The following is a 283,371-nucleotide window of genomic DNA, read 5'->3' as shown; positions in this document are numbered from 1 at the left end:
TCCCGCGGCTGTGCGTCCAGCACTTCCCGTGTCCTGCCCCGTCCCCTCCAGCACTGCCACAACTACCCGTGTCCAGCTCTCCCGAACTCGCTTCCATCCAGTCTCTCCATTCACGATCCCTGTGACTGGCTAGAGCGCTCGCGCCATGTCTTCAATCCAACGTACTCTCAAAAACATATTTAAATACATACGAAATACTGGAGTTACATTTAAAAAACTTGAAATTAAATAAATATTCCTACGTCTGGACCATAAACACGCTCTAACACACATTATTAGATGTTCTTGTTGTTGTGGTCTTCAGTCCTGAGACTGGTTTGATGCAGCTCTCCATGCTACTCTATCCTGTGCAAACTTCATCATCTCTCAGTACTTACTGCAACCTACATCCTTCTGCATCTGCTTAGTGTATTCATCCCTTGGTCTCCCTCTACGATTTTTACCCTCCACGCTGCCCTCCAATATTAAATTAGTGATCCCTTGCAGAACATGTCCTACCAACCGATCCCGTCTTCTAGTCAAGTTGTGCCACAAACTCCTCTTCTCCCCAATTCTATTCAATACCTCCTCATTAGTTACGTGATCTACCCATCTAATCTTCAGCATTCTTCTGTAGAACCACATTTCGAAAGCTTCTATTCTCTTCTTGTCCAAACTATTTATCGTCCATGTTTCACTTCCATACATGACAACACTCCATACAAATACTTTCAGAAACGACTTCCTGACACTTAAATCTATACTCGATGTTAACAAATTTCTCTTCTTCAGAAACACTTTCCTTGCCACTACCAGTCTACATTTTATATCCTCTCTACTTCGACCATCATCAGTTATTTTGCTCCCCAAATGCAAAACTCCTTTACTACTTTAAGTGTCTCATTTCCTAATCTAATTCCCTCAGCATCACTCGACTTAATTCGAGTACATTCCATTATCCTCGTTTTCTTTTGTTGATGTTCATCTTACATCCTCTTTTCAAGACACTGTCCATTCCGTTCAACTGCTCTTCCAAGCCCTCTGCTGCCTCTCACAGAATTACAATGTCGTCGGCGAACCTCAAAGCTTTTATTTCTTCTCCATGGATTTTAAATCCTACTCCGAATTTTTCTTTTTTTCCTTTACTGCTTGCTCAATACACAGATTGAGTAACATCGGGGACAGGCTACAACCCTGTCTCACTCCCTTCCCAACCACTGCTTCCCTTTAATGCCCCTTGACTCTTATAACTCCCATCTGGTGTCTGTACAAATTGTAAATAGCCTCTCGCTCCCTGTATTTTACCCCTGCCACCTTTAGAATTTGAAAGAGAGTATTCCAGTCAGTATTTTCAAAAGCTTTCTCTAAGTCTACAAATGCTAGAAATGTAGCTTTGTCTTTCCTTAATCTATTTTCTAAGATAAGTCTTAGGGTCAGTATTGTCTCAAGTTTTCCAACATTTCTACAGAATCCCAACTGATCTTCCCCGAAGTGGACTTCTACCAGTTTTTCCATTCGTCTGTAAGGAATTCGGGTTAGTATTTTGCAGCTATCACTTATTAAACTGATAGTTCGGTAATTTTCACATCTGTCAACACCTGATTTTTTTGGGATTGGAGGGATTGGAATTATTATATTCTTCTTGTAGTCTGAGGGTATTTCGCCTGTATCATACATCTTGTTCACCAGATGGTAGAGTGTTGTCAGGACTGGCTCTCCCAAGGCCGTCACTAGTTCCAGTGGAATGTTGTCTACTCCCGGGGCCTTGTTTCGACTCAGGTCTTAGATACATATGTATTAGATACATAAACAAATTAAATAAACATATATCAAAGGAATAGCAACAAAAGGTAGGTCAGTAGCCTAATGTCTCTGTGCTTTCAAAAACACAGTAAATATTTAAGCAATTTCTTCATGAATAGTATACAGGGTGATTCAAAAAGAATACCACAACTTTAGGAATTTAAAACTCTGCGACGACAAAAGGCAGAGCTAAGCACTATCTGTCGGCGAATTAAGGGAGCTATAAAGTTTCATTTAGTTGTACATTTGTTCGCCATTTCAGCCAATAAAGTTTTTGGTCCCTTTTTCTTCGAAGGTGCTACTGTAACTGGACTACAGTATCTGGAGATGTTAGAGAATTGGCTGTTCCCTCAGCTCGAACAAGAAGCACAACAATTCATATTTCAGCAGGATGGAGCGCCACCACATTGGCACTTATCTGTCCGTAACTACCTGAACCTCAACTACCCGAGGCGATGAATCGGCCGCCAGGCAGCCCGTGACAGAGCACTTCATCACTGGCCTCCAAGAAGCCCTGATCTTACCCCCTGCGATTTTTTCTTATGGGGGTATGTTAAGGATATGGTGTTTCGGCCACCTCTCCCAGCCACCATTGATGATTTGAAACGAGAAATAACAGCAGCTATCCAAACTGTTACGCCTGATATGCTACAGAGAGTGTGGAACAAGTTGGAGTATCGGGTTGATATTGCTCGTGTGTCTGGAGGGGGCCATATTGAACATCTCTGAACTTGTTTTTGAGTGAAAAAAAAACCTTTTTAAATACTCTTTGTAATGATGTATAACAGAAGGTTATATTATGTTTCTTTCATTAAATACACATTTTTAAAGTTGTGGTATTCTTTTTGAATCACCCTGTATATCGGATATAAACAAAGACATAGATGAATAAATATATTTATAAGCATGCTCCTACCGTTTTTTCGTGTATCTGCGGAGTACTCATGGCCTGACGCGATCGATAGTAATCGGCCACTTTGACCTCCAGTAACTCATGTACTATTCAAGTTACATGCCTGTCATTCATACCAATTTAGGTTTACAGTAACAGCTTTCTAAAGACACGTAGATCGACGAAATCGGATGACCCGTTTAGATTTTGGAAATTCGTTGCTGGGTGTTCCTTGTGTAATTTACCTTCAGATGCTAAACTTTAAACTAATAGAGATATTGAAAATCTGATTACACCATCAGCATCGTCGTGCAAATAATTGTAACGTGTATGTTTCTTTTTGAGGTATCATGATTCATCTGGCCACTATTAATTTCTACACGAACTGTGAAATGTCTTCTATTATGGTTTCACAAAGTCCGCCATCTTTGGCATTCCCGGCATAGACATCTCCTACACCGACACAAAGCACCGTCCTCGTCACAGCAGAATTCCCAGCCACGCGGCTGGACCACGCGCTGGGGCTACCCCTCTCGTCTGGCTAACGTTTGCCACCATGTATTTGCTGCCTGGCCCCGGCTTTAGCGAGCGTCCTGTGCGGCTGCCCCAATTCCGAACATAATATTTCCAGGGCGCCACAACTTGCCCGTTACCTCACAAGACTACCATTGTTTTTGCAGAGACAGAGAGCTGTTGTCGCCGCCGCATCTGCTAGGATACCATCAGAACTTATGCTGACTGTTGGCGTGACAATCGATCTCTGGATGGTTCAAATGGCTCTGAGCACTATGCGACTTAACTTCTGAGGTCATTAGTTGCCTAGAACTTAGAACTAATTAAACCTAACTAACCTAAGGACATCACACACATCCATGCCCGAGGCAGGATTCGAACCTGCGACCGTAGCGGTAGCTCGGCTTCAGACTGTAGCGCCTAGAACCGCACGGCCATTCCGGCCGGCGATCTCTGGATGGGCAAGATGCGCAGTGTCTGCGAGTTTCATGGCGACAGGTCCTGGATACACGACATATGGAACTGGCGGGTTCAAAGCGCCACATTCTGACGTGTCAAGGGAATTGAGTGTGTAAAAAGTCTCTTGGACCATTCCTGTGCAGATGCTTTGGCAGGGGAGGCGACAATGGATGGTGGTGGAGGGGGTTCAGTTTCATGCTGCCACTGCGCAGTAGGGGAAGTGAAGTTCAACAGCTGAAGCTGACCCACAAGCATAAATCGTAAGCTGCAGCTGGAGAGATTCCAAATGAACGTTTCAACGAGTTATGCCAGTACGGCCAATAATTCTAGAGGTCTGTAGTCTCTGACTAGACGATAGATTAAGAAAACCAGCACATAAGCAACTGAGACAACCACTTCTAACGGACGAAGTGTACAACTTAGAACAAAAGCAAAGACCTACCAAGTGATGATGACAATGAATTTTCGTGCAAGTTCCAAGTTATGTTGTACGACCTTGAAAGAATGTCCCTACTTTAGGGAAAAGTTAGAAGAAATTCGTGTGTTTGAAAGAAGAGCTTAGCGTGAAGGACACAACAACTTCCACCTTCATACCTTAGTGAAAGATGTCGCCAAAAGCACGAGAAATTCTGTCCGTACGTAGACTCACTAAGAGAGCTGAAGGCTTCTGTCCAGTGTTACGTCGACCAGTCTGAGACGGCAATAGAAGACGGCAGAGAAGAAGCTGAAGTTTCAAATTTCGCTATTAAGAAATCATTCACTAGGAGGATTCTGCAAACGCTGTAATATTTCTGGCATAGTCAGCCGTCATATTAGGCTCCAAGAAGCTGTTCCCAGAGCAGTGGAGATGCAAGAAATATATAGATGACGAAATGTGGTGTGAGGTACCTGTGACAGATGTTAGATTCGGTACCATTCCCGTGAGAAAGACCGCCTGCATAATGCTACTGCTCTGTGATTGGCTGCTGTGTTCGGAGCAAGGGCGCCAAAACGTTAAAGTATAGTTATTATTATTAGTTAAACTACTCATTGGAATGACTTCACGTTTTAATATAAATATCTCTCAACAGCAAACTATCAATCAGTCATTTTAGAATTATTAAAAACAATTTAAATCAAACACAAAAGACTGGCGAAATTGCAGACGAAGCACTTCGGAAGCGTTCGAGTCACGCCTTTTCTGGGATGGCGCGCGAAGTGTTTCGGGCTGTTCGTCACTCTGGATTAGGCAGTCGAGATGTACAGTATTGTTGTCTGTGGCAGGATGTGTTTGCCATTATTCAGTATTAAAAGACTCACTGCGGTAGTCATGAGGCACAGACACGTGCCACAAATAGTGTAAAGATACATTTTCATAAACATTGTGTTTGATCATGTACTTTGCTGTATCCGAAGGTGTTGTATTAAGATCGTGTAGTCTTCTCGTGTGGCTATATTAAAACACGCGAGTGGCACCCCAAAGAAGTGATACATTATTTCAGAACAGAACCTCGCTAAAAGTCAGTTTCGGCCTCAAAATACAGAACCTACGACCTTCGTGCTGTTTTCTGCGCTGGGGACATCAACTTCAAGACAGCAGGTTAGTGAACTATAACAGAACCTTCGTATTCCACACAGTGCAGTGGAAACAACTAGGCGCCTCACGTGTACTGCATGCACAGTACAAATGTGCTCAGTGACACGTCATCTGCAGTAATGCAGAGGAGGTAAAGGAGGATGATCGTTATTGACACCAACAATCAATTCATTCTTCCTTTCTTGCCGTAACATACGCGTCTGAGTGTCACATGGACTCCTACATGGAGGACATAGAAATAGGCATCCCTGGAGTAGAGAAGCAGCTGAAAGAGCTGAAAACAAATAAAACGCCTGGTCCAAATGGAATCCGAATTCGGTTTTACAGTAAATGTTCAGAGACAGTCTTTCATACTAACGACATTCTTCTGGTAATGGGCTGTTCAAGTTAAGTAATTCTTCTCTGTTCTCATTTTTGTATTTTACTTTATAGAGAACGGTAGGGAAAGGTGGGCTGCAGAGGCTGTCATCACAGGAAAACTGGAGTGGAGCAGAAATGATTAGCAAACACGTAAATACAGTAAACGGAAGTTTTACTTAACTTGTAGCTTCCTTCAACCATTGCAAAGCAACTTTACAAAATGCGGAACAGTAATAAAGTCCAGCTATTACAAGAAGCAATCTATTGGGCGTCAAGCAGTGTGAGGCTCTCACCACTAGTGCGCGCGTGAACTGTCGAACTCTAAGACTGAAGGCTGCCTTAGACTGCAACTGAAACTGGGGCGTTTAGCTGCCTCGCGCCATCCTATTCCGCTGTGCAGAGGGCGCTCTAGTCGGTGCTGCTGAAGGCGTGGTCCAGTAGTTCCGCATCATTGGATCTGCCAAGTGGCCACGCTAAAGCTGTAGACGTCTGTCGGAAACGCGCGTTTCACATGCCAACTATGAGGCGCTGCTGCGTGTCGTATCGATCTATGATACAACACTAATAAAGTGAACTAATATTTTATGTGTTATTTTATGTGAATCTACTCAGACTCCTCTCGGAGCAAACTAAAGAATCCACCGTTGTACCAGCGAGCGTACTTTCGTCGGGCACAACAACTGCAAAGTGTCTCATGAGTAGATACACTATGTCATCAAAAGCATCCGGACACCCCAAAAAACATACGTTTTTCATATTAGGTGCATTGTGCTGCCACCAACTGCCAGGTACTCAATATCAGCGACCTCAGCAGTCATTCGACAACGTGAGAGAGCAGAATGGAGCGCTCTGCGGAACTCACAGACTTCAAACGTTGTCAGGTGATTGGGTGTCACTTGTGTCATACGTCTGTACGCGAGATTTCAACACTCTTAAACATCCCTAGGTCCACTGTTTCCGATGTGATAGTGAAGTAGAAACGTGAAGGGACACGTACAGCACCTCGTCTCTTGACTGACACAGGCCGCCGATAGTTGAAGAGGGCCGTATTGTGTAGTAGGCAGACATCTATTCAGGCCATCACACAAGAATTCCAAACTGCAAAAGGATCCACTGCAAGTACTATGACAGTTAGGCTGGAAGTGAGAAAACTTGGATTTCATGGTCGAGCGGCTCCTCATTAGCCACACATCACGCCAGTAAATGCCAAACGACGCCTCGCTTGGTGTAAGGAGGGTAGACATTGGACGATTGAACAGTGGAAAAACGTTGTGTGGAGTGACGAATCACGCTGCACAATGTGGCGATCCGATGGCTGGGTGTGGGTATGGCGACTGCCCAGTGAACGTCACCTGCTAGCGGGTGTAGTGCCAACGGTAAAATTCGGAGGCGGCGGTGTTACGGTGTGGTCGTGTTTCTCATGGAGGGCGCTTGCACCCCTTGTTGTTTTGCGTGGCACTATCACAGCACAGGCCTACATTGATGTTCTAAGCGCCTTCTTGCTTCCCACTGTTAAAGAGCAATTGACGGATGGCGATTGCATCTTTCAACACGGAGGAGTGGAGACATCCCTGTAACGGACTTGCCTGCACAGAGTTGACCTGAATCCTGTGCCAGACCTCACCGACCGACATCGATACCTCTCTTCAGTGCTTAGTCCGTGAAGAATGGGCTGCCATTCCCCAAGAAACCTTCCAGCACCTGATTGAACGTATTCCTGCGAGAGTGGAAGCTGTCATCTCGACTAAGGGTGGGTCAACACCATGTTGAATTCCAGTATTACCGATGGAGGACGCCACGAACTTGTAAGTAATTTTCAGCCAGGTGTCCGGATGCTTTTGATCACACAGTGTATCTGATATTTCATAATCTGAAAAACCATGTCACATATAATCACGCAAATGCAGCACAAACATACAAGGCAGCAACCATCTCACTATAATCCAGGAATATGTTTTTTTGGTGTAATCATTTCTTTATCACAAGACAAAGCGCCTTTACTAAACAGATTAGCGCATCCCGACGCCAGCAGGCGGAAGAAGAGAGGGTAGAGGCAAGAGTGCCGCTTTGTGTGCTGACAACGCGGACCAGCGAAATGATTCTGCTGCCAAGCTTTCCTATAGGCTGACTCAAGTGAAAGCTGATACGTCTTCCTACGGTATGACTCACAGTTACCGCCCAAAGATGCAATACTCCAACAGACAGAGAGGTAAGTACAGATTCTCTGAGGCGAACATGTGCCTGTCGACGCGCGCGTGAATGCAAAATACAAGAGGTGTCCTGACAACGGAGGCTTTTCGAGGTGGCACTGGCGGACTGTATCTCCCAAATAAAGATCCCTCTTTCGCTTGAGTCGCTCCTGAAACGTTCCGTGCATTTTACGACCAAGATGCTGTGTTTGGAAGAGGCAACTCCACGAAATCTTTATAGGGTGACCATTTTACATATTAGTTAGTTAGTTCTATGTTCTTGTGACTTGTTGTTAGTGAGCTAAAATATGTAGCGACAGTTCTGTAAATATCGGTTCGTCTGAGAAAAGGTAGGTAACATTTCCACTCTTAAAGCATTATCTGTACCTTGTTTGAATTTCACTACACATCACTGTGTATATTAGATAAAGGGAAACTAGGCTATAATTCCACAGGTGTCAATTCTATTTTTGAAGTTTTTGTATTTAATTTGTTGCAACATTAAGCTACAGGAACCTTCAAACACTCGTACTGCTCCTATTTGTCTCCTCTACTCTCCTCGGCCTCCTGTACCCATTTCTCCATACGAATTATATTTTACGTCTCATACGAAATGCTGGTTTCATTGCAGAATTATTATGTTATCGTACTGTTAAGTGGAGTGAGTATGTAAACTTGTAACGGCGACCGGAACGGTCGCGGTGTTGAAGTGACAGAAGGCGCGGCGGCCCCCGCGGAGCTGCCTGCGAATAACAACACAACGGGAGAGGACGGACACGACCAACGAAGGACAGAATGAACAACGACAAGATCGAAACAACGGAGTCACACGAAAACCTAACAACCACGTCCACTCGTACACTGAACAAGAAAGTAAATAAGCTGTCTAAGGCGAGGCGATGTGTCCCGAGACGTAGCAAGGTTAGACTGAGTGGCTGAGCTTTTTTTTTCCTTTATTGTTATTTTAATACCTAAACAACAGGTAGGCTGTCAGCGGCATGCTACGCCGCTCTTCAGCCATAGTGTTGACAATAACAGAACACAGAATGGAGAATCAGAATGAACATAGTGACGTGCAAGAAAGAGTGGTCACAGATACACAAAGAACACGGAGCCGTTCACGCTCGACGATAACGACACTGAAAACACGTTGACACGGCGCACAGAACATTGGTGAATCCGACGGCACAAGTGAACGCAGAAGCGCGACGGCGGACACTAAAAAACACAAAACGACGTCACACGCAAGAGACACAGATGGCGATGATCTCCGGCTCGCAAATGTTCACTGAGCATGTGCGAGTCCGGGGACCTGCCAAGAGAGGAGGGGGGGGGAGAGGGTAGAGCAGAGATGCCACGGGCAGGGGAGATAGGGGGAGGGAGGAAGGGGGAGGGGAAGCCCGGGGGAAGAGGGGTGGAGGGAGGGGATGGGGGAAAAGGAAAGAGAAGGGAAGGGAAGAGAAGAGAGGGAGGGTGCCTACAGGAAGGACACCGGAAGTGGGGGGTGGGGCAGGGTCAAAGTTGATAGGAGGGGTAGATGGAGGGGAGGAGGACATCATCAGGGAGGGGGTGGCTGAGCGAGAGGCAGGCGCTTAAATACTCTATCGGGGGCGCCGCTATTGGCCGCTGGAACCACGTGTTCCACTGTGGCGCCCTCACACTAAATGCGGACCAGGAGGCGCGCGCTGCCACAGCTTACGGTGTGATGGTGCAGAGACCTCTAGGGGTCTTCGACGTCCATGACGTTTGGCGGGGATTCAAATTCCGCAGCACGCGGTACCAGATAAACGTTCATGGTTTTATAATTGATTAGGCTTCCTCAGCCAGAGTCAGTCGACATAAAAGTTTTCTGGGTGTGGTACCGCATCATAATGTATAAAACTACTGATGCTGGAGAAAAACCAACGTTTCGGCCACGGTTGCTGCGGCCTTCTTCTGGGTCCACTGGAGCGTTTAGGCTACACAGTGTCCCTCATATTTTGTTGTTACTGTTCACTGCGCATGCCATTACGTCGTAATTTTAAAAAGATAGTTTGTTTCATTGGTTACTTAAGGAGGAAGGAGAGGGAAATTTATTTTAATATGTTACTGCGGCGGAGAGAGAACGTGCCCTCTGTTGTCTATTGGCTCTTGTGTCATGTGCCATGATCGGTCGTCACCTTCGAATGAGAAGTTGGCTGCTGTGTACCAAATGCTGGACGTTGGCCGCGCGGCGGCAGTTACTCGCCGGTAGTGCTCGAGCCTCGTGTTAACAGCGCGGTCTGTTGGGCTCTGATTGCTGGCAGCCAAGATGGGGCAAGCCTAAGTCCATCCTCCTTATTCGTGTTATTAGGTTGTTTAAGTATTTCGATGGCCTCTCTGATTTTGCGTTTCTTCAAAACCGGCTGTTTGGCCATTACACAGGCTTCGCTGAACTTTATTTCTTTTCCGCAGCCTTGCTGTTGTTATGCCACTGTAGATTTGTTGTGTTGCCCTAGACGAATGTAGCGCTCGTGTTCCTGAAAGCGCGTTCATGGTTTTATTCAGGATTCCAATGCATCATATTATTTCTGACGCTTTTGGCTACAAAACCCTATTTTTCAATATAACTTCCATTAAGAGTGATGGCCTTACGCCACCTCACTGGGAGGGCGTGAATGTCCGCATTGTAACCCTCTACTGGTCGATGTTGGAGCCAAAGTCCTGCTGGATCAATAGCCTCCCCGTCATTCACGTACTGCTTCCCGCGGAGTACATCCTTCATTGGGCCAAGCAAATGGAAGTCGGAAGGTGCGAGACCCGGGCAGTAGGGTGGATTAGGAAGAACAGTCCAGTTAAGCTTTGTGAGCTCCTCTCGGGTGCGAAGAGTTGTGCAAGGCCTCGCGTTGTCATGGAGAAGGAGAAGCTCGTTTGCATTTTCGCGACAATGAACACGCTTAAATCGTTTCTTCTATTTTCTAGGGTAGCGCAATACACTTCAGAAATGATCGTTGTACCATGTGGGAGGACATCAAACAGAATAACCCCTTCAGAGTCCCAGAAGTCCGTTGCCATGACTTTACCAGCTGAGGGTGCCGTTATGAACTTCTTTTTTCCGGAGGACATATGGTGTGGCGCTACTCCATTGTTTGACGTTTTGTTACCGGTTCAATGTTATTAACCCATGTTTCATCGCCTGACGTTCGATAAAAATTTGTTACGACCAGCCTCGTAACGTGCAACCAATCGCTCATAGATGGGCCTTCGTTGCTCTTTATGGTTTTCTGTTCGGCGACGAGGTACCCAGTCGGCAGAAACCTCTGAGTACCCCAAATGGTGGATGAGTGTGTCAGCGATTCCGAAAGAGACGTCCAGTGAGCAGCGAGGTGTCTAATTATGATCCGTCGATCACGTCGAATGAGAGTGTCCGCACGTTTCAACACTGTGGAAGTCACAGCTGTGCGCGACTAGTCGGCACACGGAAGGTCGGACTGGTTTTCGTGACCTTGTTGCCATGACGACAGACGCCTCACCCAACGATTCACCATACTTTTGTTCACTTGCGAGGTGCCTGGGCTAGCAGTGTATTTAACACTAAATTCTTCATATGTAACTGATGCTCTAAGCCCCCCCTCCCTTTTCTAACTACGACTTTTGCTGTTGCACATGGATTAAGAATAAACGCAGACTGACTGTAATCGACCCTGCAAGTGGAGTAGAAAAGAGTTTGGCACCTGCAATAATTTAATTTGATAGAAATTAATTTGATAAAGGAAAGCTTCATTAACATAGTGAGAAATGAAAGGGTTGCTCTACCGATCAACAGAATGAAAGTTCTGTCCAAAATAACAATTTGATTTATTATGACTAAACTCAAAATAATAAACAAAGCACATGAAACATTTACAATACGTCAAATTGGGTACTCAAATACATGCTGTGAGGGTGAAGTTCTCCATAAACTAGATTGTTACATTTATGACCAAGTGGTATGTGGAGCCAATTCCTTGCAACTCAAATCTTAAGAGAAACACCCAGCCAACCCAACATTAATTGCTGCTACAATAGTGAGAACTCAGACAATGAACACCCAAACAAACCACGTTAGAAAAGACAGGAACAGGCGCGCTCTGCTGAGTTCTGATTGTAACATAGCTAAATTCCCTAATCTGCCGGTGCTGCAGACATACATTACCAAGCTGTCTTCTTAACTGCAAGGACACGATCTGGCATACCGGAGGCGATGGCTGGTTGCTTCGACGTCCCGTCGTGGTGATTTTAATGTCGCGAGTATAGCCCGAAACAAATTATTCTGGTCTAGTTGTTCCAGACTATAGACTTCCTAGCAACACAAATGCGCGTCTGAGGGAGACAAAGAAGGCGCACTACACAGTCACTGACGGTACAGTGATTGATTTTAACAAGCGAAGTCACATGGTAACTCCGATACACTCAACTTCAGCCAAAACTGCTCAAGACAGACGACATAGGCCGCTTGTACGCAGAACGATGAATTGCCAACTGTATTCGGAAAGTTAAGTTGAAGTCGAAACTTCAGCAACTTCGTCAAACAGTTACAATTAAATGAAAGTATATTAGACAGCCAACGGAAGGCAGGCTGTCCAGAGCAGCAAGAGCTTAGTCTTGTAACCTACTCCAACCGAAAGGCGAGAGCCGCCTCCACACAAGTGCACCCGTACAAGCCGAACACATAACATTCCCGCCCCCACGACACTGGCCGTTGTTAAACGTGCCAATCAGCAAATCGAAAACCGGCGGAAAATTCCACTCTATTGCTGAAGCACTACTATTCCACCAATGGAGATACTTGGCGCCAATTTCTGCGCCGGTTTTGCTACGTCACGGAGCTATCCCCTGAAAAAGCCAATCACAGTTATGATTTTGCAGAAAACGCTGGAATTCACCCACCAAGACTGCCTGGGAACGCAAGTCATTCCCATGCCTCGCTGGTAGCCCGTCAGAAAGCGTTTTCACTGTTTCTATGAAGTAATGGAATATCTAGCTCCAGCCGCTACTTCAGGCCCCTGTGGGCGTGTCGCCCCCGCTCTTATTACAATGTCGGCGTCTGGACAGCATCCACTCGACTCCCTCACACCCAACGGCATAACCCTTTCAAGATCAGAAGAACCCGCCTGTCAGCAGACCACCTGGGTGACGAGAGACGCTGTGTGGGAAGTCTGCGTGTGAAGGAAAAGCAACGTTTCACCGCATGCAATTAGAGAGGAAAATATTCATATCCTCTGAGTTCTCAATACTAGCCTTGTAATGACCATACTCGACTATACTTCCCCAAATCGAATTACTCAGAGTAAGATAGAAATATGATAGGGGGCTAATGCCACCTCTCACACTGTCAAGTCTCCGTAGAAATTTTGCAAGCGCCTATGAATATCTGCGATGTTCTGGTTTTCCGCCCAAAAGAAACTCAGTCACAGCCCTCTGTTCAGAACGCACCTCCGTTACAGACGCCATTTAGAATGCTACGTATATCGCCGTCACCTATAGGAACTTCATGAAACTACAGGGGCTGAAGTGGGAATGTTCCACGATGTCCCACAACAGATTCGAAACTGGCCGAGAATAAAAGTGTTGCATACTTATTGAACGCCCCACATACATTCAATTTACGTTACTTTATACCAGACATTGTATTTTTTGAAGACTTACATTACATTAGCATAGTATATTGTGCACGCTCTCATTGTAAAATGACGAAGCTAGGTTAAACTAGAGATGACTACCATAAGCCGCCACTAATTCGTGCTTCTGTCCAATGCATCATCGAGCAACGTTTGACAATTATTTTTATTAAAAGGAAACATTCATGATATCAGTAAACTGTCTCTTGAAGCTTGGAGGAGCTACGTGTTGTATTAGCGCCTTCTATAGGCACAATTTCATCAGACGACTCGTAAGTGTAACTATCGTATTTCCCTCTCATAGCTGATGAGTTTTTCGTTAAAATTCTCGAAGACTAATGTTTACTCTTTATTTTCACGCAATGGACAAGCACGTGTAAAACCCCTGTTCCAGGCATCTGAAGGTGAGTAATTATCCACTCGTAATTCGTTATGCAATATAAATAAACAACAACTGGCCGTATTAATTATAAAAACACCTGAAGCAATGGAGACCTACAGGAATACAAGATTCGAAGTTAGTTGTACTGAATAACAGAGTAGTCTGCGGCAGAAATCACTTACTTCTTGAGCTTTGTAGCACAGCTTCTTTTTATGAAAATAAATTGTGTAGTATTTTCATTAACTTTCACGTAATGTGAAATGATTTTTTACATTGCTAATGCCAAAGCTGCGAACAAGATGTATGATTGCAAATAGAGTTGCGCAAAACAGGTTTATTAATGTTTTTACTACAATCATTCAGTCTGGGAAACATTTTCTTTGTAAGTGAGATGTCACTGTTCTTCTCTTTCGTGCTCCTTAGACCACCCTGTGCGCGACCGTTTCATCTCAGGCTCGCTGTGTTCTGGAAAATTAGAAACAGAAACATTAAGACAAGTTCTAGTTACGTAACATGAAAAGTATTGAGAAATTTGCGTTTCTGCTGGCGTACAAAATATTTGAACAACTTTCGGGAATGCAACTGGGTGATGTCTTCGACAGTCGCTGATATTTCAACAGGTGAACACACTGTGGCTTGAAAATGACGTGGTGTGCCTCAGTCAAAATATCGGCGACCGGCGAAGACATCACCCAGCTGAAATCCTGTAAGCTGTTTAGTGATGTAGTATTGATTGTTTTTGGATGAAGTCAGAGCCGCTTACACTCTGCGTCTAGAGGTTAAGCACAGTCTGTAAATAAGGAAAATGTTAGCTGGAAAGACGAGTACCCCCGTAAATGACAGTCGAGATTTCCCCAAAAGTTGCATCCGTGCTGTCTGTACACCAAAGTAGTAATCCATGCTGAAAAAAGGCACGTCGAGATTTTCCCACAAGTTGCGGTCGTGCTGTCCGTAGACTAAAGTAGTAGTCTATGCTGAAAAAAGGCACGTGGTATCGAAGATGGAAAAAAAGCGAGGCCCTAGATTCATTACGTTTCCGTTGTGTTTTTACTATCATTGTGAGCAAGTTAATAAACGACGAAAGCGATGCTTACTCCTCCAATAACTGACCGACAAATATGGTAGTTTAAGCTACCATAAACGACACTAGCCTCCAGTTCTTACGACTTGGCTGGCAAACCGTCCCTCTCCCCCCCCCCCTCCCCCTCCTTCCTCACTTCGTTTTGGTACCGGCTATCTACTGGAGTCAAAAACAATTTTCTTAAAATAAGTTAGACACTCGAACGAATACAGATACGATGCATTACGTTTCAGATGATAAAAGATTGATGTCATGAGATGAAGATGTCCATACATGTTATAACCTGTGCGTCACAGAGCATTTTTGTGAAAACTATTCTGTTTAATTTAAGATAATTCTTATTTGTTGTTCCATCACAGTTGTTCGTTTTTATTATATTGCACTCTACGTTCACTCAAGATCATCTTCAGATCCAAAACAAAATGAAACAAAATATATACCATCCAATATTTTACGACAAGTAGAATAAATAATTGCAAGTAAATGTAGAATTTATTTAAGTACTTGAGCCAGCAAGCCGTCTTGTCTACTCCGAACCACTGTGTTTTGTAACTGCGGTCAGTTTTTAAATAGTTATATGTTGGATGTAGGGGAGAGGGGGGGGGGGAGGAGGGGAAGGGGAAATGCAGTAAGGCGTATTCGGGAAGGGTAAAGGAAGCAGGGAGGGGGTGGTATTGAAAATACGCTTCAGAGAGCACGCTTCAATTCACGGTTATAAAACAGCACTTGGTGAGCCCTACTAATATCGAAGCATGTTGTTGGAACCACTGATTAGCACTTGGAAGTGCTGAGCAATAAACGTAAGAAAAACCTTCTGACAATGGTGGAAGATATTGAGGTTTTTACACACCGTCTGCAAGAGTCCGGCTACGCATTAAAATCAGCAGAATTATTTTATTAATCGTGCATTTCTTAGAAACTTCGAAAGCATCTTCCTATCGTCCACCTCGCCGCGGCGCACGTGTGATCAGCAGCACTACACAGCGAGAAGAGACAGCGGCAGCGCATCGTCCGACACACCGTCCTAGCAACAGGCCGACGGGCAGACTGTCTTCCGTACATACTGCAAATGGCGCGCCGTACAAAGCTACCACGCAGAAGCAAATGCAGTTATCAAAACTGTCGCATCCTGTTCTCTGTAACTTTAGTTGCTGCACATAGTTTCACGGTTATAATTTATTGTTTTATCATTTTTATGGTTTTATGCTTTTAATGTTTTCAAAAAAAACTGTTTAATATTTAATGACACTTCATGCAGTTCAAGAACCTTTTCGTAGATCCCGTTCTATAATTTGACGATTTTTATGTCTTTCACTATTTACACATTCATTGTTCTAGGCCTATACTACTGATCTTTAACAAAAAAATTTATACAATTTTATTTTTATTCTTTCAAGCAAGATCTTATGGTTTTATCCTTTCGAAGTTTTACACTTTTAATATCTTGAGATTCTAATTCAGTTTTCGGTACTTTATTTCTACTTTTGTGATCTTCTATTTCATCCCCCTTCTCGAACAGTTTTACACATCCATTCTCGTATTTTACATATTGACTTTTTGCAATTTTAGTATAAGGCCCTCTGTTGTTAAAGCATAGCATCCTTGCCACTATTCCTCCGTCCCCCATCCCTTGCCTTCTTTCGCCGCTCTTAATTTCCCTCACTCCGTTTTATAACTTTAATATTTTATGCCTTTTACATTTTACATACCCATTGTTCTACACTATTAGAATTTTTACAACAATTTTTACATGATTATACGTTCTATATTTTTAGCAAGAACCCTCTAGCTAAACTCATGACATCCCTATCACTTCCCTCTGTGCTTCCTTCACGGTCCTGGCCTTTACGGCCGTCAACTTCAGAATAACTCCCTCGCGCTTGTCTGCGACGTTTGGAGCGGTTGTCCATTGTTGGAGGCAGTGGTGTAAGTCTGCTGGTTGAACCGTGTTCAAAAGTAGTTGCGATTCCGCTTGAATCCCTGCTATGGAGTTATAGACCGTCCTTTCAACTTTAGTTTCATTTTCGGGAACAGGAAGGAGTCGCAAGGGGCCAGATCAGCAAAGTAGGATGGCTGGGAGAGAGTTGTTATGTTGCTACTGCGACAGAATGCCCTCACAATGAGCGAGGTATGGGGCAGGTGCATCGTCGCGAGGAGGCAACCAGGCTTTTTCCTCCCATCTCTCGGGGCGTTTGCGTTTAACACCTTCCCTCAGTCTCCTCACAACATCACAGTGTATCTTCCATGTGACTGTCCGACCGCTTGGAAGATGTTCCTCATGGACAAATCGATAACTTCCAAAATAATCATTAACATTGACTTGACGTTGCTACGAACTTGTCGCGCTTCTTACGGCACCGGAAAGGATGATGTCTTTCGCTGCGAAGGTTGCTGTTTTGCTTCATGGTCATAGGCGTACACCCATGATTCAGAGGCACTTATGACCTCCTACAGGAAATCTGGATCATTCCGAGAGTTGTTTGCAGTTCCGTGCACACGTGAACTCTATGGTCATGTTGCTTAGTATTCAAAAGACAAGGAACGAACTTCGCTGCAATTTCTCTCAAGTTCAGTCGATCAGTTAGAATGCTTTGACATAATAAAAAATTCCAACGGTTTCGCGGAATTTCATGGATTGTGTACCTTCTGTCCTTGTAGATCACTTTACCCACTTTCTCGATCATTTCCAGAGTTTTGCTTGATGACGTTAGACCCGAGTATTTGTCTTCCTCCATAGACTCTGGGTCATCTTCAAATCACTTAAGTCACTCAAATTTTCGTGCTTGGCTCAAAGCTTGCTTTCCAGATTCCTCCGTTAGCACTCGTTGGCTTTCAGTAGTAGGTTTTCGAAACTTAAACCAAAACCTACTGCAGATTCTCTGTGCCTTCAAGTCAGCGATTTCTAAATTCACAGATATAGTAGGACACAGGGTAAAGAAATCGGGAACAATTTTCACACCGATGCACTCGCAATGACTCCATGCGGCATAGTGGTGGTTAGACGACACAACTAGAGGCACCTAGCGGCGGAGGTTTGTACTGCTGATTGTTAGAATGCAATATTCAAATTTCTCGGTGTTGTAGACAGCACCTGGTATACTGCTTCAGAAACACATGTCCTGGTGTCTGGTAACGAATCAAAATGTTCGTTTCACTAGAATGACACATCCAGTACATATCCCCGATACGGCAGGTCAACCAGATATACACAAGGAGGCTGAACACAAAACGCTGATACACAACGTAAACAAAATTTCTCTGAACTAAGAGAACATGCAGAAGGAATGAGAAATTACTAAGTAAAATTCATTGGCCAAGGACTTCCCCAGTTCATTGAGAGACTAAATACAGAAACAAATAGCAACAGAGAAATAAATACCTCGACGTAACTAATAACACAGTCAATTTTATGGTTAGCATACCTTTTACAATTAACATTTCCCGAAAAATAGCAAACTTACTTACGTCACATAAAGTGAAAGTAGCTTTCTCCACAGACAACAGACTACAATAAAAATTAGTTCACAACTTAAACAAGTGCGATTGAGACTGGCGCTCTTAGGGTTCCGTACAAATTATGTGTACAGGATGTTTCCGTAAGAGCGTGGAAAAATTTAACAGGACGTGGAGAACGCTCCGCTGAACAATTTGAGGTAGGGAACCTGGTGATGGAGAAACCACCTTAAGGAGATAATAGGAATAAAATCACATTACTGTGTACTTTTTTTATTTACATTGGTTAACTGGAAATACTATCATTGACGCAATGGACGTACCATTTGTACTGTACCTTACAAAATGTGCTGAAATTGACGGCCATCGACCTCAATGCAAGAGTGAAATCGGCGAACAAGATTCTGGCGCACCCTGAGAAATATCCTTGGTGTGTTTCGTATCACATCACAAGCAGCTACAATTCTGGCAACTTTCCATCTCCGCATGCACTGGGGTCTCGTACACAACTGACTTTAGATATCCCCATAGGAAACAATCGAGGGGATTCAGGTAAGGTGACCTCGCAGGCCACGGAATAGGACATCCCCTTGCTATCCAGCGACCAGAAAATACTGTACCGGCACTGCTCCATCGTATTGTACTATACATCTCTGAATATCACTGAGTAATGAATGGGCTGTCGTTGATTCATAGCACGTTCTGTGATGGGGCAATGTAAATACGATACAACAGAGCCATCTTATGGACAAGTAAAGTAAACAAAACCTGTATCTTGACTTCCTGGTAATCAGGCTCGTCCTCCTTGTTTCCTTGCAGGAAATAAAGAACGTATATGTAAATAAGCAGCACAGTACGTGCAAACTTGTACGCATGTTAGTTGTAAATAAGCTGGAAAACAGTCCTAGACAAAGCGGTAGACAAGTTTACTTCCACGTCTCCTTAAGCTGGCTTCTCCGACCCGAGGTTACCTAACTCAAATTGTTCAGTGGAGCATTCTCTACGTCCTGTTACATCTTTGCACGCTCTTACGGAAACACCCTGTATACATAGATCGTCTGTAGGTTTTGATGAATGAATTTGCAAATATCAAGATATGTGACATAATGGTCGTATCTTTTTTTGCATTGATTTAGAAGCTTAATTTTCTTACACCGCCATGGTACCGTAGACTTTAGTATTTGACATAAAATTCAAAATGTCTATTTGACATCTCTACCCGTTTCTGAGAAGAAATGAACAGACAGACGAACTGACAGATGGACAAGAAAGTTGTCTATAGGGTTTCAGTTTTTACCGACTGAGGTATGGAACCCTTAAAAAGATAAATTCTCAGACTCTTTAACTTACAAAATCATATGCAAAACTTCCTCAGTCTCCTACATGGGACGCACAGGCAGGACCCTTCATACTCAACACACTGAACAAACCAAAAGGTACACGCACAATCAATTTACAAAATAAATCGCAGCACTATACATGAAAGCACCGGACACTCATTCATAAACATAGAGAAGATCTTAAGATACATCATCACGTGCAGAAATCACATGTAATGAATTTAGTGGTTGAGCTGAAAATTTTTGTATGCCACAAAAAGCAAGAAATATTTTATTTCTTCAAATGTTTTTCCTGCATTTAATAACTACAACAAATTGATAGGCACTTTCTTTCTTTCACACATTCCACTCAATATTTGCAACAAACTGTGGAATTCAAAACCTATTCGATTATTTAAATAGTCAGTAGTGTTCGGAATTTGTAGATAACAGTGCAATCCACGAAAAATGGAACACCTCTGTCAGTGTCTAAACTCTCTGGGAGGCCACACTGTCGTAATATCTTTGACCCGTATTTTGATTTCACATAAACAATGTGAGTGATGTATTTTGTGTTTGTGTGCGTGTGAGTGAGTTTCTGCAACAATGAAAGAGGCACAATATCTGCAAGTTGACAGACAAAAAACTCTATTTTTTAACATTAGCAGACAAGAATCAGAGGATTTATGTTTTCGAATTCTCCGTTTGCAGTAAAACAACAAAAAGACGACTGTATGGCAAGGTAAGTACAGTGTTTCATTATATAAATGATATAAAAAAGAACTCACAGTTTCGTAAACTCACGTGCTTGAAGAAGAGAATGTTGACTCTAGCGCCAGTGAAGGCGTGCCACGTCGTTAGCCGACGAGCCTGCAGACGGGGCACTTGCCGCAGAGCCCTCCAGGCACGACGACAACGCCCCCGAGCGAGGCGCACTGGCGCCGGTCCACTGGCCTGCAGACCGGGCACCGCACTCGTCCTGGATTGGCGCCAGACCGCTGGCAGGTCGCAGGCGTCGTCAGAGCCACGACCACCACCATCGCGGCCAACACCAGCACCTGTCGACACACGATGTCAGGCTGCGGCTCTGCGCAGAGACCTCTGCACCACTGATTGCATGTTGCTGCTACTCAAACCTGGCAACAAACAAATCTTGTATATCTTTTTTGTGTAGGTGGTGCTCTACAGCTTGTGAACGTCAAGGTCAACAGGAGGAGCTGTCGCTGCGTCACCAGGAGAAGCTGTTGCTTCAACAAATAAAAGTAACTTTTTTATTTACCGCCAGTTTCGATCAGACAGACCACCATGAATTCCATAGTCAATATTAAGTTCATATAAACTCACAATACAAAAAAATAGTCATGCCTCAAAACAAAAGAGCACACTGAATGGATTGGTGGTCTGGAGTGTTGTGCATGGTACCATACGATCATGTACCCTTCACTGCTGATGTAAGTCATGGCAGTAAGTGGTGTGTAAGTGCAAGTCAGTTGAATAGAATCGGTGCTAAGGATCGTTGTGGAGACATGACTGAATGGCAGCAAGCAGCTATCGTGTTTGGATGTGCCCATGACCACACAGCGAATCAGTTTACTTAATGTGTTGGTGTATGAATGGGGAGTCTCCAAAGTGTGCACAGGCAATGGTGAGCCATTGACAGCCATGGAATACAGAGTAAGAACAGTGGTAGCAAAAAGGTCTACTGTGACGGGCAAGGGATCGGCCTTGTCAACGACAACCGATCTCAAAGCCGTTGCTCTCAGTGAATACATGTCTTCAGTCACCTTGCGAGTGAACACTGAGAAGGAAACTGCATGCTTTGAGCATTTCGAGCGGGATTTCTCGCAAAAGGCCGTTGCTCACAGTGGAAAGCAAAGCTGTACGTCTTCACTGCGCTAAACAACAGAGGAACTGGACAGTACCGGTAACTGACTGGAGACGTGTTGTGTGGTCCAGCGAGAAAAAATTTTGCCCCTTGTCATATGACACAAAGCGTCGAGTGCACTGACGACCCAACGAGATGTTTGAGCCACAGTATGTGCCTACTCTGCCCGACAGCAATCGAAATACTGTCGATAACAGTGCTGCTAAAGCAGAGTTGCTAAACATAGCCTTCTGTAATTCCTTCACCAAAGAAGATGAAGTAAATATTCCTGAATTCGAATAAAGAACAGCCCACAATATGAGTAACTTAGAAGCAGATTTCCTCGGAGGAATTAAGCAACTTAAATTATTTAATAAAAACAAGTCTTCCGGTCCACACTTATGGCAATTAGGTTCCTTTCAGAGTAAGCTGACGGAATAGCTCCATACTTCGCTCGACGAAAGATATGTACCCAAAGACTGGAAAGCTGCACAGGTCACACCAATACTGAAGAAAGGTAATAGGAGTAATCCACTAAATTTGGATTTTGGAATGTATATTGTGTTCGAACATTATGAATTACCTCGAAGAGAATGGTCTCTTGACACACAACCAACACGAATTTGGAAAACATAGTTCTTGTGAAAAAACTAGCTCTTTACTCACACGGAGTGGTGACTGCTATTTACAGTGGGTTTTCAATTGATTCCGTATTTCTAGATTTTCAAAAGGCATTTGACACTGTGTCTCACAAGCTGCTTGTAGTCAGATTGCGTGCGTATGGAATGTCGTCTCAGTTACGCGACTGGATTCGTGATTTTCTGTCAGAGAGGTCACAGTTCGTAGTAACTGACGGAAAGTAATCGAGTAAAACAGAATTGATTTCTGGCGTTCCCCACGGTAGTGTTTTTGATCCCCTGCTGTTTCTTATCTGTATAGACGATTTAGGAGACAATCTGAGCAGCCGTATTAGGTTGTTTGCAGATGATGCTGTCGTTTATCGTCTAGAAAAATCATCAGAAGATCAAAATATGTTGCAAAACGATTTGTAAAAGATATATGTATGGTACAAAAATATGTAATTGACCCTAAACAAAGAAAACTGCGAGGTCATCCATATGAGTGCTAAAAGAAATCCATTAAACTTCGGTTACACGACATGTCAGTCAAATCTAAAGGCCTAGGAATTACAATTACGAATAACTTAAATTGGAAAGAACGCGTAGAAAATGTTGTAGGAAGGCAAACCAAAGACTCTGTTTTATTGACAGAACACTTAGAATTATTGACAGAACACTTAAGAAGGTGCAACAGATCTACTAGAGACTGCCTTCACTACTCTAGTCCGTCCTTTTTTGGAATAACGCTGCATGGTACGGGATCCTTAACAGGTAGGATTAACGGAGTGCATTGACAAAGTGCAAAGAAGAGCAGCATGTTTTGTATTATCGAGAAATAGGGGAGAGAGGGTCATTAACATGATACAGGATTTATGGTGGCCATCATTAAAACAAAGGCGTTCTTCGTTGCGGCGAAATATTCTAACGAAATTTGAATCACCAACTTTCTGCTCCGGATGCGAAAATATTATGTTGACTCCGACCTACATAGGGAGAAACGATCACCATAATAAACTAAGAGAAATCAGAGCTCGTACGGAAAGATATAGATGTTCGTTTTTCCACGTGCTGTCCGAGATTGAAATAATAGAGAATTATTATGCAAGTGGTTCGATGAACCCTCTGCCAAGCACTTAAGTGTGATTTGTAGAGTGTCCATGTAGATGTAGATGTAGATGTAGATGAGGATGTAGTACACGCGATAGGAGTTGATGTAAGTGTTTTTCATACTATTACCTGGACTGATGCATGCAGGTTAGCTGAAGCAGAATGTTTATTTCAACATTCTCAGTGACCAAGCATTACTTTTTCTTGTAAATATTCGTGAATGGTATGCTACGCACACTCCTGTCTTCCACGATGACAATACCCATGTTCAATGGTTTCAGACATAGCGTCAGTTAAAGTACAATCAATAAGATAAAATAATGTTGTTGTTGTTGTGGTCTTCAGTCCTGAGACAGTCCACGTCACGTTTCATATGCAAGAAGATGGCGTGCAACAAACCTCAAATTGGCATCAGGTGTACTACGTGCTTGGATATGCAAACGATTAGCATTTTAGCGCAACTGCGAGAAACAGGTAGGATTAACACCATGCTAATTTTGTATGTAACGGAAGAATACGGAGCGAATTCGTGTTTCATAAATCGTATTTGAATTTCATTGTTTGTGAGAAAATTGTGTATTTCCCTCATGAGAGAGAGAAACGTGTATCAGTTCGAGTCGGAAGTCGATTATCGCCTGCCGAGATTGTGGTTTGTCGTTCCACGACACTGCTGCTCGTATTAGTCGGGATCCCTCGGCTGGTGCTGCCAGATCCAATTTGCAGAAAATGGAGACTTCTACATCTACATCTACATTTATACTCCGCAAGCCACCCAATGGTGTGTGGCGGAGGGCACTTTACGTGCCACTGTCATCACCTCCCTTTCCTGTTCCAGTCACGTATGGTTCGCGGGAAGAACGACTGCCGGAAAGCCTCCGTGCGCGCTCGAATCTCTCTAATTTTACATTCGTGATCTCCTCGGGAGGTATAAGTAGGGGAAGCAATATATTCGATACCTCATCCAGAAACGCACCCTCTCGAAACCTAGACAGCAAGCTTCACCGCGATGCAGAGCGCCTCTCTTGCAGAGTCTGCCACTTGCGTTTGTTAAACATCTCCGTAACGCTATCACGGTTACCAAATAACCCTGTGACGAAACGCGCCGCCCTTCTTTGGATCTTCTCTATCTCCTCTCTCAACTCGACCTCGTACAGATCCCACACTGATGAGCAATACTCAAGTATAGGTCGAACGAGTGTTTTGTAAGCCACCTCCTTTGTTGATGGACTACATTTCTAAAGACTCTCCCAATGAATCTCAACCTGGCACCCACCTTACCAACAATTAATTTTATATGATCATTCCACTTCAAATCGCTCAGTACGCATAATCCCAAATATTTTACAGAAGTAACTGCTACCAGAGTTTGTTCTACTATCATATAATCATACAATAAAGGATCCTTCTATCTATGTATTACTTAGTCACTTAGGGACTAGTGACTAGAATATGGGCGTGACAATGACCTAAGAGTCGGAATACAAAAACAAAAGAAACGATGTAAATTTTTCGTCATTACATAAGTATTTACTTATAATATACAGTACAGGTTGTTAAGGATATAAGTGCGGATATTTTTATTGGTGACTCAGGGCAGCGTACTGAACAATATTACATCAGTATTTACTTTACTTGCAGATTAATAATTATAGCTGTTAGGAGTGTGGCAAGAGCAAGCTATTAATAATTATTTTCCCTGAGTAGTAGGTCAAGTGTTGAAGTATGAACACGTGGACGCAAACGATTATTCTATACTGGCAGATATAGTCCACTTATTAGTGCATTACGACCGTGCGGAAAACATCAGGTAGTAAATTATATGACGTGTTTGTGGAAGGACTGCTAGACAAAGAAGAAACAATCAAAACAGTGGGTACGTATTAAGGTACCAGTGATCAAAATATCTGCACTCATACCCCTAACACCCTGTATAATAATAAAAGCTGGTACACTGGTACAATTGTAGTCAAACGTACTGTTCCGTTCATCAAAAGCACCAATTGCAGGCTTGTAATAAGAACTTTACGAAACTATTCAGCACAAATGAACGAAGTACTAATTGATGTGAGAAGAGAAGTTGATACCACTAAATGGGAGAGAGGGGGCAGAAGTTGAGAAACTGTTTAGAAAGCAGCATTGTGATTGTAATAACACAACAGTGGAAGCCACACTGCTGAGTGTTTTCGAAAAGCACTGCTTAGGCAGGCGCTAAGAGGTCCCTCCAATTCATCAACTGATCGCGACTTCCCAGCGAACCATGTTCTAGATTCCTTGTTTACCGTCATTGACTTGGTCCGAAACTCATTTCTGTTCTTCAGCTGCTCGACCGCGTTTTAACTGAATACGAATTTTATTTCGATTTGTTAGCAGTGTCCAACACCGGAACATAGGGCGTCACGTATGAGTTTTAAGTGGGGCAGCTCGTGATCAAGTGTCCCATTGTGGGAGATGCACGTACAAGAAGAGCAAGATGCACAGGTAGCCAAGAACAACAAAGTGAAATACACAGCAGCGTGAGCAACAGAAAAAGCGTCCCAGTGACAGCAGTGTAAAGATCGTCCCTATCATGGAGGTTCAAGATGAGCACTCAGTCTCTCACGATCCAGCAACACTACCCCTAGGCACGGTCAGTGTAGGCTGTTGTGATAAGGTGCAAGGTTCTAGTTCCAGAGAAATATACTACTGAAACTTCGGATATTGACACGTCAACTCACTCTCCCTGGCGAGATGCTGCGCGGTGTCCTATTAAGGCCGTCTGATGGTGGGATACCAGCAAGTTGTCTGGCGCGTCACGTGGCTTGCGGATGCAAGATAACACTATCCTCCACTGTCATATCGATGAGTTGAGGAGGGCCATTCTTAGTGACTGCTAGCAGCACTCGAGAGAACAGACATACTGTTGAGTCGTCCATGCAGGATCTTGCAGTCACTGCACGTGGACCTTGACTCAGATGATGTCTAGATCACCAAGGTCCGTCAACACGGCGATTATTGTTGCGATTTCCATTGAAGCGGCATCAGAGAAGAGAGACTCGTGAGCCGACACTGGTGCGCCAAATGACAGCACTGAACATATGAGTGGCACCACGTCATCTTCAGACAAGTGCCAATTCTGCATACAAAATCACGATGGACACATCCTTGTGTGAAGACTCCAGGAAGAGCAAACATTGGCAGATTGCATTTGTTACCGTCATACGGCCCAGCACGCGTTGATGGTATGGGGTGTCATTGGGTATATAACATGTATACCCAATAGATTAGAAAAACTTTGGACAGCAGCCGTTACATTTATGACGTGTTATGGTTGGTGGCTTCGAGGTCTCCATGACATTATTGCTATTGTGTCCTGAGGCACCAGCCGCAACACATATGACGGCTATAACGCGCGAGTCATGGAAAGCAACGCTCATGCGGTCTGTAGCAGCCACACGGGATTTTCAAATATGCCCCTAGACTGCCAGGAAGCGCACCGAGAGCTACTGACCACCTGGTATCTCGCCAAGCAACAGCAAGAGGTCGCTGGCTGCATCGCAAGACCACGTCTACATCCGATCACGAGTTACTAGGAGCAGCACGTCTCTTCCTGGAGAACAGCTATTTAAGGAAACCTGATTTATACAACGTCATCCTCTTCTACCCCGACCTGTGGAAGACTTCCCACATCCTCTTGTTCCTCAGACCCCGCAAATCCCCTTCCATCGCCTCTTCCTACCGTCCCATCTGCCTCACCTCCATCTTCAGTAAGGTCTTCGAATCCATCCTCTCATGTCGTATCCATCACCACCTTAATCAACACCACCTGCTCCCTCTTACCCAGTGTGGCTTCTGACTCTCCTTCTCCGCTGAAGACCAACTCCTTAACCTCGTCCACCTTCTCTCCCCCCAACATAGCTTCCGTCGCTCCGCCATTTTCGTTTCCCTCGACCTCCAAACTGCTTACGACCATGTTTGGCATCCCAGTCTCCTCTTTAAACTCCAAACCTACACCGTGGCTATCAATTTTGACTGTCCGGTCGCTTCCTTCCTCTCAAGCCGTCCTTCCTATGTCACCCTCCACGATACCAACTCCCGCATCTTTTATCCCACTGCTGACATTGCTCAATGCTCCGTCCTCTTCCCTCTCCTCTATCTCCTGTACACCACCGATATGCCCAAGCCAACCCCACCTGTACATCTCCTCCAATATGCTGATGACACCCCCTTCCTGGCTCTCTATCCTACCCTTCAATGGTCCTGCCACACCCTCCAAACCCACCTTGACTACCACTTCGTGCAACAACTGGTTCCTTCATATCAACCCCTCCAAGACTCAGACAATCATCATAGGTTGCACCACCCGCTCCTTCCGTCTCCATGATTTCTACCTAACCATTTACAGTTGTCCCATCCAGCTCACCCCCACCCTGTGATACCTTGCCCTCTCCCTCGACCATCACCTCACCTGGACCCCTCATCTCCTGACTATCCAGAAATAGGCAGAAAGCCCATTCCCACCTCTGCCTCCTGAAACTCCTGTCCAGCTGAACATGGGGACTGCATCCTTGCACCATCCTCCACACCTACAAATCCCTCTTCCATCCTATCCTCTGTTATGCCAGTCTTCCCCCCACTTTTATAAGGCTCTCCAAATTCTAGAACAGCACATACTTCACCTTGCCTTCCGTATCCGCCTTCCATCTTCCACACAGCTCCTATATGACCTCATCCCTTTCCCCCACCTCCTTTTTTCCTCCAATATCTGCATCCTTTACACTGTCCACAGGCTTGATCCCCCCACCCCCTGGTGTTCTCCTTCCTCTCCACCCCCCACCCTTTGCCTCACCTCTATCGCTGTACCACTCCCTCTCTCCACCTCTGCACCCTCCATCTCCTTCATCAGGGCAATTTCCAGCACCTCCCCCTCCTGGATAATGAACTTCACTGTGCCATCTACCCTTCCTACCAACTGTAGCCTAGCGTTGTTCCAGCCCCCTCCCCAGGGCCCCCCCTTTTCCTCTCCCCTTCTTCCCCCAGAGCGGTTTTTCCTCCTTCCCCCTTCTCCCCCTGAGTCTCCGCATCCCCTACTCGGCTGATTCCCTCTCCTGTCCTTCCCTCCCTGGCCTCCTTCGGCGCGCCCACCGCCCCAAATCCCCTTCTCTCCCTCCCCCTCTCACACCACCCATTCTCCCCTTTCTTCCCTTCTCCCTCATATCTGTACCCCTGGCAGATCCTCTCAATTTGTTCTTCACTGTTGGTGTGCTACGTCAGCGTTGTGTTCGGTGCTGTTCTACAGTGATGTCAAGTGCTCTGATTTTAATCATGTGCTGGACTTGTACATAATGTTGCTGTCCACGATTGTTCTGTGCTACGCCGCCCGTCGCAGCTTTTGTGCTCTGGCTGTACTTCGCCTTGTGTTCTTTTAATTGTCACAGTGTGTGTGTGTCTTTTTTTTTGGGTACACTTTTTTTAGATTTTTATCTCCATTTTTACAGTCACTACCTTTTGAATGCTATCTTCCATTATGTTTCCCCTTTTTTATATCTCTGTTTCGCCATGTTTCTCCTTTATGTAGTTTTACATGTCTCCCTGTCATGTACTGTCTCTCGGCTGAAGAGTGGCACCTATGCTGCTGCCAGCCCGCCCCGGATGGGGAATTGAAATTCAATACAGAAAAAAATCACTACAACCAGATTCTGTCGAGGAGAGCTAACCGACTCATGCGCCGACTGCTTGCAATCCCTCAATTAAGCTCTCGTCGACGTACCATCGACAACGACAGAAGAACGCCAAGAAGTAGGCTTCTGTGTTGGCAAAGAGCTTTCTTCGAGTGTTAATCATTTCATTGTTTAGTTACAGCTCCAGGGAGTTAGGTGGAGTCAAATCCACAGAACTGTGTTTGGAACCGTAGAAGAGGCGCATTTAAATTGTAATTATAAAGTGTAATGAACAGATTTTTTGTTTTGGAAAGGACAATAAAGAAGCTATTGTACCCCTACTGGGACTCTCTTTCAATTAGGAATAATAGACAGGTTTTGCAGTTATCTGTCTACACCTGAAATTTGCGTGTTATCCATGCTGTCTGGGCCACTTTGATACAGAAGTCTATTGACTGTTGCCCTGCTCAACACGATCTGCACATCTCGTCCACTGAAAACATTTGATCGTGGGTTGCCGAAAAATGGCACGCAACCATTCACGAATCACTACAATTGATGAGCTGTGCCATATAGTTGCAGCAAGATGGAATGACGTACCCATACCTGCCATCCAAGCTCAGCTCGAATCAGTGCCCAGCCAATTTCGTACTACCAGGGTTAACAGGTCTGTTTACCAAATTTTGCTCCTTGTTTACCTTCAAGTCATCTCAAAGTTTAATTATGTTTTCTTCCCTATATTTTGTACACGCACAGATGTAAAATCGCTCTATTTGGTAACCTTACTGGTGTTGCAATTTTAATGACCAGCAGTTCATACCCACAATTTTGGTATAAGAACCTTCTCTGATAGAGTGAGACGACACATCTGTAGTCAGGAGTAAATTGTTCATCCCATGATTTTGACGAACATTACGCATGAAAGACTTGAATTTTTTAAACATAATCTTGACTCCAGAATGAGATTTTCACTCTGCAGCGGAGTGTGCGCCGATATGAAACTTCCTGGCAGATTAAAACTGTGTGCCAGACCGAGACTCGAACGTCCGCGAAAGGCAAAGGTCCCGAGTTCTAGTCTCGGTCCGGCACACAGTTTTAATCTGCCAGGAAGTTTCATATCGGCGCACACTCCGCTGCAGAGTGAAAATCTCATTCTGGAAACATCCCCCAGGCTGTGGCTAAGCCATGTCTCCGCAATATCCTTTCTTTCAGGAGTGCTAGTTCCGCAAGGTTCGCAGGAGAGCTTCTGTAAAGTTTGGAAGGTAGGAGACGAGGTACTGGCAGAAGTAGAGCTACGAGGACGGGGCGTGAGTCGTGCTTGGGTAGCTCAGTTGGTAGAGCACTTGCCCGCGAAAGGCAAAGGTACCGAGTTCGAGTCTATGTCCGGCACACAGTTTTAATCTGGCAGGAAGTTTCATAATCTTGACTGTTTGCTAGTTTTTCGAATCGTCCGAAGACTGTTATCGAAAGTACGATCGCAGCTAGTATCAAGCGATATTTGTGAGTAGATTGTGGATTTCTTGATGGGGAGGAGGCAGCGCATTATCTTGGATTCAGAGTCTTCGACAGATATAGAAGTAACTTGAAATGTGCCTCAGGAGAAGTGTGTTTGGATCCCTGGTGTTCATTTTTTATATTATTGACCTTGCAGGCAGTGTTAACAATAGCCTCAAATTTTTCGCAGTTGATGCAGTTATCTGTAATGAACTACCCCGTCTGATAAAAGCTTCAGAAATATTTAATCAAATCTTGATAAGATTTCAAAGTGGTGCACACATTGTCAGCATGCTTTAAAAGTTCAGAAATGAAAAGCGTGTGGTAGGGGAATCAGTCAACTCGCATAAATAGCTGGGTATAACAGTGTCTGAGGTTATGAACTGGAAATTTCAGATGGCATCAGACGTAGGTAAAGCAGTTGTAACAGTTCGGTTCATTGGTAGAATGCTTAGAGAAGGGAGTTGGTCCTCAAAGAAAATTGCTCAAAAATAATCGTGAGACCCACCCTAGAATATCAGTCAAGTTTGGGGAACCCTAGAAGACAGTGCTGAGAATATTAAACGTATCCAAAGGGTAGTACAAACGGTTACAGGTTTGTAAGATTCATGGGAGAGCGTGACAGAGATGCTAGAAAAACTGAATTAGCAGATGCTTGAAGGCAGACGGAAACTACCTCCTGAAAGCCAACGAAGTTTCAGGAAGTAGTATTGAGTGAGGAATCTAGGATTATACTAAGAATTGCTCCCATACAGATCGCGAAGACAAGATAGGGTTAATTACAGCACTCCATACATGAATGGAACTGGAAGAAGCCCTAACAACTGGTAATGTGCGAAGTACCCTTTTCATGCACTTCAAGGTGCTTTGTAGAGTATGCATATAAATGTAGAAATCTCAGAACATGACCTAATTTCGTTGTTGGTGTTATACTGAACCCCAACAGGGAAGTATCATCATACTGTAAGCACACTCCGTCTTCAGGCCACAAGTGGCCCATCGAGACCATCCGACTGCCGTGTCATCCTCAGCTGAGGATGCGGATAGGAGGGGCGTGTGGTCAGCACACCGCTCTCCCGGTCGTTATGATGGTTTTCTGTGACCGGAGCCGCTACTATTCGGTCGAGTAGCTCCTCAATTGGCATCACGAGGTTGAGTGCACCCCGAAAAATGGCAACAGCGAATGGCGGCCTGGATGGTCACCCATCCAAGTGCCAGCCACGCCCGACAGCGCTTAACTTCGGTGATCTCACGGGAACCGGTGTATCCACAGCGGCAAGGCCACCGCCATCATACTGTAAAAATACTTATAAAAAGTAATTTAAAAATTCCGGTACTTATTATATTCTTATTCACTCAATGTTTGGATATAGCCCTAAAGGTAACTTGTTGCTCAGGTCAGCCTCATATGGATAGTGACTGTGTTTGTTGTGTGCAGACACAAGGAGAACTGGTCATTGTCCATAAGCAACTAGCCACGGTCGACAGGCTTCACGCTGTTGTTCTAAGCTACATAGACATAGGGGCAACAGCGCGAAAGCTGCAACTTATCTGGTGCCGTTGAAATCCCCCGGAAACTTCGTTGTCACTGTGGCTTCCGATGTGCAACATCTGAGCTGCCTGCCTGATTCCTCTTTAAGGAGAGTGGCTGGCAGTGGTCGGTTCGCGTATCTCTGGGCGGAGGCAGAAAGTGGAAACTTTACGCCTTAGCGGCAGGAAACGACGAACAGAACGGTCGTAGGACAGATGCACATAATTATGGTCCCATTGGGGGCCGAACCGCACAATAACCCTGGGTTCGGTGTCGGGCGGCGGTGAGGTGGGTGGATTGCTGTGGCCTGTTGTGGGTTTGTCAACCACTGAGGGCCACGGCGGGACGAATCCTTTCCGTCGTTTCTAGGTCCCCGGTTCAATACACATATAGTACGCAATACACAAGTATCAGGAGCAACCTAAAGTAGAATGATCACATAGAGTTAACTGTAGGAAAAGCAGATCTCAGGCTGAGGAAGAAACTCAGGAAAATGTAAATGAAATAAGTAGCTTTTGTCAGCTCACCTACGCCTCCCAGCTCGACCAACACGAATTTCGATGAAATTTTATGTGAGCATTCGCACATGACTCCAATGAACGTTGGCAAAATTTTACGTTCGTCGGAGTAACACTGGTAGACGGTCAGGCACTTGTGTGATTCCATCGACGACTTTGCGCAGAGCGAGCGTGAATTTCTGGCGAATTTGAGCTGTTATATCTCTGGCAATATTTTGTTGATAGAAAATGTAATTTCGCCATCTTGTACACATTTATGTGTTCCCTTAACAATAACAATGAAATGAATTTTACGAGCCATACTCACCCTGAATATTTTAGACAAAATAGTCCGAAAAAAATTCAAGGCTGTGCTTGTTACAACTCAGGGTATAAAAGTATGGCGAACGTGAAACTTGGCATGTAGTAACATAACGACATACGGTTTTCCAGTATAAAATATCATTCACGTACTGATTTCTAAATTTCTACAAAATCAGTTCAAACTTGATTTTCGTAAAAATTAAAAAAATACATCACATTAAATATGTTTTCCATAACTCATTTCAAAGTATTCACAGTTGGAAATAACATGTTTTCATACATTGCGAAAATCACGTTCAGGTTTCCAATGTGAGCTAAAAATACCCGAAAATGACGGATAAATTTGAGAGAAAGTACCATGATAATATGCTACATTGCACGAACCTGTTGCCTGTGTTTCGTTGCATGTGGCTTTTATTTCTAAACTGACAAGTAACACGTCACGAAATGAGAAGTTTAAAATCAAAACTGATATTACTTTTTGCTTGCCGCCTCTATGAGATACTCCTACAGATTTGAGAAGCAGAGATTACGTACTTAGCAAATGGCTTCGTAAGCAGGCAGGTACGATCACAAGGCTTTGGAATATAAATTAAGAAACCAAATTATTGGCTTGGGAACCTAGAAGTGGCTGATATTGCACAGCTATCGGATGTCATCACTATGGTGATGGGATTGTCGATTCATGTTCTTGAACCGGTACTAACAATGTCACCGTTGACCAGTGCAACATAATGAGATATTACTTGTCAATTACTTCGATGAACGTTAAACTTAGCGGGCGTTCGTTGGGGACACGTGCGAATGCTCACATAAAATTTCGTCGAAGTCCGTGAAGCTCGAGCACAAAAATGTTCCGAGATTAGGCTATTTTACATGGAATGACCCTTTTAAAACATTGTCCTACCGATTCTTGGGTATTTCTCACTAGCCTGGAACCCTTACCAGGTTGCATTAGTAGAAGATCCAATTAAGAGCATCACGTTTCGTCACGGGATCTTTTGCTAGCACGAGATCGTTACGGAGAAGCTCAACAAACTGCAGTAACTAGCGCTACAGGACAGGCGTTGTGATCCAAGAAGACATTCAGTATTCAAATTCCCAGAGAATACGTGGCAACATACCACTTCCGACCACATACGTCTCGCGAAATGTCCACAACGAGAGAATCAGGGAAATTGGAGATAATACGGAGTACTGCCGACAGTCATTCTCCCCACGAGCCCTTCGGGAATGAAAGACAGACGGTTGGGGACAGACAGTGACACCAGAAATACCCTTCGCCAAACACCGCGAGGTGACGTGTGCAGTACTGACGTAAATGTTGACGTAGGTGCTGGAATAAAATATAGAAGTCCGAGTAAATTCACTTACGTAGAGCAAGCATAGTGGTGATCATTCAAACCTCCTGGTTGTGGAGAGCTTGAAGTTTTAACGGTCCTTCCAAGGAATCTCAATCTGATAGGTGTATTTCTCATAACAAGTTTTCTAGGTTATACAACATTAAGTCGCTCCGTACGAACACTTCTAGGTGTTTTACAGTTGTAATTCTTTCCATTGACTGCAATCGTCTATCTTCTGTAAATTTTCCTCTACTTCGCTACGATTTTTTGACTTTTTGCCTTCCCTAAATAGACTATCGTCAGCGCCGGCCACGGTGGTCTAGCGGTTCTAGGCGCGCAGCCCGGAACCGCGCGACTGCTACGGTCGCAGGTTCGAATCCTGCCTAGGGCATGGATGTGTGTCATGTCCTTAGGTTAGTTAGGTTTATGTAGTTCTAAGTTCTAGGGGACTGATGACCACAGATGTTAAATCCCATAGTGCTCAGAGCCATTTGAACTATCATCAGCAAACAGCCTCGCGAAGCTTCCACTTTTATTCGTATGAGCACTAGACTAATGGATTACACATTGACACGCACTTTCATTACGTTAATATCCATTCTTTTGTTTTCAACAAGGCATCGCACTTCAGCGCGCACACTCTTACCTGCACTCTGACAGCAGTACCCGTGGTCCTGGCCATACCGTCGACTGCGCCCTCAGCTGAGCGCCTGCGGTGACTTCTATATACGTAACATGCTTGCTCCGTAGCCAGTATCTCCCCACTAGACCCACAGCGCAAGCGGTTCTGCGAATCCCACCGTGTGGTTTCTTTTTTCCGCTACGCAGAAATTGTTCCTCAACCGGACAGCCTTCAGCGAACGCTCTTTGAATGGCAAGCGTCATGTTGTGAAATGACTGGATTTCTCACAAGAATTTTTCCATTACTATGTTTTCATCCAACAACTTTTCTGATTGGTTCAAATGGCTCTAAGCACTATTGGACTGAACATCTGAGGTCATCAGTCCCCTAGAACTTAGAACTACTTAAACGTAACTAACCTAAGGACATCACACACATCCACGCCCGAGGCAGCATTCGAACCAGCGACCGTATCGGTCGCGCGGTTCCAGACTGAAGAACTTTTCTGGGAGTTTAATGTACAACACTGTTCTTTCCTCCGATTTATACTAGGATCTTTACGTGGTTAGTACCTCATCGTTCGTAAATACATGCAGGCTGAATCACACGGATAGAACATCTCAGATATGTCGTAAAGAGTTCTAGGTACCGAAACTATATTTCCGGCCAATGATAGTACACTAAAAAGAGAGTGATTTGCTTTACATGAAATACTTCTATCATTTCGTTTACTCGAGATATTGAAGCAACTATATGTCATTTATGGGAAGATACACTTTTCCTTACAACATTGTCGGCCGAAGTGGCCGTGCGGTTAAAGGCGCTGCAGCCTGGAACCGCAAGACCGCTACGGTCGCAGGTTCGAATCCTGCCTCGGGCATGGATGTTTGTGATGTCCTTAGATTAGTTAGGTTTAACTAGTTCTAAGTTCTAGGGGACTAATGACCTCAGCAGTTGAGTCCCATAGTGCTCGGAGCCATTTGAACCTCACAACATTCGAAATTTCGTGGGACGAGGAGATGGTGGTGGTGGTTAGTGTTTAACGTCCCGTCGGCAACGAGGTCATTAGAGACGGAGCGCAAGCTCGGGTTAGGGAAGGATTGGGAAGGAAATTGGCCGTGCCCTTTCAAAGGAACCATCCCGGCATTTGCCTGAAACGATTTAGGGAAATCACGGAAAGCCTAAATCAGGATGGCCGGAGACGGGATTGAACCGTCGTCCTCCCGAATACGAGTCCAGTATGGGGACGAGGAGGTCAGTAATATAAGTTTTGTACATATAGTTTTCTAAATACTGCTGCCAAAGCAGGCGGTAAGACGTTGTCTCGGCTCCTCCGAAGGCGTAAATGTCGCTCTGATGAACTCGGTGCGGTGTGGCCGTGCGGTTCTAGGCGCTTCAGTCTGGAACCGCGTGACCCCTACGGTCGCAGGTTCGAATCCCACCTCGAACATGGATGTGTGTGATGTCCTTAGGTTAGTTAGGTTTAAGTGGTTCTAAGTTCTAGGGGACTGATGACCACAGATGTTAAGTCCCATAGTGCTCAGAGCCATTTGAACCATTTTTTGAACTCGGTACAGCGTCTTAAATAATATTTAAAAACGATACTTTACGAGACAACAAACTATGTCTCTGATCAGGAGTGTGTGCCTGCTACATTAAAGAAGCTATGCGTATAATTTAAATCTCTGTACACACATATAATTTTGCTCGCTAACTTCTATCACGTAGAGCGAAGACTTAAATTAACTTCATCGACTCTCCAACCGTCCCACTGACAAGACGCGAGAAATTATTAAGCGCGAATAAATCGCAGTTTCGTGTACGGAGATTAAATACAACAGCAAACCCTTCTGTTCCAGTTAACAATACTGCTAATGGAGATTTATGGTAGAATGTAGTATATTTATTGGTTTCAGTGAAGACACAGACCAGGTGCATAAAAAAGCACCTCATTCTAGTATCTGTCTCTTTCGGAAACACTAGTAGTCATTACTAACAGGCATCCGTGTTCAAATACAGAGATATGTAAACAGACAGAATACGTGGCTGCGGTCGGCAACGCCTATATAAGACGTGTCTGGCGCAGTTGTTAGATGGGATACTGCTACTACAGTGACAGGTTATTAAGATTTAACTGAATTTGAATGTGATATTATAGTCAGGCACGAGCAACGGCACCGAGCGAGGTGGCGCAGTGGTTACACACTGGATTCGCATTCGGGAAGACGACGGTTCAATCCCGCGTCCGGCCATCCTGATTTAGGTTTTCCGTGATTTCCCTAAATCACTCCAGGCCAATGCCGGGATGGTTCCTCTGAAAGGGCACGGCCGACTTCCTTCCCCATCCTTCCCTAATCCGATGAGACCGATGATCACGCCGTCTGGTCTCCTTCCCCAAACCAACCAACCAACGAGCAACGGGACTCAGCATCTCCGAGGCAGCGATGAATTGAGGATTTTCCCGTACGACCACTTCACGAGTGTACCATTAATATCACGAATCCGGTAAAATATCAAATCTCGGACATCGCCGTGGCCGGAAAAAGATCCTGCAAGAGCGGGACCAACCACGACTGAAGAGAATCGTTCAACGTGAAAGAAGTGCGACCCTTCCGCAAATTGCTGTAGATTTCAATGCTGGGCCATCAACAAGTATCAGTCTGCGAATCATTCAATGAAACGGCATCGATATGGGCTTTCCGAGCCGAAGACCTACTCGTGTACCCTTGATGACTGCACGACACAAAGCCTTACCCCTCGCCTGGGCCAGTAGACACCAACATTGGACTATTGATGACTGGAAACGTGTTGCCTGGTCGAACGAGACTCGTTCAAATTGTATCGAGCGGATAGACGTGGACGGATACGGAGAGAACCTCATGAATCCATGGACCCTGCATGTCAGCAGGGGACTGTTCAAGTTGGTGGAGGCTCTGTAATGGTGTGAGGCGTGTGCAGCTAGAGTGAGACGGGACCCCTGATACGTCTAGATACGTCTCTGATAGGTGACACGTACGTAAGCATCCTGTCTGGTCAGCTGCATCCACTCATGTCCACTGCGCATTCCGACGGACTTGGGCAATTCCAGCAGGATAACGCGACACCCAATACGTCCAGAATTGCTACAGAGTGGCTCCAGGAACACTGGAACACTCTTCTGTGTTTAAACACCTCAGCTGGCCACCAAACTACCCAGACATGAACATTATTGAGCATATCTGGGATGCCTTGCAACGTGCTTTTCAGAAGAGAAACGTGCTTTTCAGAAGAGACTTCTACCCCTTCGTAATCTTACGGATTTATGGAAAACCCTGCAGGATTCGTGGTGTCAGTTGCCTCTAGCATTACTTGAGACATTAGTCGAGTCCGTGCCACGTCGTACTGCAGCAGTTCTGCGTGCTCGCTGCGGCCCTACACGATATTAGGCATGTGTACCAGTTTCTTTGGCTCTTCAGTGTATTTGCGTTGCCTTTTATTTTGTTAAAGATAAAATTTCACAATTTCATGTCATTACCTATTCAATTAATAGTTTCATATAGAAAAAGTTAACAATAATTGGTTAACCCGATGCCAGAAAATTGTGTTTACATTTCTTTCCAAATAGCGATTGAAGTATAGAGGGATTGTTTCAGCTGTTTACATGTCCTTGACCGAGGGGGTCTCGGCCTCTCTGCCAGAGCAGCACGCTTGAGAGACCGACACACACATAAAAGGCTAGGGATATTTCATTAAGGAACTAAAGAAACTAAAATTCCGATCAAACCACATCCTGGCCAGGTATAATGTTATTTCCTTGTTTGCCAAAGTGCAACTCAGTGATTCTCTGGGGCATATTCGTTCCATTTTCCCGCAGGAAATAACCAAGCTATTTCCCGCTTGTCTCAGCACGAGCTACTGTGTGTGAAATGGCGATTTCTACGAACAGCTGGAAGGCGTTGCCATGGCTAACCCACTTACTCCAATGGCAACCAACTCCTACATGGAGCATTTCGAAAGACAGGCGCTGAAATTGGCGTCTTGTGATCCGAAGGTGTGGCATAAATACGTCGATGACACTTTCGTCAAGTAGCGGCATTGTGAGGAACAGCTCGGAGACATCCTAAGACTTCTGAGCTGTCACCATGGCTACATAAAATGACAGCGAATACTGAATGAAATTCAGAAAGTGATTAATAAGAGCCTGCACGAGGGTTTGTCAGTATACGACTGGTATTGCTTGTGTACCATATCCATGCATGAACAAGAACACAAAACTCTGTATAACGAAAGACGTGATGCAGCACCACTTGACGTTCATCACCTCAAAACTGAATTGGTTTTGTGGTGTCACCGCCAGACACCACACTTGCTAGGTGGTAGCCTTTAAATCGGCCGCGGTCCGGTAGTATACGCCGGACCCCCGTGTCGCCACTGTCAGTGATTGCAGACCGAGCGCCGCCACACGGCAGGTCTAGAGAGACTTCCTAGCACTCGCCCCAGTTGTACAGACGACTTTGCTAGCGATGCTACACTGACAAATACGCTCTCATTTGCCGAGACGATAGTTAGCATAGCCTTCAGCTACGTCATTTGCTACGATCTAGCAGGCCGCCATTACTAGTTATATTAATGTATCATCAAGAGCGATGTTCTACAATTATGGATTAAAGTTAAGTATTACAGCAACTGCGTCCGTTTTTCTAAGTTCTCATTTCCTTGTAATGTTCCAGACCTCACGCCAGTGTGCGTGAGCTTAACACGTGCCTTTCGGCTACCGGTCATAGTGGATTGGCTGTCTGGCCAGTCCACTACAGGTTTAAGCACGTACAGCCATCTGATAAGGTCGAGAAAAACTTGTCGGGTTTCAAACAAAATGATGTGAACCTATTCACTTTTTCCTCTGCCTTTATTTGTTCATTTCCTTCTTGGTTCTCACGGATTATTCCAGTCATAACAAAATCTTATGGATTATTTGAACAATTACACCGAACGCAACAGGTTCTCCCGTTACACCATGATTTTAAACCTTTGACTTCTTCGGTTGTAAAAGCACTATTGTTGCTCTTGGAAATGTGCCGAGTGGTTATAGAGGTAAGCTACCATGATGCTCCTTGTTGGTGACGAAGGTAGGAAACTGAAACATCCCATGGAAACGAAAATGAGCGTTTGGCATCATTGGCCGGGAAGACCTTTACGGGGCAGGACCGGCCGCCTTCGTGCAGGTCTTATTACATTCGACGCCACATTGGGCGACCTGCGCGCCGGATGAGGATGAAATTTTGATGAAGACAACACAACACCCAGTCACTGAGCGGACCAGATCCCCGACCCAGCCGGGAATCTAACCCGGGCCCCTTAGGACGGCAGTCCGTCACGCTGTCCATTCAGCTATCGGGGTGGACGAAGCATCCCATTAATTACCATGTCAGTGCATCGCATATATGAAATTGTTAAAAACACCATAAGCGGTTTCCGGAATTTTCTACTGTTTTTCTTGTTGTAAGACAGGATGTGTTTTATGCAGCATTTGTAAATACTGTAAATTGTACATATTTAAGTGGTATGTAATATATTAAAGCTATTTGGAGGATACTGTTAATTCTTCAGTTACAGACTTATATGGTTAATAAAATTCTGTAAGCTTTTAAAACTAGTTACATAATGTGTGGACAGTTAAGCCATGCTTTATCGGTCGTGCACTATCATGGAACAAGTTAAATTTGTAAACGAACTTAGAGTCTTTAATATCTTAATAATTTTTCCTGTCTTGAAAATGGAAATTTGTATTAGTTACCAATAGCATCAGTTTGAAAATGTTTTTAACCTGTAACTAGATTTCGATAATACTTCTTCTTAATCTGATTTCACTTACCGATTACTGGAGTGTAGTAGAGCAATAACGTAACACGCAGGCTATTAATGTAGTACTGACAAGATATTGTATATTGCAGCACTTTTGAATTTGAATATAACATTTCTTCCTGGGTACATGACCATGTTGTACCTAGGAACAGTTTTTTCGCTTTTGGAAAAGACTTACTTTTCCAAAGTAATGTTTCTAATTCAAGAAAAAAGACTCCAGCATGGATGAAGTGAATGCTATCATTTCAAAATGGAATAAGAATATAAAATAATATTCCATTACAGGGCTCGTTACAGGCGAAAATCTGAAATGTGTTTCAAGGCACAACACTCGCCCGTACTGTATATAGTGAATATAAATGGAAACAGCTAAATCACCTACTTAGTAGCAGATATAGGGCCAAATTAAATGAGATTTTTTAAGCGAAAGAGGGCAGATGACAATGAACTGGATGACGTATGCAGATATTGCGGTAGGACACTGTGACGGAATTGCAGAACAGAGAACAAACACGAACTTCGACACCAGCCATACATGATTCTTCCGGGTAACAGTGGAGCAGAGACATGCCTTAACACAAACATAACTCATCTCTAACAAAATAAAATACTAACAAGGAGACGTTCCCAGCGGTGGCATCGAATTTTTGGAAACCATCTACGTACACCCTACAGTCATCCATGCTGGTGGGCGCTTATTTGCGAGTAATTGACAAAAAAACGTTTCAGAATTTTGCATTACGCTCAACAGCACTAAAAAAGCTTTATAGTATTAGTTGGTTGCATGGTGTAATTGATGCAATTTTTTTAGCTGTCACCTTATTTATGTCATTTCATTGTAAGCTAGTCATTTTTGTTACTGTTTTCGTGGAATAATAATAGTATGTGTATATTAAAAAAGGTGGGGTAAGGCCTTTACATACAGAAGGTCGTGGGTTCAAATCTAGTCGGGTACTGTAATTTTTTTTGTTTTTCATTTTTATCAAAATGACTTCGATCATTATTTTTATTCAGTTAATTTGTTTAAATGCAGTTTTTTATTCCATTATCACATCATTTTACTCATCATATCAACTTCATCATTTGCTTTCATTTTTCTTGCTATCATTCCTTCTCCACTGGAAATCTTCGTCCATGTGATATTAACTAATTTTATGCGTGAATTTCGATTTAATTTCTTCCTTTTATCATCCTATTTTTTCGTTCATGTTATTGCACTCATTATTCCTATTCCTTATTTTCCTTGAATTTCGTTTTACTTATAATCTCTTCATCTGTGTTATTGTGTACGTAGCGCAAAAGGAATGTAGGCTATGTTTCACATGTTTGTATGACGATTACCATAAAAAGATTTGTACATCTTGTAACTAAAAGTACATTGGTATAATTACAGAGTCATTATAAATAGATTTTTCGTCTTTTATTTTTAATAAGTAGATCAGCACTTTAAAATATTTAAATATTATAATAGATAAATATAATTACATTCACACTCACAAAAATTCCGAGTGGAAAATGAATGATATAAAGAAAAATTGAGACCAAAAGAAAAACTTCATATGATGATCAAAATGATTTGATATAGAAATAGAACTAGAAAATTACATTTAAACCAACTAATTGAATGAAAACAATTATCAGAGTCATTTTGACAAATATTTCAAAACAAGAGGAGTATAAAGCAGATTATAACCCACTACACCATTCTCCCAGAGAAACTCAATCATTATGGTATCAGAGACACTGCAGATAACTATTTTTCATCCTGTCTAGCTAAAATGATATAGAACGTCGCATTAAGACACCCAGCAAGTTAACGCAACGAATGGGGAATAATCACCACAGGTACATCACAGGGTACTATACCTGGTCCAATCTTGTTCTTTTTTTATATAGAGTGATTTGCATAAAATTTAAAGTCCCTTTTGTTTCGTAAACAGTTCAGAATGCCAAAACGAAGTTTTAAGCAAATAATAGTATTTAGAGCATGGGCATTGCTAGGGTAGTGCAACCGCCAAAAGCAAGAAAAATATTTAAATTAAAATTAAAATAGAAAACACTACATACATTGATGTATTATTGCAAATGTCCTTAGCATGTTGGTGATCAAAACCTGTCCTTGTCGTTTCATGCGACCTACGTGGATCAGATTATGCCAATAGATCACAGACAGCCAGTTGCTGTAAGACGCACACATGATTTCTGTCAGTACACAATCCCAGAATCTGTCGCAGTCACATTGTCAGTAAAGTATATTGATAAACTGATTAATCTTAACGCTACTTCTATGTCGCAATTTTAGGTCGATCAGCTGTTAATTTTTTTGGCCTGGTCCTTGATATTGATGCTGGACCAGGAATGTTGTTCTAAATTGGCATCTAGGATTCTGAATTTTCTGTAGGTCTTATGGATTCACAGTGACTGTACTCAATATTCGGATATTGTATCAGTAATTATTTAATTAATTATAAAAATGGGTCCACCTGTTATAAAAAATAAAGTGTTTCTCGATTTCTTCATCAAACGTTTGCCAACACATGTGCAAACCTCAATATTTGGTTAATCTTTCAGTAAGTAATTAACTACAAGAACAAGTCCACCTGTTTTAACATAAAAGCTTTTTTTCGATTCCTTCCCGAAACGCTTTCCGGCAGACCTGCACCATTTACAGTGTTTTCAAATATTTGAAAAACAATGAGAGTGGAAAATTAAGTTAAAATATTTTCGTTATTTACAGCAGATTCATTCATTTTAGCTGGGCGGTCTATCTTAAAGATCATTACTGTTCTGGAAGATGGGTAAATCCAAAATAATCACAGACTATTTGTGCTGCGAAAAATTTTTTCTCCACATGTACTCACAATTGTTTTGGTGGTTCTGTCTCTCTTCATGTAGAAGTTCCTAACGTGAAACAAACACTATTTAAATCTTGTCTATCGATGGAACCACAATTAATCAGGCACTCGTTTCAGAAGACGCAATGCTTATGTTCATACTATACTGCTTAGCAAAAAGTCAAATACCTAGAAGCCATGGACGGATGCCAATATAGTTTCATACATGTACACGTCATAAGCAAATATGTAAAAGATTGGAGTTGCAAATCTCTATGAAAGGTAGAATGGCCATCAGATTGTAATAGTGTTTTTCGCATTCAGTGTTGTTACCAAACCTAGTAGGGTATATGAGGGCGAGAAAACTGTCTGATATTGAGTGATTACTGTGAAGGATACGGAGATGCCACAAACTCGTGTAGGATAGCGGTGTCAACATCTGGTAGAGAAAGAGGCCTCACTGCAGGTCACTGTGGGTCTTCATTTGGCTGCCTGGGCAATCGTTCAGTATTCAGATTTCTGGGGCGTATAGATGAGACAGTGGTCTGATATTGGACTGTATGGGAATGTGAGAGCAGGAACGTTCATTGTCAAATCTTTGAAGCGATATTAGCAAATCTTTGTAAGTTATTCCAGGATTATCCCAGTATATTCTATAGTAAGTATGAATTAACCATAATACAGTTTTTCATGTCTTGGCACACTTCACATCTCTAAATGGTTTCAGTGATGCAAGATTTGCGGAGAATATTGTGATAATACGTCCAACATTTGTCAATGTAGTGAAGGCAATATCCTTAAATACAGATTGTCCACATTCACAACAGAAGACTAGAGTGTTTATACCGATGTTTTGCATTTTGAGATATAATCACAAAATGCTTTACATGGCTGAAGCACTTTTAATTTATGCTACTCATTGCACAATTCCCGTGAGTGGTGAATAAAATTAAACACAGTCATTTAGTATTAACACTCATTCTGCAGTGCCTTTGGGGAAATTTTCTGATTATTCAAATTCTTTATGGACATCTATTGGCGTTATATCACAGTTTCGTTCTTCTCTGAACAATATGTCATGGCTATGGCGTTCATTCCTTAAAAATCTGTGGGCTGAGCAGGCATCTGAATCCTTTTGAAAAAAAACCTCAAGGCAAGAAGGTGGAGACATTGAATGCATTCAAATAGTAGGTCTTAAACGTTGTTACCCCAGTCCAGTCATAAATTATTAACTGAATAGAATTCTGACTTAAGGTTAACCTCAGCAATAGTTAGTTTACATCTGTCAAATTCTCTTGAATTACGTTTCAGGCTCCCCTTCCAGACAGTCTGCAACACAAGTGTACTGAATTGATGCATTTCTGTCTTAACAGTCCATATCTGTCTCAATGTATTTGGTAGTATGGGATTTTCAAACAGTTCCCATGAATAAAAATTTAACATCAGTTGAATATCAGCATTTAGTACCTTTAAAAATTTTAAATGATCCTCATCACTTAGCGAAATATGAGGCATTTTCCATATTAATTTCTCAAGCATAATTTTATTCTCTTCATGGGCGCTATCTCTGGATGTATGAGTTATTATCGGTTGCACTTCATACGAGGATTAGTTCTTGCTTTTCATTCATCATAACAAGTTTCATGTAGTCGAAGTATCGCATTACCATCTTGGGCAGTATACAATTGCCAAAGTGCTTGTAGCCACTTGTCGATACATCTATGACCTATCCTGCTGTTTTCAAACCGTTCATGAGTTAATTTGATGTCAAAACATATTTTAAGAGTTGATGTGGTTCTAATATTTCTTGCACCATCAATTTGAACACTATTCAGTTCATAATATGTAATTTCTTCAAACAGGAAGGCGAAAGCACCATGTGTAAGTTGCAATGTCACTACAGCATTTCCAACTTTTTATAAAAATTTTACTTCCATGTATAGGAAGCTGTTGCTTGGAAATGATAAAGCATCCTGATGTTTGTAAAATAACAGCTTAAATTTCACCAAAAAATTTTAACATTTTAAGTAAAACAGTGACTACGAAAGTCGATACATAAAAATATGGGGCATTTTCCATATTAATTTCTCAAGCATAATTTTATTCTCTTCATGGTCGCTATCTCTGGATGTATGAGTTATTACTGGTTTCAAAATTTGTCAAAACTATAAATGTATGCAATCCATGTTAAATGTCCTTGAAAATCTGTAAAAAATAAAATTAATGGTCGATTTTGTTTAAAGAAACCAGAAGCAATATAAGGAAGATATTTTATAAACAAGCTGACTATAACAGTCATAGGCTATTTAAAATTATAAGTTTCTTTTGACAATGTGTCTGAGAAAGACAGGGATTCACTTTGGGTTTTCAACCTGTGGTTGTATCTTGTGGTTGTATGGATGACCTTGGTTCTTGGGGAAGGATGGAACGAAAAGAGAAAAGATAGCAGTCACAGACAGGGTAGCATGGTGTACCTAAATGGTTGCACTATGTCTGGCGATGTAAAGTTTCTGGGAGTGCTAAAACGGTGCTTATGCAAGTGAAAGTTGGTGTGGCAGTACAGTGGCCTTTGTGTCCTAAAGTCGTCTCTGGAATTTGTGGGTGTCGGACAGCAAGAATATCCAACATTTATATTATATGGAATTTGGAGCCAAATCAATATTGAGGAAAATGGCTCCCACAAACTACATGGTAGTAACAAATAAATTCTATCTCACTGGAGACGTGAAAAGCCTATCCTGTTATCAATCTGCAACTGTCATCTACAACACCACAGTGACTGTGATAACTAAGGCAAGACTTGTTATTAAATTCAAGTAATCAGAAGTGTAATGGCTATTATAATCCCAAGTGTCATATCTAATTATTGATTAGATTCAGCTTTGATCTAAAGTGTTTGTGAAAGTCATTCTCCTGTAGTAACAAAATGAATCTTCATTTCCTAATTAAGTTGTTTAAATAATTTTGAGAAATCTGTATGGTCAAAAAAACTCATAAAATAATTTCAGAATCTCAACAAAGAAAAATTGTTGCAAGTGTATGCATCCATATAATGAAATCTTCAATTTATAAAATATAAAATTATTGGTCACATTGATGATGCACTTGGATTGAAAAAGTTTGTGACCTGGTACCTGCCATACCTAATTTTTCTTGCAAAATCTGGCCCAAACCTCTTCCGTGGCTACTTCCTAGCAACAGAACTTTCCTCCTACTTTCTACTTTTTTTGAAACAGTTGGTTTCCTAATTGAAGTCTGTGGGGTATTCACTATGCCTACATCTGCTTGAGCCTCTTCCTTACTTAACTCAGGCAACAGGCCAATCTATTTCTTGTGCCAACAATGAAACTGTCAGATACTTTTCTCTTTCCGTGGCCCATTCCTCGCTACCACTTGGCACATGTCTTCGCCCTTCTCCCCCTTTATCCCCAACAGTTCCTCCCTAGCACACCTGGCACAATCCAGTTCAGCCTTAAGGGCTCTAATCTTTCCTTGCCAAACAGCTATTTTCCTGTTCTTTGAGTATGCATTGCAAGAAATACTGACTCTCGATTCACCCTCAACTAATTTTGTAACAAACTTCTTGCAAATAAAACAATTGAGAACAGTTATCAATCAAATAAAGTGTTTGCTCTAACCCATTTTTTCCAACTGTATATACTAAAAATAAGAACTTATATATCCATGGAATATGTTACATGTTTGCACACCATCCCCGTGAGTGTGGCACTATGAGACTGCAATCCCAGCTATTGCCTCACATGAGTATCAACCCTGTTCCCGTACCATTCACACCTGTCACAATACCAAGAACAACTCCCTTCAACACCGCACCCTGATCTTTTCCAACTATCCTCGAACTCATCCTGGTGTCTTGACATGTTGTTTCCAACATATTATGCAAAATAATGTTGTGTTTGCATGTGTTGTTTTCACAACTGACTGCATCAAACAATTTAAACCAAAATAAATTTTTCACCGGTTCACGTCACCCTGTGTAACAAAGTGAATGTGTACAAACTATTCGAATGTCAGTATCTACTATCATAATCCTATCTACACAAGAAAGTACTCTAACAAATACTGTTGCAGTAAATGAACTTTTCAAATCTGTTTATAAATTCCAGACATGTATAACCAATTTAAACCAAAATAAATTTTTCACTGGTTCACGTCACCTTGTGTAACAAAGTGAATGTGTACAAACTATTCGAATGTCAATATCTACTATCATAATCCTATTTACACAAGAAAGTACTCTAACAAATACTGTTGCAGTAAATGAACTTTTCAAATCTGTTTATAAATTCCAGACATGTATTACCAATGAACACATAGCTCTTTTGTGAATTACTGAGTGAGGAAAAAGTCTGAAAAAGCTTTGTTCCTGGTTTTCAACGGTTTTCCTCAGAACCTGCACCAGAGTGTTAATTAAAATTCCATTCACTTAAAATGCAAGTAATGTGATAGTGCTTATATTTATCAACCCTGATAATAAAGTGGTAGTGTGGTATTACTAGGAATCCAATTATAGGTTCCAATTATTGTCATACACAACCAGGTCAGTAACATTCAGTCATACAATCTCACACAAATTACAAGCTTAGAAACTTCATGAACCTTAGTGGTCCCAGAATGTTGCTAATCAAAATTTCATTACCACAGGGATCTAGTAATATATCCTATAAAGTAATGAGATTAATATTGTTATTGTCATTTATTTAACAAGCTAATTTCAGTTCTGTGTGGCAAAGAACAATAACTTTTTTTTTGTAAGTAAGTATTCACTCAACATATACTTCAAATATTTAGCACATCAACTCATTTGTAAAGTAATTAGAAGTTTGAAGCCTTTTATACATTGGAGTTCGATTGTTTAAAGAACTGGGGGTTTACTGGTCTATAAGAGAATCAAACATGCTGGTTTATTGGTTTATAATCTCCTAGTAGCTAGACAACGTTCGCTTAATACCGTTTTTTTTATTTTGCTTCCATAGAAAAAGTTATTTGGGTTGTTCAAGGTAAATGGGACACCCTGTATACTGGTGTAAGCTGCACCATTTTTTATTTATTGTCATATTGTTATGGGGCACACATGTCTTTTACCTGTGGAATACCTATTAGTTTCTTAGCACATACCAAAAATGTTTGCTGATAACATTCCCAGCAGTTGCATAATACACAATATCCAAATTTATATTCTGATTACTACTGTCATAATTAGATTATATGAGTGTTATCAGACAACGTCTCCGCTATACGCTAAGAAACCAATACACTATCTGATCAAAAGTATCTGAACATCTGCTAGCGTAAATATGCTGGTTTGAACCCCGCTACATGTACTTTCTTTGAGGTATCTGAATATCTGTGGAGGAATGGTAGTCCATTCTTCCTCAAGAGGCCAAACCAGGGAAGACTTATGTTGGACGCTGGGGTCTGGAGTGAAGTCGACGTTCTAACCCAACCCATTGAGTTCAGATAAGGATTCTGGTCACGCCAGTCCGTTTCAGGACTGGGGTTCAGATAAGGATTCTGGTCACGCCAGTCCGTTTCAGGACTGTTATTGTCCACAAGCCCTTGTGTCAGTACTACTGCTTGATAACAGTGTGCATTTCAAGGTGATATAATCATAATCTCCGATTTCTTCCACTACTACATGCAGTTCATACTACTATAAAATGTGTGCACACCCTTCTGCATGTAGCGTTTTCTTGGGTGCTATGAGGGGACACATCTTAACCACGAAACACATCTACTTACAATGACGCCACCACCTCCATATCTCACTGTTGGCACTATATGTTCTCCTGATGTCTTCAAATCCTTCCATTGGATAGCCATAGGATGCAGTGTGATTCATCATTAGAAATCACTCGTTTCCAGTCATTCACTGTCCAGTGGTGTAGCTTTTTACACAACATCAAGCAACGCTAGGCAGTGACTGCAGTAATATGTTCCAAATGAGGAGATGCTCGACCATTGTATCCCATTCTTTTCAACTCCCAGCACGCAGTCTTTGTGCTAGCTACACTGCTGACAGCTCTTTGGAGCTCATGAGTGAGTCCTTCCACTGATCCCATGCGATTTTTAATAAACATCCTCCATAATATTTGATGATCCATATCTGTCAGTATATGATGTTTGCCTGGTCTTGCTTTAGCTGTAGTTGTGTATTTGCATTTCCATTTCACACTCACATCACCAACAGCCGACATGGACATCTAAAATCTCCCTGATGAATTTGTTGCTCAGTGACATCCAAATACTAGTCCACATTGAAAGTCACTGATCTCTGCTAACCAATCCATTCTGTTATTACTGCTTCTCCACTGACAACACACAGTCGCACTCGGGAGGGACAACCCCTTAGGCTTGAAGTTGCGCATGCTAAATAATCTGGTGTTGTTCTTGCATGCCTGGCGTCATCCGATGGTGATTTGGGTCTTAATGGGATTGACTGTCAACAGTGATGAGTGCTGGCCATGTGGTGATCATCAGATGCTGTAGGCAAAGCTCATGTGTGCAGCAAGCCTGGCTATCGCCAGATTGTGCTGACGCTTAGATGAACCTGATGACTCTTTTGTTTTACTCTTTTCAGTCTCCACTTCTAGGTGTGGAGCAAGCTGTTCTAGATCTGGCCCATTAAGGGTTGCGGTAATATTCAGCCAATTATTAGAAAAGGTGACAGTGGGATAAATGGGAGATCCCAATTGGGAATAAATGGGAGAGGACTGTCAGCTCCAGCATACACTTCACAACCAAGGGACACCTTCCAAAAACCTTGGTCAGAACTTTGTGACTGGAACCACATTAATTTATTTCTGGGACATCATCCTTCGTTGAGGATGTTGTCTCAGCCAAAAACTGAAATGCTGTGTAATGCTCCCCACCCTCTTTCATACTGGTGGGTCCTTCTTTCGTGACATCCAGTGGTCAATTATGCATAACATAGGGATGTCCAGATACTGTCAATTAGATATTGTATGTATAAGATGCCACTCATGGTGAACATGTGAGCCAGATACTAACCCGGCAATAAATAGATGAAAAGTAGACTATAGTTGGCAGCTTATGACAATATAGATATTTAATAAAATGACGTGTTTGCTAAACAAAACGTTTCTGTGCAATTGAAATTATTATCACTGCATCATCATTTGTGAGAGAAAATACGACTACAATTAAAGTCTCTGATGAATCCAACAGAGCAGATCATACTATTATTTTTTTTACTGAAATTAAGGCAAGGATCTCTAGATTTCACTGTAATCCCCTCTCATCTTTAATTCACATTTTTGAAAATTCTCTCCCAATGATCATTAAAATATGACTGTTTCTTAATGGGATCGACTGTCAACAGTGATGAGTGCTGGCCATGTGGTGATCATCAGATGCTGTAGGCAAAGCTCATGTGTAAAATGGAGTTTTCTTGGTGCTCGAACCAGTACATTGCTCAAAGAAAGAGTTACACAATTTCAAAAATATATACAAACTTTTATTTCATTATTCCAACAAGTAGATTATTTTACAGATTCCGCGTTGCTCAACTTTAACAATTGTGGGATGTCGTGTTCCTTTTAACGAAATGACAGCATCTTGCTCCTCCACATCTTTTGTAAGATTTGTAGGGATGAACAGTTCCTCAGTAGTAACAAAATATTGGGCAGATACTTCCGGACTCATCTGTAAAGACAAAAAAGGTTTGTGAAGATGAACAACCGTACCACAGAAAATTATAATATCATGCACAAAAAGTAATTCTGAAAGTTCTCATAATTTTAATTTTCTGTATTTACCACTATCACAGTCGGCTGCTATAATTACGTCAAATTTAGACATATTTACATTTGATTTATCAACCAACTCTGTTATAATGTTTATATAGATTCTTACAATAACCAGTAAATGTAGTAAATACAGTACAATAAACTTCAGCTTCTTAAAGTACGGTGCGGTTGATTGAAGTTCTCAGATTTATATGATGTAAACTATAGCTAGTTTGAGACTCTCCAAACGACAAATTTGTGGCTGTGATGTATAAGGGGCAGTCAGATGAAAACCAAATACCCGCCACAACGAGATCATGGAATGGTTACATTCAGAAGTAATTACCACACGCATTAAGAGATTTATCCCACTGGGAGACGAGACGATCGAGTCTTGTTTCGTAGAACGCGGTCGGCCGCTGACGGTTCTACCCCCCCCCCCTTCCCCCCCCCCCCAGCATTCTGACAGCCTGAGGACTAACGGCAAAGCCGACAGTGGAAGCATCCCAAAGAAACCCAAACCTATTCACATAAGCTCAAGTAAGGTCATGATGACCTTTTTCGACTGCAGGGCCGTCTGTTCGTCGACGACCTCGAACATGGAACCACTATGTGATCAAAAGTATCCGGAGACCTGGCTGAAAATGACTTACAAGTTCGTGGCGCCTTCCATCGGTAATGCTGGAATTCAGTATGGTGTTGGCCCACCCTTAGCCTTGATGACAGCTTCCACTCTCGCAGGCTTACGTTCAATCAGGTGATGGAAGGTTTCTTGGGGAATGGCAGCCCATTCTACATGGAGTGCTGACTGAGGAGAGGTATCGATGTCGGTTGGGAAGGCCTGGCACGAATTCGGCGTTCCAAAACATCCCGAAGGTGTTCTTTAAGATTCAGGTCAGGACTCATTGCAGGCCAGTCCATTATAGAGATGTTATTGTCGTGTAACCACTCCACCACAGGCCGTGCATTATGAACAAATGCTCGATCGTGTTGAATGATGCAATCGCCGTCTCCGAATTGCTCTTCAACAGTGGGAAGCAAGAAGGTGCTTAAAACATTAGTGTAGGCCTGTGCTGTGTTACTGTCATACGCAAAACAACAAGGGGTGCAAGCCCCCTTCATGGAAACACGACCATAGCATAACACCACCGCCTCCGAATTTTACTTTTGGCACTACACATGCTGGCAGATGACGTTCGCCGGGCATTCGCCATACCCACATCCTGCAGTCGGATCACCACATTGTGTACCGTGATTCATCACTCCTCACAACGTTTTTCCACTGTTCAATCGTCCAATGTTTACGCTTCTTACATCAAGCGAGGCGTCATTTGGCATATACTGGCGTGATGTGTGGCTTATGAGCAGCCGCTCGACCATGAAATCCAAGTTTTCTCACCTCCCGCCTAACTGTCATTGTACTTGCAGTGGATGCTGACGCAATTTGGAATTCCTGTGTGATGGTCTGGATAGATGTCTGCCTATTACACATTACGACTCTTTCAACTGTCGGCGGTCTCTGTAGTCAACAGACGAGGTCAGCCTGTACGCTTTTGTGCTGTACGTGTCCCTTCACGTTTCTACTTCACTATCACATCGGAAACAGTGGACCTAGGTATGTTTAGGAATGTGGAAATCTCGCGTACAGACGTATGACACAAGCGACACCCAATCAGCTGACAACTTTCGAAGCCCGTGAGTTTCGCGGAGCGGTCCATTCGCCTCTCTCACGATGTCTAATGACTACTGAGATCGCTGGTGTGGGGTACCTGGCAGTAGGTGGCAGCACAATGCACCTAAAAGGGAAACGTATGTTTTGAGGGTGTCCAGATACTTTTGATCACTTAGTGTATGTAGCGCTATGGAGACACTTTGCAGAAATTGCGATGCGCCCTAAAGAAAAACGCCCACGAGAGATGTTGGACGGAACTATTCTGCAGCACAATAATGCCCGTCCCGACACCTCAATCAGATGAAGGCTATGATTCAGTGGTTTGATTGGGAAACACTGCAACCTCCCTCGTACAATGCGAATCTTTCATCCTGTGATTTTCACATCTGTAGAGAACTAAAGAAGGGGATGCGTGGATGTCGGTTTCAGTCGGACGAGTGGGTGCAGTTGTGGATCCGTTAGCGGCAGACCGCGTTCTACGAAACAGGAATTAATCGTCTCCCAGCGGGATAAATTCCTGACCTGTGTAGCGATTACTTTTGAATGGAACCATTCCAAGGTCCCATTGTGGAGAGTGTTCAATTTTCATTTGACTACCTCTTATACTTTTGAAGATGGTTATCCTTTTGTAACGCAGGTACACATTCTATAAATACAAAAAATACAATGACTGAAATAGAAAGTGTTACCCCACGAAGCACCAGTCCGATATTTACCAAACATTGTAGAGATCTTCATCTCATAAAGGGTATTAAATTACTAAACTTTCATTCCATTCAGAAACTGATGTGCATCAACAACATCCTTATGAGGTTTGACCCTCATGGGTACGAATTCACTCTTCAGTTCATTGTGGCATGGAACCAAGCAGCCTCCGAATGTCATCTTTAGAAATATCCAGCTATTTCTGAAACTCATGCTGTGTCACTTCATGGAGCCTGCTGTCTGAAGGTTTTAATGAATGTATAAGTCCCGTCGCATTCCAGATGTGTTTTATCGATGACAAACGAGAGGACCGGGAATGCCAGTCAGGGATCCAAATACTCTTTCTGGAATATGCCCTTTAGTACCCTGTTCATGAAGGCTGTGACAACAAGGTTTCCTATTCTTGCCACATACTTGCGATCATTCAGCCTCCCTTCAACAATTACCAGATCAATCCTGTTGTCATATCCAACAGCTCCCCAGACGATGATATCAACGGTTGGAGTGGTGTGAGTCTTACGAACCGCTGCCTCCTGTGACCTTCCACCAGGTCGTCTATGGACTCGGAGGCGCCGATCTGCAGCCACAAACAGAGTGGGACACATCACTGAAAACCACAGAATGACGTTTAATGTAACGAATGGCTCTATACCATGAATGTCTCTGTTGTTAATGGCATACTATCAGCGGTAAACGACGCATGGCGACTCTAGAGCTCAATCCAGCATCGAGCAATCTCGTTTCCCGACGGTTCGTGCTGACACCCTGCCTGTGACCCCTTCCTGGATTCCATCTCTTCTGAGTTGGTCGAACTGTTGTATCTGCCTGGTGGTCGTTTCTTCCGTACACCAGGCAGACCATGCTGGTAGCTGCCCATGTCCCAGACACGTTTATGCACTCGAGTTGAGCCTATATAACATGATTTTGCACTCTTAAATATAATGTTGAGTCAGAAGTATATATACCAAGTTACTCTTTAACAATCGTGTTATAAGATTAAACAACTTCAAACACAATAAATATAACCAAAAAATTGAAAAATATTCCGAAAAAGAAACCTGTGTATATGTACCACAATCTCTCCTATGAATATTTAACTTCCTGTCGACGACACGTTTAGAGACAAGCACAAAAAGGGGGATGAAGTGTGACCAAGTGTTTCTAAAGAAGGCACTCTGGCAGTCTCCTTTATTTCATAAGCAAAACCACGGAAAACCGAAACATAGATGGCCAAATAGGGATCTGAAAAAATGGTTCAAATGGCTCTGAGCACTATGGGACTTAACTTCAGAGGTCATCAGTCCCCTAGAACTTAGAACTACTTAAACCTAACTAACCTAAGGACATCACACACATTCATGCCCGAGGCAGAATTCGAACCTGCGACTGTAGCGGTCGCGCGGTTCCAGACTGTAGCGCCTAGAACCGCTCGGCCACTACGGCCGGCAGGGATCTGAAACTCGCCCACCTTGAATGCAAGAAGTTTCTCGAGAGGGAGAACACAGGCATTGGCACTGGCTAAGGTCGTGATGAAGAATTAGTAGCAGAATTTACTTGAAAAGATTTGACATATACAGGGTGTTACAAAAAGGTTCGGCCAAACTTTCAGGAAACATTCCTCACACACAAAGAAAGAACATATGTTATGTGGACATGTGTCCGGAAACGCTTACTTTCCATGTTAGAGCTCATTTTATTACTTCTCTCAAATCACCTTAATCATGGAATGGGAACACACAGCAACAGAACGTACCAGCGTGACTTCAAACACTTTGTTACGGGAAATGTTCAACATGTCCTCCGTTAGCGAGGATACATGCGTCCACCCTCCGTCGCATGGATTCCCTGATGCGCTGATGCAGCCCTGGAGAATGGCGTATTGTATCACAGCCGTCCACAATACGAGCACGAAGAGTCTCTACATTTGGTACCGGGGTTGCGTAGACAAGAGCTTTCAAATGCCCCCATAAATGAAAGTCAAGAGGGTTGAGGTCAGGAGAGCGTGGAGGCCATGGAATTGGTCCGCCTCTACCAATCCGTCGGTCACCGAATCTGTTGTTGAGAAGCGTACGAACACTTCGACTGAAATGTGCAGGAGCTCCATCGTGCATGAACCACATGTTGTGTCGTACTTGTAAAGGCACATGTTCTAGCAGCACAGGTAGAGCATCCCGTATGAAATCATGATAACGTGATCCATTGAGCGTAGGTGGAAGAACATGGCGCCCAACAATGCCTGCCCAAACGTTCACAGAAAATCTGTGTTGATGACGCGATTGCACAATTGCGTGCGAATTCTCGTCAGCCCACACATGTTGATTGTGAAAATTTACAATTTGATCACGTTGTAATGAAGCCTCATCCGTAAAGAGAACATTTGCACTGAAATGAGGATTGACACATTGATGGATGAACCATTCGCAGAAGTGTACCCGTGGAGGCCAATCAGCTGCTGATAGTGCCTGCACACGCTGTACATGGTACGGAAACAACTGGTTCTCCCGTAGCACTCTCCATACAGTGACATGGTCAGCGTTACCTTGTACAGCAGCAACTTCTCTGACGCTGACATTAGGGTTATCGTCAACTGCACGAAGAATTGCCTCGTCCATTGCAGGTGCCCTCGTCGTTCTATGTCTTCCCCAGTCGCGAGTCATAGTCTGGAATGTTCCGTGCTCCCTAAGACGCCGATCAATTGCTTCGAACGTCATCCTGTCGGGACACCTTCGTTCTGGAAATCTGTCTCGATACAAACGTACCGCGTCACGGCTATTGCCTCGTGCTAATCCATACATCAGATGGGCATCTGCCAACTCCGCATTTGTAAACATTGCACTGACTGCAAAACTACGTTCGTGATGAACACTAACCTGTTAATGCTACGTACCGATGTGCTTGATGCTAGTACTGTAGAGCAATGAGTCGCGTGTCAACACAAGCACCGAAGTCAACATTACCTTCCTTCGATTGGGCCAACTGGCGGTGAATCGAGGACGTACAGTACATACTGACGAAACTAAAAGAGCTCTAACATGGAAATTAAGCGTTTCCGGACACATGTCCACATAACATCTTTTCTTTATTTGTGTGTGAGGAATGTTTCCTGAAAGTTTGGCCGTAACCTTTTGGAACACCCTGGATATCAAAAGTAAATCAAGATGGATGGAAGGGGGATTTGAACTGTACTAATTCTGATTACGAGTCCAATACACCAACGTAAGTTCAGACTTCCCTCTTACGCAAGAGGCAGCACGGAAGAAGAGAATCAGATTTGTGTAGCTTAGAAACAGCTGTTTGTGTAGCTATTCCAGGCAAAACCGAGAACTTCACAATGACAAGAATTGTCTTTCTCTACCAATAATTCATCAATGTGTAATATATGAACCTTACAACATAGCATACATTTTTTCTTTTCGTTGTCTTCGGATTTATTTTTGAGGTTTTGTGACCAGCAATCTGTTTGGTGATCATACGAGTGTAAGGATTCTGACGCTTTTCAGAAAGTGTATAAAAGCCTTCGATATCCCCAACGTCACGTGTGATTCATATCTTAAAACCTGGAAAATCGTCAGACGAGTCCAAAAACTACAGTCCAGTATCCTTGCTGTGCTAACTGATCCAAATCATTGAGAGAATATTGCTGAATCGTTTGATTTATGTTTGATTCCGTTCTAACACAAGAACAAGCAGGTTTCAGGCCAGAAAAAAGCTGCATGGGTGAAGTCCTCAATCTCAGAAAATTTACTGAGGACAGATTTGAATGTCAGAGAATTACAGCAATAGCTATTATCGATCTCACGGCTGCTTAAAACAGTCAGTCACCGTGTATAATAACAGAAGTCTTGAGGGATAACTAAAGATTTCGTTTCTACCAAACTTATTCAAAGCTTACTCCGAAACAGAAGATTTTATGTGGATTTCCAATATCAGCTTAGTCGACGGAGACGTCAAAGAAAAGGTTACCAAAAGCAAGTGTTCTTTCACCAGTGCTATTTAACATCTATACCAATGACCAAACACTTTCGACGAACACAAGCAGTTTCTTTTATACCCATGATCTGGGATTAACAAGTCAAGATGTTGAAGTCCACCAGATAGATACGTTTGTAGAGATGAGTGTCTATTTCCCTAAAAATCCATTTCATTCAAACCCGGATAATACTCAACTGAATGCGTTCCATTTTAAGCTCAATCAAGGCAAGACACAAACTTAACACAACATGGCAAGGATACAGTTAGTAAATATGCCCTATCCAAAACACTTGGAAGACCCTTTGAGTCATATTCCGACGTACAGGCAGAACTGCAACGATGCGAGAATGAAAGCGAAAGCCAGACACAATATCCTTCGCAACATCGCTGGTAGCTCTCGATCATAAACCCTAAGAACGGCAGCACTAGCAACGTTTTGCGGTGTTGCAGAGTATGTGCGCCTAGTCTGGTACAAATACATCCACGCAAACATAATTGACAAGTGACAAGGTTCTAAATGAAACGTGTTCGCTTATTACTGCTTATCCACGCCACATGTAAAACTCTACCAAACAGCAGACATACCACCACCAGTTACTCATCGTGAAGCAGCTCCCAACCTGAAAAGAACAAATCAGGCTCCTTGTGGAACTCATTCATTATATGGGCATGTCTGTGAATTCCTAAGGGACCAAACTGCTGAGGTCATCGGTCCCTAGACTTACACACTACTTAAACTAACTTTTGCTAAGAACAACATACACACCCATGCCCGAGGGAGGACTCGAACCTCCGGCGGGAGGGACTGGACAATCCGTGACATGGCGCCGCTAACCGCACGGCCATTCCGTGCAGCACATGGGCATGTTCCACCAGACCAAGGCTGAGTGCCATAAGAAACTTACTCAAGACCACTTCAACCTTGCAAACAACAGCAGCTACAGCAGGGAAACAATAGTGGATTTCTCGACTTGCCGAAATATTTTCACCTATCATATGGAGGTCATTCAACCGTTTTTCTTCTGGAGTTGGAAGAACCAAGATTAACCTCCAGAAATGGCACTAGCATGTGGATACCACAAACTGGACCGTGGAACATCTACTGGACTGTCAACTGTCCCCTGCATCTTGCACTAAAGATCTTCAGCTTGTGGTTCCGAGGGCAATTGAAGTTGCAAGATTTTGGTCAGTAGTGTGACTTGATAATTCGTTCTCTCACTAGCTTTCAAAGGTAACAACCATGTATTGTGTTTGTGTCTGAGTCGAACAAATTATTATTTGAAATTTTTCGGGGATGCTATATTTACTTTCCTTTGCAAAGGTGTTATTCGGACTTAACAAATGCCTATCATGACGATCACCTCTTCAGTAATTACATAAATCTGCACCATTCCAAGTGGGGCACAAAAATTAAATGTTTGGGCTGAAGCGATTAGTTGTATGTTCATGATAATCATTAGGTGGAATATGGCAAATGAACAAAAACTTCCTAAAAATGTTGAAATTGCTACAGACAGATTTTTAAATACTATCTATTTCTATTCGAAAATTCCTCTGCGGTGTAAAAGGACTGTTAAGAATAAATAACACTGATTTGCATATAAAAAAAACAATTGCTGGTCATGAGATATTTTATTGCAGTGGGTAGATTTTTAACGAGTTTTAAAGTTCACTATTTCATTCCATATTGTGCTGAAGTTAGATTCACCTGAGGCTAGAACAGATCATTTATTCTTCTAGCGTTGTTCTTGTGAATACATCTACTGCTCTCTGAATAAAATAGATTGTAGTGAGAAAAGATATCTGAATTGTGCGAAAATTGGCAGTTGACCCTAAATAACGAAAAGTGTGAGGTCATCCACATGAGTGCTAAAAGGAATTCGTTAAACTTGGGTTACACGATAGATCAGTCTAATCTAAAAGCCCTAAATTCAGTTAAAAACCTAGGTATTACAATTAAGAACAACTTAAAGTGAAAGGAACACACAAAAAATGTTGTGGGGAAGGCTAACCAAAGACTGCATTTTGTTGGCAGGACACTTAGAAAATGTAACAGATCTACTAAGAAGACTGCCTACACTACGCTTTGTCCATCCTCTTTTAGAATACTGCTGCGCGGTGTGTGATCCTTGATGGCCGGAGTGACCGAGCGGTTCTAGGCGCTTCAGTCTGGAATCGCGCGACCGCTATGGTCGCAGGTTCGAATCCTACCTCGGACATGGATGTGTGTGATGTCCTTAGGTTAATTAGGTTTAAGTAGTTCTAAGTTCTAGGGGACTGATGACCTCAGCTGTCCCATAGTGCTCAGAGCCATTTGAACCATTTTTTTTTTCTGGGACCCTTACCAGATAGCACTGACGCTGTACATCGAAATAGTTCAAAGAAGGGGAGCAGGTTTTTTTATTATCGCGGAATATGGGAGAGAGTGTCACAGAAATGATACAGGATTTGGGCTGCACATCAAAAAAAAGAAAGGCGTTTTTCGTTGCGACGGAATCTTCCCAGGGAATTCCAATGACCAACTTTCTCCTCCAAATGCGAAAATATTTTGTTGACACCGGCCTACATGGGGAGAAACGATCGTCACGATAAAATAAGCGAAATCAGAGCTCGTACGGAAAGATATCGGTGTTCGTTCTTTCCGCGTGCTATGCAAGATTGGAATAATAGAGAATTGTGAAAGTGGTTCGATGAACCCTCATCCAGGAACTCAAATGTGATTTGCAGAGTATCCATGTAGATGCAGATGTAGATATCCTGTGGATGTGAGACTGAAATTTTCATTTGCGACTTTTGTCCATGAAGAAATTTAATTGTAAATTGGAATTATGTATCATAATTGTACGATGTATTTTGTTGTTTTCTATCAGGTTATGCCAATATATAGTTTAATAATTTCATTAATAACGACATAAACCGGCATTTTCTTACAATTTGTTTTAAAATGCATTCTACATTATCATTCCAATTCAAAATACTTGCAAATTATGGCATGTTAAAGAACATGTTATAATTATTGAATATGTTCGCTTTTCGTCACGACTATTATTGAACCTTGATTATGGGCACATAAATTAATGCAGGTGATATTTCTTATGGAATAGCCTTAACGTAAATTCATTATTTTGTTTTAAACTAAGCCGGCCGCGGTGGTCTAGCGGTTCTAGGCGCTCAGTCCGGAACCGCGCGACTGCTACGGTCGCAGGTTCGAATCCTGCCTCGGGCATGGATGTGTGTGATGTCCTTAGGTTAGTTAGGTTTAAGTAGTTCTAAGTTCTAGGGGAATGATGACCACAGATGTTAAGTCCCATAGTGCTCAGAGCCATTTTTTTTGTTTTAAACTAAAAGAGTGTTTCATATTACCACCGTCTCCGCTATCTTTATTTTTTTTTATATACATTGCCTGACCGAAAAACTGAAGCTCCCAGAAGGTAAGGAGAAAACGAAATGAAACTTCATCGGTTGACAGGGTGTGTGACGCTGTTTCAGTGATTACAGAAACAAGTCACATTTACAAAGAACTTGGCGGTGGAGGCCTTCTTAAGGCGGTGCCGACGGCATCTTCACAAATTCACCCACCAGTGCGCCACCGGGAAAGCATCGCTCTTCCATCGCTGACTGTTCTTCGCCAGGTGGCGCCAGGTATACATGCCACTGGAGGACGCTAAAATCACGTGACCTCGCTGCACGTAACTCTGATTGGCCGGCATGTCTTTTTGAAGTAGCCGCACGCGTAGTTTAGCCCAGAGATCCACGACATCGGTAGATTTACCAACATTAGTGTAGAAGACTGCAGTGAGAACATTATGTCAGTGTAGCATGACGCTACCAAACACTACATGTGTTAGTGATTTACACCGGGTGTCTCTCCTAAGATTCGTCACGTAGATTTATTTTCCTCTGGTTTTTCCGCAGATATTTGCAATTGATTATTTATTTCAAGTTTCTGCTACCAGTCACTTTTTATTTTATGCTTAATCTAACATAATGCAACGCGTTTCGAACATCTTCTGCTGGTTTTCTTCTTTGTGGTTGACTATGTATATCACAGCAATGTCATCTTCTTGCTGCTTCACTTGCATCACTGGTGTAATGGGTGAGCTTTTGATTGACATTACACTATTGCACATTATATTTGTCACTGATTGACAACGTAATTCACTGCAGAAATTGCTTCGATGTTATATAATGTGCAATAGTGTAATGTCAATCAACAGCTCAGCCATTACACCAGTGATGCAAGTGAAGCAGCAAGAAGATGACATTGCTGTGATGTACATAGTCAACCACAAAAAAGAAAACCAGCAGAAGACATCACTGATTTCGATTTCTAGCCATACACTGCCCCCCTCCTTCCCCCCAAATGCCACACTACCAGCTACAGTAAAAAATCTAGTTTAAGTCTGTTTATTTTTAAGTAACATTTCTCTATGTATGTATAAACGCCTGAAGATGAACAGAACATGTTCGAAACGCGTTGCATTATGTTAGATTAACCATAAAATAAAAAGTGACTGGTAGCAGAAACTTGAAATAAATAATTATCCCACACAGTCACGATTCACAAACATAGACATTATGGCTGAAAATAATTTGCTATTGAGTTTTTGTAGTGTGTAGCTGGAGTCAGCCCAAACAAGCTCGGTTCGTCGCGTCCTTCATGCAATGCCTGGTGTCAATGGAAAGCGACGATTTCTTTCCCGTTTGGAACAAAATTATTTTTAAAGCGATATTTCACGTGCCTGTTCGATAGATTGGTTTGGTGCGATATTCGTTTCATCGATGTGTTTTAGCAGAGACAGTAAAACTGGAAGAACAACGAGTATTGTAGCAGCGCCTGAGTAGCGCTGCTGCACGACAGTAGCAGGCAGTGCGACCAAGGATGGTACACGTGTTCCAGCTGGAGTACTGGTTATCTTCGGTTTTACTGGCCCTGTTAATACATACCGGTAAAACGAATATCGTACTAGATTAATCTGCTACCGCTTCATCAAATGCGCATGTAAAATTGCGCTTTAAGAGTCATTTTGCCTGTAACGGGAAACAAACCGGCACTTCCCGTTGACACTGGCCGTCGCATGCAAAATCCATGTAACACCAGAGCTCTAACGCTCTACTGATTTATTTTGGCTTTTGTTTATTCAACATTCAAAAATGGTTCAAATGGCTCTGAGTACTATGGGACTCAACTGCTGAGGTCATTAGTCCCCTAGAACTTAGAACTAGTTAAACCTAACTAACCTAAGGACATCACAAACATCCATGCCCGAGGCAGGATTCGAACCTGCGACCGTAGCGGTCTTGCGGTTCCAGACTGCAGCGCCTTTAACCGCACGGCCACTTCGGCCGGCTTATTCAACATTCTGTCGTTAAGCTGCTGTAAATATTGTTTGATTGTATCGATATCATAAGCGTGTTTTTTTTCTCCTTTGCAAAAACTTTGATGCCCTGGTTTAAACCTATGCAGTGTATTGTCTTTATTAGCTAAAAACTTTGCCTCATTTGGAGGGAGACAAAACTTACTGTATACAGGGTGTTACAAAAACGTACGGCCAAACTTTCAGGAAACATTCCTCACAGACAAATAAAGAAAATATGTTATGTGGACATGCGTCCGGAAACGCTTAATTTCCATGTTAGAGCTTATTTTAGTTTCGTCAGTATGTACTGTACTTCCTCGATTCACCGCCATGATTTCATACGGGATGCTCTACCTGTGCTGCTAGAACATGTGCCTTTACAAGTACGACACAACATGTGGTTCATGCACGATGGAGCTCCTGCACATTTCAGTCGAAGTGTTCGTACGCTTCTCAACAACAGATTCGGTGACCGACGGATTGGTAGAGGCGGACCAATTCCATGGCCTCCACGCTCTCCTGACCTCAACCCTCTTGACTTTCATTTATGGGGGCATTTGAAAGCTCTTGTCTACGCAACCCCGGTACCAAATGTAGAGACTCTTCGTGCTCGTATTGTGGACGGCTGTGATACAATACGCCATTCTCCAGGGCTGCATCAGCGCATCAGGGAATCCATGCGACGGAGGATGGATGCATGTATCCTCGCTAACGGACATTTTGAACATTTCCTGTAACAAAGTGTTTGAAGTCACGCTGGTACGTTCTGTTGCTGTGTGTTTCCATTCCATGATTAAGGTGATTTGAGAGAAGTAATAAAATGAGCTCTAACATGGAAAGTAAGCGTTTCCGGACACATGTCCACATAACATATGTTCTTTCTTTGTGTGTGAGGAATGTTTCCTGAAAGTTTGGCCGTACCTTTTTGTAACACCCTGTATAATTGGAATTTGCGTGAATAATTTTTTGTAGAAATGTCAATATTTGCAAATGTCCCGTTTTATGTAAAATATTTGGTTGCTGCTGTGTAATTACTGACCAACACTTAGGGCTTTTAGTTTATTTTAAGAGGAAAAGGTGGTGTAGTTCCCCTCTAGAACGAAAAGTTGCAGCGCGCAAAATGTGGTTGGCAGGGATAGAGGTAGAGTTAGTAGGTGACGAGCTACCGAAGCGCCAACAGCGTATTTTCAAACAATGTGTTGTGCTGGTGCCGAGAGAGGCCTTTTGTGCTGGTTTCCACTGCGCCAAACCCTCGAATGGGTGCATTAATTAGCTGGCTCTGTTCTGGAAATTGTATTTAATAATCTGAGGATCATCGCCACCAAGAAATGACAGAGATTAACAATACCGACTGCAAATCCACCTGCCGAGATGTACTCGCCACCACACTGCGCAGTCACTTCAACGAAACGAAGGAGTTGTAGAAATGTAAAGTGAAGGATCAGCTTATTTGGATGTTTTTTTGGTTCCAGTAATAAGGCAATTTAAAACAAAAACTTTGATAACTTAACTTGAATTATCCCTTATCACATAACCACTCAGGGTCCTTTCCTTGTTAACTATGCTTACCGAGTGTCCTTGTTGTGAAAGTGAAAGTATTAAAAAAAATGGCTCTGAGCACTATGGGACTCAACTGCTGTGGTCATTAGTCCCCTAGAACTTAGAACTAGTTAAACCTAACTAACCTAAGGACATCACAAACATCCATGCCCGAGGCAGGATTCGAACCTGCGACCGTAACGGTCTTGCGGTTCCAGACTGCAGCGCCTTTAACCGCACGGCCACTTCGGCCGGCTGAAAGTATTAAAGCCCAATTATTAATTTGATAATGATATTCGAACACAGTAAAAATAAAGTACTTAAATTCAATGTAAGTGTGGCAAAATTGTGTAAGATAGTTAATGCTGTTTACTGAAAGTATCTCAGTAACTGAAACTGCTTACTTCAAAGTTTTATGGGCTTTCAAAAGCATAAAGTGAATCGTTGATCTTAAAATAACAGTCTGAAGTAATAAAGACAGGCATTCATTCTATTTGAAGTTAGTTTCAAAAGTATTTACTTTAGGAACTTGGCTTAAAGTGTTCTTCATAGTAATAAATCATTGTATAGTCTGTTGGAAAGTACAAATGTGAGTCTGTGTTGTATAAAATTAGTTTGTGTCTCACTGCAGTAAAGTTCAAATACTCTCATTGTTAAAAACTAATTACTCAGGCTTGCTAAATTATGTTTCTTGTGAGTGCAGTAAAGGATATTTTGCCAGTTTAAGAGGATCCATATTTTGCCTTTTGTGCTCACTGAGAAAATTATTGACAAAAAGACCATTGCCTATGAAAATAGTAACTTCTTTTCTTTAGAAGACAGTGAGAATTTGTTTTTGCCAGGGAACTATATTTAATTTGCATGCCAAATAGAAAAACACTTGCTAAAGTGAGACTAAATCCATGCCCAGATTTATAATTTAGCAGTGAAATTTAATAGTAATATTACTGAAGCTATTCAGTTAGACTAAGCCTAGAATATGAAAGTGTGTGACATTGTCTGCTGTGTTTATGAAAACAGGCTTGTTCAGCTATGACTGTCAGCACTTTCTTTAACGTTATCATATGCTTGTGACTCGGTTCATTACACTCTCGTGTGAGATATTACAGAGTGTGTCTTTCCACTGAATTTACTTATACCTATATTCTTTGAACAGGAATGTTGCACACTCCTATGCCTAATTAGGTTGGCGACCGTTTTCCTTTATTATTCGAACAGTTTAAATAGGTAAAAATATTATCTGTTACTTGTTGTATAATTACGCAATTCTGACTTTCACGCCCGATAGGCAACCTCCTTTAGGCACATCACGGTCAAAACAACAAAATTCCTTTCACAGGGTAACATTGCACTGCTTCTTTATAGAATATTTGCTTAGTAAAATAGTTTCATTACGTATTAAGAGGCAGCACGGGTGTCATACGTAGTTTTGTTTTCTGGAACAGGAATGCGTGTATGTTGTGTTGTAAAGAGCAGTATACGTAAAAGTTAATGATACCACACTTGGTAATACATACTGACTCAAGCCTGTAGGGTTATGGTATAACAGTAGCAGTGGAAACGTTATAACCATACTGCAAATATCTGCCAAAACACCAGAGAAAATGTGCCTAGCAACTCTTCGGAGAGACACTCTGTATAAGTCAGCATTGGTTGATCTGGGGGAGGGGACCAAACAGCGAGGTCATCGGTCCCATCGGATTGAGGAAGGATGGGGAAGGAAGTCGGCCGTGCCCTTTCAAAGGAACATCCCGGCATGTGCCTGAAGCGATCTAGGGAGATCACGAAAAACCTAAATCAAGGTGGCCGGACGTGGGTTTGAAACGTCGTCCTCCCAGATGGGACTCCAGTGTGATAACCACTGCGCGCACTTCAAGACTGTTTGTTGCAATAAAGAAGGTGACTCTAATTGGCTATAACTCAGCACCTTAGAAGAACCTACACCACTCGAAGTTATTTGTAATTTGATTATTAAGTGTATCGAGCGTAAGTAAACTTATTGATGTGTTACCTTTTTGTAGATGTCTTATTGTATTTATTGGCCATCTCAACTACAGACATCAACTGGCGACGAGTCTGGTTCTTCCATCAACCGGTGACGAGTCAGCGTTTACCGTGGCAGCGATCGGCAAGATGTGGGTAACATTTTCATAGTTTTATGTGGACGTCTTAGCTATTTCAAGCGTCTTTAATTTGTGTATGGAATGGCAACTTCTACAGAGCAATCCCTCATTGCAGTTCAGGTTCGGAGTCAACAATCTGGATTATTATTAACTGCTACTGACAAATTGATGGGAGCGGAGCAACCTCAGCACACGACAACGACTGCAGCAAAGAATGCCAGGCCGGCCGGAGTGGCCGAGCGGTTCTAGGCGCTACAGTCTGGAACCGCGTGACCGCTACTGTCGCAGGTTCGAATCCTGCCTCCGGCATGGATGTGTTAGTTAGGTTTAAGTAGTTGTAAGTTCCAGGGGACTGATGACCTCAGCTGTTAAGTCCCATAGTGCTCAGAGCCATTTGAACCATTTGAAAGAATGCCAGCGGTCAGGTGCCGCCTCCTCCACCCTTCCACTCATTTGATGCACAACAAGAGGAATGGGCGGAGCATCACATGCAGTTACACAACATATCGCTGCATAAAGTACAGGGTGTGGCTCAAATGGCTAAGCACTATGGGACTTAACATCTGTGGTCATCAGTCCCCTAGAACTTATAACGGACAGAAGCGCCTAGAACCGCTCGGCCACACAGGCCGGCAATACAGGGAGTATCAAAAAGAATTATCCGATTTTAAAAATCATAACTCGTAAATTGCCGGCCGCGGTGGTCTAGCGGTTCTAGGCGCTCAGTCCGGAGCCGCGCGACTGCTACGGTCGCAGGTTCGAATCCTGCCTCGGGCATGGATGTGTGTGATGTCCTTAGGTTAGTTAGGTTTAAGTAGTTCTAAGTTCTATGGGACTGATGACCATAGATGTTAAGTCCCATAATGCCCAGAGCCATTTGAACCATTTTTGAACTCATAAATTATAGATTGCAGCGATCAGTCGTGCTTTTTAAATTTTAGTGTGCAAATCTAGATTTCAGCTAGAAGCTAGCCATTCTCAATACACTATTATTTTCGCTCACTGCATGTAATGCCTGTTGGTAGGGCTTCATCCATAGTTCGTTGAATACTGAAAACAGTAGTATTCAATGAACTGTGGACACTATGTCGACGGTGGCCCCACACCCTCCGTCATCAAAGTGAGCGTCGGCTCGAAACGTGCAGCGCGCCACGGACCCAGGCTGGTGGAAGCAGTATTATGCTATGGGAGACATTCTTCTACGCTTGCATGGGACCTGTTGTAGTAATCGAAGTCACTCTGAGCTGTGAACCACCTGCATCTCTTAATACTTGATTCTTCTCCGACGGCGATGTCGTCTTTCAGTGGTATAACTGTCCGTGTCTCGAAACCATAACTGTGCCACAGTGGTTTGAAGAGCATTATAGTGAACTCACGTTGATGTCTCGGCGAGAAGATTTGAGTGATGTGAATCCTATGGAATCCATCTGGATCGCTATCGGGCGCCATCACCGCGAGCGCAAACCAGCGGCCCGTTAATTACGCGAATTACATGACCTGTGCGTAGACATCTAATATCACATATCGTCGCAAACCAACCAGAAAACTGTCGGAATCGGTCGCTGTGGTAGATTGGCTGCTACGGTCGCAAGTTCGAATCCTGTCTCGGGCACGGATGTGTGTGATGTCCTTAGGTTGGGAACTGGTGACCTCAGATGTTAAGTCCCATAGTGCTTAGAGCCATTTTTTAAACTGTCGGATCCCTGATACGCAGGTTCAATGATGTATTTCGTTCCAAAGGCGGACAAAAAAGCTATTACGCAGGCAGTCATAATGTTTTGGCTCATCAGTATATTCCTTCCATCTACCTCTCAAATGTTCGGACAAATGCTTTTCAACTGTTCCATTTCTCTAAATCACTATTTCTTGGAAGCTATGTTAAAACGATGTACTAAGGACTGTCATAAATAAATCTTTATTATTATCGAATTAAAACAATAGGCAAGTTATTATTGTTATTATACCTACATTATCAATTTATATTTTACTATTATTATTACTACTATCGTGGGTATATGGTACTTGAAAAGTCGGCATGACAATGAGTTACATTTGGAGGGAGGCAAGGAGAGACAGTAACAGTCTGTGTCCTACCTCTCCCCTCCTTCCCCACCAGAACTGGAGCCTGGATCCAAGTACGCCATCACAAAAAGCTGCAGCTGCTACACACCACAAATACCAAGAACGTGCTCCACAAAATACCACCTAGAATAGATAGACTGATACACTGTTCGCTATATCGCAACAAACAGTGCCTCCTCAACTAGAGAGGTCCTATAAGACACGGAGCCAGCAATGATTTGCTGATCTCAAAAAGCCATGCATCGCATTTTAAGATAGTCTGATCTTCGTACTGGTCATCGTCTGCGCTGTTTAGCTTTAGTCCCTGTGCAATGAGCAGTGATTAGGACATCGCAACTACATGAAAGAATGGCCAGGTATGGTGTTCCTTATAGTTTGCATTTCATTCTTCGTGCATCAGGGCTTGGTAGTGCAGCAGATAACGCAACAACCTATCGTGGATCCATTACAGTCATATGTCAAAAACACAATGAATTGATATTTAGAGGGGAAAGTGGGCATCAGGTACAGCTCTCAGACACCTTTCATGTTTGTGAATGGTATGCTGAAGAGGATGTGCTAATTTAAATCTCATCAATTCGTACAAAATGCATCTTCCAAGAGATATTGCAAATTGTGGACACTATACCTTGAACAGCAAGATCCGTTGTCATATAACCTATCGAGTTGTGTTGTGATGCAATCTGTTTCATTAACCGGTGCACAGGTTGGTATGTGCATATGTTTACGGTATGAATGTTGGAGTGTATCTAAGTGCACCATTCAAAAGGTGTTTTGTTCAGTACCACGTTATTCAGCTATTTATACCAGGTGGTTATAACTGTGGTATAGCTACTCAAGGAGGTCCAGTGTGGTGTGTAATTATCGTATGGCAGTGAAACCTGGTGCATATGCTAATGTGTTAATGCGGAACGCTGAAAAAAATGAGTTCCAGTTTTAGCCAACAGGTGCAAATCTGGCGTTGTACACCGTTTGTATGACGAAATGACATCCACGCTGTCATTTTACAAGCCATAAGTGAGTGAACAGTATGGTTATTAAGAAGAGAGACCGTGCGATGTTAGTGGAACTTGTTTATGTCAACTGCAGAAATTACAGTGCTGCATTAAAAGAGCAGCGGACACTGAAAGGTCTGAGGGGAAACCCGATGTCATTAAATGGTTTAAAGAAGAATTCGGAAACATTGGTGATGTTGGTGTGACACCTGGAAAAGGAAGGCGTCCTGTACTGGAGGAAGTTATTGGCATGATTGCCATTGCTGTAACTGACCAGTCAGCTTATGTCCGGGTAATGTTAGTGCTTGTGCACTGTCACGAGGATTTCCATCGCATGGTCACAGTGTGGAAACTTGTGCACTCTATTTTACGCTGGTATCCGTACAAGGTACAGACGATGCAGCAACTGAAATCTCGATCTGCAGCAACGTTTTGACTTTGCTCTTCGGCTTCTGGCACAGATCGAAGCTAATGACAAGTGGCTGGGAAGTATGTACGGAGCGAGGAGCACATTTTATACTACACGGTGCAGTGGAGAACACATAGTACTGCCGAATTTGGGGTACTGGTAAACCGGGTACCGCTGTATGTGTATGTGACGATGTGGTGTAGATTCACAAGCAACTTTATTCTCGATCTGTTCTTCTTTGAAGCGATAACACCCAGAGGTCCTGTCCGGTGTACCATGACGTCTGCACGTTACCAAGACCTCCTTCTACAGCATGCGAGTCCTGCTTGGGAAGAGCGCAACTGTTTTCATGCAAGATGGGGCAAAGACCTCATGCCGCTCGCCCAGTGAAAGATGTGCTTAATGCAACTTTCGGCGAACGTGTTTTCTCCAGAGGTGTACCAGATGCGTGGCCTTACCTGAATCAACGCTTTTTTTGGCTCTGGGGATATCTAAAAAAAACGCGTTTACCAGGGACATGGTCGGTCACTACCTGATCTGAAGGCACGGGAACACGTTGCTCTGATTCCATCAGAACTGCTGCGAGCAGTAGTTGATATGTCGTTTTACGGATGCAGCATCTCGTCGACGTCTCCGGTGCACAAATGTACAAATACTGTAAGTGGCGTTTAATAATAAAACCAACATTATGCTTTTCTCACTAGTCTGACCTTTTCTGCTCACGTCTCGTTCCTAATCCATTAGCTCTCGAAACATTGTTATACGTCTTTCTTGCATTCACAGTGCCACATTTGAACCTGGTGGAGAAAATTAGAACTAACTTGTTTTCCAGCGTAAATCGGTTTCGCATTCATGCGACAGAATTTCTCCCAGATTTGACTTGCCATACGATAATTACAGCCCACACTGCAGAGCTTTGTGAGTAGCTGCACTATAATTAGACACATCAAAAAACGTTTTGCGTCACCCCCGTTCCCAGAACTCCTGAAGATAGACGTTGACTGTGGATATTGTATCACAGACACAGTCCCTTTGACTGTTCAGAGATGTCACTAAACCCCCCTAAAGATGTAAACAACCATGCATGATCAGCGCCTATTAGACGGAGGGGGTCCGCCAGCCGATCAGCTCCAGTCATTCCATGAGGAAGGATGAACACGGCTCGTGTTGTCTGTAGTTCAACCATGCCTAGACGGTCAATACCGCGGTTCGGTCGCGTCCGCATTGTTACTTTGTGCCAGGAAGGGCTCTCAACGAGGGAAGTGTCCAGGCGTCTCGGAGTGAACCAAAGCGATGTTTTTTCGGACATGGATGAGATACAGAGAGAGACAGGTACTGTCGATGACATGCCTCGCTCAGGCCCCCCAAGGGCTACTACTGCAGTGGATGACAGCTACGGATTATGGCTCGGAGGAATCCTGACAGCAATGCCACCATGTTGAATAATGCTTTTCGTGCAGCCACAGAACGTCGTATTACGACTCAAACTGCACGCAATAGGCTACATGATGCGCAACTTCACTCCCGACACCCATGGGAAGTCCATCTTTGCAACCACGACACCATGCAGCGTGGTACAGATACGCCCGACAACACGCCGAATGGATCGCTCAGAATTGGCATCACGTTCTCTTCATCGATGAGTGTCGCATATGCCCTGAACCAGACAATCGTCGGAGACGTGTTTGAAGGTAACCTGGTCAGGCTGAAAGCCTTAGATACACTGTCCAGCGAGTGCAGCAAGATCGAGGATCCCTGATGTTTTGGGATGGCATTATGTGAGGCCAACGTACGCCGCTGGTGGTCACGTAAGGGGCTGTAACGGCTGTTCGATACGTGAATGCCATCCTCCAACCAATAGCGCAACCATATCGGAATCATATTGGCGAGGCATTCGTCTTCATGGACGACAATTCGCGCCCCCATGATGCACATATTGTAAATGACTTCCTTCAGGATAACGACATCGCTCGACTAGAATGGTCAGAATGTTCTCCAGACATGAACCCTATCGCACATGCCTGGGATAGATTGAGAAGGGTTGTTTATGGGCGACGTGACCCACTGACCACTCTGAGGGATCTACACCGAATCGCCGTTGAGGAGTGGGACAATCTGGACCAACAGTGCCTTGATGAACTTGTGGATAGTATGCCACGACAAATGCAGGCATGCATCAATGCACGAGGACGTGCTACTGGGCATTAGAGGTACCGGTGTGTACAGCAATCTGGACCACCACTCTGAAAGTCTCGCTGTATGCTGGTACAACATAAAACGTTTGGTTTTCATGAGCAATAAAATGGGCGGAAATGATGTTTATGTTGATCTCTATTCCAATTTCCTGTATAGGTTCCGGACCTCTCGGAACCGAGGTGATGAAAATCTTTTTTTGGTGTTTATATAACCACCCAGTATTAGCATGAGAGGGAGAATAAAAAAAAAGCTATATGAAATGGGGAAAATATGTACAACTGATCTGTTGTAAGGGTAAAATCACATACAAGACGTTTATACGACTAATCCTAGAGTGTGGCTCCAGCATTTAGAACCGTAGAGAATGCGATTACATAACAGCAGACATTAAAAGAATTTGGAGACGTGCTGCTAAGTTCGCAACAGGTCGGTATAGGCCATACGAAAATGCGCACTGTGCACATTACTTGGTCTGTACCTACACAGACGGCGTAGTTGTGGAGAGGACAACAGCAGTGGTGTGCGCTACACTGTGAATAAGCGCCGCGAGGTGGGGCTGGTGCACTGCGACAGCTGAAGCCTATGCATAAACAAGTATCTTGCGTAACTTCACAGATAGTGTCTGCAAATGATCGAATTAACAGTTTACGTCAGTAGCAGAAACAATTCGACAAACACAGGCGTTCAAAGTCAATAGCAAAATAACGTAGACTATGTGCTGCCGGAAGTAAATGTCATAAAACAAATAACGTGTAATAGCGTAGAGTTTCACAAGCATCTCAACAGGATTGATCTGAAGGTTCGGTTTACCATGGAGGAGAAGGCTCGCGGAAGATAAGATTTTCTCGATGTGCTACTTTTCTAGAAAGAAGACGGTAGCTTAGGCCACACAGTTTACCGAAAACCCACGCACACAGGCCGTCACCTACACCGGGATTGCACGGGATTAGCCGAGCGGTCTGCGGCGCCGCAGTCATGGACTGTGCGGCTGGTCCCAGCGGAGGTTCGAGTTCTCCCTCGGGCATGGGTGTGTGCGTTTGTCCTTAGGATAATTTAGGTTAAGTAGTGTGTAAGCTTAGGGACTGATGACCTTAGCAGTTAAGTCCCATAAGATTTCACACACATTTGAACACCGGGATTCGGAACACCACCCACAGCAAAAACGAGGCATCACAAAAACGTTGGCGGATAGAGCAAGGTACACCTGCGAACCAGATCTGCCTGACGCGGAATTAAAACACCTCACCAATGCATTGTTCGATAATAGTCGTTCGTCTGCTGATGTAAAAAGAGCGTTAAGACCGCAGCGCAAATTCGCAGCGATGCACAAACGCCTGTGAACTCGAAAGTTTTCCTGCCTTTCATTTCCTAACAGCATATGAAATATCTTGGAAAAACGGAACATCGCGGTAAACTACAAACCCACCCAGAAGATAGAGGATCATCTGAAATTGGCCAAGGATGCTCGCAGACCGCTGGAAAAAGCAGGAAGTTATAGGATTTCGTGTTGTTGCGAAGAAGTGTACATGGGTACTACAAAAAGAACAGAGAAAAACGACTAGAAGAGCGCCTGGGCATCTGTAGAAGGGGAAGGACTGACAAATCATCTTTTGCGAGGCTGTACAGTGAGGCGATAGAGATCGTTAAACACCCCAGGAATTTCTACAGGGAGGAGCAGGGCGTGAAATTGAATGTCATTTGGTCCCGGTACTGAAGAAGATGTACACTGTCATGAAACTTCCTGGCATATTAAAACTGTGTGTCGGACCGAGACTCGAACTCGGGACCTTTGCCTTTCGCGGGCAAGTGCTCTACCAACTGAGCTACCCAAGCACGACTCACACCCCGTCCTCACAGCTTGGTTCGCAGGAGAGCTTCTGTGAAGTCTGTAAGGTAGGAGACGAGGTACTGGCGGATTTAAAGCTGTGAGGACGGGGCGTGAGTCGTGCTTGGGTAGCTCAGTTGGTAGAGCACTTGCCCGCGAAAGGCAAAGGTGCCGAGTTCGAGTCTCGGTCCGGCACACAGTTTTAATCTGCCAGGACGTTTCACATCAGCGCACACTCCGCTGTAGAGTGAAAATTTCATTCTATGTACACTGTCTTCCACCATGGAGTGACTGCAACAGAGGACGACGACAACCGACAATGGCCAATTGCACTCGCGTATTCAAAGCATGTGACGTCACGCCACGGCGCCGGAGCATGCGTAAGCGGAATTTTGCTGCGTTTAGTAACGAGCCAGGTTGTGCGCAGGACACGCAAAGAAGCAACGATCCCCCTTGAAAATGTCTTCCGCAGATCGGGAGGAAACGTTAGGTTTTAATGTGAAATCCATTCGACCACTGCATAATGGCTAGGAATATTTTATCAGTTGTGAGTGTAGAGTGGCAGACAACGTCACTTGCTACGATACTGACAATGTAAAATAAAGAAATGTGTCACTTGTAAACTGTGAGTCAGTGTCCTGACAACCTGTTTGGCAGTCTTACATAAAAACAAAATTTTCTTCTCCTTCTTCCATTTCTTTTCGATGTATTGAAGTCTTGGAAGTTCATGTAGCTATGCTTTATTCTCTTTATTGAGTGACTAGGATAGCTAGTGGTTCTACAACTCCCTCGTGGACAGTTTCTAATGAGATTTTTTCTCTTCATTTGCCTCTGCCGGCCAAAATTTAATATCGGTTACCATACGACGCCATACACTACCAACACGTTCCGAAACGCCACGCATGAAAACAGGGTTTTTTCGAGGCTCATACATTAAGTCCAGATGGTGATAGAAAGGCAGGGTCAAGGGTTTTGGATAGCTCTTAGGCTAGAGACCATTTATCTGCCTAACAGAAGGATCGTCTTACAGTAACTGTCCTACAATACAGGGTCAAAATTGGTATATTACACACTTCCTCCAGCTTACTCAAATGGAGCAAACAGGTTGGTTCTTTTTGCATTAAATTTGGTCTATGGCACACTTTAAGGGGCTTGCAGAAGCACCATTTATTTCATAGATGGTTCCAGAGAAAACCCGAAAAAACTGTTTTTCACCATTTTTTCGCCGTCAGCGGCGGATATCTAAACAACTAATCGCAGAAACTTTTAGCGTTGTATTCTCTAGGCATTTATCCATAAGTGCAATCTTCCCGTTTTCAAACATCGCTATCCGTTATCGAGAAACACCCCAAAAACATGGTTTTTGTGTACCAAAACCGAGCCGTAGATTCTAAGACGGTTATGCACGGCAAACCGTTGTAATTTTTATAATACAGGGTGATTCAAAAAGAATACCACAACTTTAGGAATTTAAAACTCTGCAACGACAAAAGGCAGAGCTAAGCACTATCTGTCGGCGAATTAAGGGAGCTATAAAGTTTCATTTAGTTGTACATTTGTTCGCTTGAGGCGCTGTTGACTAGACGTCAGCGTCGGTTGATGCTAAGATGGCGACCGCTCAACAGAAAGCTTTTTGTGTTATTGAGTATGGCAGAAGTGAATCGACGACAGTTGTTCAGCGTGCATTTCGAACGAAGTATAGTGTTAAACATCCCGATAGGTGGTGTATTAAACGTTGGTATAAACAGTTTACAGAGAATGGGTGTTTGTGCAAAGGGAAAAGTTCTGGACGGCCGAGAACGAGTGATGAAAATGTAGCACGCATCCAGCAAGCATTTGTTCGCAGCCCAGGAAAATCGACTCGCAGAGCTAGCAGAGAGCTGCAAATTCCACAATCAACTGTATGGAGAGTCCTACGAAAAAGGTTAGTTATGAAACCTTATCGTCTGAAATTGGTTGGTTCAAGCACTGTCTGCAGCTGATAAGATTAAAAGACACGATTTCTGTGATTTTATTCTTGCTCAAATGGAAACAGATCAATCTTTCGTTTCAAAGATTGTGTTTAGTGATGAAGCAACTTTCCACACTAACGGGAAAGTCAACCGTCACAATGTCTGTATATGGGGCACTGAGAATCCGCGGGAAACAACTCAGTATGAACGTGACTCGCCTAAGATGAACGTTTTCTGTGCCATTTCAGCCAATAAAGTTTTTGGTCCCTTTTTCTTCGAAGGTGCTACTGTAACTGGACTACAGTATCTGGAGATGTTTGAGAATTGGCTGTTCCCTCAGCTCGAACAAGAAGCACAACAGTTCATATTTCAGCAGGATGGAGCGCCACCACATTGGCACTTATCTGTCCGTAACTACCTGAACCTCAACTACCCGAGGCGATGGATCGGCCGCCAGGCAGCCCGTGACAGAGCACTTCATCACTGGCCTCCAAGAAGCCCTGATCTTACCCCCTGCGATTTTTTCTTATGGGGGTATGTTAAGGATATGGTGTTTCGGCCACCTCTCCCAGCCACCATTGATGATTTGAAACGAGAAATAACAGCAGCTATCTAAACTGTTACGCCTGATATGCTACAGAGAGTGTGGAACGAGTTGGTGTATCGGGTTGATATTGCTCGAGTGTCTGGAGGGGGCCATATTGAACATCTCTGAACATGTTTTTGAGTGAAAAAAAACCTTTTTAAATACTCTTTGTAATGATGTATAACAGAAGGTTATATTATGTTTCTTTCATTAAATACACATTTTATAAAGTTGTGGTATTCTTTTTGAATCACCCTGTATATTCCTAAGATCCAGATCTCGAGCAACCTTGAAAATTTTCGTGATAAATCTATCCGTTTTCGAGATACCGAGGTACAAAGTTACCCAACTTCTACATATAAAATCCGGTGTGAGCGAAAACGTAGTTTATAAAGTGACATAGCACGGAGAAATATGCTGTACTATGTCTCCGTTTCCATCAAAAGGGTTCTGCAAACCGCACGTTCTAGTACTGGAGCACGTGCAAAAATTTTTTGCTCGTAAAATCTGGTCTAAGCTGTAAAATTAGTTTTGCGTTATTTCGATTTAACAACAGTAAACTATCAACATTTTACTGACCCGTAAAGTTCTTTTCATATGAGTGACATGATCTGTTCTACCAGGAAAAAGAAGGGAACCAGAGGGAAAATGCTCCTCTCAGAGCACAATAAGTGCGAATGTGTTCCTGCTTGTTTAAAAGACTCTGACTAAAAAGTGGGATAGCTGCCTCATTCTACCTTCCTCAGCACTTTTAAAAATTTTCCCACAAAATTTTGGCTTGCAAAAATTTTCGTGTGGTTTTTTTTGTGTTGAGAGAGATGGAGACAGTGGCAGTGGGAAGGAGACGGAAAAGTAATAAATGTGTGTGTGTGAAATCTTATGGGACTTAACTGCTAAGGTCATCAGTCCCTAAGCTTACATACTACTTAACTAAATTATCCTAAGGACAAACACACACACCCATGCCCTAGGGAGGACTCGAACCTCCGCCAGGATCAGCCGCACCGTCCATGACTGCAGCGCCTTAGACTGCTCAGCTAATCCCGCGCGGTGAAAAGTAATAAATACTGAAAGGTAGTACAAGTGGTTGAGATATAGAAGGAGTGAAGGAGAGTGAGTGATAGCCAGTGATAATGAAATGACAGAGTCAATGACAAAGACAATGAGGACGAGAGAGATAGTGACAGTGAAAAGGGACAGCAGCAGTGGGAAGAAATGAATGAGATAGTAGCAGTATGAGGAAGCAAGAGAGAAATACAAGAGAGAAATAGTAACAGTGAGAGGAGACAGTAGTAGTAGGACAGAACGATGGAGACTGTGGCTGCGAGATGGGAGACAGTGACAAAGAGACACAAAGAAATAATTACAACGAGTTGGGCAGGATGAATGTGTGAGAGCGGGCAGTTGCGAGTGGATAGGTACGAGCGACTTACAACGATGTACTAGTGGGTGTGACTGAGTTACAGTTAGGGGAGTTTGTGGGAATGAGAGGTGTGTTGCATGTTACAAAGAGTGTTTGCATGCTAAAATTTTTAAAGGTTCTGAGGAAGACAAAATAACGCAGCTAGTAGCCCACTTACTAATCAGAGTCTTTTATATAAGGAGGAGCATGTTCGCCTTTTTATGCTCTGATAATAGTATTTTTGAAATGGTAGCACTCGTGCCTAATTATGAAGAACTTTCCCTACACCTGTGATGGATAAAGACTGGTTCCACGCTATGTAGTAAGGAGACAGCTTTTATAATGCTAGAAGTGTGCAGGTCTGCCAGCGATAGTCAACCGAGGTGGCCGTCTCTTTGTAACAGGGGGATGGAATTGCCCCGCGTTCTGGACAAGATCGCGTTTCTGCACAGAGGTCACGTCAATTTGCGCAAGCTCTAACGGAGGTGGTCAGGTAACTTACATGAAAATCTGTGGAAGAAAGACGGTGTCGATCTCGTGAAATGATGTTGGGTAAATTTAGAAAACCAATATTCGAGGTAGGCGAATACGTACATTCCCAGCGGGTAGTCGTGGGAGTAGGAGATTATGGTGCGGACAGAGACACATACATGATCCAGTCACATTAATATGACCGCCATCTACGTTCGACGTCAACATGCAGCAACCACTCACATATAGCAGGTGGCAGCACTAGCAGAGGAGGGTATACAAATCCTGTCTGTCAAAGGCAGAACACAGTGCAGTCGTTGTCATAACGCGGAAACAGAGTGATTTATGTGACTTCCAAAAGGGTATGATCATTGCCTTTGGGCCAAGGATGGAAGCATTTCCGAAACGGCTAAGTCTGTAAACAGTTTATGGGCTGTCGCGATTAAACTATACCATCATGGCAAAATGACATTATCCAAAACTGACTCCGAGGCAACTGTTGTGCACCACAGGCCATAGATGAGAAGGGTGAAGGACAGCTGTGAAGATGTATATGGGTGAGCACCTGACCACCCAGATGAACCAAGGGGCTACCAACATTGCCTCCTTAATGACCGCTCAGCAAATGTTGTTACGAGGAGTGTTTTTTAAGTAAGTACCATTTCGAAATTAAAAAAAGATGTGCTAAGATATCTCAATAATTTTATTTTTACATGAAAGCCTGTACCTTAATCTACTTTTCTACATAATTTCCGTCAATACTGAGGCACTTGTCATAATGTTGTACCAGTTTTTGAATACCCTCCTCACAGAAGTCTGCCGCCTGATTTGTTAACCACTGCATCACCACTGTTTTGACTTCGTCATCGTCTCGAAGACGCTGACCGCCCAGGTGTTTCTTCAAGTGCAGGAACACATGGTAGTCACTGGGCGGAAGATCGGGGCTGTATGGAGGATGATCTATAGTTTCCCATCGAAAAGATGTCATGAGATCTTTGGTCTGATTCGCCACATACAGACAGGCATTGTCTTGCAGCAAAACGATGCCCTTGCTCAACTAGCCGCGTCTTTTGTTCTGAATTGAACGGCGCAGATTGTGCAATGTCTTACAGTAAGCTGCTGCATTGATTATCTCATTACAAAGCAGAAATTCACACAAGCAATACTCCTTTCCCGTCCCAAAAAACTGTGCACATGATTTTCCAGGCAGAAATTGTTTGCTTAAACTTCACTTTTCTGGGTGAATCTGAATGCTGCCATTCCATGGACTGTTTCTTTGATTCTGGTGTGACATAGGCCACCCATGTTTCATCGCCTGTAACAATTTGGCTTAATAAATCATCACCGTCGTCGTGGTACCGCTCAAGGAAAGTCAATGCGCTGTCTAAACGTTTGGTTTTGTGCACATCCATCAACATTTTCGGTACCCAACGTGCGCACAGTTTTCAGTAATTCAAGTGCTCAGTCACGATGACATAGAAAACACTACGAGGAACATTATGAAAGTCATCCCGCAAGGAGGAAATCGTAAAGCGTCTGTTTTCTCTCAGCTTATTGTCCACTTCCTGCACCAAACTTTCATTAACGACTGAAGGACGCCCCCCACTCCGTTGTCCATCATGCATATTTGTGCAGCCGTCTTTAAATGCTTTCACCCACTTTCTTACCATTCCATCACTCATAATGTTTTCTCTGTAAACTGCACAGATCTCACGATGAATATCTATCGTTTTTAGGCCTTTAGCACTAAGAAATCTTATAACAGCCCGTACTTCACAGTCGGCGGGACTCACGATTATTGGAGGCATCTTAAACACTCAGTACACAATGTAAACAAGGAAGAATCAGACTGTAATGGCGTCAGCGCGTAGACAACAGATGTAGGTACCCAATGCGCATGCGCAGGGCTACGACCGCAGCGCTGCGGCCGCGATGTGGCAAAACGGTGCTTACTTAAAAAACACGCCTCGTACGTTTCGGGCTCCGTAACAGGCGCCTGGCTCATGCCGAGTGCCGTTCATTGGCGACGAATGCTGAAACTTGCACGCGAGTACCGCAACTGTACGTCCACTGAGTGGCAGCAGGTGGCCTTTTCAGATGAGTCACGTTTTACGCTCCATCAGCGTGAAACGTATGAAAGCAAACACCCTGTAACAATCGTTGGAAGGTTCCAGGACCGTGGAGAGAGCGTTATGATCTGGGGAATATTTTCGTGGGATTCCTTGGGTAATCTCGTCATTCTCGAAACTATAATGAATCAACACAAGTGTGCATCTATCTTTGGGGACTATGTCCATCCCTACGCGGAGTTTGTTTTTCCTCGGCACAATGGCATCTACCAGCAGCACAATGCAACGTGTCATACAGCACACATTGTACATGGATGGCTCGAAGAGCACCAGGATGAGTTTACCATACTCCCCTGACCATCCAGTTTCCCGTATTTAAGCCCAATCAAGAATCCGTTTGATCACCTCGACTGCTGTATGCGCCATAGAACCTAAACCGAGAAACCTAGGCCAACTGGCCCCCGCATTGGAGCCGCCATTACTCTACGTCCCTGTCGGTACCTTCCAGAACCTCACTGACACTCTTCCTGCACGTTTCGCAGCGGTCTGCACAGCAGAAGGTGTTTATTCAGGCTTCTGACAGGTGGTCGCATTAATATGACTGGACACTGTAGTTTACCTAACCATTTTTCCCTTGCGCAATAAGAGGACGGAATAGGATATAAAATCGCCACTTTCGCTACAAATTTCCTCCACAAGACACTGTACAGTGGCTTTAGGATACATATATGTTGATCTACTGCATTGTTAGCAGGTCATTAAGAAAACGTACTTTGTCGTGCTCCACAATTTTCGTTATTTTCTAATGGGATACACTGACGCTATTGTGTTTACCTTTGGCACGACGGTGTAGGAGGTGTTAGGAAATCAAAGAGAAAAATCTGTGCATTTCACGAGGGTGAGTTAAATGTAAACCTTAAATTTGTAATAACAAATCGAAATTTCGCGCCGTTATCCTGTAAGATAGTAAGCGCGCTACAAACAGCGTGCAGAATGGCCTATAGGTGGCAGCATAGTACACATGCACACATACTGTCGCAGTGTCAGTATAAAGAAGGCCGCCTCACTTGCGACTTGCACCAGGGAAGAACAGCGTTCCGTTATTCGGCTTTTGCGTAGTGAAGGTGTGAAACCTATTGAAATTCATCGACGAATGAAGGTTCAGTACGGTGATGCATGTTTGTCACAGCAGCAAGTCTACGAATGGAGTAGGAAGTTCGCAAATGGTGTGACTTCAGTGGAAGATGCTCCTCGTCCAGGCCAGGCACAACGAGTTGTGACTCCACAGAACATTGCAGCAGTTGAAGAAATAGTGAAGGAAAACCGCCGAGTGACACTGAATGACAGTGCAGCATGTTTGCAAATCAGTCATGGGTCAGCACACCACACTGTGCATGATGTGCTCCAGTTTCACAAAGTGCCTGGAAGATGGGTGCCACGGCAGCTGACTCCTCAATTGAGAGAACGACGTGTTGATGCTTGTGAAGGACTTCTTCGGCGCTTAGAACGAGAAGGTGATGGCTTCCTTGCGAGAATCGTTACTGGGGACGAAACTTGGGTTCACTTCCACCAACTGGAAACGAAGAGAGCGAGCAAGGAATGGCGCCATTCCTCATCACCATAACCAAAGAAGTTTCTAACAGAACCATCAGCAGGGAAGGTTATGCTGACTCTCTTTTGGGACGAAAAAGGAGTCATTTTGGAGCATTACATGCCTAGAGGGACCACTGCCACCAGTGCATCAAACACAGATCTAAAAAAATCCATCTGCGGCCTGCAGTCAAATCAAAGCGACGTGGATTGCTGTCAGCAGGTGTCCTTTTGCAACATGACAGTGCAAGGCCCCACACTGCCCGTACAACAGTTGCAACAATCACAGACCTGCATTTTGAGTGTCTTCCTCATCCACCACACTCAGCAGACCTTGCCCCAAGGTATTCCATATGTCTGGACCACTCAAGGGCGCAGTGCGAGGAATGAAGTTCCGTTCTGATGAAGAGGTACGCCACGCGGTACATGAGTGGTTGCGCGGACTACCAAAAGAATTTTTTTCTATTGGAAATTATGCACTTCGTAAGCGCCGGAGGACTTGCATTGAGCGTGGGGGAGATTATGTTGAAAAGTGATACAGCTTTGTACCACTTCTGCACAATAAATAATATTTAAAAAATATTTAAGGTTTTCATTTAACTCACCCTCGTATTTAGGTTTATAAGTCGAGTCCTGGTATTCCTTTGTATTCGGGTGAAAACACGTGTCGAATAATTTCACTTCGGGAAACTATATAATAAAAAAAAGAATATTTGGCGCCATCAGCTTTACAATTGTATATTTAGTTATAACAACAGTCTTTTCAGGACAAAAGCAACATATATCATTGGATCAAAAATAAATTTTCGTCAAGTACGACACAACCAAACGTAGAACATACATAACTCTCTTAAGAATCAGTCTGAACATCATCCATATAAACGTGGTGTGCAGTAGCACAGTTACAGTAATGTATACTTCTTCCCTAGAACTTCGCATTTATTACTAAACATGTTATTAAGTGTGAAGTTCTCCGTAAACTATACGTTACGGCTGAAGTACAGCAAGTTCATATGGATTATGTTCAGACAGACTCTGTTATGTATGCTCTAATTTGGTTGCGTCGTATTTGACGAAAATGTACTTTTGATCCTTTGATGTATATTGTTTTTCTCCTGTGAAGATGGCCGTTATAATTGAAACCTGTAGAAAAAATATATACAACTGTACAGTTAATGGTGCGAATATGCTCTTTTCAAAACACTTAATAGCCATATACGGTCCCGCAAGAAAAGTTTTATGGTCCTTTAAACTTCACCTAAAGTTTACACGTGCTTGTCTTGTTGAATGTATCAAAGTTCGTGCCTGTGTCATAACGTATTGCACATTTTCGAGCGGTACGTGCCGCGAGAAACGTATCTTGTGCTGTAGGACAAGTTACAGTCAGCTTTTGCGCAGTTGTATCCTAGTACAAAAAATCGTCCATCCCAAATTTCAGTGTTTATCTATTTGAATACATGTGTATTTTTTAGCAGTTTTTGGAAGTTAGGAGTTACAGACGTCATTGCAAATCACGGTTTGTAAATTACTGTTACAGTAGTGTATATCACGAGTATTATATCGTGTTACATTTAGTTTTCTCTTTCAAGAGAAATGTATATTATCCGCATTTTTCGGAAATATTTGCTATTTTCGAGTTTGTTACTGACCATAACCTCGCAGAAAATGAGTAAATTTTATACGTACCAGGTTTTGCTCTTGTCATAACGGAAATACTTTAGTTTGGTGTTAAACAGTTTACTTCTTGAAGGGGGCTTATAACACGTAGTCCATAACACACCGAGAAATGAAAATGGAATCGGCAAGCTTAGTTCGAAATTATTTGTTTACTGTTCTAAAACACATTGTACCGCCCACAATTTCGCCCCACTGCCAATATTCTTCTCGAGCATGGCATCGGTTTCTACTGTTCATACGCAGCTTGAAATCGCCCAGATTACTACCACATGATTGGACACTGCTGCAAATGGATGTGATGGAAGGGCTACCAATATACAGGACGAAGAAAAAATGCCGCACTTGGCGGTCCGCATACGATTCCTCATACAAGTTCAAGACAAAAGTGTATCTAGCAAAACCTAGTCCCACCACTATGTTTAATAGAAATGCGATTTAAAAAACGAGGCTATGGCAACGTTGTAACTGCGTACAGCGTGGCCAAGAACAGGTAGCATGAACTCTGCACTTTGTCGGAGCTATTTCCATTAGCTCAGTAAGACCAGGTAAGGCCGTGGGGAACAGGTATGCAGACTTGCCCATGTCCGAGTGGCGTTCGTGCCAAACATTTTATATCACTTAAAGCGTCAAATTGTATCCAATTTACACCTCCACAATGTATTTGTTTCTGTTACTGTTACCTTTATTTAAACATTAAGATATAAGATGAACTTCTCACAGATATAAATGTGCACATTGTTTCGTCCACAACAGAAACAAAGATAATAGAAAGTAACAGTGGATACTGTAACATCGTCTGCATCCAGTTGCTGTTGTGGTCTTCAGTCCTGAGACTGGTTTGATGCAGCTCTCCATGCTACTCTATCCTGTGCAAGCTTTTTCATCTCCCAGTGCCTACTGCAACCTACATCCTTCTGAATCTGCTTAGTGTATTCATCTCTTGGTCTCCCTCTACGATTTTTACCCTCCACGCTGCCCTCCAATACTAAATTGGTGATCCCTTGATGCCTCAGAACATGTCCTACCAACCGATCCCTTCTTCTGGTCAAGTTGTGCCACAAACTTCTCTTCTCCACAATCCTATTCAATACTTCCTCATTAGTTATGTGATCTACCCATCTAATCTTCAGCATTCTTCTGTAGCACCACATTTCGAAAGCTTCTATTCTCTTCTTGTCCAAACTATTTATCGTCCATGTTTCACTTCCATACATGGCTACACTCCATACGAATACTTTCAGAAATGACTTCCTGACACTTAAATCAATACTGGATGTTAACAAATTTCTCTTCTTCAGAAACGCTTTCCTTGCCATTGCCAGCCTACATTTTATATCCTCTCTACTTCGACCATCATCAGTTATTTTGCTCCCCAAATAGCAAAACTCCTTTACTACTTTAAGTGCCTCATTTTCTAATCTAATTCCCTCAGCATCACCCGACTTAATTAGACTACATTCCATTATCCCTGTTTTGCTTTTGTTGATGTTCATCTTATATCCTCCTTTCAAGACACTGTCCATTCCATTCAACTGCTCTTCCAAGTCCTTTGCTGTCTCTGACAGAATTACAATGTCATCGGCGAACCTCAAAGTTTTTATTTCTTCTCCATGAATTTTAATACCTACCCCGAATTTTTCTTTTGTTTCCTTTACTGCTTGCTCAATATACAGATTGAACAACATCGGGGAGAGGCTACAACCCTGTCATACTCCCTTCCCAACCACTGCTTCCCTTTCATGTCCCTCGACTCTTATAACTGCCATCTGGTTTCTGTACAAATTGTAAATAGCCTTTCGCTCCCTGTATTTTACCCCTGCCACCTTTAGAATTTGAAAGAGAGTATTCCAGTAAACATTGTCAAAAGCTTTCTCTAAGTCTACAAATGCTAGAAACGTAGGTTTGCCTTTCCTTAATCTTTCTTCTAAGATAAGTCGTACGGTCAGTATTGCCTCACGTGTTCCAGTGTTTCTACGGAATCCAAACTGATCTTCCCCGAGGTTGGCGTCTACTAGTTTTTCCATTCGTCTGTAAAGAATTCGTGTTAGTATTTTGCAGCTGTGACTTATTAAGCTGATAGTTCGGTAATTTTCACATCTGTCAACACCTGCTTTCTTTGGGATTGGAATTATTATATTCTTCTTGAAGTCTGAGGGTATTTCACCTGTTTCATACATCTTGCTCACCAGATGGTAGAGTTTTGTCAGGACTGGCTCTCCCACGGCCGTCAGTAGTTCCAATGGAATATTGTCTACTCAGGGGGCCTTGTTTCGGCTCAGGTCTTTCAGTGCTCTGTCAAACTCTTCACGCAGTATCGTATCTCCCATTTCATCTTCATCTACATCCTCTTCCATTTCCATAATATTGTCCTCAAGTACATCGCCCTTGTATAGACCCTCTATATACTCCTTCCACCTTTCTGCTTTCCCTTCTTTGCTTAGAACTGGGTTTCCATCTGAGCTCTTGATATTCATACAAGTCGTTCTCTTATCTCCAAAGGTCTCTTTAATTTTCCTGTAGGCGGTATCTATCTTACCCCTAGTGAGATAGGCCTCTACATCCTTACATTTGTCCTCTAGCCATCCCTGTTTAGCCATTTTGCACTTCCTGTCGATCTCATTTAATGAGATCGACTGCATCCAGTATGAAGCACAAAAAACGCAATACGTAGACTACACTGGATTGCACGTTGTGCTATGCAGAATAATTCCTTTCTATGCATTTGACGTCCATGCTTATCTTCACAGAGCTGGTATATACACGTACGAGCAATGTTCACTTTAGAGAAGATGTTCAAAGCGACCACCTTGCATTTGCAAGCACTTCGCCACTCGATGGATCATACTTTGCTAGACCATATGCAACACACCTGGATACACTATTGCCGAAGCAGCATGCACGCGAGCTATTATTTCGTGCTCGTCCACGGGTAGAGTACTATAAACTTGTTCCTTTAAGTCTCCATACAAATAAAAATCGAGTGGATGAAAATCCAGGGAATGTGGAGACCAAAACATTGGACCTCCACGACCAACCCATTTCCCTAGAAAGGCTTCATTTAAATAGTTACGCACAGTCATTCCAAAATGTGGCGGCGCACCATCATGCTGAAACCATAGTTGTCACCGAACACCAAGTGAATCATTTTCTAATGAGTCAGGGAAAGTATCGCAAAAACTGTACAATACAGAGGAGCATTCAACTTGTCCGGCCCAAAAGCGCTCCTCCCACAGCCAGTCCACAGGTTTACACCAAAGCACGCCTGAAAGCAACAATCATCGATGACTATGGTCTGTATTCCGACCAACAATGGCCGTTGTGGGGGGAAAATACCTTCACGAGTGAAGGTAGATTCATCAGTCCACATCACGTTATTTATAAAATGTTCGCATCTTCTACTTGGTGCAAAAGCCATTCACAAAACTGCACTTGTCGAATGCGGTCTTCAGGCCGCTGATGTTCAGTTAACGTGTAATGACATGGATGAAGTTCTTTACCGTGCAACACTCCCACAACTAGTCTTTGAGATATCCGGAATTGCCTTGCAATATCACACATACTTCACCGAGTTGATTGTTGAACGGTTTCAAGAATCACGTCCTCTGTGGAGTACGTCTAGTCCTTGGACGACCACTGTCCTTTACTTGTGGACGAATATTGGGAGATCTCTGTCCATTACTTGTGGACGAAGATTACGTTTCCTGAAGACGTTGCTCCAGGGGGCGAAAAACATTCTTATCGGGATGGCGCTTTTGAAGGTACCGTGAAGCACACGGACGAGCAGCAGCGTGGTTATCAGATGCAACCAGCACCAAAAGCATATCGACGTATTCGCCGTCTGTGTATTCCATCGGGATGCCGTCCTACATGAATTTGACAGGACAAGTTAGCGTTAGTAGAAACATGCATGCAGTGTAATTGATCCGACTACCACCTCATAGGCTATTGTCAGGTGACAAAATTATGTACCGCTTATAAATGACGAGAATTCGCGAACGAATGTCTAGAAATAAGAAAGAAACCTGATGAGGATTCGAACCATAGCTCCATGATGGAGTGAACTACGGCGGCTTATACGGCCGTGCGGGGTGATACAAATTGCTCTGTACATTCCAATGTCCTGCACGATATTACAGTGTTGCCAGCTCCTCGTTCTCATACAAGCGTTTTCAAAGTGCATCGGATCTGAATTTGGTAGACAAAATTTTGTCTTGAATCTGGATGAAGAATTGCATGCCCACCTCTTAGTGTGGCATTTTTTTCTTCATCCTATGTATATATCAGAGGTACCAAAGGTACCTCTGTACTCTTCTCTGCTGTGGATTCTGTCTCATCTACGGGCAGTGCAGGATCTGTTAACACCCGTCTGCTGTTTTGTGAGTGGCGTGTCAGTACTAGGTTTAAGCGACTTGTACAGTGGACACAGGGACCAGAATATTCCACCCATTCAGCCTAGCCAATAAGTCTGAGGTGCTGCCTGCTACCGAAAATGAAGCTGAGCCAGTGGGACGCAACTCAGCTGTTGAGAAACCTAGCGTGTTGTCATGAGACGAGGTGAGTGCAGAAGGGTAGGATGTCCATTAATTGTCTGGCTGAGCGGTTCTAGGCGCTTCAGTCTGGAACCGCGCGACCGCTACGGTCGCAGGTTCGAATCCTGCCTCGGGCATGGATGTGTGTGATGTCCTTAGGTTAGTTAGGTTTAAGTAGTTCTAAGTTCTAGGGGACTGATGACCTCAGATGTTAAGTCCCTTAGTGCTCAGAGCCATTTGAACCATTTTTTCTATTAATTGTCTATCGTTCAAATTTACAGTGAAAGACCACTTACGGAAATGGCGACGATGAATGGAAAGCGTACATGCCTGGAGGACTCTTTCGACATTCTGAAGATGCCGTTCTGGTTGCAACCAACTAAAGATTGCAGTGCTCATTGGAATAAATTATGACTGTCGTCTTGGCTCCAAGGCCATACTTTCATCATTCCAGCGTGGCAGGGAAGATTGAGAAGACCACTGACTACCCTTGTTCACAGAATTTCAATGAAATTAACGGTCTGCAGCATTGTCCCCACAACTAATTGTGACCTCCTGGTTCTGAGTCGAACGGAAAGCTTGAATCAAAGACTTTGTAGGTTCTGTGGCAAGCTACGCTGAGACTTCCTAAACTTCGGCCGCAGGTCTGAAACTTGTAGGGTCCCTCTGAATGAATGTGATAGATGTTCATGTCACATCAGAGGCAGTTATCCAGGCAGATGACTGTGTGTGTGTGTGTGTGTGGGGGGGGGGGGGGGGGGGGAAGGGGGGGGGGCACACAGGAATGTTTTGGATTAGGCGACTCTGCGTACTGCCCGGGTGATACGAGAGCGGATCGGAAAGTAATGCACAATAATTTTTTTCTCCTCTGGTATTGCAGTTTGTGTTGAATTTTCACAACGATTTGCGCTACAGATTATATTTTGTTTTCGCGTGCAGCTCTAGCGAGAGAAGCCTGAACTGCGAAACAAACATGGCCTGCTACTGTCGTGAACTTGGGAAGAGCAGCGAAGTGTACTTCGATATTCGTGGGCCAAAGGGCATACACCGAGTGAAATTCACAGGGACATGCGTGGCGCGTATGGGGACGACTGTATGGATCGTAGTAATGTCTCCAAGTGGTGCGCATTGTTCCAAGAGGACCGTGTGAACCTTAAATGATTCGCGACGGTCCGGGCAGCCGGTAACAGCTGCAACCCTGCAGAAACTCGGAGCCATTGAGGCAGCAATTTTGAACGACCGGCGTGTGCGACTGCGAACCTTATCGCAGCAGTTCAACACTTCCTATGGTGCAGTGCACAATGTTATTCATGAGATGTTGAAATTTCGTAAAGTTAGTGCTCCATGGATGCCTAAGTACCTGATGACAGCCACGAGGGCCGGCGAATAATGACAGGCTTGGATCACTTAACGCGTTATGGCGCAGAAGGGCATGACTTTCTGAAAGGATCGTCACTGGCGATGAGTCGTGCGCATACCACTACACGCCCTAAACTGAGCAAGCCTCTATGGAATGGAAACATGCTGGTACGCCAGAGTACGAAAAAAAAAAAAAAAAAAATCAGAGTGACTGAACCTGCTAGAAAAGTACATGTGACAATGTTCTGGGATATGCATGGTGTGTTATTGGTGGACTTTGCTCAACACAGGATCACCGTGGACGCTGTAGCCTACATGGAAACTTTGGTTAAATTGCGTCGTGCCCTTCGTGACAAACGCCACAACATTAATGCTCTCCGTGTCAAAACTCTTCATGACGTTGCTCGCCCCCCCCCCCCCCCCAATGTTGTTGCTCCTGTTCGTGATAGAACCGCCAATTTTGGCTGGGAGTTACTCCAGCAACCACCATACAGTCAATGTCTTGCAACACTGGACTTCCGGCTGTTTGGTCCCATGAAGAAATTCTGGCCAGCCAACACATAGCAACGGATGTGTAAGTGAAACAAGTAATTCACAAATGGCTATTCTCCAATCAAATGCACTGGACTCGCATTCGGGAGGACGACGGTTCAATTCCGTCTCCAGCCATCCTGATTTAGGATTTCCGTGATTTCCCTAAATCGTTTCAGGCAAATACCGGGATGGTTCCTTTGAAAGGGCACGGCCGATTTCCTTCCCAATCCTTCCCTAACCCGAGCTTGCGCTCCGTCTCTAATGACCTCGTTGTCGACGGGACGTTAAACACTAACCACCACCACCACCACTCCAATCAAATGGACTTCTACGATTTTGAAAGCATCCCCCCTCCAGAGCTTCAGTGATGCGTGTACTTAAGTTCGAACATTCCTTCACACGGCCCATTTTGTATGTCTTCCAGTTGAATAACATTTGCAGGCTTTCATTGTGGCAAGGGTTCGACGTCTTCTGAATAGACATTACATTGAAGGGTGGAACATTTATAAATCTTTTGCATCCGTATATATTTCTACATTCAGTTCTACTGTTAGCAACTGACACTGCAACTACAGCAAGAAAGTTATATATTCTTTTTACTACTTGATTAGAATAAATTAATATCTGAATTTTTTGTTCATGAACAGCATCTGTTCATTGCCCCTGTATACACTGAAGAACCACACAACGCGCAAAGGAAGTTTTAACACTTCATACCTGTAGCACATCCCCAAAAATGAGATCCAAAGGAATGCCCCCCAAAGATGTGAGCATTAAAAGCCTAACGGAAACCTGCTGAAGCATTGACGACAAAGTGCCAGAGTTTGAAGCCCTCCTAAGAAACAGTTAGATTTATATTATATTAGGTACAGAAAGCTGGTTAAACCTATAATTAGTAGCAGTGAGATTTTTTTGATCGGAAGGATAAGTTATGGGAAACAGAGGTGGCATATTTGTAGTAGTAGATAATGAACTTAAATCCACCGGGATATAAACTGAAGTTGTATGCGACACTGTTTGGGTAAGGCTCAGTACTTTAAGGTGAAGATAAACTTGTAATTGGATCGCTTGACTCAACCGCATATGTAAACGAAAATTTTAGAGAAAATCTCCGTTCGTTAGTATGTGTGTCTTCTAATCACACGGTCATCGTTGGATGACTCTTTAATAAGGCTGCCAGGTATCCGGACAAGTCCTGCCTTTTATGGTCGTGACTCGCCAAATACATACAAGTCCGGCTTTTGTCAGGCTTTTTAGGGATGAAGTTGGGAACGCACAAATACGGTGCTGTCCTAGATAACGTGGACTCGCATTCAGGAGAACGACGGTACAAACTCGCGCATCCGACCACCTGATTTAGGTTTTCAGTGATTTCCCTAAATCGCTTCAGGCAAATGCCGGGATGGTTCCTTTGAAAGGGCACGGCCGACTTCCTTGCCCATCCTTCCCCAATCTGTTGGGACCGATGACCTCGCTGTACGGTACCCTCCCTCAAACCAACCTAGATAACGACGTAGACGCGAGAAACTGGTATAAGGGGGAATAAGGAGATATACCGTAAGGATAGATAGGTACACCAACCAATACTACTCTTATGTCTGAATCCTATAGTCGTCTTCGTAGACTCAACGAGCCTAACATGTAGTGTCACAACCACGCTCCTTGCAGAGCGAGAGAAGCTAGGCGGAATGTGCCGATCAGCCGATCCAATCCCTCCTGCTCCACCACTATCGCGAACCACTCGTGTGCGCTCAAGAATTTATCTCTGTTGCGCCTTCGCTAGGAAAGCGTGTTGCCTGTGCTACTGAAATTTGTAGAATACTATTTTACAGATCCAGGTCCTATGATGATGATGATGATGACGATGATGATTGGTTTGTGAGGCGCTCAACTGCGTCCAGGTCCTAATGCCAAAGTCGGTGTTCTCTTTCGTAAGCGCTCAAAGAACAAAGGAACGTACTAATTGACAACCGAGACAAATGTAGGTGTTATTGCTGTGTAACATAAAATTTCTGTCAAGCGTTCCATGAAATGTTGTTCAAGAGTTCCATGAAATGTCAAAGAGAAATAACATTTCTGATTAAGTGGATTTAAATGATAAATATTAATACTTAACAATATGATGCAAGTTATTTAACACTTTTCATTTTTCATTGCAGAACAATAGATAATTGTTTCTTTCTAGAGAAGAACTTGTCTTTTATTTTAAAGTAAGATTATCTAGGGACAAGACTAAGCAGTTAAGAAGAATAAGATCTTAGTCGCTGTCATAACAGACAAATTACAAGGGTGTTTACTCAGTGTCCCTATCAATTTAAGATTGAGTTCCAAAAAAAATAACGCTAATTCATTGTTAATAAATGGTTGAAAACAAACCAACTGACTATATTTTTACTTAAAATACGTAGTCTGGCTTTTAGGGCAAACTTCAACAAATGCCTTCACAGTTGCAAATATAGACAACCATGAGTTGGATAATGGAATTTCGACAATGAAAATTTGTACCGGATCGGGACTCGAACCCGGATTTGCCGTTTATCACGAGCGGCCGCCTTACCGTTAGGCTATCCGAGCACAACTCTCGTCTCTCGGGCAGACAAAACTTTCACATATCGTCAAGCATGGGTCTACAGCTTGTACTCGTACACCCATTACGTATATTCCCGTACATGGGAGACATTTTATTTGAAAGTCAAATGGTTCAAATGGCTCTGATCACTATGGGACTTAACATCTGAGGTCATCAGTCCCCCTAGAACTGAGAACTACATAAACCTAACTAACCTAAGGACATCACACACATCCATGCCCGAGGCAGGTATCGAACCTGCGACCGTAGCGGTCGCGCGGTTGTAGATTGAAGTGCCTAGAACCGCTCGGCCACACCGGCCGGCTTACTTGAAAGTCGTTTGCAGGTGTTGTAGGATAAATACACTGAAGTGCCAAAGATACTGGTATAGGCATGCGTATTCAAATACTGAGATATGAAAAACAGGCAGAATACGACGCAGCCGTCGATAACGGCTAAAAGACAAGTGTCTGGCGCAGTTGTTAGATAGGTTACTGCTGCTACAATGACAGGTTATCAAGATTTAAGTGAGTTTGAACGTGGTGGTGGTGTTACGGTCGACACATGAGCGATGGCACGCAACATCACCGAGATAGCGATGAAGTAGGAATTTTTCCGTACGGCCACTTCACGAGTGTATCGTGAATATCAGGAATCCGGTAAAATATCAAATCTACGACATCGCTGCGGCCAGAAAAAGATCTTGCAAGAATGGGACCAACGACGACTGAAGAAAATCGTTCAACGCGACAGAACTGCAGCCCTTCCGCAAATTGCTCCAGATTTCAATGCTGGGCCATCAACACGTGTCAGCGTGCAAACCAATCAACGAAACGTCATCGATATGGGCTTTCGGAGCCGAAGGTCTACTCGTGTACGCTTCATGACTGCACGACACAAAGCTTACGCCTTGCCTGGGCCCGTCAACACCGATATTGGACTGTTGATAGCTGGAAACATGTTGCCTGGTCAGACGAGTTCATTTCAAATTGTATCGAGCAGATGGTCACGTAAGTGTATGGAGACAACCTCATGAATCCATGGACCCTGCATGTCAGTAGGGGACTGTTCAAGCTGATGGAGGCTCTGTCATGGTGTGGGGCACGTGCAGTTGGAGCGATATGGGAACCCTGATACGTCTAGATACGACTCTGACAGGTGACACGTACATAAGCATCCTTTCTGATCACCTGCATCCATCGATGTCCATTGTGCATTCCGATGGACTTGGGCATTTCCAGCAGGACAATGCAACACCACACGTTCAGAATTGCTGCAGAGTGACTCCAGGAGCACTCTTCTGAGTTTAAACACTTCCGCTGGCCATCAGACTCCCCAGGAATGAACATTATTGAGCATATCTGGGATGCATTGCAACGTGCTATTCAGAAGAGATCCCCACCCCCTTGTACTCTTACGGATTTATGGACAGCCCTGCAAGAATTATGGTGTCAATTCCCACCAGCACTACTTCGGACATTAGTTGAGTCCATGCCACGTTATGTTGTGGGGCTTCTGCATGCTTGCAACCTACACGAAACTAGGCAGGTGTACCAGTTTCTTTGGCCCTCAGTGTATTTTGTAAGGCATAACACACATGCCCGCCTGTGACTGGTGCTACTGCAAACCACTTGAAACTTTGCACGTTTCTGACTAATTATGGTCGGTGCACTACAGTGACCTCTTGTTTTACAAGATACTGCCCTCCTGGGTAACCTTAACCCTTAAGTCACGATGTGTGTTCTCTCAGACCGCGTGAAAATTTTCGAACTCACTCTGCAACGCCAGTTGTGATGGAATGATTCTATACTCCCCCTACCCTCCTTAAATTGCCCCGCCTACGATGTTTTGGTGCCGGTTGCGTTATCGCCTTGTGTGTTTATTGTTGACATGTGTTATTGGTAAGTGTTGGAGTCTCCTAGACAGCACCTCATGAACTCAAAATGTGTTGGCATGAATGTGTCCTTTTTAACTTTCCTGAGTTGATGAAATTATTAGTCTATGGAGGAAGGTATCAGTGATACAGATCAAGTAATAAACGAAAAAGACGACGATTTTACATTAGCCAGTGATCACAGTTCTGCTATTGAACAAGAGTATCATTCAGAGGAAGAACTTCAGGAAAGTTGTGATGGGGATCTATCTGTTTCTTCACTGATATATTTGCAGTGACTGTTAAAATCGAATGTGCTCTGAGTGGTGATAAGAAAAATGCAGTTCCCAGCAATGAATGTCAATTTGACAGACTTTCTTTTTGTGTCTATCAGGAGGAACTTTTGTGTGCAGATTTAAACCTGGAATTTAGTTTTATTTGGAAATTTATTTGCTACAGATATTGTATAATTTTTCAGAATGTAAAATTCAGTACTCTAACAGTCTATTTATGTGTACTATTTAAAAAAATTATGTTCTTTTTTGTGATAAATAGTAAAATGCTGCAGGCATTGTTTAGTGCAATAAAATAAACTAGAAGCATTTAAACAACACTTAAATAATTGTAAAAATAAATGTTATATACCATAAATTAAAGATTTCAAATGATTTTTGCCTTAAATCTCGGTTTAAACATAGTGGTTGCAGAAACCCCATTTCGTGGCATACGTTACAGAAAGTCACCTCACGAGTTAAGGGTTAAACTGAATTACCCATATGCAAACTAGGGTGACAAGTTCCCTGGTGGTTGGTCCAGTTGGCTCTAGTCCACCCTTTACTCAAGGCTGTTTCTTTATGAGCTACTTATCTGAAGCTTTGTTACTTCCTTTTTAGCTTAACATAACTTACAGTTATAGTTCCTTCTACTCCTCTTAGGTTCTGGGAATCCAATCCAGCAGGACTTGAATAGTGGCTGGGTCCAAACTTTATCCTGTGTTTTGCTTCTTGTACATGCAAACAATGAGTACACTTAGCAGAGGAAGTGTTGCTGCAGTACCTGGTATGACGGTGGTCAAGATTGTTTCTCTCAGGTTCTAGTTATCCCTGTACTGATATACATGCTGCATCAACGTCTGTACTGAGACTCACCCCTACTGCCCATTAATGAATTTGTCTATGGATTGAATTAATTCAGGACCTGAAGTCTGGTTCAACATGGCCAGATTAGCAATGGTAACGTTTCCATACATTCCGCTAGGCAATATAATTGAGGCTGTGAAATGATCAGATAGGATGTTCTCAAAATTGTGGCTGGTATACAGAAAGTAGATCCCACTATTTCACACAATGTTTCATTTATTAGTTATTCTGGTTAGCTCTAGCCCTTTTGTTGCCATGAGTTTACCATGTTCGTAGCAATCAGACACTACTATCACTTTATCAAGGGAAGAGCACAGTCACTGTGCCTCAACCTGCTGGAAGTACAACTCTAATCTAATCACCTCTTTCTTGCAACCCTTTTCAGTTTTCTGACTCAGCAATAACTTCACTTTCCATGAGTCCCTTTCTCCCTAACCTATTTAGACAAACTGTAACTACACCACTGTAACACTTTCGCCACTCCACTTCTTTCATTTCCACATGCCCTCTCTTGTCCTCTGCGATTAGTAACAACCTGTGCACCCTTACCCTGACAAACTTCCTTAGCATCTGCCGCTTAATGGGATATGCATGGACTATATAATACTGGTACTGTGCCTGCTTCCCTGCTACTGGAAAGGAAACTGAAATGTACATGTTTGCTCCATTGGTCCTTGCTTCCACCATGGCTAGGTTAAAATAGAAAAGACAAGTTTTTGCGACTAGGTCCCAAGACCAACTTTATTTGCATGATAGTTCTTTTTACACTTTCCGTAGCCTCTCAAAGTACTAATATGGTGACAACAAGTTTACTCCCAGTCATCCTCAAATAGCCTGTTGGGTAGCATACTGCAATTTTGATACTTGTCTTGTGTGCTTCCCCCACACTCTTCTCCAGGGACTGTAACCACTTCATTATCACTACTTCCCTATCCAATATCAGTACTTTCGCTTGTAACCTCTTAATGTTCCAGTTCACTGGTTCTTCTACAGTTGTCACATAGTTCATTACTTCTCCAGTCAGTTGGCATAATAATCAAGTACTGTTAAAAAAATCTTTCTCCAAACTTGCAATCTGTGTTGTGTGTCACTCATTTGCTGCCTTGTTTCCTTTTACCCGTCGCCTTACTACTTCCACCATGTTGTTCATCCTCCTGATTTTCTCCCCATCAGCTCTCCCAAACACAGTTTCCAGAAATCAGCCTCCCATGTCAGTCCAACCTCTCCTCCTCCCTTCATGTGGTATTACTCCCAGAACCTGTTTCATCTCATCTCCCAATTTCATATAAGTCCCATATATCCTCATACATGCCTCATAATGCCTTTATGCACTCTGTGATTCTCCGCACCCTTCAAGAAACTGTTCAATGCCTCCTCTAATCTTCTCATCTTGGTCCGCATTTCCCATGAATTAAATACCACCTGTGTCACCCAGCAGTGACTGGTGATCACCACATCCCCTGCTTTGTGAATGGCACTCCCCCTTCCATGAGCTGGTTTTGCACAGCTTTTACTCCAACAGTGACCAGTGCCACGGCTATGGTCTGCATCTTCTCCATATTGTCTCCTAACATACCCCAACTGAGGAAAGTAAAAGTCACCTGCTGCCACACAGTTCATTCTGCTTAAACTAAACATTATGCCTTACTTATACTGTCGTATCGGCTGCCGCACAGCAGCCGTCAACTTAGCGCGGCGTGCTACAACACGCGCTGCACACAGCGAGTACCGCTAGCGCCGCACACGATGTCTACAACTGGCGCAAGTGAATGCATCGTCGCGGGGTTAGCGGCAGAGTACACACCACTATCGATACGGATTACCCTGGCGGCGCTGCCCTTGCCACCAGAGTGAGCAACCGTATAACAGCGCCATCTACCAACACTGATTAGCCGGACCTGCGGATTTAAGCGAGCTCCCTGAGCCCTTTTAGCCAGTTCAATCTTCGCCGATGACTGTGTTACTATCCGGCTGCTGGATTCACGACGACCGAACCGTACTGTGGCCTCCCTGGCTGGAAACTTGCGACGCGTCGGTATCGACTGGTTGGCAGTGGTTTGGACTCGTATTGTCTACTAGTGACTCTGATTTCTCCTTGGCGCTACAGCCAGCGAAGTGTTGTGTAGTCGACCTTAAGTTTTGTTTTGAGTGACAGAAGGTCAAATAAATTTGGTTATCACGGAATATTTGTTGTGTTATAGTGCAGACATAACATATACCTAACAAACACAAAACATAAATCTATTCTATCTCATAGGTCGGTCTTAAAACATATGGATTTCTTCTCTTTGATTCATCTACAACCTCTTGCTCACTCACTTTTTCATATTTTCCTTCCGTTCCAAACCCACAATTCCTGGAACAACTTCTGCACTGCCACAAAACAGTTTCAAATGTCCCACATGTACAATAGTTGTCCTCATTGGCAATTTGATCTTGATGTTCTCTGGTAACATGGTTTCCATGATTTGATATTTTGCAAAAAATTTCTTCGTCTTTCCCTTTCGAGTATAAGAAGTCAATAACATTACACTTTGGCCAACCCTTTACTGTGGCATTCTTGCTGTAGAGCTCACTGCTTCTTCTTGCTTTTCTGGTGCCCTAGTATTAGCCTTGTGCATCCGGTTCCATACTTCCCCTTTCACTCTCACAAACTGTTTCAACAGATTCTCTTTCTTACTCTTCTTGGCTCTTAACATGTCAAACAGCAATGGCATCTTACAATCACATACCACCTCATACAGTGACAATCCTGTATTTGTGTGTATGACGGTTGACTGAAAAGTAATGCCTCCTCCTTCATAACTCTTCAACAGTTGGCAGCATTGGTATTCGGCAGGTACTGACTTGTTCCGTAGCCTCTTCTCTAAAGCTCCACTTAGCAGGAAGCCTTAGCATTGAACAGTTGTGTTGTTACAGTGTAAAGTACAGAACCCTGCACAGATGGCCGGTCAATGCGATTTAAGCAACGTGCAGTCATTGAATTCTTGACAGCAGAAGGTGTCACCCCACAGGAGATTCATTAGAGAATGAAAGCAGTTTATAGTGATTGTGTTGATGTGAGTACTGTGCGTCATTGGGTGAGTAAGTTTAAAAGATATTGAGGTGGGAGCATATGACCTGCATGACAAACAAAGAGTTGGACATCCCGTGACAGCAACCACCGAGTTTCACAAGCATAATGTTGACAGATTGAGTCAGGACGATCATCATATCACTCGGAGAGAAACTACAAGCACAATCGGCATTTCACAAGAACGTGTAGGTCACATTATTGCTTTGCTTGGCTATCAGAAGATCTGTGCATGATGGATACTCCGGATGCTGACTCCTGAAATGAAAGTGCACAGATTTGAAATTTGCCAGGAACTCCTCTCGCATTACGAGAATGAAGGTGATGCCTTTATCCATTCAATTGTAAAATGAATAATGAAAGACAATCTGTGAGGTCATCATTATGCTTCTGATGAAGACGAGAACTGTGAGACTATGATTGCAGAAACAGTGTGTCGACTTCTTCCGTGATGGCTTCAGAAAACTTGTTCATCGTTGGCAGAAATGTATGCAATTGGCTGGTGTTTATGTGGAGAAGTGAATATTGGTAATTCAAGATCACATTCTAAGGGTTATTTTTACAGTTGTACGAACTCTTTCTGTTCTTCCATTAGCTTGAGGATGTCAAGGAATAATTCTGAGTTTTTTTTTTCCTCCACAAACACAACAGCTGGCATAATTCCTTGAACAAATCTGACATAATGTTGGTTCCCTTATCCATCACTATCATCTCAGATACCCTGACTTTCAATATCCAGTTTTTTACTTGAACTTGTCACACTGTTGCTGTCTGTTAGCTGGTTACTGCAACCATCTTAAAGTCCTACATATGTTTTGTTATAAGGACCTAAGACATCAATGCCGAGCAACTGAAACAGTGTTAAAGCTTCAGGTAAGCCCTGCAGTGACATTCTTGATTGACAAAAATCCACCCTGTGCACACTATACGCAATTCCACACACACTTGTGCATACCTAACTTCCTATTTCTCCATCAAAACCTCTACACTACTCTCCTGTTCATAGACCTACATCTGGGAGTCTGCTAGCACATGGTCATGAGTCTCCTGTAATACTCACTCACTCACTCACTCACTCACTCACTATCTCTCTCTCTCTCTCTCTCTCTCTCTCTCTCTCTCTCTCTCAGTTTTGCTAGCACCATCACTCATGGTCCCAACTTAGTTTTCCCTCACAGCAACCCACCCTGTACACAAAACTGTGATAGCTCACAAAATTGCTTACATTCGCCATCAGAATCTTGTACTGCTGTCATTGCTTAAGCTCATTATCTCCTATATATAGTAACACTACTTTACTAATCCATCCTTCCTTCCATCCATCCATCCATCCATCCATCCATGTTTCTGTGTTTTAAAGTCAGTCAACTGAAGGTGCATTCTGTCAACCTACTAGATGGATCCTTCAACCCTAGCAACCATTTAAACACTGCATGATACATTATCACTTGAAATTTTTCCCATATAGATAACACTTCAAATAGGTGATTCCATAGGTAAGGCTCACTATTTCTTTTCCTGTTGCGGAGTGATTCCTTTATGCTGAGTTCATCCACCTTGTTGTATAGGCCACCCGGTACTCTATGCCTTGAGACAACACACAACTAAGTGCATGGCTGGATGCAGAGCATGATGGAATAAATTCCTTACTGAAATCTGGAAACACAAAAACTGGACTCGATATCTAAGTTCTGAGAAGCAATGGAAAAACTGGTAGAAGCCAGCCTCGGGGAAGATCAGTGTGGATTCCAGATCCACCACCCAGTAAAATTAGATGCAATATGCAGAAGTGAACTGCATGGTTAAAGGAATCGTGGAGAAAAAGAATTACAGGATATTGTTGGACACAAGGGTACATGCGTCAGTGGAGACCTGGTGGAACATAAGTGAATCCTATCAAATATACCTGGAGCAGATTGAAAAGGGCTGTTTGTGGACAACGTGATCCACCAGCCACCCTGAGGAATCCACACCAAATCGCCACAATCTGGACCAATAGCACCTTGATGAACTTGTGGATAGTATGCCTCGACAAATACAGGCACGCATAATAAATGCAAGACGACGTGATACTGGGTATTAGAGGTATCGGTGTGTACAGCAATCTGGACCACCGCCTCTGAAGGTCTCACTGTTTGGTGATGCAACATGCAATGTGTGGTTTTCATGAGCAATAGAAAGGGCAGAAATGATGTTTATGTTGATCTCTATTCCAATTTTCTGTACAGGTTCTGTAACTCTCGGAACCAAGGTGATGCGAAACTTTTTTTGATGTGTGTAGTAAAATTTTACTTAGTTTGCATATACAGCATAAAATGAAGAATACATGATTATATTTTAGGTGATTTGGTGGTTCCAAAATTTAGTATATAGAATTGACACCCATGGAAGCACCAATGGCTCAAACTCAGTTGGGCATCAAGTTCAGCTAGGTTTGGGAGATACATACAGGTACACCATTCCATGCTGCTTCAACTCTATGCCAGATTCATCAATCATAGTGGTTGCCAAATGGTGGCATGCCATTTATTCTGCAACCCATCAGTATTGGTGCTTAGAGGCGAGAGACTTGGAAAACATGCTGGCAAGGGCTACAGTCAAACACTGTCTGAAACAATTTATTGGATCTTCATCCAGCCATCCTGATTTACATTTTCCATGGTTTCCCTAACCTGCTTCAGGCAAATGCGGGATGGTTCCTACTATAAGGCCACTGCTGTCTACCTGTCCCAGCCTTGTCATACTAGACCTGTTAGCATGTAAATTTCTATATATGTGAATTTTATTTTTCAGCAACAACTACTGCTACAACAACAACAACAACAACAATAATAATAATTACCACTACTACTACTACTACTACTACTACTAATACTACTACTACTACAGCTACAAGGTAGATCAGGACAGCATGTGCAACACGCAGTCTGTTGTGCTGTAAAAAAAAAACACTCATCAGCACTTTGGTGGGTTCATAGAATAACTTCTGGAGCAGGCAATTTGATAGTGTAACACATACAACCCCCCTATGAACCATGGACCTTACCATTGGTGGGGAGGCTTGCGTGCCTCAACGATACAGATAGCCGTACCGTAGGTGCAACCACAACGGAGGGGTATCTGTTGAGAGGCCAGACAAACATGTGGTTCCTGAAGAGGGGCAGCAGCCTTTTTGCAGGGGCAACAGTCTGGATGATTGACTGATCTGGCCCTGTAACACTAACTGCAAACAGCTGAAAGCAAGGGGAAACTACAACAGCTTTACTGTGTGGTTAAATGATGATGGCATCCACTTGGGTAAAATATTCCGGAGGTAAAATAGTCCCCCATTCGGATCTCCGGGCGGGGACTGCTCAAGAGGACATCGTTATCAGGAGAAAGAAAACTGACGTTCTACGGATCAGAGTGTGGAATGTCAGATTCCTTAATCGGGCAGGTAGGTTAGAAAATTTAAAAAGGGAAATAGATAGGTTAAAGTTAGGTATAGTGGGAATTAGTGAAGATCGGTGGCAGGAGGAACAAGACTTTTGGTCAGGTGAATACAGGGTTATAAATACAAAATCAAATAGGGGTAATGCAGGAGTAGGTTTAATAATGAATAAAAAAGTAGGAGTGCGGGTAAGCTACTACAAACAGCATAGTGAACGCATTATTGTGGCCAAGATAGATTCGAAGCCCACGCCTACTACTGTAGTACAAGTTTATATGCCAACTAGCTCTGCAGATGATGAAGAAATTGATGAAATGTATGATGACATAAAAGAAATTATTCAGGTAGTGAACGGAGACAAAAATTTAATAGTCATGGGTGACTGGAATTCGACAGTAGGAAAAGGAAGAGAAGGAAACGTAGTAGGTGAATATGGATTGGGGCTAAGAAATGAAAGAGGAAGCCGCCTGGTAAAATTTTGCCCAGAGCATAACTTAATCATAGCTAACACTTGGTTCAAGAATCATGAAAGAAGGTTGTATACATGCAAGAACCCTGAAGATACTGACAGGTTTCAGATAGATTACATAATGGTAAGACAGAGATTTAGGAACCAGGTTTTAAATTGTAAGACATTTCCAGGGGCAGATGTGGACTCTGACCACAATCTATTGATTATGAACTGTAGATTAAAACTGAAAAAGGTGGGAATTTAAGGAGATGGGACCTGGATAAACTGAAATAACCAGAGGTTGTAGAGAGTTTCAGGGAGAGCATAAGGGAACAATTGACAGGAATGGGGGAAAGAAATACAGTAGAAGAAGAATGGGTAGCTTTGAGGAATGAAATAGTGAAGGCAGCAGAGGATCAAGTAGGTAAAAAGACGAGGGCTAGTAGAAATCCTTGGGTAACAGAAGAGATATTGAATTTAACTGATGAAAGGATAAAATACAAAATGCAGTAAATGAAGCAGGCAAAAAGGAATACAAACGTCTCAATGATAAAATTGACAGGAAGTGCAAAATGACTAAGCAGGGATGGCTAGAGGACAAATGTAAGGATGTAGAGGCATATCTCATGAGGGGTGAGACAGATACTGCCTACAGGAAAATTAAAGAGACCTTTGGAGAAAAGAGAACCACTTACATGAATATCAAGAGCTCAGATGGAAACCCAGTTCTAAGCAAAGAAGGGAAAGCAGAAAGGTGGAAGGAGTATATAGAGGGTCTATACAGGGGCGATGTTCTTGAGGATAATATTATGGAAACGGCAGAGGAGGTAGATGAAGATGAAATGGGAGATATGATACTGTGTGAAGAGTTTGACAGAGCACTGAAAGACCTGAGTCGAAACAAGGCCCCAGGAGTGGACAACATTCCATTAGAACTACTGACAGCCTTGGGAGAGCCAGTCCTGACAAAACTCTACCATCTGGTGAGCAAGATGTATGAGACAGGCGAAATACTATCAGACTTCAAGAAGAATATAATAATTCCAATCCCAAAGAAAGCAGGTGTTGACAGATGTGAAAATTACCGAACTATCAGTTTAATAAGTCACAGCTGCAAAATACTAACACGAATTCTATACAGACGAATAGAAAAACTAGTAGAAGCCAACCTCGGGGAAGATCAGTTTGATTTCCGTAGAAACACTGGAACACGTGAGGCAATACTGACCTTACGACTTATCTTAGAAGAAAGATTAAGGAAAGGCAAACCTATGGTTCTAGCATTTGTAGACTTAGAGAAAGCTTTGGACAATGTTGACTGGAATACTCTCTTTCAAATTCTAAAGGTGGCAGGGGTAAAATACAGGGAGCGAAAGGCTATTTACAATTTGTACAGAAACCAGATCGCAGTTATAAGAGTCGAGGTACGTGAAAGGGAAGCAGTGGTTGGGAAGGGAGTAAGACAGGGTTGTAGACTCTCCCCGATGTTGCTCAATCTGTATATTGAGCAAGCAGTAAAGGAAACGAAAGAAAAGTTCGGAGTAGGTATTAATATCCATGGAGAAGAGATAAAAACTTTGAGGTTCGCCGATGACATTGTTATTCTGTCAGAGACAGCAAAGGACTTGGAAGAGCAGTGGAATGGAATGGACAGTGTCTTGAGAGGAGGGTATAAGATGAACATCAACAAAAGCAAAACGAGGATAATGGAATGTAGTCGAATTAAGTCGGGTGATGCTGAGGGAATTAGATTAGGAAATGAGACACTTAAAGTAGCAAATAAGTTTTGCTATTTGGGGAGCAAAATAACTGATGATGGTCGAAGTAGAGAGGATATAAAATGTAGACTGGCAATGGCAAGGAAAGCATTTCTGAAGAAGAGAAATTAGTTAACATCCAGTATTGATTTAAGTGTCAGGGAGTCATTTCTGAAAGTATTTGTATGGAGTGTAGCCATGTATGGAAGTGAAACATGGACGATAAATAGTTTCGACAAGAAGAGAATAGAAGCTTTCGAAATGTGGTGCTATAGAAGAATGCTGAACATTAGATGGGTAGATTACATAACTAATGAGGAGTTATTGAATAGAATTGGGGAGAAGAGGAGTTTGTGGCACAACTTGACTAGAAGAAGGGATCGGTTGGTAGGACATGTTCTGAGGCATCAAGGGATCACCAATTTAGTAATGGAGGGCAGTGTGGAGGGTAAAAATCGTAGAGGGAGACAAGAGATGAATACACTAAGCAGATTCAGAAGGATGTAGGCTGTAGTAGGTACTTGGAGATGAAGAGGCTTGCATAGGATAGACTAGCATGCAGAGGTGAATCAAACCAATTTCAGAACTGAAGGCAACAACAACAACAACAACAACAACAACAACAACAACACATACAAGATATGAGATCTTATATAACTTGAAGATGGAGTGAAAGGGGGGGGGGGGGGCAGAAGGGAAGGGAAGTGAAGCAACTGAAGACATCAGCTGCATCAGGACTTCATGTGGAATCTGTGGTGAAGAGTGAAAATGTGTGGCGGACTGGGACTCTAACCCGGGATCTCCTGCTTAACTAGGCAGTTGAGTTAACCACTGCGCCATCTGGACACAGTGTTTATTGCTAATGTATGGATATCTTGGTATGCAAACCAGCCAACTCACATTCACATCCAACACCACCTATCTGCAGTCCCTGTCAATATCCTCCAAGCTTGTCAGAAGTAAATGTGCATCTGCACTGAAGGTCATGGATTCATTGCTGATTGAGGTAAATCAGTTATATTAATGTCTTGTGGCTGTTCTTTCTAGCGTCGCAAAGAACAGATACCATGCACTCATATAAATATTAGACCAACAATATTATGACAAGAAAAGTTGCCACTCACCATATAGCGGAGATGCTGAGTTGCAGATAGGCACAACAAGGAGACTGTCACAAATATAGCTTTTGGGCATTAAGGCAATAGACCAATAGATGTACACACACACACACACACACACACACACACACACACACACACACACACACACACACACGACTGCAGTTTCAGGCAACTGGAATCACACTGCTGGTAGCAGCACCAGTGCATGATGTGAGTGGTGACTGGGTGGTGGTAAGGAGGAGGCCGGGGGGGGGGGGGGGGGGGGGGGGGGAAGGGATAGTATCGTGGGGTGGCAGGCAGTGAAGTGCTGCAGGTTAGATGGAGGGCAGGGGGAAGGTGGGGAGGGGGGGGGGGGGGGGGGAGTGGTGAAAAAGAAGAAAATTAAAAAGACTGAGTGTGATGGTGGAACGACAGCTGTGTAATGCTGGAATGGGAACAGGGAAGGGGCTGGATGGATGAGGGCAGTGACTAACAAAGATTGAGGCCAGGAAGGTTGCGAGAACCTTCGTTAGTCACTGTCATCATGCATCCAGCCCCTGCCCTATTCCACCCTGGATTTTCCATTGTTTCATTATAAACTGAACAATATGAAATATTTGACTTTGAAACAATCCATGTCCACAGGAATGTCGTGTGTATTTGTTACCGAACTGAATACTACCTTATGATTTGATACAGTGAAACATAATAATCCCTTCTCTCTAGGTGCAATTGACAATAAACTGTGCCACATAGTTCTGTCTAATGCAATTCTCAGACTGCTTGCTCTGTAGTGAGACAAGGCTGCCATCTTCAGCGAGTAGGCTGAGCAGCTCTCCACTCTGATGGAAGCAAGTATGTGCAGCAATGGTGTATGGAATTCTACTGGTGTGCCTACGTCAGTTTGTTCAATTGTCACTTTGTCTGGCAGTGACTATACTTACTTGTGCTTCCATCATGAGGTACCAATTTTACCTTGGGTCCATGTTCCTTGAATGACACCACATAGTCTTGCATTATCTTATTGAAAGATGAGGTCACGGAGACCTTAAGTCTAGGAATCATGCACCAGACATAAAGTGTCCTAAATGTAATGGCCATTGTTAAAATTACTGGCTATGTAACCTGCAGGTGCTCATGTAGGCAAGCCAATGGCATTCCACAGCATCACAGCAGGTGCTGGGTCCACATGTCAATGATGAATGTAATATGCCAATTTCCATTCCCCTTGAAGCCTCCACACATGGATGTATCCATCATAATGCTATACTGTATTTTACAAACTATGGACATTACAGACTACAAAATGTGCCTTAATTTTTAAGCAATTTTTAAAAAATTACATTTTTATTATGAGATTGCAAAGCCAGACTAAAAAAAATCCTAATTTATGAAACCAAAGTGACCTTTAAAATCCCTGAAAATCATCTGCCTTTCTTCTTCTTCTTCCTCTTCATAATTGTTGTCGTCCTGTTCATATATGAGATGGTCTCAACTGCCATCGAAGTGTTACTTGTGCCACACTTCTTGAAAGATTTAACAATAATGTCTTCTCTCATTCCAGACCATGGCTGGTTTATCCACTGACACACTTGTTTGATTGTAGGTCACTTTAAAGCCCCCTTCACCAGGAATTCATGTTGGGTTTCATCCATCATCCATTTGTTCCATTCCTCTCTCATACCAATACACAGTTTAAATGGTTTATTTATCTAGAAATCAAGAGGTCGCAATTTTTAAGTCAGTCCTCCCAGAAGCTCTGTATTTCTCATGTCTCAATTTATCTTTCACAGCATTTTTCAAATGAGTTCTAAACTGATCTAGCACAAGATTAGAAGTTGTCTTCTAAAAAGTACCTTTCCTTCTCTCCCACATTCTCTTGATCCATAACTTCATACCACCCTTGTCCATCCAACTCTTGTCATGTATGGCATTTCAGAAGGTTTTGGCATTATTTTGCACTTGAAAATGGTCATAGGGTTAAGTCCAGTACTGTCAGCACAACATGAAAGGACAACAGTGTAGTGCATTTTTTTATGTCCACTTGTTTTTATAGTTATAATATTATGAGAAGGAAAGTTGCTACTCACCATATAGCAGAGAGGCTGAGTTGCAGATAGGCACAACAAGAAGATTTCCCCACTTAAAGCTTTCAACCACTGGCTTTTGTCAACAATAGACACACACACACACACACACACACACACACACACACACACACACACGCGCGCGCGCGCGCGCGCAACTCACATGGTTGGGATGGCGGACAGTGCAGTGCTGCAAGCAGGGGAGAGGTGGGGAGGGCAGGGGGGCCAGTAATGGAAAAGGAGAGAAAAAAATAAATTAAATTAAATTAAAAAAATAAAATAACTGAGTGGTGGTAATGTATGCCAGGGTGGTTAGTGAGGAATGGAGCACAGGAGATAATCAATGCTGTGATGCTGAAGTATTAAAGAGTGCATACTCAACCAGTGTGTGTGTGTGTGTGTGTGTGTGTGTGTGTGTGTGTGTGTGTGTGTGAACTAGTTAGTGTTTTCACAGTGTCTCCTCGTGCTCCTACCCCTCAGGTCTATGAAACTAGTAAGTTCAATCAAACTTGTCACTGTTGATGCGATCTCTCTCTACACTAACATCCCTAATGCCCGTGGCCTTACTGTTATTGAACACTACCTTTCCCAATGCCCAACAGATTCCAAACCAACAACCTCCTTCCTAGTTGCCATGACCAACTATATCCTCACCCAAAATTACTTCTCCTTTGAGGGCATTACCTGTAAACAAAAACAGGGTACGGCTATGGGCACCCGCATAGCACCATCCTATGCCAACCTATTCATGGGCCATCTAGAGGAATACTTCTGAAACACCCAGAATTCTAAACCCTTCACCTGGTTCAGGTTCATTGATGACATCTTTGCTATCTGAATTGAAGGTGAGGACACCCTATCCACATTCTCTGGAACCTCAACAACTTCTCTCCCATTTGCTCCTACTCTACTCAAGCCAACAAGCCACCTTCCTACATGTTGACTCCACCTCTAAGATGGCTACATCAGTACCTCCGTCCATATCAAACCTACTAACCACCAACAACACCTCCACTTCAACAGCTGCCATCCAATCCATGCCAAGAAGTCCCTCTCATACAGCCTATCCACCCATGGTCGTTGCATCTGCAGTGATGAGTAGTCTCTCTCGAAATATACCGAGGGTCTCACTGAAGCCTTCACTGACCATAATTATCCTCCCAACCTTGTACAAAAACAAATCTCCTGTGCTTTATATTTCCAGTCTCCCACCACCTCCCAGAGCCCCACCGTCCGGCGACAGAGAAGCATTCCCCTTGTAACTCAGTGCCACCCATGACTGGAGCAACTGAATTACATTGTCCACCACGATTTCAATTACCTCTTGACGTGCCCTGAAATGAGAAATGTCCGGCCCATTATCCTTCTCATCCCTCCCACAGCGGTATTCCGCTGTCCACCAAACCTACACAATATGCTTGTCCATCCTTACACAACCCCTGCTCCCAATCCCTTACCTCACGACTCATACCCCTGTAATAGACCTAGATGCAAAACCTGTCCCATACACCCTCCCACTACCACCTACTCCAGTCCGATCACTAACATCAATGGCAGGGCTACCTGTGAAACTAGTCATGTGGTCTGTTAGGTAAGCTGCAAACACTGTGCTGGATTCTATGTAGGCATAAGAACCAACAAGCTGTCTGTCTGCGTGAATGGCCACCAACAAACTGTGGCCAATAAACAAGTGGACCACCCCGTTGCTGAACTTGTGACGAAACATGGTATCCTTCATTTCAATGACTGCTTCACAGCCTGTTCCATATGGATCCTTCCCAGCAACAACAGCTTTTCTGAACTGTGCAGATGGGAACTTTCCCTGCAATATATCCTACGTTCCCGTAACACTCCTAGCCTAACACTTCGTTAGTCGCTGTCCTCACTCATCTTGCCCCTTCCCTGCTCCCATTCCAGCTCTAAACAGTTGTCATTCCACTACCACACCCAGTTTTTTTTATTTTGCATTTTATTTATTTCCATTTCCCTCCTTTTCCGCTACTTGCCCCCTCCCCCCCCCCCCCCCCCCCGCCCCCCGCCCACCTCTCCCCTGCTGCAGCACTTCACTGTCTGCCATCCTCACCATACTATCACTGCCCCTCCCCGCCTCAGCCTCCTCCTTTCCCCCACCCGGTCACCACACCCATCATGCACCGGTCCTGCTGCTCGAAGTGTGGTTTCAGTTGCCTGAGACTGCAGTCATGCGTGTGAATTGCATTTGCATGAGTGTATGTGTGTCTGTTGTTGACAAAGGCCATTGGCTGAAAGCTTAAAGTGTGGATTTTTTTTTTTTTTTTTTTTTTTTTTTTTTTTTTTTTTTTTTTTTTTTTTTTTTTTTCCCCCCCATGCTTATCTGCAGCTCAAGCATCTCCGCTATATGGTGAGTGCAACTTTCCTTCTCGTAATATTGTTACATTCCATCCTGGATTTTCCACTGTTTGTTTTTATACTTACAGTTTTGGCACTTTCCACAGCAACAGTTCATGACTTGGCATATCAACTGAAGAGGACTTTCATCCATATTTGCTATTTGGCTTAGTTCCACACTGGTTTTCTTTCAATGTTGAGTAATAAAACAACGGGAGGATTTACTCTTAATACTCTTGAAGCATTTTCTGAGATATTTTGGTTTTGGTTCATGTCCTAAGTCCATGACATTTCATAAACCTGTGGCACCAACCAACTCCATCCTTTAGTCTGTTAAGTTCCACTGCAGTACTAGCTTACAAGCATGTATACAAATCATTTTTGTATTAATTCCTATGCCATTTTGATGGTGTCCTTGAATCCATTTCATATCATCATCATCTAGTTTTGGCCAGTCTGCACTCAGTCCTTTGTTTGCATATTTAGTCTTCCACTTTTTTTTCAGTTCTTCCTTACTAGCCCACCAATCACATATGGTTTTTCCCGTTGGTGGAGGGCCAAAATGCTGCTCAGCTACTCTGTTTCCATACCTTCTATTTCTTTCCGTCATGAAACTAGCTGCTGACAAAAATATTGTACTACTACTGATAACAGAAGTCACTTTCAATTCAAGTTCACTAGCACCTTACACTGCAGTGATGCATCACAAGCTAGACAGTGTTCCGGGTTTGTGAAGGTGGGGCAGGAGGGAGATGGTGTTAGCAAGCTTGTGAATCCCCACAGCTCATGTTTGTTACAGTGGTCCAATGCTGCTGCCAGTTGAATCCAATGTTGCCAGAGACAGACAAGTTTCTGCAGCATCGAGTATATGGACATTTTTAAGACTAGCAGGGATTTTAAATCGAACACTGGACATTTTTATATTAATTTCAAGTATAAGATGCACCTGAATTTTGGAGGCAATTTACCGAAGAAAAAAATGTGTCTTATAGTCCATAAAATTCTGTATGTAGTAATAGTACTCATCTGAAAATACGACATTGTGCCACTCCTGTGTCCAGTGGTGATGAGCTGGGTGCACCATGTCAGAGTCTTTCTCTCTGCTGCCATATCAAAGAAGTTGCAACAACTGTCGCCTGCTGACAGCTCGTGATGCTCCACATGTGATTCCACTATCAATGTAAACAAATCAATTTTCTGACTCAAGATACGTGACATTCTGTACAATACTGCACAACTGAATGAAAATTATCCTCTCTCAGGTGTTAGTCATGTGTGATATCCCATATGGTATTGAACTCGTCATTGATGTGAAAGTCGTGGGATCCCGAACAATAAGAGTAGCAACATTATGAAATGATAAACCACATAATGGTGCCCCCTTGCCCGTCCGCCCTATGGCGCCCCCTTGCCCGTCCGCCCTATGGCACCCCCTTGACCGTCCGCCCTCTCGGGACCCCTTCCCCGTCCGCCCTCACGTGCGAGAGGGCCGAAAGCGAAGGGGGCCCCAGAGGGCCGACAGCGAAGGGGGCCACGAGAGGGCGGACAGCGAAGGGGCCACGAGAGGGCCGACAGCGAAGGGGCCACGAGAGGGCCGACAGCGAAGGGGCCACGAGAGGGCCGACAGCGAAGGGGCCACGAGAGGGCCGACAGCGAAGGGGCCACGAGAGGGCCGACAGCGAAGGGGCCACGAGAGGGCCGACAGCGAAGGGGCCACGAGAGGGCCGACAGCGAAGGGGCCACGAGAGGGCCGACAGCGAAGGGGCCACGAGAGGGCCGACAGCGAAGGGGCCACGAGAGGGCCGACAGCGAAGGGGCCACGAGAGGGCCGACAGCGAAGGGGCCACGAGAGGGCCGACAGCGAAGGGGCCACGAGAGGGCCGACAGCGAAGGGGCCACGAGAGGGCGGACAGCGAAGGGGCCACGAGAGGGCGGACAGCGAAGGGGCCACGAGAGGGCGGACAGCGAAGGGGCCACGAGAGGGCGGACAGCGAAGGGGCCGCGAGAGGGCGGACAGCGAAGGGGCCACGAGAGGGCGGACAGCGAAGGGGCCACGAGAGGGCGGACAGCGAAGGGGCCACGAGAGGGCGGACAGCGAAGGGGCCACGAGAGGGCGGACAGCGAAGGGGCCACGAGAGGGCGGACAGCGAAGGGGCCACGAGAGGGCGGACAGCGAAGGGGCCACGAGAGGGCGGACAGCGAAGGGGCCACGAGAGGGCGGACAGATAAGGGGCCACGAGAGGATGGACAGATAAGGGGACAAGAGGATGGACAGATAAGGGGTCAAGAGGATGGACAGATAAGGGGACAAGAGGATGGACAGATAAGGGGACAAGAGGATGGACAGATAAGGGGACAAGAGGATGGACAGATAAGGGGACAAGAGGATGGACAGATAAGGGGACAAGAGGATGGACAGATAAGGGGACAAGAGGATGGACAGATAAGGGGACAAGAGGATGGACAGATAAGGGGACAAGAGGATGGACAGATAAGGGGACAAGAGGATGGACAGATAAGGGGACAAGAGGATGGACAGATAAGGGGACAAGAGGATGGACAGATAAGGGGACAAGAGGATGGACAGATAAGGGGACAAGAGGATGGACAGATAAGGGGACAAGAGGATGGACAGATAAGGGGACAAGAGGATGGACAGGTAAGGGGACAAGAGGATGGACAGATAAGGGGACAAGAGGATGGACAGATAAGGGGACAAGAGGATGGACAGATAAGGGGACAAGAGAATGGACAGATAAGGGGACAAGAGAATGGACAGATAAGGGGACAAGAGAATGGACAGATAAGGGGACAAGAGAATGGACAGATAAGGGGACAAGAGGATGGGTAGATAAGGGGACAAGAGGATGGGTAGATAAGGGGACAAGAGGATGGGTAGATAAGGGGACAAGAGGATGGGTAGATAAGGGGACAAGAGGATGGATATATGGTGGAAAGAGGCAGGATGTACAAAAAAAGGGGAGAAAGAGACATGGAGAGATAGAGCCGGAGAAATACATGGTCACGAAGAGGGGAGGAAAGACATTGTCATAAGAGGGGAAGAAGCACATGGTCAGCAAGAGGGGGAGAAGCACGTGGTCAGAGAGAGGGGGAGGACAATATGGTCAGAGGGGGGAGAAGCACGTGGTCAGAGAGAGGGGGACAAGCACGTGGTCAGAGGGGGACAAGCACGTGGTCAGAGGGGGACAAGCACGTGGTTAGAGGGGGAGAAGCACGTGGTCAGAGAGAGGGGGAGAAGCACGTGGTCAGAGAGAGGGGGAGAAGCTCGTGGTCAGAGAGAGGGGGGAGAAGCTCGTGGTCAGAGAGAGGGGGGAGAAGAACGAGGTCAGAGAGAGGGGAAGGAGGGAATGGGCAGTAAGAGAGGAGTACAAAATGTGTAGACAGAGGGGCAGGAAAACATTATCACAGGAGAGAGAGTTGTGAAATTTACAGTTTTCCCAGCGAATTGAATGTCCAAACAAATTTCAAGTTTGCATAATTCATGTTTGTATATTTCAATGGACAACATTTTGACTGGGCACCTACCAGTCGTGGGCACCTACCAGTCATCTTCAGGTGAGACATCGAAGACTGGTGATGACTTGCTACAGTTCGCCATATACAGTGCACTGTGAGTATTCTGCCATGCATCAAAATTTGAGTTAACAGAGGGAACGCACTTTCCAGCAGCACTGCCCTTGCTGGTGGTACCGCGGATCTCAGCTGCCCTCTACATTACCACTCACCACGGCCAATGGTACCCTATGTTGCCTTCGATTAGAATCGATCGTGGAGGTGATGGGGTTCCACAACTGTCAACTGGTATCCACTGTTAGAGTTCATCAGATATTCTGCCAGGCACATTTTCATGGATTCTTTAATAACAGAGACCCAAAAGATGTTGCTGTGGTCAGAATCATAGTTCCGTCATACTCCACTGAATGTCTGGCGGAAATACAGTGTTTGGCAATAGTAGACTGGCTTGATTGCAAAATGCAAGTACAATATTGAGATTCACTGCAGCGTCTTTTCACAATGTTTGTGATATGTCCTATGTAACCCATACTATACTGACAAGGTATTTTGTAAATACCGGCCTACTGTAATAACAAGTCATCTTCCACCAATCCCAAAAGGCCTTCAGTGTTTAATGATGGACAAAAAGTTACTTTCACCTGAAATTTACAGAGGATTCTTGCTATTTTAAATGCTATGTTGCTTTTAACTGAGTGCCCTGTTAATCTGATGGGTGGACATCCATTTTTTTCTGAACCCTCTCTTTAGGTGGTCAAGCACTTTTGGAAAAAAATCTAGATCTGAGACAGTGTGAGCTATGTGTACGAGTGTTTTAGGCATGCTCATAGTTTGCGCCAAGTGATGACAACTTGACACTTGTAAATACAAATCAGTATGAAAGTATTACTGATTTGTATTTGCAAGTGTCAAGTTGTCATCACTTGTCGAAAACTATCAGCATGCTACTATCTACACAATGGGAACTATAAAACGCATGCAATGAAACGCACTTCTAAGAGCACGCAAATTTCGATAAAGAAACATGTAAACCCCCGGGGATACGCGATTTCTTCATTCCTATTTTTCGATAACTCCCACTTTCTATACTCCAAACAAAAAGTCTTTTATCCTCTGTCAACACATGCAAACCGCAGCACTCTGCCACAATTAGTACTCTGACTGCTTTCGTTTAAACACGCAAAAATGGGCAGGTATTTCGTATGAGAGTATTCCTCCCCCCATTAACCATGGACCTTGCCATTGGTGGGGAGGTTTGCGTGCCTCAGCGATACAGATGGCCATACCGTAGGTGCAACCACAACAGAGGGGTATCTGTTGAGAGGCCAGACAAATGTGTGGTTCCTGAAGAGGGGCAGCAGGCTATCCAGTAGTTGCAGGGGCAACAGTCTGGTTGATTGACTTATCTGGACTTGTAACACTGCGCCAAAATGGCCTTGCTGTGCTGGTACTGGAAACAGCTAAAAGCAAGGGGAAACTACGGCCGTAATTTTTCCTGAGGGCATGCAGCTTTACTGTGTGGTTAAACAATGATGGCGTCCTCTTGGGTAAAATATTCCGGAGGTAAAATAGTCCCCCATTCGGATCTCCAGGCAGGGACTACTCAAGCGGATGTCGTTATCAGGAGAAAGAAAACTGGCGTTCTACGGATCAGAGCGTGGAATGTCAGATCCCTTAATCGGGCAGGTAGGTTAGAAAAGTTAAGAAGGGAAATGGATAGGTTAAAGTTAGATATAGTGAGAATTAGTGAAGATCGGTAGCAGGAGGAACAAGACATTTGGTCAGGCGAATACAGGGTTATAAATACAAAATCAAATAGGGGTAACGCAGGAGTAGGTTTAATAATGAATAAAAAAGTAGGAGTGCGGGTAAGCTACTACAAACAGCATAGTGAACGCATTATTGTGGCCAAGATAGATTCGAAGCCCACGCCTACTACTGTAGTACAAGTTTATATGCCAACTAGCTCTGCAGATGATGAAGAAATTGATGAAATGTATGATGACATAAAAGAAATTATTCAGGTAGTGAACGGAGACAAAAATTTAATAGTCATGGGTGACTGGAATTCGACAGTAGGAAAAGGAAGAGAAGGAAACGTAGTAGGTGAATATGGATTGGGGCTAAGAAATGAAAGAGGAAGCCGCCTGGTAAAATTTTGCCCAGAGCATAACTTAATCATAGCTAACACTTGGTTCATGAATCATGAAAGAAGGTTGTATACATGGAAGAATCCTGGAGATACTAGAAGGTATCAGATAGATTATATAATGGTAAGACAGAAGTTTAGGAACCAGGTTTTAAATTGTAAGACATTTCCAAGGGCAGATGTGGACTCTGACCACAATCTATTGATTATGAACTGTAGATTAAAACTGAAAAAGGTGGGAATTTAAGGAGATGGGACCTGGATAAACTGAAATAACCAGAGGTTGTAGAGAGTTTCAGGGAGAGCATAAGGGAACAATTGACAGGAATGGGGGAAAGAAATACAGTAGAAGAAGAATGGGTAGCTTTGAGGAATGAAATAGTGAAGGCAGCAGAGGATCAAGTAGGTAAAAAGACGAGGGCTAGTAGAAATACTTGGGTAACAGAAGAGATACTGAATTTAATTGATAAAACGAGAAAATACAAAAATGCAGCAAGTGAAGCGGGCAAAAAGGAATATAAACGTCTCACTGATAAGATTGACAGAAAGTGCAAAATGGCTAAGCAGGGATGGCTAGAGGACAAATATAAGGATGTAGAGGCATATCTCATGAGGGGTAAGATAGATACTGCCTACAGGAAAATTAAAGAGACCTTTGGAGAGAAGAGAACCACTTGTACGAATATCAAGAGCTCAGATGGCGCCCAGTTTTAAGCAAAGCAGGGAAAGCAGAAAGGTGGAAGGAGTATATAGAGGGTCTATACAAGGGTGATGTACTTGAGGACAATATTATGGAAATGGAAGAGGATGCAGATGGAAATGAAATGGGAGATACGATACTGCGTGAAGAGCTTGACGGAGCACTGAAAGACCTGAGTCGAAACAAGGCCCCGGGAGTAGACAACATTCCATTAGAACTACTGACGGCCTTGGGAGAGCCAGTCCTGACAAAACTCTACCATCTGGTGAGCAAGATGTATGAAACAGGTGAAATACCCTCAGACTTCAAGAAGAATATAATAATTCCAATCCCAAAGAAAGCAGGTGTTGACAAATGTGAAAATTACCGAACTATCAGTTTAATAAGTCACAGCTGCAAAATACTAACGCAAATTCTTTATAGACGAATGGAAAAACTGGTAGAAGCCGACCTCGGGGAAGATCAGTTTGGATTCCGTAGAAATGTTGGGACACGTGAGGCAATACTAACCTTACGACTTATCTTAGAAGAAAGATTAAGAAAAGGCAAACCTACGTTTCTAGCATTTGTACACTTAGAGAAAGCTTTTGACAATGTTGACTGGAATACTCTCTTTCACATTCTAAAGGTGGCAGGGGTAAAATACAGGGAGCGAAAGGCTGTTTACAATTTGTACAGAAACCAGATGGCAGTTATAAGAGTCGAGGGGCATGAAAGGGAAGCAGTGGTTGGGAAGGGAGTGCAACAGGGTTGCAGCCTCTCCCCGATGTTATTCAATCTGTATATTGAGCAAGCAGTAAAGGAAACAAAAGAAAAATTCAGAGTAGGTATTAAAATCCATGCAGAAGAAATATAAACTTTGAGGTTTGCCGATGACATTGTAATTCTGTCAGAGACAGCAAAGGACTTGGAAGAACAGTTGAGTGGAATGGACAGTGTCTTGAAAGGAGAATATAACATGAACATCAACAAAAGCAAAACGAGGATACTGGAACATAGTTGAATTAAGTCGGGTGATGCTAAGGGAATGAGATTAGGAAATGAGACACTTAAAGTAGTAAAGGAGTTTTGCTATTTGGGGTACAAAATAACTGATGATGGTCGCAGTAGAGAGGATATAAAATGTAGAATGGCAATGGCAAGGAAAGCGCTTCTGAAAAAGTGAAATTTGTTAACTTCGAGTATAGATTTAAGGGTCAGGAAGTCGTTTCTGAAAGTATTTGTATGGAGTGTAGCCATGTATGGAAGTGAAACATGGACAATAAATACTTTGGACAAGAAGAGAATAGAAGCTTTTGAAATGTGGTGCTACAGAAGAATGCTGAAGATTAGATGGGTAAATCACATAACTAATGAGGAGGCATTGAATAGAATTGGGGAGAAGAGGAGTTTGTGGCACAATTTGACAAGAAGAAGGGACCGGTTGGTAGAACATGTTCTGAGGCATCAGGGGATCACAAACTTAGCATTGGAGGGCAGCGTGGAGGGTAAAAATCGTAGAGGGAGACCAAGAGATGAATACACTAAGCAGATTCAGAAGGATGTAGGTTGCAGTAAGTACTGGGAGATGAAGAAGCTTGCACAGGATAGAATAGCATGGAGAGCTGCATCAAACCAGTCTCTGGACTGAAGACCACAACAACAACAACAACAACATGAAAGTATTTATGATAAACCGAATGCCCCAGAGAGCCGTCATTCTTTCACCTACCTAAGTTATCCAAGAAAGGCAGACAACCATCTTTCTCTATTTTCACAGTGAACCAAATGATGTTACGGGCGGGGTTCAGGTGGTGATGAAACTCCATCAATTTATCTTCCCCATGAGGATACACTATGAAAGTATCATCCACGTATGTCCAGAATACAGTTGGTTTAAGGGTAGCTGATTCAAGCACTCTGTCCTCGAAATCCTCCTTAAAAAGGTTGGCCACCAAGGGTAACTGAGGACTGCCAATGGCAATGCCATCAATCTGTTCAAAATGTTCACCATAGGTCTGCTTCAATTTTTCAGAGGTCACACTCACCAATTCCCCAGGTTTAAAACAAAACCTGATGGCTTAACGTTTGCCCTTAACTTCACCATTCAGTCTTCGTAACACACAACAAAACTACAACTTCACTGATGGTTCTCTCAAAAATCATATGATGGCTGTAGGGAGCTGAAACTTGAACTGAGCATTGGGAGGGACGAACACACAGGTCTACAAAAGTAAACCAACAGAGCACTGCCAGATGACTCGCAGTGTTGTCAGTCTCGTTACTTTTCTCACGTACCTTGTAGGTGTTTGCTAATGGAACAACTCATTTTGATAGCTGTGCACTGAGCAGCTGTGTCAAATCAAACTAGCAAACATTCATTAATGGCTCCTGCAACATTACTAGCAATTAATTTTTGTGTCATTAAAAGTAGTATTGTACAACACAATGACGTTCTATGTATGTGCAACATAAGTTTTTGTCTTTATAAGAGAGAATATTGAGAAACACCTCAATGTATAACACAAACGGTACTCAGTGTTCATTTGTCAACATGGTATACACAAATAATACACATGTCTGACATTGTAACACAGCTGAATACCAAATTCAGTTTTTTGTGTGTTTCTATGTTTATAGTGAGTTTTATGTGAAGATTGGCTGTAGTATGAAATACATTTCTTTTAACATCTGACATGAATGTGCACATCGGCTGTAGTGTGAAATACTTTTCTGAAAAAGAGGAATTTGTTAACATCTGACATAAATCTAAGTGATGTCTGTGTACCCTTGTGCAGAAGTGAAACATGGACCATAGGCAGTTCAGGCAACAACAGAAAAGAAGTTTTTGAAATGTGGTACTATAGGAGAGTGTTGAAGATTAGATTGATAGATGTATTGATTAATGAGGAGTTACTGAATCAAACTGGGAAAAAAAATAGAAATTTATCGCACAATTTAACTAAAAGAAAGGATCACATACAGAGGCATGCAGGAATTTTCAGTTTGGTACTGGAGGGAGGTGTGGGAGTAAAACTTGTAGAGGAAGACCAACGGATGAACACAGTAAACACATTAAAATAGATGTAGGCTACAGAAGTTATTCAGGCAGGAAGAGGCTTCCAAGGATAGAGTAGCACACAGAGCTGCAGTGACCTAGTCTTCAGACTGAAAACTAGAACAACAACAACAACATATACAGTATCAATGATGTTGCTGTATCTCTCATGTTATGATCACCAGAACTCCAAGTAGAATGTAGTGGCTCACATACATAAACAAATGGCACATAAACCAGTACAAAAACAGCAGAAAAGCCATCAAACTGGTAAAATCTGTTTAACAACAGTTTGTAAAGTGTAACTGAAGATAGAAATAGCTGTCACTTGGAAAAAAATGATCATTTGAATGAATTAGCATAAATAACGCCCAATGGTCTAGCACACTCATATACTGTTTAATTAGTTTCCAGATTGAAACTTGGATGTAATTTTTTTCCTCGGTGGATTGTTAATAAGTATGACAACAGCATTTTGAAAATGTGAGTGCTAGAAAATACCTGAAGGTAGCTCACATTTGAGTGAGTGAAGATCATTGTGTGAAGGATCTGGCAACTTTAAAGCAAATTTCCACCATTTTGCCTTCAGATGGGCCAATCGGACACAACTGACCACCATGTCATCCTCAGCCAATGGCATCATTCGAATATGGTAAGGCAGAGCCTATAGTCAGCACATCACATCCCAATCATCAGCTTTGCAGACCTTTGAGTTGCAAGCAGTTCCTCAACTGGCATAATGAGGCTGAGTGAACCCCGGTTGCCTAACAGCAGAGCTAGTAATCTAAAACTTGAAGATAATCATTGTATTCCTTCAATTTTAGAAATGAGAATTGACACTCGTTTCATGCTCTAGAATCATGATTGATGCAGCTAAATGAAACATCTAAAGGACCACACCACTTCGTGTGTGCTGTATGTGTAATTTGATGGATGTTGTTTTACAGAAAACAAAGTACCTGTAACAATATTCATCACTGTTTGTTGTGAATAGCCTGACTCGATTTGCACAGTCTCTCGCAGTAGCCTTCAGCACTGACAGTGTCAATCTTGAAGCAAAGTTTCGATGATTAGTGAGCCAATTTCTATCCTATAAAACTGTTAGCACTTTTTTTTTGCTAACTTCTTTATGATGTTCAACATGTGTGGTGCCAGAGTGCTAATTATTTTCAGATCCACAGTAAAGTACCCAAGTTTAATCACCCCTCCATAATGTAGTCCAAAAAATCATCTGTTTGTGCTTCATAGTGCATGAGAAATACCAGTGTGACTTTTAAGCACTTAAACGGATTTGGAATTGACGTAAACATATTCTACACACTTTTTGGGACACAATTTGTCATGATAAAGATCTACTGAATAGATGTGCATTATTTAGTCAACAGCAGAAATGCATGAATGTGAGCAGAGAGAAAACAATAACTCACTTCCATTTTTATTAGATATATATCCCTACTTTCCTGATAAAGTATGACCTAAGGTGAAAGCGAGCTAGGGAGTACATTCTTAACTTAAGAGATAAAATGTTCTATTTTGGTTTATGGAACATAAACATGCCGTTAAGTGGCTACTGAGAAGCATAATCATTTCAGGAAAGAAATGTTTAATATAATTTTTTTTAGAGGAGGTAATGTCAAAACTGTTTTAGTGTCATAAATTTACAGTGGAAGGGGAAAATACTATTATCTCAGAGAATTAGTCTGTCTTGGACAACCATGAGTTAGTTACTGTACATAAGCTTTTCTCATATCCTACTCTATTCTCAGATAAGCATTACAGATTGCAAGTTATTTAACCATAGTTACTCATATGTATTGAAAAGCATGACTGAAGCTATTTATTTCTGGTCAAAAATTCATTCATGTTAAATTACTGATGACACACACCTTAGCTTGCATTTAGGAACCTATTGCTATTTGTGCAATACTAATTTCGAGGATGTACGGTCACACCTACTGACTGTCATACTTGAAGTAGGTGATAACTGAAGACTACTTTCAGAGTGGCTTTCTGTAGAGGTGTGAGTGCATGTTCCGAGGCAGAACTGCTAATTGAGTAGGATACTTTCAACATTTATTTTGTTTTGATATATTTGACTACTTTGCACAGGTAGAGGGCTTTTTCCGTTCTTGTGCATACATTGACAGGGAACTGACAGTTCTTCAAGGCTTAAAACTCGCACAAAGAGATGGGGTAAGCAGTGTTAACCCAATGGGGATGTAGCCTTGGTGGACAGATTTTTTTTCCAGTTCTGTCAATTAAACCTTACCAATGATGTGTATGATAACAATATACAAAAAAAAGTTAAAAGTTTAGCATAACATATCGAACATGGAACAGACTACTAAACATTAATACACAGAATGAAACACAAAGCAAAGTTTATAAAACTGTTGGTCTCCTTACACTAAAACACACAAAAGTGAGTCGCGGTTTTTCAATTATGGAAAAAAGAAAGAAAAAGAACCACAAGCAGGCACGTTCAAAATGCAGAAACAAAATTTGTCAGAGTTACCAAAGGACATAAAGAACAGATGAAATAATAAATAAAAAATTAGAAATTAAATTCAGACACGGAGTGTCCAAAAAGGTAGAAGAAAACAGTAGAAGATGGACAGAAAACTTGGCGAGAAATGATAAAGAGTGACAGTTAAAAAGCTGATACAGCTCCCTTAATGTTCAAAACCGTTTTGGAATAGGTCTTGCAAATACTGCAGAGGGCATCAAACTGAAAGTTATTTTTGTGAAGAGGATTTTTGCACATGCTTTCTATACCTTAAGTTGTGATTATTTTCATATCTGCAACACTTACTTTCTCCCCCAATCCCCCTCAAATCTCCCCCCCCCCTTTTTTGTGGATAAAAACAATGGTATAGGAAGGAATTCTGAGGTAACTGAGGATCCCAAATAATAAAATTTAGTATTCTAATGTATGGGAAGTTCTGGTTGAGAATTACTAATTATTTAGGAATAGAGGAGACAACTCACCGAAAGGCAGAGGTGTTGCTTCGGTGATAGGTACACAAACAAAAGTTACAGGGACTGGCTAGCTTTCGGAACACATGTACTTCTTCAACTTGTAGGAAACACACACACACACACACACACACACACACACACACACACACACAAAATTGGGGAGGTGAGGGGGAGGGGACAATGAGTTACCTTGGGTTTAGGACAGGAATGTTACAGGAGTGAAGGATGTGCTGTAAGGACAGATCCCATCTGTGCAGCTCAGAAAAGCTGTTGGTGGTGGGGAGGATCCAGATGGCATAGGTTGTGAAGCAGCCATTTAGATCTCGCATGCTGTGCACTGCTGCATGTTGTGCCACTGGGTGGTCTATCTTGTTTTTGACAGCAGTTGGCGGTGGCCATTCATTCTAGTTGACAGCTGGCTGGTTGTCATACCTATCTAAAATGCCGCGCAATGGTTGCAGAGACAGCAAAGGACTTGGAAGAGCAGTTGAATGGAATGGACAGTGTCTTGAAAGGAGGATATAAGATGAACATCAACAAAAGCAAAACAAGGATAATGGAATGTAGTCTAATTAAGTCGGGTGATGCTGAGGGAATTAGATTAGGAAATGAGGCACTTAAAGTAGTAAAGGAGTTTTGCTATTTGGGGAGCAAAATAACTGATGATGGTCGAAGTAGAGAGGATATAAAATGTAGGCTGGCAATGGCAAGGAAAGCGTTTCTGAAGAAGAGAAATTTGTTAACATCCAGTATTGATTTAAGTGTCAGGAAGTCATTTCTGAAAGTATTCGTATGGAGTGTAGCCATGTATGGAAGTGAAACATGGACGATAAATAGTTTGGACAAGAAGAGAATAGAAGCTTTCGAAATGTGGTGCTACAGAAGAATGCTGAAGATTAGATGGGTAGATCACATAACTAATGAGGAAGTATTGAACAGGATTGGGGAGAAGAGAAGTTTGTGGCACAACTTGACCAGAAGAAGGGATCGGTTGGTAGGACATGTTCTGAGGCATCAAGGGATCACCAATTTAGTATTGGAGGGCAGCGTGGAGGGTAAAAATCGTAGAGGGAGACCAAGAGATGAATACACTAAGCAGATTCAGAAGGATGTAGGTTGCAGTAGGTACTGGGAGATGAAAAAGCTTGCACAGGATAGAGTAGCATGGAGAGCTGCATCAAACCAGTCTCAGGACTGAAGACCACAACAACAACAACAACATGGTTGCAGCAGAGCTGGTGTATAACGTGGCTGCTTTCACAGGTCTCCCCGTCTCTGATGGGGTAAGATGAGCCTGTGAAGGGACTGGAGTAGGTGATGCTCGGTTAGTTGACTGGGCTGTTTTTGCATCAGGGTCTTCCTAACTGGTACAATCCTTGTGGCAGGGGACTGGGGTAGTGGGTGGCATAGGAATGACCTAGGATGTTGTGTAGGTTGGGTGGGTGGCAGAACACAACTTTGGGGGAGTTAGAAGCATCTTGGGTAGGATTTCTATCATTTCAAGGCATGATGATACATAATCAAAGCCCTGACGAAAGATGTGGTTCAGTGGTTCCAGTTCGCGGTGGTACTAGGTGACGAGGGGGTGAGCTTGCTTTGTGGTTGGGTCTTGTGATGGAAAATGTGTGTGAAATCTTATGGGACTTAACTGCTAAGGTCATCAGTCCCTAAGCTTACACACTACTTAGACTAAATTATCCTAAGGACAAACACACACAGCCATGCCCGAGGGAGAACTCGAACCTCTGCCGGGACTAACCACACAGTCCATGGCTGCAGTGCCTTAGACCGCTCGGCTAATCCTGCGCGGCCTTGTGATGGATATGAGGATCAGGTGTGTGTGAGGATATGACATGGGAGACCTGCTTTCGAATTCGGTCTTAAGGTTATTGCCTGTCTGCCAAGGTCTTGGGGAGGCCTTCACCATCCTGGACGAGGGAGTTGTCATCACTGCAGATGCGTCTACCATAGGAGGCCAGGCTTTATAGGAGGGATTTTTTGGTGTAGAAGGGAAGGCAACTGTCAAAGTGGAGGTACTGTTTGGTGATTGGTGGGTTTCAGGTGGACCGAGGTGTGTGGATGGATCTGAAGGTGTTGAGGTTGTGGAGGAATGAGGATAAGACATCCTAGCCTTGGTTCCAGATTGTAGGGATATAATCAATACACCTGAACCAGATCAGGTGTTTGGGGTTTTGGAATGCTAGGAATGTTCCTTCTAGGTGGCCCACTAACTAAGGAAGGTGCCATGTGAGTAAACCCAAAGCCAGGAAACCTTATCCTCATTCCTCCATGACCTCAACACCTTCTCTCTCATCCATTTCACCTGGCCGTCCTCCACCCATCGTGCCACCTTCCTTAATGTCCATCTCCTCCTCTCAGATGGCTCCATCAACACCTCGGTCCACACCAAACCCACCAATCACCGACAATACCAGCACTTTGACAGCTTACACTGCTTCCAACCAAAAAATCCCTCCCATACAGCCTGGCCACCTGTGGTAGATGCACCTGCAATGATGAGAACTTCCTTGCCCAGTATGCAGAAGGCCCCAAAAAGGCCTTTGGAGACAGGCAATATCCTCCAGACCTAATTCACAAACAGATTTCCTGCGCCATATCCTCACACACCTGTTTCTCATACCCGACTGGGTTTTGATTATGTATCATCAAGACCTGAAATCAGAGAAATCCTGCCCAAGATACTCCTAACCTCTCTGAAAGTGGTGTTCCGCCACCCACCAAACCTCCACATCATCCTAGTCAGTCCCTATACCATAGTCACTCCCTACACCATTACCATGTCACAGAGATCATAGCACCATGCAACACCCAGATGCAAGACCTGCAAAAATCCACCCAACCAGCGCCACCTATTCCAGTCCCTTCACAGGCTTATCCTACCCCAGCAGAGGCCAGGACACCTGTGAAAATAGCCATATTACATACCAGCCCTGCTGCAACCATTGCACGGCATTTTACATTGTATGACAACCAGTCAGCTGTCAACTAGAATGAATGGCCACTGCCAAACTGTTGCTAAAAGCAAGGTGGATCACCCAGTGGCATAACATGCAGCAGAGCACAACATGGGAAATTTCAATGGATACTTCACAACCGTTGCCATCTGGATCCTCTGCACCACCAACAGCATTCTGAGCCACGCAGATGGGACCTACCCTTACAGCACGTCCTTCACTATCATAGCCTTCCTGGCCTAAAATTTAGGTAATGCATTGCCCCCACCCACAATCTCCACCAAATAATGTGTGAGTATGGGTGGAACGGGGGAGGCATGCGTGCACCATCCCCTGCCCCCTCTAGCCCCGGCCAATTTGTCCCCTGTATCAGCTACACATGTGCTGTTATCTCATGTCCTACTCTATGGCATCACATGCTCAGTTGTCTGCCACCTGGCCTCTCTAACTGCCTCACCATGGACCAGGAAAAGAGCTGGCAGTCGACTGAGCATAACGTAGGGAGACGTGTGTGTGTGTGTGTGTGTGTGTGTGTGTGTGTGTGTGTGTGTGTTTGTGTTTGTGTTTACTACAAGCTCGAAAAAGGAAGCTAGCCAATCACTGTACCTTTCGTTTGTGTACCTATCAACGATTCAGCACTTCTGCCTTTCAACGAGTCATCTCCTCTATTCCTAAAAAAATTAATTCATTTGTTGTAATGACATGTGGGTATTGAAATTCTTCAGTTCTCTTTATTGGGTCTTAGTTTTATAAATTACATAATGCACAAAAATTCCAAAGTATTTGGAAGCCACAAAGTTATTCTGATACTGTTAGTGGCACCAGCAAAGGGTTTACAAAACCATTCCTGCTTCCCTTTCTTTCGTTTCTTGCAATTGGGCACTCAACACATACAGTATTGTTTTCCTAGGAGTGGTAAACCTGATAATGATGAGAAAAACATACCAAGCAAATGGTGTCTTCGGAGGAAAGAAAAAAAATTTATTAGAAACTAGAGAGTGTAATTTTTTGTAACTCTTTTATTTTATCACTGTTTTCTGATTTTAAGGCAGACAAGGCAAATACTGAAATAAATTTCTATTCACAATTTTTCAGTCACCAAATGTTGCAAGTTAATAACTTTTTAAATAAGCTGATCAACAACATGGAATGGCACATCACTGATACAACGAATATTTCAGTGAGTATGGTAATCAAATATGCCTTGCATTCTGACAAGGGTTTAAGTACAACAATCTAATAGATAGTTAAAAAACAGTAAATAAAAAAAAATTGAAGCAAAGGACAAACACTGACAAACATACAGTAGAAACTGTCATATTCACAAATCTTTAATAGCAGTATTAAAAATGAATAGTAAAATTTTGGCACAAGTGAAACAATTTATAGGAGAAAAATTAGTAACTAAAGTCAGAACTATTTAAGACTCAAGTACAATCAATCATTTCTCAGAGTAAAAAAAAAATTTGCAGGCAAGTTTGCACCTCAACAGTTGCATAATGGCAACATCACAAAACAGTACATACATCAAGAAGTTATCTATTGTAATTAGCATTAACATCTACTCTATTTCCTAGCATTGAGATCAAGTTAACAGCTTTGTACTTTCTAGGTTGAACACTACATTACAATCAAGGCACACTTCTTCTCTTCATTGACACAAAGCACAGCAATACAATACTATACTGCAGTCATAAACAAACACAACACAAAAAAGATATAATCAGTCCTGTTAAAGTACATTTACATCATTTTGTCAAAGTAATGCATCTTTTAAATTTTGCACACAATGAAGAGTCAATACGTAAATATATATTTTTGAGTAAATTACTATGAAAGTATATCAGTGATTGAGATTCGATTTTCTATGATGACATGGAATAACAATTTGACATAGCAAGTCTGAGTGAAATATATTCATTGCCTTTAATGTTGATTACGTTTGTGTAATTTAGTTAACAATAATTAGAAACTCACTCAAAAAAGCAATATAGCAGAACCCATTAAGGAACTGTTCCGTGAAGAGGACGTTAATAATTTCTTTCATAATAGAATACTACAAACAACTGTGGAACAACTAGAACAACTGAGTTGTTATGAAAGTAAGAAGGGCATTCCTTAAACTTCTGCACTTTGAAATTACTGCAAACATCATTCATAAGTACAGCAAAGTACTGTTTGCAACAAAGAAGCAGTTCTGTTCTTGGAAATATGATCAGAGCACTGAACTAGCAGTTGTTCCATCATACATTTCTTAATCTTTTAAATCAATCACACAAAAAACTTATATATAGTTCTATGGCAATGTAATTCAGCATCAAATAAATTCACATCTACACAATGAGGCAAGTAGCAGTCAACTTTCCATCACAAAAGACACAATGAATTTTATTTATAGCTGATAGCTGGGAGGGACAAGGGGGTTCCATTTTGGCACAGGAATCTTTCACATTATTTCCAGTTTCAGTGTCATATTTCCCCCCCAACAGATATTCCTACTTTAATTTATATACATTCTGTTGGAAATTAAAATATAAAATTAATGTGAACAATGGATATTATTTCGCATATGACAGGACTTCTCAAATTTTATGTTTAAGGGTAGGGTAAATCAAAATAGTTGTAGGGCATAATACAACACAGTTTTCCAAATCAACTATACTTTAACTTCTGATAGTAAGAAAGTGTAAGAGGAGTTGGGATATAAAGAATGAAGGAAATCTAACTGTAACTGTCAATAAGAATGAGTAACCTGGCATGGAAAAACATAGGTTTTACCACTATGGTACCAAAATCAACAGGCCGCTCTCTTCTTTCCTGGCACACTGAGGTTAGATGAGGTTTCCATAACAATTTAAGTTGGATGTTCCATTATGTCTTTTTGTTATTGCATTCATTTAAATATTTTATCAACATAAAAGCAATGTTAACCGAGTCTGATTCTTCAACTGCCACTCTTTTCACGAGTAGCCAGCCACAAAGAGGAATCAAACAGTGACAAAGAAGCAAACTATACAGTCACCTTATCCTTCGCTCAACCACTGTAAGTACCAGGTACCATAGCCACAGTTCGAGACAACTGAATGTGAACTTCCTCGATATGCAAGTGAAAAAGAGAGAGAGAGAGAGAGAGAGAGAGAGAGAGAGAGAGAGAGAGAGAGAGGAAAAAAGTGTACAGAAAACAACAAGATGTTATTGCAATTTTCATATCCCAGAAAACTGCTTGGATACAATGGCTTGTTACAGTCTTTAAATGAGTCTTGTACTCCATCTTCAAAGATGACACCTCTCACTAGGAAACCTATGCCCCCCACAAATTTAATTTCTCACAGACATGTAGAGCTTTTAGTTAATCTATTGTTGAACATATAAACCTAGACACAATACACAAGCCTTGTAGAATATTAGCTCTGAAAATGCTACACAAGTAAGTATCAGACTGTAGAAACACAGTTTTCATCAACAACAGAAAACAAAAGTTCTGTATCTCCCAATCCAAATACATTGTGATACATCCTCAGAGTTTAATATGCCCTAGACAAAATTTGGAACGGTCAGTTTGACAAAGACATTTACAGAAATTTTGTTGTGCACAAGTGCAAGCTTCTGTATCTGTCAAGAAGAAAGTTCTTCCATTCCCTGCAGATGAATGGCAGTGTGACTGTGACTTTATGGTTTGCAGAATATAGAAATTATTCAACAGTCACTCATGTAACTGAAACAAAACACAATTTAATGAGGAACTGCCTTTCTTTCTTTCATTTCTTGTTCTGTAACATCTACCTCAGTCACACAACAAATGTACTCAGCCTAAATGTAATGTGTCTAGCACAAATGGCGAGGAAAAGAAAATTTAAGTATAACAATACTGTAGTTTCAAGTGAAGTGGAATTGCTACATGTAATGGATGCTGTGATGGCATATTTAGTAATTTCTTATATAATAACACTACAGTCCTACATGAAATGGAAGGAAAAAAAAACACAAGTAATGAATATGAAAATTAAAAAAACTGCAGCAAGTAACATGCGGTGGATAACAGTAGTATAAAATCTGAAAAACTTGTGCATGTTGTTCCTGGGACATACTCTTGAGCACGTATGACAAAAATAACTTTGTTTATGTCAAATAACAGGCACATATCAGATACAAAAAGGCTTGAGAGTGAGTAAATGAGAAAGAAACAAAATTACAACAAACATATCCAGAAGCTGTATCAAATAATAAATATGATCAATATAACCTTACTGTATAATCTGGTAGTAAAATCTGAGTTGTTCTGCTGATAAATTAGCTAAAAATTATATTTAGAAAAGGAACTTGTGTGTTTAAACCAAACATATGGAAAAATTAAATAAAGTTTTCATGTTCATAAATTCCTCGGCTTTTACGAATCATAATTCTATTACACCAACCAAAAGATGAGAGACAGAGTGAAGGATCAAACCAGAAAACTATAGGCAAAAATTTTTGATCAGAGTCTTAACAATCATATTGGAAATTCTCTATGAAAATGTCCGTTCTCAACTATTTATAGAAATAAGTGAAAATATATCTGCCTTAACTTTTTTTACAGATATCAACCTCTTGTTTCAAATTAAGTATCTTTAACGTTCATATTTTGTTCACGTCAACTTTGAAAGTTTAAAGAAATTATGACTGTGAAAAACAAGTGAGAGAAGTTGTATACTATAAATAAATAAATATTTGGAATTAAAAAAATAATGGAAGCCTCACTGTATATGAAACAAGCTCCTTTTTTTAAAAAAAAAAAAGTACTATGCAAATGTTTTGTGACCACAATTATATTTTTTGACCAAGTGGAGATTTTCATTAGTTCCATCTTAAAAAAATAATATATTTCTTTTCCAACTCCACTGACATAACAATCAAAAATATTTCAATACCTGTAAGATAATTATAATTTTCTAGCATTCTAGTGCTTCTTGGGAAACGAGGAACATACTTCACCTAGCATCTTACCAAACAAAAACAAAACACTGATTTCTATAACTAAACTGGAATTGCTAACATCAACCATGTTTGTATATTTACAAAACATTTATGCATAACAACAAAATATACACATTTCAATGAAATTACTATTACTGTTAAATGCTTCTTCCAATATGTATGTGATGAATATATAAAAAGGATTACAATGTATTTAGTTATTGTACCATGTATATATGTTCTGTGTGATTGTTATTGCAACACATTTTCAGGAACCTTTATCACATGCAGTCAACTACAAATAGCACAAATTTTACATTCAAAAGTAATGAATCTAACCCAATTGAATGTATCTGTGCCAACAGCAGAAACATGCTAAATGGAGAAATGAAAACAAAAATGGGAGCACACACAAGACTACATATACTATGCCGATAATGCATTTTCACACATATATAATAAATAAGAACATATCATATTGCAACACATAAATTACATAACTTGGGATATTGCTAAAGGTACACCATGTTTTAATTTTCAGACAAAGAAAACCACTGCTCAGCAAAAACTGTTTGTAAAAGAATCATGAAGACGTGATGCAGCTCCTACTGCTGATCCACTATGGCTTGAAGATATTTCTGCCATCGTCCATCAGCATGTGCAAGTTCCTCCAAACTCTTATGAGCATGTGATATTAGATGCGCCACCTGCTAGCCAAGACATAATGGAGCAACAGTAAGATATACAGCAGAAGGTAAGTCAACAAAATCCACACAATGTAACAGCACAAAACAGAATAACTTCTGTAACTTCCTTAGTGAGAAACCATAAAACATTGAACAAAAAAGTGCCTTAATATTCATTTTATAGCAGGTATGACAAAGAATACTCTTACTACTGAATATAACAATTAGTGAATATACTGTTTACAAAGGTTACGGAGCTGTAGAAAGAAAAGGTAAAATCCAACAACAATCACACACTACATTGAAATAAGTATTTTTGGACACATTTTTAAAAAATGATTGAAGTATGAAGATACAATTTATGTCACTATAGCATGTAAAATCAATAGTCAGGCACCATGGAAATTACTATCAAACTTGAACTCAATCACTCTTAATGACTGACATTGATATTAATGTGCTTGTGAAAATTTTTGCAACATGTTAGTGCAATAGCCCTCCTCCCGTATTTTCCAGAAGACCTGAGGAGACAATAATGCTTCCCACAATGTTATGGTTACCCTGGAGATTGATGTGGTTAGTAACATGAAAAGATTTTACTGCACCAATATCAATATCCCTGACTGTATAAACAAAACAGCACTTTTGTCTAACCCTGTTCAACATAAGGTAAATATAGTGCACATACTGTAATGGAAAATTTAATAAAGAAAGAAGATTTAATAAATAAATGATTTCTATCAAAGTGCATGGAGTCACAAATTCCAAGAATCATAACTAATGAGACTGCAGTCATTTTGTGTAAATGCTATTTTCAGACACATTAATTCAGGAAACTGTACCTCACTTATGTCATTATCTACACATGTTATAATTTAAAGCCCCCAAGACATTTTTTTGTTCGTATTGTGAAAACTAATCTCGGGAACTACGGTACAAATTTTAGTTCGGCTTTTATTATTCAACAGACTGATTCAGGTTTGTTTACATAATTTATTACTGCAGCATCACACAAATCGTTCAGCCATAAATACTTTGCGCTACGCATGCAAAGTTAGGGCTAGTTTATAATAACTGTAAAGACAAATTAAGAAACAAAAAGCAAACAATTCTAATGATTTGTCATAAGACTTGCCAGTGTCAAAAATCTCCACAACAATAAAAAAACATTTGATGGTAAGACTTCAGAGCTGTTTATGAGCTTATTAGAAAAATGGTATGTAGGAAAGCCACAGCAAATGTAGAGAAAAGGATATGTCACACCAAGCCAGAGTCCAGGGGATTAAAGGCCAAAATCTAATGCTCTTCATGGCAATCAACAAACTTGGATGATGGATTGTGTTATTTATTCCTACCAATATTTACAATCTAAAGCTATGTAGAGCGGAGAGAGTCGGACCATACTGCTTACTGACCAATCAGAAGGTTGTTCGTGATTAAAAACAGATTCTAATTGTATAGAAATGAAACACATGGATGTATTAACACTACTCTGTTTATTCCCATGAGAGCAGAAAATAATGAGCCGATTCTATGGGTAGATCACTCTCCTTAAGCTGTCATTCCTGTGCCAGTTTTAAAGACTCCCTTACGCATATCACAAATTTTCATCACCTTCAAAAGTGAAATGGGAGGAAAAGAAGAAGAAGAAGAAGAAGAAGAAGAAGAAGAAGAAGAAAATTGGGCATTGTGATTTTTTTTTAGCTATTAAAATTAATACTCTATTCCCAGCAGCAAACAAGGTGATGTAACTGATAAGAAAGTGAATTATGTTACTTTGACTGCTTTTTTGGAAAAGTATCTGCAGTCTTCAGAAACACAGAATCATTAAAAACAAATCCTGTGACATAACGATCACCCATGGGCAGGCCTGCAAGATCGCTTTTTCCCTTGCTCTGTAGGTCTCATCATGATATTTTTAGAATTATTTATCAATACTGCAAAATAATTTTCAATATAATTTGTGGAGGTTGTGAAAGTATTGATACATGTTTCCAGCCTAGTAAGACAAATATATGAACTTGTATTAATGCAAACTTAACTCTTAACTCATTATCACATTTCACATAGGTATCTGACTTGGAAAGCAACCAGGATGGTAATAAATGCATGATGGTGATGAAATGTGCAATGTCTGGGGACAGAGTGTGAATACAGATGATGCGTGACAATCCATTTGTGTAGCACATCATTACATGAAGATTAGTGTGAAAATAGAGAGAAAAAGAAGCCAGATAGAGGAAAGTGATTTATAAAAAAGAGGGAAAAGAGAAAGACATGATATGTAACAAATTTAGACAAAGATTAAGGATCAAAGAAAATTAGGATGTATGCTACAAGAAGAGAATTGATGGTTAAGGTCTAACATAAATAAAACAAATGTAACATAAAATAAAATAATGGTGAAATATTCATGGTGATTCAAGCTACATATAACTTATGGATATAAAGGCTTTTTAATAATCCAACATATTTTCAGCATAGGCTTCAACTGAAAGACTGAACAGTCCTCTTTCGTGACAACCTGATGTTTAACATGTTGCACAACACAGAATTAATATGTTAACAGTGAACTCAGATTTCATCCCCCTCATTAATACGTATTTCAGGTCTTTGTTAACCATTTGGCATAAACCTTATAGCTCTATCACTTCAGTGGCTCCCTATTTCTCTTTTCTTCATATACCCTTTTTTATATCCTCTAATTACACTCTCCTCATCTGAGTATTCCCCTGTACTTCTGTGCTTTGAATCATTCCATATTCTCCACTACAACATAATAATTAACATAACCAAATTAGTTGCCTTTTAGTATCAATGCAATAAGTATGTACACCTTAATTATCACAGTTTCATTTACTGCAATAAATTATAAATTAAATGTTGATATACCAAAGAGATCATGCTCACTCTAATCCACAATCACACACATAATTTCATGAGATGATTCATTTGTTCTTAAAACTGTAAGGGTTCAGAAACTATCACAGATCCATATACTGGAATTCAACAGAAATAATCAGACAAAAGTGCATAAATAATGACCAGGTAATCTTACACGTCTCTGTTAAAAGGGACACTACAATCTGTATGGAATATGAAATAAAATATGCAAGTAGGCACAATACATAAAGTGGACCTGATGATGTAACTACATCACTTGAAATGAACATGCTGCATAGCAAAAAACCGTTCATCGTTACACATTATATCAATGCCATTCAATACGCCAATTAATACTGATAATTGCACTACACAATCATTAAAAAAATATGCCACACAGCTATTAGCTATTGTTAGGCATCTTATTGTTGTTTTGCCATTCTAATGCATGACATACATCCCTATGTAATTCTATACATATTACGTACTACCATCTACCATACATTTAACACACACACACACACACACACACACACACACACACACACACACACACACACACAAGTTCAAAATTTCATACAAAATATTCAACCACCAAACGTAAAACAGCACAAATGAAAATAAGATGTGATTTCAGAACGTCAGCTGTGACCACTGAAACTCAATATAACTACAAGGAAATGGACATTTCGCATAAAAATTTAGCACACAAAACCCTGCAGGGACTGCTGTTACAGAATCTTAAAACAATGAAAGCTAATATCAAAATTCACACTTGGAAGCACAACTTCAAACACGAAACTGACATTATCAGTTGTACGCTACTGTATTATTTAAGCGAAAAAGATAAAAGTACAAACACAGTCAAAGTGAACATATAATGCTTTTTACAACTTTCTACATGTTATATGAAGGAGAAAGTAAAGAAAATAACAAAAAAAGCAGAAGTGCCATAAGGACTATTGCTGTACAGCTTGCTTTCTGGAGAAGGATCCCATGCACACCCCACAGCTCGTGTTAGTGGCCAAGCACCGCTCCAGCGAAGAAGGAATTGGGCACAGGGATCACAGGTAGGTTGACTCTCCTGTAATATAATAAGCCACAGTCAGAAAACACTCACCAGAAAGACAACTTTTTATGGAGATAGGTTCACTTATGAGGAGAAAATGGAAGAAGCATTTGAAAGTAGATGCCAAATGGATGAAAGTTCACTGATGGCAGGGCAAAAAAAAGCACGAAAATCAGGAACCACATCTCATGACATGACATGACATTAGGCCACACAAAACCCCAGATACTGCAACAGCTGCATCTCTACCATTTTTACATTCCAGTTAAATCATTGGCTCATGCCTGCCAACATGCTAAGCATGGATAAAAAGAATCTCAAGAGCGTAACAGCTGTTTTGGAACTGGTGCTTAGAGGAAATCTATGAGGAGGCAGCAGGCTGAATGTTATACATATATCCAGTACATTTCATGTATTTCCTCCTTGTATCCTACAAGCATAAGAATGACACACAAAAAACCTCTCACAAATTACTTGGAAAATGACAGTTGCTCTATTTAAATGTGTGACAGAAGGCATTGACACAGGTGCCCAGGAATTTTCAATTTTTACACAATGGGATATCAGTGCTATGTCACTTAGAGAAGCACACTCATCCACTTTAAAAAACAATAATGTAACACACCATATGCAAAGCAAAGAGTACATATATCATATATCATAAATTACAGAAAACTGCAATTAAAGAACTGCACTTCTTTTTTTACATTCATTATCCTTCCAAATACATATACATGTATATGTACAATGTTTTGCAAATATAAAAACAATAAAAATCAAACATCCATTTCATCGCATAATCTACATGTCTGATAAAAAAGAAATATATATTATGCTGCCGAATTACTACTACCTGCTGTTTTTTAAAAGACAATGTTTTATATATGGAAATGAAACTGATTTTGTTTCTAATTAAAATCTGTTTCATTTTACTGTGAAAAATAACCATTTCCTTTGGAGTCTTCTTTGCAGGCATAAGAAGTGCCAGTTTCCTTTTGAAATGTAACTTAAGAAACAAAAGAAAATAAATGGCCTACAACGTTTGCAAAATGCTTTTTTACATTAAGTAAAGGGCTGATACCAAACTTTCAAAAGAATTACAGATAAAAAAAAAGAAGGAAGTTATGGTATAATATGTGCGTGACAATGAGATTATTACTGAAGAAGCACAACCTTGGATAGAGGAAGGAAATCGATCATCTCCTTTTCAAAGCAACTGTTCTTGCATTTGCCGAAGTGACTTGGGGACATTACAGAAAAATAAACTTTCCAAGCAGGTATTTTAACAAAATTATACAAAAAAAGGCATTTTTTGCTACGGCTATAAACAAAGAAGGTGGAAAAATGATTTTACCCTTTACAAAATTCTGGGACTGCTGGGAAATGACCAGTAGTCTACTGAATTAGGTATCAAATGTAGGCAAGATATTCCAACCTCAGGAAAGAAGAACAATGCTAAGGTTTGTACAAGTTGCAAATAGTCACTGTAATGACAAAGCAAACACAAGGAATAAGAGTGGGGGGAGGGGGACAGATGTTCACAACAAAAAAAGAGAAAAGTGAAGGAAGAGGAAATGACAACACAAAAAGGAAGTGAGTGGATGGTACCACATTGGAAGGGCACGTTCTATAGCATTCACTACTATACATACAGTCAATGCTACGTGAAGAATGTAATAAAAGCTTTCTCATATCATGAAACATGAGACGCAAGAATCTTGAGGAAAAACTCTTGCAATAAAGCATTTACTAACACTCTAAATGCTATATTTATTCCATCATTATGGAATATCTACGTTTATAAAATCCCCAGAACCAACTAATATAGCACAGCAACAGATGATATCCATTCAGACCAAAGTTGTTGCATAATCTTTAAATGAGATAGGTGAATTACCACTTGAAAGCCCAACAGTCTGTATGTCATAAAATCTTGGTAAATATGTACTCTAGCTTTATATGCAATAATTCTACCATCACTTGCATCAAATAAAAAGACATAACCAACAGAAGGAGGGGGTGGGAGTGTCAAAAGCCCTAACCCTTAGCTTCTATTAACAGACTGATACTACATCCACAGAGAGCAAATGTTTAGTGACATACATGAGTCTCTGTTGCTTTTCATTTGGCTTATACAACGCAACAGAAATTGTGTTCAAGGGGAACATCTAAACACTGTTTACTCTGGTCTTCTTTTCTTTCTTTTAAAACTGTTCAAACATTCTGAAATTTGGCAATAGCGAGCATTAGTCTTAACTTGGGTTTCACTGAAACTGATGACATGATCATCACTGTTTGGCCAAAGAAATATATATTCACTTCTCTATCTGCATTGTCTCTTTTGCTCCTGTATGCCATAGTAAACAGAAGAACCTGCTATGTAAGCACACACTAATACGTGTAATGGAATACATTTCTGGTGCCACAACATATTTATCTTTTTCCAAGCACTTACTAAACTTTTTCACCAATTTAATGAATTTGTGCATGTTAAATGCAAGAATAACTTCTACAGTAGCCTCCTTTCCTGAGACTTCTCTCTCTCTCTTCCTGTGTTTAGAGTGTAAATTGTATATTACATTGATTTATGTTACAGTCTGCTACCAGTAATAGAGGGTGAATCTTTGACAATGGCAGCCATTTGTGCTGGTGAAACCTCAGAAAAATCATTAAACAACAATCAGCCAAAGATCACAAGACAATAGCCAACAGACGGTACGTCTGTATGATACAAGTTCACACTGTTTATCACATCAGGACAACAACACAAATCCCTGTCCTAGATGAAGTTTGAATGTAGCAGTTCAAGTTTTAAGTCAGTCATCCCTGGATAGCATAATTAGTCAGACACAGCCTCATTCAGCAATGCGTGATTTTTTTTGCAATGTTTTTTTTTTTTTTTCTTTTTTTTTTTTTTTTTTTTTTCCCCTCATCAGCAGAATACTTTGTTTAGAATTTTCATCACCATAAGGGACAGATTTTCTTGGATGATAATGTAAAAAAACTACCCCAAAATGAGAAGCAAATACTGACAAAAGACGGACGGATATACAAACTGATTGGTGAAATTTGTGACAAAATTTATTAGAGTAAACCATGGAGCATGCAACCAAGCTGAAAGATGTATCTCAACAATACCTTTAGTATCTCCATACACAAAATACAAGTTGTTCCTCTCGTAGACTTTCCAATACGTGGAATATCTTGTAAATGCAAAAATTCTGTGTCAGCGAAGGGTTCTCAATAGATAAACTACACAACAGACTGAAGGAATCAAACAAGGTAGGTTTGGCAGCCAAGAAACAATGTTTCTAGGGTGAAATTACATCTTTAGAGCTATAATATGGAAAGATAATAACATATTTTTAAAATTCCATTAATTATTTTTCCCTTTCCTTAGAAAACTTTACAACAGGCTGAAGGAGACGTGGAAATATGTCATGAACCAATTGATTCAAATGTAACTCACACTCCTTCAATGAAATGCTGACCAGATGAAAAGATGTACGTTTTCCTACTGTCTGTCAGTCAACCCATGAACATAAGAAAGCCTCTGGGTTGTTTCTAACTTGATACTCAAAATTTAAAAACTTTAAGTACTATCTTCACACAGGATATAATTTCTTACAATATGTTGTTTGGTTACTTTCCTGAAGTTAAGCTATATTAGCTTTACTTTTACTTTACTACCTTCTAATGCTATTACTGTCAGACTCTTGGAAATCAGCTTAATGGCTTGTGCATCCAGTTGTGACAAGAATAATAAAGAGAAGAATGGTAAAAAAGCTGAGGATCTGTTAGATGGCAATCAGTTCAGCTTTCAGAGAGGTAAGAGCACCAGAGAGCAGATCTAACACTGACAATGAAAGCATTTACATTCATTATGATTTTTTGACTTACAGAAAGTGTTCAATAATGTAAACGGTGCAAGATGTTCAAAATTCTCAGAAACATGAGTAACAAATAACAGGGCATCCGGAGCAAATAAATACATAAATAAATAAATAAATAATGCTACTACCTTCACTGCTTTATGATTTGTAATCTTATTGAAACATAACTGCAGAAAAGTCACTCCTTGTACGTAAGTACTAGAGCTGGAGCATTGCTAGAGTAATGCTAACTACCTGTGACATTAAAATCTGCAGACAGTACCTTCTGACTACCTGCACTATTGACAACATTTCCAGAATACTTGAGGAAATTCTGTACATGAGATGACCACAGCAATGTACATTTACCGTCCACTTGTTCATACAAGCATTTGAGCATTACAATTACCAAGTACAACTATTTTAAACAACTGAGAAAGACATAAATAAAATGAAAAGCAACTAAAGGCACAAAAAATTGAAAATTCATAAGGTAAAATCAATTTGAATGACACAATGTCTATGCACATACTTGAATGAAAGCTACAGCACTGATGAGCAATATACTAACTTCAGTATAGTGACATAGGTGAATTAATGCTTTGTTTCTCATGTTCTACTAGTACAGATTTTATTGGAACCAACTCAAAAGCTTTCTCCACATTTAAGAATCCAATACCAAGATGTAATACACACCCACTGATACATTCTAAAATGTAATTCGTAAGTTGTAAATGGTTACATTCTAAAATGTAATTCGTAAGTTGTAAATGGTTTGTTATAATGTAATTGGCTGGATAAAAAATCTACTCACCAAGTTGCAGCCGGAGCAAACACATACAAACGTTCAAGAAGTGTGCATGCTTTTAGAGCCAGTGGCTCCACCTTTTGGTAGAATGGTTGAAGGAGAAGGAAGAGGGATGAAGGAATATAAGGATCGGCGAGGTTTCAAAAACAGTGAATTACAGAAAAGTCACCCTGACTACAAGGTCAGGAGAGACTTATCAGATGTGATGAGAAGAAGAGACTTCTTATCCCGTCCATTAAGTCTCCCTGACCAAGGGCATTGGATGACGTTTCTGTAATTCTCCCCATTTTTTAAATTGTGCCAGTCCTTTTCTTTCACCCTTCTTACTTGCCATCAATCCTTCTGCCAGGAGAAGGAGCCAGTGACTCCTAAAGCTCACAAATTTCCTGAACTTTGGTACACGTTGTCGCCACTTGGTGAGTAGATTCTTTTATTTATTCAATTATATTTTCAAAAATATTAAAGACATTTTGGACAATATTAACAGTAAGCTCAGACTTTTTGCAGATGGTGCAGTTACCTATGGTGAAGTGATATCTGAAAGAAGCTGGATAAATGTTCAGTCAGATCTTGGTTAGATTTAAAACTGGGGCAAATATTGGCAACTTGTTTTAAATGTTCAGAAATGTAAAACTGTGCACCTGACAAAACGAAAAAAGTAGTATCCTATGACTATAATATAATGAGTCACTGTTGGAATTGGCCAACTCATACAAATACCTGGGTGTAAGACTTTGTAGGGATATGAAATGGAGTGATCACATAGGTGTAGTCATGGGTAAAGCAGGTGGTAGACTTCAGTTTATTGGTAGAATATCGGTCCACAAAGGGGATTGCGATTGGTTTTAGAACATTGCTCAAGTGTGTGAAACCTGTACCAAATAGGACTAACAGGATACTGAACATATACAGAGAAGGGCAGCACGAATGGTCACGGGTTTGTTTGATCCAAGGGGGAGTGTAACAGAAATACCAAAAGATAATATGTACTAGTAGAACATGGGAAACAAAGCATCAATTCACCTATGTCAGAATACTGAAGTTAGTATATTGCACATCAGTGCTGTAGCTTCCATTGAAGTATGTGCATAGACATCGTCATTCAAAATGATTTTACCTTATGAATTTTCAGACTCTTTAACACAGGTGTAAACTATCCCCAATGCATCCCTCACATATTGTGAGGATAAGATTAGAATAATTATTGCATGCACAAAGGCATTCAGTCAGTCATTCTTCCCATGCTCCATACATGAGTGGAACAGAAAGAAACCCCAATAACTGGTACAATGGGGTGTACTCTCTTCACAGTGATTTGTGGAGTATAGATGTATCATTGAAATGGTTTGTTATGACTGAATTAATTCTAATGTATGCTTGTTCGTTCATGCAGTTAAAATCCAAGGTGTTTCCTTTGGGGACAGACGATAAGTTTAATGAATATCTTTATATCACAGAGAGGGCCAATAGGTCTATTAAATGAATCATCCAACTGCAGAAGCAAAACCCTTACAGCACCATTCAGGTTCTCAATAAATGTCTTCAGCTAAGTAAATTCTGTAAATAATTTTACAATATCCTTTTGTATTCTTCTTCTGCAATGAACCATTTCTCATGGAAAACCATCACTCCAAGCAGCTTTTTTTAATACTTGAATAGCAGTACCTCACCTTTTGATTAATCAACTCCATATTTTAGTCAAACTCGTCATTTGCAGTGTAGCCATACCAGATAATGGAGAGATGCTGCATTACCAAAACACAATAAATTTGTGAGTGTGTAAAACATCTGTTACCATGTTGCATGCCCGAGGATGAAGCCTTTTCAGCTTTGAAGTCAACCATGCTTAATAAGTTAGATACAAAAAACTTAACGTATTAAGATACTTATCAGCTAATGTCCCTGTCTCTTGCACTGCTATAGAAGCAACAAAACTGTCATTGTTTCTTCTGGTATTCACCAGAAGACAATTTCAGATAATTGGTTTAACTCAGAACATTTTGTCATGTTCTTGTTGTCATTTTCTTGAACGTTCACTCTCTCTTTAATAGTAATCTTGTTGAGATTTTTGTTTCTTTCCTTTTGCCTTCTGTGTGTACACAACATATTTTGCTTTTTACATTAATAACTTCATCAATTAAACCTCCTGGCAGATTAAAACTGTGAGCCTGATCAGATTCAACCTTGGAATTTCAACTTCTGCTGGCAATGCTCTTACCGATAAAGCTATCTAGACATGACTAATGAACCAGCTCAAAGTTTCATTTCTATCAATTACTCTCTCTTGCCTTCCACCTAAACCTTTCTCAGCACAATTCTCCACAACATTCCTTCTACCAGGAAGGATACCACAGAAAAGTGTGCAGAAGCTTCTATGAAGTTTGGAAGGTTGGACAGCAGTACTGGCTGGTAAAAGTTTACTTGTGACAGGTTGTGAGTCATGCCTTGATACTACATCACTAAGAGCGCTGTCCGTAAAAGCAATGTTCCAGGTTTGAGTCCTAATCCAGAGCAGTTTTAATCTGCCAGGAAGGTTCACAAAACTGTGCACCCTCCAGTGCAGAGAGTAAGTATCGGCTTGGAAACTTCATTAAACGAACTACCAATTTCATCTCTGTTTATACTAGCTTCATTTTTCTAAGAAGCTGAACTTACTGTTTAATATGATCAGCTATACCTCACTATTCTCGTATAATTGCTCATAACCTGCATTTTCCATTTTCTTCTCTGATGAGATTCTTTCTTTCTTTCTAGATTTCTACACATTTTTACTCTGAAGCTTAAATTCTACCACCTGCAATTAAAAAGTACTTTAGGAATGTCACATCTTGAATTATTTCTTTGTTTAAAAATGTAATTACATTCTTAGCTTCACTGGGTCCTTGCCAGGTCTATTTTCTATGGGAATAATGTGTTAAGGACAAACATGTTCTTTATGGTAAATTCTGTTAACATAAGACCTGTCCAACCTAATATTCCACTGAAGAATCAATTTATTAGTATTTCTCCTACTTTCAAATTAGATCACCCACTGTCATCTGTTAAGGCACATTTGCTGTCTTTTTTTCAGTTTCTATAACCCTTCATAGGTATGTTCTTTCTGCTCATTGGAACGTGAGCACACTGGTGCAAAGACCTGAATTTCCACGGTACACCTTAAATTGACTATTTGAACAAGCTTTGCTATTAAGCCTGAGATTCCTTTAAAAACAAATATATCATGTTGAGTATCAACTGAAGTTTTGCAGTTTCTTGCCCCAAAATATAAGTAACAGCAGCAGTTGACTTCTAAAGCACAGTCTATATAGCAAAGTGTCACATAGCCAGATGAGGATGCAGAAATAGCTACAATGCCCCATGGTCTTAAGCCATTGCGTCAAGTTTCCTTACTCCCAGAATTCTTTTATCAAGGCCGGAAAATTGATTTCTCAGAAACTTGCACACTGCAGAAGGGCCTCCAACAACCAAACCCACAATGCACTTATTCCGCAAGAGCCTGGAAAATTTAGTGAGACACACAAACATTGCTGTGCCTGGGCAGAGTTACGCTCATAGCAGTTTCAGCCTCTGCCCAAGTGCTTTTAAATCTCAGAGCCTCTGATCAATAGAATCAGTTTCCTTGCCGACTACATATGAGAGAAGACTTAATGTCTTTAATTTAGCAGTCTGTCTTGACTAAGTAAGGGACTGGTTGATAGGATTCATTCTGAAACATTAAGGCATCACCAATGCAGTACTGGAGGGAAGTGAGAGAGTAGTTATTTAAAGAGGAAGAGGCTTGCATGGAACAACAACAACAAGACTGTTGTCCTGTAAGCTCAATCAGGACCTCTGCCTAGCCAGGCCCTCAGGACCCTAACTTCACTCATCCTGTACCCACACCCTCGCCCCTGCATCCTCCCTTCTCTCTGTAATACCTCCCTCCCCCCTCCCCCCCAATTCATTCCTCCACGTCACTGTGTGCTGCACAAGATCAGCTGTGCAGTTTGTGTTGCTGAATTACTGTTATGTGCACCTGCTTCCTCTCCTTCCTGTGCATTACTACCCTGTGCACCTGATGCCTCTCCCTCCTAGGCAGCTTTCCTCAATCTGCCCTCCTGCTCACTACCACCATTCTATCCTCACCTACTCCACCCAACACAACCCATCACCACAGTTGTATTGCAGAGCTGCTGTGCTGGCAGTATAAAGTCAGGTGGCAAATGTAGCTGTAGATGTAAAAGAAATAAGTTTTACATTATTCCCAGACCAAATTCTACAGTGTATCAGTGGAACAGCAAAACACAAAATGTGTCACTTTAGTTTAGAGTTATTCTACTTAGCACAAGCCATGTAACAATTTGCTCTTTTAATTGATGAACACTTGTGTCTGTGAACAACTACCATTCAGACAAAGAGAAGGCAATGAATTTGCTAATAACTAGTTGTCCCCATAGGCTGCTTCTATAACAAACTCATGCAAAGTAGGCTAAGGAATGAACAATATTGAACAATTAAATGCGAATTTTCTGATAAATATAAATATTTAAGTTTACCTCCTTCCTGTTCTGGAGGGAGGTAGATAAAGGTGAATAACAATTTCTGTTGTGTTTCAGGAACTTAGTAAGCTAAATAACAGGTTAATCTGCATATTTCAAAACTGATTATCAGTCAATCCTAACATAACAGGATTTTCACAGGTGGCAAGACTTACACATATATTCATAAAAAATTAAGAACACTGTGCTTTCAGTTTCACCTTAAGTTAAAAGAACCTCACAACAAATTGGGTAAACTGGTTGTCTGGTGACAGGAAGATTAAGGCATCTGAAATCAACAGAACCAAACCTAATAAATCAGTGTAGTTTTTAAATTAACCACCAAACAACTGCATGCTTTACTTTCTACTTCATTTAAAATTACCTTATTAAATTTAATGTAGTATCCTGTATATCTGGTAAGTAACAAAAAAAAAAAATAAGTAGTCCAAGATTCATCAAACATGGCTTTTTCATGTGTTGTTTGAAGCTTTCCCGGCACTGCATCTGCTTGATAGGTTCCTGGGAATTACACCAGATAATATTAATATTATTATATAATATAATAATAATATTATCCGGCGTAATTCCCAGGAACCTATCCAGCATCGCTTTTTCATATTTATGTGACCAAGCAAAATATAGCATTTGAATTCCTAATGGGATGGCACCACCTTTCAAATCACAGATAAATTGCAGAACTTCTTGCCACCACAAAAAACCTACAGCAGAGACAGTCAGTCTTGAACTTTAACAGTAGCATTTACGAAGTAAGTTTGCAAAGAAAACTTCTCCCAGAAAAGTAAAATTAAATACTGACATATTCTTATAATGACCTACAAGAACAGCAAAAATATGAAAGGAACTAAATACATTAAATGACATTCTCCATAAATTTAACTAGTGTTTCCTGAACTTCTAGAAGTTATAGAAATGTTTAATTTCTTTTTCAGTTCCCTTTTCTGTAGGAACAGAATTATACAGTTAGAACTAATAGATCTACAATTTCTCTGAGTGCTATGACACAACAGAGAATTTGTGTAATTAAAGTAGCCACCATTTTACACATTCTGTTGTGAAAGTTTTTCACATGTTTATGGACATATAGCATTTTCTAGAAATTCTAGCTGTTTTATGGGCAGTCACTAAACTGCAGTGATGCAGCATCACTTAATTTAAAATTAATAAATCAAAATTTCCACAGTAAAAAAAAGTTGAATTTTGGAGAATTCTGTATGGTATTAAGGATATAATCTCTAATTGATTTATTACATAACGTACTGGAAGTCAAAAGCAATAATATAAAAATATCGACTTGGAAAAGTGAGGTTCTAAGTGAGGATAATTCACTACTGATGTGCCACAGGATTCATACTAGATCCACTTTCATACTTGTGTTATTAAATGACTTCAGTCTTATACTGATAATGCAGAAAAAGTTCTCTTTGCTGCCTATGCCAGCATCAAAACGATGCTTGATGAATGGAATAGTAAATGAATTTTTTACTGTAATTACTGAATGGTTTTCTGTAAACAGCATGCCCCCATCTTTCCTACACTTGTGATTGCTGACTTTGGCAATAACAGAGTCTTCTTTTTTTACCTTAGCTTACTTTGTGTATATGTTCACATAATACACTCCTGGAAATAGAAATAAGAACACCGTGAATTCATTGTCCCAGGAAGGGGAAACTTTATTGACACACTCCTGGGGTCAGATGCATCACATGATCACACTGACAGAACCACAGGCACATAGACACAGGCAACAGAGCATGCACAATGTCGGCACTAGTACAGTGTATATCCACCTTTCGCAGCAATGCAGGCTGCTATTCTCCCATGGAGACGATCGTAGAGATGCTGGATGTAGTCCTGTGGAACGGCTTGCCATGCCATTTCCACCTGGCGCCTCAGTTGGACCAGCGTTCGTGCTGGACGTGCAGACCGCGTGAGACGACGCTTCATCCAGTCCCAAACATGCTCAATGGGGGACAGATCCGGAGATCTTGCTGGCCAGGGTAGTTGACTTACACCTTCTAGAGCACGTTGGGTGGCACGGGATACATGCGGACGTGCATTGTCCTGTTGGAACAGCAAGTTCCCTTGCCGGTCTAGGAATGGTAGAACGATGGGTTCGATGACGGTTTGGATGTACCGTGCACTATTCAGTGTCCCCTCGACGATCACCAGTGGTGTACGGCCAGTGTAGGAGATCGCTCCCCACACCATGATGCCGGGTGTTGGCCCTGTGTGCCTCGGTCGTATGCAGTCCTGATTGTGGCGCTCACCTGCACGGCGCCAAACACGCATACGACCATCATTGGCACCAAGGCAGAAGCGACTCACATCGCTGAAGACGACACGTCTCCATTCGTCCCTCCATTCACGCCTGTCGCGACACCACTGGAGGCGGGCTGCACGATGTTGGGGCGTGAGCAGAAGACGGCCTAACGGTGTGCGGGACCGTAGCCCAGCTTCATGGAGACGGTTGCGAATGGTCCTCGCCGATACCCCAGGAGCAACAGTGTCCCTAATTTGGTGGGAAGTGGCGGTGCGGTCCCCTACGGCACTGCGTAGGATCCTACGGTCTTGGCGTGCATCCGTGCGTCGCTGCGGTCCGGTCCCAGGTCGACGGGCACGTGCACCTTCCGCCGACCACTGGCGACAACATCGATGTACTGTGGAGACCTCACGCCCCACGTGTTGAGCAATTCGGTGGTACGTCCACCCGGCCTCCCGCATGCCCACTATACGCCCTCGCTCAAAGTCCGTCAACTGCACATACGGTTCACGTCCACGCTGTCGCGGCATGCTACCAGTGTTAAAGACTGCGATGGAGCTCCGTATGCCACGGCAAACTGGCTGACATTGACGGCGGCGGTGCACAAATGCTGCGCAGCTAGCGCCATTCGACGGCCAACACCGCGCTTCCTGGTGTGTCCGCTGTGCCGTGCGTGTGATCATTGCTTGTACAGCCCTCTCGCAGTGTCCGGAGCAAGTATGGTGGGTCTGACACACCGGTGTCAATGTGTTCTTTTTTCCATTTCCAGGAGTGTACACAATGTAATTGATTGCAGAAAAGCATGTCCCTACACGAGTATGACAGGACACTCTAACATCCCTTCTTGTTTGGTTTTCTTTTACAGTTTTACTTTTTTATATCATATTGCATAATTTTTAATTTCATGTTCTTACGTTTATCATTTCATTCTTGTTAGCCAAAGTCAAGAGATCAACAAAACAATGTGTTAAAAAAGAGCCAATTATTTCATTTTCATAATGATTAGCATTGAAAGGCAGTTGTATTTATGGAGTGACTGAGCGAAGGAGTATTGACATGTTTCATTTTTTCACTGCTTGATAAGAGCAAACCATTATGAATATTACAGTGATTTTAGGTTTTTCTGAAGTCCAATTCATATTTAAAATGCTGAGTCCATTAACTGGAAATATAAACAGCCGTGGCAGTGAGTGCAGTGATGGCAATTATGACAGTCAGACTGAAACCCTAAAAGAAAAAACTGAAAAGAATGTGTTCTTTCCATAATGAATGGTTAGCAGATAAACAGTTCAGAAGTTGGTTAACTAAAGTAATTATGATGAGGGGATAAGCAAAGTGTACAGCACATCCTGCTTCCTTTTAATAAAAAAAGTAATGATACTGGGGTCGCAAAAGCATTTATCAATAGAGAAACAGGAATTTTGTCTTGCATCAACTTCCAGAAGTAAACGGATTGCAATTTTTCTTTTAGTGTGAAACAGTGTTCTATTGACAATGAAGTCTCAGTAGCCAAACTGTCACTTGAGTATCATGGACTTGCGCATAATCATAGTTATTTCTATACTGACTGTGGTAGTAAGCTAGGAGGTACAATTCTCAAAGACTAAGCTATGTCATAAACTTCATCGTGAGCATACAAAATCTGGGATACTGGCATAAAATTTGTTGGTTCCACATTCAGTAAAACTCACACACTTATCAGCCAGAACATTATGACCACATACTTACTATCAACATAAACCCTTCCAGGCAAAAGTATCACCACATGGCAAGGAATGACTGCTAGTCAGACACACACGGAGTGCATGTAGCTATGACTGAAATGAGCACATGACCATCAGCACTGGATGTTGGCGCAGTGGCAGAGCATTGCACTGTTCAATGAATTCCCAATACCTTATTAATCATGCTGATGGGAGGGCATAAATCCAGTGTCTTCTAGGGAAACAGCTCCTTGACACCTGTACTGTGGGATGGAGACAAGCTGGCAGCAGCTCCATTATGCTCTTGGGAACAGTCACATGGGCATCCATGAGCCCAGTGGAGCGCATGCAAGGAACCATGACGGCCAAGGAGTATCATACACTGGTTGCAGACCACCTACGTCCCTTCATTTTGATCAAGTTTCCTGATGGCAGTGACTTTTCAACAAGATAATGCACCAAGTCACAAGGTCAGGAGTGTGATGAGTGGTTAGAGGAACACAGTGGCAAGTTCCAATTGATGTGCTGGCCACACAACTCACAAGATCTGAACCTGATAAAACACATCTGGGATGTAATTGAACATCATGTTGGAGCTCATCGCCCTCTCCCCAAATTTGAGGGAATTAGTGATTGCAGTGCCAACTCCCTCCAGCAACCTACGAAGGCCTCATTGCTCCCATGCCAGGAGGTGTCGCCACTGTTATCCATGCCAAAAGTGAACATACCAGGTATTAGGCAAGTGGTCATAATGTTCTGGCTGATCACTGTGAAAATTATTTAAAAGATGGCACACTTCTCTCTGTTTTTACAGATTCCTACAATTAAAGGCAACATTAAATGCTTTTCTGTGTTGATAAAATATTTTCCTGAGGTGTCTGGGATGAAGGAGAAGTTACTACACTCCTGTAAAGGTAGTACTGAAACAGCTGATGCTATCTTCGGAAACATTAAGTTCACTTCAGATGAACACACCTTCAAAGTTTCTAATATATCAAGTTTTGGTGCAGGCAGTGCTGCAATGAACTCTGGAAAACATCACTCAGTTTTTCAAAACTTAAATGCTTTAAATAGAAATATAATTAAATCTAATTGTTACTATCATGTTATTCATCATATGGACAAAAACACATTCAAAATGTTCAAATCTGTCATTGTTTGTCTAGTATTGAAAGCCTGCAACAAGTTCCCATCTTTTAGTAAGAATACTCATGAACTCAAAAAGATGTATGACTTTGTTGGGAAAAAAATTCAACCATTTTATAGTACGTTCATGTGCAGTGGTTGTCCTTGTCACAAGATCATGAGCATTTACTAAGACACTGGAAAGCTACTCAATCATACTTACTCTATCATGGGGAGGAAGAGGCCAACACCGTAAAGTGGACTTTCATAAAAGGAATGGATGAAGAAAATGAATGGTCATTTCCTTTTTTTATATGCAGTTTCTACATAATTATATTAGTTTTATTGTATCAACAATTTCACAACTTGAAAATCAAAAAACAAAACCTGCAGATCTACAAAATTTCAGGATTCTTGAAGAAAAACCTTGAATCTAGATTAAAAGATTTTATTTTAGCGTGAATCAAAATTTGAAGACTGAGCAAATTGACCAGGTAAAGCTTAGGACAGATACTGCTAATTATCAGACATGCCTAGACTAAGTGGTGTAATTTCAAAACCTCGCCTTTCAAGCTGTTGTGAGCATGAACAATGAGATGACCTTTGCCTTACACAAACTGTAAATGACCACTGTATAAAAGTATATGGTGATGAACTGTACAATGAATTCACAACACTGACGAGTGTCACTGAAACTTAAAACTTCAGATTTACCAACAGACCAAAATTAGCTTCATTTATTTAGTATAACTAAAGTCCCAAACTTACTTAAAATAGTTAAGTTTGCTTCATTTCTTTCCTAAAGCTGAAGCCCCAAACTTACTAAAGATAGTTACCTTTGTGTTTTCTGTTCCTGTGAGCAACGCACATGTAGAACAAGTGTTTTTCCTGATGAAAAACTTGGGGATTTATGAGCAAAACAAATTTCTAATGAAATCTGTGGAAAGTGAACTACTCGTTTAAATAAACTATAACATGAGCTGCTCAGATTTCTATCAGCATGTTCTACATGAGAAGAAACTTCTAAAGGCTGCTACATCAGACAAAAAGTATATGTCAAAGCCCCAGCCCCAATGTACAACGTAAACAATGTTAAGTTTTAAATATCTTAAGTTTCAAATATGGTATTTGCAGTTTGTTTTGGTGTGAGAACAAAAACTGACAAATGTTAATAAGAATTGCACATTTAATATATTAAGAGCTACCTTGTATTTAAAGTGTCTCAACTTGTGACTTGCCAAAGGAGGCAACACTTTGTCAACAACTGTTGAAGTAATCAGGCATATTAACAATAGCACCACAACACTCCGCTACACTTATGAAGTTTTCAGCACGTCAGAAATGTGAAAGAGCATCAATATCCATACAATATGCAAGCAAAAATTATTTGCAGGTTTTAAAAAAATGGCTAGCCTCCACAGAGGTAAAGCTTTCTACTGTATCTGTCCAATTATTTCCTTTGATGCTAGTAATTACATAATGTTAACTTTATAGAGAACCTATCATTTTTGCAACAAGTAAATGCACTACACAGCAGCAAATACATTTCACTTTTACTCTGAAAACACTATAGTGCTCTGAAATATTTGCTCACTTACCAAAAAATTTTATATTCAAATGTGTTGTGACTCAAACTGATGATAAATTTATAAGTATGAGTCATGCAGTCTACCTCCACAGCTGAGCAGTCAGCACACATGACTCCCATGCATTAGCCCGGGTTCAATTCCCAGTACTACCAGGGATTTTTCCTGGGTGGGAGGGTTGTAATGGGCTGTGCTAAGCCTCATGATGCCAACAGAGGAACTGTGCGAGTAAGTAGTAGCAGAACCAGATCTGCTAACCTGAAATCGGCCGGGAGTGCGGTCCACAGACCCCCACCCCTCCATAATGCATCTACATGATGCCACTGGCTGATGAATGACATAGTAGTCGGTCGTACACAAATGGTCCATCTATGGCCAGAACGGCAATGTTTGTCGTAAGTCATGCACCTATCTTAAGAATATGTACTGTGGCATTTATATGTAAACACTTCCAATTACAGTAACTGGAAAAGTATGCTGTAGCAGATTTGAACAAATGGCTTTCTAGTAAAATGCGTGCATATTTAAGACCACTGCTGCTTTCACCACACATGTGAAGCCCATTTGGTAGAACATTGTTTTTATGAGATAAGTGTTAAAATACTCAAACATATGAGAAGACATAACTTAGTACAAGTATAAGTATTAAAATTTAGAAACAGCATTTAGTTATGAGTGTGGTTTAACCATTACATTTAAAAGGATAAAAATTAGTTTTATAACACATATAACATGTGGTACCATTTGTGTATTTTATGATATTGTTTATCCCCTTAACAATGACGTATCTTAATGGTGTATATCTGGGTGTTCTGCTGAGTTGTTTTCATTTTATGTACAATATGCCAACAACTGACCCAGCCTTCTACATCGGGTGCTGCAGGCCTTGCTGTTATATATACACTCTGCCTGGACTCCAGTCAGACAGGGAGTACACACAACAGCAGAACTCGCAACACATGATGATGGCTCATTTGGTCATTAAAATATTGTGCATAAAATGGAAACAACTCAGCAGTAGCCCAGGAAGCACACTTATTAATAAACGGGATCAAGAGAACTTGAGAGAGCACATGACATAAGATATTTTATTATGTCTATATTCCTTACACAGTTTCTATAATACGTTTGGTGCACCAGCCTCTTTGAGTCTGCTGTTTCAAATGGTCCTTGTTACACCAATTTTTAAGTGAACTTCACAGCCACAACTTTTGTGCACATGCAGTAAAATACATTCTAACTATATCTAATGTATATGACAATTGTGTCATTCATGTATCTATGCCATATAAGTCATCAATCCAAAAGTTAATTGCAAGAATGTAATGAGAATGATTAATGAGTTATAACACACTTCCAATCGACATTTCATTTTAAAGGGCAAAAAAGTTTTGTTCATGTCAATGTATTATGCCACAAAAAAACACAAAGCAAAATCTCAACAAAGTCTGTAACAGCCATTCAAAGAAAGATTTCATCAAATCCAAAACCTATTATGCTGACTTTTAAATACAACATTTAAACATACCTTGTCTGGTTGCCTATTTCTTAGTTACAGCCCTTATTAAGCGAGTGAGTTGCACAAAATGTGATTAGTTCAAAGATATTAAATAACAGAGAAGTTTTATTACATCAAGATTATCAAATTATGAAAGTCAACATTATGAACAATTCAGTTATCTATTGCAGCTCGGAACCTATTGGTTTCTTTTAACACTATTGTAGTTTACAGTCCTAATGGGGTAGAGAAGTCATTGCATTCCTCTGATCTGTTTGTCGATATATCCAACAAAGAGCACAGTAATCTCAGATTAATTTACACAATTCATATTCTGCCAGTAACAGATGAAAAGCAGAACTAACAGTGTGTGGAATGTGTCGAAGAACTTTCTGCGTAAGAACACTTGCTTTCCGAGAATTTAATATATTGTAAGGTACTATTAGTTGTTTTTTTTTATCATTAAAAATTTAATTACTTTTTTCATGTTCCACAAATATAAAAATGCAGCAGGAATCAGCACTGGTGTGCAATAATTTACATCCCCATAAAGTTCAGCTGGAGGATAATTGAGGCTATCACTCAGATGTTGTATGCAGCATCCTCCCTAGTCTTAAAACCCATTAAATGCACCAGGCACTAACTTCAATGACATGCAGTTAGGATAGTATTTCTCGCCACTTTATCACTGTTCGAGAACTGGTGGACTGCTCTTAGTAGATGGCTTTTTCTTGGGAAATAGCACAATATCCCTTGAAAATTCATCAAATTCTTCAATCCATTTGGAGTAGGTGCTATGCAGTGTGAGGGAACAATAGCTATCTCAAACACCACAATAGGGTACAGTGTTAGCTACTGATTAGCCCATTTCTGAGCTACTCTACTGGCACAAAACTTACTTCATATTATTTGTACAGATAAGAATTACTTAACGCTTAAATTACATTATCTAACAAAGATCTGTGTCTACAGGTGTGTTGTCCTATATATGAAATACCAGAGAAACTTAAAATATCATCATTACGTAAGGTGATACTTGCCCCTTTTTGCATTTGCTTTTAAGTACTGAAAATATACTAACTGTGCAAAAAGAATTACAAATGCAAGAGCACATTTTCTCATGTAATTTTTTTTTAAACAAACAATATTAACCATTTCTGTAACAGTCTAGAAGAGCAGAAATGGAAAAAGTGCTTCATTATGAACCTAGAGCCAGATGTTACCTTCCATATTTACACACCCTACTGAAAGAGAGAACGAGAAACTAATTGTGTAGTTATATAACAAAAAAGTGTCTCGTATTCAAAACAATGATCAACAAATGCTATTTGTAAACTACTCCTCATTTGAATAAATAAAATACTTTAAATTCAGATACTAATGGGTCTTTTCATAGCATTACACGTACTACATTATCATAAAAAGAGTAGTTCCTATTCACCCAACAGCGGAGATGCTGAGTCACAGATAGGCACAACAAAGAGACTGTCACAAAATAAGATTTTGGACAACAAAGCCTTTGTCAAAACAAACACACACACACACACACACACACACACACACACACACACACACACACACACAGTCTCTCTGGCAGCTGAAGCCACACTACAAGCAGCAGCAGTAGGAGAAGCAACTGGATAGAGGTAAGGACGGGGCTGGGGCGGGGGCGGGGGCGGGGAGGGGGGAAGGATAGCAGAATAGGGGTGGATTACAGTGAAGTGCTGCTGGGGAGCATGCAGGGACGAGGTGGAGAGGGGGTAGGGCAGGTAGGTTCATTCGGGAGGTTAGACAGAGGACAGGAGAGAGGTGGGGCTAGCAGAAAAGAAGTAAAAAGACTGGAGGGAATAGATGGCTGTGTAGTGCTGGAATGAGAATGGGGAAGGGGCTAGATGGGCGAGGACAATGACTAACAAAGGTTCAGGCCAGGAGCATTACAGGAATGTAGGATATACTGCAGAGAGTTCCCACCTGTGCAATTCAGAAAAGTTGGTGTTGGTGGGAAGGATCCATAAGGCACAGACTGTGAAGCAGTCACTGAAGTGAATAATGTCATGTCCGGCAGCATGCTCAGCAACAGAGTGGTCCAGTTGCTTTTTGATCACAGTTTGTAGATGGCCATTCATGCAGACAGCCAGCTTGTTGGTTCTCATGCCCACATAGAATGCAGCACAGTAGTTGTAGATTAGCTTGTAGATCACGTGACTGGTTTCACAAGTAACCCTGCCTTTGATGAGATAGGCGATGTTTGTGACTGGACTGGAGTAGGTGGTGTTGGGGTGACACATGTGACAGGTCTTTCATCTATGTCTATTACAGGGATATGAGCCATGAGGTAAAGGGTTGGGAGCAGAGGTTGTATAGGGATGGATGAGTATACTGGGTGGGTTCAGTGGACAGCAGAATACCACTGTGGGAGGGGTGGGAAGGACAGTGGGCAGGACATTTCTCATTTCAGGGCACGACAAGAGGTAGTCAAAACCCTGGTGGAGAATGTAACTCATTTGCTCCAGTCCTGGTGGTACTGAGTTTCGAGGGGCATGCTCCTCTGTGGCCAAACGGTGAGACTTTGTGAGGTGGTGCATGACTGGAAAGATAAGGCACAGGGGATTTGTTTTTGTGCAGGGGATTTGTTTTTGTTTTGTGAGACCCTTGGTATATTTCAAGAGGGAGAGAGACCGCTCATCACTGCAGATGCAATGACCACGAATGGCTACGCTGTATGGTAGGAACTTCTTAGTATGGAACGAGTGGCAACTGTCAAAGTGGAGGTTGCTGGTGGTTAGTAGGTTTCATATGGACAGAGGTACTTATGTAGCCATCTTTGAGATGGAGGTCAACATCTAGGAAGGTGGCTTGTTGGGTTGAGTAGGACCAAGTGAAGTAAATGGGGCAGAAGCTGTTGAGGTTCTGGATGAATGTGGATAGCATGTCCTCACTCTCAATCCAGATCACAAAGATGTACTAAATGAATCTGAACCAGGTGAGGAGCTTAAGAATCTGGGTGTTTAGGAAGGATTCCACTAGATGGCCCATGAATAGGTTGGCACAGGATGGTACCATGAGGGTGCCCCCAGCTGTATCCTGGATTTGTTTGTAGGTAATGCCTTCAAAGGAGAAATAATTGTGTGTGAGGATATAGTTGGTCATGGCAACTAGGAAGGAGGTTGTTGGTTTGGAATCTGTCAGGTGTTGAGAAAGGTGGTGTTCAATAACAGTAAGGCCATGGGCATTAGGGATGTTAGTGTAGAGAGAGGTCCCATCAACAGTGACAAGTGTGATTGAAGATAATACTTCCATAGACCTGAGGGGCAGGAGCACGAGGAGGCACTGCGATTATATTTGTAAGGACGGACACACACACACACACACACACACACACACACACACACATACTGGTTGATTATGCATTCTTTAATACTTCAGCACCACAGCCTTGATTATCTCCTGTGCTCCATTCCTCACAAACAACATTGGGATACATTACCACTTTATTATTCAGACTACTGTATGACCTCATAAGTAGAGATGCCAGGAAATGTGATCACTCATACTGTTGTTTCCCACTCAAACTTCAATGAACAAAGAACTTTGGTATGATAGACCCAAACACAAGCAATGCAGTTTTCTGAAGATGCTCATCAGGATTCGATAAGATGGCTCAAGGATACAGTCAAGCTGCAGAATTCAGCTTTTGAACCAACAAAGTGTGTTCCTAATAATTTTTAGCCTGTACAGTACATCAGCACAAAATTAAAAGACACTCTCATAAGATGGAAAAATTCTAGCCTTACATTCAGAGAGCCGTTACTGATACAAAACAGGGACACTTAGCAGAAGAACGGCTGTAATACCGAAATGTAGCTCAATGAAGTAGTAGATAACCTTGCATTAGGGACATTTTGTGCAAAACAGTTAATCCTAATATGATGGATGGAAATAATGGACTAAAAAAAAAAAAAAAAGAAGTGTCATTGTAGATATCTGCAAAGCCCTATTTTGAAATAAGACACTGGACCAGAGAACTATATAAAAGATCCCCGAACAGATTGAGGTTACAGTAACTAGACCCTTCCCAGTTCTAGCATCTTAACTGCTGACTTTCTTATTTGATGCTTTGTTGTTTTGATACATCACCAAGACACTTTCTTCTTCTTTCCTTCTTCTTTTTTTCCTTTTAAAACCTTGAAGTAAACTGACCATTACACCAAAGACGGTAACACAACACTGCCCATGAAATTCCCCATCTGCATATATAGGCATCGTCAAATTATGCTGCAGTTAAATAGCAAGCTCTCGCATAAACCAGCCAGAATTCCATTCGTAAGATGAGTCGTGGCCATATGTTGTACAACAAGGTGGTGATTTAATTTTGGAATTCATGTGACTAGCTGCAAAAACTTATGACCATCACCATGAAGACCATCTAAAGCTTAGCAGTTTTCAGGGAATGGACAATAGGAGCAGTTGCACCTCACAATGTCTAGCTAACAAACAAAACAAATGAGCTATTATAAATAAAAGAATACATCACATGACTGCAGGTCGTATTCTTACAAACAAGGGAGGCTCCAGTTTGATGAAATCAAAAACTTGCAGCACAACTGTGGGAAGAAAGGAGAGCAACAAATAATGATAGAAGGAACAAGACATAATGGGTGCACTATAGGAGGGTCCACAATTAGAGGAAAACAAAATATCCATCAACTGCAAGGAAAAAATACTTTAACACTGCAAAACAGCGTAGAAGGATGGTAGGTAGTTTCATAAGAGCAGCAAACATTAAGAGTTGGTATTTGAGCTATATCTATGATCCCGTCTATTTGACCATCTGTGACTTTTTCACCTACTTGAGTACATACACTATGTGATCAAAAGTATTTGAACAGCTGGCTGAAAATGACTTACAAGTTCGTGGCACCGTCCATCAGTAATGTTGGAATTCAGTATGGTGTTGACCCACCCTTAGCCTTGGTGACAGCTTCCACTCTTGTAGGCATACGTTCAATCAGGTGCTGGAAGGTTTCTTGGGGAATGGCAGACCATTCTTCACGGAGTGCTCCACTGAGGAGAGGTATCGATGTCGATCGGGGAGACCTGGCATGAAGGCAGAATTCCAAAACATCCCAAAGGTGTCTGATAGGATTCAGGTCAGGACTTTGTGCAGACCAGTCCATTACAGGGATGTTATTATTGTGTAACCACTCCGTCACAGGCCATGCATTATGAACAGGTGCTTGATCATGTTTAAAGATGCAATCGCCATCCCAAAATTGCTCTTCAGCAGTCGGAAGCAAGAAGGTACTTCAAACATCAATGTAGGCCTGTGCTGTAATAGTGCTACACTAAACAACAAGAGGTGCAAGCCCCCTCCATGAAAAACACGACCACACCATAAAACCACTGCCTCTGAATTTTACTGGTGGCACTACACGTGCTGGCAGATGATGTTCACTGGCCATTCGCTATACCCACACCCTGTCATCAGATTGCCACATTGTGTACCATAATTCGTCACTCCACACAATGTTTTTCCACTGTTCAATCATCCAATGTTTACACTCCGTACACCAAGAGAGATGTCGTTTGGCATTAACTGGTGTGATGTGTGGCTTATGAGCACCCGCTTGACCATGAAATTCAAGTTTTCTCACCTCCCGCCTAACTGTCATAGTACTTGCAGTGGATCCTAATGCTGTTTGGAATTCCTGTGTGATGGTCTGGATAGATGTCTGCCTATTACACATTACAACCCTCTTCAAATGTCGGCGGTCTCCGTTAGTCAACAGATGAGGTCGGCCTGTATGCTTTTGTCCTGTACATCTCCCTTTACGTTTCCACTTCACTATCACATCAGAAACAGTGGACCTAGGGGTGTCTATGAAAATCTTGCGTACAGACATATGACACCTAATCACCTGACCTTGTTCGAAGTCTGAGAGCTCTGCTCTCTCACGATGTCTAATGACTACTGAGGTCACTGATATGGAGTAGGTGGCAGCACCATGCACCTAGTACGAAAAATGTATGATTTTGGGGGTGTCCGGATACTTTTGATCACATAGTGTAAATTACATTCCTAATCAAGAGAAAGGATAACAGAATATTTTGGACACTGAAAATACATTTTAAAAGGTGTAAAAAGTTTACTGTTTCAATTTCTTAAACATTGTCTTTGAGGGTACATCACGCCACTTCCTTGGTCACAATATGCCTATAGCTGTAGCAGTTGGCTGTTGTTCCACAAACTTGAGAGCAGTCTCAAATGCATCCTTTTTGCTGCAGAGTGGCCACTATTTTCATCTTCTTCCCTTTCTTCATCATCTGACTCCACTTGCTCAACACTATACTACTGCAAACACTGTCAATGAATTGATCATTAAGTTCATTGCTAACTGCAGCAATGCCATCATCTACTAGCCATTCCTCTGCATCGTTAGGCTGGACATCATTCTGAAGAGAATTAATCTGTAGTGTCTGAGTCATTAGTTCCTAGAAGTTCTTCTTTGTGGTTTATAGTTTTTTTAAGCTCTTCCCAAGCATGAGGAACTGTGCAAATTTCATCTTTTATTTTGATGCTTTCATTGCTTCAAAAATTTTACAACCCTCTTTCAATTATTCTAACAACATGCTGCATATTTCCTCCTGCAATATTGTTTTAACCAATCAGTAACACCCTGATCAATTGCCTGTATTATTGACGTCACTTGGGAGGGGGGGAAGGGGGGGGGGGGAAGGGGGGGGCAGAAAAACAGGTTTTATGTCACCTTGTTGAAGTTCAGAACACAACTCAACACTAGAGGCATTGTTTAGAAATACAATCCCATGGGATGTCAGGTTTTAAGATCTTGAGTATTTTTTAACAGTTGGAATAAATGCATCAAAAAACATTCTTTAAAGAAGTTACCATTCATCCAAGCACTTTTTGTGCTTTGTAATAAACATTAAATGCTGAAATGTTTATGTTTTTGAAGGCTCTTGGTTTCTTAGATCTGCCAGTTTCAAACATCAATTGATGGTCACCACTTGTGTTGCTGCATGTTGCTTTTAACTGATCAGCTACTGGTTTATTTTCTGACAATTCATTTTTCCAACGTTTTCAACAAACTCCTTACCTACATAATCATCAGCAGAAAGTTTTTCACTCGAATAGGAACCTGCCCAATGCAACAATTTTTCTACCAGTGAAGCCAACTTCACTTGCTTGTAATTCATGACAGGAGCAATACTGATCGATGACACCAGCACGCTGTTCAGCACGGAGTGCAGACTGATGGTCAGACACATGGTCGGATAACCCGAGGAGTCAGTTAATCGAAGGTCAGATAATCAATGTTTCACAGTAGTCCTTTCAGTCGCTGTCCTATGCACATCTCTTCCTTTGACTCTCAACTCCCCCCCCCCCCCTACCCCCTCACCTCTTTCTAATCAGATAGACAAATGGATAGGTAAACAGGAATGCCGACCTACAAAATTATTCATCTCTGCATAACGAGAAACAGAGATAATTATGACAAAAAAGTGGCAAAGATGTACAAGTCAAATTGTAACTGCTGTAAAAACATTATAGAAATTGGTAACTATATGCAATCTCTAACAGAATGTAACTAGTGTTACTGCAAATTCGTAGGGCTATTCTTCAAAACACTGTAAAAATAATTTAATTACACCTCCATTCCTTCATACGAGGCAAAAACAATATGAAATTAAAAATGGTGGTGCACTCATGATTGCAGAGGAGGCATTATGCAAACAATAATTCCAATCTTCTTTCAGTGAAAATACAACAGACAAAAGCTGGCAGCCCAAAAAATATCCGTAAAATAAGATTTCTCCTTTTACTCTCAATTTAAAGAAGCATGTAGTATTATGAAACTACTGGAACGTCCTGGTTGGAACACAAATAATTGGACACACACATTGCAACATTATTTCAGCACTATAGGCAAAATGGACTCTATAGCACCAGTAAAATGATGTAGCTAGCTGGCTGGGGGGGGGGGGGGGGGGAGAACGCGCAAGTCGTTTATTTTTGACAAAAGGCTATACTGCCTGAAAGCTAACTTGGGACAGTCTCTTTGTTGTGCCTATCTGGAACTCAGCACCTCTGCTATGTGGTGAGAAAAATAACAAAATATTTGAAGTTGATGAAAACTGCTGGTTAAGAGAGAGAAAAAAAGGAAGCAGTATCTTAACAAAGAAGTTAATAAAAACAGACACTTCTATTAATTAGCTATGACAGACACTTCTATTAATTAGCTATGGCAAACACTTTTTATAACTCAATGAGCAAAGGATATGCGTGGAAAATAAATTTGCAGCTCAGCATGGCACTTGCTCAAGTATACACGAACACTGGCTGTATGATGGAGGGGTAGTCAAGGGGAAAAAACCATAGGGAACCACATTCACAGTGGCTCTAATTCAACTTTTTCTGCTTGAGACAGAGCAGACAGAAAACTATTTCCCATATGGGTACCAAATTTTATGAGAGTTCAATGTAGGATTGAAATACAGGTGTCAGTGTGCATTACAGGTGCTCATAGTCAACATGAGTATGGACAAGGTGAGCAGGACTTTACAAGAAAAGATGTTTTATCAAAACAACAGCAATAGTACTGCAGCTCTTCACAAGTATCAATACATTAATGGACTCAGAGGTGTCTTCTTTCCACATAGGGGTTGAAGACCATGATACGGAAATTCAGATTAACTTGCAATTTGGGAACTACTCCTGGGAGAGGCCGTTTGCCATTTGTGCCACCAATTGTTGAAGAAATTGCTGTTGGAATGACAATTTTGGTCGTAATGTGCAGTCTTCAAGCTGTGCACGAGCTGCATTGCAACAGCTGAATGTTCCATGGTCCACTGTTCTAAAATTGCTGTTACCCTCTCTTGTGGAAATTAAGATGTGTTTCTTTCTGTGGTGTATTTATTATTTCACTTGTGAATGTCCTTATAAATGTTTCCACAAAGTTTATTTTCCCTACAATCACTTGCTTTTCATGGTAACCCTCTCAACCAGCTTAAGTTTAATTATAAACAGCCTGCAGATTATGGAGGACGTTGCTTGTAATTGGTACAGACTGCACAAAAAAATAAGAACACAAACCTAATACAGCACTGGACCTCATAGGGCACCAAAACAACCAACACCATCCCGAGGATCAATGACTTAAATTGTGAATGGTGATCAACTGAATTGTAACAAATTTCTCAAAAAGAAATTGCTACATGCCTTGAAAGAAGATGTTACAGGACCAAAACAGCATCATCATCATCATCATCATCATCATCATCATGGAGGACGTAATCACCATCTGATAATATTACTTACATTAGTGAAGCAACATTATCATCTAAATTGGTTTTACACATTATAACGGTTATACTGTAAGTTACTTTCAAGCAAAATGTTAAACAACTATCCAGTATTTTAGCTACCATTATGCTTAATATTACTATGTATCATTACCTGATATTTAAACATGTGGGTGATAACGTCGATGCATGATATGATGTATTTTGATGGTATTTATTAATTTTTGCCTACATTTCCATCAGAATATACAGAAAAGCCACTGAGACCGCAAGGGTGATGGGCCACACATTGACAATTAGTACAAAAGACATTACAATGCTGCACAGTTTCAGTAGAAAGTCCTTCCCATATTTACACAATCTTTAAAATTCCTAAGTGACAAATCTGTCACCTATAATGATTTCAAGTTTTGTGGGAAAACTCTAAATATGAAATTTTCACTCACTGACCAGGCACAATTTTTTTTATCCTTTTTCAGGTATGTAATGAAGCAGTTTCTTTACATCACTCAACTTCTCAGATTTTGGAACACATCTTAGGCTGGTTGGTACACTGGGCAAAGGTCATCCTGGTTCAAAAACTGGGAAAGCATGTTATATCATACTATTAATGAAGTCTGCCAGCAATGTATCAGGCAGATTGACGTGAGAAGATTAAATGCACGAAGCTGCTAAGTTAAATTGTATTTCCTGGTTTTAAGAAATGCTTCTTATATTATTTTCTTCTGACAGACAAGCCTTTTCATGGAAGATTTGTCAGATAGTTTGCAAATCTGAAGTATTGGTTGTCTCCACATCTTTGGTAAGATACTTGGTTTTCCTGCTGTTTACAATAAGCTCTGACATATGAGGTATACTGTAGATTCGGTTATGCTTTCTTAGGACTGTTTACAAGACCAAAGACCTTCTCGCAAGGAACAAATCACCCCTGACTGGGACAGAGGTGTTTTATCTTCTGAAAGTAGGGTGTCAGGCAGGGTACGGAGCATTCTAGCCAAATTGTGGTTTTTGTTATGCCTTCCCCAACCACCACACATCTGTTTGGGAATTGATGGATTTCACTTACTTCTAATAGAATATCATGATGTAATCACGAAGGAAAAAACGCATTGTTGGTCCTTTTCTTGCAACTTGCCTCACATTGAATCTCATTTTTCTTCCAAGATGCATTTCTCAGTCTTTCTCTGAGCTTTTATCTACTGCTAAACCTATGAGATAAACAGTGGGAAGAGAGGACATAAAGACACCAGTGTTACCTCTGGAATAAACAGGCCTCGATCACATACAGAATCCTTTTCTCCATGTAGTTCAAAATGCATGTTTTTGAGTACTTCAAGCGTATACGAGATGGCTAAGAAACTGCTGAAGATGACTCATGCCCAGGACACACTTCAATATCAAAAACAGATGAAAATATCGAAAAGTAGGTAATCGGATTTAATCTTACCATCAGATGAGTATTCAACCAATTGCTGAAACTGTAGAAATATACAAAAAATGCATAAGGCAAATTTTATATAATGAATCTAACACAAGAAAAGTGCATGCAAAACTGGTGCCAAAAATTCACATGACTGAACAAAAACAAGCTCATGGAAATGTTTGTGATGACACTTTGAATATCATAGAAAATGATCCTAATTTGTTGCAAACAGTGACAATATGATGAATCTTTTATTTTCCACTTATGATCCAGAAACTAACTGCCAATCCATGCATTGGAAGGGGCCAAATTCACGAAGAGCAAAAGACTCTCAAATGATCAAATCAAGATTCAAATTGATGGTGACTTTTTTTCGATATTCATCGAATTGTGTATCTTCACTGGGTTCCTGAAGGTCAAGCTATCAATCAACATTACTAACTTTAGGTTCTTGCTCAACTCCATGAGAAAATACGAGAAGGACCCAAATTGTGTAAGACCACCCACCTTATTCACCTGACCTAACACAATGTGACTTATCTATTCCCCAAGGTCAAATCTGCATCAAAAGGAACAAGATTTCAGTCCCCTGAAGCAGTGAAAGAAAAAGCGGCACTCTTCATCAAAGAGCTCACAGAGGAAGACTTCCAGCATGAAAAATTTGCACCGAGTATTTTATGAACAGAAGAGGACAGTATATAGAGGATGATAATAACTAAATACGTATGTTTTTGAAAGAAAATGTTTTACAGCAATAGTCTCATTATTTTACAGCCACATCTCGAATACATCAGACTAAATTAAGCGCTTACGTTCGTTCAGGATAATCCCTGGATTGTATTGCTTGCACACCAGTGGATGTATTTCGTTTGACATTTAGCAACAGCAATTCTACCATGAATGTTCTGTTTCTGCACTTCATATTGCTCTCTTTTCATCGATACATACTCTCTAGACACATATTAAGACCAGTTGCGAACTTCTTAGCTGTGGGCTTCATAGCAGATGTAACAATCTTCCTTACTGTCCTCTTATCAACAAATTCTGTTTTTCTTATACTGTGTTTAGTAGATGTTTTCCCATAAACTTTATGTACTGTGAATTATACAAGAACAGCAACCTCCCCTGGCTCCAAACAGGTAGCAATACATACTTATGGCCAGAAAACTTGTGTGTCTTGGTACTTTTGTTTACAGGTCACTAAATTATGATTAAAGCTCAGAGAACAACGTTAGGTAACTGAATATCATCACTTTCATATATCTTAAATGATTTAAGTAGCATACACCATGAAAGTTCTCAGTAGGCATGAATGTCATCTGTTCCATATTTAATTGACCTTAAGAGTGACATCTTACAACAATGATGGGAGCTGAGAGCTACAGTGACATCCGACTCCAGTGCCAGTTTAGTGTGAGTAATATTTTCTGTGGCCTATTCCTGCACATTCCTTCAAATCCCTCCATATCAAAAACTCTGTTCATATTACCTTGACATCTCACACATCCTGCAGCACTAGTCACTTAGAAAGTTGGTGTGAATAAAGCTATTAGTGAAAAATCATATCTAAGTTCTTATAGTAGTTCGTGAGACTAGCCTTCACGTATAAACAGAAAAAGTGGCAGGGGACTTCAGTTTATAATATGTATGGCTGATTCCAAAGAGTTCTGCCATTCACTGCTAGACAGCAACAGCATCATTTTCACAATGTCACAGACTTTAATTCATTGTAATTCACAAAATCTGAATAAATATTTATAAATTATTTGGACAAACCATTCTTGTGAATAAAAGCTTGTAATACTGAAAACATTATCAAAATCCCTGCAGTCGTTCCTGACATTAGCATGAACATACAGACACATCAATGGTGGGCTTATATTTGGTTGGTTGGTTGATTAATTTGGGGAAGGGGACCAAACAGCAAAGTCGTCAGTCCAGAACGTCAATTTATATATGCATAGGTAGAAGACAGATACAAGAAACTAGCAAATATCATCAGAGTTGTACCAATTAATCCAGTCTTGACTGTTAGTAGGGTGTTAACATAGTGGTAGATAAACTCCATGACTACAGGAACAGCCGCAACTCAGAATTTTTCCAAGAGATTTCATATGGTTGTGACCTTCACCCCAAAGAACGGTTTGATGCAGCTCCCCATGCTAATCTATCCTGTGCAAGCCTCTTCATCCCCTAATAACTACTGCAACTCACATCCATTTGAACCTGCTTGATGTATTTGTCTCTTGGTCTCCCTGTGGAATTTTTACCATTACACTTCCCCCCAATACTTAATTGGCAATTCCTTGATGCCTCAGGATGTGTCAATTCCTTGATGCCTCAGGATGTGTCCTATCAAATGGTCTCTTCTTTTAGACAAGTTACATCACACATTTCTTTTCTCCCCAATTCTACTCAGTAGTTCATTACTTACTAGATCTACCCACCTAACCTTCAGTATTCTTCTGTAGCAACACATTCCAAAAGATTCTACTCTCTTCTCGTCCAAGCTGTTTAGTCCATGTTTCACTTCCATAACAGGTACACTCCATGCAAGTACCTTCACAAAAGACTTCTTAACACTGTAAGTCTATATTCGATGTTAATAAATTTCTCTTTCTGAGAAACGCTTTCCTTGCCACTGCCAGTTTACATTTTATATCCACTCTACATCGGCCTTTATCAATTATTTAGCAGTGAAACTCTACTATTAGTTTTAGTGCCTCGTTTCCTAACCTAATTCCCTATGCATCACCTGATTTAATTTGACTACATTCCATTACACTTGTTTAGCTTTTGTTAACGTTCATCTTATACCCTCCTTTCAACATACTGCCCATTCCATTCAACTGCACTTCCAAGTTCTTTGCCGTTTCTGATGGGATTACATCACTGGCAAATCTCTCAGGTTCTTATTTCTTCTCCCTTACGTTTAGTTTCTTCTCCAAATTTTTCTTCATCTTCTTTACTCCTTGCTCAATGTACAGACCGAATAACATTGGGCTAGGCTACAACTCTGTCTCACTCACTTCTCAACCACTGCTTCACTTTCATATCCTTTGACTCTGCCATCTGGTTTCTGTGAAAGTTCCATATAACCTTTCGCTCCCTGTATTTTGCCCTAGCTACCTTCAGAACTTCTCATCAATGCTTTAAAAAGCTTTCTCTTTACAAAGCCTGTAAAAGCTCATAAACATAGGTTTGCCTTTCATTAGCCCATCTTCTAAGCTAAGTTGCAGGGTCAGTACTGCCTCCCACGTTCCAACATTTCTCCAGAACGCCAGCTGATCATTCCTGAGGTTGGCTTCTACCAGTTTTTCCATTCTTCTGTAAATCATTTGTGTCAGTATTTTTGTAGCCATGAATCTTAAACACATAGTTCAATAGTAGTCACATCTGTCAGCACCTGCTTTCTTTGGAATTTGAATTATTGTATTCTTCCTGAGATCTACTTGCTCTTCCCTTTCTATAACATAGCCATCATGTTGAGTTCCCTTGTGTATCTCCTTTGTATATTCCTTATCTCCTTTCTATATTCCTCCCACCTTTCAGCTTTCCCTTCTTTACTTAGTATCAGTTTTTCATCTGAGTTCTTGTTACTTATGCAAATGCTTCTCTTTTCTCCAAAGGCCTCTTTAATTTTCCTGTAGTCAGTATCTACCTTTCCTCTATTTACACAAGCTTCTATAGACTTACATTTGCCTCCTAGACATTCCCACTTAACCATTTTGTGCTTTCCATCAATCTCATTTTTTAGCTGTTTGTATTCCCTTTTGCCTGCTTCATTTGCTGCATTTTTATATTTTTTTCCTTTCATCAACTAAATTCAGTATCTTGAATTAATAGAGGGAAACATTCCACATGGGAAAAATATCTCTGCCCAAACTCTTTGCCTCTGTATATGTCTGCTTGTGTCTGTATATGTGTGGATGGATGTGTGTGGATGGATGTGTGTGGATGGATGTGTGTGGATGGATGTGTGTGGATGGATGTGTGTGGATGGATGTGTGTGGATGGATGTGTGTGGATGGATGTGTGTGGATGGATGTGTGTGGATGGATGTGTGTGGATGGATATGTGTGGATGGATATGTGTGGATGGATATGTGTGTGTGTGCGCGCGAGTGTATACCCGTCCTTTTTTCCCCCCTAAGGTAAGTCTTTCCGCTCCCGGGATTGGAATGACTCCTTACCCTCTCCCTTAAAACCCATATCCTTTCGTGTTTCCCTCTCCTTCCCTCTTTCCTAATGAGGCAACAGTTTGTTGCGAAAGCTTGAATTTTGTGTGTATGTTAGTGTTTGTTTGTGTGTCTATCGACGAGCCAGCGCTTTCGTTTGGTAAGTCACATCATCTATATAAATTCAGTATCTTTTGTGATATACACAAGGGTTTCTTCTACTAGTCTTATCTTTCAATCTACTTGATCTGCTGCCTTCACTGTGTCATTCTTCAAAGCTATATGATTGTCCTTTACTGTATTCCTGCCCATTTCAGTCAATAGCTGCCTGGTGCTCAATTTGAAACTCTCAACAACCTCTCATTCTTGAAACTTTAATTTCCTACTTTCTTGCAGGCCGTGGGGGAGATACTTCCCATTAAATTTATTTCTTTGCAGCATTTAAGGTAGTGTGTGTTACCTCTTCTGTACACTCTTGACATATAGTAGCAATCCGCTGCACCGGCTGTAGTTTCTGTTTGTTGTGAAATATAGCCTTCGGGACTGTGGGAAGTATATATACCATCAAACAATGGTGTTTTAATGGTTCTTGGGAAGTACGGTTACCAGCAAAGTAGTTTCTGAAGGAGCTTGGGAAGTATACTTACCACAAAATTACTCTGTCATTTGTGATCCTTGGGAAGCACATTTACCAAAAACTTTGGGGTATCCCAAAGCTTCTAGGAATAGATGTCAACACCTCTGTCTATTCTACACTGACCCAGGTGTATGAAAAGTGCAACAACACTCAGTTTCTGTTTGTTGTGGGATCAACTATCATTGGAACACACTGCTTTGCTTCCATAATATTCATTATTGTAACATGTATCAGCTCATATCACTATTGCATAATATAGTTTCCAGGATTATTTTCACATTGTGGTAATTAAATTTTAAAATCAGTAACAAATATTTTTAAATACAGTAAAAGAAAACATAAAATATAAACAGAAAACTCTGTTGTCATGTTGATTAATCGGGTTTCTGCCAGTTATTCATGTCTTTCCTGCACAGTATTTCAACTGCATGACTCTCAGTCTTCCTCTTCTTCAGGTGCTGTCCGATACTGACTCCAGTGTAGAACAAGTCTGGTATTTATGCCTATGTTGTGCTAGGCATTCCCTCTGCGGTCCGCGCCGCTTCTGGCACTCTGTCTGTGGTGTGCGCCGCGCCGACCAATAGCAACGGTTGTGGCATTTTCTTCTAGCCATGCCGCAATCGCTACTACTGGTCGGCGCACACCATGGACAGAGTGCCAGACGCGGCGCAGACCACAGAGGGAACGTCTGGCATAAGGTCGGCATAAATACCGGACTCGTTCTACACTGGAATCAGTATCAGACAGCACCTGAAGAAGACTGTGAGACACACAGTTGAAATGTCATGCAGGAAAGACGCAAATAACCGGCAGAAACCTGATTAATGAACATGACAACACCGTGCCGGGTAAGCTTGAAGAATTACAGAGAGATCTGTTCATTATCTTTTTACATGTAATGGCAGCACATAACAGCTCACAAAAGGGAAGTGGGAAACTCATTTACCACCATAGTTTTAAGACCCATAAAGGTACCATGGGGATATAGGACTACCATAGTTTTTGGTCCTAAATCACAAAAATAAAATTATCAAAAAATAAATATAGTTAGCTGATCACAATTCTAAGAGGTGAACAAAAAAGTTATCTTCACCAAGTTGCTACAAAAAAAGTGCTTGCGAAACGGTTAATCTACAGTTCATAACCAATCAATTATGGTCAGAGTGCACATCTGCTCCTGGAAATGTCTTATAATTTAAAATCTAGTTCCAAAATCTCTGTCTTACCATTACATAATCAATCTGAAACTTTCAGCGTCTCTGTCTCTTCCTTCTTGAGCAAAGTAATGATTAAATCACATTCTGTGCAAAATTTTACACAGTGGCTACCTCCTTCATTTCTTACCCCCACTCCATGTTCTATCTCTTTCTTCTCCTCTTCTTGCTACAAATTCCAATCATCCATCATAATTAAATTTTACTCCTCCTCCTCAACTATCTGAATAATTTCTTGGCTCTCATAATACATTCATTCAATCTCTTCAACTGCAAATCTAGTTGGCTTATAAACTTTTACTGCTGTGGTGGGTGTTGGCTTTGTGTTTATCTTTGCTGCAATAACAAATTCACTATGCTGTTCATAGTAGGTTACCAACAGCCCAATTTCCCAATTCATTATTAGCCCTAATCCTGCTTTACCTCTATTTGATTTTGTATTTATAACCCTGTACTCAGTTGAGCAAAAGTCCTGTTCATCCTGTAACCAATAACGGGATCTACAATTTCACACTCCAATCGTTAGAATACTGATTTTGTTTTTCCTGATGACAGCATCCTCCTGAGTAGTACTTGTCTGGACATCTGAATGGGGAACTATTTTACCTCCGGAATATGTTATCCTAGAGGAGGGCTTAACAACTGGCCGGTTTTGAGCGCGAGTACTCGCGTCTGCTCAGGCACGTGCTCGCGAGCAGGTGCATGGTCGCGGAAAGGGAGGGAGGGGAGGGAGGGGAAATGCGCACGCACGTTTGAATGTGATCTCGCGTTCTTAGCAGATCTAACTAGCCATCTGAATGCTTCGAACATTTTACCACAAGGTAAAGATCTGCTAATTACTCATTTCATAGATCGAATACGAGCTTTTAAAATGAAATTGACACTTTGGGTGAGTCAGCTGGAAACAAGGAAACCTAGCTCATTTTCCTAAATTATCATCCATGCAAGATGTTCACAAAGACTGAACGTTATTCACATAGTTTAGTTGATCAGCGCTTTCAAGATCTGACAGCACTAGACAGTGATTTTGATCTGTCCTCTCCATATTCAGCGAATATTTAAGAGATTTGTCCTGAGCTGCAGCAAGAAATTATTGACCTGCAGTGTGACAGAGAATACAGAGACAAATTTCAGAACAAGGAAAACATTTTGGAATTCTACAGACTCTTCCCTCAGGATAGATTTCCTCGTTTGCACAAACTGGCGGCTACAATAATATCAATGTTCAGTTCCACGTATGTTTGTGAACAACTGTTCTCTGCAATGAAATGTAACAAGACGCGCCTGAGAAACGCATTGTCTGGTCGAAATTTAAACTGCACGCTGCACCTAAAATGCACAAGAACAATTACTCCGAACATAGATGCAATTGTAAAGGGCATAAAGCACAAGATAACCGAGAATCCCACACTTCAATGACACCTTTTATTGTGTAACAGTTCACAAATTAATGGGAATGTAGAGGCATACACTAAGCTAATAAAATTATGTGGCATGTGTACATTCTCCTTTATTTGTTTCATTTGTCGCAGTAATAATTCTTGAGTGATATCCCTGCAGGTGGCCGCGGATTTACATTGACTGGCGGCAGCTTTTGTGTGCCCCACGTGACTTTCCCCACTCTCCGCTCTGGTCCGGTAGTGGGGGTAGCGTGCTCGCGCTACTCCGTGCTCGCACCTTGCTGCTCACAGCTTGCTCCGCGAGCACGTATGTTGTGAAGCCCTGTCCTAGAGGATGCCATAATCATTTAACCAAATAGTAGAGCTGTTTGTTCTTGGGGGAAGTAATGGATATAGATCTCCCTAGCTTTCAGCCATTCGCAGTACCAGCATACTGAGGCCTTGTTGGCTGATGTTACAAGGCCAGATCAGTCAAACATCCAGATTATTACTCCTCCACCTACTGGAAAGGTTGCTGCCTCTCTTCTTGTCTGACCTCTTCACAGATACCCCTCCATTGTGGGTGCATCTACAGTATGGCTAGCTGTATCACTGAGGCGCACACAAGGCACAACGTATGTGGTTCAAGGAACAGAGCTATAGTATGACAGCAATACAATATCCAGTGTCAGTGTATTACAGGACATAAGCAAAAAAAGCTCAGTAACAGATTTGTTGATTTAGGGTATTTGAATTATTTTAACCGACACCTGTACACATGGATAAAGTGTTTGTCATAGACAGTTGTAGTATCCAGTAATACACGAAAACGAATGTGGCTTTATTCATAAAACTCTGAACAATAACAGAAATAAGGCTCTCGAGAATGGTACAACAGGATGAACACAGAATGTCAGTCAGCACTACTCCGTGCACATGAATGCGCGAGTCACCAGCAGATTGTGCAGCAAAGGCTGCGCTGCACACGCGGCTCCCACAGGTGCCCTCCAGTCGCAGGCTTGCACTAACACAGTCAGCAGCTAATTCAAACACTCGCCCAGCGACACCACACTCAGCGCACTCACACCTACATGCACACGCACTAGTAGCACAACACAGCAACAGGAAAAAAAATGGCATCAAGTCACTGATTACCATTAAAAATGCGCCAATCATTTCTCAAGAGTTTAACAAAAGCCTACAAGTCCACAGCCACAAAAATGTGAATAAGCAAAGGAAAGCCACTTTCATACAGCTGCAACAATAGCATAACCTACTCCACATCTGAGCAATCAGCATGTCTGAATGCCACACACAGGAGTTGGGCTTCAGCCCCAGTACTACCAAAAATTTCTTCTTATAGGAGACTATATGTGAGTCCATGTTTTACAACAATATAAACACAGTGACACTTCTCAATCATTGCAGCATGATGATGAAATTCAGGGGACAATAGTTTCTGCTAACAACATTTTGTTGTTGGTAAGAGAAAATTTTAGTTCCAGCCTGAATGGTGTTTGTTAAAGTGATAAAATGCTATTAGCGAACCAAACTTCTGACTGCTCCACCAACATAAAATTTCTTATTGATTAAGGTAATTTACCCAATTGTAACACCAACTGAAAGCAAAGATGAGGGCTCACAGATACCACCTTGTGAAGCTTGAAATGAGTTAACAGAGTGCAGGAAAACATTGTGAGAACTTAACAATATCTAAATATTTATTAATTATTACAATGAGACTACCCTCGAGCTTAACCGTTAAAAGCAACAAGCAGCTGACTGTTAGTCACAAAGCAGGAATCTTGAAAAAAATCAGATTTGGACTCGACTAACAAGCATTCAATATATCAAAAGAAAGAAAAGTAGTTGTTTATTCATCCACTGATATATAGCATCAGAACAGTAGAAACTACAATGGGATGTGTTTCTCAAACAACAAATGTTCAAAGTATTCCCTATCCTGACAATGGTAAGCGATTGAAAGGGATACTTTTTTAACAAATAAAAACACTAACAATTTCCCAATTGGTATGTACCCAGCTGTTCCTCTGCTGGGTTAACAAATATCACAATCCAGACATTAGTCTGACAAAATTAGATATACTAAAGAATTTAACTGCTCGAAGGTCTGTAAAAGCTCAAACAGATTACAACAGAAAAGCAAATTAAATGTAGCGTAGCATAAATGCAAGTTTTTGAATAGAAGGCTGCCCATTTCCCCATAAAATTAGGGCATACTGTAAATAACTGTATTATGGCATTTTGCAAACAATTACACTAATTGTTAGAGAGGGCTATAGTTTTTCAAATACCTTGTTTTACACTTGTTAATAATTATGGTGACTCTGGATTAACTTGGGTCCCTATCCACCTATGGCAGGTATGGCAGCCTTCCTTATGTGGGGCTGGGAGGCCACATGAGTATGTAAAAGTAACAAAATCAGTTTCGTGTATGGAATACTGATAACACAATAAGCAGAATCTGTGTGAGAGAGAGAGAGAGAGAGAGAGAGAGAGAGAGAGAGAGAGAGAGCCCATTGGGGGGGGGGGGGGGGGGGGGGGGGAATTTCTTAAGGGGCAAGTGATATCATCAAATATATATTTTTAAAAACTAGTATTACAAAATAGCAAAAGTAGTTCATATAAAAAGACACCCAAATCAAGATTATGGAAAACACTTCTTTCCCTTCATCCACTATTCATGGGCTGAGTATGTGATGGCAAACTGCTTCCATAGGTGCTCCAATATTTGTACTACATCTAACAAACATGTTTACATGAAAGAGTACATATTAATATGTATTAAAACCTATAAGAGACAGTCAAATGAAAATGAGAGAATGGGAAAAAAAGTAAGTAAACTGTTCACAATTTCAAAAGTAATCACCATTAACTATTAATACATTTATCCTACTGTGAGACAAAGACGGCAATCCCTTCATGGAAAAACGATTGTGGCTAGACATGTACTTCTCTCTCTAAAGCAAAGTGACGGCCCAAATGTCTGTCTTTGGGGCTCCAAAAACATTGAAATTTCATGGGGAAAGATCAGGACTGTATGGAAGATGTGTAAGGACTCTCCAGTCAAACTCTGGCAACATCTGGGTGGGCGCGTTTTCATCTGATTGCTCATTCTATATCTCCGATATGCCTGTTGCTTGGTGCATAAAATTTTGAAACCCCAAAAATAGTTAGTTATTAAAATGTAGTTAAACTTTATTGATTAATCAAGCTGGAAAGAAAGGATCTTATGGCCAAAATGCTAGGGACAGTAATTAAAAAAATGTGCTTATTTGAGAAGTTAAATCAATATAATTCTTGTCAGTAGATTTAATAGTATTTAACATAGGGATAATAATCTTCTGTAATTGTACTTCAACAATTATACAGATGTTTTAAGAATTGCATAGGTTTTCCAACAACAACAACAACAACTTTTGTAAATGCAATGCAGGATGAATATGTGCATCTGCGAATGAGAGGGCACCTCCCACATTTGTTGGCAAAGCCTGGCCTCAAGCTAGCACCAAGAGGACACAAAATCTTTTCATTTTATAAGAAATCAATTCCAGCAGCTGCAATGTAACTTTTTATTTGCCTGTATTTGGAAATTTCAGCACAACAAGCATGCCTGTTTCAGCTTACAATGCCACTTTCAAGTGCACGTCTAGATGGAGTTGGCAATCATATGGCATCTAGGGACCAACTATGGGCTGTCTGTTATGAAATAATATTTTATTAATCATGAAGTTTTTATAATACAAAATTCTTTGTGATGACTGTTTGACAGCTAACTGATAGTTGGTATTCTTAGATACTGTCAAAGAGTTATCACAAAAAACCATATTATAAAAACTACATGATTATAATAATAATAATAATAATAATAATAATAATATTTCCCAAAAGACAACTCACAGTTGACCCACATATGCAATACGACTGTCAACTCACCCAAATGTGCACTTGAAAATGGCACTGTAAGCCAAAACAGACAAGCTTATTGTGCAGGAATCTCCAAATAAAAGCAAATAAAAAATTATACTGTAGTTACTGGAATTGACTTCTTATAAAATTTAGTATTTCAACTTAGTTCAAGCTGCAAGCCCCATTGACAAGAATCTTAGAAACGAGTTGTGTGCACTGCTTGTCACTTGTAGTTATTATGTTGTGGTACAAGGGTAAAATTGCATTTTGCATATGAAACGGTATTATTGGCCAAAAGATATACAGACAGTTGTACATATGCAAGAAGTATCATACACAGAATCGAGAGCCAGACATAATTTGGCTCAAGTATTTCATGTCGAAAGCGAACATGGTGTTACATACGCATTGAACCATGTGACTATCAGAAGCCACTTTCAACACGTTACAGTGCCAAGCTTCTCCTTTCTGGCACTTCAAATATTGGACAACAGAAATGTAACAGCTCTGGTTCTTGCACTAAATGTATATTTTTAGTAATACAGCTTTTCTATTTCGATGAATGGTATGCATGACTTCTGAAATAACTTAATCACATCCCATGGAATAACCCATAATTGATATTCTGATTATCCATCTTCTAATTATAATGGACTAGAGCTTTATGGTTCTTAGACAAGTCCTACAGGTAATCAAATTCTGAAACAGTTGTTGCCTGCATAAAGTGCCAGCAGAAAAAATGCAAGTATTAATAACAGGTTTTTTTTCCATGTTGAGAAATCAGAAGGAGTGGTCTGTTTTACTTGGTGAAGAAATTTCTATAGCCAAGATCATATAAATTCTTGTTTATTCCTGAGAATCGTTTTTGACAAATATGACTGTCATCTTCTGGTCTTCAAAAAATTTTTGTAGCAAAATGTGTTCACTGTGAGTTAGAAACTCATCCCATGTTGTCATTATGGTAGATAAAATGTAGCACATTATACAAAGGTTTGTCAGATATAAAACATGTACAACTGAAAAGCACCTTACGCACATAGCAATGTCCGTATACATTTGTGTACATGCATTGTATGCCTCATCTAACAAAGCTGGATCATCAATGTATGGAATATGGCATGCAGATTTATACAGATGTACACACAAGCATTTTACAACATTGTCAACAAGGTAGGAAAAGACTGACTGCTACTTACCATAAAGACGACACACTAAGTTACAGACAGGCACAATTAAAGACACTTGCATAAAGCTTTCAGTCACAGCCTTCATCACCATAATGACAACACAGCATGAGGTTCTAACTCTCAATGAACACATTTTATAACCAAAAATTTTTTGAAGACCATAAGACTGCAGAAATGAAGAAGAATTTATGTGATCTTTGCTATAGGAAGTTAACATAGCAAACAACAAGTTGTACTTCAGAATAGTGTCGGTAAACTTTTGATTCGTGTACATAGTGCCACGAAAAGTGATTTTTTACATCAACTTTCTGGTGCTTTGTGAAAGCAACTGTATCAAATGATTTAATTTTTACAGACAACACAGTAACATAAAATTTATCAATTATGGAGATAGTTACTATATTTACTAACTGGATAGAATTTTATTTTGAGAGTAGGTTTTGGGAACTGTTTTTCATTCAACTTAAACTTCTGCTGGACATGAGTAGTTAGAAAGTTCCCCTTGAGTACTATTTACTGTCTGCCTGGTGACACACCGTCTGTGATGTATCAATTGTTTTTCAATATTGAAACTGCCATAGGAGAAAGAGCTGGTAACCCAGTGTTGTATGAACAAGTCAGCATATTTAGCATATTTCCAGGAATAAGTATTTGGTTTGACTGTAATTGAATTCATCAGAGATTCTGACGTGTGTGATTTATGTAGGAGTGTCTTGTTACTATTGCCCCAGTATCAGTGGGGTGGAGACAGATTTCATAAGATAGGCAAAAAGAATCTTATGGACTTATGTGAGGTTTTAAGCAGCAAGTAAAGTTGGCCATAATCAGAGTGAGGTTGCTTTTTGCAATACAGAGGGTAGAAGCATTATTCAGTGACAGCAAATGCCATTTCCACCCCACTGACCATGAGGTTTAACATGTTTTCTGCAGGCTGCGGGTGCACACTGTAACACTTGTGACATACACAATCAGCTACAGACATCCTACATATCTCTCGTTTACTGCGTGTCGTACAAATCATCAGGTATTTGAACTCATACAAGACTGATATGTCAATTAGTACAGTTACAGAATTTTCCCCAGACACTTAAATCAGGAAATGTGGCTTACCCATCATCAAAAGCTCACTTCATACAATGTAACACAACATTTGACAAGCATACTGGAGAGGTTATATAGTTCCAGGAGAGTTGCAGCAGCTTTTTCTGTAGTTGGAGAATCAACAGTCTGGATGATTGACTGATCTGGCCTTTAAACATTAATCATTAATGGTTTTCCTACACTGGTACTGCAAACAGCGGAAATCAATGAATAACAATAGCTGTTGTACTTCTTGAGAACATGAAACTCTACTATATGGTTTAATGATGATTGCAACATCTATAAAACGGTCCCCCATTCCCATCTCCATACATGGAATAACTGAGGAAGTTTTCATCAGAAAAAATGAACTGACATTCTACAGGTCAAAGTGCAGAATGTTAGATTCCTTCATCAGGTAGATACGTTTGATTTTTTTGTAGAGAGAAATGGATAGTGTAGTCTAACAGGGTGTTTTATCAAATACCCTGGCCCACTATCGGTACTCGTGCCAGCTAAAGTAATATATAGAAGAGGAACAGATACTATGAGCCCCACTCTGTACTTTATAACAACAAGGGCAGCAGTGAGCAGTCATATGATGTAAGGTGTTCACTTGCTGTATGAGGGTATATGTAGACTTTGGCACCGAGTTGGTGGCATCACAGAGAGCTCAGAGTAAGAGGGCTACCAACAGTGTCAACAGGTACCCAAAACAAATGAATCATTCTTACGTTAAAAAATAACTTTGATGTACGGTGCAAGGATTCAACTATTTTGAGTTACAATCGATTGGGTCTGCCACTGCGAGACTTTAAAAACTTTAAATACGGAGTAGTGCAAATGAGAGTTCGGAGTTTGTTTAGTAGCTGGAAGTTGATCTAATATTCCAGCATCACCCATCAAGGACAGAATAAAAGGAAGTTTGTACACGATGGTGTGCAAAGTAGCTAGACCACCAAAACAATTTCTAAAGATGACAGTTCATCAGCAAGATTTATAACAGGTAATTGACAGATCTGACACAGTGAAAACATATCAAGTGCAGATGGCAACTAAAGTTTGTCACTGCAAACCCATCTTTTTCGTCGTAATAGCTTGAAGTTAGATATAATGGGAATTATTGAATTTCACTGGTGGGCAGAACAGGACTTCTGGTCAGGTGAGTACAATATTATCAACACAAAAATCAAATGGGGCTATCCAGGAGAAGGTTTAATAAGAGATAAAAAAAATAAGAATACAGGTGAACTACTGAGAAAAGCATAGGGAACACATTTACTGTAGCCAAGACAGACACAAAGCCAACAATGACGACGACGACGATGATGTACGAATGTATGAAGAGGTAAAAGAAGTTACTCAAATAATTAAGGGAGATAAAAATTTAATTGTGATGGGAGACTGGAATTTGTTAGAAGGAAAAGGAAGAGAAGCAAAAATAGCAGAACATGGACTGGGTGAAAGGAATGAAAGGGAAACCATCTGATAGCAGTGATTAAATTTTGCTTTGTGCAAAATTCTAACACTTGTTTAAGGATTCATGGAACATTATTTGTATATGAGGAAAAGACTTGGAGATGTTGGAAGGTTTAAGGTAGATTACATAACGGCATAAAAGAGATTTCTTAAATACACTTTAAACTGTGAAGAACTTACAGTGGCAAATGTACACTTTGGCCAAAATTTATTGGTTACCAACTGCAGACTAAATCCTAATTGCAGAAAAGTAGCAAATTAACCCTGTGGCACATAGCATCCACTACAGTGGACAGTGGTCGCTTCTTTGGCATTTTCAATCAGTCCTGAGGCTGCAAATGCACACAGTTCACTGCAGTGGGCACTCCCTACCGGTGTTGTATCCTGCATGCATTTGCAGCCTCATGACTGATTGAAAACGCCAGAGAATTGACCATTAAAAGTTGTCCACTGCAGTGAAATTCATGTACCACAGGGTTAAGGAAATGAGCGCTGCATAAGTTTGAAGAACCAGTGATTGTCAAGAGTTTCAAAAGCAGTATTTCTCAAAAACTGACATACAGTGACAGGAATACAATAAAAGACAAATGGGTAGATCTGAGAGATGAAATGGTACAGACAGCTGAGAATCAAATGGGCAGAAAGACAAGGCATAGTAGAAATCCTTGGATAAGGCAAGATACTAAATTTGACTGATGAAAGGAGAAAATATAGAAATACAACAAATGAAGCAGGCAAAAGGGAATATATATATGTTAAAAAGTGAGATGGACAAAAAGTCCAAAATGGGGAAACAGGAATGGTTACATAACTAATGCAAAGCCGTAGAAGTATGTATGAATATGGAAAAGATAGATTGCACCTGTAGGAAAATTAAAGAAGCCTTTGGAGAAAAGTTGGTTACAGCAGAGAATGTGACAAAACCATCAGCTTAATAAGTCAATAAATCAAAATACTGACAAATTATTTACAGAGGAATATGTAAGCAAGTAGATGCCAACCTTGGAGGACCAGTTTATGTTCTTCAGAACTACAGGAACACATGACAATATGATCCTATGACTTATCTTAAAAGATTGGTTGAAATAAGACAAAGCAACATTCATAAAAAACATTCCATATGTTGAGACTGAAATTCTGAAGGCAGCAGAGAGAAAAATACAAGGTGGCTGCCTAACACACTTATCGCAAACAGACAACAGCTGCTTGAGCCCTAAAGCAGGAGTAGACAGGTAATTTTAGGTGGGGTCCGGACACTTTTGAAAATTTTTTACTGAGGTACAAAATAGAAGCCAGCTCATATTCCTTAGTAACTTACTTCAACTTTCACTCACAAAATAATATGAAATACAGTAGATAGGCATAATTGCATTCAAAAATCAGTGAGGGAAATAAAATTTGAAAATACTGTAATGTCTATTACAGAATTATTTTTTATAAGCAAGAATTGTTGGAAAGTGAATAATTCTTGACCTGCAATGTCTTTTTCAGAGATATCCTGCCTGTGATGGAAAGATGACACACTTTGCATCAGGTCATACATTAATTTGCCACTTTCTTGCAGCTCAGTACTCATGCCAAAAGTTCGTCTCTAAATGCTTTACTTTTAATATCCAAAAATTGCACAAAGGTAGACATTTGTCCTCCATCAACAGTGTCAAAATTCATCAAATGCTAAGGCATAGCAAGCCACCTTCTGCACAAATTTGAACAAACTACTTTTATTGTCAGTTGCTAAAATATTGGTTCTTGAACTGCTTCTTGCTGACAATGGAATACCTCGAATTGAGGCAAAAACACTCTTTTTTCTCTTCAAAAAGTGTTGCGGCCACTTCCAACATACTCACTCCCCCCCCCCCTCCCCACACACACACACACACACACACACACACACACACACACACACACACACACACACACAAATGCTCATTTGGAAGAATTATCTTGCCCATTCATAGAGTGATTTAGTAAGATGGTGCTTTTTCTGTAAGAAGCCAGATATGCTTGGAGTTTTTCTTGATAACTTCAGTACCCAGAGGAAAGTTTTTGTGGAACTGCTGATGAGTTGTTTCGTAGGTCTATCAGTCAGTGTAAAACAAAACTGTTCAGTTCAATCAGTCAAAAACTTGGTATTTTCACTATCAACTTTAGGCTTTTTAAGATCCATATCAATGAAAGGGAACGTTACAAGACTCAATAATAACAAAAAAAATTAACAACAGCTCTGAATAAGATTGCAGCAACTACTGATGAAGGGACAATAAAATTTGTACTTTTTATTTAGATTTGTTCTTTATGAAAATACTGCCACCCAGCATAAAGTGCATCTTGAAGCTTCGGAAAGGAGATGCTTTCATGTCAAAGTTTATGTCAACGCTTCACAAAGGGGCCACTTCCACATCGCAGGTCACTGTCGCTGTATATACCCGCCCAAAATATAAAATTGTTATTTCACATCCAAGTTTCATAAAGTGGCATTAAGCTTGCACTTGAGTTACAAGCACAAAAATCTTGTTAAAATGGATATGTCTATTCCGATTAAAAGATTCTTCATATGTTGCCAGAGTAAAAGACTGTCTTTACAAAATTTCCTATTTCATGAAAGAAAATTCTTATGCTGGCTTTGGGTGTACAGAGCTTTCATGCGGACCAACATAACATGCTGTGATGGCCAACCAGCTCGCTCCCTTCCATCCCCACTCCCCAGCGCACTCTCCTGTGCTACACAGCATAGCAATTATGTATTTAATCTACCTACTAACCATTAAGAACTCTAATCAAATTACTTGTAAATACTATAAAAATGGTAAGGGTGGCACTGAAACATGTTATCTGCAGAAAAATATTTTTTAAAAGACTGACTTGAGTAATACACACTTTCAAAAAATTTTTGGCGTTCTAGTTTTTGCTCTTCCATGGTCCAGATCTCTATCACAATCCACCAGTTGCTGACCATAGGTCTAAGGATATGAATGAGAAGCAATAGTTGAGAAACAAACAAACAAGACAAGACTGCAGCCTATCTGCCATGTTATTCAATCTGTACACTGGGCAAGTAGTAAAGGAAACCTGGGAGATGTTTGGGAAGTGAATTATATTGGATGTAGTTGTTTAAAGGCCACTTCTTTTTGATTTCCTTCAATAGCTCTAAAACCACAGCTTTTAGTGAAAATGTTTCCCAGTACAAAATTAAGCTATACTAAATTCCTACAAATAGGGGCCTTGTTTATTTTTTTTCTCTGAGACTAATAGTTTCCATGTTGCAGGGGATGCAAAACTCACACATGATTAAAAACAGCAATTACTATTAAAGGGAGTGGCCTAAGAACAAATATTAAATTGTGTACCACATCTACATGCATTAGAGTCATACTATGAAATAAATTGTGTTCTGGCATTGTAAAAGGGTGGTGGAGGTGGCAGTGAAGCATAGAAGCGCGAGGGGAAAGAAGGTCACAACAGGTGGTTGTCATCTCCAATTCCCTCCTTTACAGATCTGCAAACTGAAGAGCGAGCAGGTGCTTCTCCACTATCTAGACCATTACATCATAAGAAGCAACTACAGCATGTTTCACAAAGTATACCAACCCTTGGCAGCAGCAACACACTGGGGACACAGTGCACAGACATACTGGGGGAAGGAGGTGAGGATAGAGCAGGTGTTAGCTTTCCACAAGCTGCATTAACACTACAGGGAAAACAGATGTGTGTTACTAATAACACTAACACAAGAAACATCTATGGATAAAAACTACATAAATCTGTGCACACTATTGTTTGAATCTTGGTTGTGAAAAATTCTTTTACAGCCAATATTTGATCGGCAAGGGAAGGAGAGATGGTGAGGTGAAGTTCACGATCACCAGACTTCACACTAATGTCTGGTCTAAATCCCAAACCTCTCTGCATTTTCTAATACAGTGCAGTGAGGGCACGTGACACTGCATGCATGCGCATGCACACACGCGCGCGCGCACACACACACACACACACACACACACACACACACACACACACACACACACACACACACAGCTGTGCTGTTTTTCTGGGAAAGACGATCTTTCCCACTTCAAGTGCCGCTCACATTTCAGTTTACAGACAGACTATACTTCCCCAGAATTTCCTGTTTAGGTCTCTTATGTGAATAGATAACAAGACTTCACTGAGCTCATGTTTATGTCATGAAGTTATTTTCAGTTTATTAAGTGAGCTTCAATTTAAAATATCTTCCCATGAACAATGGCTGAGAAGTGCATAATTTGTAAGTGTTATGTCGGCGACCTTTTTAGTGTTGGAGGAAGAGGATTTGATTGCTAAATGTGGCACCTTGCTGCTGCACGTCATTGACAGTGTACTGTAAAGCCGTGTGATTGTATTGTAATCACTCAGTGGTAAACTAATGACTGACCAGAAAGTCACTGAACTTCCCTCACTATTAATTGTGCTACTGGTAAACTGCATAAATCTCTTCCATTCAGGAATTGCTACCACTTTTAGAATGGACTGCAATGAGTGGAACCACTTACAACACATCCACTGTACATCTTGAAAGGTGGATGTGAATGTGTTTCTGATGGCAGTGGACTCAAGTCTAGAACAGTAATCTGCATTGTTTGATGTATGTTGAAATATCTGAAGTTTTCCATAATACTTAGGAGTCCTACCAGTGTTCAGAGGGAGATCATTTAAGTCTTGGAGTCTCTTCAAATGTTGGGTGATGCTGTAAAAAGTGTTTCAGCCAGAGAGATAATGGAAACAATAAAACTGATGTTGTTGACAACATGTTACACTTGGGACAGGCTCTTCAGTTTGGTAGATAGTTGAGAGCTCAAGCTGTTGCTCATAACATAATAGTTCACTTGACAAATGCAAAGAAGTAGCCATTTAATACACTGAAATAACTCCACTATATAAGCACTAGATCACTGAAGTCAGTTTGTCAACTCTCATAACAGAACTAGACAGAAAATGTTGGAGAGGTACAGACGCCTGTAAAATTAAAAGCAAGGAGTGTTCAAAGACACCTTTCCTGAAAAAATGCTACAGCTGCCATACAGGAAGACTAAGAATCAATTTCTCCTCTAGCAGTGTAGAGCAGCGTGCACAAATCTTTGTAGTTTCTGTCCATATGTGTTTCTTTCATTGGTATTATTAGCAACTCATACCTGTATTCCATTAAGTGTTAATGCACTCTGTGACAAAGAAACAACCTCCCTAGGCATGTCTACACACTGCATCACCAGTGATTCATAAGGCATGCTGCAGAAGACAAGTGTAACGAAACACGAATAGGACCTTTTTAGTAGGAAATTTAATATAAATTAATTTTGTACTGGGAAACATTTTTGCTAGAAGCCACAGTTTTCAAGTTGTTCAATGAAAACATAAAAACAGTTACCTTTACATGTCCCCCAACTCCCACGCTTACAACATACCACCAATGGGTATTTTGCTTACACTGTTCATGACACACTCTCGTACCATTGCACAAAAATTTGTGACTACATGAAATTTTTCCCGTATTCTACCTTTTTTGGTCTTCTGTTAACAGGCTATATCAGCAAAGACTAAATCTGATTATTACAAACATTAGAGTTTAGCAGAAGTTACATCCCCAAGCCCAAATCAAACCTTGTGAGTGGGTAAAGGAGTAATTTGTCACCTTTTTTGAACCACACAACAATTTTCAATTTTCAGCGTGATATCAACTGTCAATCTGTACGAAGCTATTCCTTATTGAATCCTTGATAGGGGCACAAAGTATATATTGAAATTATTTTGAATTCTAGTACTGTGGTATTAACTTAGCAGATCATCCAAAATTCACTCCTGTCATTAAGCACATATATTTCCACGTGCAAAGTGGGCAGAACAGGTTTTCTGTAAACTCATCCATGTGCTGGTATCATCTGTTTATTATTCATCTTGATGCCTAGAACTCCACATATGAAGCCTCATCCAATTTGTGCCAATTGGGTTCACTACTGGTCCAAGTATGTCATTTTTGCTTGTCTGGAATTGCATAATACGAGTCATCACAAGAGTAAGGGTTCAACTGTTTGCTGTGAACCAGTGGTAAGATCGTTACAATAATCGTCGAGCTATATCTTGTATCGGTGTGTCTGGGATGGAATGAAAGAAGTTAAATCCCAATTAACATCCCATTAATGGCGTCATTTCAAGCACTGCACATTTGGATTGAGGAAGGAAATTTGCCACACCGAAATCTGCTGCGACCTTTCAAAGGAATCATTCCCGCATTCATCTTAACCGATTTCTTAAAGTCGTTAACAACCTAAGTATGGGAGGCATCATGAGTATTTGAACCACTATTCTCCCAAATGAGTTCTGTGGTTTGGATGAGTTTGGGCCCTTTATGAGTATACTTTAGTTTTCAGCAAACATTACAGTTCTTGAAGATCATCTGATGTTCTAGTTAAATCTTTTGTATACATTAAAAACTACAGTAAGCCAAGACACCATATTTAAGCCCCTCTAAATTTTATCTTATTCCTGTTACGTTATCTGCTAATGTGACCCATTTTCCACTCTTGAGATAAAGGCATGGAAAATGCCTTTAATGACATGTCATTCTGGTTCCTCCTCTAACAACAACAACTTTCCATACTGTTGTTATTTGATCCTGAGTTATTTACTGTTTAGTTTCTGTCTTAGAATTTTATAATCTCCACAAAGACCTTGACAAGATCACAGAAAATACTAACAAATTCATTTTTCTTGATTATTTCTACTAGAACTGAACTTGCGAAATCATTTACCGCTTTCCCAGTAAAGAAGCCATTACGGAAGCCACGTCAAGCTTCTGTTAAAAGATTTTTCTCAAAAAAGTGGTTATAAATACTGTTGAATTGTATCTTCTCAAAAATGTTTGCTACGTGGAAAGGGGGCACATGGCTCTATATTAGAGATCACTTGCATATCTAGTTTAATAGTATAATTTGTATAAGGTCTGCCTGGCCTTGACTGACTGGTAATGTCAAATGATGCCATTTCATCGACTGATGTGTGTCTGGGGACATGTGAAAAACCTCAGTCTCGTTCCCTGCAGCCCATGTGCCCACAATTTGTGAAACTGCAACCTTTCAAAGGGCAAAATTGTTCGACCCAAATTTGGAAATTCCAATGCTATAGTTTCAATTGTGAATTGCCAGTCTTCATGAATCTTTTTGTACAAGGCTTTGACCAAATCCTCTGAGAGCGATGATGGCTGGCCTGATCGCAGTCCATCTTTGACATTTTCCCCGTCTTCCCTTGACAGCTCTCACTCACTTATGCACATTGCTGTCACTCATAGCATTTGGGCTATACACCTCACTTATCTATCAAAGAATATCTGCTACTGCAAATCATTGACTGTATTTCACAGCCAGCAGCTGCTCTATTGTTTTAAACATTTTGAACTAACACTGTAAACAGCACAGTGGGACAATAACAATGCAAATGGTGTCACTTGGTGATTCAGGTATGCCAGGAGGTGATGCACATATGCGTTTCAAAGTTTGTGTGACATTTCGTTAGCTGCAGTGATTCGGACCTTACTTTCCAAATATCCCTCATACGTGGATCTTCTGTACACTTTTCCTCATTGTTCATCCTGTTAATCCCCCCTGAATAGCAGAACTGAGTCACCATTTGTTATTCTGTGAAATTTTACCTCTCTCTCATCAGCTACCTCTGATTCATGGCAATGATTTATTGCTGACATTGGACCATCATGGTTGATCAACCTGTTTATTACAGGATTCACCAATTTCATGAATGACAGTTGAATTTAGAAATAAATTAGCAATCTCTTTTGCACTATGTTCTTACAATCCTGCTGGGAATGTTATAAACCAAAGGAAGAATCAGTAACTCTAGATGCCCTTCGTCAAAACTATCAGAGGTAGAAAATTAATATTTGTATCTCCACACACAATTGTAAAATTCTTGTTGGAGTATTCTATATTGCCAGAAATGCGATATTGTAAGATTCCATTTCTATTTTTGGAGTACAGAACTCAAAGACCTGTACAATGCAGTGCTCATTCACATCTATTGCCAAGACTATAAATCCATTGTTTGTTAACATATTCCACATTTTGTCTCTGGAAAGTTAAATAATCATAGTATGTATTATCAGTTACTTCACAGGGGCCATGTATGTCCAAAATGACAAATGAAAGTGTTTAATATTTTTACACAGTTTACTGTGGCTGAATGTATAATAGGAAGCTCCACAATTAATGGATGAGAGTGGCTGAAGCAAGAAGCACTGAATTAACTGTTGTTCAGATCTCCATGGAGGTCCCTTACACTATCTACCGCTGATCTCTCTACAGCACACTAAACAACTATAATGTTTATTATTGTGATTGTTATGCTAAGTTTAACATAGACAACAGGTCTAAGAGGACATACTCCTGTCAAAATGAAGCAGCTAAAGAATGATGGAAAGTCAACTAAAACCATACAAACCTACTACCGACACCCCACACACAACCTGTTAATTGTAAATCAGTTATCTTGGCAATGCAGGACTGCAGACGTACATATGTACATGGAAGTCTTCAAGATCATACACCATTTTTCCCTATCATTTCGATTTTTCATTTTTAAAGAAATAAAAAGAAAGTAACAGTGGCATAGAAAGGACCGAAGTACATTCCTAGTTCAAAGACCTAGGCATCAAAATGAAAATGCAACATATACTTCACTGTTCATTTCATTTTATTTACTCATGACAAAAACTGATTTATGTTGTTCATTTACAAGATTAAGGGTGTCTTTTAGACAATTAGGTCAACAGTAAACTGCGATAATGACAAATGCAAAAATATGACTGAAATAATAGCAAGAAACCTTGCATTTATTCTGTGAACTACATGAAACATAGCCACAACACAAATGCTTTTCCATTTACACGACATGTCAACTTATTTGTATTGCACTAAACACTGCCTCACATCATCTAATAATAGAAACATCCAGAATATTTTAAAATACAAGCAGAAATTTTTGAACAAAACTTCCATAATTTTGTGCCACATCATACATTCAAAGATCACTTCAGAAAATGAAAATGTATCTTTATTTCTTAGTTGAGCTAAAACAGCACAGTGCTACAGGAGTGAAAATTTGAATGTGGATTTGTATGACTCATTGAAATAAGAGAAATATTAACAATGTTTCCTCACAGTTGTCTTGCATAATGTTGATGAACAGTTATGAAAAACAGATATAAATAATTCTGCACCAGGCAACAAAAATTCAGGTAAATATCGAAAATACTTTTTATCTTCTATACACCTTTCTTCAAGGTTTTGTACACTTGTAAAATGGTTCTATAAAATGGACACACTGTTTGTTCACTGTTCTCCCATCTTCAGATTACTGTAAGCAAGTTAACCCATTACAGCCCTTATTGGGCCTTCAGGACTCAAATAGTTCATTTACATGCCTGTATTCCGAATCAGAAAGTAAACGATACCTGCCAACCCTTCGCTCAGCGGAATCCACTGTGTAGGCATGTGAGGAAAAAAAGCTGCATGAGAATTTTTTGAATTGTACATGAAATCAGAGAGCAAAGCAAACACCAAAAAATTTAAATTCATCATAATACACATTACATACACATTGAAATGATGCTGGCAAATTAACACACATTCTAACATTTTATTAGCAATCATCTCATGATTGTGTAGCAGAGAGGACTGGTTATCTAGCATGAAGGTAAACTTGTGAGGAACAAATTATGAACTACAAATTAGGTAAGTTTTCCACAAACAGGACCTGTCAAAACAGTGCAGTCTACTGGTGTCTGTGTGTTCAAATATATAAAGAAAATGAAATCAACTTACACGCAGCAAATAACAGTGCTAATGTGTATCCTATAACTGTAATGTTTTAATAATGAAAAAGCTCACCAGGACACTTTCAATCAGACATCTAGTAAAGAAATTATCTTGACAGCAATGTACTGAGGGCATTCAAATGCATAATTATCTGTTATGTCAAAAACGCCAAGAGAAGTGTCAGATTATTGAAAGAAAGGACCACTAATAATATATCTATACTGTGAGATGGCACAAAAAGAAGTCCGAGGCATGGGGTCAAATCATTATTTACAAATGCCTTCTCAACTGTAGCAATTGTAAACACCTAAAATATTAGTATTCTTGTTCGTGATACTGATGTTTAAGTAGCTGACTGTCATCTTCAGTACACGTTTTTATTTGCCTTTGCTTTAAGTCTCTTATGTCAACTCATGTGGTTGTCTGCTAACTACTCATTTGACACAGTTTGTGTTGTGCTCAGTGCAGATTTTTGAATTACATTTTCTTGTATCATCTTATCGCTCCAGCCCCTTTCCCTCCATCTCCCTCTCCCACCCCCTACTTCTTGGCATTAAAAAAATGCCATTTCCAAAAAATCAATACTCAGTAGGTATTTCATGAAATTTGTCACAAGGCTTAAAGCAGTTTTCAAGGGCAGGTGAAACGAATGAAAATGGGATGAAAGAGAAAAGTGTGAAAATGTGGAGGGAAAGGGATAAAAAGCAAGTACAAGAGTTAATTGGTGGTGTTACAGTGAGGCAGGAAGCAGGAAATAACCACTGAAAAGTGTTCTATCAATATTGTTTGTACAATTATCTGAGAAGAAGTACTGCAAGTGTAAGAGTCACTTTGCTCCCTTTGGGGTACCGGTCAAAACCCCTGACATCCAGACTGCTCTGCATGGCAGCTTTGTTACATAGCTAGTATCAACTTGGGTTCCATGGCATGTATGAGTGGATTTGCACACTTGAGCAGTGGGGAGGCAGGTGGGGGAGATGAGATAAACAGGGGGTAGATAGGAGGCAGCCAAGGCGAGAGAGGGCAAAAGGGATGGGGTCACAAGGGGGGTTTACTGGGGGCACCGGAGGTAATTGTAGGTGAGTCGCCACATGCTGAGGGGGTACAGGGTAGAGTCACAGTGCTGCCTGGGGGCAGACGTAGGGGGCCACCAGGGGCAGAGGTAGGGAATTGCTAGGGGCAGAGGCGTAGCAGTAGCCCCCCCCCCCCCCGACACACACCTTGGTCAGAGAGGATAGCAGGGGCAGGGGCGCTGTTGCCTGTGGCAGAGGGTGTAGCATGCGGGGACTGGCCATGAGCAGAGGGGGTGGTGGGGCACGGCCACCAGGAGCAGAGGGGGTGGTGGGGCACGGCCACCAGGAGCAGAGGGGGTGGTGCTGTGCAGAATGGCCTTGTCCTCTATGAATGTGATACTGTGTTGCTGCAATGGATCAAAATTTCACACATTGGTTTCCATCCATCGATCAAAATTTCACACATTGGTTTCCATCCATCATTTTGCTCCTGGAACCCTCTTAAATCTCCAATGTTTTTCGGTACACAAGAGAAAAATAAAATACAGTCTGAAACCCATGCCTGAAACCATCATGTACTGAGGCAACAGAGCATCGCATTCATAAGAGAGAATTTCTACGCAGCAGCTAGTTCCATTTTCTCCACTGACAATCATAGCAAGCAGTCATGATCTGTGAATAACAATCACAACTGTGATATTGTCTGCCTACAGTCCATCAGTGTACAAAGTCATGTTTGCTGCTGAAGAGGTGGCCTAGAAGCAAGCACCAGTTCCCACACCTTTGACATTCCGTAGTGTTGTTGAATGACACTTCCCGACATGGGTTCCTATCCTCGATTTGCTTCTCAAGACGCCCTCTAAAACCCTTCGAAGTTTTCCTCAACATATCTGGGACACCCTGTGTAACAGTTCGAAGTGTCTTGGTTTCATCTGAGACACTAATTGTTAAAGATTTATATAAAAAGAAAAGTTGGGAGCAAGGGCCAATTATCTTCCTATCACCAATTTAAAGAGAAAATCAGACACAAGGTAAAACAGATAATACTAATGACATTTATCTTAGAATCAGCTAAAACCAGAGGCACACACATTTTTTGGGCAAAAGTTGTATTCTATCAGTAATGAAGCCACACCCAACAAAACTGCAGCACTATGGAAATGGTTACACGTGTTTTCATAAAAAAAGAAGACTAAAGTCATTTTGTTAATGAGCACTTGTGATAGCAGGCAATAGTGAAGAGACAAATGCCATTAAAAAGGTGTGATTACATCACAAAAAACACACCAAGAATGCACAATACACAACGTGCTGTCAGCACGTAACAGCAGGTCATCCTAAAAAGATGCAACCTCTAAACTAAAGTAGGCTTAGAAATAGAACTGAGACCCACAGAAAATGACAAATAACAATGACAGAAAGACACTGTCTTTCTGCATAACGAGTGTCCAGACACACTGCGGTACAGTAACACTTTCACCTTACAATCTTGCAGAGAAGTTCAGATAACACTAAACTTCATATAATCAATAGTATAGTTCACCATGTTTCAAATATTTCAATTTTCCAAGATTGTACTTTTATCTGTCTTTAATTATGATGTTGTAAGTCGCATTTTTCACATGCACATTGGGGAGGTGGATCTTCACGCCATATTATGTAAACATTGCCATCCTCTGCCCACTTTAAAGATAATGTACCCAGCTTGTATAATAGTATGTCCCACTACCTATTCCCATGACATACCACAGATCACATGGTGCAAACTGTGATGCCTTTATGTATCACTTATGTTCATGTCAGTGACTGTTTAGACACAGAGTAGCAAAGTTTAAAACCTTTGATTTGGTCATCTATTTTTCCACAACCTATCAACTAAGTCATGCTAATGGCCAGTAAATAATCAAATGTTCTCACTTTTATTTTTGACAAAATTCGTTTATATAACCTAAGATACATGTTTTGATGACGACTTGGGTTATACTCAAGTCTTATGACTTATAATATGTAAGAGAACAAATCATGCAGCCCATACATTGATTTTACTGTCAGCCTTGCATTTTCCTAATACTTTTATTGTGCTTTAATCTTTTGCAGTTTTAACACTTGATAATGGCATAAGGCCTGAATCTAGATTTTGAAATAGAACCTATTCTACAGACAAATAGCGGTTATATTTTTCTCAAAATAAAACAAATTGGAATCATTTCAAAAATTAAGTTGTGAATCTCTCGAAGGACATAGTGTCCCAAAGTACTGTAGGTCTTCTTGAGATCATAAGACACACAATTAGGTGTTGCCTCTGCAAGCAAGCCTATCCCAAAAATGTGACAGCAGGGAAACAATGACAAGTCCTTACATTTCAACACAGAGATTAATTCAAAGCCTGAGGGAATTGAAACCTAGTTAAAACACAAATCCTGCACAAATGTGCTGTTAGTCACAACTTTTTATAAACTTCCCATTTTAGAATGTGTGTTATCAGCTTTTACTTCTCTCTCTCTCTCTCTCTCTCTCTCTCTCTCTCTCTCTCTCTCTCCCTCTCCCTCCCCCCCCCCCCCTTTCTTAAGAACAAGTGTGTGTTTATCACAAAGCTGTTTATCACACATGAATACTGTTCAAACAATATGTGAACTTCCTTTTACACATGGTAATGAAGCACCCAGACACCTGCCATTAGGAGCATTGTACCAGTTCCAGCCTCCCACACAACCAAATTGTTTTATCATTGTCAACATCTTTTTTGGTACTGTCATTATTTACATGAAAAACAGTTTTTTTTTTCAGTGTCTGATTTACAAGGGCAACAATGTAATGTGAAATTTTATGATAGATTGGACCAAAAACATTTACAGAATTATTTCAACTTCAATTACAATGCTCTAGGTAGCACACACTGTCACAAATTGTTCTTGAGTGAGAAAAGTGGTCAATCGATCAATTTATGGTGACCCTTGATACTGGAGATCTTAAAACCTTTATTGCTTGTGCACACACTCTTTTCCACTTTTCTGTCGCATGTCACAAACTCAGTGAAACACCTAGAGATCCCATGGTAGTGTCAAGAATCAAATACAGTTGTATGGGAAACTGTAAACTGTCAATAGCGTAAAAGGTGGCCAAATGACTACACCGTACCACATACAAATCTGTCAGACATTGCTGAAAGAAGATTCTACAATATATTAGTACAACCAATCAGTAATGGAGAGCAAAAACACACACTGTGCAACAGGTAACACAGGTTCAAATTTCTGGAGTTAGTGTAATAGCACAGCAGTTTATACACGATGCCCTACTAGAGCTACAGTGGATGGCATCATCCACCTCTAACGGGTGTACAAAAACCTCTACCCATAGAAATCCCACTCACCACCAATAGTACCTACCACTTCCATAGCCGTTATCTTTCCACACTAAAAAATTTCTCCTACTCAGTCGAAGCACCCATGTAGAGCACATTTGCAGTAACAAACAATCACTTGCCCAGAATGGTTTAAGTCTTACTGCAGTCTTCACAGGCAGACACTACATTATAAACCCAGTCCCCAAACATTTCCTATACCGTATCTCCATGCCCCAACTCTCCAACCAGCTGCAAAGGCACACTCCCTCACTACCCAATAATTTCACAGACTGGAACAACTTAAACACATTATTTGATTACTCTTCATTGTGCCCTCAAAAGAGGAACATACTTCTAACATCTCCCAAAGTTGTATTCTGAAATGAATAAGTATTAAGCACACAATCCCCTTCCTGTTATTTTTATGAGGTTCAATTTATCAATGAGAGTATATTTCTTTCATGTGATCCTCAAACACCTACTAGATGTGCAAAATGTGAAAAAATCAAACTTAACGAAAAGTGAGTAATAAATACTTTAAAGGAAAATGCTGTTTGTTTCTTTGTTACATTTTATATTCTTTTACCACCACAAAATGTAGAAGGATGAGTCTTACTCAGTTTTAATTTATGCAAGTAACTCTGACAGACTTGCTTTTAATATTTTTCACAGTCTTCGAAACTGGTCATTGAGCCAACTCTTCTACAGCCAGATTCACTCACTCTCATCCACATAAGATATTCTTCATACTGCACAACCTCTTGTACATTCCGAGTTTTATGTGTGAGGGAACAATGTAAGGTCATGTGGCAGGAAAGCCCTAGCACTAATACCTGCCAAATAATCAATGCAGCTTGAAATTATGTATAAAGTAGAGTTAAAATTAGGAAAACGTGTGTCAATGAGCATAAAGAAATTAATTTAATTGGGTCGATAAAAAAATCTTCTCACTAAGCGGCAGCAGAACACACACATAAAAGAAGATGATCATTAGTCAAGCTTTCGGAGCCAGTGGCTCCTCCTTTCGGCTGAAGGGTTGAAGGGGAAGTAAAAGAGGTGAAGGAAAAGGACTGGAAAGGTCTAGGAAAAGGGGTACATTTCAGGAAAGTCACCCAGAACTGTGGGTCAGGTGAGACTTACCGCACCGGATGAGAAGGTGACTGATTGTTGGGAACTGTAGTGGATGAGATTTGAAAACCTGAGAGCTTAAAGATGGAAGATAGGATAACTACTCTTTTCATCACTTGGTTTTAGTTTTCTACATCTTTCATTGTCTTACCTGTCTATTTTTCACTGTCCCCCTCTCACCCCTGTTACATACAATGCACTTAGCTTCTCACTCTGATTAACTGATGTACGATGTTTACACAGTAATCTCTGTCTTGCAATTACCTTGTCTTCCACCTCACGCTCTCAAATTTCATCCAATGCAGTCTCCTATAATCAACTTTTCCTTCTAATCCCATACATTAAGTCTCCCATGACCCACAGCTCTGGGTGACTCTCCCGAAATCTATGCCTTTTCCTAGACCTCTCCAGTCCTTTTCCTTCACCCCTCTTCCATCCCCTTCAACCTTTCTGCTTGAAGAAGAAGCCACTGGCTCCAAAAGCTTGCCTAATTATAACCTTTTTTTATGTTTATGTTCTGCCGACACTTGACAAGTAGATTTTTTTATCTATACAACTAAATTATTTGGTCAAAAGTTGATCGTTTTCATGTGCATAAAGTAATATTTTTTTCAAATTCTCAGCAACTCTGAATGTAGTCTACATGATAACAGTGATCTGCGGTTTTGCTCCTGTTAGCATTTCACATAAAGTGAAGAGCCCTGAAATTCTGTTTTCATTTACAGTCTACAAGAGGAAGCCAAAGTTAAAATTATCACCTCAAAAATAAAGTTACTTAATTTTTTGATTGTTTGCCAGTACATGTCTGCAGTCCTCATAGGCAGTGAAATCCTGATCACATAATACCGTAGCACCCCACAAAAGGAGCCAAAACAAAGTGATGTAGCTCATTGCTAAATTGGAACACTATGTGGTAGTTCATTTTCAGCATTTGTACGGGAACACTGCTCCAACAATTCATGTGCACTTGTAGGAAATGTAAGGCAACAATGAACCATCATATGACAGTGGTCAAACTAGTCTAAATGACTAAGAATGAAGTGGCAGAATAACTGCGAAGAAATAGGAATCTCAAGAAAAGAGACGGCTCTGGTGATTGGAGCAAGGCATACCACAACCAAGTCCATAGAGAGAAAAATGAACATGAACATGAAAAAGTCACTCTCCAGTGGATTTTGCAACTGCTCACACCCATTCAAAATGCCCCTGAACAAATGCAGCAGTGGAAATATCGCAGTTGTGTCAGATCAATACAGATGTCTTCTTCAGCCACCTAATCACCAAGGATGAGCACCAAGCATATCACTACGATCCTGAGGCAATGGAGCAAAGCAAGCAGTGGAAGCATGTCTATGCACCACCACCAAAAAAGGTGGAGACCAAACTATCACCTGGCAGATGATGCCGATTGGTTATTGGGAGTGTCCCGGTATAGTGCTAACAGATATCCTCTTAAGGAGCAAACCATCATAGGAGCATACTAATGAAACTCCTTGTTTAGGGGGAGCTGCCAAAACAACAGTTGCAGGATACAGCATAAGGTTGTGGTTTTGTTCCATGACAAAACCCCAGCTCATTCTATACAGGACACAGTTACATATGCTGCTTCCTTGAGCTATCAAATTTTATGTCTCCCCCTTACCATGGCACTCAGTGACTTCTCCCTCTTTCTTCAAATGAATAAAGCACTGAGTGTCAGGCATTTCCAGAACGAAACCAAGGTGATTTTCGTAGTGGAACATATCATGACCAGCCAAAGTACTTACTTCTATAACCAAAGCCTCGTTCAGGTCATCCATTGTTCAGAAAAATGTGTTGCACTGGAGGGAAGATACTTAGAGAACTAACACAGTCACCAAGTCATGGCTGTAGCTTGATTTCTTCAAGGTTGTAATAACGATTTTATGAATACCCTTCATATAGCATGAAATTTGCAGAAAGATGCCGTAAGTACATATACTGCCACACAAAGAAAAGTATACCCAATTAGAGGTTTTCAATTCACTCAAGATTTACTGCTGTAACAGTATACAACGAGTACATGAAATGATTACATTTACAGATCAATAGCACGAGCAGTTCTGAGGTATCACGTATCGACCGATGATGAAACACCCATATTAGTACATTGGGTAGCCTCCATGGGCAGCAACGCAGATGCTGAAACTCAGGCATCTTATCAATCGTGCAGATTGTGAATACTGTTCTGGGATATGTTATTCCACTGCTCGAACTGTTCATGTATTCTGCAAGAATTGTTGGTTGACAAGTCACACAAGCCACTTCTTGTTCCAGGCGAATACAGAGATTCGTTCCAGCCAGAGAAGCTGCTGCATGATTTGCAGAGCGTGTTGAGTTTCAAAGGACAGTGTGTGGGTGAGCATTATCCTGTTTGGAACAACACACACCTTCCCATTGCAAGAACAATACAAGAGCAAGTCTAACAACATTCTGCATGTACCAAGCACTGGTTAGTGTATCTTCCAGAAACACCAAAGGTGAACAAAAGTTGTAGCTTATCACACCAAAGACTATAAAGCCAGGCGTGGAACCAATGCGTCTTGGACAAATGCGCTCTACAAGTCAGCACCCACCAGGTCTATGTCGTACATGCAATCAACAATCATTTGCGTGCAGGCAGAATTTGATTTCATCACTGAAGAGCATGGTGCACCACTCCATCTTCCAAACGAACCTCTGAAAACACCAGTTGAGCCCTGCATGTTGCTGCTGTGGCACAAGTGGAAGATGGGCTACACGTGTGCATGCCCATAGTCCCACTGGTGATAACTGGTTCACAACAGTTCATCTTAACACCTTTGGGCTCACAAACCCTCTTATCTGTGTTGTGGTAGTTGTACAATCTGCCACTGCTGTCCTTACAATATGACAATCCCGGCAGGCATCCGGGCTTTGTGGACATCCAGAACCTCATCTATGGATGTGAGAATGTTCATGTGACCTCTGATACTGGCATTGTTGCACAAATGATGCAGCATGTCCAACTTGTGTGGCAATTCTCCAAAAGGACCATCCTGCCACTCTGAAGGCCACAGTTCCACCCCTTTGAAGCTCGCTACATTGGTTCTACGAAGCATGAGTGTATCTCTATGGCATGGTTGCCTGCTTGCTTCACACATTTTCACCACACTGAGCCTTCTGGCTGCAAGCATTCCCTACTACTAAAGGGTAGGGTAGACAAAGATGGCACTGTGGCAGCTGTGCCACTATGCTATCTGTCAGCAGGAGACGTTTGCACAATTATCAGTACATCTATCATCCTGCTGGCATATGCCATCCTTCGGGTCAAAATCGGCAGTGGCTTTTCAGGTGTACTAGTTTTTCTTTCTTCTTTTTCCTTCCTGTTGTTGTTGTGGTCTTCAGTCCAGAGACTGGTTTGATGCAGCTCTCCATGCTACTCTATCCTGTGCAAGCTTCTTCATCTCCCAGTACCTACTGCAACCTACATCCTTCTGAATTTGTTTAGCATATTCATCTCTTGGTCTCCCTCTACGATTTTTACCCTCCACACTGCCCTCCAATACAAAATTGGTGACCCCCTGATGCCTCAGAATGTGTCCTACCAACCAATCCCTTCTTCTAGTCAAGTTGTGCCACAAATTTCTCTTCTCTCCAATTCTATTCAATACCTCTTCATTAGTTATGTGGTCTACCCATGTAATCTTCAGCATTCTTCTGTAGCACCATATTTTGAAAGCTTCTATTCTCTTCTTGTCTAAACTATTTATCGTCCATGTTTCACTTCCATACATAGCTACACTCCATGCAAATACTTTTAGAAACAACTTCCTGACATTTAAATCTATACTCGATGTTAACAAATTTCTCTTCTTCAGAAATACTTTCCTTGCCATTGCCAGTCTACATTTTATATCTCCTCTATTTCGACCATCAGTTATTTTGCTCTCCAAACAGCAAAATTCATTTACAATGTTAAGTGTCTCATTTCCTAATCTAATTCCCTCAGCATAACCTGATTTAATTTGACTACATTCCATTAGCCTCATTTTGCTTTTGTTGATGTTTATCTTATATCCTCCTTTCAAGACACTGTCTATTCTGTTCAACTGCTCTTCCAGGTCCTTTGCTGTCTCTGACCAATGTATATTTGCACTTATCATTCAAAGACATCTTCCTCTCATTAGTTTCCATTGCTACAATAGTTGGCCTTGGTTGTTGCAGTCATAATAAAGTATTACTCTTAGTCACATTTAGTTTGTACTACTAACTGAAAAGATGGGGATAGGTTAAGTTTTTCATAACCTATTACATAAAGCCTGTGGTATGTAACGTGGAGTAAACAAAATTTTGTTTGTAAAGAAAACACCTGCGTACCTGCGTACCTGCTAAAATTGAGCTTGCTTACTTTGATAGCTATAGTACTCTAAAGCTCACGTATCAATGTTGAAGAATGCTGAATTTACTCTTGGAAGACCAACATGTAATAAACAAAGCACCAAATTTCTGATACATATTTCAATGGTTGATTGACTATTTTATTAGAAATTTTATATGGTAAAATAATGCTGGCTGGGATTTTCTGCAAATTATTCATGACATTCAGTTAGAGGACTTGCATTTTTAAGAAACTGGTCCTACCAGCATTACTACTTCACTTCTTACTTGAGAGATATGAAGCACAATGTCATGTTACATATGTCAGCTTTTAAGAGGGATGACGTCATTGGGGCGGGGGAGTGGCAGAGGGAGAGGGAGTGGCAGAGGGAGTGGCAGAGGCAGAGGGAGTGGCAGAGGCAGAGGGAGTGGCAGAGGCAGAGGGAGTGGCAGAGGCAGAGGGAGTGGCAGAGGCAGAGGGAGTGGCAGAGGCAGAGGGAGTGGCAGAGGCAGAGGGAGTGGCAGAGGCAGAGGGAGTGGCAGAGGGAGAGGCAGAGGCAGAGGGAGAGGTGTTTCACAAGATTCAATCTATTCAACCTTATGGGCTAACTTCAAAATTTGAGAAGACACAGTCAATTCAGTTTTGTACTTTTTCTATAATCACCAACAAATTTGTCAACAGGTAGAAAAGAGAAGAGCTATTTCTGCAAACTGACAGAAATTTGAACTAGAAATAAATTTAACTTTATTCCCTAAAACAATTAAATTCAGTTTGTTTTTCTACAAAACCAAATTTACATTCTGCAGAAGCAACTGAACAAATGATCATACCTTGTCACACTTACTTTCGTTTCTGCATCAAGTTAAGCTTAGTAATGACTAGCAGATTTGCAGATACAGAAATCAATAAATAACACATTTTGCATACTGTCATTCAAATATTAATCATCAATTTACACTTGGGAAAAGCAGTCTTTGCGTAAATGAAATTAATTACAATTTTGTGAGGAATTTCTTGCATATACCGGGTGATCAAAAAGTCAGTATAAAATTGAAAACTGAATAAATCACGGAATAATGTAGATAGGGAGGTACAAATTGACACACATGCTTGGAATGACATGGGGTTTTATTAGAACCAAAAAAATACAAAAGTTCAAAAAATGTCCGACAGATGGTGCTTCATCTGATCAGAATAGCAATAATTAGCATAACAAAGTAAGACAAAGCAAAGATGATGATGTTTACAGGAAATTATCAATATGTCCACCATCATTCCTCAACAATAGCTGTAGTCGAGGAATAATGTTGTGAACAGCACTGTAAAGCATGTCAGGAGTTATGGTGAGGCACTGGTGTCGGATGTTGTCTTTCAGCATCCCTAGAGATGTCGGTCGATCAAGATCCACTTGTGACTTCAGGTAACCCCAAAGCCAATAATCGCACGGACTGAGGTCTGGGGACCTGGGAGGCCAAGCATGACGAAAGTGGCGGCCGAGCACACGATCATCACCAAATGACGGGCGCAAGAGATCTTTCATGCGTCCAGCAATATGAGGTGATTCTAATAAAACCCCTTGTCATTCCAAGCATGTGTGTCAATTTTTACCTCTCTATCTACATTATTCTGTAGTTTACTAAGTTTTCAAATTTATACTGACTTTTTGATCACCCGGTATACCATATTTATCCAACAATAAGACACAGGTTGCCTTACAGTCATAGATTAAACTGCTGTTCCCGAGATCAATGTTTTTACATTGTACAACAGCCTAATTCAAGGGTCATGTTACATTTACATACAAAGCTTGGCAACTCAAGCTGAACACAGAGGGGGAGACAGTGGTACCAGCTTGGGCAAGAACTAGGACAGAGAGAGAGAGAGAGAGAGAGAGAGAGAGAGAGAGAGAGAGAGAGAGAGAGAGAGAGAAGGGCAGCAAGTTCCGTTATGCTGCCAACAACAGGAATGCATACCATGTACCATGGCTTTTTACAAACATCTACCATGCTTAAACTGTGTTTTGCCTGAATCCAGTTGTTGGAATTGAACACAATTATACTGTAAGTTTCTACTGGAGACAAATTAATACTAAAAAAATTCACCATCATGTAGAACACCTAAAAACTGGGGCAGCAAAGGATGTCTGAGCTTCAACAAAGGCGCTAAAGTTGCCGCTATTCCACAATGCCACTGATTTTCAGGGCTGCCAACAGTGTTGACTTGAAGTGGTAAATTTTTGCCAATTCAGCTCTAAGGAGCCAGAGGACAACATCTTGTTGTCATTCAGTTTGCTTGTATTGTCAAGGCTGTAAGATCTGTAAATTGTAGCAATTGATAATGCAAGCAAATTAAAGCCATGACTGTTGAGAAATGTGAATCTGTGAGTACACAGTTCACAATTGGTTTATGCAGCCAATATGACACTAGTTTTAAGTTAATAACAATTCATGAAGGAAACACTACAGGAAGAAAATCTGGTATCACAGAAGTGAATGTTCATAGATGGTGCCAGCTGAATAAATTAAAGACTACCCATTCTGTATGCCAAACTTTCATGGGACTGAGGCAGGAAAAGTTGCATGAATTGGTGCTTTAGGTTGCTCAGCACGTGTGAGAAATGCAATGAAGACTTCTCAGTTACTAAAGAAATTATCCAAATAAAAATGCTGGAGATAAATAGGAATCTTCCAACTGCATATGTCGCTGAATTCAATGCAAGTACTGGCTGGTGCATGATGATCATGACGACGATGATGATGATATGATGGCAGGGTTTACTTCATGATGCATGACAATGATAGCTCAGTGACTTCCACAGCACTTCATGAAAAACAACTTACATATCATCATTATGTAATCAACTTTAGAAAACTGCATGACTATTTGCTGGCCATATGGGCAACACCAATTAAATGCCTGTTTATTCTGATATGCCATGAACTGTTACTGTCAACATAAAGAGCATTAAAAGTGTTCTTATAAAAAATTATGGAAATGAAAAAGCCAGAATAACAGTAATGTTGGGGGCACTTGAAGATGGACAGAAGCTCCTCCCATATGTGATTCCACTCAGGTAAAATATAACAAAAGGAAAACTGCCTGCATGGCTCACCCTTATGTTCCACGAAAAGGGATGGATGACAAATGACCCGACATTAGATTGTTTGACAACCACACTTTATGAAGAACACAGACCAGGTAGCAAACAATTCCTGGTGGCATGACCTCACAACTTCAAGAAATGGATGTTGTTGTTAACAGACCTTTTAAGGCTCACCTCGAGCAGTTTTCCAGTGAGTAGCTTCAAGGTGACCATGCCCTCACTTTGGAGGGTGGGGTGGGGTGGGGTTTAAAGAAATCCTCAATATTTATGGTGGCTCAGTGGATACGTATTTCCTGGAGCAGAATCCAGGATTTCAATTGAATCTATCCTGAAAGTATTTAAAGGACCCGTCTTGTCCCACACTGGCGTTCTCTGCCAGTAGTTCCGCAGCACGGTGCCACTGTCAGCTGCTGAAGATGATGGGTGTGCTTCACACATCCACAGTGTACGAGCAACCAAGATTTATTCATTTTCTATGGAACAAGGGACAAATGCCCACTGAAAACCACTGTGAAATGTTGCAGTGAACGTATGGAGAAAAATGTCTCACTTTGACAAGTTTGACGTGTTGGTGTTGTGAGTTGGCAAAATGTGTGAAGACTTGTGCGAAAATGGGAGTTCAGGAAGGCCACGGGGTTCAGTGACTGATGACAACTTATCTTGCGTGTATGCAATGGCGAAAACTGATCTGCGTGTGCACCTCAAGGACATTTCCTAGGGTCTCGGCATTTCATATGGTAGTGACTATGTCACTGTTCATGGGCCCTTAGGATACTGGATGGTTTCAAATCAGTGGATGCCAAAGCTGTTGGCAGATATGATGATAGGCAAACAAATTACTGCTTCGCTCAATCATCTGCAACGGTATTCCGAGGAGGGTGACAATTTCCTGACTGCATTGTTACTGGTGGTGAAATGTGGGTACTGCATTTTACGCCAGAATTAAAGCAACAGTCCTACGATGGTTCCACAGTCAGCTGAACGAATTCTGCCACATGTCCATACAAAATTTAGTGCTGCGAGATGACAAATAGCTGAACTGGTGTGGGTACTGTGGAAAAAGAGTGTTAGGTATCTAGATTAGTATGTATATCGGTAATTACCTGTATGTACCTTATATAGGCTAATAAAAATAGGGAAAAGATTTTCTGATTCATCATCATCATAAGTAGTGGTACCACAAACTAGTCACTCAACTACTTACTCACACGGAAACTACATGACAATCAGATTTCTGTCATTTTTATATTTATGGTAAACTAAGCACAGAACTCAGAATCAATTTGCCAAAACTGTTAGATGCAGCCCTCAAAAATTCTTGAGAAAAATCAACACTGAAGTTTCCTAGATGTCTACAATACCCAATATAAGGTCTTTTTTTCGATGGGGCACATGGCCCTGTAGTGGAATGACCTCTACTAAGTTCCCACACGTGGTAAATTTTAAACAAAGTTGCACGTTCCATGAGTTCTTCCATGAAGAATAAAATACATAAATATGAAAAATTTTAATTTTTTGTGTGTATGATTTTCTTTGATTTAAGCAATCCTTGTGGTTCATGGTGTGGGTTCCTGTAGTCATGTCCTAGTTCATGAACCACGGGCAACGTATGAGTGGCCAAGTAAGTGGTCCCGACAGTCGGGATACCAGTTACTTTGGAATAAGGCTGGGTATCTCAGACATATTCTGAGTCGTGGTCACCTTTGTGCTCATACGGCAAAGACTACCAAATCCACTGGTTAGTCCCTCAGCCGTTAGGGGTAAAACCCAATGGGACTCGGGCAAGTATGGCTAGCAACCGGCTTCCCTGGTACTTTAAATATGATGCTGGCAACAATCAGAGCAAAATGCCTCGGACCTTTGGAGGTGACGGAGTCCCACCTCTGACAAACCAGGGATTCCTAAGATACGACTTGGCAAACAAATGGTAATGAGATGGGGAGCTATTAATGTCAATGGGGGCTACTCTGAGAAGAAGGTAGAGCTGGCAGAGGCTGCAAGTAAGATTGGGCTGGACGTTTTAGCTGTTAGTGACATTCGGGTAAGGGGTGAGAAAGAAGAGGAAGTGGGAGAATACAAGGTCTACCTGTCAGGAGTCAGAGCAGGAATAGCACAATGGGGTATAGGGCTTTACATCAGGAAAGAAATGGAACCCGGCGCAGCTGCAATAAGGTATGTAAACGAACGACTGATATGGATAGATTTGACAGTGTCTAGCAAGAAAATTAGGATTGTGTCAGTATATTCGCATTGTGAAGGGACAGCTCAACATAAGATGGATAGTTTTTTATGACGCACTCAGTGATATAGTTGTTAGAGTAAAGGACAAGGACAGTGTTCTGCTCATGGGCGATTTTAATGCCAGGATTGGAAATCGAACAGAAGGGTATGAAAAGGTTATGGGTAAATTTGGAGAGGATATGGAGGCCAACAGGAACGGGAAACAACTCTTGGATTTCTGTGCCAGTATGGGCTTAGTAATCACAAACTCCTTTTTTAAACATAAGAACATTCACCGGTATACTTGGGAAGGCAGGGGAACCAGATCTGTCATTGACTATATAATAACAGATCAGGAATTCAGGAAGGCTGTGAGGGACACACGTGTATTCAGGGAATTCTTTGATGACACTGATCATTATTTAATCTGCAGTGAAATTGGGATTTGAGGCCGAAAGTGCAGGAGGTCAGGTCCATATGTAGGAGGATAAGAGTGGAGAAACTTCAGGATAAGGAAATCAGGCACAAGTACATAACAGCGATCTCAGAAAGGTACCAGTTAGTTGAATGCAGTCAATTACAGTCATTGGAAAAGGAATGGACAAGATACAGGGACACAGTACTAGAAGTGGCTAAAGAATGTCTTGGAACAGTAGTGTGTAAAAGTAGGATGAAGCAAACAGCTTGGTGGAATGACACAGTCAAGGCAGCCTGTAAAAGGAAAAAGAAGGCGTATCAAAAATGGCTACATACTAGAACTCAGGTAGACAGAGAAAGTTACGTTGAAGAAAGAAACAAAGCCAAACAGATAATTGCAGCATCCAAGAAGAAATCTTGGGAAGACTTTGGAAACAGGTTGGAGACTATGGGTCAAGCTGCTGGAAAACCATTCTGGAGTGTAATTAGCAGTATTCGAAAGGGAGGTAAGAAGGAAATGACAAGTATTTTGGACAGGTCAGGGAAACTGCTGGTGAATCTTGTGGAGTTGCTCAATGTAGGTGAAAATACGATTAGTAATGTTTCAGATTTCGAGGTAGAATGGGATAAGAATGATGATGGAAATAGGATCACATTTGAGGAAGTGGAGAAAATGGTCAATAGATTGCAGTGCAATAAAGCAGTTGGGGTAGATGAAATTAAGTCGGAAATCATCAAATACAGTGAAATGTCAGGTCTTAAATGGCTACACAGGATAATTGAAATGGCCTGGGAGTCGGGAAAGGTTCCATCAGACTGGACAAAAGCAGTAATCACACCAATCTTTAAACATGGAAACAGAAAAGATTGTAACAACTACAGAGGTATCTCTTTAATCAGCGTTGTGGGTAAAATCTTCTCAGATATTGTTGAAAGGAAAGTGCGAGTATTAGTTGAGGACCAATTGGATGAAAATCAGTGTGGGTTTAGGCCTCTTAGAGGTTGTCAGGACCAGATCTTTAGCTTACGGCAAATAATGGGGAAGTGTTATGAGTGGAACAGGGAATTTTATCTATGCTTTATAGATCTAGAAAAGGCATATGACCGGGTTCCTAGGAGGAAGTTATTGTCTGTTCTAGGAGATTATGGAATAGGAGGCAAACTTTTGCAAGCAATTAAAGGTCTTTACATGGATAGTCATGCAGCAGTTAGAGTTGACAGTAAATTGAGTTCATGGTTCAGAGTAGTTTCAGGGCTAAGACAAGGCTGCAGCCTGTCTCCACTGTTGTTCATATTATTTATGGATCATATGTTGAAAACAAGAGACTGGTTGGGTGAGATTAAGATATGTGAACACAAAATAAGCAGTCTTGCATATGCAGATGACCTAGTTGTGATGGCAGATTCGATTGAAAGTTTGCAAAGTAATATTTCAGAGATGGATCAGAAATGTAAGGACTATGGTTTGAAGATTAGCATCTCCAAAATGAAAGTAATGTCAGTGGGAAAGAGAGATGAGCGGATTGAGTGCCAAATAGGAGGGACAAAGTTAGAACAGGTGGACGGTTTCAAGTACTTAGGATGCATATTCTCACAGGATGGCAACATAGTGAAAGAACTGGAAGCGAGGTGTAGCAAAGCTAATGCAGTGAGCGCTCAGCAACGATCTACTCTCTTCTGCAAGAAGGAAGTCAGTACCAAGACTAAGTTCTCTGTGCACCGTTCAATCTTTCGACCAACTTTGTTGTATGGGAGCGAAAGATGGGTGGATTCAGATCACCTTATCAACAAGGTTGAGGTTACAGATATGAAAGTAGCTAGGATGATTGCAGGTACTAGTAGAAGGGAACAATGGCAGGGGAGTGTCCACAATGAGGAAATCAAAGAAAAACTGGGAATGAACTCTATAGATGTAGCAGTCAGGGACGAAAAGGCTTAGGTGGTGGGGTCATGTTACACGCTTGGGAGAAGCAAGGTTACCCAAGAGACTCATGGGTTCAGCAGTAGAGGGTAGGAGGAGTCGGGACAGACCAAGGAGAAGGTACCTGCATTCGGTTGAGAATGATTTTGAAGTAATAGGTTTAACATCAGAAGAGGCACCAATGTTAGCACTGAATAGGGGATCATGGAGAAATTTTATAAGGGGGCTATGCTCCAGACTAAACGCTGAAAGGCATAATCAGTCTTAAATGATGATGATGATGATTATGATGATGATGATGATGATGATAAGCAATCCTTATTAATAATCTCCAGTAAAACTTCAGTAATCAAGAATTTGCAATGAAAAAAGATTTTAACACATCATATGTATATGAATAAAAAAATAGGAGTGCAGGTTAGCTACTACAAACAGCATAGTGAACGCATTATTGTGGCCAAGATAGACACAAAGCCCATGCCTACTACAGCAGTACAAGTTTATATGCCAACTAGCTCTGCAGATGATGAAGAAATTGATGAAATGTATGACGAGATAAAAGAAATTATTCAGGTAGTGAAGGGAGACGAAAACTTAATAGTCATGGGTGACTGGAATTCGTCAGTAGGAAAAGGGAGAGAAGGAAACATAGCAGGTGAATATGGATTGGGGGGAAGAAATGAAAGAGGAAGCCGCCTTGTAGAATTTTGCACAGAGCATAACTTAATCATAGCTAACACTTGGTTCAAGAATCATAAAAGAAGGTTGTATACCTGAAAGAATCCTGGAGATACTAAAAGGTATCAGATAGATTATATAATGGTAAGACAGAGATTTAGGAACCAGATTTTAAATTGTGAGACATTTCCAGGGGCTGATGTGGACGCTGACCACAATCTATTGAACTGTAGATTAAAACTGAAGAAACTGCAAAAAGGTGGGAATTTAAGGAGATGGGACCTGGATAAACTGAAAGAACCAGAGGTTGTACAGAGTTTCAGGGAGAGCATAAGGGAACAATTGACAGTAATGGGGGAAAGAAATACAGTAGAAGAAGAATGGGTAGCTCTGAGGGATGAAGTAGTGAAAGCAGCAGACGATCAAGTAGGTAAAAAGACGAGGGCTAATAGAAATCCTTGGGTAACAGAAGAAATATTGAATTTAATTGATGAATGGAGAAAATATAAAAATGCAGTAAATGAAGCAGGCAAAAAGGAATACAAATGTCTCAAAAATGAGATCGACAGGAAGTGCAAAATGGCTAAGCAGGGATGGCTAGAGGGCAAATGTAAGGATGTAGAGGCTTGTCTCACTAGGGGTAAGATAGATACTGCCTACAGTAAAATTAAAGAGACCTTTGGAGAGAAGAGAACCACTTGTACGAGTATCAAGAGCTCAGATGGCAACCCAGTTCTAAGCAAAGAAGGGAAGGCAGAAAGGTGGAAGGAGTATATAGAGGGTTTATACAAGGGCGATGTACTTGAGGACAATATTATGGAAATGGAAGAGGATGTAGATGAAGATGAAATGGGAGATACAATACTGCGTGAAGAGTTTGACAGAGCACTGAAAGACCTGAGTCGAAACAAGGCCCCGGGAGTAGACAACATTCCATTAGAACTACTGACGGCCTTGGGAGAGCCAGTCCTGACAAAACTCTACCATCTGGTGAGCAAGATGTATGAGACAGGTGAAATACCCTCAGACTTCAAGAAGAATATAATAATTCCAATCCCAAAGAAAGCAGGTGTTGACAAATGTGAAAATTACCGAACTATCAGTTTAATAAGTCATAGCTGCAAAATACTAATGCAAATTCTTTATAGACGAATGGAAAAACTGGTAGAAGCCGACCTCGGGGAAGATCAGTTTGGATTCCGTAGAAATGTTGGGACACGTGAGGCAATACTAACCTTACGACTTATCTTAGAAGAAAGATTAAGAAAAGGCAAACCTACGTTTCTATCATATGTAGACTTAGAGAAAGCTTTTGACAATGTTGACTGGAATACTCTCTTTCACATTCTAAAGGTGGCAGGGGTAAAATACAGGGAGCGAAAGGCTGTTTACAATTTGAACAGAAACCAGATGGCAGTTATAAGAGTCGAGGGGCATGAAAGGGAAGCAGTGGTTGGGAAGGGAGTGCAACAGGGTTGCAGCCTCTCCCCGATGTTATTCAATCTGTATATTGAGCAAGCAGTAAAGGAAACAAAAGAAAAATTCGGAGTAGGTATTAAAATTCATGGAGAAGTAAAAACTTTGAGGTTCGCCGATGACATTGTAATTCTGTCAGAGACAGCAAAGGACTTGGAAGAGCAGTTGAACGGAATGGACAGTGTCTTGAAAGGAGGATATAAGATGAACATCAACAAAAGCAAAACGAGGATAATGGAATGTAGTCGAATTAAGTTGGGTGATGCTGAGGGAATTAGATTAGGAAATGACACTTAAAATAATGAAGGAGTTTTGCTATTTAGGGAGTAAAATAACTGATGATGGTCGTAGTAGAGAGGATATAAAATGTAGACTGGCAATGGCAAGGAAATCGTTTCTGAAAAAGAGAAATTTGTTAACTTCGAGTATAGATTTAAGTGTCAGGAAGTCGTTTCTGAAAGTATTTGTATGGAGTGTAGCCATGTATGGAAGTGAAACATGGACGATAACTAGTATGGACAAGAAGAGAATAGAAGCTTTTGAAATGTGGTGCTACAGAAGAATGCTGAAGATAAGGTGGGTAGATCACGTAACTAATGAGGAGGTATTGAATAGGATTGGAGAGAAGAGAAGTTTGTGGCACAACTTGACTAGAAGAAGGGATCGGTTGGTAGGACATGTTTTGAGGCATCAAGGGATCACAAATTTAGCATTGGAGGGCAGCGTGGAGGGTAAAAATCGTAGAGGGAGACCAAGAGATGAATACACTAAGCAGATTCAGAAGGATGTAGGTTGCAGTAGGTACTGGGAGATGAAGAAGCTTGCACAGGATAGAGTAGCATGGAGAGCTGCATCAAATCAGTCTCAGGACTGAAGACCACAACAACAACAACAACAACATGTAATTAGAAGCAACGTGGTGTCATTTTTATGAAAAATGCACAATTTGATATGCATTAATTAGCATACATTTGATGAATTATATATTTAAGGTATTAGGTGTTGGAACTCAATAGAAGAATAAAAAAACTAAAAAAATAATGACCGAAGCAAGACTCAATCCACTGATTATCAGTCTTGAGTGATACTGACTTTTTCCCACCTTCATGTGTTTCACGCTTGATGGACATGTTCGTGCAACATCCACCTTTGTTTAAAAATATACACCACCAGGAATCGAACACAGGAGCCGTAAGTAATATGTGGCAATTACACCACAGAGACACACTGCCTGTCTACTTTAGGGAAAACTGTGTTCCGTGGAAATCTGGTGTTCCACTGGAAGTGAGTAACTGCTCTGTGATAAACTTAACAATATGGTGTTTTTTTCACAACACTTTGTGATACAATTTTTTTAAAAAGTTTTATTAGGTGTTTTGTTACTCTGATTTTTTTTTTAATTTACTAGCCTTCAAAACCAAAAAGTATCCCATCAAAGTACCAGGAGTCTCCAAGTGTTCCATCAGAGGAAAAGTTTGAGAATCCCTGCTTTAGCATATTAGAGGTGCTCTGAAACCTTCAAAGTCGAGTGCCTCAAAAATTTGAGAGTTGCCTCAACTGCCTTGAGCTCAACTTCACCTAACCACAAATACAAAAATTACAAAAATCTGATTGCTTAACAGTAAGTGAAAAAGAAGTGAAAATAAAAATTATTGTAAGCCATTTATTTTTGTTTATTTTCTTTCTCATTTTATTACCAAAACGTATACAGTTAATGGCATAAGCTTAGAAACGTATACAGTAAATGGCGTAAGTTTAGAATGCTAACTTATTTTAGGCAGATAAGCATGTTTAAAAAGAGAGGGTAATCTTATAGCCATGTTAACGTGATATGTTTCTGATGTCTCGGGAGCCACAGCACATTTATTCTCAGTATACCATTTGTTCTTCAAACTGTTCTATTGTCAGGACAAGACTGATAGTCATAAACAAAATACACAAAATACAGGTGGAATAATGTTCTACACTATTATCCTGAGAAATTGACAGGAGTGAAGTATTGTGCATAGCTATAATATTTTGTCAACATTTTATTTTTGTGGGCAGTTTGTCTCTCCTACTTTAAGGGGAATATGTGTGTGATGAAAATGGTCAAAGAGTGACATTTTCGAGTTATTATCTCTTAATAATATCTGATCTCTCCTGAATAATTTGATGCATCATTTGTCAATTAATTCTAATCGGAAGTGCAGCTTTTATTATTTCAAAATTAATAGTGTGCATATAAAAACATCCAGGCATTCTGCTCTGACTTCCTTAATTATCTCAAATCTCCGGTACTATGGCTGTGATTTTCAGCTATTTATTCCTTGAATTTATGTTAATGTTTGTGTTAAGAAGTTGGATGCAGTGTGTAATCAGAAATGTCAGTATTGCACATGCATTTTGTGGAGACTCTAAACAGTAAAGGAAGACTTACAGACAAAAACATTGATGAACTCCAGCAACATTATGAAATGGTGATGAGAAACAATACACATGACCTGCAGGGGATGAAAAGAGCAGTGTGGGCTATCAAATTATCCACTGATGATACCCCTATATATGGTCTTTGCCACCTGTTACTGGTTCATGGTGCAAGCACCACAAAGCTCAAAAAGTGGGTACAGAGAAACATTTTAGGCACAAAAATGCATACCATCTGCAGTGATGGAAGCTATTAAACCAATATACAGACCGCCAGCTCATCCTGGCCCTCTTTCCAAATGTCTCCATGGTCAAATGCAAAACCTGAATGAGGCTTTCAATAATGTCATTTGGACCTGCATACCAAAAAATATCTTTGTAGGAATGAAAACACTGTGCTTGGGTGTTTGTGATAACATTTAATGATGGTAGTAAGGGAAGAATCAGGGTACTAGAGCAACTGGGTATCACTCCAGGAGCCAACATATTGTAAGCCTTCCAGTGAATGGATCCACTTAGGATCATGAAAGCCCAGTGTGCAGCAGTGGAAATGACTAAAGAAGCAAGAGGCAGGAAAAGAGAGAAGCTTTTAGGTTTGCAGGGTGATCAAGAACAGGATCCAGGTAAAGCTGATTATGGGCATGGCTGTTTCTAGGAGCTAGCATGCCTGTATTAAGTTAATATCAAATGCAACAATTAAACTTTACTTCTAGAAAATGACTTTCTTAAAAAAATTCACCCATTATCTCAGGAACTATTAAAAACATGTACATCTAATTTTCCACTATGTTACCTCTCAGTATACTGTTGCTGAACCACCAAAACATTTCTACTTATAATGGTCTTTTACTTACAGAAGCAAAAGTGGTATAAAAAAATTGAACATAAATTTAAAAAAAAACCATAACTAACTAATTATTTGTCTGTGTATTATGATTCTGGTTCAGTAATCAGAAAAGGAGTGAAACTATACTTCTCAAAAATTTCAGATCTCTCTATCTGCCAAAAGTTCTGAGATAATGGATCATCAATATTGCACATTTAAAACTGTAGGTATAGGATGTTGATAATCCCTTAATAGGAGAGTAACCATTGTACGAATGACATTACACATAATTGTTCTTTTAGATACTTAATTTAAATTCTGAAAACTTAACAATCTATCTGAAAATTATTTTAAATAAATTTGACACAGCCAGGGGAGTTGCAGAAAGCTAGTAAGGAAGCCATTCAGATTAACTTATAAGGAAAAATCTAGTAGCACTCAGTCTACACTTAAGTAATCTACAAAACTCACATTTGGCAGCAGGTACTTTCACCATAAGGAATGCTTGTTTTCATAATTACTTACACTCATGTAGTACAAGGAAAGTTCTACTTTCTGTATTCAGTTAATGATTTCTTATAAAAGTATCACATAATTGCACTTCACATACTTCGGCAAAGAAATTGTACGCATATTTCAGAACTTTTGGATGTATTAACATGATTTTTGATAATTGGTAGTGGAGTGTTGTTGAGTTGTGCTCCTCTCTCAATGAAAACCATCGAAGAAGCATTACAAAACCATTAGTAAACATTATAATGCATTATTCTACAAGGAGACAGCCAAAATGTTTTTTTGTTTAACGGCCATACAGTACAGAATTAGTATGCCAAACATGCAAAATCAATGCAAGGCAATCATCCCTCCATTGCACCAGGTTGGAGACGCTCATTTGGTGAAACACAGTGTCCTGCTGTGTGGAAAAAAATCCATAGCTGTCTGCTGCACATCCTAATCCAAAAGGAATCCTCAACCCTTTGAGGCGTTTTTCTAAGGGACCTAATAATTGCGTGGGGAGAGATCAAGCTAATACGGCAGGGGCTTGATTGTCCCCCACTTGAGTTGGCGTAAGTTCTGCATTACGATATTTGTGTTAGGAGTATGCACATTATTATGAAGCAACAGCACCCCTTGGTGCACCATTCTACAATAGTGGTTTTTAACAGGCATGCTGCCCCACAAACATTCTTCATTCTCCGATGGATTTCTATCAGTGTTTGTCTTTCAGCAGCCAAGAAAAGAATAACACTATGTTGGCCCTGTTTGTATACATTTGGTGTCACTATAATTCACATTTCCACATTCACTGCACACATGTTTGAAAGACACAACTGCCATCCTGATCACTTGCTTACATGTTGATGCTTATATACCCACATCAGAGTCACACTATGTTGGATAATACACTGCACCAACGCCTACAAGCAAACTTTTTGACTGGGCCTTATAAACACAGAAAATGAAAAGTAATAAAATTTTGTTAAAGAGAAGGTTCTAATCATGATCACCCCACATTCTTATCTCTAGCTGTTGGCTATTAAGCTACATGATCTGCAGTCTAACACCAAATTCTGACTGAAGCACAATTGTGATTTCGTAAACCAAACCAAACTAAATCAAATCTGGAAAGGATTTTGATGAAGTGGTATGCATTTTTGATTTTTGTCATACATAAAATGTCAGATTTCTCACATTAGACTGACTAAGAAAAGTAAAATAACACAGTATAGGCAATCTTCATTGTTTTGGTGTAGCACAGATGTGTGCTGTCAATCCAGAGTAATATCAGTGCTTAGTGTGTCCATTTACTTACCAGATTCCCAGTCTTCATCTTCTGCTGAATCTGAGTCACTGGATTCAGCCTCAGAGGACTCACTAGGGGTGTCCTGGAAATGCGTTCGTTGCTGCATGTCTGTATGCTGCCAAAGTTTACTGGCTGACAGGTCACTTGGTACACGGCGCATGTAAAGTGTCACCTGCCATGGCAAAGGAAAGTGAGTCAGATTTCAATATATGACAAATTTGTCTCCAAAATTAAATGACAAAGCCAACAGAAACAAACTGTACCAAATGGCAGCAGATATAAACACAAATAAATAATTATATCTAAAAACAAAGATGATGTGACTTACCAAACTAAAGTGCTGGCACGTCGATACACACACAAACAAACACAAACATACACACAAAATTCAAGCTTTCGCAACAAACTGTTGCCTCATCAGGAAAGAGGGAAGGAGAGGGAAAGACGAAAGGATATGGGTTTTAAGGGAGAGGGTTAGGAGTCATTCCAATCCCAGAAGCGGAAAGACTTACCTTAGGGGGAAAAAAGGACGGGTATACACTCGCGCACACACACACATATATCCATCCACACATATACAGACACAAGCAGACATATACAGAGGCAAAGAGTTTGGGCAGAGATGTCAGTCGAGGCGGAAGTCCAGAGGCAAAGATGTTGTTGAATGACAGGTGAGGTATGAGTGGCGGCATCTTGAAATTAGCGGAGATTGAGGCCTGGTGGATAATGGGAAGAGAGGATATATTGAAGAGCAAGTTCCCATCTCCGGAGTTCGGATAGGTTGGTGTTAGTGGGAAGTATCCAGATAACCCGGACGGTGTAACACTGTGCCAAGATGTGCTAGCCGAGCACTAAGGCATGTTCAGCCACAGGGTGATCCTCATTACCAACAAACACTGTCTGCCTGTGTCCATTCATGCAAATGGACAGTTTGTTGCTGCTCATTCCTACACAGAATGCGTCACAGTGTAGGCAGGTCAGTTGGTAAATCACGTGGGTGCTTTCACACGTGGCTCTGCCTTTGATCGTGTACATCTTCGGGTTACAGGACTGGAGTAGGTGGTGGTGGGAGGGTGCATGGGACAGGTTTTACACAGGGGGGGCGGTTACAGGGGTAGGAGCCAGAGGGTAGGGAAGGTAGTTTGGGGATTTCATAGGGATGAACTAACAGGTTACGAAGGTTAGGTGGACAGCGGAAAGACACTCTTGGTGGAGTGGGGAGGATTTCATGAAGGATGGATCTCATTTCAGGGCAGGATTTGAGGAAGTCGTATCCCTGCTGGAGAGCCACATTCAGAGTCTGATCCAGTCCCGGAAAGTATCCTGTCACAAGTGGGGCACTTGTGTTTCTTCTGTGGGAGGTTCTGGGTTTGAGAGGATGAGGAAGTGGCTCTGGTTATATGCTTCTGTACCAGGTCGGGAGGGTAGTTGCGGGATGCGAAAGCTGTTTTCAGGTTGTTGGTGTAATGGTTAAGGGATTCCGGACTGGAGCAGATTCGTTTGCCACGAAGACCTAGGCTGTAGGGAAGGGACCGTTTGATGTGGAATGGGTAGCAGCTGTCATAATGGAGGTACTGTTGCTTGTTGGTGGGTTTGATATGGATGGACGTGTGAAGCTGGCCATTGGACAGGTGGAGGTCAACATCAAGGAAAGTGGCATGGGATTTGGAGTAGGACCAGGTGAATCTGATGGAACCAAAGGAGTTGAGGTTGGAGAGGAAAATCTGGAGTTCTTCTTCACTGTGAGTCCAGATCATGAAGATGTCATCAATAAATCTGTACCAAACTTTGGGTTGGCAGGCTTGGGTAACCCAGAAGGCTTCCTCTAAGCGACCCATGAATAGGTTGGTGTACGAGGGGGCCATCCTGGTACCCATGGCTGTTCCCTTTAATTGTTGGTATGTCTGGCCTTCAAAAGTGAAGAAGTTGTGGGTCAGGATGAAGCTGGCTAAGGTAATGAGGAAAGAGGTTTTAGGTAGGGTGGCAGGTGATCGGCGTGAAAGGAAGTGCTCCATCGCAGCGAGGCCCTGGACGTGCGGGATATTTGTGTATAAGGAAGTGGCATCAATGGTTACAAGGACGGTTTCCGTGGGTAACGGATTGGGCAAGGATTACAGGTGTTCGAGAAAGTGGTTGGTGTCTTTGATGAAGGATGGGAGACTGCATGTAATGGGTTGAAGGTGTTGATCTACGTAGGCAGAGATATGTTCTGTGGGGGCTTGGTAACCAGCTACAATGGGGTGGCCGGGATGATTGGGTTTGTGAATTTTAGGAAGAAGGTAGAAGGTAGGGGTGCGGGGTGTCGGTGGGGTCAGGAGGTTGATGGAGTCAGGTGAAAGGTTTTGTATCGGGCCTAAGGTTCTGAGGATTCCTTGAAGCTCCGCCTGGACATCAGGAATGGGATTACCTTGGCAAACTTTGTATGTGGTGTTGTCTGAAAGCTGACGCAGTCCCTCAGCCACATACTCCCGACGATCAAGTACCACGATTGTGGAACCCTTGTCCGCCGGAAGGATGACGATGGACCGGTCAGCCTTCAGATCACGGATAGCCTGGGCTTCAGCAGTGGTGATGTTGGGAGTAGGATTAAGGTTTTTTAAGAAGGACTGAGAGGCAAGGCTGGAAGTCAGAAATTCCTGGAAGGTTTGGAGACGGTGATTTTGAGGAAGAGGAGGTGGGTCCCGCTGTGACGGAGGACGGATCTGTTCCAGGCAGGGTTCAATTTGGATAGTGTCTTGGGGAGTTGGATCATTAGGAGTAGGATTAGTATCATTTTTCTTCATGGCAAAGTGATACTTCCAGCAGAGAGTACGAGTGTAGGACAATAAATCTTTGACGAGGGCTGTTTGGTTGAATCTGGGAGTGGGGCTGAAGGTGAGGCCTTTGGATAGGACAGAGGTTTCGGATTGGGAGAGAGGTTTGGAGGAAAGGTTAACTACTGAATTAGGGTGTTGTGGTTCCAGATTGTGTTGATTGGAATTTTGAGGTTTTGGAGGGAGTGGAGCTGGAAGTGGGAGATTGAGTAGATGGGAGAGACTGGGTTTGTGTGCAATGAGAGGAGATTGAGGTTTGCTGGAAAGGTTGTGAAGGGTGAGTGAGTTGCCTTTCCGGAGGTGGGAAACCAGGAGATTGGATAGTTTTTTGAGGTGAAGGGTGGCATTGCCTCTGTATATGTCTGCTTGTGTCTGTATATGTGTGTGTGTGAGTGTATACCAGTCCTTTTTTCCCCCTAAGATAAGTCTTTCCGCTCCCGGGATTGGAATGACTCCTTACCCTCTCCCTTAAAACCCCATATCCTTTCGTCTTTCCCTCTCCTTCCCTCTTTCCTGATGAGGCAACAGTTTGTTGCGAAAGCTTGAATTTTGTGTGTATACTTCCATTATGACAGCTGCCACCCATTCCACATCAAACGGTCCCTTCCCAACAGCCTAGGTCTTCGTGGCAAACGAATCTGCTCCAGTCCGGAATCCCTTAACCATTACACCAACAACCTGACAACAGCTTTCGCATCCCGCAACTACCCTCCTGACCTGGTACAGAAGCAAATAACCAGAGCCACTTCCTCATCCTCTCAAACCCAGAACCTCCCACAGAAGAAACACAAAAGTGCCCCACTTGTGACAGGATACTTTCCGGGACTGGATCAGACTCTGAATGTGGCTCTCCAGCAGGGATACGACTTCCTCAATTCCTGCCCTGAAATGAGATCCATCCGTCATGAAATCCTCCCCACTCCACCAAGAGTGTCTTTCCGCCGTCCACCTAACCTTCGTAACCTGTTAGTTCATCCCTATGAAATCACCAAACCACCTTCCCTACCCTCTGGCTCCTACCCCTGTGACTGCCCCCTGTGTAAAACCTGTCCCATGCACCCTCCCACCACCACCTACTCCAGTCCTGTAACCCGGAAGATGTACACGATCAAAGGCAGAGCCACGTGTGAAAGCACCCACGTGATTTACCAACTGACCTGCCTACACTGTGACGCATTCTGTGTAGGAATGAGCAGCAACAAACTGTCCATTTGCATGAATGGACACAGGCAGACAGTGTTTGTTGGTAATGAGGATCACCCTGTGGCTAAACATGCCTTAGTGCACGGCCAGCACATCTTGGCACAGTGTTACACCGTCCGGGTTATCTGGATACTTCCCACTAACACCAACCTATCCGAACTCCGGAGATGGGAACTTGTTCTTCAATATATCCTCTCTTCCCATTATCCACCAGGCCTCAATCTCCGCTAATTTCAAGATGCCGCCACTCATACCTCACCTGTCATTCAACATCTTTGCCTCTGCACTTCCGCCTCGACTGACATCTCTGCCCAAACTCTTTGCCTCTGTATATGTCTGCTTGTGTCTGTATATGTGTGGATGGATATGTGTGTGTGTGCGCGCGCGAGTGTATACCCGTCCTTTTTCCCCCCTAAGGTAAGTCTTTCCGCTCCCGGGATTGGAATGGCTCCTTACCCTCTCCCTTAAAACCCATATCCTTTCGTCTTTCCCTCTCCTTCCCTCTTTCCTGATGAGGCAACAGTTTGTTGCGAAAGCTTGAATTTTGTGTGTATGTTTGTGTTTGTTTGTGTGTGTATCGACGTGCCAGCACTTTCGTTTGGTAAATCACATCATCTTTGTTTTTAGATATATTTTTCCCATGTGGAATGTTTCCCTCTATTAATTCATACAAATAAATAATTTCAAATACTAATTTTCAGGAAACAGTGAGTCCTTCATCCAGCACAGAGAGAATGTGAACTTCAAGGGATATATATATCAGTAAGTAGCAAAACTGATAAGTCATCAGAATCCCAAGCCAACAGAAAATTAGAACAGCAAACTGAGGATCACATTCTAGTGATAGGTGAGTTTAGAAAACTTGAAATGGTGTAAAGGTAACTGGATAGTTAAGAAATAATCAGAGGAGTTTCTGGAAAGAAAAGGATGAAAGGAGAAAAGACAGCAACAGAAAAAGAGAAGGAGCAGTCAACCAGGGAGAAAAACCAGTCAACAATAAAAGCAATGAAAGACTAAATGATAAAATATGACAGGGAATGGGTAAGGAGGTAACAGAACATTAAGTCACTAGTCCAGCCATCTTAATGAGAAGTTCATGAAATCTGCCCTGGTAATATACACTTTAACTCTACTGTCATGTCACCAGAATCAATGTTTTCCTGCTGTTTGCAACATCTTTTATTGGTTCCTTCATATTTCCTATGTTCACAGTATTAATTCACACCCACTTCACATTAACATGATTATAAATTTCCTATCATTTGCACTTAATGAAACAGTGCTCATAGAGGACAAAAATGATGTAACTAGTATAACATGACACTAGTGTGACAACAGCCTCCAAGTAGTGTGTATAAACACTATAAGAAGTGTCATCTTTCTTGCGCCCTGGACTTGCTAGTTCTGAAACAGTAGTCTGAAACTAGTCTAAATAATTCATGCCAATATGCTTTATCTCCTGCCACTATCATTGCTAACCGAACAATAACTACATACTGTACACAGCATTGTACATAGACATTATGTAAGTGAACAGAGGGTTGCACTATTTGTTTTAAGTTGAAGCACAGTGTCTTCTGTCACCATTTAATTATAGGAAATAACACAAAGAGAGACAGGAAGACTTGAAAGAGATGAACAAGTAAAAAATAACTGAAGAAGTTGATGTTCATTGTGGAACAAACACAACTCTGAGCTCCACAGCTGTACTGGAACACATTTACTACGTTGCGACTGGTTTCATTCAAAGGATGATCATCAGGCCATACTGCCAACTGTCTTGATAACAAAGTAACAAAGTTGTTCCAATATCATGACTTCAGTAACCTTGTCACCTTATGGAAGGCAAACTGTGGTACATCACAACTCCATCAATGCTCCATGTTCCATCAACTGCCTACCAGAACCATGACAAGCAGTGAGTACAGGCAACCTGGCATGCTGCATACACTAGAGTCTAACGTGGATCCACTAGTGTTTGATTTTACAAAGTATTGTAAGGGCAAGCTGTAGGGCGTGCCTGTCATCTTTTGCTGGTGATTGGTGGTTGTGCTTTTCTTGAGTGAACTATACGCCAACCAGCTGTCTTATTCAGAAGTGAATAATTAATTTTTAACAGTGATGGTAATAGTGATGTGTTTGTTCATTTTCACCATCTTTCCTTATACATTATTAGTACACTGGCAGTTTTATTTGTCGTTATCAGTGTGAGCAGAATTGACAAGTCAGTGAATAATATATGGTTACATCCTTTGGGGTTAACAATGTTGATGAAACCAGACATACTTTAACTTATCGTCGGACTAGTTTTGTCAGCACAAGTTACACACACTAGCTTCTTGCTGGACTTAGATTATTTGACTGCGGTTTTAGTGACTGATTTTGCATGACTTCACAAACTTACAGGATCTGAGGCAGCTACGAACTGTAATTTTTGTTGCAGTTGATATTTATATTCATGTGTGATGTACTTGCATGCTTTTGTAGTGGTTAGTCAGGATAACAAACTTCAGTGTAGATTGAATTTGGTAGTGGGAAACTGAACATTTGGAATTAATGTGCAGTTAAACGAACTTTGCTTACACACTGCCATATTCAATGCTCTGCTGACAGTACTTATATTAACTATTATTTAGCTTTTTTATTTGAATTCATAAATTATGTGAGGCTACCAATCACACATGTAAAGATTTTTCAACAAATAATTATTTGGTTTAAACTATAAGCCTCCAGTTTCATCAACATTGTTCACCCAAAATGATTTAACCATATATTATTCATTGACTTGTCAATTCTGCAAGGATCAATTCCACAACAAATGTATAGGCTTTAAAGTGACGGTGCATGACTGACACCTATGACTTCATAACAGTTCAAGCCAACAAATTAGGTCATGTATTGCTCACACTGATAATAACAAATAAAACTGCCAGGGAACTAATAATGTATAAGGAAAGATGGTGAAAATCAACAAACACATCGCTATTACCATCACTGTTAAAAATTAATTATTCAATTCTGAATAAGAACCTCTTTCAGACTTCACTATATATTACTATCTGCAGTCTAACACATTCAAATCTGTCTGTTTATTTCTCTAATTGGCTACAGAGCTCTCATTATCCACAAACAAAGTCATTGACCTTCATCAAATATTCCACACATAATTTTCATAATACGTCTTTGTTAAGTTCGTAGGCCTGTAGGCTTGGCCCAGTTTCATTTCCTAACAGTCACGAACACAACGCCAATAATATCACACATTTAGCCATTACAATTATTCCCAATATGCTTATTTTGCACAATTTTTAGATGGTCTGAACATGTAAGACATACAGTACAATATTGGAGGTTAAAGCTGGCATTACACAATAGTTCAATTTCTAACTTCTGACACAATGAGAATTTTATTTTGGTTACAGCAATCATTTCCTGAATTAATTCCCACTCATTTTATTATCTCTCTGCCTGTCCGCAATATGGCTGGTTCAATAATGTCTCTGTCAGTCTTCAATATTTTCCTTACAGCATACTGGTAATACAATGTTTTGCTCTTAATCTGCACTATAATGCTTCTTTCAGTGTGTTCTTCCCCCACAGGTGAAGCTGTTCTGCGAACAAAATCAATAAAATTATATCTACCCACAAATTGAACATTTTTTCTAGATCTTTTGATGCTTAATCTTCCCCAGTTTAGTTCAGTAATTTAAATAATACGATTTAAATAATGTCAGTAAAATGGATCTACACTGTACCTCTGTATTCCATGAATTACATACCAAATCCTATTCCTTGTCAAGTTGTCTGGTACTTCGGCTTTTAACCGAGCAGTTGAGGTACTGTGGAAGCGAGCCTAATCCCCAAGAAGGGGATAGACAGAATGGGTGTGAATAAGTTATAGCCAAACAATGGCAAATCCAAGATGGATGTAATAATATATGGAAAGGATAGTTGCTGCTTACCATACAGTAGAGATGATGGGTCGCAAATAGTCACAACAAAAATACTGTCACAAAATGAGCTTTCAGCAAACAAGGTCATTGTCACCAAAGAACAAAATACACACACACACACACACACACACAAATGCATCTCACACACAGATGACCACAGTCTCTGGCAACTAAATCCAGACTGGCTTTTGTGTGTGTGTGTGTGTGGGGGGGGGGGGGGGGTTATTTTTATCGAAAAAGGCATTGTTGGCCAAAAGCTCATTTCGTGACAGTCTTTTTGTTGTGCCTATCTGTGGCTCAGCATCTCCGCAGATGGTGGGTAGCAACTATCCTTTTCATAATAAGTTATAGCCAAATAAGCACCCATGATCAATCAAGGTCAAGTGGGAAATGCTCAAGGCTAACCACAGAAAGATGAACCAATAGATCTGCTTTGAAACCCAACAGTTACATCAGCATATAAGATTACGCCACACAGACTGGCTACGAAGTTGGAGCTCAAGTAAACAGAGTCTACAGGGTGGTCCATTGATAGTGACCAGGCCAAATATCTCTCAAAATAAGCATCAAACGAAAAAACTACAAAGAATGAAACTCGTCTAGCTTGAAGGGGGAAACCAGATGGTGCTATGGTTGGCCCACTAGATGGCGCTGCCATGGGTCAAACGGACATCAACTGCGTTTTTTAAAATAGGATCCCCCATTTTTTATTACATATTCATGTAGTACATAAAGAAATAGTAATGTTTTATGTTGGACCACTTTTTTCACTTTGTGATAGATGGCACTGTAATAGTCACAAACGTATAAGTACATGGTATCATGTAACATTCCACCAGTGCGGACGGTATTTGCTTCGTGATATATTACCCGTGTTAAAATGGACAGTTTACCAATTGCAGAAAAGGTCGATATCGTGTTGATGTATGCTGCTCGGTATCCTGGATGACATCATCCAAGTGTCCAGACCGTTCGCCGGATAGTTACGTTATTTAAGGAAACAGTAAGTGTTCAACCACATGTGAAACGTCAACCACGACCTGCAACAATTGATGATGCCCAACTAGGTGTTTTAGCTGCTGTCACGGCTAATCCGCACATCAGTAGCAGACAAATTGCGCGAGAATTGGGAATCTCAAAAACGTTAACGCTGAGAATGCTACATCAACATCGATTGCATCCGTACCATATTTCTATGCACCAGGAATTGCATGGTGACAATTTTGAACGTCGCGTACAGTTCTGACACTAGGCACAAGAGAAATTACGGGACGACGACATATTTTTTGCACGCATTTTATTTAGCAATGAAGCGTCATTCACCAACAGCTGTAACGTAAACCAGCATAATATGCACTATTGGGCAATGGAAAATCCATGATGGCTGCGACAAGTGGAACATCAGCGACCTTGGTGGGTTAATGTATGGTGCAGCATTATGGGAGGAAGGATAAATGGCCCCCATTTTATTGATGGCAATCTAAATGGTGCAATGTACTACATAATGTTCTACCGATGTAACTACAAGATGTTTCACTGCATGATAGAATGGCGATGTACTTCCAACATGATGGATGCCCGGCACATAGCTCGCGTGCGATTGAAGCGGTATTGAATAGCATATTTCATGACAGGTGGATTGGTCGTCGAAGCACCATACCATGGCCCGCACGTTCACTGGGTCTGACATGCCCGGACTTTTTTCTGTTGGGAAAGTTGAAGGATATTTGCTATTGTGATCCATCGACAACACCTGACAACATGCGTCATGCATTATCAATGCATATGTGAACATTACGGGAGGATTATCGCTGTTGAGAGGAATGTCGTTACACATATTGCCAAATGCATTGAGGTTGACGGACATCATTCTGAGCATTTATTGCATTAATGTGGTATTTACAGGTAATCACGCTGTAACAACATGCGTTCCCAGAAATGATAAGTTCACAAAGGTACATGTATCACATTGGAACAACCGAAATAAAACGTTCAAACGTACCTATGCTCTGTATTTTAATTTTAAAAACCTACCTGTTACCAACTGTTCGTCTAAAACTGAGCCATATGTTTGTGACTATTACAGCGCCATCTATCACAAAGCGAAAAAAAGTGGTCCAACTAAAACATTCATATTTCTTTACATACTACACGAATATGTAATAAAAAATGGGGGCTCCTATTTAAAAAACGCAGTTGATATCCACTTGACCTATGACAGCGCCATCTAGTGGGCCAACCATAGTGGCATCTGGTTTCCCCCTTCAAGCTAGACAAGTTTCGTTCTTTGCAGTTTTTTCGTTTGACGCTTATTTCGTGAGATATTTAGCCCAGTCACAATCAATGTACCACCCTGTATAGCAGTCCACTGCAGTTTGGATGCTGGGCATCACCTGCGTCATACTATGTGGTGAATGGCTCCTGAATTTTCTTATCAATCAGATTCACTTTAAACAAATTCTAGTCAGTTTCTCAAACTGTTCTCTTCTCTCTTCCCATTCAGGTGAAATTGGTAATGTATAGTATGGGCCAGCCTGCTGGCGGCAGATATGTTATGGTTGTCGCACTGTGATCCACGACTACCCAGAGATCCAGTCTTGCATCTATATGTGCAGTGCTCAGCTCACACCATGAAGTCACCAGAAACGGAAGGCCAAGTATCATTCACTTTGGCAGTGATACACAAATGGTTGTCCAACTTTGCAGTCAAAAACAAAATAATTTAATCAGAATGAAAATTTTAACATGGAATATACGAACAGTACTGGATCTGATTAATAACAACATGAGACCATAAAGAAGAAAAGCTCTCAGCTTCTATGAATTAACACACCATAATATTGATGTCATTGCTCTGGATGTAACCAAGTATTCGGGTGAATGAAAGAACATACGTGACAATATAGATTAACTACTTTTAGGAATGGGAAGGCAAAAGCTTTACATTCCATTAATGGTGTGACTAGCTTAGTGATAAACAAACTTGCTCCTGCTGCAATAACTGAATGGGTCATAAACCTTTCACATGCCTCCGGGAATGTTACACTTTCTCTCACGACCCTTCTTTAGATAATGACAATGGTTCTAACTGTTTCTATGCATAGATGGACATTTCTCAAAAGGTACCCGCGTCACATAAGCACTTGTTATTTGGCAATTTTAACACTAATTTGAGAAATGACATCCAACCATGGATGGGAGTGTGTTATAGGAAAACAATGGATAAGTATTCCTTGGTCTTTGCACTGAGTGTGAGCTCCTTTTATGTAACAGAAAATTCTGACTACTGGGATGATTCAAGGCAATGAATACACCCCAGATGCAAGCGCTAGGACCCTGTTGTATATGTCAGCACACACATCTTTATAATAAAGATGTTCTTATCAAAAAGACAGCAAAGGAAAAGGACAGTTGTTGGAGATACAAGGTGTACAACTTTGCTACCGCCGTTTGCCAATAGGTGGTGACAACGGTAAGTAGCAGTCAAAAGAAACAGATCGCAGACGTCAGGTAGTTAGCTTGGACCTCGGTCAACATAACCACATTCAAACATTAGCCGATCTGAGTCTGCATCATAAAGTTGTTCTTGATTGAAAATGTCAGTTTACAAGCCTAATTCTCGTCATTTGTGGGAAGTGTTACTGTTTTGTTTCAATATGAAGAGATCCTCGACTGCTCTCAAGTACGTATGGTAAGGACGCTATTAGTGACAGAAAGTGTCTTGAGTGGTTTCATTGCTTCAAGAATGGTGATTTTAATGTCTTAGACTGGCATAGTGGTGGAAGAGAGAATGTTTTCGAAGATGCAGAATTGGAGACATTGCTGAGTGAAGACTCGCATCAAACTCAAGAAGAATGGCACAATCAGTGGGAGTGACAAAATAAGGCATTTCAAAACATCTCAAAGGCTATGGGCATGATTAAGAAAGAGGGAAACTGGGTCTCGTGTGAGCTGAAACCAAGAGACGTTGAACAGAGTTTGTGCGTTTGTGAACAGTTGCTTCAGAGGCAAAAACGGAAGCGATTTCTGCATCGCATTGCGACCGGGGACAAAAAATGGTTTCATTACTATAACCCTAAATGCAAAAAATCATGGAGATATCCCGTCCATGCTTCCACGTCGACGGCCAAACCGAATATTCATGGCTTCAAGATCATGCTCTGCGTTTGGTGGGACCAGCTTGGCGTCGTGTACTATGAGGTGTTAAAATGTGAAACAATCACAGGTGCTCATTATCGAACACAATTAATGCGTTTCAGCAGAGCATTAAAAGACAAACGGCCACAATACAGTGAGAGGCATGATAAAGTGATTTTGCAGCACAGCAACGCTCGACCCCATGTTGCAAAAGAGGTTTAAACATACTTGGAAACGTTAAAATGGAAAGTCCTACCCCATCCGCTGTATTCTCAAGATATTGCTCCCTCTGACTATCACCTGTTTAGATCAATGGCGCATGGCCTGGCTGACCAACACTTCCGATCTCATGAAGAAGTCACAAATTGGATCGATTTGTGGCTCGCTTCAACAGATGAACAATTTTTTCAGCACAGAATTCGAACACTGCCCAAAAGATGGGAGAAAGTAGTGGCCAGCGATGGAAAATACTTTGAGTGATACATGTGTAACTAATTTGTTTCATTAAAGCCTCAAATGTTGGGGAAGAAACGGCGGAAGCAAAGTTGTACACCTTGTAATAAAAACTTTAACTATCTTCTAGGTTTCTTGTTCATTATGAAGCCTCAAATTCATCTTTATTAACCCCCTCTAGGAAGAATGAGAAGCATTAAAACTTCCAACTGAAATAATCACCAAAAGGTACCAAACTCCCCTCCCCCTCTGTCATTTAACCACTACACAAATTCCAATGTGGAGGACATAGTAATACGCATCCCCGGCATAGCAAAACAACTAAAAGAGTTGAAAGCAACAGCACAAGTCCAGATGGAACCCCAATCCAGTTTTACAAAGAGTGCACTATGGCACTAGCCCCTTATTTAGTTTCCATATATCATGAATATCTCACCCAGCACAAAAGCACAGGTGACTCCTGTATATAAGAAGGGTAAAGAAAAACACCCACAAAATTTCAGACCAAAATTCTTAACATCATTTTGCTGCAAAATTACTGAATACATTCTCAGTTTGAATATAAGATATTTCCTTGAGACAGAAAAGCTCCTGTCCATGAATTAGCACTGTTTTAGGAAGCATCACTCATGATAAACTCAGCTTGTCCTTTCTTTGAACCATATCCTGTGAACCGTAGATGAAGGGCAACAGACGGATACCATATTCCTAGATTTCCAAAATGCATCTGACACTGCGCCCCACCGCAGAGTTAACTAAGGTATGAGCATATGGAATGCGTTCCCAAACATGTGAATGGCTCTATGTCTTCTTAAAGAACAGAACCCACTATTACGTCCTTGATGGCAAGTGTTCAGAGACAAGGATATTGTCGTAAGTGCCCTAGGCAGGTGTAGCAGCACCACTGTTATTTTGTACATACATAAATGATCAGGGTGAGCAGCAATCTGACTGTTGCTGTACATGCTGTTGTGTACGTGAATGTGTCATTGTTGGGTGAATGTAGGAGGATACAAGATGACTTAGACAAAATTTCTAGTTGGTGTGATGATTGGCAGCTAGCTCTAAACATAGAAAAATTTAAGTTCATGCAGATTAGTTGAAAGAACAAACCTGTGATGTTCAAATATAGCATTGGTGGTGTCCTGCCTGACACAGTCACATCATTTAAATATCTGTGTGTAATGTTGCAAAGTGAAACGAAATGGAATGAGCATATGACGGGTCTAGGAAATGTGTGAGGTTGACTTGAGTTTATTGGGAGAATCCTAGGGAAGTGTTTTTCATCTGTAAAGGAAACCGCATACAGGGCATTGTTCTACCCATTCTTGAGTACTGAATGAGTGTTAGGCATCCACAACAGGTCAGATTGAAGGAAGACATTGAAGCAATTCAGAGATGGGATGTTAGATTTGTTACCAATTGGTCTGAACAACATGCAAGTATTACAAAAATGTTTTGGGAACTCAAATGGGAATTCCTGGAGGAAGGGGATGTTCTCTTTGAGGAACACTATTGAGAAAATTTAGAGAACTTTCATTTGAAGCTGACTGAGGAACAAATCTATTACCACCAACGTACATTTCGCATAAGGACTGTGAAGATATGACAAATTAGGGTTCGTGCAAAGGCATATACACAGTCTTTTTTCCCTCCTTATATTTGCAAGTGGAACAGGAAAGAAAATGACTAGTGGTGGTGCTGGGTACCCTCCACCACACACCATATGACTGGCTGTGGACTATGTACGTAGATGCAAATATAGAACACCCTTCACAACTTTAATGACTGCACCATTGTCATTCACAGAGTTCAGCAAAACTCGTAAAAGACTGAAATCGATGAAGACTTCTCGGCCACACATAGCTTCTCTTAAAGACACAAACTGAAGAATTACTCCCGACATCCACAATCTTCACTCTGATCCTTTTCTGTGGATAAACCAAACAGCACCAGCTGACATTAGTGGCGGTATGATAGTCACCGTCTTTAAAATGGATAATCACAGTATTTACAATACTTATTATTGCACATATCAGCTCTTCACCCCTAGAAAAGTCTTTACTAGATTTATTGTACATAGGCTTCCAACTGTCTTTAAAAAAAACTTCTTGTATCTAAATGTATCTTTTGGTCCTCTGGACGTACCAATGACATGGCAACCTGTGCAAACAACTGCAAGAAAAACACAGAAAACAATGTAAACCTATCTCTATTATCAGTGTATTTCCTGAATCTCAATGTGGCTTTCATTCCTCCAGAGTGTGGTCTGTGTTTCATTAAGGTATATGTAGCACACATCAGGGAAAAGTTAAATCAGTAAACTATCTACGGAAGTAATTATTAAATCATGATTGGCTGTATGGTAGTGACACCTGGAGATACCGAGCAAAAATAGTAAAAGACACCCAACGCCAAAGATATCTACCTGTTGCAAATGATAAAATGACATTTATTTTGAATAACTGTTTAACAAATTTAAGATAGTGTGTAGAAACATGGTTATACAAGCTCCATGGACCAAACAAATTTAAGAAACCATGGCGAGCTAAAGAATAGTAGTAATGTTCATAATATAACAATGTTTAGATTGAATGTAAGCCTTTCCGATGTATCAAAAGTTGTCTGTCTGTACCGAGAGAAGAACTAAAGATAACAATGGAGATGGAAATTACCAACAAGTTTTCTATTAAGCTGTTTAAAAAAAAAGTTTTCTTAGAAAGCACACACAGTCTGTTAGCATGGTCTCTAGCTTCGATAAAAGTATGCAACTCAAGTCAATGTTGTTTGTTGTGAAACACTTGTGAATTAGAGAAAAGGTGAAGTTTGACTATTATTTGTGCATTCACGAATGAAATACACTGTTCTCATTAAGAAGGAAGTTAAAAACTACAGAATGTCTTAAGTTCTCTTATGATTTTCTCCTATTTGTTATCCCTTGTTGCTGGCAATGTGTTGGTTTTCAGACACCATGTATACAAAGTAAGTTTATAAATAAACTTCTAAGTCATGAACATGTATTAGTTAGGTCTTGGACAAGATTTTGGCGTGAGTAATTAACGAAGGTGGTGAGATCATTCCCTTTTAAAGAGGAACTGAACACAGAGACTTATGGTGAGTGGCTGATCCTTTAAGAACATAACTGAAAGAAAGTTAATCTGACTGACAGGAAAGATAACTTCATTGACACTGTTGTGCTGTGTGTACTGCTGACTTCTTTTTGGATTTTTTTTGACAGGTAATTAATGGACAGTTCTGATAGCTAGGAGCCCGAAAAATGTTATAGGGAATTGAAGAAGTATTTTGCATCGTCTTTTCATTGAGTTGGAGTTGCAAATTTTAGTGGAGGAGTAATTTTCCTTTGGTAAAATACAGAATTATTAGTAGTTCAAACTGTCTAAGAGAAAATATTAGGAAACTTAACTTTGAAGAGAAATGGTTAGTTGTGCTTTCTATTCTTACTGTCTGATAGTGCCATTGCAACCTCAAACTAATATACTTACATACCTATTAATGCAGTTAGTGTACAGGCATTATTAATCAGCTACAACAGAATAGTACATGGGCAGTATTTTGTGGGCTATGTGGATGACTGTTGCTATTTTATGTCAAACTTATGTAATTAGTACTAAATTTGTGTTTGTGCAGTGAATGAAAGACATATATTTCAATTTTTTGTGCAAGTTATTTCTAGAAATGAGACTTTATGCAAGGGTATGTGCTCAAACTGTGGAGGGAACTGTGGAAAGCATATTTAAAGTGTGAACAACTATCTTAAAATAGGCAATTGCTAGTAGTAATGATTGATGCCAAAATATAATTAGAGATTTGGTGAATAGTTTCATGCAGTAAATTGTTCTTTACACACAATTTGGTGGTGGCAATGTTGGAACCTAATTCTTATCAGGATTAGCGTTGATAAAAATGTTACTATAATTACAGCACTAGTGACAAGAAACTATATACAGGATCCCACTACACTTGTTACAAGAGGTACCGGTGACAATGATCTGCATTGGACTACTGCAAGAAAAACGCAGAAAACAATGTACACCTCTGTTTCCAGTGTTCTATAATCTAGAAAAAGTATTTGACACATCTTATGATGTCATATGGATGGTCTGAGGGCAATCTGGTAGACAGACACATTTTGGAAGGCTGATCAAAGCTCTCCACATTTCTGTACCGAAGTGCCATCTATGACAAATTTCCAATTACAAGGTTGTGGGTTCACAGCCACACTCTTTGCCTGTACTTTGTGATCGTGCTCTACTACACACCACCTACAAACAACACAGTGGATGCTGTATTGAGGGAGGACTTTGTAATCAAGCTAATCTTCCTCAAAATTTCTAACCAAGCTCAGCAAGTATTCAATGCTTCTGCAACTAATAACACCTGAAGAGCTGCACAATCCGTCAACTAATTCAGAAGGCCCTATGAACAACTTAATCTGACAGTGAACACCCAGAAACTGAGTGCTTGCATTTTGTCCTCAGCATTCTCTCCCCTATTGTCATACTAATGTCTGTAAGACAACTACAGCAGATGGATCACTTCTCCTACCTCAGAAATATTTTCTCAGAAAGCTGTATTTCTGACAAGGATATGGGAAATAAAATCCATGCTACCCACACTGGAAGGTAGTAGTCTCAACACTGCTGAATGGATGTGAAACAAACACTGGAAACAAGAAATTTGTGTTCTTTCACCAGCAGAGTCTTAGGTTCATTATGAGCATCAACTGCAAGGACAACGAACTAGTATTATACTTCTTGTGAGGGCACAGAAAAAGTATACAAGTCACTACCAGTAATGACATTTTCCAATGGACTGGCCACACCCACCACACAATAGCTTGCGTGATAAATTCTGTATGGTGAGATGAACGAAGGAGGAAAGAAACATTAAATGCTAATGTCCCACCAATGACACATCCATTCAAGACAAAGTCCAAGTTCAGATTGAGGAACTATGGGGAAGGATGGTGAAAAATTAGTCACGATCTTTTCAAACGGAGTTTTCGGGCATCTGCCTTATGCCATTTGAGGAAACTATAAAAATCCTAAATCTGCCTGGCCAAATGAAGAAAGGAACCTTGTCCTCCAAAATGTAAGTTCCGGGTCTTAACCACCTTGCTCAACCACGTCAGCTGGAGCTGATCTTTTTTAACAAGATCGCAGAAGCAGCAGAAACTCGACAAAAGTCCTAAACTATGGTTAACCTAAGCCACATCCTCCTGAATTTTTTATTCACATATTAGTCATTAAGCCACTAGTGGCACCTAGGTAATCAATTTCAATATATCTCTTTTCTGGTTTGAATGCGAGGGGGCCCTTGTATCTAACACGGAAGGTGAATGGTACACATTTCAATTCTTCACTAAGTGTTACATATGGAAGATTATGAAAAACATTTCTGCAAATTGTAACTTAGAAATTTCACATAAAAATTAGTGTCTCTTGCAAGCAATTTAAGTGTGGTATGTCACACTTTGTTGTTTATCATCAGCATATCTAAATCATTCATAAGAATCTTCTAAATATTTCATTTTCCCTGTATGACTAAAATGAAATTTCAGAAGTACTTGGAACACTTAAGATACCAAGACAAGGAAATGACATTGTTACATTCATTCATTAAGTGCTGTTCTGCATCAAAACTAAACTTCTATTTGGCAATTGGCAATCAACTCTCGTGCACATATTTTATTCCTCCCTGTATTTTCTATCAATACATGGCAACTTAATGAACAATAATGTAAAAACATACTTGTGGAAGTAGGTAGGTGAACAAACAACATTACATAAAAGTAACTTCTGTCTGTCTGGTCCCATTTTTTTCCATCTTGAGGAATTACTCCTAATAAAATTTGACACACAGTCACATGTAACAACTATACACAAAAGTAGCAATGTTCTGTTACTTCATTTTTAAGAAATGATGTTTAATTCTTTTGACAAGAGAGAATTTTCAGCAGGCTAACACTACAGAAAACAAACTTACAATCTTAACACAGAACTGAAAATCTACTTGCTTATAAGGAAGATGTTCAAGTGGTAAAGCAAATCAAGCTGAAACTTGGTAAGAGAATTAATGTTCAGGGAGAGGAAACAAGAACTTTAAGGTCTGCCAATGACAATGTAGCTCTGTCTGAGACAGCAAAGGATTTGGAAGATCAGCTGAATCAAATAGAAAGTTCCTTGAAAGGGGGATACGAGATGAACATCAACAAACGTAAAAAAGGTTAATGGAGTGTAGTTAAATTAAATCAAGTAGTCCTGGGGAAATTAGTCTTGGAAATGAGATACTGAAAGTAGATGAATTTTACTATTTGGGCAGCAAAATAACTGATGACGGCCAAATGGTGTCTCAATTTAAAAGCAGCATCCGGAAATGAAGAAGAAACTATATTAAAAAATTGTTTTACCTGAGTAATGGCATAGATAAATACGATTATATGACAAAGAAAAAACGCTTAAATATTAACCTTTATTTCTTTACAAAAATTTAAACACTCGAGAAAAGTAATTTGCTTCTTCCTCCCAGAATCATATACTTACAATAATTGTGGCTCTAGTTGACTGATACTGACTATGATCAACTCATCAATGCTTAATAAGAAAAAATAGTTTCCAAGAGTCCCAGTAAAACTTAATGCAGCTTAATCCTTGTCCTCCTGATAATCATCTCTCCAACGTACCCACCACTTTCATTCAGCTCTGCTCAGTTCTTTACAAAAGCTTCCCACTCAATATTGTAGGGATTAGGGCTACAACACTTAAGTTACCTGGTAAAAATAGCATCTGCAAAAAAAATCATACAAATGTTGACTTGGTTCCTGCTTTCATACAGTATGATCAGCCCCAACTGAACAGCTCTGTCAGGAAGGTCAACATGGAGCTAGATTAGCTGCTTTGGGCTGCTACTTTGTCAGGTATAGGTTTAGTTTCTTTTGATGGTAGTGGTAGGTGGGACTTCACAAGACAGGGCCTGCATCTCAGTAGGAAAGGGGAGGGTAAATTGGCTAAGATGATAGCAAAATCTTTGGGGAGAGGGGGGCACTGATTCTCACAGGAGTACTTCTGTAAGATAAGATCAGTGTCCAATCAACCAACATTCATTGAAATTGAGCTTAATGAGAAGCTCAGACAAGCAGCTACTAGAGATGTTAAAAATATCACAAGATTCTCATAACAGTACAGTGAAAAATAATTTAGTACATTGCAACAAAATATCAGGGGATTGAAAAAAAAGTAGATGAGGTTCTTGTTTAGAAGATTTAGAAACAACCTGTCTGAACATCATATAGTCACAGGTATGGGAATGGTAAATGTAGGTGGCTATAAGCTTTTAGCACATGTAAGTAGAGATACTATGGAGAGAGGAGGAGTTGCCATAAATGTTAAAATCTGTCATAGTGTGAAAAACTTGGAAACTAAAACAATTTGTGTAGAGTAACACATAGAAGTATGTGCGTGTGAGCTTAAACTAAACAATGATACTTTCATAATTGTAGCCGTGTATAGGTACCCACTGCGAAATTTTTAGCTATTTTTGAAAATCTTGGATTCTTTGTTGTGCTATCTGTCAGACAGAGGGAAGCAAATTATTGATTGTGGGGGATTTCAATGTAGATTTTCTGAAAGAGTCTGACAGAAAGCTTGACCTTGAAGTATTACTTGGTTCTTTCAATTTGACATCAGTTACTGATTTTCCTACTCGAGTGGAACAGGAAAGCAGCACACCGATAAATTTAATCAAATAAAAATTTTTCCTGTTAAGAATGGTCTATCTGATCATGATGCACAGCTACTTAAAGCGTATGACATAGCTCCATACAGTAATGCAAAGCAGTCCTCCAAAATATTGCATTCAATTAACGATTTAACTGAAAATTTTAGGGAAAGCTTGCAAAAATTAGACTGGGATGAGATGTACAGGGAACCTGATGCTAATTTAAAATTTAACCTGTTTCATGATACCCTTGTAAGAAACCATCTAAAAAGCTGTAGCACACTAAAGGGATAAAAATATCTTGTAAACAGAAAAGTGAAATGTATCTTACAACCAGGAGGAGGAATTACCCAGAAACTGAAACATTATAAAAACTACTGCACTGCATTAAGAAAAGTTATTAAAAGCCCAGAAGTATAAGCATTATATCTGAGATTAGCACATCAGATAATAAAAAATAAACCAATTTGGAATATTGATAGAAAAGAAACAGGGCAATCGAGAACACAGGAAGACTGTCTTTCTATCAAACTCAGTGAAAAGTTTCTTAATAAGAAGTCAGAAGTAGAAAACATTTTTAATAATCACTAACACTGAAATTCAACCCACCTCTCCTACTGAAATTAGGAAAATAATAAATTCATTCAAAAGTAAAACCTCACGTGGAATGGCATTTCCAACAGAGTACTAAAAGCTTGTTCCTGACAGATAAGTAGGATTCTCAGCCACATATGTAATAGCTCACTGGAAAAGGCATTTTTCCACACACACACACACACACAAAAAAAACACACACACACACACACACACACACACACACACACACACACACACACACACACACACACACACGTGTGTGTAATCCTTTTTTCCCCCTAAGGTAAGTCTTTCCGCTCCCGGGATTGGAATGACTCCTTACCCTCTCCCTTAAAACCCACTTCCTTTCGTCTTCCCCTATCCTTCCCTCTTTCCTGATGAGGCAACAGTTTGTTGCGAAAGCTTGAATTTTGTGTGTCTATCGACCTGCCAGCACTTTCGTTCGGTAAGTCACCTCATCTTTGTTTTTATATATAATTTTTCCCACGTGGAACGTTTCCCTCTATATATATATATATATATATATATATATATATATATATATATATATATATATATATATATTAAGTTCATTGAATAACCAAACATCACCAATACAGATATTTTGTGATCTCTCAAAAGGCTTTTGATTGTGTGAATCACGAAATTATTCTAGTTTAGCTAAGTATTGTGGTATGAGCTGGACAGTGCACAAATGGTTTAATTCATATTTAACTGGAAGAATGCAAAGGTTGAAATTAACAGTACAGATAGTCTGAAAAAAATTAACAGACTCCAAACTGGTGAGGTATCAAGAATGGTATCCCATAGGGTTTAGTCTTGGGCCCCGTATTGTTCTTAATATATATTAATGACTTCCCACTCTATATTCATGAAGAGGCAAACTAGTTCTTTTTGCTGATGATGCAAATATCATAATCATACCCAACAAGAAGAATCAGCTGAGGAAATTGTAAATAATGTCTTTCAGAAATTATTGGGTGGTTCTCCGCAAATAGACACTCACTGTTGTTGTTGTGGTCTTCAGTCCTGAGACTGGTTTGATGCAGCTCTCCATGCTACCCTATCCTGTGCAAGCTGCTTCATCTCCCAGTACTTACTGCAACCTACATCCTTCTGAATCTGCTTAGTGTATTCATCTCTTGGTCTCCCTCTACGATTTTTACCCTCCACGCTGCCCTCCAATGCTAAATTTGTGACCCCATGATGCCTCAGAATATGTCCTACCAACCGATCCCTTCTTCTAGTCAAGTTGTGCCACAAACTCCTCCCCAATTCAATTCAATACTTCATCATTAGTTATGTGATCTACCCATCTAATCTTCAGTATTCTTCTGTAGCACCACATTTCGAAAGCTTCCGTTCTCTTCTTGTCCAAACTATTTATCATCCATGTTTCACTTCCATACATGGCTACACTCCATACAAATACTTTCAGAAACGACCTCCTGACACTTAAATCTATACTCGATGTTAACAAATTCCTCTTCTTCAGAAACGCTTTCCTTGCCATTGCCAGTCTACATTTTATATTCTCTCTACTTCGACCATCATCAGTTATTTTGCTCCCCAAACAGCAAAACTCATTTACTACTTTAAGTGTCTCATTTCCTAATCTAATTCCCTCAGCATTATCCAACTTAATTAGACTACATTCCATTATCCTCGTTTTGCTTTTCTTGATGTTTATCTTATATCCTCCTTTCAAGGCACTGTCCATTCTGCTCAACTGCTCTTCCAAGTCCTTTGCTGTCTCTGACAGAATTACAATGTCATCGGCGAACCTCAAAGTTTTTATTTCTTCTCCATGGATTTTAATACCCACTCCGAATTTTTCTTTTGTTGCCTTTACTGCTTGCTCAATATACAGATTGAATAACATGACCACTGCTTCCCTTTCATGTCCCTTGACTCTTATAACTGCCATCTGGTTTCTGTACAAATTGTAAATAGCCTTTCGCTCTCTGTATTTTACCCCTGCCACCTTTAGAATTTGAAAGAGAGTATTCCAGTCAACATTGTCGAATGCTTTCTCTAAGTGTACAAATGCTAGAAATGTAGGTTTGCCTTTCCTTAACCTTTCTTCTAAGATAAGTCGTAAGGTCAGTATTGCCTCACGTGTTCCAATATTTCTACGGAATCCAAACTGATCTTCCCCGAGGTCGGCTTCTACCAGTTTTTCCATTCGTCTGTAAAGAATTCGTGTTAGTATTTTGCAGCTGTGACTTATTAAACTGATAGTTCAGTAATTTTCACATCTGTCAACACCTGCTTTCTTTGGGATTGGAATTATTATATTCTTCTTGAAGTCTCAGGGTATTTCGCTAAATTTTGAGAAAACACAGTATACAGAATTCTGTACAGTAAATGGCACAACACCACTGATAAATGTAGACTATAAACAGAAGTCTGATGCTAATTCAGAATATTCAAAGTTTCTGGGTGTGTGCACTGATGAGAAATTAAATTGGAAGAAATACGTTTCTGATCTGCTGAAATGGTTAGGTTCAGTTACTTACAGTGTTGGAATTATTGCAATTGGTGATAAACGTATCAATAAATTAGCCTACTATGCCTATTTTCATTCACTGTTTTCATATGGCATCATATTTTGGGGTAATTAATCATTAAGAGGGAAAGTATTCATTGCACAAAAGTGTGTAATCAGAATAATAGCTGCAGCCTACCCAAGATCACCTTGCAGACATTTATTTAAGGAACTGAGGATATTCACAGTACCTTCACAATATATATATATTCACTTCTGAAATTTTTTATTAATAACACATCCCAATTCAAAAATAACAGCGAAGTGCATAGTTACAATACTAGAAGAAAGGGCGATTTTCACTATTTTGGGTTAAATCTGACTCTGCAGAGCTGCCACAAAAATCTATGGTCATTTGCCAAATAGCATTAAAATTCTGGCACGTAGCCAAACAGCATTTAAAATATCATTTTGTGTAAAGAAGACTTATGTTTAAGTGACACTTTCCACATCATTACAAAATGTCGTATTCATGATCTATGGAACAAGAATTAATGAATGTATGTATGTATGTATGTATCAAGCAATTACATCTAACTTCGGGGAATAGGTCACGATATCATCACAACAAAATCCAAAAATGTCACCACAATATCAGACAGCATTTATGGAAATCGTCATCATCATCATCTGCAGCAACTGACACTGACCTACAGTCAATTTTTATAAAACTGAGTACAGCATTTCAGGCAACAACAAATGTGCACAGCCTTAAAACATTCATTATCACTCTGTCCTTTCTTCTGTGGAAAGAATTTGACCTCTGCACAATAGCCATTCCATATTTAGCTTTCATAGGCTGATGAATTATGCTCAGGCCTACAGACTGCATGCGACCTTTACATTTTACAGAAAGAAACATAACATCAACGTTCCTGAGTAATGTCGTTACGTATGAGTGTCCAAGGCATCTGTCAATAATGATCTTGCATCCTGCTGCAGCCATCTTGTCATCTAAACTACTAAGAAACTTTGTACAAATTTCAGAAAGCACCCAGCTAATGGTTATAAAATTGAATTCAATGGTCATTAGCGCCCAGACTACGTTAGGAATGCACCGCGAGGCACAAGTTTAAAACAGCAACTGAAAGGGAAAACACGATAAAAGACAGATTGACAGGCATAGGATTAAAAAAAACAGCATAATCAAATGTCCTTAGACAGGTTTGTCAAGTTGATAAAATGAAGAACACGAGCAGCTGCTCCTGGGTCATCTGCTAAAATGGCATCTAGAGTACATGGCAGGCCAAGATCAAGACGCAGTGTATTAAAATCCGGAGACAGGACGTTAAAATGTGGCGGACCGTCAGCAATCGCCCACGTGGGCAGAACAGCGCCGGCGCAGCCGTCAGCAGATGGCGATGGCTGAACCGGTAGTGTCCAATTCGTAACCGGGCCAAAACGACCTCCTCCCGCCGAGAAGGGCGTGAGGAGGACGTCAAAGCCGCGGGAAGAGGTTCCAAGGCCCGAAGCTTGTTGTCCGTAAGTGCAGCCCAATCGGCATGCCACAGCAATAAAATGAGCCGACAAATGACCCTGCTACAACTGATGAAGGGACACAACAAGAAGCTGTCCAAGGCTGGAGGACCGCAGCCCTGGCCGCGGCATCTGCAGCTTCGTTCCCAGGGATACCGACATGGCCAGGAACCCACATAAAGCTAACTGGAGAACCATCGTCAACCAGCTGCTGAAGAGAGCGTTGGATCCGGTGCACGAAAGGGTGAACTGGATACGGATCACTGAGGCTCTGGATGGCACTCAGGGAATCAGAGCAGATGACATAAGCAGAATGTCGGTGGCGGCAGATGTAAAGAACAGCCTGGTAGAGGGCAAAGAGCTCAGCTGTGAAGACCGAACAATGGCCATGGAGCCAGTATTTGAAACTTTGTGCCCCGACAATAAAAGAACACCTGACGCCGTCATTGGTCTTAGAGCCATCTGTATAAATGAAGGTCATATTAATGAACTTCGAACGAAGTTCAACAAAATGGGACTGGTATACCGAACCGAGGGTAACCTCCTTTGGGAGCGAGCTGAAGTCAAGGTGAACGCGAACCTGAGCCTGGAGCCAAGGTGGCGTGTGGCTCTCGCCCACTCGAAAGGTTGCAGGGAGTGAAAAATCAAGGTGTTGAAGGAGGCGATGAAAGCGAACTCCAGGGGGTAGCAGGGCAGAGACATACAACCCGTAATGACGGTCGAGAGAGTCATCAAAAAAGGAACGATAAGACGGGTGGTCGGGCATTGACAGTAGCCTACAGGCATACCGACAAAGCAGTATATCGCTCCGGCAGGTGAGTGGCAATTCACCGGCTTCAGCACGAAGACTCTCGACGGGACTACTATAAAACGCTCCGATCGCAAGACGTAAACCCCGATGGTGTAAGGAGTTGAGGCGGCGTAAGATGGACGGCCGTGCAGAGGAGTATACGAAGCTCCCATAATCCAGCTTGGAGCGGACGATCGACCGATACAGGCGAAGTAGGACAGTTCAATCCGCTCCCCACGTCATACCACTGAGAACATGGAGGACATTTAGAGAACGGGTACAACGGGCAGCCAAATATGACATGTGGAGACCAGCTAAGTTTCCTGTCAAATGTAAGACCTAAAAAATTTTGTTGTCTCCACGAATGGGAGAGCAACGGGACCGAGTCGTAAGGACGGTGGGAGAAACTCTTTGTAGCGCCAGACGTTAATACAGACAGTCTTCTCGGCAGAAAAACGGAAGCCATTGGCGACATTCCAGGAGTAAAGACAGTCAAGAAAACGCTGAAGACAGCGCTCCAGGAAACGTATGCTGCGCGCTGCAATAGATGGTAAAATCGTCCACGAAAAGGGAGCCTGATACATCAGCTGGGAGGCAATCCATTATTGGATTGATCGCTATGGCGAAGAGAGCAATGCTCAAAACTGAGCCCTGTGGCACCCCATTCTCCTGGCGAAAGGTGTCTAACAGGACAGAACCCACACGTACCCTGAACTGTCGATCCATTAAAAAGGAACGAATAAAAAGAGGGAGGAGACCGCGAAGGCCCCATGTATGCATGGTGCAGAGAATGCCTGCCCTCCAACAGGTGAAATAAGCCATCAAAGAATACAGCCGCAGTCGGGCGCTTCCGCAAGAAGTTATTCATAATGAAGGTCGACAAGGTAACCAGATGGTCAACAGCAGAGCAGCACCTACGAAATCCACATTGTACATTGGTAAGTAGGCGTCGAGATTCGAGCAGCCAAACCAAATGAGAATTAACCATTTGCTCCATCACCTTACAGACACAGCTGGTAAGTGAGATGGGTCGAGAACTGGAAGGCAAGTGCTTGTCCTTCCCCAGCTTAGGAGTCGGTACACCAATAGACTTGCGCCAGCATGCGGGAACATGTCCCTCAATCCAGATGCAATTATAAGTACGAAGAAGGAAACCTTTACCCGCAGGAGAAAGGTTCTTCAGCATCTGAATATGAATAGAATCAGGCCCTGGAGCGGAGGACCGTGACTGGGCAAGTGCATTTTTGAGTTCCCGCACGGTGAATGGGGCATTATAACTTTCACGATTCGAGGAGCGGAAGTTAGGTGGCCTAGCCTCCTCTGCCTGTTTTTGGGGGAGGAAGGCAGGGTGGTAATGAGCGGAGCTCGAAACCTCTGCGAAAAAGCGGCCGAAGGCATTGGAGACATCCTCAGGGGCCACAAAGACGTCATTTGCGACCGTCAAGCCAGAAACTGGTGAGTGGACCTTAGTGCCAGATAGCCGGCGCAGGCTACCCCAGACAACAGAAGAAGGAGTAAGACTGTTGAATGTGCTTGTGAAAGCAGCCCAGCTGGCTTTCTTGCTTTCTTTAATAATACGACGACACTGCGCACGTAATCGTTTATAATGGATACAATTCGCCACTGTAGGGTTGCGTTTAAAGGTGCATAAAGCACGTCGACGAGCACGTAAAGCATCTCTACATGCTGCGGTCCACCAGGGGACCGGTACGCGACGTGGAGAAGTAGTGTGAGGGATGGAATATTCAGCAGCAGTGAGAATGACTTCCGTGAGGTGTGCGACCTGACTATCGCAGCTTGTGAAGGTTTGATCCTGAAAGGTCGTCCTGGAAGAGAAGAGCCCCCAGTCTGCTTTGGAGATATTCCAACTAGTTGAGCACGGAGAGGGGGTATGATGCAGGAGATGGATAACACACGGGAAGTGGTCGCTCGAATATGTATCAAAAAGTGCATACCACTCAAACCGGTGTGCAAGTTGGGTAGTACATATAGAGAGGTCTAAATGGGAATAGGTGTGAGATGTGTCCGAAAGAAAAGTAGGGGCGCCAGTATTGAGGCAGACAAGACTGAGCTGGTTGAAAAGGTCTGCTAACAGGGAGCCCCTCGGGCAGGATGCTGGAGAGCCCCAAAGGGGGTGGTGGGCATTGAAGTCTCCAGTTAACAAAAATGGTGCAGGTAGCTGAGCAATAATTTGCATCATGTCTGCCCTGGTAACGGCAGATGACGATGGAGTGTAAACGGTACAAATGGAAAATGGAAAAGTGGGGAGAGTAATTTGGATGGCAACTGCCTGCGGGCCGGTGTGCAATGTGATGGGATCGTAGTAAATATCATCCCGGACCAGCAACATAACCCCTCCATGAGCCGGAATACCTACCACAGGGAGTAGGTCAAAACACACAGAGGTGTAGTGTGCCAAGGCAATTTGATCGCATGGGCGTAGCTTCGTTTCCTGGAGGGCTACGACGAGCGGATGGTGCAAGCGGAGCAGCAACTTTCAAGTCCTCTCGGTTGGAGCGAATGCTGCGAATATTCCAGTGAATAAGTGCCATCGTGAGAAGAAAAGGAAGGTGAAAGAAGAGGTCACCTCGAAGGCCGCTGAGGGCCTGGCTTCGAGCGAGCACTGCCGCCGCTATCAGTAGGCGGACAGTCATCATCCATTGGTTCTATAGGTTCATCGGCCATCTTATTAAGATAGCCGGGAGGGGGAGCTTCCTCTGCAGGTGAACGGCCAGATGTTCGGCTACCAGCGGTGCGGCCAGGCGAAACAGATGACCGCCTGGGGCGGCAACCGCTGGGTGGCGCAGGAGAAGAAATGCGCCGTGGCGGAGAAGGAGAGCTGTGCTTCCTATGAGCCTTCTTGGAAGGTCATTTAGTGGAAGTACTGGTCGATGGCTGGGAGTTCGAGGTATGTAGGAAGTCTGCACAGGACGGTTCCTTCTTGAAGGCCCATGCATCTGACTTCTGGGTCTTCGTCTTGGCAGAAGCTGATGAAGACGCTTGTGTCTGAGGGGTGACGGGAGGAAGAGGAGACGTCGACCGCGCGATCTTAGCACTGGCCGAATGGACGACCGTGGTGCTGAAGGTCAGATCGCATGTCTGCGTCGCCACCTCCCTGGTAGTCCGAGGAGAGGTGAGGACAGTACTGTATTTCCCCGCTGGGAGCAGCGTGGGCTTCCTACTAGCAAATAGCTTGCGAGCAGCCGAGGTGGACACTTTCTCTTTGACCTGAATTTCTTGGATACAGCATTCTTCCTTGTAGATGGGATAGTCGCGGGAGGACGCTGCATGGTCACCCTGACAGTTCTCACAACGAGAAGATGGAGGTGGACAGTCACCCTCATGGGCATCCCTGCCACAAGTGACACATTTAGCCGCATTGGAACATGACTGGCGAGTGTGATTAAAACGCTGACACTGGTAGCAGCGCGTAGGTGTCGGGACATAGGGGTGAAGAGAAATAACCTCGTAGCCCGCTTTGATGCGCGATGGCAGCTGAACACTATCTAAGGTCAAGAAAAGTGTCCGGGTCAGTACAAGGTCATTTTTGACCTTTTTCATGACCCTATGGACAGCTGTCACGCCCTGCTCAGCGAGGAAAGACTGAATCTCCTCGTCAGTCAATCCGTCGAGTGATCTAGTATATACCACACCACGAGACGAATTCAAAGTGCGGTGAGCCTCCACCCGGACAGGGGACGTGTACAGGAGTGTGGCCTGAAGCAGTTTTTGTGTCTGAAAGGCGCTCTCAGTTTCTAGTAACAAGAGGAAAAAGAAGAGAGAGAAGGAGAGAGAGGACAAACTGTCTCTAACGCCGAGGCGGAGACCAGAGAAGGCAAGGAGAACAAGGCAAGGAGAAGAAGGCAAGGAGAAGAAGGCAAGGGAAAGAGTAAGTACGACAGTGAGATGGAGAAGAACAAAGAAAGGAACCAACCAAAGGAAGGAAGAAACGAGAAGAAGTGAAAAACCAAAATGACCGCAAATATAGGTCGTGGAACCGTCCATCTCTGGACGCAGACGCTAACTACCCCCTTGAGGGGGAGGGACTCCTTTTAGTCGCCTCTTACGACAAGCAGGAATACCTCGGGCCTATTCTAACCCCCAGACCTGCAGAGGGGGGAGAGGGGGGGAGGGGGGGGGGGAATTGAAGGTGCACGGTGTTTCCCTATACTTTCAAATCATCTGATAATTTAAAAGTTTCTTATAATTAATGATGGCTACTTTCCACTGCTGTCATTCACACACAGCAAGTGAGTCATGCTTTCTTTGCTGTGTACCTCTGCAACATTTTCTACCCTGAAAAAAATAGCAGACCCCTTTTTTTTAGGGAAGTAAATTAGAAAATATTTCAGTTCCATGAGCAATGAAAAAGTTTCTGGGCTCAATTCAGTTACTAACTATGCCAAACTTTTCTACCCACCCAATTCTAATACTTTCCACACCTACTGTTTCAGTAGGCAAAGCTATCCTGCCAGTCATTCATGCGCTGAAATCGGCAATCCCAGAGTTTCGAGGCAGTTTCTCAGACCTTCTCTCATAATAAATTTCCACATATGGGAATATTTTCACTTTCATTTCATGAAGTCATTTTATAGTAAGAGATTGGTTAAGTCATTACAGGACATATATGAATTCAGTTTAGTTACACGTCTTGTTATGTGTGATGTGTGTGAGTGAAACTACACAATTACTGTAAGTAACTGTGCATTTTAGACAAGCCATTCACTTTCTCAAGGGAGTTCAGAAACTATCAACTATGCTGTTTCCTCCAATAATTTTACAGTTGTCACCGGTTTGCTGTTGCAAGTCACCTGAACCTCAATCTGTTACTATCATTAATGCCATGGAAAAAAGGATACACTTATGGATATTATTGATGACTTCTGGAATCTTATTGAACACTGAGATATAGAATTCGATTCACATTTACACCTAAACCTACAGCCAGCAAACCACTGAAGTGCATGGCTGAGGGTACTTCCCATTATACCCATTATTAGGGCCGCTGCTGTTTCTAGTCAAATATATAGCACAAGAAGAAAGATTGCTTAAGATGCCTCCATACACAATAATTAGTCTAATCTTGTCCTCACAGTCCCTATGGCAGCGATATGTAGGAGACTGCAGTACATCCCCAAATTCACTGCTTACAGCTAGTTCCTTATGCTTTTTACGTTACCTTTCTCAGGATAATTTACATATATCTTCAAGCATCTGCCAGTTCAGTTTCTTCAGCACCTTTGCAACGATCTCCCACGGGTTCAACAAATCTGTCATTTGCGCTGTCCTCTACACATGCAGACTAACCTCTCTTAATCCTATTTGGAACAGATCCCAGTCACTTGAGCAATATTCTCAAATGGATTGCACCAGTGGTTTGTAAGCAATCTCCTTTGCTTTGTAAATTGAATGCATTTCCCTAGTATTCCATCTATCATCTATTTTACTTATAAATGAGCCTACATGATCTTTCAAACAACGGGAAAACAGCGTGGTTTCAATCGCTTGAGACTGCAGTCATGTGTGCGAGTTGCATTTGTGTGAATGTGTGTCTACTGTTGACAAAGGCCTTAATGGCCGAAAGCTGCAATTGTGAAAGTCATTTTGTTGTGCCTATCTGCAACTTGGCATCTCTGTGATATGGTGAGTAGCAACTTTCCTTCTCATAATACTGTATTCCTAAATGATATTTCTATTTCTTATCTCTACAAATTGTTACGCCCATTTGTTTTTATGAGTTGACAGATTCCAATGGTGACTCTTTGATATTGTAGTCACGGCTTATTACATTTTTCCATTTTGTGAATTGCACAATTTCACTTTTGTGAACATTTAATGCAAGCTAACAGTCTTTGGGCCATTTTGAAATTCTATCAAGATCTGACTGGATACTTGTTCAGCTATTTTCAGACCATACTTCAGTATAGATAACTACAGTGAGAGTTGGATTTCACATGATCAGTGTTTTCAGAAACCATGCTGGTTGAATGTAATTCTATTTGACTGGTAATTCTATTTGAAGTACCTTATTATGCTCGAGTACAAAATTAATTATACAACAAATCTATGTCAATGATATTGGACTATCTTTTGTGGATTGCTTCCGCTCCCCTTCTTGAAGATGGCTGTATCCTATTTCTTTTCCACGTACTGGACTACTAAAACTTTTGCAATTGAGTTAGCCCCTTTTTTACACACACACACACACACACACACAGAGAGTATTTTAGGGATAAAAAGGGGGTAACTCAATTACAAAAGTTTTAACAATGCATTTGTTTTTCAAGGCCACTGACAATAATATCTATATCACTCATCTTTGCAGTGATGCGAGATTAAGTTGGAGCAATATCACCAAATTTTCCTTTGTGAAGGAACATTTGAAAATGTAGTTCAACATTTCTGCTTTTGCTCTGCTACCCTCAATTTCAATTCTGTCTCGTCCAAGAGTATCTGGACACCAAATTTTGTACCACTAACAATCTTTACATTTGACCAGACTTTATTTGGACTTTGAGAGAGAGACCTTTCAATACCATTCTGCTGTGGTAGTCATTGAAAGCTTCACACATTGTCCTCCTAACAGCCAAACAAGTTTTCAACATTGCTATCTACGGCTCACTGCTTTGTTTAGATTCAACGGTTTCAGTAGAGTGTTTGTTTAGGAGCTATTTTACAATTACTGTGTGTAATGAAGGCTACAGTCTCAAGTGGGGAAAAAAGGGTGACATTCAATGTGTTAACATAAAAACCAAAAATTTCGAGAGCCTGGTCACTTGTGATTAAGTAGAGTGCAAAATAAACAACCTTCAATCTACTGCTCGGAAAGCATTGAAGAAGCAACACAGCTGCAAGTACACAACAAAAAACAACAGCTCTCCTTTCTCCGTACCACACTGCCAGTTTATCATCATGAGTACTCAAATGGCTCTGAGCACTATGGGACTTAACATCTGAGGTCATCAGTCCCCTAGAACTCAGAACCACTTAAACCTAACTAACCTAAGTACATCACACACATCCATGCCCGAGGCAGGATTCGAGCCTGCGACCGTAGCGGTCGCGCGGTTCCAGACTGTAGAGCCTAGAATTGCTCGGCCACTCCGGCCGGCATCATGAATACTACAAATGCCAGAACTGAGGGGAATGAATGTAGCCGACTTACATCCAGTTCACATTACTGTACAGATCTAGACTTCAATAGGCAACTGTGCAGTTCAACTGACGATGTTTACGCTCCTTGAAACAATGACGGACAAATGTTCTCTCTCTGTAATGTGAAGGGCCACAACTACACAAAATTTTCACAGAACAGGAGTCAACACTTAAATAAATAACACAATGCAATCAATCTGTGCACTTGGACTCACAGTGGCAATGATTTTTGCAACGTCAGATTAGATAACCTGTATGTGGAAATCAGTACTTGTTCAAAATTAATGCCCAAAAGCTACAAACTACCAAAAGATAATAAGAATTGATTGAATTATTAACTTTTACTCCAGCATAAATTTAACGCAACTCATTCGAAAATGAAAGGATCAACTGTGAATACTATAAAATGTTAGGGGTTTTATAATAGTTGATTTTCAATTTGTTAACTATTTAATCATTATTCTTTAAAATCATACCTTCTCTTGAAGCAAAATTTGTTAAAATTGAATTTGGTAACATTGTTACTATCAGAATTTCACGAAAAGCTGCTAATTCCTTAAGAGTGGGTTCATTAATAAGGAGTTTTACTGTTTAAGTTTTTGAAATGTAGTGTTACAGAAAAATGCTGAAGATCAGATAAGTAGATTGGATAACTAATGAAGAGGCACTGAATGGAATCAGAGTGAAAAATTTACAGCACAATTTCAGGAATATAATAGTGACTTCATGTGGTTCACTGGCCAGGTGCAAGCCTTTCAACTGGACGCCATTTTGGCAACCTGCATGTTCCTAATCTACCTCAGTTATACACCAGCGAAAGGGAATCTACACTTTAACATGGAATCCAAACCATGTGTTGTTTCTCATGACGCCTCACATCGTTGAGAGGTGGAAGCTAGGTTAAAATGCAGACTGAAAAATCTAATGTCCAACCAGGATTCAACCCCGTGACCTCTTGGTTTCCTGTCAAGTGCTTTGCTGCTAGACCATCAGGCCCGCCAGATGAATAGAAGGGCTTGATTGATTGGAGACCTCCTGAACCACCAAATAAGTGAGATCAAGGTTTTACTAAGCAGGCAGATCCAAATGGATGTAGGCTGCAGTAGTTATGCAGGTATAAATAGGCATGCACACGATAGACTAGCTTGGAAAGATGCAGCAAAGAAGTCTTTGAACGGCTGACAATCAAGATGAGCCACTGAGGAAAAAAATTATTTTCATATAGAAAAAAAAGTGAACGGGATCAAACAGTTAATACAAACCCCTTTAAGGAAATATTTGTATGTGTTATACAAACATCATGTAGAGCAGAAAAAATTCTACACACACACACACACACACACACACACACACACACACACACACACACACACACACAGATTTTTATAAACAAAGATGATGTGACTTACCATACGAAAAGCGCTGGCAGGTCGATAGAAACACAAACAGACACATACATACACACAAAATTCAAGCTTTCGCAACGAACTATTGCCTCATCAGGAAAGAGGGAAGGAGAGGGAAAGACGAAAGGATATGGGTTTTAAGGGAGAGGGTAAGGAGTCATTCCAATCCCGGGAGCGGAAAGACTTACCTTAGGGGGAAAAAAGGACGGGTATACACTCGCGCGCACACACACTCTTATCCATCCACACATATACAGACACAAGCAGACATATTTAAAGACAAAGAGTTTGGGCAAACTCTTTGTCTTTAAATATGTCTGCTTGTGTCTGTATATGTGTGGATGGATGGATGTGTGTGTGTGTGTGTGTGTGTGTGTGTGTGTGTGTGTGTGTGTGTGTGTGTGTGTGTGTGCGCACGCGAGTGTATACCTGTCCTTTTTTCCCCCTAAGGTAAGTCTTTCCGCTCCCGGGATTGGAATGACTCCTTACCCTCTCCCTTAAAACCCACATCCTTTCATCTGTCCCTCTCCTTCCCTCTTTCCTGATGAGGCAACAGTTTGTTGCGAAAGCTTGAATTTTGTGTGTATGTTTGTGTTTGTTTGTGTGTCTATCGACGTGCCAGTGCTTTCGTTTGGTAAGTCACATCATCTTTGTTTTTAGATATATTTTTCCCACGTGGAATGTAAACAGAAATCCAATCCCCCTATGGTATACCAAACTTTTGGATCTTCAATTATGAAGAGAATGCCCAACCAGGTTACTTACCTTCTGCTGGACCAATTGTGTTATTCAAAAACATCTCGCATATCAACTGAGAGCTTTAGGTTGCCATAGGTTTCTCACCATTCCTACCAAACTCTATAGAAGCTCTCCCTTAGAGCCATGTTAGAGGCTTGTTTGCCCAAAAAAGCTTTGTTACAAGTCTCCAGAACGAGATTTTCACTCTGCAGCAGAGTGTGCGCTGATATGAAACTTCCTGGCAGATTAAAACTGTGTGCCCGACCAAGACTCGAACTCGGGACCTTTGCCTTTTGCGGGCAAGTGCTCTACCATCTGAGCTACCGAAGCACGACTCACACCCGGTCTCACAGCTTTACTTCTGCCAGTATCTCGTCTCCTACCTTCCAAACTTTAGATACTGGCAGAAGTAAAGCTGTGAGACCGGGTGTGAGTCATGCTTTGGTAGCTCAGATGGTAGAGCACTTGCCCGCGAAAGGCAAAGGTCCCGAGTTCGAGTCTCGGTCGGGCACACAGTTTTAATCTGCCAGGAAGTTTGTTACAAGTAATGGTTGAGACAGAGTGTTGCCTGGATATAACATACTGTATCACTAAAAAGGTAGACAAACATACAGATGATCATAAGAGATGTATCCTACAATGAGTTACTTTCTCGGAGTGTACAGTTAAGTGGCAGATTGCTTCATTAATAATAGAGGCAAGATGCTTACCAAGAACTACGTTTGAAAACACAATGGGCTGAAATTGCAGTTTAAAATTAACATTTTGCAGGAAAGCAATTAACATATTAACCCTGAAACATCCTGTGGGCTGGAAGCATATGGGTAGTTTTAAATTAAAGTTCAATTACATAAAATTTATCACCACGTTGTTCCACAGCACCCATTAATTGAAATAAGCATTAATTTTTATGTAATACGCATCCGTATAAGACCTTCATTGTTGCAGCACTGTCATTAGCATGGTATTAATACTAATCACTCTCAAATCCACCGAGGGAGGTGGCGCAGTGGTTAGCACACTGGACTCGCATTCGGGAGGACGACGGTTCAATCCTGCGTCCAGCCATCCTAATTTAGGTTTTCCGTGATTTCCCTAAATCCCTCCAGGCAAATGCCGGGATGGTTCCTTTGAAAGAGCACGGCCAGCTTCCTTCCCTAATCCAATGAGACTGATGACCTCGCTGTCTGGTCTCCTCCCCCAAAACAACAACCAACTCTCAAATCGAGGAGCTGTTACTATTTGTTGCTTCACCTTCTAACACACACACACACACACACACACACACACACACACACACACACACACACACAAATCCTTTGAGCCGTAAATGGAAAGCAAGGGGTTTTGTTTTTCACCACAATTACTGGGTCATATTAGGGACATGCAAGTTATCAAGATGGCATCCATTTGAAAGAGTTGCACCAAGCACTACATACCTCTCAAGGGACTTCCAGCCAACCATGTCATTAAAGTTGTTTCCACTCCACACAAAAATATAGGCAAGCCCAAAAACCAAATGATTTATTACCCCCTCCCCATAATGTACAATAAGCGAATATAAAACATTGGACCATTTGCTTGTTATGAAATAAATTATAGAACCAAGCAATGACCAGGCCTGCTATTTCCTCTGGGATCCACAATCAGAAAACTGTTCAAAAACACATGTTGAGAGAGATCTCAGTCATGAAACTACATGCAAGTACAATGTTTTATCTAATGAAAAGCAGAGCTGAAAACTATGACATTTCAGAGTGACACATTCATCTTCTGGTGCTTTGTAGAGGCATTGTAAATGTCGCTTAATAATGAGGGAGTGGCCTCTTTCTCTGAATGAAGATTCTACGGTCCAGGAAGCACTGAGGCAGAAATCAAAACTGTGTTTGAATCCTTCTGTAGCCATTCTGGATAAGCTGGCAAGTCTACTATTACTGGACACACTACTAGTACATAGCCACGAACAGTGGATCCCATTCAAAGCTAAGCTGTAGCCCTTGCCTCTGTTGACAAGATAGTCACTAGTCCTTACTTATAACAGTAAACAGGGGTACATTATCAACGTCTTGGCACTTTTCCAGAAGAGTATGAATATCATGATTTTTCAACACTGTCAGCTGGCTGAAAATGCAAAACCTTTTCATCAATAATATGCACCAGGTACCCTGCATTCACATATGTATTATCTGTCTTGAACTCGTCTCAAATTCAATTTCCAACTATGTTCCTCGCATCTGTATTACAACAAAGTTAACTATTTAAATATGTGGCAGTAGAAATTTATGAAAGTAATTATACTAGATAAAAGTATCTCTTTTCTAGAGGCAACTACACAAAACTACTGAGACTTACCTCAAAATCTGGACTGTACAACTTGTTTTGTTTATCTTTATGAGCCTCATCGATTGCCCATTTGTTCAGCCTCAACACCAACATTTTCATGTCAGGCTCCAAAGAAACAAGTGACACTGTTCTGGAAGAAATAGTAACAAGAACTTTATGCACTATAGTAGAAGTAACTTCAGACTTGATTATACACACACTTAAAAACTGGGGTCAGTACAGTAACACATGGTGCAGGCTGACATATAACAGGGTAAGAGAGTGCAACAGAAATGACCAGTTTCTTAATTAAGTGCTAGTTGAAGGAAGTCACTCAAATGTAACATGTAGCAGAAGCTGAGCTGTAACTAAAATAGAACAGAAAAGGAAATAATTAGCAAAAATGTAACAGAGCGAGCAGTAAATTTAGAATCAAAAAGATGGAAAGTAGGAAGATAAAGAAAGAAAAAGGGAAAATAAAAGAAATCTAGGAAGGACAGAAGATTGCACTGTAACATCCCATCTATAGTGAAGTCCAGAATGAGATTTTCGCTCAGCAGAAGAGTGTGCACTGATACGAGACTTTGTGGCAGATTAAAACTGTGTACCGGACCGAGACTAGAACTCTGAACCTTTGCCTTTCGCAGGCAAGTGCTCTGCCAACTGAGCTACCCAAGCATGACTCACACCGCATCCTCACAGCTTCACTTCTGCCAGTACCTCACGGGAGAGGTTCTGTGAAGTCTGGAAGGTAGGAGATGAGGTACTGGCAGAAGTGAAGCTATGAGGATGGGGTGTGATTTGTGCTTGGGTAGCTCAGTTGGTAGAGCACTTGCCCGCGAAAGACAAAGGTCCCAAGTTCAAGTCTCGGTCCGGCACACAGTTTTAAGCTGCCAGGAAGTTTTACAGTGAAGTCATTAGACACAGAGCAAAGCTCAGATTGGCGAAGGATATGGCAGGAAATTAGCCTTTCCAAGGAAGCATCCTGGAATTTGATTTAAGGATTTGTATCACAGTCTTCCTGATTGAGAGTCCCCTGACTTAACCACTGATCCACTTTGGTTGGTTAAAATCCAAGGAAAGAAAGAAGAATAGAGAAATAAAGGTCTCCAAACAAATATGATGAATAACATCAGGGAGTAGGGATTACAACACCCTAGCACATTTTAAGATGAAGCAGATTAGCATATTAAATTTCTTCTACCTAACTGTCAACCTAATACAACCAACTATTATCCATGTTTCATGGCCATAAAGCTGATGCAGAATAACAACAGTGGTTTGCAGTATTTCATCATGAGACCCAAATGTGAGTGAACTTATATAAGAAATACAATACTGTAATTAATGCTCAATATTCTACATTCTGATACTTACAAACAAAAATCTCAAATGGAACACGGCAAGTACTATACCAAAGAACTGTGATAGTGAACTTAAATAATATACTGAATTTAACTAATCCTTTTGAAATTATATTTGAGGTAATGTCAGAAAACAAGACAAGTAACAGAAACAACTGGAAACAACAGAAGTCTGAACAAAACAGTTTGATAGTTAGACACCAAATTTGATCATTTAAAATGGCAGATGACTCAACACACACACACACACACACACACACACACACACACACACACACACACACACACACACACACAGAGAGAGAGAGAGAGAGAGAGAGAGAGAGAGAGAGAGAGAGAGAGAACTGTACAAGCATTCAGCGGTTGTTTCTCCTGACATAAATCAGTCCCCACTCTAACATAAGAACCAGTCACCAAAATTATCAAAAATGGCACAGAAACAAATATTAAAGTTAATCAGGTAAGGAATAATTTGGCTCTAGCTACTGATTCACTATAATGGACCCTTTGCAAGTTGTAAATTAAATTATAGAAAACATAAATAAGTGTGACTTACCACTTTCAGATTCATAGATTTCAAGGTTTTTGACTAAGTTTCAGTAAAATCTGCACCCCCAGCCCTTGAGAAACAAGGCACAAATTCAACCTGTGTTAGTGTATTCTATAAACATGTACATAAGCACTACAGCTTCCATTAGAATTCATCATCAGAACACTGGGAAATTTAGAATTGAAAACTGAATCACAAAGAGATTTTATAACACCAAAAATACTATTAGCAGCCCTAACAGCTGTTTCCTGGTCCTTCAACTCAGAAAAAGAAGGCATACGTATTAGTGAAACAAATTGTAAACATTATTGTTGCTGATGACACATCATCATTTGTCTTTCTTCCAGATGACTTCAGCTACTAACGGAAGAACTAGAACAGTGAGTTTGAAACCAGACCTGCAAGTCCAGTAAATAAGACTGAAATGATACATAATGAACACTTCAAAAGCAACAAAGTTACAAATTAATAATAAAATTACTAATGAATTATGACAGTGACGGATGGATCTTAAATGTGAAACAGGATTCCTCAGTAAGCAACAAAGAGATGCATGTTGAGAATATGAAAGGTAGAAAAACAAACTGATCAGGAAACAGATTGAAACAGAAGACAGGAGCACAACCATAACAAAGATACAATGAAGGTGGGTAGGGCATGTGGTCAGACAAATGAATGGTAGTTGGAACAAGGAAATTCTGTGCTGGATACCACGACATGCGGAAAGATTCACACATCAGTGTAATAAAAGGTGCACAGATGACATAAAACATGCAGGAATTGAAGGGGTGCATGCAGCATAAGAATGTAATGTAAGGACAAGTATGAAGCAGGTCTTTTATCTAGCAGTGGATGTCAAACGGCTGACAACAGTGACAATCACAGTGGGGAAGATTACAATGAAGATGAGGAGCAAATGAAATATCTATCTGTTGTGCACCTATTCCTACTGCACTGAAGTGTTTCTTCATAGAGACTTTTAATATTAAAATATATAGTTAAATGTAATTAAGTTTATCAAAATAATACTATATTTCAAAGAGTTTAGTCAGTCTATTGTATTGTACTTAAACTGCACATCTTTGACTTCTTTCCATATTCTTGAGGGTTTGTTTCACAGATTCTACGGATTATTATTTGTCTAATACAAAAGTATATCGACTAGGTAAAGGGAGATCATTATTTTGCATTCTTTAATACTTGAAAGAGTACTATGCCCATAATACAGTGGAATCTCATCAGTATGTTCCTCATTGCTGTGTTTTCCTGCATAGAACATCCTTTTTGGAAGTTCCAATCCCAACTGCATTGAACTCATCTTAAAAATAATGAATTGCACATCCTCCCTCCTTGCTTAGCACATTCAGATTTGACAGTATTTGTACTGTTTGGCCATTGCAATGTTGGCTGTTGAGATTTATGAAAGTGGTGGGAAGTGGACATTTGCAGGCTCAGTGTGCAGAAAAATGCAGTGAGACAGTGTGATTTACTGTCAGCAACTTTGCAAGACACACAGATCATTTGCTGTGGTAGAAATAAAGCAGGGAAGGGTTTGTACAGGTTGGCAATAGCTCCAATGACTCTTGACTTCTATAATGGCCAAACAATAAACCAAAAAGCGCATAACTCAGTTTCTGGTGTTCTTTGTTCATGTTTAGCATTTGACTGACTATCTGTGAGATTTTGTGTTAAACAGTATACCTATACATCATGAATAAAATGACAGTGCTGCAGTTAAACGAAGTGGAACATTATTCAGGAAGTTGGCAAACATACACATATGATAATGCACCTCCATCACATTAAATACAATAATGAGCAAATGAAAAACAAGTGAAGCAGAATGTTTGGAAGTAGGAAATTGCAAACAAAATGGAATGTCTGACTCTCAGTTTCCAGATCTTAAAAACGTGCTAGTGAAGTGGATAAAACAGGCTTGTGATTCAAGTATTACATTTGATGGTACTGTCACTAGCGGTAAATGATGGTTTTGATGCAGACGGAACAGTCTTATTTTTTCACCTTCAGTTCAGGGGAGAAAAATGGCATGGTGGAAAATTAAGTAGAGAGAGGCTAATTGTTCCATTATCTTATAATGCAAGTGGAACAGAAAAGTTGGTGCCACTAACAACTGGAAAGATGAAGAGCCCACGACGATGCTTAAAAAATGAGTGGCATTCCCCACATAAAATGTCTAATATGAATGCATGAATAACAACTATTACATTCTCACAATTCTTGTGAGCCTGAGATGCAAGGCTGGGTGTTAGAAATAGGAAAAATTCTCTTGTTTATTGACCAGTGAGCATCTTATCCCCAAGGTAAGCCACGGCTAAGTAATATAAATGTAGTGTTTTTCCTCCCACATGTACAAGCCACCCTCAACCACTTGCCTAAGACATTACAAATTGCCTGAAACAGTGATATAGGGTGATTCTTATGCAAAAGAGGCTGTCCTGCCTTGATATTACAACGAGAACAGGTTCCCCTGCCTTGTAAGCATCTCAACCAGTTCAAGAGATTTCTTCACTGTGTGCCCGAGATTAATGAGATGGGTCAGTGTACCAGCCAGCCTGAATGAGGTTATTATGTGGTTTCCCACATCAGACTAGGTGAATACCAGGCTAGTACCAAAGTCCTGCCACTGTTAAACAATGCCCAAACATTTACTAAAACACTTTCTCATGAATCACACTACACAGATAGTTGAGGTACACATACTCTGTCCCAGGGTTACACAGTCGCAACGGGGGGCATTCAGCCACCCCCTAAATTAACCAAGCCAAATCTGTTAATAACCATGCCAACACTGTGCGTATGTGGGGCAAAAGGCGCAAGCAAAAGAAGAATAGTGTTATTGTCATATGAATCTGCTAGTCGCTACTGCAGAACTACGCTAAAGAGAGGGGGATCATGTAATTATATCAGAGGTGACACACATTTTAAAGCTAGAGATGATCTGATTACAATTAGTGTGGGCAAATGTTTTGAATTAGCTGCCATTGAACTAACAGAGCTAGACACTTGTAGGAAGTTAATTATTCTGTGTGTGTACCGTTCACCTAGCGGTAATGTGGACATTTTCTTTAACAAATTAACCAATTCCTGGAAAGTGTCTTATACCCAAAACTAAGATGATAATATATGGAGATGTGAATATGCACAGATCTTAAGGGTGAAATTAGTAATAATTTTCTAGGCATTTTGAGCACTTCTGGCAAGGCACAAATGGTGAACTCCACTACAAGGGAATCAAAAAGTTCAGCATCAGTCTTAGGTCATGTACTTACACAGGGAAAATTGTTAAGTATTCATAAGAGATGTTAGCCTTTCTGATCATTACTCTCAGATAATAAAGCTGAAGATGAACTTGATTAAAACACCCAAAACTGCAGACCTACAAAAGGATCTTCTTGGTACATAAAATACATTCTTTTTCTATGATGATCGCAAATCAACCCTGGAATGGAGTATATACAGAAAACAACAAAGTTGCTACATACTCTACATTCTGTACATGGTTTAAATTAATTTTTGATGACACATTTCCAAAAGAAGCCCCTTCTACAGCAACAGCTAATGAAAATAAATAGATAACTGCGGGTGTTAAAAAGTCTTCTCAGGCACTTAAATTTCTCAGTTCTTTGAAAAAGCGCTGCACGAATCTACAGTTCCTAGATTACTACCATGTGTACAAAAAATATATGGGAAAGGAAAAAGAGAGAGTAAAATGTACCCGAGGTCTTTGGATTTTTCAATTTACAGAAAGCATTTGTGATTTACCTTATTTACCCGAATCCAAGCTGCACCCAAAAAATGAGACTCAAAATTCAAGGAAAAAAATAGTATCCGAATCTAAGCCTCACCCAGAAATGAGAATCTAAATTAAAGAAGGGAAAAAGTTGTAGGCCGCACTTCAAAATTGCAACAAAGTAGGTTCAGTCTAACACGAGACACAAGTTAGATGGAATGGATGAAGTTACAGCTACAGTAGTTCGGTTCGATTCATTAGCTGAGCAGTCAATCTTACGTAAGGTTATTTTGTAGATTAATTTACTCTTTAAAACATTTAAAATGACCTAACTTGTGTGCACAGAATTTATAGTCTTAGATGATTTGAAAATCAGCTGCCTTGTTTCACTTCTGACTGTATCACTGTACATCAGAAGAATAAGATGAATGTAAACAATACATGATATGTATATTCGTCGGCATTTACCACCGCCTCACTCAAGTCTGCTAGGGAACCGGGATTTAAATGAAGTAACAGATAACATGGAAAAATAAAAGGCTACATGACATAATGTTTACATTCGTATTAAAAGGTGTTTAAATGGACAAGGAAAAAAATTCCTGGAATTTTTCTGGACTTCCCGGTTAAAAAATAGACTTTTTCCTGGGTGAAAATACACTTTTTCCGTGTTAAGTGACAGTATACTTTCCCACGGAATTCTAAAACTTATTAATCCTTTGACTGAATGGTTAAATTTTATACACTGGCATAGATCTTCCCGCCGCCACTTTAGAAAACAAAACCGAGAAAAATATAGTAAGTCCTAGAAAGATCTCTGATGCGCAGCAACATGCGCGCTGCATATTTTCATAATTAGGAAAGTAGAAATTCAAATTCCACCAAACACAGCACGTTAGTTTCCAAAGCATTGAAATTGAGACTGCAGTGCCACTTTGTAAGCCAATCATGGCTCTTGTCACGTGACCTCACCAGTCAATGACAGCACACATTCAGAGCATAGGACACGTGATGATGTCAGCCAATAGCAATATCATTTAAGTAGAGCAAACACACAAATAGGAAAAGTTAATGGTTTAAATTAATGTACATAATGTAGCTACAAGAAAAGCTAAGCTTTAACATATAATATTTATCTCGAAGATTAATAAGCTACAAGGGAAGCTAAGCTTTCACATGTAATACTGGTCTTTTTTTTGTGTGTGCTACACTTTAAGATACATCACACAATAGTGCCAGCAAAATTTAAAATAATGACAAATGTCTTGTCTTCTGGGCTCAAAATTCTTATTAATTGGCAGTCCTCAGAATGTTAAGTTTTAAATGAGAGTCAAACGTTCTGTGATTTAAGAAATTCATTGCACATTCTCACACGTAACATAATTCATCTTGCGTAAAACAAAATTTACTTTTAAAGTACTTAACTAATCACCATTCGCAATATTTTCCTGAGACCTGTTAGAAATAGGTTCATTTCAGTAGTTGCCACAGAACGCCAGAAAAACATGCGTTAGTGGCGTGCACAGCTATGATGGCATAGGAAGCTCATATGTTTGTATATATAAAGCATTAAGAGGTCTTACATTATGTCATAAAAGAAAATGGACATCAGAAGATACTCCAAGAGCAGCAGAATTTCATAAACCACACTAAAATGTATAATTCGGTTTGAAGTGCACATTCGTAAGTCCAAATTCACAATGAAACAGGCTCGAACCACAGATTAAGCTTTTCAGGTTGGTTTTCAGCATGTATATTTCTTGTCGTACCAGAACTGTACTGTCCCACGTTTGGTCCTTGTTTTGGCAAAAAGCCGTACGTGTCAGATGAGGAAAACATGCACTTACAGATAGAACTGGCCAAATACTGTGGAATGAAATGCTTCATTTCAAATAAATTGACTGTCTCAAGGAAAATATCATAAAAGTCAAATTTCTTTAGCAAACCAACGAAAATAACTTCATTGTTCTTCCAGGTGATTATTGCATGACTGCCTAAAACGTGGAAATAAAATCATGAACCTGAAACTAATAAAATATCTCACCCTTCAGTAATTATGTGAATGTATTTTAATTCACTTGATAGCTCCCGGCCACAGAAATCCGTTTTGTTTTAATTTGACGTGGGAGCTGTAAATTAAGAGGAAACAGCAAAACCATTTAGCGTAAACATGGATCACGTGGAGAATACCTCCTTCCCCACTACATGCATGAATCTGGCAGCTTGGGTGCACCAGAAAAATTTTTCTGGTTAGCATTCAGCTTGCCCGTAGTTGCCAGAAGTGGAAGAAGGTATTGCTCACGTGTAACTGAAATGCGCATGCGCATGGAGCCCGCTGGCAACTGCTCAAACGAAACTAATGTAACGGTTGTGACGTCATGCTCATCAGAAGTAGTTTGTTGTTACGAAGTATTGCATAGTCTTTGTCCTAAGACCTTTGACACATTTTGCTGTTGGCAGACGCTTGTGTGTGCACGGTGTGCATTTCCTTTGCAACTGAAGTTTTATTTTGTTTCTGTTTCCTCTAGTTTATGTTTTATTGCAGCAGTATCATTTGGCAGTAGTGGGATACTGTAATATTCTTTGTTAGACTACCAGGTTTTACCAGTCAAAATTACAAAAATTTAAATGAAAACTAAAACAATGAAAAATTCCCGGAATTATGAAAAATTCTCAGGTTATTCCCAGTTTTCTCCCAGATGAAAAAATCCCCGGGTTTTTCCCGGGGAATATACACCCTGTATTATTCTTATGTCAAAGATAGTATGTGATTTATGATTTCCTGTCACTGGTAGGAAAGCATCAAAGATGTACTGATGAAGGGTTGGCCATATTGACATAATCATGAACACAGGTTTGCCAACAGGCTTTTCATAGTAGATCTGTAGTGAAGTGGCAGTGCTGTAGAAACAGTGGCACCTAGCCGACCTCTGCTGGCGCCTTATGCAAACCTGCACGTTAGGCATTTTGGTATTTACATAAAGAAATTTACTTTTTGTGTATAAATATTTGAAAGGCTGTTGTATTTGAAGATGAGTAATACAGAATTTCCTTCGTTGGAAGATGTATTACAATCCAATGGTTGAACGCCGGGGTGGGGGGGCAGATTTATCCTTAAACTTTATTTACACATTTACTAGCACAGGAATCTGGCACCCATATTTATCTTTGCACTTGCAAAGCATGCCTGTCTAATGCTGCTTCTATTCGACAGCAAAAGTTAGTTGTGGTGGCTCCTAGTACCATTTTTTCAGAACTTCCATTTGCTTTGCACTCTATTCTAAGCTGCAGGGTTTTTTTTTTTTTTTCCCTCTCAGAGAAAAATGCAGCTTACAGTCAAGTATATACAGTAATGATGACTGAAGTAGCAGCTTGTGGCCACTGAACGACAGGTCCACAGGTTGGCCACAAAAAAGTTTTACATACATGTGTTATTTATTGAAATAAATTTCATCTGATAACAGAGATATGTTCCTCCAAAACACATATTGAGAAGTAGAATAAATGTGACTGATTACAATAATTTGTACTTACAAATGATGAGCATGACAATTTTGTGAATTCACTCACTCACTCATCATGCATAGTTTCTTACTAATTTACAGACTGTGCATTATAAGTCAGAAAAAAAAAATTAAAACCACTGCAAAAACTATATAACTTAGCTTCAAATAAAACTTAAATTACTTTCTAAATAATGCTATTGTCAACATAGTGTGTTCTATACTCAAATGAAACAATTTCTCAAAAGAAGATGGGAGTATGTAACCAATCAATACAAATAGAACGTAATCACTTTACCTCGAATGCCTGAGTGGAAGTTGCGATACGTGAGACTGTCCATCACAACTCATTGCTCTACTAGACCTATCAGGAGGTGGGATTACATCCCCATCCTCATTCCCATTGGCAGGGGTATCAGGTACTTGAATCTCCTCACGAACAAAAAAGGTATTGAACCAAAAATGAAACATCTTCTCCTGCAACAGAATAAAACAACATTAAGTGTTTGTTGCTGAATTTTGTTAGTAAGAAGTGTTCCACAATGAAACCTACAACAGATCAGTTGAGTAATACCCACATTAGGCCTTCTCTCTCTCTCTCTCTCTCTCTCTCTCTCTCTCTCTCTCTCCCTCTCGTACTTTATACAGTAAGTTCTGTAAACCAACAAAATCAAAACGTATAAATAAAGCAATATAATATGCAAAATTAAAGAAATTTAAGTCAATGGCTCAGCAGTGACATCAAAATTTGGCTGGGTTAGCATAGAAAGCACTGATATTTGTTACATTGCAGAAACTAGCACTCTTGAAATCAGCAACCAAGTGGCCTGCAGCCTGAGGAAGCACAGAGATGTAAGTTAAATACAGCTAGAACACTGCATTAAACATAAATTTACTGTCCAAACTATTTTCCCAACCATTTTCTTTGTTGCATTCATTCAAAATTTCAGTATCTGCAAATCCTCTACAATGATTCTTTTGATCTATGACAAAAACACAGCCAAACTCATCTTACATGATCTACCGCTCTTCTTCCTACCATTCTCTACAGCACTACATCACACTTCTCAGTTAGCTTCTCCCGAACAGAGAACTTTTATTCTCAATCATCCAACTCTGCCACCAAATTTTTTTAAAATTATCTAGTCATTCTTCAATTTTGCTGCAGCTCACTGATCTCTCAAACATCTAAACCACTTTAGATAATAGTATAAAATTAGGAACTGCCCGTAGATAAGGAAATAGGTTACCCATGTAACCTAGATTATGCTCTTTCTTCCTTCTCTGTTCACTCTAGTATCACATCTCACTGCCTATAACCTTTGCCACAACTTGCGTCACTCATTTCACATGCTTTAAACTATGTTTGTTGCATGTCCCTCTCACCCCTCACCCCTCACGGCTGACTCCCATGGTTGGAACACTTTCCTCAACTATCTATTGGTCGCAATCATTACTACAAGCTTCCCTAATTCACCAATGAGTAACTGAGAAACTTCAAGCCCACTTAGACAGACCCAACTTTTTTTTTTTTCTTCAAAACAGAGAAAATTGACATATGCTCCAAAACTTCCACACCAACATGTATTAATATCTCCAGCACTTTGTTTATCATTTGAGAGCAATTTTTTAGTTCATTATCATAGACAAAAATCTTCTTCATTAGCAAAACAAAGAGTGTTTAACATCTATGTCATCTACAGCACACAACATCCCATCATTACAAAATAATGACAGACCCGCCATAATCTACAATGTAGGAACTGATAGCGCAAATTAGTTCGTCATGGGGACTCATACACAGCAGACTCTTATTCAGACAATTGATAGATGTCTGCAGTTGCTAATGAAAACAATTCCAGGAATGGAAGAAATACAAAAAGTGAGTAAGGAGTAACTGAAGGCCTCAATCAAATACATAGTGAGTGAGGAGTGTGAAATGTTAAGGAATGGAAACTTACAGGTTGTTTGGCATTTGGGACATAAAAAATAAAAACACTTATAAAGCCCCCAGAACACCAATTAAACAAATTGATTACACATTTATATCCAAGATTTAATACCTTTCGTTTCATTTTTGGTTTGTTAAAAAACTGCACTTTTATGTCCCCTTCCAGCCGAACACTCTGGTCTAAAGGTATGCAGAAAGATGGACTACCTTTCTTGACTTCATATACAGGTGACGTAAATATCAATTTGTTTGAATCTGAGATCACTACCTGGAGACCTACAAAAGAGTTGCATACAATAATACAATTAGTACTCAAAACAGTACAGAAAATTAAGTAGCTTACACATTTGCAATCAACAAATTGATCGATGATACTTACTACATTGTCCTCCATTTAGGTTTGGCAAGGGTTCTATACGAAGCTCCTTAAGGAGGAGCACAACAGGATGATACTTTAATTCTTCTTGTACTAATGTTGCATAATATCCAACGTACCGGCGTTGGCTAGGTATTGTAACACCCTAAAAAGTTAAAAGTAAACCAGTTTTGACTACATTTGCACAAGTTAACATCAAAACAAAAAAGTCTTACAAACAAATTTTCATGCAGTCCAAGTGGTTAATGGTAATCATGACATTTCATGACTAAACATCAACACTTTGCTTTGCATACATTTCTCCATTACTAATATAGGCAAGACATATCACTCACATGAAACTATGTGAGCCACAATTTATAAGCATATTGTACGCTCACGACATAACAATGTCCAATTTTAAATCGAATTCCTCACATCTATTAAATTCAGTAGCACAAGTTTTAAAGTAGCACAAGTTTTAAAGTAGCACAAGTTTTAAAGTAGCACAAGTTTTAAAGTAGCACAAGTTTTAAAGTAGCACAAGTTTTAAAGTAGCACAAGTTTTAAAGTAGCACAAGTTTTAAAGTAGCACAAGTTTTAAAGTAGCACAAGTTTTAAAGTAGCACAAGTTTTAAAGTAGCACAAGTTTTAAAGTAGCACAAGTTTTAAAGTAGCACAAGTTTTAAAGTAGCACAAGTTTTAAAGTAGCACAAGTTTTAAAGTAGCACAAGTTTTAAAGTAGCACAAGTTTTAAAGTAGCACAAGTTTTAAAGTAGCACAAGTTTTAAAGTAGCACAAGTTTTAAAGTAGCACAAGTTTTAAAGTAGCACAAGTTTTAAAGTAGCACAAGTTTTAAAGTAGCACAAGTTTTAAAGTAGCACAAGTTTTAAAGTAGCATAAGTTGCAGAATAGTAAATAACAAATTAAATGTTTTCAGCGTGCGTGCGTACACACACACACACACACACACACACACACACACACACACAGATTTTCCATTTAATGTGCACAAGGGTCATTTAAATTAAGGCCCCCCTTCAAAAAATTATGGGCAAGGCAGCACACTCCATTGCCCAGTTTTCATATTGACTTACTGTTCGAAAAGTAACAAGTTTCTTATATGGCAATGAAGCTGCTTCTTAACTGTGTGAAAGGCAGCACAATGGAATTACATACTCCATTTGCTACCATCCTACTCCATTAGGTTACCGATTTTTCCTTCGTCTTCTGCTTTCCATTAAATATCTAATGTATATAGCGTGTGTATAATAGGTTTGCCAAATTCTTTTTTACATACTATATTATTATGTAATTTACATTTACATCTATACTCTGCAAATCACCATGAGGCGCATGGCACCAGTTATTAGGACGTCGTCCTGTTCCATTCATGTTTGGAGCACGGGGAGAATGACCGTTTGAAAGCCTCTGTGCTTGCAGTAATTATTCTAATCTTATCCTCAGGATCCCTATGTGAGCAACACATAAGGGATTGTAGTATATTCCTAGATTCATCATTTCAAGCTGTTTCTTGAAACTTCATTAATACACTTTCTTGGGGTAATTTATATCTATCTTCAAGAGTCTTCCAGGTCAGTTCCTTCTGTATCTCCATGACACACTCCCACAGATTACATAAACCTGTCATCATTTGCGTTGCCCTTCTGTGTATATGCTCAATAACCCCTGCTACTCCTATTTGGTACTAGCCCACCACACTTGGGCAAAATTCTAGGATGGGTCGCACAAGTGATTTGTAAGCAATCTCCTTTGTACTTCAATAGCACTTCCCTGTATTCTACCAATAAACTGAAGCCTACCACCTGCTTTAATATCACTTCAAAGTGTTACTGTTACACCCAGGCATTTGTCTGAGTTGTTCAATTCCAACAGTGACTCACTGATATTATAGGATACTATATTTTTTTCATTTTGTGAAGTGCATGATTTTACATATCTAAACATTTCAAGCAACTTGCCATCTTTGCACAATGTTGAAATCTTATCAAGATCTGACTGAATATTTATGCAGCTTCTTTCGGATAGTACTGCATTACAGATAACAGCATCACCTGAAAAAAGCCTGATTTCACTATTAATATTGCCTGCAAGGTCATTAATATACAATATAAACAGCAAGCGTCCCAACACACTTCCCTGGGGCACACCCAAAGATACTTCTACATCTGATAACTCTCCAGCCTGGATAACATGTTGGATCTTCCCTACCAAAAAGTCCTCAATCCACTCACAAGTTTCACTTGATACACTATATGATTGTACTTTTGACAATAACCATAGGTGCAGTACTGAGCCAAATGATTTTCATAAATCAGGAAATACTGCATCTACCTGATCACCTTGACCCAAAGCTTTAAGTGTGTCATGTGAGAAAAGTGTGAATTGGGTTCCACAGGATCGATGCTTTTGGTATCCATTCTGGTTGGCATTGAGGAGGTCATTCTGCTCAAGAAACCTCATTATGTTTGAGCTCAGAATATGTTCTAAGATTCTACAATAAACAGACATCAAGGACATTGGATGGTAGTTCCGTGGATCACTTCTACTGCCCTTCTTGTATACAGTTGTAACATGTGCTTTTTGAACCAGGCATGGTTTTCTGTTTGAGAGACCTATGATAGATTATACTCAGAAGAGGAGCCAACTCAGACACAAATTCAGTACAGAATATGACGGATTTTGTCAGGCCCTGGAGCTTTGTTCATTTTTAACGACTTCAGTTGTTTCTCTACACCACTGACACTAATACTTATTTCATTAATCTTTTCAGTGATACAAGGATTAAATTGGGGCAATTTTCCTGGATTTTCCTGTGTGAAGGAATATATGAAAACGGAGTTAAGCATTTCGGCTCCTGCTTTGTTACCCTCAGTTTCAGTTCCTTTCTCATTCACTGGGGACTGCACACTAACATGGAACCACTACAGCCTTTACCAGAATTTCTGTGAAAGATCATGTGACAATATTCCGCTATGGTAGTCACTGAAGGCAACACGTGTCTGTTTCTTCAGAAGTTGCTTTGCAGTGACCGTATAACATCGAAGTTTCCTCCCATTATGGACTGTTCTACTGGGTATACACTATGTGATAAATAGTATCTGGACACCTGGCTGAAAATGACTTGCAAGTTTGTGGCGCCCTCCAACAGTAACGCTGGAATTCGATATGGTGTTGGCCCACCCTTAGCCTTGATGACAGCTTCCACTCTCGCAGGCATATGATGAATCAGGTTCTGGAATGTTTCTTGGGGAATGGTAGCCCATTCTTCACAGAGTGCTGACTGAGGAGAGGTATCAATGATGGTCGGTGAGGCCTGGCACGAAGTCAGCGTTCCAAAACATCCCGAAGGTTCTATAGGATTCAGGCCAGGACTCTGTGCAGGCCAGTCCATTACAAGGATGTTATTGTCATGTAACCACTATGCCACAGGCCATGCATTATGAACAGGTGCTCGATCATGTTGAAAGATGCAATCATGATCCCCGAATTGTTCTTCAACAATGGGAGGCAAGAAGGTGCTTCAAACATCAATGTAGGCCTGTGCTGTGATAGTACCATGCAAAACAACAAGGGGTGCAAGCCCCCTCCACGAAAAACACGACCACACCATAATACCACCGCCTCCGAATTTTACTGTTGGCACTACACACACTGGCAGATGATGTTCACAAGGCATTTGCCATCCCCACACCCTGCCATTGGATCACCACATTGTGTACTGCGATTTGTCACTCCACTCAGAGGATCCTGATGCAGTTTGGAATTCCCATGTGATGATCTGGATAGACGTCTGCCTATTACACATTACAACCCTCTTCAACTGTCTCTGTCAGTCAACAGAAGAGGTTGGTCTATACACTTTTGTGCTGTATGTGTCCCTTCATGTTTCCATGTCACTATCACATCAGAAACAGTGGACCTAGGGATGTTTAGGAGTGTGGAAATCTCACATACGGACATATGACACAAGTGACACCCAATCACCCAACCACGTTCAAAGTCCGTGCCACGTTCAAAGTGTATATCTATCCAGTGCGTGGTCAACTATCCTTTTAAACCTGAGCAATAGTTCCTTTACATGCTCCTGCCCTGTACTGAAAGTTTCAAGTTCCTCACTGAAATATGACCCTACTGATTTTTATCTAGTTTACTGAACACATATCTTTCTTCTTGTTTTAGATGTCCCTTTTACTTTGGTAATCATTGCTGCCACAAACACGTCATGGTCACTGATATCAGTTTAGATGTGGACATCTTCAAAGAGGTCACGTCTATTTTTGCCATTGCATTCAATATATTTCCATCACAAGTGGTGTTCCAAACTATCTATTTTAGTTCGTTTTCAGAGAAGGCATTTAGTATTGTTTCACATAGTATTTTATCACACCCAACACTAAAAAACTGTAATTTTCCAGTTGATTGTTGGATGATTAAAGCCTTCATTGATGATTACAGTATGACGGGGGAACTTACATACAAGTGAACTGAGGTTTTCTCTAATTTTTTTGGTTACATCAGAAGATGAAGTTGTGGACAATATAAGGATTCAATCACCATTTTATGCTCTCCCTTGACACTGAGCCTTGCCAAACAGTCTCACAAGCAGCTTCAATTTCTATCTTGGCAGATTTGAGTTTCTTGTCTACTGTGAGAAATAGATGACCTACATTTCCCATTTGTCTATCCTTTCAATATACACTTAAATTTTCCCCATAAATCTCACTGCTAGCTTTCACCTAGTATTATGTGTGCTTCCCTGCTTTTCACATGCATTTATTATTCACATTGTGATTTGCCAGCTGCTAATCTCAATATAATTAGTTTTCGATCAAAAATTTCCTTTAAAAATAAATGTTTAATTGAGTTAATCATATGACATGTGATCATGAAATTGTTGTCTACTAATATTTGTTCATTCACAAGAACACCTAGCTCATTGAATAGCCTTAATTTCATTTTCCACAGTAACCATTTAACTTGCTCTGAAAGTTCGTTAACTTGGAAATTATTCTTAACTAAACTTTGGACCTATTCACAAATACTTTCGTTACCTGATTCCTTAAGCTTATTTAATTCCCAGATTTGATGATATATTTCTGATGCCCTAATTTTTCTAAATCAGACAGTGCTTTTGGTTTTAAGCTTCATGGCAGATTAAAACTGTGTTCAAGACCAAAACTCGAATCTTGGTCTTTCACTTTTGCCGAGCAATTGCTCTACTGACTGAGCTATCTAAACACAACTCTTCTTCCACCAGCACCTTGTCTCCTACCTAACTTCACAGTTCTCCTGCATACCTACCTAGCAGGACTAGCACACCTGGAGGAAAAGGTACTGCAAGAGGCATAGCTTAGCACACTCCACTGCAGAGTGGATATTCATTCTGGAAACAATCTCACATGCTTCAGCTAAGCAAAGTCTCTGTAATACCATTTTTCCAGGAGGGCTAGTCTCACAAGGTGTGCAGAAGAACTTCTACGAAGTCTGGAAGATAGGAGATGAGGTACTGGCACAAGTAAGGCTAAGAGGGTGGATCATGAGTTGTGCCTGGACAGCTCAATATGTAGAGAACTTTCTCACAAAAGGCAAAAACCTCAGGTTCAAAGTCCTACTCCATTGCACCGTTTTAATCTGCCACGTAATTTCAAATCAGTTCACACTCCACTACAGTGTGAGAATTGATTCTAGTGCCCTTGGTTGTTCAAGTAAGCCTCTAATTAAGAAACTGAATAAATTACATAAGTTATGAACCTGGGATTTTACATGAAACCCCGTGATCCACTGCACAGATACACAATGTATCAATCAAATAGTACCTTGAACTTAAATACTTTTCCAGTCTATCAAAACTTTCGTTTGACTACACAGGTTGGCTCCACTACTGAATTTGACTCTCATATTATTGTAAAGTAAAATGTAATTACCAATTATTCATACACCTGCCGGTATACTCCCTACAGCCCTTCCGGACAAAATGTCAGCAGTCTGCAGATAAAATTCTTTCTCCATGTCACTTACCACCTTACCATATGTAATTTCAGCACCACTGAAAGTCTGGGATAGCTATGGACTAATGAACACTTATCTGTTGAGAATCTTTCACTGTGGTGAGTCTTTCTGTGCATTCTTTCCGAGAGAATGGGTCCACAGCTAACATTCAATACAATTACAGCTATGTGACAGTCTGAAGTTACCATTCCTTATGGTCACATCCTGTATAGAAGTTCGGACTTAATGCTCCTGTGTAAGTATTATTAATGGCACTAGCTAATGTAGTGTAACCATTTCAACATGAAGGAAGGTAGCCCATTTTCAACTACATTAGTAATCATATTTTTACTAACAAATAATTAGTAACATGAAGAAGTCTGTATGTGAACTGGTCATTGCCAGAACATGCTTTAAAGTTACATAAAAGTGAAGAGGTATACAACTTAGTAAATGATGGTGTGTGTGTTTTTGTAGAGTAGGGTCAACATTACTGGCATCTCATTCAGCTCTGAATAATCATTATTTGTCTGAAAGGTGGATCAGCATTTCTTGTACTTTTTACAGTGCCTGATTTACAACAGACATGAGCAATGATACAATAAGAAACTTTGGGTAAAAGTGGAGAAAACTTTAAATTTTAAAGTGAAGATGTGGAGATTATGCATTTTTTCAAACTGAGTGCTACAAATGGTTCTCTCAATTTAAGAGTGGTCAATCCCAATGATTACTGAACCAGAAAGACTACTGAATTTGGCTGGTAGCAACTTGTTTATGTCATGAGGTTTTAAACAAAAAATTGAACACATATTGAGTTGTAGAAAAGTTTGTCCATTGTTTCATGGTCATAGTGCAGACTGCACTGCAAGTGAATGTTTGCATGATGACGACAAAACATTCATACAAAAGATCATCACAGAAAGTGACTGATAGATTTATGGTAAAAAAAGTAAGACAAATGTGTCTTCATTACAGGTGTCTTGCAAAAAATCTTGAACATTCAAAAAAAGTATGACTTTTGATAAAATATAGATTTATATTATGCAAGCATTTTCAAAATGTGTGATCAGAAAGGGATCGCAGACGTGTCAAGATAACTCATGTTTCTTCATCATGGCAATTCACCTGCCTCTTCTACTTTGTCAACTGGGAGTTTCGTAAAAAGGAAAGAAATCGGATGGCTCTTATCGCACCATGTTAAGACTATTTTGGTAAAATTTTACAAGGAGCTATGTAAGATCTACGTTTGTAATGTTGGTCATGAACAACCACAGGAATTAAGATGGTGGAACAGCAGCAAATTTAGAGCACCTAATGCAATAATTGAGATTGTTTTCTTTCAATAGCAAGAAAAATAAATACCAGATTTTAACATACAAACACTACGAATTACTTGCAGTTAGAGTGTAAGCAAATCGTACAAAGGCATCTTGGAAAGTAACTGCTGTTCTAGCATGGCACTGGTATTTCTGCACAGAACGCCACCACTGTCACATCTACATCTTGTATGATATAGTAAGAAACCATATGTGAAAACAGGAACCTTGCTGTCATGCATTTGCTTGTTATAACCTCAAAACATGAGCATAGCTATAACAAACCCTATGAAACACGAAGTGCGAGCAATAATAAGCTTTCGCTGCAAAAAATTTCAGCAGTAGATGTTCATCTTCAACTGCATATTGCATAGGTCCAAATGTTATGAGTGAAGGTGCTGCCCAGCAATCAGTCAGATTTTTTAAAAGTCTTCGAACATTCATGATGAATGGAGGAATGGCAGGCCTTCGGTTGTGAATAATGATCTTGTCAACAAAACTGACAAAACAGTTCATGAAAATCAATTATGCACCATCTCTGAACTTTCACGGTTGAAGCAGGCTCAGGCATGGTAATTGGATGTCTCTATAGGCCCCCTAGCTCAGCAGCTGTTGTGGCTGAGCACCTGAAGGATAATTTGGAAAATATTTCGAGTAGATTTCCCCACCATGTTATAGTTCTGGGTGGAGATTTTAATTTGCCGGATATAGACTGGGGGACTCAAACGTTCATAACGGGTGGCAGGGACAAAGAATCCAATGAAATTTTTTTTAAGTGCTTTATCTGAAAACTACCTTGAGCAGTTAAACAGAGATCTGACTCGTGGCAATAACATATTAGACCTTCTGGTGACAAACAGACCCAAACTATTTGAAACAGTGAACGCAGAACAGGGAATCAGCGATCATAAAGCGGTTACTGCATTGATGATTTCAGCCGTAAATAGAAATATTAAAAAAGGTAGGAAGATTTTTCTGTTTAGCAACAGTGACAAAAAGCAGATTACAGAGTACCTGACGGCTCAACACAAAAGTTTTGTCTCACGTACAGATAGTGTTGAGGATCAGTGGACAAGTTCAAAACCATCATACAATATGCGTTAGATGAGTATGTGCCAAGGAAGATCGTAAGACATGGAAAAGAGCCACCGTGGTACAACAACAGAGTTAGAAAACTGCTACAGAAGCAAAGGGAACTTCACAGCAAACATAAACATAGCCAAAGCCTTGCGAAATGTAGTGTGAGGAGGGCTATGCGAGAGGCGTTCAATGAATTCGAAAGTAAAGTTCTATGTACTGACTTAGCAGAAAATCCTAAGAAATGTTGGTTTTATGTCAAAGCGGAAGGTGGATCAAAACAAAATGTCCAGACACTCTGTGACCAAAATGGTACTGAAACAGAGTATGACAGACTAAAGGCCGAAATACTAAATGTCTTTTTCCAAAGCTGTTTCACAGGGGAAGACTGCACTGTAGTTCCTTCTCTAAATTGTCGCACAGATGACAAAATGGTAGATATCGAAATAGACGACAGAGGGATAGAGAAACAATTAAAATCGCTCAAAGGAGGAAAGGCTGTTGGACTGATGGGATACCAGTTCGATTTTACACAGAGTACGCGAAGGAACTTGCCCCCCCCCCCCCCTTCTTGCAGCGGTGTACCGTAGGTCTCTAGAAGAGCGTAGCATTCCAAAGGATTGGAAAAGGGCACAGGTCATCCCCATTTTCAAGAAGGGACGTCGAACAGATGTGCAGAACTATAGACCTATATCTCTAACGTCGATCAGTTGTAGAATTTTGGAACACGTATTATGTTTGAGTATAATGACTTTTCTGGAGACTAGAATTCTACACTGTAGGAATCAGCATGGGTTTCGAAAAAGACGGTCGTGTGAAACCCAGCTCGCACTATTCATCCACGAGACTCAGAGGGCCATAGACACGGGTTCGCAGGTGGATGCCACAATTCTTGACTTCTGCAAGCCATTCGATACAGTTCCCCACAGTCGTTTAATGAACAACGTACGAGCATATGGACTATCAGATCAGTTGTGTGATTGGATTGAAGAGTTCCTAGATAAGAGAATGCAGCATGTCAATCTCAATGGAGAGAAGTCTTCCGAAGTAAGAGTGATTTCAGGTGTGACGCAGGGGAGTGTCGTAGGACCGTTGCTATTCACAATATACATAAATGACCTTGTGGATGATATCAGAAGTTCACTGAGGCTTTTTGTGCATCATGCTGTGGTATATCGAGAGGTTGTAACAATGGAAAATTGTACTGAAATGCAAGAGGATCTGCAGCAAATAGACGCATGGTGCAGGGACTGGAAATTGAATCTCAATGTAGACAAGTGTAATGTGCTGCGAATACATAGAAAGATAGATCCCTTATCATTTAGCTACAAAATAGGTCAGCAACTGGAAGAAGTTAATGACATAAATTATCTGGGAGTACGCATTAGGAGTGATTTAAAATGGAATGATCATATAAAGTTGATCGTCGGTAAAGCAGATGCCAGACTGAGATTCACTGGAAGACTCTTAAGGAAATGCAATCCGAAAACAAAGGAAGTAGGTTACAGTACGCTTGTTCGCCCACTGCTTGAATACTGCTCAGCAGTGTGGGATCCGTACCAGATAGGGTTGATAGGAGGGAGAGAGAGAGAGAGAGAGAGAGAGAGAGAGGATCCAATGGAGAGCAGCGCGCTTCGTTACAGGATCATTTAGTAATCGCGAAAGCGTTACAGAGATGATAGATAAACTGCAGTGGAAGACTCTGCAGGAGAGAGGCTCAGTAGCTCGGTACAGGCTTTTGCTGAAGTTTCGAGAACATACCTTCACCGAAGAGTCAAGCAGTATATTGCTCCCTCCTACGTATATCTCGTGAAGAGACCATGAGGATAAAATCGGAGAGATTAGAGCCCACACAGAAGCATACCGACAGTCCTCGTTTCCACGAACAATACGAGACTGGAATAGAAGGGAGAACCAATAGAGGTACTCAAGGTACACTACGCCACACACCGTCAGGTGACTTGCGGAGTATGGATGTAGATGTTTCTGAACACTTCCCAAAAACTTTCTATATGGTTTTGCATGAGGTTGTCACCGATAACATAGGCTACTGAAAGTCCTATGCTCGGGGGGGGGGGGGGGGGGGCGGGGGGCAGGTGTCCACACAACGCTCTCCTACAAACCTTGCAGGACTAGCACTCCTGAAAGAAAGGATATTGCGGAGACATGGCTTAGCCACGGCCTGGGGGATGTTTCCAGAATGAGATTTTCACTCTGCAGCGGAGTGTGCGCCGATATGAAACTTCCTGGCAGATTAAAACTGTGTGACGGACCGAGACTAACTCTGAACTGGAAACATCCCCCAGGCTGTGGCTAAGCCATGTCTCCGCAATATCCTTTCTTTCAGGAGTGTTAGTCCTGCAAGGTTCATAGGAAAGCTTCTGTAAAGTTTGGAAGGTAGGAGATGAGGTACTGGCGGAAGTAAAGCTGTGAGGACGGGGCACGAGTCGTGCTTGGGTAGCTCAGTTTGCAGAGCACTTGCCCGTAAAAGGCAAAGGTCCCGAGTTCGAGTCTCGGTCCGGCACACAGTTTTAATCTGCCAGGAAGTTTAATATCAGCACACACTCCGCTGCAGAGTGAAAATCTCACTGTGGGGACATAACGTTGCATGACCAATATGTGATATACATCACAGGCACGTGCGGGGCCGAAGTCGAGATCAGGACCAGCAGCAGTCACAGTGATGCTTACTACTCACAGCTTGGCAACATGTCACATTCACCTGTGCATGAGGGTAATACTTTCAGATAACCGATGAGAGGTGACAAATGAGGCAGCGAATTTCTGGCACCAAAATAGAAACCACTGTTCTTCATTGTTGTCACAAATAGCTAACTTTGACGAAATATGTTATTAATTAGGAGGTTGTGACTAGGTTGCAATGTGGCAGTTTGGTTGCGATTTCACAAAGTCAATGAGTGTGAACGCTAAAAAACCTGGTTGTGGTAACAGTCTGATTGGTAGCTTAGTTTCAGGTTTAGGTTATGTTGGAATAAGACAGTTTTACTGTATTTGCAAAAATTATATTAATAACCTTTGTTGTTGCATATATTTGTTTCTTCCAAACCAGTCACAAATTATGAGGTTGTTATTAGGTTGGGACATAAGAGCACAGCTTAAATTAAATTAATAATATTGGCTGTCAAAATATTTGCCTGTTTCTTCCAAATGTGTTAGGAATTCAGAGATTATGATACACAAACATGAGTATGTGACACTATTCCTTTGAAATATACTCTTTTGTCAGCTGCTGGCTCATTGGCTGCATAGACCCAGCAGCTGACACACCCATTCATTCCAATCATACATCACAGCAAGTGCTGACAACATTGCTGCCTAAAACACCTAAGTACACCACTGGACCTGATCTAGCCTTTTACACAAAAACAGTGTGCGCTTGGCCACTGACAAAATTTACCAATTTTTCCTTCCAAAATTGAAACTGTATTGAAAGGATCATTGTGGAGAACAATGCAGCACCAACAAGACATCTAGATAAACTTTCCAGAAATGCATAACGAAGCGGAAGCGTTGCTAGGAGAGCAGTTCTTTGTAGGTGACAAGAATTAAATATCTGTATCTGTATATTCAATGAAAGTATTTCTTTTGTAAATTTGTTTGTTCAACAGACTTAAATGTGGTTACATTACCACATCCCACATGCATCTCATTCTTCAGACACTGACTATCTTACCACAGCCTAAATTACATATTTCTTCCAATGTGTTAATGTATTTAGCACTGCTGTGGAAACTTTTACTTAAAAATTTCTATAGCAATTCTGCATAGAGTTTTCCTGCATCCTTATGCAAGTAATGAGTTCTCCCACAAGAATGAAACTAGTCAAAAAGTTTTGCCTTGATTACTAAACTTGCCATAAAACCAAACTGTACATTATACACTTTTATTCTTCACAAATAAATGACATAGTAATACTTATGAAAAACATAAACCTTCATGCAAGACACGATGTGGAGAGTAGTCTCTCAAAGGATCACAAACATCAGATATTCAGAGATCTAATGTGGTTCCATAACAAGTACTTAGACAGTTTCTCAGCTTTCCATACAGGTAACTTATTTCTCAATGCTTTGAATATTCACCTTTTTATCATGCGTCCTCATTCCAGCATAGTAACTGAGTGCTTCATTTGCTGTCGAGTACAGCTTGCTGTGCAACAGATAGCAGCAAACCATAACACCTGTTCGGCCCTGAACAAACAAAATGAACGAATGCTTAAATTATTCTGAACAATGAACTTTTGTCTAGCAAAATTTCTATTACAAATAAAAGAGTCATAAAAATACTAAATTCAGTCCAATCAGTGCACTACTGAACAAGTAACAAATTCTTTAAATGTGCTTAAAATCAAACTCTGCAGGTATGAGATAGGTACCCACTATTACTAACAAGGGGATCTCTTAAATTTTCTCCCAATTTCCTGAAGCAGAACACAATTCTTTAAAAAGTAAAATAAAAACACTTGAAAAAATAGTATTTCAAGATTTCTGATCAATGTAAGCACAAACATTTCAAACTCATTCTAGCAGAATCTTAACATGAAGAGTTTCGCAGTTGTGACGTTGCTGGTTTGATTCTCACTTTTAGTATAATTTTTTTTTATCTTTACTTCAATTGTACATTTACTATCAAATGTAAATGTCAGTTAACAAATACAGAATAACAACATTTTAATATAAACAATTTTTTCCTCTTAATAACTTATCAAATGAAAATGTGAGTATTCATAATAAAATAAAATTTTGTATAAAAATGCATCAGATGAAACAACATATTTGGTTTCTAGAGATTGAATGGTGCTACTGCTGTGTATAGTTTTTTCATTCAAAAATATGGCATTTCATATGTCAATCACATTTTAATTTATCTTCATGTGATTAATAATTAAAAATAAAAAGATGATATTTTATAAAAAAAAATTATTATTCACTATTTCATGATTAACATTTCCATTTGATAGTACAGATATAATTGAACAAAAGGGAAGAAAAGTGTTGCTACAAATGAGACACTTTACAAGCAACTGTGATTACAAAGCTTGCATACAAATTCCTCAGCTACTAGAAAGTCTACTAATAAGCTTGGAACATTTGTACTTAAACACTTCAATCTTCAAAAATTATTTTATCTTTTTTTATTATTATTTACATAACACTGCTTTAGGAGATTGATGCCATGCACCAACCCTCAAGTGTGAAAAGTATGAAGGAAATCAAAGACAGCCAGTCTGAAAGGTCCCCTTGGAAGATGATACTCAATATGTGTCCTTGGATTTACACAAAATCAAAAAGCAGAAACAACAGTACGCTTCAATTCAACTTCCACAGAATAGGGTGAGAGATGCATATCAGAAGGAACATATTACATACTTCTGATTTTAATATCAGCAGTATTATGTGTTGCATTTCACAGTGCCTTTTACTTCTTTTCATCAAAGTGATCAGGAAATGTCTCAAAGTGTTGTGGTGCCCTTTATGCTAGCTACCCTCTATAGCCCAGATGGTTTACGTCACATGCGAATACAGCAAGCAGAAGAAAACAGATCGTCTGAAAGGGAATTTTAAAGTGGTGGTTTGACTGAAATAGGCAGCATGCAAATTTCTACAAGAGTAATGATGTCACCAGTTGTAAGTGATGCACAATCATGAAATAATAACCACATTACTATAAAATTGTAACTACACATTGAGATCATAGCTTCATTAGTGTCAGTGCTGTTGATTTTTCCCTCCCCTCCTACCCTTTCTTCATCTTCCAACAGAGAACAGAAAAAATGTCATTACATCAGTGTAGTAACCACATGAGACCATGAACTGGTTTGGCAAGAGAATACCAATTGTGTTATGAAATATCAAACTTCTGAGTCACAAAAATACTACATAAAAGGCAAAAAGCACTGGAATTCATATTTGAGTTTGACAGTTACTTTCAGCATACTCACTGACAAGAAATTATTTACAGTCATCTCTGCCTTACAACTACACAGGATTGACAAACTATACATACAACATGTACTTCATGTAATACCAGACACCAAATATGCTGTAGTTCTTACGGTCACCCAATGCTTTGATGAACAGCATCAATTATTTTTACAATCTCTGTAGTTTTTAGACGCTATCAGCATTTTACGTATGAGGCAATGTGTGACACTGAAGGGAAGGTGCATATTACCTTTCCAGCTTTGCAGTGGACAGCGGCAACATTTCTGGGATCCTGAGATAGCCACTCATGAACATCAGCACAGAATGGACCAATCAGTTCCATTTTGGGAGGGTTGTGATCATCAAAAGGGTAAACAGACACTCTCTGTTGGAATTTGCTCACATCATATGATCGTTCAGAACACCTGCAACAAAAAAATAAAATAAAAATATTCACTGTTACACTTCAAAATTTAACCAAAAAACTTGTTTATGCAATAAGGAAAAATATAAATGGGGAAAAAATTTCAAGTAACTCAACCAACGCAAACAGAGCCAAAGTGTGAACAGTCTCTCTCTAATAAAAATACAGAAGTATAGAAGATCAGGAATTAATATCCTGTCAACCACAAAGCCATTATAGTGTGAAGCTCAAACCTTGAACAGACAATGATGAAGAAGGAAAGTAGTGACTGTGCCATCCAGGCAGTTACCTTCTGCAATTCAAATTAATTAAGGCTAACAAAAATCTGCACAGTGCCATGAGTCTGCCATAGATACTCGAAAAAGAATTTTGACAGTGTATTGCCAGAATTTCTATTTTCACTAGCAGATCTGAACACTAACTTTCTAACAGAAAAAATATGTGGGACTAGTGTAAACACACAGGCTGCTTTACTCTCACACTTATCTTGCATCAGAATATGTGACACTGCAGACCAAGTATACACAAAATAGTAATGTGAAATTATAGGAAGCTGCTATCAGATGAAATAGAAATTTCCTTCCTAGAACATTCTTGCAGAAATAAATTTAGAAAACAAAATGTATTGGCAGCAAATAGTATCTACAGAAAAATTCCCCTGACAAAACTGTAAAGTTGAGGGACAGAATTGCTGGACAGTACTTACTTTCAGAAGGAGAAATGCCAACATACACATGAAGGTATAAAAAACTATCCTAGCCTCTCTCAGGGAGGAAAGTTGGTTGGTCAAAATAAAAAGGGGGTCGACAGAAGCGTCCGATCCCACGCGTCGGCTTTGACCCGTGGCGTAAGGGTGTTGTCGTGTGTGACGTCATGACGGCGCGGAGTTTGGTATGAGTGTGGCTGTCTCCAGTTCTGATTTATTTTATTTTATTTTATTTACTTTTCCGATCTGTTCGTTCTATCTCTTGAGATTTTTTATTTTTTTTTTAGTTTAAAAACACTTATTACTTATTTTAATTATCTGTTCCCTCCAATTTCTGTTTTAGTTTATTATATTTATCTTTCTGATCTGTTCGTTCTATCCTGTGAGATTTTTTTTAAAAAAAGACAAAAAACACTCATCAGCTACTGAAGCATCTTTATCTTCTATGGGTTGCAGGGGTTACGACCCCTGGGGAGGTGGGTGGGTATTCATGCATGGCTGTCTTCACTTACACGTTGTAGCTACACAAGGCGTATAAATTTGTTTATATTTAGTTTGCCCCCCACCCAAAACACCCCATTTCCCGCGCTTGTCCTGTTAGTGTCATTAGGCTTCTTGTGGAAAGTGTACGTGTTTGTTTTTGTTTCCGCCATATTTGTGACGTCATGGGTCAAAGCAGATGGGCGGAATCGGACGCTTCCGTATTTCCCAAAAAGGAAATCCTTATGTCAGAGGAACCTGTCCTTCCTTTTTTAACGTTCCCAACGTACCCCTTTTTCTCCTCAAGAAAGAAACTAATAAGTCGCAAAAGCTACTTCTACACATGTATTAACTGTATCTTGATAAAAATGGATTAAATTAACCAAAAATAATTCCATAAAAAGTATTTTATAGAAGAAAACCTCCCACACTGTAAATAGGCATAGAAAATAGCCATATTCAAAATTGTTTACCTCAAATACTTGTAGATCCAATCAAAAATATCCAAACATGGTTTTTAACAATGTTGTCTTAGGTTTAGCCATAGAAATCAATATCCATAGCCTCCATCAAAATGCTGTGATACTTTGTTTTTTTTTTTTTTTTTTTTAATATGGCTATTTCTGCTACAACTGTTCAAGATTATTGAAGAGGAATACAGTGACAAGACACTTGTGGAGTATAAGCAAGGAGCTCCGCAAAGATTGCTGACATGCTCAGCGTATGGCAGTGACTGATCCTACCACAACCAAACATGTTCACATACACATCAGACACGTACTGCTGATAATTTGCCACAATACTTTGAAAGAATAAAAAACTATAGGACCAACTAAATTTTAGGGCCAAAGTCTCAACTGAGCACAGGCTCTGTTCCATTAGCATGGTAAATCATGTGAAAACTTAAATTAGCTAGTAGCTATGTCATTCTTGTCAAAATATCTTTCAATACTTTTAGTGCTTTTAGATATACTTTAGGTTAAAATCTTAGGTGACAACTTCAGCAGCTCATCTCATTGCTACCTGTTGTGACATCCTCATATGCTTATAGGGACATAAAACTACTAAAATAATTCACTGTAATGTAGTCCATGAGTTGTGGGAAACTTAAATGGATAAAACGATCAATTGAATCACTGGATTGCAAGCATATAGCCTCATGCCAGAGACATGAATATTAATTTTATCAAGCTTTTGTTTGGAAAAAAAAAAAGAAACCAAGAACACATTTACTGTTTGAATGAGGCCACAAAGTGCAATATTTAATCACACTAAATTCTGGGTTCTTAGATTTACAGATTGTACTGAAAACTAAGATTCAGTCATATTTGGTGCTTACTAAGAAAGTCAATAAAAGCGGCAACTTCCACATTCCGAACAAACTTGTTGTTATTCAAAAAATATCTTTAATAACCCAGACGCAATAAGCAATTGCATTTCCAGAAAAGCCACCACTGTGATGAAACTTATGTTGTCCATGAAGTTATAACACTGTATGGACAAAGAGGAATGATCACTATTAGTTATCAGCTTTCACCGGTGATGGAGGAAACACACAACAAATGTAGTAAACAATGTGGTGACTTAACCATCATATCAGTGCCAGTTTCTCCAAACAGACTAAGCTACACATCGGTCTGTCACACTCAATGGTTTCACCAACTCTCAATCAAATTATCCCCTAGATCTCGGGCTATGCTACAAATTACTGTCACCACTACCAAGACTTCAGGGGGGTTATAGTATCACACTCTGGCCCACCCATTGTTGTTGCTTCTGCTGCTGCCAATGCTACTGCTGTTTTCAGTCCAAAAATTAGCTTGATGCAGCTCTCCACACCAGTTTCTCCCATTTAAGTCTCTTCTTATCTGTGAAACTACTCCACATCATTCATTTCAATCTGCTGAATATAGTCAAGCCTCAGTTTCCCGTAATATTTACCTGACACACTTCCCTCCATCACCAAATTGAGGATTCCTTAATGCCTTCTTTTGCTCAAGTTGTGCCATAAATTTAATGTCTTTCCAATTTGATTTAATACTACCACACATTAGTACTCTGGTCTTCAGCATTCTTCTGTAGCACCACATTTCAAAAGTTTATATTCTCCCCTCATTTGAACTGTCTATAATACACATTTTGCTACCTCATAAGGCTACACTCCAGACAAACACCTTCAGAAAAAGCTTCACAACACTTAAATTTATATTTGATGTTATCAAACTTCTCTTTTCCAGATGCAATTCTTGCTACAGCCAGACTACATATTTTATATACTCTCTACTACTGCTATCAGTTATTTTGCTACTTCTAGTGTTTCACTCCCCAATCTAATTCTACCAGCATCACCTGATTAACTCTATTTCCTCACTCATTTTATTTGTGCTGACATTCATCATATATATTCTGCTTTCAGAATGTTATTCCTTCCATTCCACTGCTGTTCCAAGTCCTTTGCCATTTTTGACAGAATTACAATGTCATCAGTAAAACTCTTAAAGTTTATTTCTTATCATTCAGCTAAAAGTTCATGTCTACATTTTTAACTCCACAAATTTGCAGTGACTGGTTGTAAACAAAATTTTCTGAAGTACAATTACACGCTGGAAAATTAACAAGTAACATCTAGAAGCAAATCTCCCTTGTTATGGGTGTCTAGACAACTTTGCTTGAGATATATAGGCTTTAATTTTCATATCACAATATTTTCCAGACCAGATATTTGCCTAACTTCTGCATGTAAGACGACAATCATATTTTCCACAATCCTTCAATCGTATATTACAACAATGCTAAGAAACTTCTGCACCATTGATGCAGCATGTATTAGATTATGAGTCAATTCTGAATCACACACTTAAAATTACAGTTTTCAGTGCAACATATTAAACTGGACTGTCACTGATTAGTAAACTCCATGACAACTTACAGATTGTAGATCTTGTAGTGGTCTTTGTGTTTGGACTCCAGAAATTTCACAACGTCATCAATGTGGTTGCGGTACACACCTTCAAGTTTCTGAGCTGGAAACCCCATTGCTATGAGATTGCTCTTAATGTCTGTATGGTTGATTAAGAAAAATTATGTCATTCAAAAATGAGACAAAATTCAATTATTGGTCACATAACTTCTGGGAAATAGCACTAAATAATCATCTTCATTACTTCACTCAATCTCTTCCTTCCCACGAATTCTGTCTTTGCTAAGCCCCCAAACAATGATTGCGACGAGAGCACAACAAGCAGAATAATTTGACTCTACATTTAATATCCGAAAGAACTAATGTTTATGCTGTAACAAGGATAGCAAATATTTTGAGGTGCTGAATGCAACCCAGTCAAATCTTAAACTCCAGATGCCATAAATTACATAAATAACTTTATAAAGGAGTATGCAAGTAACTAACATTTTTTCATCCAGGAAGAAAAAAGTATGAACTGCAAAAACTGTTGCTGCCAATTTAAACACCAATTGTTCACTTGAAATTTCACGCAACACTAGCAGATCTAACCTTAACCATTTTCAGTGTGATTTTATAAGCTGTATGTCAATTGGACAAATGAAGAACTGATCTTTGAGTAAATAATGTGGAATTTAGTACACACACACACACACACACACACACACACACACACACACACACACACACACACACACAGAGAGAGAGAGAGAGAGAGAGAGAGAGAGAGAGAGAGAGAGAATATATGTACTGCATTTGCAACTTTTATTTGCTGCCTCGAACAACTATTCTAAGCTTTACATAAGGAGAATTATAAAATTCCCATCTGCTGTTTACTAATTATGTATACTTTAAAGGAAACCAGCTTATAAAATCAAATGCAAATAACCTACAATGTTCACAAGGAACTCCAGGTACATACTGACAAAGAATGGTTGAGAAAAACAGGGAAAATATTAAAAACTCAGCATTCAACCCACTGCAGGAATATAACATATTTCTTCATTATTTACTGGTATTGCACCCATAATATATCTTCACGAAAGGCATATCTCTAATGTGCAAGTCCAGCCACAGCAATTGACATATCACATACCGAATACCACAACCATTGCCTAACATTTGTGCCTACAATGACCACAAGGGTGCATATTCCTAGAGCCAAGATATTTTTGAGAGTTTCACTTAAGATGTTCTACCCCCTATTTGTAACCAACTGCTGCTCGCTCAGTCAACAAGTTACTAAATTTGAGGATTACCAAGGATGAAAGATTTGTTATTTTGTAAGATTCGTTCACAAATCTTGATGGACTGTCTAGCTTTACCTGGAAGATTATTCAGTATGTAATTCATACTGCACTTCGCGAACGACACCGACGCGTATGGTACAATTGGCGTAAAACTAAAAGGTGATGGAAAAGAAATGCTGGAATCTTAGTAGCGATGCTGTAAAAAAAAAAAAAAAAAAAAAAAACATTTTGTGGCTAAATTTGGCAGCCTAATTTTAGTGAGCTTTTCATTCTTATCAATCAAAAACCTAGAAACATACGTAAAGGATACATGTCAAATCCAAATTAAATCCATCCTGCGTATATCGTTTTCTCCTTTTACTCACAAGGATCCTTACAGGATTAGTCATTTTTATGTTGGAGATTGTGTTAGCCATTTTTGTGTACTGACAGATCTCTTTAGAAGATGAACCAATTTCTGGTCCCTTTTGCTCTTCCACGCAAACATGGAGTGGAGTTGCAGAAGCGGAAAACTGTTCGGATTTTAAACTTTCTAGTCTCGACTTTCTGCAAGAGAAGCATAACCCCATAAAAAAATCACTGCACCTCTCAAAGAATAAATAATATTAGCTTTCACTTGATGTGTCAACTAACATTGAGGCAAATGAACGCATTTCAACACAAACACTGTTCTTCAAAACCAGACGATAAAATTCATCCGGGGCAAATTTTCATACTATTCAATCTGTCAGGTCTCATGTGCACTACTATTACTTTTGCGTTATCTTCATCAGTTTTGTTTGCGGTAACGAGAAGGCGTAATCAATACAGTATGTCACGGCATTTTTGATAGCCAGTCCTTTCCTAAAAAATCTCGCGTCCTATACTTTTCCGAGATGCTATTCACTTGAAGATTTTAAACCCAAGTCTCACCATCATACTCATAAACTAACGCTTTGTCTTGCCGTCCTAAGCGCCTGCCTCACTGTTCGATTTCCGGAAAATATCGCACTTCCGTCACGTCTGTTTCCTTATTTCAGTACTCAAAATCGGGTCATTGAAACGGTCTGGACTGTACGTTTACAATCAACATTCTGTTTGATGTAGTGTCAGTCTACAAATAATGGTTTTTATCACACATACAAAAATTTCAAAGTTGTATATCAATTCCATTTCAACCATTAACTTCCACAGTTTTTAGGACAGATCGAACATCGAGATGTTAAGTAACATCCTTGATTAATCACTGCCTTCTATAGCAATTACAAAGTACCCACATTCAACATAAAATCAAACCGTTTTTGAACAATGCTCGAAAGTCATTGCTTCAAAACGACATTAGCAAAACCCAGGGAGCGTTTCTGAATTCAAAAGCGGATACATATGATGTGAAATAAAAACAGTAACCAGAATATTAACGAAGAAAGACTCCCCAAACCATAACAAATGAAGAGGGAAAGTTGCTTATAAAAGAACTTGAAGTTTCTTTCCAGTATACTGCTAACAATAGAAAAAGAAGTGATTGTTTTTAACATAAATTTAAGAACAGCGACTCAGCATAAAAAGTTAAGGCAACATTAAATGCAAATAATATGCTACAGTCATATTTGAGCGTCTGTACAAGTAATCAGTGTCGCCAAAAATACAAAATAACACAAAACAGATAAACTGAATAATCATGTAAA

General features: G+C 40.8%; 1 protein-coding gene and 1 long non-coding RNA gene across 9 annotated transcripts; both read right to left on the bottom strand.

The window, feature by feature from the left end:
* Positions 1 to 14,090: 14,090 nt before the first annotated feature.
* Positions 14,091 to 34,794, bottom strand: LOC124777843. 2 transcript variants are annotated; one of them, XR_007015786.1, is made up of 3 exons: positions 34,687 to 34,794; positions 20,413 to 20,682; positions 14,091 to 14,236 (listed from the first exon to the last, which is right to left on the bottom strand). It is a non-coding gene; the product is annotated as an uncharacterized LOC124777843 (long non-coding RNA). The 2 variants fall into 2 exon arrangements; XR_007015787.1 differs by having other exon boundaries at positions 20,429 to 20,682.
* Positions 34,795 to 50,813: 16,019 nt separating this feature from the next.
* Positions 50,814 to 282,915, bottom strand: LOC124774883 (phosphatidylinositol 3,4,5-trisphosphate 3-phosphatase and dual-specificity protein phosphatase PTEN). 7 transcript variants are annotated; one of them, XM_047249531.1, is made up of 11 exons: positions 282,341 to 282,915; positions 282,018 to 282,253; positions 280,428 to 280,557; positions 276,139 to 276,313; positions 274,047 to 274,154; positions 261,563 to 261,704; positions 261,296 to 261,459; positions 259,531 to 259,709; positions 250,095 to 250,215; positions 212,746 to 212,908; positions 53,689 to 54,090 (listed from the first exon to the last, which is right to left on the bottom strand). In XM_047249531.1, exons 1-11 carry the CDS (start codon positions 282,358 to 282,360, stop codon positions 53,807 to 53,809), a joined length of 1,722 nt encoding a protein of 573 aa, XP_047105487.1. In that variant the 5' UTR covers positions 282,361 to 282,915; the 3' UTR covers positions 53,689 to 53,806. The 7 variants fall into 7 exon arrangements, with proteins under 7 accessions (XP_047105489.1, XP_047105487.1, XP_047105486.1 ...); XM_047249533.1 differs by lacking the exon at positions 53,689 to 54,090 and adding an exon at positions 50,814 to 51,023 and having other exon boundaries at positions 282,018 to 282,913; XM_047249530.1 differs by having other exon boundaries at positions 53,691 to 54,090; positions 282,018 to 282,915.
* Positions 282,916 to 283,371: the final 456 nt, after the last annotated feature.

This window comes from Schistocerca piceifrons, chromosome 2 (assembly GCF_021461385.2).
Source record: "Schistocerca piceifrons isolate TAMUIC-IGC-003096 chromosome 2, iqSchPice1.1, whole genome shotgun sequence".
Lineage (NCBI taxonomy): Eukaryota > Metazoa > Arthropoda > Insecta > Orthoptera > Acrididae > Schistocerca > Schistocerca piceifrons.
The sequence above is the reverse complement of the archived record's forward strand: the minus strand, read 5'-3'. Positions and strand labels throughout refer to the sequence as shown.

What these genes read in the sequence shown, in the direction of transcription:
- LOC124774883 (XM_047249530.1), bottom strand. Translation starts at nt 282,276, where the DNA reads ATGGGGTTATGCTTCTCTTGCAGAAAGTCGAGACTAGAAAGTTTAAAA. An exon ending in CACTACAAGATCTACAATCT is followed by an intron (nt 276,314 to 280,427) that starts GTAAGTTGTCAT and finishes TTTTTGTTGCAG; the next exon opens with GTGTTCTGAACGATCATATG. An exon ending in AGATGAAGACTGGGAATCTG is followed by an intron (nt 54,091 to 212,745) that starts GTAAGTAAATGG and finishes TGTGGTTTTCAG; the next exon opens with TGATGTGTCCCACTCTGTTT.